This window comes from Takifugu flavidus, chromosome 16 (genome assembly GCF_003711565.1).
Source record: "Takifugu flavidus isolate HTHZ2018 chromosome 16, ASM371156v2, whole genome shotgun sequence".
In the NCBI taxonomy this organism is placed as follows: domain Eukaryota; kingdom Metazoa; phylum Chordata; class Actinopteri; order Tetraodontiformes; family Tetraodontidae; genus Takifugu; species Takifugu flavidus.
Genome location: NC_079535.1, coordinates 6579107 through 6848451, shown reverse-complemented (window position 1 = coordinate 6848451; position 269345 = coordinate 6579107). Strand labels below are relative to the sequence as shown.

At 44.2% G+C, this 269345-nt stretch overlaps 20 protein-coding genes and 1 long non-coding RNA gene across 47 annotated transcripts; 11 read left to right on the top strand and 10 right to left on the bottom strand.

Moving 5' to 3' along the window:
• The first annotated feature begins 17578 nt into the window (after positions 1-17578).
• Positions 17579-19151, top strand: dio3a (iodothyronine deiodinase 3a). Its single transcript, XM_057011927.1, has one exon. The coding sequence runs from the start codon at positions 17911-17913 to the stop codon at positions 18697-18699; it is 789 nt and encodes a 262-aa protein (XP_056867907.1). The 5' UTR covers positions 17579-17910; the 3' UTR covers positions 18700-19151.
• A 3134-nt stretch (positions 19152-22285) lies between these two features.
• LOC130513220 (protein delta homolog 1) lies at positions 22286-29363 on the bottom strand. The gene is made up of 7 exons (XM_057011919.1): positions 29193-29363; positions 29052-29067; positions 28694-28773; positions 28433-28496; positions 27930-28060; positions 26767-26908; positions 22286-24134 (listed from the first exon to the last, which is right to left on the bottom strand). The coding sequence occupies exons 3-7, from the start codon at positions 28764-28766 to the stop codon at positions 23360-23362; spliced, it is 1185 nt and encodes a 394-aa protein (XP_056867899.1). The 5' UTR covers positions 28767-28773; positions 29052-29067; positions 29193-29363; the 3' UTR covers positions 22286-23359.
• A 21192-nt stretch (positions 29364-50555) lies between these two features.
• On the top strand, positions 50556-75094 carry LOC130513210 (brain-enriched guanylate kinase-associated protein). 5 transcript variants are annotated; one of them, XM_057011896.1, is made up of 7 exons: positions 50556-50656; positions 51436-51467; positions 61536-61697; positions 62531-62597; positions 68052-68159; positions 69801-69884; positions 71692-75094. In XM_057011896.1, exons 2-7 carry the CDS (start codon positions 51451-51453, stop codon positions 73219-73221), a joined length of 1968 nt encoding a protein of 655 aa, XP_056867876.1. In that variant the 5' UTR covers positions 50556-50656; positions 51436-51450; the 3' UTR covers positions 73222-75094. The 5 variants fall into 5 exon arrangements, with proteins under 5 accessions (XP_056867876.1, XP_056867878.1, XP_056867875.1 ...); XM_057011898.1 differs by lacking the exon at positions 50556-50656 and having other exon boundaries at positions 51432-51467; XM_057011895.1 differs by lacking the exons at positions 50556-50656; positions 51436-51467 and adding an exon at positions 51653-51766.
• On the bottom strand, positions 59583-88810 carry wdr25 (WD repeat domain 25). Of its 2 annotated transcripts, XR_008946649.1 has the most exons (9): positions 88749-88810; positions 87367-88099; positions 84483-84630; positions 78735-78865; positions 77140-77310; positions 76570-76710; positions 75921-76130; positions 63770-65167; positions 59583-62573 (listed from the first exon to the last, which is right to left on the bottom strand). XR_008946649.1 is itself a non-coding variant. In XM_057011904.1 (7 exons), exons 2-7 carry the CDS (start codon positions 88090-88092, stop codon positions 75909-75911), a joined length of 1539 nt encoding a protein of 512 aa, XP_056867884.1. In that variant the 5' UTR covers positions 88093-88099; positions 88749-88808; the 3' UTR covers positions 73712-75908. The 2 variants fall into 2 exon arrangements, 1 of the variants encoding a protein (XP_056867884.1); XM_057011904.1 differs by lacking the exons at positions 59583-62573; positions 63770-65167 and having other exon boundaries at positions 73712-76130; positions 88749-88808.
• Positions 88811-89029: 219 nt separating this feature from the next.
• Positions 89030-92561, top strand: LOC130513214 (tryptophan--tRNA ligase, cytoplasmic). 3 transcript variants are annotated; one of them, XM_057011907.1, is made up of 11 exons: positions 89030-89162; positions 89535-89659; positions 90107-90320; positions 90419-90527; positions 90674-90793; positions 90920-91102; positions 91184-91284; positions 91398-91510; positions 91591-91764; positions 91843-91983; positions 92127-92561. In XM_057011907.1, exons 2-11 carry the CDS (start codon positions 89549-89551, stop codon positions 92283-92285), a joined length of 1425 nt encoding a protein of 474 aa, XP_056867887.1. In that variant the 5' UTR covers positions 89030-89162; positions 89535-89548; the 3' UTR covers positions 92286-92561. The 3 variants fall into 3 exon arrangements, with proteins under 3 accessions (XP_056867887.1, XP_056867885.1, XP_056867886.1); XM_057011905.1 differs by having other exon boundaries at positions 89136-89210; XM_057011906.1 differs by having other exon boundaries at positions 89156-89363.
• Positions 92562-93729: 1168 nt separating this feature from the next.
• On the top strand, positions 93730-100585 carry LOC130513222 (mitochondrial basic amino acids transporter). 4 transcript variants are annotated; one of them, XM_057011921.1, is made up of 5 exons: positions 94139-94234; positions 95421-95464; positions 95987-96030; positions 96350-96433; positions 98512-100585. In XM_057011921.1, exon 5 carries the CDS (start codon positions 98512-98514, stop codon positions 99292-99294), a length of 783 nt encoding a protein of 260 aa, XP_056867901.1. In that variant the 5' UTR covers positions 94139-94234; positions 95421-95464; positions 95987-96030; positions 96350-96433; the 3' UTR covers positions 99295-100585. The 4 variants fall into 4 exon arrangements, with proteins under 4 accessions (XP_056867903.1, XP_056867900.1, XP_056867902.1 ...); XM_057011923.1 differs by lacking the exons at positions 94139-94234; positions 95987-96030 and adding an exon at positions 93730-93851; XM_057011920.1 differs by lacking the exon at positions 95987-96030 and having other exon boundaries at positions 93858-94234.
• Positions 100586-100771: 186 nt separating this feature from the next.
• Positions 100772-123985, bottom strand: fancm (FA complementation group M). Its single transcript, XM_057011938.1, has 23 exons — positions 123224-123985; positions 122976-123148; positions 122507-122584; positions 122255-122413; positions 112374-112505; positions 111794-111926; positions 111547-111639; positions 111331-111435; positions 110882-111060; positions 110269-110475; positions 109940-110180; positions 109531-109844; positions 104990-106616; positions 104807-104901; positions 103773-103835; positions 103481-103594; positions 103090-103255; positions 102912-103018; positions 102355-102827; positions 102143-102236; positions 101690-102014; positions 101324-101618; positions 100772-101247 (listed from the first exon to the last, which is right to left on the bottom strand). The coding sequence occupies exons 1-23, from the start codon at positions 123948-123950 to the stop codon at positions 101121-101123; spliced, it is 6027 nt and encodes a 2008-aa protein (XP_056867918.1). The 5' UTR covers positions 123951-123985; the 3' UTR covers positions 100772-101120.
• On the top strand, positions 114761-121387 carry soul3 (heme-binding protein soul3). Its single transcript, XM_057011926.1, has 5 exons — positions 114761-115418; positions 118430-118524; positions 119017-119158; positions 119385-119568; positions 119656-121387. The coding sequence occupies exons 1-5, from the start codon at positions 115187-115189 to the stop codon at positions 119825-119827; spliced, it is 825 nt and encodes a 274-aa protein (XP_056867906.1). The 5' UTR covers positions 114761-115186; the 3' UTR covers positions 119828-121387.
• Positions 117037-119108, bottom strand: LOC130513239 (uncharacterized). Its single transcript, XR_008946653.1, has 2 exons — positions 118995-119108; positions 117037-118886 (listed from the first exon to the last, which is right to left on the bottom strand). It is a non-coding gene; the product is annotated as an uncharacterized LOC130513239 (long non-coding RNA).
• Positions 123986-124200: 215 nt separating the features above from the next.
• Positions 124201-125599, top strand: iqcc (IQ motif containing C). The gene is made up of 5 exons (XM_057011929.1): positions 124201-124284; positions 124460-124603; positions 124672-125002; positions 125078-125199; positions 125375-125599. Exons 1-5 carry the CDS (start codon positions 124243-124245, stop codon positions 125408-125410), a joined length of 675 nt encoding a protein of 224 aa, XP_056867909.1. The 5' UTR covers positions 124201-124242; the 3' UTR covers positions 125411-125599.
• Positions 125600-125614: 15 nt separating this feature from the next.
• On the top strand, positions 125615-130414 carry dcdc2b (doublecortin domain containing 2B). 5 transcript variants are annotated; one of them, XM_057011912.1, is made up of 16 exons: positions 125615-125751; positions 126074-126241; positions 126382-126658; positions 126734-126785; positions 128097-128167; positions 128251-128382; positions 128456-128590; positions 128665-128704; positions 128788-128853; positions 128965-129130; positions 129202-129311; positions 129386-129454; positions 129530-129601; positions 129670-129750; positions 129825-129896; positions 130003-130414. In XM_057011912.1, the coding sequence occupies exons 3-16, from the start codon at positions 126393-126395 to the stop codon at positions 130057-130059; spliced, it is 1389 nt and encodes a 462-aa protein (XP_056867892.1). In that variant the 5' UTR covers positions 125615-125751; positions 126074-126241; positions 126382-126392; the 3' UTR covers positions 130060-130414. The 5 variants fall into 5 exon arrangements, with proteins under 5 accessions (XP_056867892.1, XP_056867893.1, XP_056867891.1 ...); XM_057011913.1 differs by lacking the exon at positions 126074-126241 and having other exon boundaries at positions 125637-125751; XM_057011911.1 differs by lacking the exon at positions 125615-125751 and having other exon boundaries at positions 125845-126237.
• A 638-nt stretch (positions 130415-131052) lies between these two features.
• On the bottom strand, positions 131053-132876 carry tmem234 (transmembrane protein 234). Its single transcript, XM_057011932.1, has 5 exons — positions 132738-132876; positions 132286-132437; positions 132111-132177; positions 131738-131830; positions 131053-131602 (listed from the first exon to the last, which is right to left on the bottom strand). The coding sequence occupies exons 1-5, from the start codon at positions 132748-132750 to the stop codon at positions 131493-131495; spliced, it is 435 nt and encodes a 144-aa protein (XP_056867912.1). The 5' UTR covers positions 132751-132876; the 3' UTR covers positions 131053-131492.
• Positions 132847-139402, bottom strand: ncmap (non-compact myelin associated protein). Its single transcript, XM_057011930.1, has 4 exons — positions 139124-139402; positions 135194-135293; positions 134802-134886; positions 132847-134032 (listed from the first exon to the last, which is right to left on the bottom strand). The coding sequence occupies exons 2-4, from the start codon at positions 135285-135287 to the stop codon at positions 133762-133764; spliced, it is 450 nt and encodes a 149-aa protein (XP_056867910.1). The 5' UTR covers positions 135288-135293; positions 139124-139402; the 3' UTR covers positions 132847-133761.
• Positions 139403-142447: 3045 nt separating this feature from the next.
• Positions 142448-169800, bottom strand: rcan3 (regulator of calcineurin 3). 2 transcript variants are annotated; one of them, XM_057058892.1, is made up of 5 exons: positions 169643-169800; positions 168648-168859; positions 147381-147554; positions 146875-147046; positions 142448-144949 (listed from the first exon to the last, which is right to left on the bottom strand). In XM_057058892.1, exons 2-5 carry the CDS (start codon positions 168849-168851, stop codon positions 144795-144797), a joined length of 705 nt encoding a protein of 234 aa, XP_056914872.1. In that variant the 5' UTR covers positions 168852-168859; positions 169643-169800; the 3' UTR covers positions 142448-144794. The 2 variants fall into 2 exon arrangements, with proteins under 2 accessions (XP_056914872.1, XP_056914873.1); XM_057058893.1 differs by lacking the exons at positions 168648-168859; positions 169643-169800 and adding an exon at positions 158615-158871.
• Positions 169801-171241: 1441 nt separating this feature from the next.
• On the bottom strand, positions 171242-175817 carry nipal3 (NIPA like domain containing 3). 4 transcript variants are annotated; one of them, XM_057059365.1, is made up of 12 exons: positions 175762-175817; positions 175606-175659; positions 175245-175313; positions 174699-174870; positions 174529-174588; positions 173516-173661; positions 172977-173073; positions 172735-172870; positions 172572-172660; positions 172422-172485; positions 172226-172320; positions 171242-172066 (listed from the first exon to the last, which is right to left on the bottom strand). In XM_057059365.1, the coding sequence occupies exons 2-12, from the start codon at positions 175639-175641 to the stop codon at positions 171888-171890; spliced, it is 1143 nt and encodes a 380-aa protein (XP_056915345.1). In that variant the 5' UTR covers positions 175642-175659; positions 175762-175817; the 3' UTR covers positions 171242-171887. The 4 variants fall into 4 exon arrangements, with proteins under 4 accessions (XP_056915345.1, XP_056915344.1, XP_056915347.1 ...); XM_057059364.1 differs by having other exon boundaries at positions 175606-175810; XM_057059367.1 differs by having other exon boundaries at positions 172977-173025; positions 175606-175810.
• A 10490-nt stretch (positions 175818-186307) lies between these two features.
• On the top strand, positions 186308-194730 carry grhl3 (grainyhead-like transcription factor 3). The gene is made up of 15 exons (XM_057011950.1): positions 186308-186589; positions 187853-188027; positions 188116-188177; positions 188930-189206; positions 189293-189532; positions 190066-190177; positions 190259-190353; positions 190882-191040; positions 191124-191190; positions 191278-191402; positions 192170-192195; positions 192306-192391; positions 192490-192575; positions 192669-192733; positions 193757-194730. Exons 1-15 carry the CDS (start codon positions 186573-186575, stop codon positions 193872-193874), a joined length of 1710 nt encoding a protein of 569 aa, XP_056867930.1. The 5' UTR covers positions 186308-186572; the 3' UTR covers positions 193875-194730.
• A 255-nt stretch (positions 194731-194985) lies between these two features.
• Positions 194986-197697, top strand: cldn23l (claudin 23-like). Its single transcript, XM_057011951.1, has 3 exons — positions 194986-195288; positions 196243-196372; positions 196456-197697. The coding sequence occupies exon 3, from the start codon at positions 196505-196507 to the stop codon at positions 197261-197263; it is 759 nt and encodes a 252-aa protein (XP_056867931.1). The 5' UTR covers positions 194986-195288; positions 196243-196372; positions 196456-196504; the 3' UTR covers positions 197264-197697.
• A 160-nt stretch (positions 197698-197857) lies between these two features.
• Positions 197858-213408, bottom strand: cnksr1 (connector enhancer of kinase suppressor of Ras 1). Of its 5 annotated transcripts, none has more exons than XM_057011940.1 (21): positions 213248-213408; positions 212337-212494; positions 210550-210752; positions 210197-210281; positions 206448-206492; positions 206255-206374; positions 205038-205097; positions 203652-203720; positions 203431-203556; positions 202612-202715; positions 201578-201723; positions 201339-201499; positions 201212-201245; positions 200645-200820; positions 200491-200564; positions 200120-200191; positions 199829-199896; positions 199608-199666; positions 199427-199514; positions 198998-199170; positions 197858-198585 (listed from the first exon to the last, which is right to left on the bottom strand). In XM_057011940.1, exons 1-21 carry the CDS (start codon positions 213297-213299, stop codon positions 198169-198171), a joined length of 2490 nt encoding a protein of 829 aa, XP_056867920.1. In that variant the 5' UTR covers positions 213300-213408; the 3' UTR covers positions 197858-198168. The 5 variants fall into 5 exon arrangements, with proteins under 5 accessions (XP_056867920.1, XP_056867922.1, XP_056867921.1 ...); XM_057011942.1 differs by having other exon boundaries at positions 201351-201499; XM_057011941.1 differs by having other exon boundaries at positions 206448-206489.
• Positions 213298-244594, top strand: rps6ka1 (ribosomal protein S6 kinase a, polypeptide 1). 5 transcript variants are annotated; one of them, XM_057011945.1, is made up of 22 exons: positions 213298-213441; positions 222227-222271; positions 237941-238057; positions 238601-238682; positions 239037-239117; positions 239231-239310; positions 239387-239493; positions 240013-240050; positions 240272-240414; positions 240515-240585; positions 240669-240757; positions 240847-240911; positions 241003-241105; positions 241194-241324; positions 241400-241525; positions 241620-241709; positions 241785-241943; positions 242160-242321; positions 242405-242481; positions 242561-242678; positions 242773-242910; positions 242990-244594. In XM_057011945.1, the coding sequence occupies exons 1-22, from the start codon at positions 213298-213300 to the stop codon at positions 243110-243112; spliced, it is 2289 nt and encodes a 762-aa protein (XP_056867925.1). In that variant the 3' UTR covers positions 243113-244594. The 5 variants fall into 5 exon arrangements, with proteins under 5 accessions (XP_056867925.1, XP_056867928.1, XP_056867927.1 ...); XM_057011948.1 differs by lacking the exon at positions 213298-213441 and adding an exon at positions 217144-217783; XM_057011947.1 differs by lacking the exons at positions 213298-213441; positions 222227-222271 and adding exons at positions 234966-235127; positions 235775-235858.
• A 1891-nt stretch (positions 244595-246485) lies between these two features.
• On the top strand, positions 246486-250276 carry LOC130513247 (syntaxin-4-like). The gene has a single exon (XM_057011952.1). The coding sequence runs from the start codon at positions 247084-247086 to the stop codon at positions 247714-247716; it is 633 nt and encodes a 210-aa protein (XP_056867932.1). The 5' UTR covers positions 246486-247083; the 3' UTR covers positions 247717-250276.
• A 645-nt stretch (positions 250277-250921) lies between these two features.
• Positions 250922-266893, bottom strand: asap3 (ArfGAP with SH3 domain, ankyrin repeat and PH domain 3). The gene is made up of 26 exons (XM_057011939.1): positions 266532-266893; positions 264147-264219; positions 262163-262308; positions 260947-261021; positions 260122-260171; positions 259744-259867; positions 259032-259117; positions 258699-258774; positions 258071-258157; positions 257645-257754; positions 257045-257114; positions 256856-256943; positions 256621-256669; positions 255879-256045; positions 255625-255758; positions 255453-255544; positions 255188-255368; positions 254674-254759; positions 254468-254583; positions 254315-254382; positions 253799-253906; positions 253498-253720; positions 253130-253391; positions 252828-253038; positions 252603-252734; positions 250922-252483 (listed from the first exon to the last, which is right to left on the bottom strand). Exons 1-26 carry the CDS (start codon positions 266655-266657, stop codon positions 252409-252411), a joined length of 3015 nt encoding a protein of 1004 aa, XP_056867919.1. The 5' UTR covers positions 266658-266893; the 3' UTR covers positions 250922-252408.
• Between the last annotated feature and the right edge of the window lie 2452 nt (positions 266894-269345).

The window sequence follows — 269345 nt, the reverse complement described above, 5'->3', positions numbered from 1 at the left end:
TTGACACACTAATATTGTTAATTATGTTGTAAAAGCAACATCATTTCGAGTTTATTTAGTATTTCTGTTTAGACAAACTGGTGCAGTGCTGAAATGAACTGGATAGTGTGAGGTATAAATATTTTATGTGACCACCGTTTAAGCTTTAATAACAGTTTGATGCATACACCTATTCAATTTAGTAACAATAAATAATGTTTATAGTTTACAATCTAGAGCTGACGGGACTGATGCATTCCTCCTCAGCAGTTGCAGCTTTGATTAAAAAATAAGTTGTTTGCTGTTAAAATATTCAGAAGTGACGTCAAATTTACCGCCTCTTCATTGCGAAACGCACCTCACGTACCCCCTGTAATACCCCTTAAGCCATATCACTTCAATCAGCAGAGCAGATTACATTTTAGGGAGTGACGGTAGTGTAAAATCAGCCAGGTTCCTCTCAGAAAAGGAGGGAAAACCTGACGCGAACTTTCCCAATGCAACACGTGTTTTATGGATTACTTCCTGTTAGTGTAATGAGAGTGTTGAGACGATGCTTATGACCTTGCACCTGTTGGTTTGTAGTAGCTTATCTGGTGCTCTTGTGAGAGTATTAAATCATGAAGTCACACAAAGTGAAGATCAAGCCTGGAGTGGCAGGATTGGTCAGTGGAGAGCGTGCTGGTAATGGAGCGGCCATATTTTGGGGAAATCAGACAATTTGGCACTAATTTCTTTGTCCCTGGCTGACGCCATAGACAGAAATGAACCCGGGCTGCACAGCTGCACTGAAGAATGAGGGTTGCATCTGCTTCCACTGGTTGTTATTTTTATAATAATGCTTGAAAACATTGTTTGATTTAACTCAGAGTTAATTACCTATAACACCACACTTGTTTTTTTTTTTTTATGGTTTCTATAATTTGTTTTTATTTCTGTGTGAAGAGTAATTATGAAGACACAGTCCTTTTAAGTGGCCTTATGTCATTATGTAATCAAATTTATGGTCCTGATTAATGAATAAACTAAGACACAGCACATAATATGGAGAGTTTTTACATGTATTGTTTCAATTACAGTTTTATATGAACATTATGATGAAATAAAATAACATGTCAGTAATTATTTGCATGTGTGTATAAAAACCACATGCAAATAAGTGGAGTTTCTTTATTTACGAAAGAATAACTATCAAATGAATAAAGGTTTATAGAGTGCTGTTTGTTTTACAAGTAGTGATCATTTAATATTGGTAACAGTGAGATTGGCAGCAAATAGTTCTACAGGGCTGCAAGGGAGCCAAACAACTGACTGAAGATGTGCTTCTGAAAGAGCTTCAAAGAATTCCACATTACATTTCACAGAATCCTTGAAACCCAACACCAGCCTACTGGTTCAAAAGCTGCACACCATCCCTCCCTGGCTCGCGTATCACTGTGCACCGTTGCCAAGTTGTCCTCACTCGGCCTACCTGACTCAGAGCGGGCTCTCTGCCAAGGCTGACAGACTGCTGGAAGGCAGACCTGCTTCCATCTGGAACATCACAGGCTCCAAGGTACAGCCACAGCCCGCTCCTGTCACAGTCACCCTCCTGTTTCATTGAAAATCACTGGGTTCTGTAGGTGTTAGCATGGCCACACAGCCACACCTGAAACCTGTAAAACTGGCCATAACTACAGGATTTGTCTATATTGGTTTATTCATAACTCAGCAGTTAAAGGTGATCATACATAGAAATGTTAAATGTCTTCTTTACACTCTGCCCAAAGTTTAAACAAAGCAGCACTCATGCCTATGCTAACTGGGTACCAGTCTGATCTGCAACATAAACCGGCATCGGTACATAAACGCAACACTATCATTAAACTAAGACATTTTCTGGTTATTAAAGTTTTCTTTTTTGTTAGTTTTTGTGTTTTTGTGGGCTTCCTCAAAACCATGCGCTTTTTGTACAAAAGATCAGCACAGACTTTAATGGGACTGATTGTTGTGGCACCCCCAGGAATCACCTGATGGAGATTTAAAAAATAAAGACATACAATAAGTTACATTTCCGCTGTTTATTTATTTTATTAATTCCAGCTGTAACGAAGGAACTTTAAAGAATAACTCTAACCCTTATGTAGTACTGCATTGATCCCGTGGGGGCGCTGTTTCCCCACAGAGACTGCACCGGCAGACTGGACTGATGGAAGACGTGATCTGGGAGAGGGCAGATGAGGTAAGTGTAGGGGGGGCAGCCGCAGTCTAATGCCTCACAACAGCCCCAGCAGGGTAATCTAATCAATTGGTTTAGAGAGTCTTCTTGGCCTCTCCATCCCTCCTCAAACGAGAGGGGATCGTTTCTTCTTTTCAAGGGTTTTTCCGCGAACCACCGTCTTTAATTGGGCAGATTCGAAAAACAACCGCGACACTTGGCTTCCCCCTGCAGGAGGACAGGGTTGGGTTGGATGTGTGGCAGAATCTCGACACATTTCACGCTTGTTTTTGGAAGAAACAACACTTTGTAAAATGGGTTAGCGTATACCTGTATGCATTACTGTAGTCCTGTTTTAATGGGCGTGGGATCTCATGCACATAATGGCTTAAATGAAACTAAGAACAAGAGATTTAAAACAAAGCACATCCACTTATTTTTTGAGAGGTTTAGTCCGAATAAATTGCACCAATAATTACTGCATTTGGTTTGAAGGATGAATGGCATTGTTTATGATATTTATTAAATCAGATAAAACATTATATATCCTTTAATTACAGATTAAATCCCAGGATCAGACGGGATCAGATGGTGTTTGCTGTGGACAGACAATGCTCTTACCTGCTTGTGACTGGTTTGAGGTGACATTTTTCTTTACAGATCAATTTTTTAAATTCTCTTTTAATTCTAAAACTAGGATAAAAACTTCCAGGATAAAAACTTAAGGTCAAACTATTGGCAAATGCTTTGGCTCAGAATGTAAACATTAAAATCATTAAAAAGCAGCCTAAGGGACGTTTTTAAGACTGATATTCAATTAGATTATTTTAGTCTTTCTTTTTTTGAAAGTTATGAATTCATTTAAAATGACTTTCCTCATTTTTTATGGATTGTGATTATATTTATTTCTTCATTTATAGCATGTTTATTTTCTTTTCTGCATCACTGTCTTACCCTCTGATCAGTGCTAAATAACAAAAAAAACTCACCTTTTAATTCAGACTAAATTAATAAATGATCTAGTTTTGTGTAAAATGAGAAACTTTTAGAAATATCTTAAACCTTTGCATCCAAACTATGAGGAAATTATTCATTTGAATTCAGTCAAATCTCCATATTTAATAGGAATTCTGTTAATATCTGTTCTTTTAATATCTAATATCCAAATATCTTATGGAAATAATGTTCATACCCACCAGACACATGCCCACTCTGTCCATGTGGACCGTCCCATCATTCTGATGCAAGATGACCTAAAATCTGCTCATGTTTAAACTGTCAGAAGATTCTGGTATTTGTGAAGTAGGTGAAAAGGTGTCTCTGGGTTCTCTGACAACAGATGCATCACTGAAGCCATATGGAAGATTCTACATTATCTCCAAATGGAGAAACAACCTTAGCAACAGTCCATGAACCCTAGCAAACAGACATGGTGCGTTCGCTTGCCCCCGTTAAAGGCAGTTTTCATAACATCACATGATGCAGGACAAAAACCAAACCAGGCACAGGCTGACATTCCTTTTGCTATTCAATTTATATGAGACTATTCTAAAACAGTCTACTGTAAAATGAATGTGCATTAATACTTGATCCTAATTCCATGAATGTATAACTTCAATTGTTATTGTTTTTTTAAGGATTTCATTTTAGAATATAGTTAACAGGGTAATGAACATTTAAACAGCAAGCAAAACAAAATATCCAGGACAAACTACAGATTAAAGTACTTGAGATCAAGCTGAAGCATAAAAGTGATAATTCTAATATGTTATTTCTCTTTCTGACTTTAATCTGGATAGAAAGAACACTGAGCAGACGCGAATGCAATGACATCAAAACCTTAAGTACTTAAACGATATAAGAACAAAAGTCTTACCCACGTAACAATAATCCCTCCTTAAGAACTAGCTTAGCAGAAGTATTCAAATAATCAATGTTCTTTTTCCCCCGATATGAAGCAAGTTTGACCACATGACTCATTTTCTAATGACCTTCTGTATTAGCGGGGCACTGTGTCACAATCTAACATGATTGGTTCTAAGCCCAGTGACCTGAAGATTCAGCTCCATCTCAGTTACCTTGGTGATCGTACGAGTCATGAAGGCTGCCAACGTCTGACATAATCTACATGCCCAGTAAATCTGTCATTATTTACTGCATCATTTGTGCTGCGCTGCGCCTGAAATGGTTTTAAACTTATTTTGACTGGCTGCGATTCTTGGCTTTTATTGTGTTAAAGGTTAACTGGGAACAATAACATTACAGTCAACTATGGGAATAAAGTTTTTTTTTTTTTTAAAAAATTGTATATGAAAAGGATGGATGAGCATTCAAAAAAGAGAGAAAAAACTTGAAATTAAGCCACTGAACTTGTTTTCCTCTATCTGATGATTCCAGTTGGTCACCAGCAGATTTCACCTTGAATTTCATCCAGTTTCTCTTGTTGTCAAAATGACAATAAGGTCGCACGTCTGTGCCAAATTGCACATTCCCTGACCCCTCGTCTTTCCCATTTATCCCTGTGAGTGACACCCAGAGGTGAAATGAGTGCAGAGAAGTGTAGGGGGCCCTGGCATTGTGGTGGCTGAGCTTAGGTAGGATTTAAACACTACTGCTTAAGGGCTCTTAACCTTACTGACCCTTTTGGGACTATTACAAATCCTGTTGTGCCAGAGAATTACATTAAGCCCTTGCTTTGATTCCAGCCCTGGTGAGCACATGGACCGAAGCCTCTGCCGTAGGTCCTCCAGCATTCATCTGTGGTGCCAAGGGCGCACAGGTGGAATCACGCAGGTTGTGGACTCATGCTACACCGTGATTTCTTGTGGTGGGGGTAAATTATTTTCAAAGACTCATCAAATAGAATCACATGTTGGATTGAAACTTGGGTCACTGCTAAGTACTCCGCCTGGTTGCATGTCGTTCCCTCTGGCAGGTCAGCCGTTAAGACTCTGCCTGCCCAGTGATGCCCAATGGGCAGCTGGCATTTCCAGGAAAAGGAACTGGAGACGAGTCAGTACACCCTTATTTTTAGCTAAGCAACTACCTGCAAAGTAGCTGTGATCTTTTTTACATCACCTCAATAAGAAAGAAGTGATCACAGTGTTACACAGTGAGATTTATAAAATGAATAAATGAATAAAAAAGCATGCAGGGGCTAGCAAGTTAGCTTGGATTAGACATGATAAACCCATTGTTGTCAAATGTGGGGACCAAATCTTTCTTACATTAATTATTGCAATATCAACAATTTTACCAAGAAGTGGTATCAGAAGTAGAGGCTTCAGTTTGTTGATATGGAAAATATTGCAGGAGGATGAAGGAATCTGCACCCCCCCCCCAAAAAAAAAACCCAGAGCCCCGCTGAGCCAATTTGAGGCAATCTGTTGTCCATTCAAATGAAAGCCTTTGGCTTGTGTTGAAGACGTGGGAAAAGACTTTGTTTCCACAGGTGCATCTGCATATTTTCCAAACTTGGAAATCAATTGATAGATTTCAAATCTACCCCTTTCCATCAATTCAATTTCAATTCAATTACGAAAATAAGTTGCCATTTTGCAGTTATGTACCTCCTCTAAAAGTAAGCACATTTTCACTGATTAGGTAGCGTAGCTTTACTGTGCCTTCTTTTAATCATTTCATTAACCGCACGTCTGCCTGCGTGTAATTACAGCCTGTATAACCTGAAGAGAGCCTGAGTGACGTCGCTCACTGGCCTCAATAGCTCTACCACCATCTTGTTTTAGCAGTGTTGCTACATTAATGTTTTATCACTTCTATACATTTATGGATGTGCGAAAGAGAGTGGGAAAATTTTGAGCCGGACCACAATTACATTTATTTTTGGGCCAAAGCAGGCTCACGTTTGCACTGAACAATCCTCCAGCACATTCTGCAGCAAAGATTCAGCATCACAACGCTGCTTGGCCCCAAATCCCCTCTGTGTGGAAGGAAGAGAAGCCTAAAAACTGCCCACTAGCTATTGACTGAGATAATTGGTAGCTTGTGTAAAGAGTTTTGCACTTCAGAAATGTCTCTAACTTCTGGGACCTTGTCCATAACGCTTCCTTAGACAAAAGCTGCGGCCTGTAATGACCTTTTTAAGCATTGCTATCCCACAGCGATGACTCATGACGAACAAGTTTCTCAGTCAGAGGAATAAATACCCAAAAGAGTGAAAGGTCTAAAAATGAATTGGCTTCACAGCTCCCGCTCGGCTCAGTTGGTACCATCCAGCTTCTGTTATGGAGTCTAGACATCTATTCTCCGGAGGGCTGACCAGAGGGCCGCTTCTTGAATACTTCTCAAACGCAGCACAGTGCACCTCCTGCCATCAACAGCACTGAATAGAGCTGCCACAGTCAACCGGGCAGAATCTGGGTGTCACTGTCAGTCCCCCCTCTCCTCTGCCCATTGGACTGCATCACATGCCACCGCTTGTGACAGCCCAGGCAGAAGGAATGAGCCGTATCTGATGTGATGTTTTCTCCCACGCCTGCCTCTTGGACCGCAGCGAGTTTTCTTCTTCAAATGCTTTTATGCTGGTTAATACCAATTAGGTGTATAAGTACTGGAGTAAGCATGATGAATGACCCTACAGATATACATTTAAATACAGTATACTTGTACACACACGCATGTATTAATTGGACTTTTCATGTCTGGCTTTTTTGTTTTATATCTTATATGTAATTAAAACATTGATGGTGCTGATATGTAGATTTGCAAATTGAGGCTTCACACAGTAGTAGTAAAAGGGATATTTATGGGGACCCTACCATAGCTTCATTGCTCCCCAAATGTAGGTTTAACCACTGCACCGCCACAAACTCACGGGAACAGATGATGAGAAGCGAAGCTACGGACGTCTCTGAGACATCGTTGTCTGAGATCGTAATTAACCTTCCTGGTTTTAGAAGTTGTATGTGAGAAGGACCCAAAAAAAGGTCACGATCGTGTATGCTGTGTTAAAGAGCTCGCGCAGCAGACTTTGGTGGTTATAGTCGAGCTCCGGTGAGTCACGGTCTGGTCATTCTTCGACTCTTCCAGTAAGAGTCCCAGGTCTCCGGTCTCTACTGGAAATGGATGACTTCTTCGTGATTGGAAGCTGAGACGTGACTAAGGCATGGCAAATCACTAAAGCTTTCTTATTTTCAAATTCGCCTCCAGTGTGTCCCGGTGAACTGCCATGATTCATAAAGCAGCTGAAAAACCCACATGCAACACGTGTCCAAGGACTCCCCCCCCCCTCACAAATGACCACGTGCATAAGGTGAAATAAGGAAAGCAACCACGGGCTACGCTCCAGCTCCCTACTGGTTATTTAGAGGGGAGGATTTCAGGCTGATGTTATAAAGACCTCCACCACCCCCCTCTCTTTTTCTTTTTTTTTTTTAGTTTGAAAGCTGTTTTTGGTTAACAGACCCCCGTATTCTTCAGAGAGCCCCCATAGAAAGAGGGCCTCACTGCATAGCTGAAGGAAACTGAAGAGAGGAGGATGAGCTATACTACTCCGAAACCTTGGACATACTTGAGCACTTCCAGTCAAAGCTGAGCTTTTCTCAGCACATGAATTTATAGTTCAATAAAGCAAAGCTAAATGATACGAGGGAGGCATTTGGAGACACGCCGGTAAACAAACACGCTGCCCCTCACACATGCGGATCACGTCCCGTAGGACCCCAGCACATATGTTCTGCTTCTCATTATGCTATCTTACATGGTTCTCATTATGTTTAAGACGTCCTTCCTTGAGCCCTATGGACTTTATCCATTTGTGTGTCAACAGAATTACCACGGAGGAGACTTTCTGTCTTAGATGGGCGCTTGGTCTTTCTTTAGACTTTTGTTCTGCTGAAAGGCTCCACATGTGATCCTTCCCACAGGCCTCTTATGGTATCCATATGCTCACACAATACAGGCAGGAAAGTTCTGAACATGAAATAAACGCTTATTTCATATACCCAGATGAAACTGGACCATCTGTTTTCATGTTGAAGATTTGATACATTTTGTTCTCCCTCCTTCGTCTTCACAATAGACCGTGGTTAATTTCAAGGCAGCAAGTGTACGAGCCTGTCCTCGCCTGAACTTTCGGGTTGATGCACAGCTTAATCCAGCGCCGCTGCGAAGCTTCCCTCTCCTTCTCTCCATCTCCCTCTCCTCGGCGTTAGCTCGCTCTGCTCTGCCGCCTCCCGTCTGCTCACAGTATGTCGGCGCGTAAGATCTGAGATGCAGCCGTGTCGGGTTTGGACTCGCATCAGCTCCGAATATGTGAGAGGAATGTCGTTCGGAATGCACAGCGGAGGAAGTTGGGGCGAAGCTGCAGAGGGAACCGTGGAAGGATGTAGTCAAAGAGGTGCACGCACACGCTGACCCACACTAATGTTGCATAAACAGCAGAGGGAAGCTATCTGGTCACCTCGCCTGTAATGAAAAGTGCACCGATGACATGGATGTAAAAAGGGGGCTTTATTTCCGTGGCAACTGGCGATACGGTCGGAGCAGGGAAACTGAAAATGCTGCATTGCGTCATAGAGTTACATCCCAGTCAGGTGCACGTCCATGGATGCATCTCTCAAATCCAAAATAAGGATGAACAACCTGCTCAAGATGTGAATACTGCATTTAAAAGTGTTACACTGGGGGCTCCCAGTTCAAATACACCACAGTTTCCGTCACCTGTCCTGAAAACATGTCCCATAATACGCCTTCGTTGTCCTGGTGTGGTTAGGGACAACCTTAAAATCACACTTCTCTTTTCAAAAGATCTACAATATAAACCGAAAGTTCAGCCTCAGTTGACTGGTTATTACAATATCATCAGCGTTGCTAACACCTTCGCTTTGTTCCAGATGGCCGTCACCTGACAAGTGCAGCTCGAGGGTTCCAGAGTGATGCCCAACATCACAACAGTATCAGAACCACTGGCCATCGGGTCAAAGGGTTTAAGTGAGGGAGAGAGGCATGGGTTCCAAAGGTTTTAGGCCAAGTGAGAAAATGAGAATGAAAAATGGAATTCCTGGTTTGTTTAGTAACCTGGCATGTGATTGTTTCTTCTATTTTCTTCATGACACTAATGGGATACAGCTAAAGTGTTCCCATTGTTGTCACGCGTATGACTAGCCCGGGGGGTGGTAGGGCCTGATCAGACACGTAAAGGCATTGTTGAAGCTAGCGATACCTGCCGATATGTATGAGTGTGTGTGTGTGTGTGTGTGTGTGTGTGTGTGTGTGTGTTGTGTGTGTGTGTGTGTGTGTGTAAATACTGGGTAAGCGAATAAATTGATCCTGGGCCCCACATCCTGAAGGGACTGTTTGAGGGTAAAGACTTTGGGTTTGGATTATGAGGTGGGTCATGCATTTTGTCTGAATGGCCTTACAAATATGGAAGTTCAAGCCTGAGTGTGCGTGACCTGTTCCCATGTAGAGGCTAACAACAACAACAACAATAATATCAATAGGTCAATGCGGATGTACAGAGCAGTCTATTGAGCTTGCATCTTGCTAGCTCTAACAGATTGGCTGGTACGTAGGCAGGTGTTTACTGTTAAAAAAAAGGATAAACTCTCACCTCCCCCACAAACACATTAAATATGGAACCTCAAATTGAAAGTAGACTTGTGCTGAGTCCTTATGTAAGAGCCTGACAGATTGTGATACTGCTGAAGGAGAAGTTTCTCAGTTGTGTGTAGGAGGCAGAGGGCACCAAAAAAACAGCTTTTACCAGACTAAAACTCATGTTTGGAAAGCTTTTTTTTTTTTAACCCCTAGCTCTTCTTCTCCTAAGACAAACTGCTGTTGGAGAGGTCAAGCTACAAAGAGAATTGGTCATATGTTTAATAATTTCTGGGAAGTAGTGAAGGTTAAAGTATGCAAGGATGGCGGGGCAGGTTTAAAAGCATTAAGTGCCATTAATCTTGCAAACAGTTGAACGTTCCTTTTTTGTTGTTGACCTTCCTCTTTGCTTTTACCATAAAGGAACGGGTAGGAAGAGTGCTTGGAAAAATTGTGAGGACGGTTGTGCAACTAAAGGCCACATGTGCCACCAGCCAAACAAGATAATCAAGTCATTATTAACGGGATAAGGGTTAAGATGCAATCATGAATTGATCATTTAAATTTTCTAGCTGCAAACATGTGCCATAGTAAAAACACTAAATAGTTCCCCTGAAAAAAAGCATTCAAGCCCGTAGTTTGACTGTTTCCAACTACAGTTTCAAACTGAAAACATATTTCTTCCATTTAAAGCCATTAAAACATCATTAAAGAACGTCTACGTTTGACTGATATACCGTCTCAACCAGGTTTCGTACTGCCAACATTATTCGACTGTAAAGAATATTTGAAATATCCAGGTGCCCTCAAACGTCAGGGACTTTGTCATCAGAGATAAGTGTGTGTGTGTGTGTGTGTGTGTGGGGGGGGATGTTCATACACTTTCTATATTGCTTCAGTTTCATAAAAATGAACTGAGCTGAACTCTGCTCACTCTGAATTTATTCAGGAGGAGTTCAGTTCAGTTCTGTTGGCTACTGGACTTCTTGCCCTGCTGGAGGGTTCTCGGACTTGAGGATTTGAATCTATAGTGATTGAATCATACCTCTGGAATGCAAAGCTTTGTCAGGGCGATAAAGATGTGTTCCGAATTTGCTTTTGTTGTGTCTATTTGCATATGTTTTCTTAAGATGCAGAGTATGGGGCTCCTTTGGCCACCGTTCACAGGCCTAATTAAATGTGGATGGTGATACTTTCTTAAGAGGCCTGTGCTAATTTTCCATGGGTTTTGTCAGCACTTTTGGCTTACTCTCTTCCTGCCCACACAAGACTCTTTGCTAGTTTCTTTCTTAGTTATCTCAAAGTCTTGGCTAAACCTGGGTCCTCTCAACCTCCTTTTTATTGCCCTAGAGTCCTTATCCAAAACACCTTGCCCTTGCCTTACTGGCAGTTTACAGTTTTCACAGAACGTGTCCCAATGTTTCCCAGGGCCTTAAACCTTATTGCTCTCATCTAATTTATTTTGGATGAAGCGGCCCATCGATTCTTAAGGTTCACCTTGAAGTGAGCTGTAAAACCAACTAATATAGTAAATAGCAGATTTATTGTTTGTTAAACAGCATCTATATTCTTGAAAAATACTTTTGCAATCTTTTAGGTTTTTGTAATGTTTCTTCAATCTTTCAGGTTTTGTAATGTTTCTTGTTGAAGAAATAGTTTGCCTTTTTAAACTTTTTGTGTTTTATCTTGTTTTGGAAATTGTCACGTCGCATTTTCTCATTTAATCAAACTATAATCTCAAAATCTTGGTGGATTCAGGCTTCCCGCGCCTTTAAACCATCTCAACCATTCTGTTCAGCTGGATCCAAAAGCAAACGGGAACCCTTGATGCACTGGGCTCGAGCATCACGCTCTGCAACCTGATGCTGGTCTGACTGAGAAGCCACGAACAGACCGCAGACTTATTGGCCAGTGGTTCAGTTTATTCAGGGCTGGCCTTTTATCTGCTGGATCATTTTTGCATGTGTTTTAAAGTCAGACTGTAGGTATTTTTGCATGGATGATGAATGTGTGTCATGGCGTGCAGGTAGCTCAGGGGTCGGTTCTGATGACAACAGAAATGACATTAAGCTCAAAGAATTTTAAAAGGAAGAAATGAGGTGAAACTTGGTGGTAAAATCTACCAACCAGCATTCAGCCAAGCTTAGTTTTTCTATCCTGCCTTCCTTTTAAATCCTCACCCATGCCCCTCTTTGACTGCAGATTTCTCCTGATGCTCGGATTCCAAAATATGACACAAAGTGTCCTCAGAAAACCGGAACACCAAAAAAACCCACTAAATGAGGCGCACACCCTCTCCCTTTATGCCGCTCCTGGAGTTGTCACTATCTTTTGCCTCTTGTAGTTGCTCTAAGTTAATCTCTCCTTCCCTCTCGTGCTCTCTGCTCGGAAACGGGACCTGAAATGACCAGCACACGTTCCCACTGGGGGGCTCAGACTGATTCATGTGGGAGCAGCTTTGCATTTCTTGTCTCAGCAGATGAAAGGGGAAATAGAGTAAACTGATGGCAGAGACCAGGCTGCATTTCTGCTCCTTTGAAAGGGGGGTGTGTGATGCCAGGTCTCACTAGGGGGTCTCACAAAGCCAAGGCAATAATGAAGAGAAAAGGAGGTGTGTAGCGTGGACTTGTGTGAGAGAGAGAGAGAGAGAGAGAGAGAGGAGAGAGAGAGAGAGAGAGAGAGAGAGGAGAGAGAGCTGGGGGATATAAGGCAAACAAGGTAAACAAGCCGGTAATGCTCAACAAGTACTGTGGAATTTTTTTTTTCTTTTTATACAATAGAGATAACACATTTTCTTTTAAGTGCCTCATAGCACATTCACCCAATTTATGATGGGTCACTGGACATCGACTTCAGTATGCTAGACCGAATAGAAGAGTCCAAATGTTTGAAAATATTTATGGTCTAGTACCACTTTAAAAGCCAAACCATTGTGCAGCCGCTGTTAAAACACTAAAATATTTGACAGGATCATATTTATCATCGTCAGTGGATAAATACCGTACATTTGATTTACAGTCTAATCTTTTATCTTCATCTTTTCTTAAATTTAAACAATTCTCTGTTGACTGTATATTCTGTTCAAGGCTGGTCTGATACAACTGATGCAGACTGGTATTGAGTTTTATTACAGACAGGTGGATTCAGTTTATACCCCCCCCCCCACCCCCCCCCCCCCCCCCCCCCCCCCCCCGCCACACACACACACACACACACACACACAGACGTCATATTAACATTTAAAATGATTGTGGGTTTTTTGTTGTCATGCATTCATTGCAGCAATAATTCACATCTGCAAGTCTGCAATTTTAATCCCTATTGACTGTCAGATTTAATTGCTCATTATTATTTGATGGTTTTATTTTCGGGCAATCTTTGAGCCCATTACTCAACGATTTATAAACCGCTCCAAAGCAAATCCGGCATTAATCATCTACATTTCAGGCTGTCAGTAAGTTAGCCTCCTCTGCCCCCGGCTTCCCTGAACATCTCAGCCTTCAGTGTTTTGCTTCACCTTCCTGTCCAGCATCACAAATGCTGCCAGTTGATGTTAGTCCCACTACTTTAGCGGTATCCTGCAGAGACATCTCAGGACAGAAAACACATCCTATTAAACACTGTTGAGTACACAACAACCTTATGAGGACAAGAGTGCTTTGATTCTCCTCCTTGGGATTTAGCTTTAGGTAAACAAATACTGTAAACATCACATTAACCTTTAGTACCCCTCCAATATTTACACCAGAATTGCTAAATCTGGTGTGTTGTGGTGGGGGTTCACAAATGAAACAAGAGAGCTGCTGAGAGATGTTCCCACGCTGCTCTTTAAATAGTCTTATTGATATATCTCATGTATTGTGCCAGGATATCTTTAATTAACATTCATAGCACCACAGGACATTGAATTCAAACTTCTCCAGGGTGGACGAGCACCAACGAGCCTCAGAAATATCACGAAGGCAGCTGTGGATGCAGGTCCTTGCAGGGGGACATATGTGTGTCTGTGTGTCAAAGGTTTTCACACTCATCGTGTCTTGCCACCATCTGTCCCCAGTACTGGCATCAATGAGCATACAGACGGGCACTCACTAATAAGCTCAAACAGGCAGCAGTGGGGGGGGGGGGTCCTGTGAGGACACTGGCTGACATGCTCACCATTATCATCACTCACTGAGTGCAAATAAGGCCAGAGACAACTGGAGATGCCAGCAGACCCCAAAGAAAATCTCTCTGAGATCTTGTTACTGTTTGGGGAAGGGGGGGTGGGGGGCGACTGGAAAGGAAAACATATTTAGAGAACTGCAGTGTGGGGGGGAAAGGGGTGGTGGAATCATGAGTAAGTGGCATGTTGCAAAGATTGGAATTTTTCAGGGCACTTTTGCCTCCGTTGTGTGTGTGTATGTGTGTGTGTGTGTGTGTGTGTGCGTGCGTGCGTGTGTGTGTGTGTGTCTGAAAAAGGTTCAAACAGCAACAGCAGCAGAGGCAAAACCTAAAAGATGGAGGAGAAGAAACAGACTCGGCTCTGAGGACAAAATAAACTGCATGAAAATCCACCATCTGCAAACAATCTGATTCCACGCTGGAGGCTGTGCCATCAATCAAACACACACACACGTTTGTTCTAGTTGTCTCATAGCGAGAAAGTTCTGGGTTCACTTCCAGACTCTTTCTAAGGTGAGTTTACATGCTGTCCCCGTGCCTGTGAGGGTCCTCTCCAGGTAAACCAGTTTCCTCCTACCTCAGCTTGACCGGAGGCTAATTAAATGTGCGCTTGGCCAGTTTCCACTCATAAATACATTCAACATATATTCCTTAATCTGATGGCACAAATCTTCCTTAAATGGTGCAGTAACTTTAAAATAAACCACACATTTTGTCTCGCGGCCCAATTTTCCCATTCAGGCATGCACACTGCCAGTGCAGCACGCTCCCTGGTGTTCGCTCATGTGACCGCTGCACATTCCAGAATGAACCCACCATTTGGATGGATGGATGGATGGATGGATGGATGGATGGATGGATGGATGGATGGATGGATGGATGGATGGATGGATGGATGGATGGATGGATGGATGGTGCCCAAAGCTCCTAACATTGCCTTCAATGAAATTCATGCTTGCTCCTAACATCCACCCACCCCCCAGCGGTCTGCACCACCACGACAGACGCGCCCTCCTCCTCTGTTTCTCCTTTACATCAGCTGTCTGACCTCTGTATACGTACATATTTCTAAATGGAGCTTGTCGTAACACATGATCTCATTCCGACTTTGAATCAGCAGTCGATGAGATAGAAGCCACACACAGAGCTGGCGACTATTTCTTGGCCTTGTTTCTATGCAGCGCGAGGAGAGAGCCGTCGAAGAACTGAATGTGAATGAAGCCGCGTTAACATTCATCATAAATCCGTTTTGTGGTTCCCCCTATGATATTTCATCCCTCGTGGTTTCTGGAAGAGCGCCACCTCAATAAGTAAGCAGCTGAAAAAGGACTGTTTTCCCAGAGCTGCCGTGTCCTCAGATGAACCCGCAGCCGCTGCCAGGATTCCAGTAAAGTTTAATGGAGGAGGAAATATTCAGGTTTGAAAACATCACAGAAGGAGACCCTCACCCCTTCTTATGCAAAGCATTTCTGTTTTCCTTCGGTTCGGATTGTAGAGCGTTAACGTTTCAGAGGAAGGAGGGGAGAGGATGGAGAGAGACTGCTTCATAGTATCTGAAGGACAAAAGGATAACAGACTCATTAAAATGTCTCCCTCCAAAAAAAAAAAAAAAAAAGCCAGAGAGAGGGTGGCAGAATGAGGACTGATGTGTCAGCTGGTGAACTCATCCTCCTGCCTCCGGATGTAAATGAGCTCACGACGCAACAGCCACAACACAGCGGCGGGAATTTACCCCGGCCAAAGTCACACTTTAGGACGCCGTTGGGCTGCACAGAGGGCTTTTTGTCACACAGAAGCTGCAGTAATACACCTACTTAATGGAAATTGGTTCACTTTGGTGTCATAAAGATCTGAGTGCACGGCAACTGAAACCAGGTTGCTTTCCAGCGAGGGCTTCAACACGTTTACACATGGCTTTTGCCACCAGCTATATTAAACACTATAGACACACCGTTCGACTCCAGGTCGTCTGCGATTAGGACTGAGTTAGCGTAACGTGTGCTCATCAGACCTGGGGTGTTTGTATTGAACGAGCACACCAGAGCAACTTTTTGATGCATGTGTCTATGTGGTGACTCCCTCCAGAGGGATGGACAGATGCAGGATGATCAGCAGCGCTACTAAGGGCTCCCTGTCTCTACACTGCAAAAAGACTGTATGCAATCATATTCTGTGTATTTTAGGATGAAGTAATCTGTTGATTTTGATCACAGAAACTGTATGAGATCCAACGGATTTTATTTTTGGACCTCTCTTGTTTCCATCCTGACCAAAAAGTTAAAACAAAAAAGACTTCAAAGTTGATAAAACCAGTTTATCAGCCTGCAGCAACTTGTGGTAGATTCGTTTTATCTCACCAGAATTTCAGCGCAATTGTATGAGGAGAGTTTAGCCACTGAGAATATCAATGTATCGTTAGCAATGATGAGACGCTGTAAACCTTTTGCTTCTGAAAAATTGATCAATACAGCTGTGGGCGAAGGGGGTTTTCTTGAGGATAAAAGGACGACCGCAAACCTTCTGAAATAATCCTTCAAAAGTGAACAACAATATCTAGGGAACTATATCATACTATATGACATAAAACTACCACCGATCTGTAAAAACAATGCTCCTGTACAATGTTTTATAGTGTTTGCTATGGCTGAAGTCAGAAGTTGTTATTTATTATTCTGTACAGAGACAGTTCTGTAACCATGGAGATTATTTACTTTGCAGCAAATGTTCTGTGTAATCCCCAAATTGCCCAAGTTTCACAATACACCGCCACAACACTGCGGTTTCCTGCAAAAAGATTCGACAATGCACCTCCTCTAGCTTGATTTATCTGCTTCTGATATATTGTCGTTTCTATAATCATCATCTGCCTGCATGTCTTTGTGCTGCTGAAGCAAAAAGAATGCTGACAGCCTGAATACAGTAGGAGCTGCTATCATCCAGTTTCTTGCCTTCAGCTCTTTTCCCTGTTGCGTACATGCGCCTTCCTTGTAAAGTCTTCCTTGTTTCCGTGGGTGGATGGATTCTCACCGATGTTGTCCTTCGGCTCCCTGGTGAGCTCGGCGCTTTCGAAAGGGTTTTCAAAAGTGTCTTGCAGTCACCAAAGCTCGATATTTCTCAAAGGTTTTGCTGCCTGTGGAATGTTCTGGTACCTTCAAGTCAGAGCAGGTGGCTGAGAAAGATCCACAACTACAGTGGGAAAGGTGTCGAACAAAGAGAATCACTGTGATCAATATTAACTAGGCTATTCTTCTGCAGCTCTTTTCTACTCATTTCTTACCTTTCGGAACTCTTGTGGTCACATTTCAACATCACAGAGACGACCGGCTGGGGAGCACAGCAGCAGAAATAACTAATCAGGCATTATTTATGCAGCAATGTTGCATTTGGAATGGCAATGGAGTGGCATCGAACAACAAGCTTTGTCCTTAGATGACACCGTTTTCTCAAGAAAATGATTCATTTGACTTTGCCCAAAACACTTTTGTCCCCTTTTACTTGTACATGCAAGAAATGGATTTAGAAAAGAAAAAAAATTGTAGTCCTTAACAAAGTTCTTCCTGTTTCAGGATACCTCCTGGAAATTGATGATTTCTCAACTGTTGCCCAACTTTATAACGCTGTGATGAGACTTTACCCTCCCCCCCAGCCCTCAAAAAAGAAAGAAAAGGCAACAGTATTCGAACAAATGTCCACCTGACATGCGCTTCTGGGCGTTCAGGTGAACGATGTCAGATGTTTTGGGGACTGTAACAGGTCCAGGCAGGATAAAGAAGCAGACTTATTTTGGGCCGCACCCTCTCCTGCACTCTTGGCTTTTTTGGCCGGGACTCAAAACTGCGAAGTTGACAGAAGGTAATCCCCGCCATGTGAGGCCTCGGCCCCCGTTTGGAGGCGGGGTGTGATTCATTCAAATCTGCCGTTGGTATAAAAGAAAAGGGAGTCGCCAGTAACCCAACTTCAACCCACAGGAATCGTGGCGCAGCGCAGGACCACCTGGGTGGTTATCTAAGCCGATGATGAATACAATTAAATCTATTAAAAATGCTTTAGTCTTTTTCGTCCTGCTGCCCCGTTTCCTGGTGGCAGCGGTCATGTTTTGGCTGCTTGACTTTCTATGCATAAGGAAAAGGGTCTTTTTCAGGATGAAGGAGCAGGAGGACGATGCCGTCGATCCTCCACTGTGCATATCGGATTCCAATCGCCTGTTCACCGTGGAGTCCCTGAAAGCGGTGTGGCACGGCCACAAACTGGACTTTCTGAAAGCAGCGCATCTCGGACAGGGAGCGCCCAACACCGAAGTTGTCCAGCTGGAGGATCAGAGGCGCAGCCGCATCCTTGACTACGCGAAGGACAAGAGACCGCTCATCCTCAACTTTGGCAGCTGCACCTGACCGCCGTTCATGGCGCGTCTGAAGGCTTTCCAGGGGGTCGTGGAGCAGAACGCAGACATAGCAGACTCTGTAGTTGTGTATATTGAGGAAGCGCATCCTTCCGACGGCTGGGTGAGCACCGACGCGCCCTATCAGATCCCCAAACACCGGTGTCTGGCGGACCGGCTCGGCGCGGCGCAGCTGATGCGCCTGGAGGTGCCCGGCTGCCTGATCGTTGTGGACAGCATGGAAAACTCCTCCAACGTCGCGTACGGAGCATATTTCGACAGACTTTATATATTACAAGAGGGGAAGATAGTTTACCAGGGGGGCAGAGGACCGGAGGGGTACCGGATTACAGAGCTCAGAGACTGGCTGGTCGAATACAGAGAAAGCCTGAAATCGTCCAATGATTTAGTCATTCATTTGTAGACAAATCGTTACATTTTAGAGCTGCTGTGACTGGAAATGCTGCCGGCTGTCCAACTGGGATTTATTCAGAATCAAATGTTCAAGTGTATTTATTTTTCTTTATGGTTGCATCAGTGAAGTAGAAACTATTGGCTCCTCTATGTCTTTAGAATATAATTGCCGGAACCACCTGCCGAAAGGTCATTTTGTACCAACCTTGTTTGTCTGTGAAGAAATGTATTTTGTGTTTTGATATATTTTTTCTTTCCTTTAAACGCGCCTGGTTCCGAAACGTTCGCGTCTCTCTGGTCCTCAGTATTTCTATGAGGTTCGGTCTTTAAACGGAGCAGATCCAGCAGACCGACACTGATGTTCCGATACTGCAGATCAGGGTGGACGCGTCGCGCCCCGAATGGTTCTAACCGCTGTTGTTTTATGGATTTTCTTTCGTAATAAAATGTCGATTCATTGATGACCCGTTTGATTGAGATCCAACTCGCCTTGGATTATGAAGGAATTTTTCCCATAAGAAAACAACGATTTATTAAAAATAAAACCACAACAACAAAATAGAAAAAGAAAACCGGAAAATGTAAAGCACGTCCAGAAAAAACTTATTCTTAAGGTCAAGACATTTATTTTTGAAAGGCAGTCTCGGATTTACATGAAAAATCAAGAGTCATCAGAGAGAAATATCTAGTCAGGGGTTTAGAACCTCGACGAACGTTAAAAGTAGGTCCGGAGTTTATAAAAGCCGAAAAAAGCCACGTTTTGTGCCCCTTCTAAAGCCACTAACCTCTCACAATCAAATGAGGATAATCACGCTTGATCCTATTAATGGTGAAAGATACATCCATCTATAAGGGACTAAACACACGAACGTTGTCAGGGCTTAGACACTGATACCAGAGCCGAAGCTTCAGCTGGGCCGCGCTGGAAGACGATCTGTCTTCTGCTTCTGTTGCATTCTGTCCTCCTCAGAAATGCTGCTTTTGCGTGGCGCAGCCCTGCGGTCCGAATGTCAACACAATCATCGGTGCAAAGAGGGACAGGAGGGAGGTGAAGCCTTGCAGTCTTAGGGAAATCCCTGAAGGGTCACAACACAATGCAAACACAGGAGGGAACTTAGTTCTGGCGACCCATAAACACACGGCAACACTGGCAACAACACGGGGCTTTTGGAGGCCCGTGTGGTGTAAATATCAGTGAGCTCTGGGTTCATCATCAGACAGATCGGAGAACATTTATGGACTTTCACTCAATCTCCAAACCCTCAAAATAACAAAGCCAACCCTCAGACTGCAAGGATAGCACAGCACAGATTAAAATCTGACTCCATTTTGGATTTAAAACTCTTTTGTCCCCTTTCACTCGCCCTTGTGAGTCAAGACCATCAACCCCGGTTGAACTGAGATCTACGAAAAACAAAAACAAGACAGAAGAACACGATGCTGCTCTGTAGCAGCTCATCTGGAATGCATTTCACGCACAAACACGTACGGTAAATGAAATATAACTTGAAGTGTATCCTGCGAGGACCCCTGAAAGGAACCCTCTTGGAATTCCTCGACTCTGATCTGGATTCTTTCCATGTGTGAGTTTCCATGGGAGTCGGGCTCCATCCGTCAGAGACGACAGGCAGGCGGGAACAAAGGGTTAAGGGTCTCGGGCTGGTGGTTTACGTGTGCTGCTCTGTGTTGCTTTTATGATCCGGGGGGAGTGCTGCAGATCTCCTGAGGTGATTTTTCCCCCCTTCTTCTTCTGTGGTACACTATAAGGTGAGGGCCCCTCGGTCCCTGGGGTCATAACTCCACATGTGAATGGCTGGTAGTGAGGAGCCGGGGCCCCACACAAAAAGGTCTCTGTTGAACCTTTGTTCCTGCTTGTTTAACTCCTGACCATTTGTCCATACTTTAAACAGTTTTTATAATCCTTTTCCCAGACATGTTTTCCACAGATTGATAGAGAACTAAAGGTGCTGTTATGCTCTTAACTTTTATTGGGATTTTTTACAGCCTGGGGTGCAGCACTGATGAAGGACCTGACGGAATTTGCTGCAGAAAGACGCGTTGGAGTAGGCAGCTGAGGAGAATTTTCAAATGCTTTAACTGATATGGTTTTACTTTTCAGGGACAGAACAACTCCTGGACCTTCAGCGATGAGCGAGTAGGTAAATACTGGAAGAAAATGCAGCAAAGGTGTTGACTCAGAATCTGAGCTACAAAGTGGAAAATAATGTCTTCTGCAGCCTCGCTCATAACTTGATAAACTTGATGTTTAGAAAATCACAACCTGCTTACACAATATTACCTCACGCATTCTAGCTTTTCTTCCACCCCAAACAGATATTGTGGTAATATTAAGGATATTGCATACGTAGATAACTTACAATATTTTCAGATATGAGAGGAGAAAACACCACCTCAGCCTGGATTTGGACCTGTGATCAGCATCCCACTGTTTCCTTTTCGATGGTTGACACCTAGCGGTCACATCTTGGTACTACAGATTTTTATTTTTCAGTTCCTTTTAACAAAAAATGACAAATATTCAATTTATTATTTAATAAGTAAAGAGGTGCTATACCATCTAGATGGTCCATTCTTTTAAATAAAAGAATGTCTAATCAAGAAGACCAGAATATACAGAATCATTTTCTTGTTGAAAAATCCCCTAATTGGGGTAACAGCATCACTGTCAAATCCGACCCTCTAAGGACTGAATCACCGGTAACTGATGGAGCTGCCACGGTGATGGATGTGCAGCTCAAATGTAACACAAAGGAACCCTGAGAGGCAAAGATGTTGAATATTCTTTAATGGCAGGATCAGTCACCTGAGCTCAACCTTGACAAAATGACACACTGAAAAACACTGAAGCCAGAAAGAGCCACAGTCGACAACTGGGGATGCTGTCTGCGACGAAGACCCCTCCAAAATATCCAGCAAAATCCTTTGTCCTGAATGACATTCGCTCAGTGCTTCAGAAATATCAGAGAAACATGGCCTGCTTGACCTGATGTCCTTGTGCTCTTCCACCGTTGTCCTGTTGGTAGATTTTATCTAATCTGACATCTTCATCATTCCTTTTACACCTCCATCAGGGATGACAGAAATGGTGACTAAGTTTCCCGACAGGCCCCATACGCCAACTACTGTTACTGTAATTTCCAGGGACACCGAGACAAGCGAATGCAGCCTGTCTACATTTGCACCGATTTGTATTATATTTACTCAAAGAAAACAATTAAACATAAATATGAATAATTGAAACATCTGAGTGAGTTTCCTCTATTCAGTTGCATCATTTTAGATAGTTTTCTGGATGAAGCTGATTAGTTTAGAAAACAGACATTTTCTATATCGTGATGTTGCGGCCTTTGGCCACAAGATGGAGACAAATACTAGCTGAACTAGCCGGTGGAGGGCTCTTGACAGAGACCTTCGGCAGTTACTGAGACTTTGCCAGAGGGTAAAAATGTCTGCAGCATCAGCAGAGGAGGTTTTTCACTATATATACGGACCAAGATGAATGGGCCCAAACACTATCTTGGTACCTGCTCTTGTCCTTAGATGCCTGGGGTGTCAGTTACCAACAGCTCAGTGAGTCCGGATCATATAATTTATTCAAAATAACAAGCATGAAAATACAACAACAAATACACAGTTACAGCAATTGCTCTTTCTGTAGAATTGTCACGTAGTCTATCATAATAATAAAAATATGAATCATAACAAATCATTCCTCTGCATAACAAAACAGATGCAGAGCATGAACTGAAGAGGCAACCAGAGGAATTAATTTCCCTAATATGCAGAATAGAGGTCCATATTACTAACCGACTGTTGCGTTTGAAAGGATGTGTGGATGTGCCATGCAGACTTAGAAAAACTCTGAAAATATCCAACATTGGTAATACATCAGAAATATATACTGTAGACACTAATGAGGGTAAAACCACAAAAAAGTGTTGAAGGAACGACAAAGTTAATGACAATAGAGAAAACTGGACAACTTTTAAATCAACACTGTTCAGCAATTCTTGAATTCAAAAAGCAGAAATTAACCAAGACATAATTACAAAAAAATCAACTTCACAAACTACACAAACCTTATCTGTTTATCATCCATGATATGTAGGGCTGCAAAGCACTTTAAACATTTAAAAAATACTTCAAATTCCAGCGCCCACGTCCAGATATTCTGATTACTTCATGCGATATTTATTCTCACCGAATGATGTCATCAAATCTTACACACTGGTCCTTTGACAGTGATTAGTGGTTAGAGATTATCAGTTTAATGCAGTAGAATGCAAAGCTTGCTTACAATTTTTTTTTAGTAAGAGCCTCATTTTCCTGGTTCGTTACACCCAAAGTTTTACGCGCTTGTAGAAGTTGACTGTAACTGTAATAAAATACAACATTTTCACATGTTTACTTGCCATTGTTTGGTTGAAGTTTTTTTTTTTTTTTAACGACATTCATTTTAAATACATTTAAAGCACAGCGTCACACGTGTCCACGTCATCAGATAATGGAGACGTACAGATAGATTCCAGGTTAGTCCTTCATGTAAAGACAGCTGTCCCACAGTCTGAGTGGTTGCTTTAAGCTGTCTTTAAACATTCAAACTGAGCTCCTCTAAGAGCGGGAGACGAGGAAATGCAGCCATGTTGTAATCAGATGGAGGTATAGTGTCTCCCAAAGCTGGTGAGTCTAATCTTTTCCGGCAGAATGATGTTTACAGAGTGCTCCGGCTCCTCCAGGGTCACGCCTCCTGCCTCACTCAGTAGGTGTTCCCTTTGTTGGCGAACAAGCCTGCTGTATTTAACGTTAGCCAGCCATGTCTCACAGCGGCCGAAGAACACAATGCCGGTGGTTCCCAGGATAACTAAGCATGTAATTAGAGCCAGCATACCGAAGCAAACCAGCTGACCGTGGGTGACGAGGATGCCGCGGGAGTGGACCGTCTCCTTTAGGGTGATCTTAAGCAGGTCTCTCTCAGGAGGTCTGAGAAGCTTGTGGAAGGTGTGAGCGGGGAGGGAGTAATGCTGCGGGGTCAGTGCGAACACTCCGTGATCCACTGGCCTGGAGATGACCTTTGCTCTCTGCTGCACAGCACACGTGGGCCCTTTGAACCACTTGGGGCAGATGCAACGGAAGGTCCCGTCAGGCTGGCCAACGCACGTGCCCCTGTTGCTGCACGGCGTTCCAGCACAGGGCGAGAGGCTGGCGGTGTCGTTGCACGTGAAACCGGTGAATCCGCGCTGACAGGTGCATGCGAAGGCCAGGCCGCGGCTCGTGCAGTTCCCGCCGTTGAGGCAGGGGTTCGGCTGACAGCTGTCGACCAACATCTCACAAAAGTCTCCAGAAAATCCAGGGGGACACAAGCAGGAAGAGTAAGCTGAGGGGCCGTCGCCGTCTATGCATGTGCCTCCGTTCTGACAAGGAGAGCTGGAGGACAGAGAGACGGGTGGTAAACAAAGAGCAGCACTGATAACGTTTGCTGTACGGTGCAATATTTAATCCTGTGATTATAAAGCCGCGGTTCATGAGGCGGCTTTGTTTGCTCAGCAAACTGGGCTGGGCTGCTCACGGTTGCTGAGCATTGCTGGGAGGAAAAAATAATATAAATCGGTCCACAGCAATCCTTCAGCTGGGGTTAGCAAGCAAACACAAGATTTATTCTCTACATAAACCAGGCAGCATGGACGGTGGAATCCACTAGGATCGTTTCATTGATTTCAAAATCAGTGCTTTGACTTTTCAACTACACAGGTTCTTTAAGTCATTGAAATGAATTCCCATAGTCGTGCAGTCCATCACACATGTGCGTTGTATAGAAAACCGCTCCTCAATATTTAACTGTAGTCAGTTCCTCAGTTAACAATATTTCTCTGGGTTCTTCATGCAAAGCAATGATCCAGTAAATCATGTTTCTCTATCTGCGCTGCTTGATGTCTTTTATTTCCACCCTAAAAACTACGAATGAAATGAAGCTTCAATGGTGCATCATTGAATTCCTTCACCTCTGCAATTCGAGGCACATTCAAAACCAGATAACCGAGATAAACCTGATCAATATTTCAATTGTGTAATTACCGTACACAAATCTCTGACATCCCTGGCAAGAGATAAGTTTAATAATAGCTGCCAGACACTTTACGTACATCGCTACTGTCTAGAAGAGCGGAATAATGACACTTTATGCAGACTTCTGTTTTAATTGGCAAGTTTTAAAAGAAGAATTCCCCTGACAAGGAAGTGAAGTTCCTCTTGGTCTCATTTTAATATTACAACGGTTTTTGCCTCCCAGTGGAGGAGTAGAGCTGTCAATTCACTGGCATTGAGCAGCAGTATTGGATTTTCGGTCCATGTGCATCAATAACAAGTCCGGCTGAGGGACAATGAGCACCATGGTGGTCATTGTGTGTCTGTGTGTAGGGGCTGCAGAGGCAGCAGGAGGATGTCTCCTCAGGATCAGCCATGACTGTAATCCAGCTCTGGGAACGGCTGACGTTGAGGTGATCTGCAAAGCTCTGCTGATCTTGAAACTTCCTAGAAAGGGAACTTCAAGAGTCGTGTAAGGGGAGTCGTGTCCTACAAATGACCTGAATACCTGGCCGACGCATATATAATGAATGACGCATCCCAGGAATAGCTGCAATCACAGATAATGATGGCACGTGCGGCTGATTAATTGCCACATTGATTGGACAAACTGCGCCTCTGATGTGTTAGGGACACAAAGAACGTCTTCCTGTCCTACTGAGCTGTGGCCCCGAGAGGACGGGACGGCAGAATGGAGATGACGCAAGCTCCTGATCCTGTAGATCACCGACATGCTGGGCGATATTAACGTGCTGGAGTTTGAAATTCGGGAAGCAGCCTGTTGTGTCAAAAACACATTTTGATTTAAATTCTAAGCAGAGTCACACTTTGGCTTAATGGATCTGCTGTTGTTGTGACCCAGGAGAGGCTTTGCACTTAATTTCGGAGGAAAACTTCTTGAGTCCCAGCCACAGACAGCCATGAACAGATTATAAAATACTTCATAAGAAGTTTAACCTTTTTACACAAGCTTTGGTATCATCATAGGGATTCTGGGATGTGCCCCCCCATGAACACATATTTACAGTGATGGATTTCTGCAGTCTATTATGTCAAAAGATGAGCTGGTCATACATATTAAAGCAGAAGCATTCTCATTTATCTTTTTGATGACATTAATCCTCACGCCGCGTGTTGCTGGACATTAATCCTCACGCCGCGTGTTGCTGGAATAGCTTACATATCAGGCCAACATCTTTCCTGACTGTCTGACCCCACACTTCATCATAGTCTCACTCCTGGCTTACCAGCAGGAAAGCAGGACGTTTTTCATTGACAAGCACCCCTGCGATGTCCCTTGCCTTAGTTAGCGTTGCTTAACCTTTTCAATATTTGATGGCTTGGGAGTGAACATCGGCTTCTCAGCTGCGACTTTGGCTCTTTATATCAGTCACAGTCTAACACAGCACGCCACTGAACAAGATACGGCCACGTGGACAAGGACAAAAATGCCATTTCTGCTGTAGCGAGGCAACGTGGCACATGGCAGGTGGACCCCGAAGAACTGGCGAAGCGATCAGCATTTGAATGTCTTGATTTCCTTCACAGCAGAGACCCAACGCTGGAGTGGAATATATGAATATCAGAGCTGTATTTGCCAGACAACAACAGGAAACTGCTTTAGAGACATCTAGAAGTGTTGGTGTAGGTTCTCAACACCTTTGGGGTACATCCAATAATCACGCAGATGCTTTTTTGGGGGAAGGGGGGTGTCATTGTCATCAATCAGATGGTAAAATGGGTGAGAAATCAGCACCTTTCCATCATAACACTGCCTGCAAATGTGTCTGTCAAAAACCACACCGCACCAGTCTCACCGTGCGCTAATGAATAAAGAACACTCAATCCAATTTCTTCTCAACAGCCACGGCGTTCCTATTGACTGCCTCCGGTCGACAGAGAATGGCAGCGCTCCCTGTATTGATCATTGATGCTAATGATAAAACAGAGGAGATGACAGCACAGAAGCCGTTACCTGTTTGAGAAGCAGAGTCCTGGCTTCAGCTGGCAATGTTGCCCCACGTAGCCCCGAGGACAGATGCACATGTACCCGCCCTGTCCGGTCTCGATGCAGGTGGCGTTGCCTGCACAGGGCTTAGATGAGCACAGGCGTGTATCTGTTGTGAAGCAGGAAAGGAAAAATTTTCCAAAAGGGTTTTAGTGGCCATGTGTTCTCCCGCCTCCTCCTTTCATGTTTCTGTGCCTATTTTCTCCCCCTGCCTCCGTTTCCACATTCTCGCTCGTGTTCACACCACAGCATCTTGTCACCGAGAACAAAACTGTGAACTCGGCGTGCACAGGAAAGCAGCTCGTCTAGAAGAAGGACGCGGTGCAAGTCTTCACGCGGAGGTCAACACGAAAGCACAAACAGGTTTTGTTTGATGGGACACAGCAGCTTGTTGTTTTTTGTTTTTTTAAAAAGTGGATCAGGTCTATGTAAAGGCGCAGCTAACATCTTCTTTGATGCTCAGGATATGAAATTTGTTAGAAAATACACACACATTCACACTATGACACTGTACTGTATGTACTGATCACAGAATAATGGTTAATTATTTGCGTATTATGACGGGCAATTAAATTTGAAGTACAACATTTCAATGAATCATCTCTGGGGAGAATAATGTGTTATTTTGCAGACAAATGACCAATTAACCACCAATTAGCCACCAAGTGACTGTACATTGCAGTTCCCCAATGTGACCTCTAGGGGCAGACAGAGGAACGTTAGCAGACGTGCTTTGACTGTTGGATGATTCTGAAGCGTTAGTCAGCCTGTTCTTGTTCAATTCGGGTTAAAATCTTTATTGAAATACAGGCACGAGTGCCTGTCGGTTAATGATAGCACGTTGCATGAACATTCAAAAAGACTCGAATATGGGAAAAGTTCCATATTCAGATTTAATTTTGCCCAGTAGATGCTGCCAAATCTGACACATCAGACCTTTGAATGGAAAAAGATAGATAGATAGATAGATAGATAGATAGATAGATAGATAGATAGATAGATAGATAGATAGATAGATAGATAGATAGATAGATAGATAGGCCTGTTGATTTAGACTCCTGGGGGGGGGGGGGGGGGGGGGTGTTATTATGCAGACTCCAGCCCATGAGTGGGAGTTTAATGAGGCTGACCTTGATCGCACAGGCTGCCCACCCATCCCTCCTCGCAGACACACTGCCATGCCTTCTCACATTTGCCATGCAGGCAGCCGGGGAAGGGCACGCACTGGTCACAGTTCTCTCCTTGCCACCCCGGTTTACACCTAAAAGGGAAAGAAAATGGAACATTCCTGAACTATTAATAAACCACCAACAGTGCAGTACTGCTCACGCCTGCATAATGTCTGCCCGGTTCGTTTGGCTCCTTTTAATCCAGCTCCAGCAAACTGGATAATTTCCTTAAAAGTAAAAATAAAGGACAACAGCAATCCTTTCTCCTTAGTGAATCTAGCAGCAATAATATTTGTAAAGTGGGCCAGGATCGTCTCTTAAAAGCTTTGGGCCGTCTTTGGCTGGATTACCATTCAATTTCTTTCTAGTGAGTCACATCAGTCTATGGACACAACGTTGCGTAATCCCGCAGGGGAGAGACGCGGCCACCATTTAGGAAAAGGAATCACAGATGGTTTGGGTACCTGCACTTGCCAGGCTTCTCACAAAACCCATTTTCTATGTTGCACTCGGCGCTGCATTCCCAGCCTTTGAGACAGAAAGAAAAAGCGCGTTTGCCTCCAAAATATATCCGTAAAAAAGAGACACAAGTGTATTTTAAACACTTAGAGCGATTAAATATTTATATGTTATACTTTTTTTTTGCATGCGCGAAGATTCGACTTTGTGGAAGTCAAATCTCTTTGTCTGGTGAGCTCTTCAGATTGGTGAAATTGTCAAATTACCTTTGGCGATGCCTGTCGCGAACAGAATTAAGACCACCGCTGTGAGATGCATCGTAATTCGTAAAAGACACATTTCCCTCCTGCAAAACAGAGCGGAGGAGACGCCAAATTTCTCTTTGTATGAGGAGAGAAAGAACAACACGCGATCGTGTATCTGTTCTGGTGATGTTCTGGTGCTCAAAAGTTCAATCGAGATAAAGAAAATCAACATCAAATGGAATTTTTAAACAAATTAGCGGGATGACGCGAATATGTCATGCTGTTTTGATGTTAATGATGAGGGTGAGAATCGTGGTGGAATTGTGAGTATTGCTGGAATAATCTCTCCGTCTTTTCCGTCTCTTGGTGATTGACGCACCTGAAGCCAGACGCGTCTGTTCCAAGCGGTATCCATTACGCACAGGCGGAAAGAAGAGAGACGCGTTTCACTTCAAAATCAACACATTTCCCGACAAATGTCACAACTTAAACGAGCTCCCCCCGGTGTGAACGCACTCACCTATGTCGCCCTGATGCCCCAATTCCAGGAGGGCATATTTGACAGGACAAATCCAAGCTCCGAGCCTCTGGGAGTGACACTACAGGTGCACAGAGGGTCGGAAGCTGGTGAAGACTGGAGGTACGGATGGGACTGCTGCATCGTGCCTCGTCCCGGTGCAATACGCTCCTCCCTCCTGAAAGAGAGTATTATCATGTGCTCATCAGCCTGACCCCCCAGGAGAGAGCCAAAGCCATAAACCAATAGAAAAACTGAGGTTGATATTACTGAATACACAACAGAGCCTATAGACTTGTTTTTCATGATCAGAATTCTTAAACAGGAAAAAAAACTGATGTTAATTTGGCACCTAAAGGATGGAGATGAGCTTCTTTGCTTAAAGTTAAAAAAAAAAATGCTGTACAAAATCTGCTTCTACAGTAGTTTAGGTCTGCACTCAAATCTATAAAGCATAAAGTAAACCATTTTTCAAATAAATCTTTACAATCTATAAGAGGCTCTACATGTGCATTTGCCAATGATAAAGTTACAACTGCACAGGATTTAGCTTTATCGCTCCTGCCAGAGAGAAAACAGAGACCAATCGCAGCTCTTAACTTATATTACATCTTTGATTCGCTATTCTGGGGAGAATAAGACTACAGGCAACAGATGCAGGTGTTTGCTCTCTAAACTGTAGCTGGTCCACTTTCAAAAGGCTTCATTCATAACCATGATATCACTTAAAATGGAGATCACAAACAGGAACACACCAGATGCTGAAAATGCAGCCAGCAGGAGTAAGGACAGCTAGGGCATCCATCCATCCATCCATCCATCCATCCATCCATCCATCCATCCATCCATCCATCCATCCATCCATCCATCCATCCATCCATCCATCATCAGCCACTCCCTCCTAATTGGGGTCAGAGTTGATCTCAGCACTATACAGGCCGGACATGTCGCCGGTCCATCACAAACCCTCTTGTTATGAGCTGATGGTGCTAACTGACAGCGCCAGACAGCAAAATACTGACTTCAAATCAATAGCGGAGTATAAGAATGACAAACAAGTGTGGAGGAGGAAAGGAGGGTACTTTCAAATCCCAAATATTGAAAGGATATTTACATTCACAGTTCTCCACCAGTCTCTGCTGAATGTGATCATAATTACGGTATGAATATACATCTGGAAGAAGCAAATGCCCTCAAAGGCTCCTCGGACTGCACCCCCACACCACCTTAATGAAATAACTGAATGACGTCTTTCAGGCAGCGCCCACCTATCATACATAATAAGGCCACTTCTATTCTTAGGCAGCTTATTGCTGTCCACAGTCTCCCTTCGTCTTCCCCAAGGGCACAGAATGGTATTTTCCTTCCCACAATGCACAAGGTGAGCAGTTTAGTCATCTAATTATGAGTTTCAATCCTTTCTGACATTATTGGATTTTTAGCAGGGGCTGAAAATGGTGGCTGAGCAATAGGCACATGTGGGTCTTTGAGGTGCAACCTTTGGCTTGAATATCAGTGAGAAGAGCAGATGAATCCACAATATTGCAGATAACATCACTGCCATGCTTTGGTAGATGAGGAACTAGCCGGTGTAAACACAGCAGTCGTGAGCCGGTGTCACAAGAGGAGAATTGATTTGACATAATTTTCTGTGAGGTTGCTCATATTCCCCGGCTCATTCCCCCGGCTTCATGTGTTTATTTCCAAATCTCCAGAGACGGAGCTGATAGCTGTAGCACGGCATTAGAGTCACGGTGATGGTCTCCCTGCCACAGACGGCGCCTTTTATTGGGATGGCTGAGGTTTGTGTGCACGTTAAAATGATGGAATCGCCCAGAGATTTATTTTTTACCCGGCTTTGACCTCATCTTCTCTGATATCTGAGCTTTAATCTGCTCCGGTTTGGGGTGCTTCAGGTATAAATTGGATATCATGGATTTCAGAGCGTGTGTCTTGTGACTTTCTGTCACGGTCGAAGGTTACACTGAACAAACCCAGACTCTCTGAAGGAAGGGGGGGGGGGATCCACATGTTTCTGGCAGCTGCGTAGGTTCTGCTTCATGCTTGCAAATGAAAAGCACATTTTCCTCCCAGGTGTGCGCCTCACACATCATCCAGACACCCACGATACCCTTACAACTGCGGTCAACACGATAAGCATCCTTTAATGCGTAAAGCTTACCTTTCTGTGGCTGCACCTCGGGTATCATGGGGAGACAAACAGGTTAGGTTTAGAGGAGGATGCGCTTATGCAGGCATCATCTTGAAAAGAACAAGTGATCTCACAAAAGGAGAGGAAACCAAAACAACTGAGGCAAGAGAGACACTTTGATAAAATCACAGCTTCTCCAAAGGCTCCACTTCAAGGCATTGTGAATGTAGTCCATAGTAACAAACGCTCTAATCAACACAGCGACAGAACGCATTAAATAATAGCCAGGATGACGACACAATTTTGTTATCCTACGCCAAAAGATTGCGCTTGGCTTTTGAGCTGCAGCCTGATTGTATAGAGTGAAGCTAGCTGAGTGCTAAAATTCATTACAACGCTCTGCAGGTTCCAGCGCACCGAGCCACGGCAAGTGGCAAACTTAATTCTTCCGAATTAGTCTCAGGAAGGTGAACATTTTTCGCTCCCTTCGCTCCCTTCATTGAAATCGTCATCCAGCTTCCTGTCGCTGGATTGCACTTGTCTTTAAAAGTGAGCACCAGGTGACCACAGGTGTGTTAGCCTCAGGTAAATATTACCGCCGGGTCCTGTGCTGCCCGTTTGTAAAAAGTGTCTCGTGTCTGAGCCTTTTCTTGGGGAGCACAAGCACGGCTGGAGCGCCGGTGCAGCCAGCTGTGATGATTAAGGAGCATCCCTTTAACACCAGGCAGATGCTTTCTGCCAGTTTTTAGTGGAGGAATGGAGGAAAGTGATATATTTTCGCATCATGCTTTATTCACCTCACCATTATTTACAGACAGAAAGATTTATTTTTTTTGCCAGCTCTCCTGAGATTGACTCTTGGCTCTTCTGTCGTCTCACTTCCACCTATCCAGAGAGGCATCTCCTGAAATTTATTTATGATGTTTATGTTCTCTCTGCTTAACCTCCCCCCGAGTTCTCTCAAGGTTTGGAGCATGTTTATGTGGGCATGTACGAACAGTAATATGCGTGAATGTGCATATTTGTATCCTTTCACCAGAGGACGTATGAAATATCCTGATTTCGAAGGAGAAGAATCTTTTGGTAAGGAATTTGCTTCCTGGTTGCTTTTGGTCCCTGTGCTCGCTCCTTCAACTCCCCATCGTTTGGTTTTGCCTGAGTGGGCGTGGCCTCGGTCTCCTGGTCTTTGCACACCTGTTCTGCCTCAGCTCATCCACATCGATCAGCTGCTGCCTAAAAGTCTGGTCCTCCTCTCAAGTCTTCACCAGTTTGGTGTCAAACCTACATGGTAACTTGGTAGTGGGCACTTAAACTTTACGTGTACGATTTATGAATAGGATTTTGTCCCTTCGTCCAACCAGTCACACCCTGCCTCCATCCCAGTTCTGTTCACCCATCTGCAACCTTTCAGGCCCTGATATTTGGGTTTACAATGATAAGCATTGCACTAACAACATATGCTTTTTCTAACTTCCACTGAACTCATCTATATTTATACAGCGTGCATTCTCAGGAACTTCACAGAAACCCAGAACCTGAGCCACCAACATGCAACAGTAGCAAGAAAAAAAATCCCTTTTAGCAGGAAGAAACAGGCTCAGGCTGCAGAGCCAAAACTCATGGATAAAGGATGGACAGACAGACAGACATCTTTAACCAGGAACAGTTTTTTTTCTCTGTTACTAAAATAAAGGGATCAAAACAAGCAGTTTTCTTCTGTTTGCACCGTCATTTGTTCATGAATATAATGGGGGATTGCTTCACCAAAGTGGAAATTAATGAGTGGGCGGCAGCTCCTTCTATGTTTGTGAACTGATATTGCAGGTAAATGTTTCTCGCTGTGAACAGACCTCATTTCCCCTTAATTATGCATCTGCAGCATGAGGGCACTTCAGTCTGATCTCAGTAATTCAGCAGCCCTGCTTCTAATTGCATGAAGGTTATTCCCACCCTGACTCCCACCTCTCCATGCAGGTGAGGAATAATTACATGCAATGGAGACACATTACCAGCTGTGGATTGTTTCACTTCTGGAGTTTTGGAGTGAATCCATCTGAATTCCAGGCACACGGAGGCAAAGGGGCTCTGTCGGTACCTCATTTAGTCAAAAACACAAGCCACAGTGCAGATCACCTCGTCGCAGCTCTCAGATGGTACGTGTTGGTGCAGGACATTAATCCGGAACATGCAATCCTGAACACTATTAACTGGTTATTAGCGTGTGGGTCGGCTGCACAGTTCGTTCCTGTCTGGTGGTTTTTGAGCACATCATTAGGAAGCATCATTAGACAGTCACACCCAGCGGGGCTTAGTGAGGCTCGCTTAACAGTGACAGTGCACAATGGTCAATCTGCCCCACCGCAGGCACACCACGCATGCATCACTCGGACAAATGCGCATGTCATTAGAATAATTAGCTTTAAAAAAAAATGGTTAGAGCATCTGGCAACACATTGCCTTCCAATAAAATATAATGATGATCTGGCCATATGAGCCATGTTAATGTAAGAAACGATGTAGTGAGGAGGTTGTAAAACATTCTATATTTCTCAATGTACTAAAAGCATCTGTGAGAGGAGGAATATTTTTAGCTGTACTGTATTTTTAACTGGTGAAATGCCTGCGCTTCATTTAAAGATTACCCCTGAGCACTTCAAAACGTGTAAATCTATTGTCTCAGCTCCCAACATATGCTCAGGCTTTATGGAGGATGTTCCTACAAGGAACTCTACTTGCTGAGCCTGCCATGCACAGGCAGATATAACAGCGCACCCTATTAGCTAACACCAGTATGATTTTAAGCGTGGCTCTGACATTGGACTGCAGTTGCCCTGCTTTTGTCATTTTCGACAATCCTGCACCGCAAGCGTTGTGTAGCGTGCACTCAGGATGCACATCCCTGTGTTGCCTGCCTGCCTGCCTGCCAGCTCCTGCCTGTGCTCTTTTATTTCTTGCATGCGGTTTGCTCTTTCTTCACCATGATCCGTTTTAAGCCTTCCAGGGAATAATCTCCTCATCTTCTCTTGTTTTGTTTCTGTAGTCTTTGTAATATCATCATGTTGGAGTGTGGCCGTCGATACTTCAAAAGCACATTAAACTAATTTTTGATGTTCCACACAGACACGTGCCTTTTGTCCATTTGCAGCTCCACTGCTAAATTTTAAGGCTTACATATTTTCCCTATTTCCCAATCCCAGCAGGAAGTCACAAGCTCCAACTGTTCAGTTTTAAAGACATTTCAGGCATTTTAATAATGTAGACATGTCTCTGATTGTGACAGTCAAAATAAGGACTGGGGAGGGAAATCATGACTCCATGAGGATTTCATGATGGAGCCGCAACACCAGCTCCTAGCTATGTGGTTAACTCTCAACTTCCAAATACTTCCGAGTCATTAATTATTAAACGGGAAAGAAGTCTTTGCTTAGAAGGGGAAATGGTTATTTGACAGCAAAGATAAGAGAAAAGGGTGAAGATAAACCCTTCCTTAGTGATACAGGCCCCTGTTTTTGTTGCTTTGGACAGGAGAACTCTGACTACATTAACGTCAGGGTCTGTTTTTCCAGCTCTGTTCGCCAGATAGGCTACAGAACATATGGCGTGTCCTTCAATTAGACCCTAAGGTAGTCTGATAAATACTACATTAAGGCTCACAGCTGCTGTTTTACTGCCAAATGACAATGGTAGCATTCACCCCGCAGCCCAGGTGCAGTCGGATAATATATCACTCTCCTGTTGTCAACATGCCAGGGAGACAAGAGAATTACCTTCTCCTTTTAGCGTGATTGCTACTGCAGAAATCTCAGCCGAACAGCCGGAGACATCAGCACATTTCTCTCTTTCGTATATACCAATTAAATGAGAGGTGGGGAAGAGACGATCCATCTCCAACTGACTGGTGCCATTTAATGGATCATCCATGCTCTATCCCCAAGGGCGACTGCCCACTAAGCATCGGAAGAACTTCAAACAGCCTCAGATTTCTTGGTTTCCATGCCGCAGAATCCCCTCCTCTAATGAAAAAACCTGAAGTTTAAAGACTAAATATTTTGCTCATTATAGAGTGCGGCCATTTAAGACTACAAACAAAGAGCACACGGCCCCGAGGGTGATTTGGCTGGAACGTTTGAAGGCAATGAGTCATTTAATTGTTAGATATCGACCTCACGGTTCCCAAGTATGTCACTTCCTCCGCCTGCTGTTTGATTGTCGGTTATGTCCTCTGAAATCAATAACACACACACAGACTGAAACATATTCCCTCTGCCCCGTTAGCCTGCATTCCTTCATTATTCAGACCAAACTTAATGGTGCTCGGCCCCGTTTCTCACTGATATTAATTCATCAAACCTTTTTTTATTCAGCGGGAGCGTGTAATGGGTTGATGATTGAACCTGGCATTACTTCAGGCAGAAACTCATTTTGTCGGTTTTAATCATATTTAATCTAAAATAACGGCTACACGTTGTCCAAAAGGTTGTGACTAACTGAAGCTACATGATGTTTAGGACCCGCCAGGTGCAAGAGACAGAACCTTAATGATGATATCTGCGGAATGTGCCATCTGCTCGGATGTGAGAGATCTCAGCTAAATTTCATTAATGGAGATAGCACCATCGTTATCTCCATAGCAACGGCTAGATCTGTTTGCTTGGAAAATGCTGTGGTAGTAGGGGAGGCAGATTGACAAGACTGATAGCGCGCGGGAGCGTTGGAGAGAAAAGCGAGAACGAGTGCAGGATGTCTTCACCTGATCTCCCGCTCACCTGATGCCAGTTTTGTCCGGGCTCGTTGCCATGGCAACAGATGCTATCTAATAAAGCTGCTGCAACCTTCTGTCTGCATCACCAAGATCTACGAAATAGATCACTTTAATTAAAAGAAAAACAATCATTGATTTTCATCACCGACCCTGACGAAGGTCATTGAGTTGAAGCCTTTTTTTTAATTTATCAGGTCAGTGAATCAGTGTAGTGCAGGTGAGGGCACTGACCCTGGCTAAAACTTTATTACTTTTATACAGCTGTGTCTTCTTTGACTGTTTTATTAATGTGAGGCCCGTTCTCTACTCCTGGAGGAGCTCTGCTGTCATTTTTGTTCCAGCGTGTGCTTTAGAACATAATAGAGATTAATGGTGTTAGCGTAGCACCCCCCCCACACACACACACACACACCCCACCCGCCCTTGATCTTCACCTTCTATCATTACCAACCTGTCTGCTATCAATCAACACACACAGACGGGTAAAAGACACAGCGAAAGTGGGAGGACAGGAGATTTGAGGTAGCTCAACAAGACTAAATTCTGTCTGTCTCCCACATAGATTGTCTTGATCAATGTAGCAACTCCTTATAAACAGATAATATACTGTCGTTTTCACACGGGTGTGATGTTCTTAAGTGCTCTGCGCCACAGCGCATCAATGACAAAAATGCACACTCTACGCACCAACACAATACCATGGGGATGTGAGAGAAGCATGGGCATTAAGCTTGGATGGGAAAGTGGTTTTACAAAACTCTACATTTTTTAGACATTTCATAAAGCCTCTTTTTCATTTTCAGGGGCCCGAGTGTTTGAACAGTGTTTGCTGGCATCAATCACTGCGTAAACAGGAGGTTAGGAGGTGATCTGCGTTTGGCATTGGGGTGTGGGAGATAACGAACACACACACACACACACCACCACACACACACACACACAACACACACACACACACACACACACACTCGACCAGGGTTACGTCTATCACAGGAAAACAGGAATTTGTCGACGCTCATTGAGATGAACTTTTAGAGTCCTGTTCTAAATGCTTCTACGGATGAAAAATGTCTGTATTTTGGTTCTGGAGGCAAACCATTTGATAGTGCAAAAAAACCAAAAACAGAGCACCTGGTTTGAAGGCAAACAATGCTTGATTTCTCATTTGCAGACGGTGATGCAGAAAGATCAATAACTGCTCCAGGGTCAGTTGTTCTCAGACAGAAGCCCGTGTGAACCACTTTAAAGTATAAACAATTGCACAAATCTAGAAAACAGGAAGATGTGAAGGGAATGCATGTGTACCCCCTTAACAAATAAGAGAAATAGCGTTTTCAAAATGGCTGCTGAACTGAACTCTGTTGCAATCACAGTTTAATTAGTTCTTTGCACAAATGAGACTCTCGGCAGGGGTCCTGGAGTGTTAGAAACACAGCAATAACAGATTTATAACAGATTTAATCTCCTATGAAATACAGAGGGGTGGGTAAAACATCTAGTTGCTTTAAAACAGCGCCATCATTAATGTTTTTCACAGATCAGACAAACATGTGAGCTACATCCAGATGTGGTCATCTATAGACTCATTTTTCTAATTATCCTGGTTACAGGACATTTATGGGCGGGGCAAGCCTTCAGCAGCATGTGTGTAGCTGCCATTAGACAACAGGGATAGACCATCACAACCCGGTTGCAACCAGGCAGGTACTCAGGCTGTGATGGTTACAGACGCGGCAACAAAGAAATGCAAATACTGTGAGGAGGAAAACAGCCGGGCAAAGTTATTCAAAGATCAGAGAGAGCTGAAGTGCGCTCCGACGGAGAGAAGAGGGATGAGAGCAATATTCCAACAGCTGAAAATGCCAGTGAAGGATACACCCGCATGATTCTGGTGTCTATGAGAAGGGGAAATGGACAGAAGCGTGTGCTGGTGCCCCCCCATCGAGAGACCGAACAGCCCAAAGGACGTCCTTTGCATGGGTCATCTTCACGCTCAGAGTAAATCAAGACCTACATCATCTCTCCGCGCCAACAAGTGTTTCTCTTTTATTTGCAGACAAATGTCAGATGTAGAATAAATGTGAGCTCAAGATATAATGCTCATTTTATACAGTAAACATGATGAAGCGTGACGACGAACCCAGCCACTGTGAAATATCGACACCGCTGCACGTTCACACGTTGCGTCTCCATATTTGCTGATGACATATTGCTGAGCACGCTCATCTTGTATTATTTATCATGAGCCGTCACTGTAATCCTCTCCTCCTTCAGCCCTTGAGCTGGCGAGAAGGGGAGAATAAGGGGGCGGATCAGATATTCCCATCCTGATTTAATTGAATCTCGACGTTCAGCGGGAACCTGTGGCTGCCGGTACACAAAAAAGACCAAGGTTTAGGACATGTTGATATTGCCTCTCTGCTCGTCCCCATTCGCCCACTTTATGAATTATTAACACGTTCACAGAGGCCTGGAGATGCAGAGACATGCTCAACCTTTAGGTTCAACCCACCCCGAGTTATAATGAGTCTGGAAACACACGCGTCGGCTGCAGCTCTGCTGTTTATGTTCCGTTCGCCGACTCGCCCACCAAAGCCAGACAGTTTCTGGGTCAGTCCCTTTGAATAAAAGCGCTGCTTTGTTGTCCTTTCATGGGATTTTTTTCTCCTCGCAGGCTCTGCACCCAGATTTTTACTTCCACCGCAGCCAACACACACGACGGACCTAATGAACCCTGTTGTTTTCTCCCCTCCCATGATGCAACGGGAGGGCAATTCTCTCAGAAAAGGAGAAGCACGGAATGACGCATCTTCCATTGTGAAGACGCTCGACAAAGAGAATTAAAGTGGAAACAAAATTAGAGAAGAAAATGTAGGTTGATTTATACAACTTTTAAGAGTAGATGGATGCAAAAATGAACGTATCACTGAGTCATAATATGCCAGGCACAGGCTGACCTTGCTGTACTTGTTGTGTTTGGGTCTCTCCCTCCTACACCTCTGTTTTCTTCCACCTCCACTCTGAATAGGAGCAGACTAAGTCTAAAAACGGAGCATGGACCCGATGACAAATGAAAAGGAGGGGAAAAGGGTAAGGACAGAGTGTTTGTGTCAGAACAAAGCAGAGTAGGAAGGTGATGCTGAGAAATAATGAGGATGGAGAGAAAGAGATGAATGTGGGGGACAGATTCCGGTTTGTTTAGTTGAAGGTAACGGCTGACAAAGAAAAGGGAATAATCGCCATGAGAGAGGAACACAGGAAAATGGCAGCGAGAAACAAGAGTTACTTATAGAAAAAAAATCCAAACGCAAAGAAACTGCAGTTAAAGTAGCTCCTTTTGCAGCTTCCTGAGCTGCATTATGTTTCCAATTGAAAACAATATTGCACATATTTTAATATATAAAAAACAAAGTCACCAACTGACGGTGTCTTAGGGTCCTAACTCCTTTTATATTGCTTCAAAAGTCGGAAACTAATGAAGAGAATTACAAAAATGGCATTTATGAATGTGGAATTTAAAAGAAAAACATCAAAAACAGACACCATGGAATCTGAACTGTGAAATATGCTCCGATTTCTGTTTGGTGGAATACCTTTTTCCTATGAAAGCTCAGACATGGGACAGTTGAAACAAGGACTCACGCTGGGCTCCATAATAGAGTCCTCCCACTGGCACGGAGGTCCTTTTAAAGCAGTCTTCTTTCTAAACGATAGCCCCCGTGTTCCAAAAGGCCATCAACTCTCTGAACCAGGGCGCTCTACTTGCTTTCATCCTGTACCGGCAGAAGCCTCGGTGCGGACCAGGGTCGGACTCTCACACGAGCATCCATTAGGTGCACGATGAGCTTGTTGGTTATTATTCCCGACCCTGTGATCACATTGTCCTCAAAGCGACGCATGTTTGGCACAGCGTCCACTGAGTGGCCTTTGAATGCTCCCCCGTGGTAATCAGAAAAATCACACACATCCAATGTGTGTGTGTCGATTTACATCACAAAACATGGAAAACACATCTTCAATTAGTCGAGAACAATTAACGCCCATCAGAGCGGCCAGACACAGATGTGTCTTAATTAAATCTCTGCATTAATCGCTTGATCTGCTCAGGTATTATTATATTTATGCCTTTGCCTGAAACAAGTGATGAAAGAGCAGAAAATGATAATGATCTTCATTGAGTGTGTCACTTTCTTTGTTGAGACCAGAATGGAAACTGGAATTGATTGACATGCAGTCTAATTATAGTCTCTGTAAAGTTGAAATCATTTTACTTTGTTGCCTGGAAACAGATGGTTTTATCCATCAAGCTGCCTTCTCAGCTCCTGTGTACACTTGGAGAGATTATGGCGTAGGTTCTAATCTCTCCCATGGAAGCCAAATGTGTCACAGATAAATCAGTCGGGATGTTACTCACCGTGAACCCCAGTCATCTTAATATACACTGTGCTGCCACTACGTCACAGCTGGCTAAGAGAACTGTAGGACAGGCTCTGGCTACCATGGTTAGCGTTAGAATATATACAACTAAACATCAATGTTTGGCATGGCATCACAAACCTGACTAGAGAGATCAGCTCAAATTGTTAAAGTATGATGAGTATTAGTCAATCTCAATCATTAAACAACGAAACCACAGTCATCATTGTGGTATTTTATGTCTTTCATTACAAAATCGAGACATCAGTTTCCTGGTATATATATATATATATAGAAAAAACATTGTTTGCAGAGAAACAACGGTGGAAAGTAGAAACATGGCGATCCATCTCAGCTGAGTGTTCTGTGTGTTCACGTGTTTCCTCTGAGGGTTTGTAAAAGTAGGTGCGCACGTGGTTGTGGCCTCTATTCAGGCTGTTAACTGACGGGCCTCAGTGGGTCTGTGGCCAAAGTGGGACTGTGCATCTCCCTCGGAGTCGTGCCGTTCAATCACAGAGGGGAGTCGCCTCTTTGAAACGGCCGTACCTGCACCGACACACAACCCGGGCGGAACGCTGCAAACCCTGCAACGCTGTACCGGCTGCACGCATCTCTGACGTCTGCGCAGGGGTTCTGTGCCAAACTCCTTTGGGAGAAATGTAAATGAAAGGTACAGCAGATGGTTCATTCACAACGCTGGCCCCCAAATGTCCAAATTACCTTGTTATGGATGCCTCAGCCTCAGGGTGGGGAGAATTCAGAACTCCACCATGTGGAGGGGAGATAATTAGGACTCAGAAGAACATTTCTCTTTTATATACGGTACCTCTTCTTCGGCAGAGAGTGATTCAGGTTTTTGGAGACCAGGAAAATCGGCTAAAGAGGCCCTTCTGTGTGGGTTGTGAATTTTATTTTGCAGTTGTGACTCACTCATTCTGAACCGTCCAGACTGGATTGATCGAAAGTCAACTCGCATTTTCCTTTTTTCAGTCAGGAAGTAAGAAATCCTCCACTTTGCAAGACAAATCAAGCAGAAAATCTCAGATTCTAATCAAGCCCGATGACATCAGACCACCCAGGCACAGCAGACAACCACCTTCAGTGTCTCTGGAACCACCCGAGGAGCCGCAGGAGCCGCAGGAGCTGTCCTCCTCTGAACTAGAGAACTCTGTATTTAATTTTTTGGACATTTTCAGCCACACAGCAGCACACAGCTTTGATGTCAAACGCTTGCGCAACTTTAATCTGCGGTGCCAGTCATGCAGCAGGAGGTCCGGTCGTCAGACTTCACCTGCAAGAGCTAAATCCTTCATTTAATTAGCTTCATCGCTCATTAACTGTCAAGAGAGGCCATTTCAGGGGACAGCAGGGATGGGTTCTGAATTTTACATTTTATCAGAGGGCCGAGCTGTTTCAGATTGTTTTATCATGTATTATTAAGCGATATACCTGGTCCTGGTTACACATATAGGGAAAAAAGTGTCATGTTATTACTGACCTGCATTTAAATTCCCAACAAAAATATTTCTCGTTGCCACAAAAAAGTTGTCAGAAAGACCAAGAACAGAACAACGCTGACCCAGTTCATCATAAACCCTGAGGATTCCGTGGATTATAATTCCAGACACATCCTCATAATCGGCACAATTACAAGCTATGGACTTCTATATGCACAGCGGATCAAGTCAGAAACAGATAATTGGTCCCTCAGTGGCTGCACATCAGCCGCCATGCTGCTGTATACGCACGGAGAGATTTCTACTGTATCCATGGTAACGGTTTTGCATCGATATCCCAATTTTTACCGGAGCAAAAAGCTGCACCCATCAGCGAAGTTAATCGCTCTCTCTTTACAGTCGTCTCTCCGTCGCCATGAATGTCTGCAGTTGTAAAAATATGCATTTAATCTGCATGTTTGGTGCACAGATGTGAGAATGTGCTCAGATTTGATCTCTGCAGGCGGCAGCAACAGCGAGTCTGACCTTTACATCCTTCACTCCAGCACCGAGGTTTAATTAAAGTTGGAGCAAACAACGTGGCGAGCTAGCCTCCCGTCCCCGTCCCCGTCCCCGTCTGCCTGCAGCAATTTTAATGCCACTGTTTCTGCGGCCTGGGCTTCATTTACTGTCGCCGTGATCGTGATAATTAGACGGAATATTAGTGGAAATCCAATCCGCTGTCATCCCTGACCACAAATGTTGGAACGCTGCAAGGCTTGTTGCCTGCAATCAAACAGGTTTTCCAGCTGAAATTAGCACTTTAAACTTCTTGAAAAGACAGTTATTAATAACGTACAAAATACGCTGTTTTTGCGGCAACAAATTGTGCGACCATGAGAACTTTGAAACTCAGGATGCTCCCTTTTCATTTTTAAACTGTTTTTTCTCTTTTCATTTTCCCCCTCAGGATGCCACATGTGAAGCCAAAAAACTGCCATTTAAAAAGAGATTAAAAGACAGACCAAAACCCTTAATGCATAATTGTGGTAATCTTGTGATCTTTGAACATAAGAGGGTCCTGGAAAGCTGCTCAGAATGTTAAACACGCTCCACTCAGGATGAATAAGTATGCAGCTGCTGGTACCATCGCAGAGTTTAGCCCAATAATGGACAGAATGGATTGCATTAATTTCCTTGGAAGAATAATGGTAACATAATTATTTAAATGAATGGTGGGGGAGGGCTGGGGTGACTTCATAGATTCTGCAGGCTAATGATGCACATTTTTAATCTGACACAACATTTTTGTGCCAGTGATTTCTGCTTCTGTCTTTTTTTTTATCATGTGAGAGTCCTCTGTGTGCTATTTCCTTTTTGAAATTCATGCAGCATGAATATAAACCCACCACTATTTATGCAGATATACATTATTTAGGGCTACGTTCTGTTTTTGGGATGCGCCCCCCCACCAGCAATCTACAGTTTCATCAGAAAGACCCAACAAGACGGAAAATAACATTTGATTTGAATGTGGCGTCTAACATTAATACTGCAAAAATCAGCGAGGCGAGAGAAGAAAGATTGTTGGGGGGGGGGGGGGGCAGTTATCTTCCTACAGTGCCTTCTAATACAAGACTTCACACCAAACGTGTCGGTGAATAAATTTTACTCATTCCATGTTTGAATCACGGCAGGATTAAAATATAGAAACATTAAAGTAATAGACCACAGTTCAATATCTGCGTGTTGTCAATGGATGTAAAAACACCACTTATAAGTGGATACATGTAGCGTGATTTGTCTTTTATGTTATTCTCGCTGTAATCTTTACAGGCTCAATTATTATTTCCATTTCATGAAGAATTGGTGCGAAAGCAAGGCAACAAACTCTGATAAAAACCCCACTTACATTCTTTAGTTTCATGGCTACCTCTGCTGCGTGATAATGACGTCATCTGCTGAAAACCAGCAACAGTTCAACAGTTTGACCACTAGATGGCGGCGGTGCACGCATAAATAAAAAATACAAAGTTGGGCGGGTTCTTTCTCTGATTTATTCCCTTGAGAGCTTTGCATATGGATACGTTTCAGTATATGCGTAAAACTAAATATGGTTCTAATATGGTAACGTCGCTCAGGACCTCTTGCACGAAGATTTCAGTGCTATTTGTATCAATTTGCTGTCACTTACTGTCTCCTGTCAGGGAATGGAAAAGATTCACCGCCCAGAGCACCCCTTGACATGGAAATAAAAACATATTGCTTCTGATGGCTGCGGGAGCCCCTAGGTTTGCACCGCTGACATTTCCTCTATGTGTGTGTGTTATTGCTTTGGCATTTAGGAGGAAAGCTATACCCATCTATCTGGCGTATACCTGGACAGAAATAAAATGGATTACAGATTAGAATCAGTGCTCAGGTCATTGACAGCATCACTAATGGCAGAAAACCGTTTGGGTGAGATTAATGGTAAAACTAAGCCAGCTGTAGCACTGGGGGGAGGCCAATTTAAAATTCCTTTTTATCGCACAGAATAGGCTGGAAGAATAAATTCACTGATTATGCATCTGCCATGGGAACGCTCACGTTAAATCTTGATGCAGTTTCATTTCCGGAAGCTTCAGTGATATCAGATCTGTTGTGAGGAGCATAAGATCTTTTTATTGTTGTCTTTTTATTAGCTCTTATCAACAGCACAGCAGTAGCATTTAGTGTGCTGACGCAACACTTTTGCTGCTTTATCTGTTTATTTTTTCTATAAAGGAATCCAAAACTTTAACTTGAACATAAATTGCAGAAGATCTACAAAAAGAAAAATTTAGGAAACTCGATAAGTTTGTTTTGTTACTGCAACCTGCCACAAGAGGGCAATTAAGGTATATTGTCCTCAATTCACACATCTTTCATATCCCCCGTGTTTCTAAAGCTTGCTCTAATTGTGGGCTGCGAGTGACTGAATGCGCATCCGAATATAAAAAAGTAGTGCAAATTCAGTGCACTGTTAGCCCAGAAGCATCAAGCTATAGCATCAGAATGCTAACATAGAGATTTGACTTTGTTGTCTCCTTCGTTGAGGACTGAGGACTGCAATTGTGACAACACTCGGACCAATCATCTTATTAACTTTTACTGGTCAGGGAGTCACTCCTCAGTCTTCTTAGACCACTCTGGCTGCCTCATTCCTCTCTGCACCACCATCACATTCTCCTTTGTATAAATTCTTAAAGAGCGAACAGCACTTGGGAATGTTTCCACCTTCTGCCTAAAGCCAATTTCCCACTGACAATATTCCGCCCTGCCTTAATCATCCCTGTGCAGTTTGTGGAGAAAAAGGGCAGCAGACAGGGGAAAAATAAGAGTTAATTAGCAATTTTTTTTAAAAAGTTGTTTGATCATTTTATTGTAAGGTAAACATAAAAAAACCTGCATTGGCACCTCCATTAAAAGAGCTCATCCACCCACTCGACTAATATTTGCCTGGTTGTTTTAATGGAATTGATTCAAGGGAAGAGATTATTTCTCTAATTTATTGTGTGCTGCTTGCACTCAGGCACACCTACTGTATGCAGTCTAATGATAACCAGTCTATGTGTTCTGCTGTAATATCTGTTGTTTGTTGGGGGTCAGGCCCTGGGTTTCTGCAAAGTGCCGAGAGACAATTTTGTTTGTAACAGACACTATACACGTAAAAAGAATTGAATATAGTGGGCGTGCTGCACAGCGTTAATGTAAAAGGGCTATGTTTCTTCTTGACTCTGCTGTCATTTTATCAAAGGAAATCAGCTACGGGGTGGATGGAACTATGCTGCAAATGCTGTAAATATATATAAAGTTCTTTTCATTTTAAGTCTTTCACATCCTGTTTGATGGTCAAGGATGAGACAGAAAACTTGCTCTGTCTTTACAGGAGCCCAAATAAGCAATTCAAAGAGCAAAAAATACAGTCACTTGTTTCTATGTACTCAGCTGTGGAGCCGACACCTCTGATAAAGTTGCGTCTTTAAACGCCAGATGTTTGGACCATTTAACATCTGCTTGGGTTTTTCTTCTCTCATCCTGGCAAGTCACCAGATGCTACCTCGGCAACCACACCACACCTGTGGAGATGCTTTACGATCAGACAAACCAGACCGTGGGAGCGACAAATTAATCAGAATTAGAGTGTCAAGTGCATCTACTGGGATTGTACTGATGAAGGAACCCTTTAGACATTCAACTCGATGCCTCGCTGGAACAAACTCCACTAAATGTACCGAGTGTGACTGATTGATCTGTGGCCTGTTTGTGGCCCACAAAGCAGATCTCGTGGTAGCCGGCGCTCAATATCTTTGACCTACATATCCAACTGATTTCCAACACCATCCTTGTCAATAAAACAAGTTCATTACTGGGAATCAGAGAGGAAATACTGGTGATGTGCTATTGCGGTGGTTTAATTTCTAAAGCCAAAACACGGAGAAGCTAACGCCTGCTGTTGGTTTCACTTTTGTATACCCAAATAAACACGTCTCACACGGGGCTGTAGGTCACTTTGATCAGCACACACACATGTCCATGGGACATGATTTACATGCATCAATGATTACAGAGACCTCGAAGGGATTAAGTTGGTTTGTTGACAAATGGGATCAGAGTCGAATTTTTTTACATGCCATTGTGCACTGAGCTGCCGCGGTGAAAGTGTGTCACACTGCAACAGTTTGAGTGCACCATTGGTGGCCTGGACAAGTAGGGCAGACGATTGAAAGTGGGCAAAGCCAGCAGACAGAAAACAATTGGAAATCTGTTCTACTCCCCCTGACATGGTTCACTTGTGCTTGTCCATTTCGGATGATGGTGTCAGGCTCGTGTCGGTGCAAAAAGGATGCCCAAATACCCCACAAAATAGGAAGAAAAAGCTAATTGATATGGCTACGCTGCGGCGCCAGATGAGATCCAGGACAGGGTCTTCTCGACAGGATCGGGGTTCCTGTTCTTCCACAGCATCTTGCCCAGTGTTCTCCGGACCTTACAGTGACCACGAAGAAGACCCACCGCTAAGGCGACAGTCCTCTCCTTTACTCAAAGGATCTCTTTCCAGTTTACAAAACTCTGCTAGCGAAAGCCTTAAAGGATCTGTGTCTAGCCTGCAGGGTTCTGATCCCTGCCTTCCAGGATCCCTGCCTAGCCTAAGAGGATCTCTGGCCAGCTTTAAGGAACCTTTAAGCAACCTGAAAGGATCAATTTCTCGGCTGAAGAGGCGGTCGCTGGGAAGCCTGGACAACTCAAGCCCCATTCTGAGTGAAAGGAGTATCAGCCCCAGCCTACAGAGTCGCAACGGCAGCTCCAGTGATGACGATAACAGCTGGGACACTAACAGCTGGAGTTCAGGGGCCACCTGCCTACGTCGGACTCCTGTGAAGCAAGATCCACCTGAGGAATCGGGGGAATCAGGTGAAAAGTCTTACAATACCAACCAGGAGCCTGATAACAGCATGGATGAACCTGAGATCATTTACCAAAACCTTATCTTCACAAGGCCCGCAGCTAAAACCGACAGTAAAGAAGGCCTAAAGAGGACTTTTGTCCCACTGAAAAAAGATGCAGAAACCCAAAGTTTTGCCTTATCTAGCCTGAGCAACAACCCCGCATCAGCCTCATCAACACAACACCGGGACAAGAACACGGAGCACAGGCGCAGGTTTTCACAGTTTCTGAATGAGGTGAGCTTCAGGGTGTTGAAAACTAACAACGGACCTCCTCAACAACACATGACGCTTCGACACCGTTACCCTTCGCCTCCACCGCCACCGCCATCAACTCCATCCCACTCGTCGCTAACAACCGCGCTGCATTCGCCACCCCCACACCGACCACCGGTACCAGCAGCAACAAATTTGTGGTACAGTCCAACAAACTCCAACCTCCAAACCATCAAGGAGTGTGCCTCAAAGGAGATTAACAACTCCATCCACCATTGGAGCAAAACATTACCTAGCTGTAAGATCTTGGAGCCTGGGGATGTGCTACAAAAAGTAACCGTGGAAAGTCTCGCACACCCAGAGCATGACCTGGAGTTATGTACAAAGCTCCAGGCCCAGTCCTCCACCGGGAGGCTTTATCTAGAGACAGACATTGACAGGGTGCGACAACTTGATGAGCTGGTATCTAATGGCTCCCTGGGGAAAGAGAGGAATAAGAAAGAACTGGAAAAGCCTGTGGAGAGAGAGAAAGAGAGGGAGAAGAGAAGGGGAACCCTGTGGGAGAGAGACCGAGGAGCTGGAAGGGGGACGAAACACGAAAAAAGGAGTGAAAAGCCCTGCTGGGAAAAGGACAAAAGGAAGGAAAGGGGCAGAGAGAAAGAGAAGAAAGTAGTCCTGAACAGTTATGAACATTCTGCTCCTCCTCTTCCACCTCCTCCTCAAATCATCTCGAGCGGACAGAGTAACCCCTGCCCCACCTTCAGCTGGGCTGAGGGATTCCCCAGATTGTCCTACAGGTTCACCTCATTACCCCGCCCTGTTAATGTGACTGTGAGTACAACTGTGACCACACGATCATCAATGTAACTGCAGTATAGATCCTGTTAGGACAGTTGTGGAGGGTTTACGTGTACAAGATGTTCCAAGGCGTTAATTCTGAGTTGCACTAAACTCTAAACTGCTTTCCTCTATCGCTCCTCCTTTCAACACTTCTGTTGGCAACAGCAAGGTGTAAACAACCATCTGCAGAATCCACTAAACCATCAGACGCGCGTTTGGCATCGTTACTCTCTCCATATCGTTTTTGTGATGAGAAGTGAGAATATTGCGAAGTAGACGGTAGAGATGTGGCTCTGGAAACAGGCCTTGGCAACAACCTTCTGAAGCCAAAAAGCCAGACGGCTTCTATTTAAAAGTCAAAGGAACCTTTCGCTCCAGGAACTTAAACCTACACGTGGTTTAAAGTGGATCCAGAGCAGATGCAGGCTGCAGCAAATAACAAGCGTCAGAGGGTTTCACTCAATCTTTATTCACCATTTTGACGGTGCATTGCATCATATTTATCCTGACAACTCTGAATAGGTGCTGGATGCTTCGGTTAATTATCCACTTGTGAGAACCAAAACAAAATCAGTTTCAATTATTTACCATTAATGCAATCTGACTGGAGAGCCTGAAGGGTTTAATACATAGAAATATCAACATTCACTCACTGACATGCACTCAAATCATAGAGAACCGACATCTGCGTTATTACTTTTTCACATTAAACATTTCTATAACCAGGATTAACGTTGTAAAGAGTGGTATTCTGGTTTATTTGCTACTTGTTTGTGTGGCAGTATCTTTCTTTCCTTTAAAACATCTGTGCCTATGGCATTTAGGCTTCCAGACAACCGTCTCTACCCCTCCCATTTGTCTGTGTGAAGGTAACAACAACATTAATAGTTAAACGCTTTCCTGGACTACATTGACCCGTACGCTGCACCATTTTACGAAACTTTAGCAGCAGACCTTGGTTAATGTGGTAGGGAAAAAGCAGGCAGACGTTTGAGACACGGTTTCATGATTAGAATGAGTAGTCTGGGTGGCAGATCCTGGCAACAGTTTAGCTGATGCGTGGGTGCTGAAAGGAGCTCACTGCTGCATGAGAGCTTTGAACAGAGGGGTAATTATCGCAGAAACAGGCAAAATGAAGGTGTAAAGATGTTAGCATTGATGGAACATATGATTAAAGGTCCATTGTCTAAGACTTTTAACACTGCATTATCAGAAACTGAACATATATGCGGACATGAATGTGGTTCAATAACTCTCAAATTCCATCACTAACTGGTAAACGTCAGCTGCAGCAATGAGCAGCTGGACTGAAGGCTGATGCAGATTGTAAAAATCCGTTTTGCTACCCTGACAGCCATCGTATGCGAGTGAATCTTTTCATATGCGTTTGCTATGAAGTAGGTTAGATTTTGAGGGAACTACCCCGCTTCAGTAGAAAAACACATTCCCACCTCATAACAGGCAACCCGGAGAAAATTCACAAAGGGAGAAATTTCTGGACTGTCTCTAAAATAAACCCACAGTCTCTGAAAGGAAAAGTACAGGATGATCAGCTGTTTTCCTGTCCCAAGGCAGTCCATCTTACAATTAGAGTCCTATTGTGAGAAGGCCATGACAGAGGCGAGGGACACCTCAGGGTTATGAACAACGATACACTAACTTTCCCTAATTGTGAACTGATGTCAGCTGATGTGTGCTGGTCAGATCAGCATCATTTGTTGGTGTGTTTCCTGCCTCCTCTGAACACCAAAACAGCGGTAATAGGGCATATTTTTCACTGAATGAATCTGCTGTTGCTCCAGTAGGAGATAATTCACCAACACCCTCCAGGAATACCGATCCATTGCTCCACCTCCTCCCCCTCCCTGGGCTTGCCCTCCCCTCCCGGGATAGCAGGGATGGATGGAGGAGATTACTGAACGCTGTCTCATTCAGCGGTTGTATGAGTCATCCTGCTGCATTACTCGTGCTGTTTGGAACCCCCCCACCCCAACCAACCACCCACACACACATACACACACATGCAACACCGCAGAGCCCAGCACAACAAACACAAGCTGCCCTCACCACCTGTGTGCTGAAGCTTCTATCCCGTCTGCTGTTTGGGACGTGTGGGCTCGGGTCAACATCAGCCGTCCTCCTGCAGCTTTAACGCATGCACAGAATCAGCAGAACAGGTGAAAGCTGGGAGTCCATCACGTTGCACGCCGGCATCTGTCCGGCGGATGCAGGGAGCCGTCGGTCCTGCACCAAGAACTGAAGTTAAATCTCAAATGGCAAATGCTTCATCGGATGCTTGTTATGCATAATTCATGAGGTCCTCGTGCCCATTCATCTCGTTTCACTTCAGGACATCCAGGGACAAGTGAATGGAGCGAGGTGACACTTTGAAACTATATTGGGGTACTTCCGCTACTTCTTTTATTTCAGGCTTGTGCGATGAATCTCATGTTAATAGTGGAAGCCAATTAGCAGTCCGGAAATGGCAGCTGTAATGAACACTGCAAACGCTCTCCCAAAAAGATTTAAAGCTTACAGGTGCAGTTAAAGTTTAATTTTGTTAACTCTAATCAGTGGCACACTCACTCCTTCCCCCTTGACGCTGGTGTAAACCCAATTTTAGAACCTCTTATCGGACGTATAACATAGCAAAAGTAAATATTTTCAGTGATTGTGGGTTATTTTTATCTTGGCTGCTCCCAGGCACCATTTCTTTCATCTCTTTTGTACCCCGCCTTCTTCATTTCTCTCAGTATCTCCCTCTCTCATCACTTCTTTTCTCTCAGTGATATGTATGGGTGGTTGTAAAATAATATGTTTATTTGCTGAGACGGAGAGCTTGTTAAACACCAGATAAGAGCAGCTCCATGAAGTGCTGTGTCAGCCGCTCCAGATAAATCTGCTTGAAAAATGAATCTACTGTAATCATTCTACACTCTTTTTTTTCTCCCAACAGGATTTCGACGGGGAGATGCAACATGACGCGAGGTTAGCCTCTTCCACTCTCACACCCTCTCTCTGCCTCATTCTGCCACTTTTTCCATCACTCCCATAATCCCTCCTTTCTCCCTCAAACACCTCCTCCTGCTCCATTCAGTTCTCTGCTCCCTCTCTCTCTCCCTCTCTCTCTCCCTCTCTCTCTGCATGCTCCCTCGCTCTGCCGACCAGCCTGTCTCCAGTCAGAATTAGAGGAGGCTTTTAAATGCATGCTGCTTTGAGGGGGGATGCACAGCCACATGAATGTTGTGAGCTCATCTGCAGAAAATGAGGCGAAAGGCATTTAAACGGTAAGACTGTGGGGCAGGTGATGGCTTTCATTTGCTGTTATTTATTTCTACTGCTTGGTCACACTTAGACATACAGAGACATGTGAGATGATGCTGTCAGTGCTCTTCTGTAGTGTTCCATGTATTTCTGCCCATGTGTTGCATCGCGTGAAGGCTCGGTGAGTTGACAGCTGCCTCTTAGCTACGCGCTTGGAGAATACAAGTGGTGCTTTCTGGCATAGTAAAATTGCAGCAGAGCGAGGTTTAGTGAAATTAAACCAGTCTTCAGGGGTATTTTTTCCATTTGTCATTGTCATTCACTGAGAAGTTGGACAGACAGAATTGAGTCTGGATAGAGGGTTTATATTGATATTGGACCAAGAAGGACGCCTCCATGTTTGCCTTTGAGTCCCAGAAGTAAATCAGGAAGTTTTCCAGCATAGGTTGCCTTTAGGGTCATCCACAGTCGTCGCATCAGCGTATCATGACCGCATCATCGAGAAGTGAGTTGCTCTTTCCTCCAGGGTTAACCTGCAGCCAGTGTGGACACATTGATTTCTGCAAATGATCGCATCTTCTTGTTACATAATTAAAACCAACAGCTCCTCAGATAAGGGGCCTTCTAGAGGGGAAACTTAACACTTTGAAGTGAGTTTGAAACTCGCCGCTCAATGAGCTTTAATTAATCTGAGGGAATAAATACAACTGATTTTGCCTTTTGCCACAGCGATGTTGTGTTTTTAATGTGGCTGTATGTATCATTCCCTCAGGGTGAAACGGGGTGCTGCACTCGGCAGAGGTGATATTAATTTAAAAATACTAAACACAATGGACCAGAATTAATATAAAATTCATAAACTGGTCGCTTTAGTAACAAAATACCACCAAAAAACTTAAGCAAATGTGACCTTGCTTTATCGCTTTTTTCTGAAATACAAATCTATATCAATGGAAACCCTGAATGTTATCCACCTGCAACCCAAATGAAACCTGCATTTAACTTTCTATTTAATTTAGATTGCCTTTCACTGAAGTACTAGAAAATCGAAATCTTTATGCAAGACGAGCCTTGAAAGGAAAGAAATCAGGAGTGTGCGCAGGATATATGGACCTGAATAAACTTTTTTAGAAGCACTTTTTTAGAAGTTTGAAAAACATCCAGGGTTTGTTTGACCACTTTAAACGCGCAGCCAGAGCAGCAGAGCTTTAATTTGTGTGACCCAAGTGCACAGAGCGAATGTACGGGTTTATTAATGAGCGCGAAAACAGCCGTACTCTCTTCATTTCACTCTCTGCGACTTTTAATTAGCTCTCTACAAATGTTTCAGCTTACCTCCCTCAGCTCTACGCTGTGATCCTGCAGCAGCCTGGGGGATAAAACACTCACCCACTGAGAGTTACCCGGTCTTTGGGGAATATCCCCAAAGAGGCTTTGTCAGTTCATCTTAAGCTGTGCACGTATATCATCCAAAAGCACATGCAGCACTGTAAGGAGGTTTGCTTCAGGTTAGCCTGGAGCAGATTGCCACCCCTGTGCGCTCTCATCCTCCTGCCTAATTATATTTGAGATTCTGAATCATGCAGAAGCCAGTTGTTTAGAAGGATCCTGTAGCCACTTGAAGTCCTTCATGGGGAAACGCCTGGCAGCGTATACAACAATTTGATTTGCACGTGCATACATCATTTCTGATTCTAAATCAGACCCCTGGAGCCTTGAGACCACTGTCTCCTTGTCCAATCTCTCAGCACCTCAGGGCCATAAATGGCACACCTGTCCATCACCCAGCACATACAATACATGGTTCTGTCAAGGCCAACTAGACAGGCCAAGCAGCTTAAGCCCGTGCTGTAGACCCATGGGGTCCATTTACTGCATGCAAAACTATCAACGTGGTGTTTGAATGCCACACACAGACCACGGAGTTTTAGCTCGTGACTCAGTTGTGTTTCTATTGGCCACAATAAATTATTTTCAGGGTTTTTTTGATAAAGCCGCTTCCTCATATTAGTCTATTTACCAACATGTCTGTTTTGTGTTAAGAGGCAGAGGCCTCGTCTAAATACACAGCAATCTTACAGACTGCAACAAACTCTAGTTACCGCACTCATTCCATCTTAGTAAATACTTGATTGTGCAAAGGAAAGGCCGTGCACGCTACCCTATCTTCAGCCTACACATGCAAAGGGCTCACCCACCTGTCCTGAGGCTTAATGCATGGTGGATCTTCAGATGCTCAATTTGCGCTGTGATGATAACGAGAAAAAGGCTCAAAGGGGAAAAGTGAAGGAGTCTGTCTTCAAAGGTGAAATTTAGTTGTCATGCTCTTTGTAGCTCTTTGTACTCCGGCGCGGTCGGGCTGAGCTACTGTACAACCTGTACGCGCTTTAAAAGGAGCAGGTCTCTTTCATTTGGATTCAATAGCTTGCAGTAACACAAAGTGAAAAACAATTCAGATATTGATCCAAACCCTGCAATGTTGGCAAAATTATACACAAGGTAGCCCTGTACCATCCCTTTCTGCATCACATTTGCTGATATTTTACAATAATTGCCCCCACTACATGTAATTTTACCCAACAGAATTTCCCTCATGATTAATTTATGATGACCTCACACATAATGCTGGCCTCTAACCTGGACCCTGACCTTTCTCCACACAAACACACTCACTAGCTTCCACTGTATTAATAACCTCTTTCCACCACGGTTGCTTAGATAAAGACATAGAGCATATGCACATATAGATAAAGATCAGCTCTCAGGAGATCAACACCGGATTTAACATGATCATTTCCAATCTGGAAGAAAAAGTAATCACGCTTATTCTCTCTCATTAAATAAGAATATACATAGACTCTCAACAAGCAAAAACCACTGGGAGACTAAATCAGGCCGAGAGTATAAAAGATAACGTACATCGGCGTGTCTGTTTCTTTTCACTTGATATTCTTACATCCAGCAGGAGGGTCGCCCACATGACCCTGGCTCTGCTCAAGGTTTCTTCCTGGTGAAAGGAAGGCTTTTTTTAGCCACCATTTCATGACTGGAGGTCAGGCTCTAGATTTCTCTAAAGCGCCAGGAGACAATTCTGATTGTAACAGATGCTAAATAACTAATGTTTGAATGTAATTGAGCTGAATTCAAATGCCAAGTTGCCAGGGTGACATAGTAATATGAGAACACATATTGAATTTCACAATATATCTGTAGCTTTCTATTTGTTATCTATCGTCATTAGTTTAGCTGGTTTATAATCATAATCCAATTTGAAATGATATTGATTATCCATCCATGTTGTGATGTTATGAGTAAAGCTACTTAAGAAATCCATAACCCAGAATGCCATAGTAAGGAGGCATATGTGCAGGAGCCCCGTTTTAGTTCAGGGAATCATATACAGCAATTAGCACAAGGTTATCTATGTGCAAACTCTGCAATAAAATATAAAAATCCAGCAAACACGTATTGTATACACGTTGCAATAACTTGAAAGAAAACACACATGTCTCATGGTGGAGATTTCATGTGTGTGTAAATATGTATTTTAGCCTGTTTCAAAGGTTGTGCAGAGATGAAAAAGAAGCCATAATGTCGTTTATGTCAGAATAGATGTTCTGCTCTGAGTCCTTTAGACCAGACAGCAGGTCCATTTTAAAGGGACTTGTCAAGTAAATGGATGGATTTTTGACTGCTAGTGTGAAAAGAGCTTGTTTGGAGCTGTCAGTAAATTTGAGTTTTGTCATTGTTCTGTAGGATTTTAATGTATAAGGACAGAAAAGTGGGGAAATAAGTATTTCCAGAATACAACTAAAATGGTCTTTTTTCAAACTTGCAGAAACAGAATTCTTTACTCAACTCAGTGAATTAAAAAGGAAACACTGATCTGGAGCCACGTCTCAGGGGCATAAAAAACATCCCAAAAAAATTCCTGGTGGGTTTAGTTTTAGATTTGGATAGCAATTGTTCTTGGACTTTAATTGCCGAACTGTCATTGATGGAATAAAAGAACAGAAGCAAGACAAAGTCAGTGTTTCTGCCTCCGGCAAATCTCATGGTGTCACAGTGTATGAGTTGGATTTCCTCACCAAAAAGAATGAAAAAACCTGAGCCCATCCCAGAACACGCTGGAGTTTATTAAACCACACCATCCACAAAGTCGCATTTGACATGCAAACTCAGCAGATTTCCCTTGAATAAATGCAGTGTTTCCACTGCACACTTGTCTCCGGCCATTACAGACCTGTTAGCCCCGTGTTACGTGCTTGTCGGTGCCAGGTGCTAATGCAGTCGGCCCAAAGGTGCGCTGCATAAAGAGCTTTCGATTGGACTGTGAGTAGCTGTGAGCTGCCAGTGCTGCTGGGAAGTCAGCCTACGTTGACAACAGTGGGTCACCGACAAGGCAGCGATCGACTTGAAATGTAAAGTGCGTCCTAAAGCTTCCCCGGTGTTTTAGCTCGGCCCGTTACCGCGTGACATCGAGATAAAATGGGTTTTATGACACTTATCTTAAATGCAGTCAGAAGTGGAACGGCGGCTCGCTCGCTGTCAACTTTAATTGGTGCAAGAACTCACATCATGTTTTATGTTTTGAATGGAATCTGGTGTGTGCTTTACATCGACGATACTGTTTATTCATTCCTGACTAATGCGCTGTGATTGATTCTGACGGGGCCGGTCTGCTTCTGAGCCGTGAATTATTTAAACAAGCTATCTTCAAACTGCATTTAAACACCTGTAGCAGCCGTCTCATTACATTAAGGACCTCACTGTCACTGATACGCTCAGCATGTGTAATGTAAGCGCGTCCTCCCCTGTGGGAGTTCTATGCCAGACCCCCTGATGTGATCTCGTGTGATCAGGACTCGTGCAAATTATTTCTACAGAGTCTCAAAGCCGAGTGAACAGCGATGTTTCCGATGCTAAATATCTAAGCAAATGCGGCCACTTTTCCGCCGGTGCTAACAAAATCGCACTGATATGAGTGACGTGCCGTTTAAAACACCTAGAATACATAAAGGAACCGGAGGGATTCATAGCGCAGCAGGAGGAAGCTACTCATTATCAGTTAATTTATCCCCAGGAGCTTCTCTTTGTGAAAACAGAAGAAAGCCGGGCAGGAAATTCAAGAACCAGAAGCTCTGTTTCAACTGAACAAATTCCCGATTACAGCTCCACGTGCGACGCTCTCATAATATTTGATTCGCAAAATAAAACCCCAACAGGTTTCAAAGGTCTGCTTTAGTTTGAGGATAAAGAGAAAGTTCTTCCAGCTTCTGATATGTAAATGGAAAATCAGGCGAGTGATAAACAGCACAGCGCGGTTGCGGAGTTTTTCTCGGGGCTGCAGAATGTGTCGACTCGTCACCATCGGTGCTCTGGTGGTTTAATCCACAGAGCTGTTCTTCTGGCCGCCGGTACTGGAGCGTGCACAGGAGACCGCTGTGTTTCTGGAGTCTTGCGTCAGAAGAAACACGAGCTGCAACCAAAGTGGGAGAGATCTCGCCAGAGAAAACTACTTTCACTAGGAAAGATTGTTGTGGAGTGATCGCTGCTCACGTTTGGTGTCACAGCTGCGGTTACCGGCGTTCACTGAAGGCACCATTGCAGCTCCTGCATCCAGGCCAAGTTTCATGGTCTGAACCAGATGAGTCATCTGTCCAAGTCACCATTTGTTAGCACGGGATCCTCATTATTAGCACCATTACGGACCCACATACTGGTTTTGTGGGCCGGAGCAACAGGTTATTTTAATTTGTTTAGACTTCTTGCAACACGTCATTGCCAGGGTAATGGCAACAAACGTGACGGCGGCTAAAACAATAGAAGCAGCCCCTCCAGACCAATGAAGGCGTGACGGTTTGTTCCTCGGCAAAATGCACTTAAATCACAGGAGGGATGTGCTGTGGCCGTTAGAGCTTAATATCCTCTTTTTGTTACTGTTAATCGCTCCACCTTGCTCACCTCTCGCGGCTCATTACAAGTAAATCAACCTGCAGGCACCATAAAGGCTCCCCATATAGATTCAAGATAAATGCTTGGTAGTTGTGACCTTTAGTTGGTTTTACATTAGGCCTCTAATCTAAAGTGCGGTGGCTGTTGGAGCCATTAGTGGGAAATGACTGGGGGGCAGATTTAAAGATGGAAACTGCAGGGACGACCATCTGCTGTTTGCATTGTCTGATCATTATGAGATGATGCCCCTCGAGGAATTATTTAGTTGATCACTGTCAGAGAGCACTCCGAGGAGGAAAGTGTGCTTGATTTATATATCTTGGCTATTTTGAGATTCCCTGGCAGCAGCGAGCATTTCACAATATTCTCCGAGGACTCGAGAACTGAGGATACTTCCTTCCTTCATGTGGATGGTGTTTACTTTGCCAAACAACACCTAAGGCACCAAGATCTGTTGTTTGTTCCCCCCCGGGGGGGAGTGGAATGATGCAGTGAGGGTAGTAGCACTTCATTTGCTCTGCAGGGAAGTTTGTGTTTGTGTGAATTCATTCTATAACGCGTGCATTTCCGAACCAATTCAGAAACTATTTCTGCCGCCTTTTGTCACTTCCTCGCTCCCACTGTTACGCGCTGATAAGATGGTGGTGGCGGCGGCCGTAGTTTCCAGAAACCGCCATTGTTTTCTCAACCACTGTTGAGGGAGATTAAAAATAATAAGTAGTGTCGCTATTAGAAATGTCGCCGGGCAACAAAGGATTCATTCTAGTTAGTTGCTGAACTGCTAGCCTGGTAATCTGCTGCACCCAATAAAAGCCTTGGAAACCTCTACTTCATTTATGCTACAAATAAATTCTAAATTGGGCATTAAAGGTGTCACATGATGTTGTGTGAGGTCTTCATTATAGTTACAGGGAAAACTGCAGTACATGCAGCTGCTTACATTCACAAAAAAATGCCCTGCACGGGCCTCTCCAGTGGAGGGCTTTTAGAAGAATTAAACTGCAGGCAAACATTCATTAATTAAACATGCAATGTTATGAGGTCAACGATATACATATGGACTGTAGTGAGTACAGTAGAACCTAATTGGGAAGATGGACGAGCGCTCACTGGCTGCAGATTTATGCTTGTGCATAGGCTTTACGCTGAGCCATATGTTGTCGCTGATGCAGCACGTCCTGGTAAAAGCCTTTCCCGCCGCTATGTCCGTGCACTCTGACTTTGGGGTGACCTGAACAAGCCGACCAATCAGAGAGGTCAATGTTGCCGCCCCCATAATTACATTTTTGACATTAGCCCCAGGGTGGGTTGGGAGAGTTGCAGGTGCGTCATGGCCCCAGTTTAGGTTATAAGTTAGCTGGCAAAGCAAAGCTAATTACTATGATTGCCCCCTGGTGGTGGTCTAGGTCTAGACCTTTGGCACTCAGATGGGATCATACTTGGTTTGATCTAAAAGTGTAAGCAGCTCATAGACTAAGGTCCAGATTCTATTGTAAATATCAGCTGATATTTGCACCGAAACACAACCTTCCGAGTGTTGAAATATGTTTGTCAAGAAGCAGAGAAAGCTAAGTATGACAGACTGGGCTAGCGGCTGTGATTATAGCAAATACTCAGTTGTTTGTTTTCTTAATAGCCCATCCATTTTTCAGGATCACCCAGTTTCTTGGTTTATGTCACTTCACTCTGATTGTTACCTAATGGCCACTTGATATCAACCACCGTAATGTGGCTGCACGAGCAAAGACGTAAAAATGGAAAGGTTTATTCTGAAATTTCATCTTCGCTGGTGGCAGGTTATTAACTTCTTACAGCGCACGAGACGTGAGTTCAGTCCGCCGGACTGTAGAGCAACGATGAACGATGGAAATGGAAACACACACATTTATCATAACACTGATTTATTGAGGCATAACCTCTTTGGTCAGACGGTCAATAGCTGGCTATTCCACAGGGGCCCGGCACTTTATGGTGGCTACATTCAGTTGCCCCCAACAAGCAGGAGGAATGTTTGATGGAAAATACCGTTTGAATGAAATGAAATTCATCTTTATACAGCCAGAGTTGATGGCAGGGGTTTATTTGAATCACTCATAGGGGCACACAGTTACAAATGTACATATTTCAGGTTACAGAATTACAGCAAAGACATTTCTAGCTCCTTGTTTCTCTGTTTTTCCGCTTCTGCCGCTTGGACACCGTGATCAGCACTTGCTAAATCAGTGGGACTCTTTTTCTCTGCTCTCTTGCCAGGGTCATCACAGATAGCCAACTCCTATCTGTCTCCCCAGGCAAGACTTAACGCTTTGACTGTGGGTTTGTGGTTCGAGTTCAGACTCGGCTTCCACGTTCAGCCGACCGGCAGCAGCAACTGTAGACACATGTGAGCCAAGGCAGAGAGAAAAATATGAAAAAGATCTATATTGGCAAAACTGCCCTCAAAACACAGAGAAACGGTTGCAAACACCCCAAAAGAAGGTAAGAAAAGGAGGGTCTTTGCACATTTGTGTCAGCCTCATTACGGGAGGATCAGTTTCATACATATTAATACATGGGAATGAAATCTCTCCAGGATTTCAATTCCATTAAAACCCCATTAAAACATCCATTCATTCCCATTTATCATGGTCACATTTCTGACCACGCATCAGCAGACAGCGCTGCATTTTACCAACATCTGAATGCTGAGAGAACATTGGAAAACTTTGAACACTAATCACTGGCTGTAAAATCAAATTTAACGTTAAATAATAATGAACCCAACGCAGATTTCACGCAGCTTACTGGGCAAGACACAGAAAGACTGGTCAGATTTTGTCACAATGGGGCAACACTGAAAAGAAATCTGGTTGAACTGCCCAAGACTAAAGCGGAAATTCGAACCTTCATTACACACGTGGACGCTGCGAGATTAGCAACATGCCACTTGAGAACATATAGAACATACTGCTGATAAGAACTGCTTATACCAAAGCTTTAACATAGAACTTGCTTGATGAAGGTTTAATCTTTGGAGATCTTTAGCCAAGTCTCCAGATGTTAAAGGTAGTCTGTTGCCCTGGCTGTGTTAAAGCAGCGCTATCTTTAAGCCTTTCTGAGGGTGCCACCTCTTTTCCTCTTCCTTAACTGCCAGTTCCCTAATTGAAGCTCTCAGCCATGTGAACTCGGAGCTGCACTCATTCCGCCTGCTGGTTGGCAGCGCGGAGCCATCGAATCTCTCCGAGAGCCAAGCATCCATCAGTCTGGCGAGATGCTAAATCCCCCGGAGCGCACGCTGCCCCTGCTCCTCATTTATTACCGCATCCATTCCCTCGGTTTGTGCTGTCACTGTGTTTTCATCTTCCGCACTCGCAGCAGCCCAGAAACTGCTCTGTGTTGGGCCAAGTCGCTGCCGTTGGGTGGTGCTGAAGGAATTCTCACGTTCTTTTAGCCTCTTTCAAAGCACAACGTCACGGCTCATTCTATATTTTCAGCTCTATTTTTCCCGTGGAGGAGGGCAATCATTTCCTTATGCTTTCAGGGATTCAGTATGAATGATGGAATTTACCATCACATTGATGGGAGCTACTTTCCCATCAATGCTTGAATCCCTGTGAATGGAAAATGATTAGTATTCCTATTCCATCTGTCTGCTCTTCCATCAGACACGCCACCTCCCACCCTGCCTGACTTGTCTCACTTCTTACACCTCACCCTTCCTCCTCCTCCCACACATAAACACATATACAATCCTTGCTTTCTTCTGCCTTTCCATGAATCAGAGAAACTTTGACATTGTGTCTGACCAGGTCTCCTCAAATCTTGTTTTCTGAACCCTCCCCCTCTCCGCACGTTCAGCTCTTTCCACGACCACAAGGATGACCTCCGTAAGCGCCTCTCCTACACCACCCACAAGCTAGAGATGGTGGAGATGGAGTTCGATTCCACTCGGCAATACCTGGAGACAGAGCTGCGCCGGGCCCAGGAGGAACTGGAGAAATTTACAGAGAAACTACGCAGGTGTGTCACACGGCACTCGACACCTGCAAATCTTTTTTGCCTCGACTCACACAAATGCAACATTAACCTGTGGTGATCACGTAGTGGTGTGAATCATCTGCAGCTGAGGTGACTCTGGGGTTAACTCAGTCTTACAAAGCTGTATGTGCTTCTTACTAGGGGCGTGTTGCCATGGTAACATAGGTTATCTGTCCAGGAGGAGGTTAAAATAGGAGAAAAAAGAATTTCTCTTTCTGATCTTTCATTCTTGGGCAATCAATATGACGTCCTGTACATCTGCTTTTAGGTCTCTTTTTCAGCCTTCACTCCTCCATCGATTGGGTTAAAGGGGCCATAAATGCACTCTTACCAATGCGCGCACAATGCTAATACAAAATCTGATTCTGAAAGGAAACACGAGCAGCAGGTAAACAAATAGTCCCCCTGAACCTCACTAATGCACCCAAAGATCCATCAACGAGCAGCACTGACAGGATGAAGTGAAGGGTATGAGGAAATAAAACAAAAGACAGACAGGAGATATAAATCGATAAACTGCCTTATGTTAGTATTCAGCTCAGACTCGAGGCGCTGGGTCTGCGTTTGCATGGTTACTCGTGTTTTATCGGCTTTCAAGGTTTATTTTCCTTGGAACAACTCGCTTGGGCTGATTGAATGTATCACCGACTCATTTTGATGCTTTCAACCAGCCTTTTTCCCACAAATCTGACGATTGTCCACCAGCACCCCAAGCTCAGAGTTCGCTACCTCTCGTCTACATGCACGTGGAGACGGCCCCGCTGCACGTCAGACACCATCAAATGTTCGCTCACGCTGATCTGTATGTTGTGCAGGATCCAGAGCAGTTATGCGGCTCTTCAGAGGATCAACCAGGATCTGGAGGACAAAATGCACAGAACGGTAAGAAGCAGTCGCAACATTTCAGCCTAAAGACAAAGGACTTGTTTTGATAACCTTCACATGAATTATGAATAATGGGGGGCGGGGGAGGGGGGTGCAAAATCCTGATAGCGTCTGCAGGGTTGAAGAGTCTCTCTATAAAGATGCGTGAAGGTCGACAGGGTTTTCGAAACGCTCGTGCTCGTACACACATATGCACACACACACACACACACGCTCGGGGAAATGCAGCTCCTGACCCAGAACTCGCCCTAGACTTGTAACAAAAAATCCAGCAGTTACCCAGGAAACCACTCGAGAGTTCCTTATATGAACTCGCCTTTATTTCACAGTTATTATAGCGGCAACTGACGGCCAAAGTTCACTAATAAGAAAAAGTTATTGTTTCGGCAGCAACTTCTATTTTTCCTTTACTGTCCCACGGTCGAAGGAGTAATGAAGGTTATGATCCAAATTAAACAGATGTGGGAGAAGACCCGAACAGATGCGACAGCCAGAAGTCAGAGCAGATGAATTTGAAGTGCTTCTGATGATATTCTCTTGAATCTCTAAAACCTCTTCAACATAAGCGCTCCGGAGGTTCTCCTGAGACTCGTGTCACAAGTTATCTTCACATTTGCCTGCTCGCACATGCAGCGCGCAGCAGGGGAGCACGGGCGTGGGCAGAGCAGTGTCAACCAAATCTGCAGCCGTTCCTCAGAACTATTTCACTGCCAGAGGAGCTCGAGAATGCAGATTATTTTAAAAGCATTAATTATCCAAATGTTTTAAAGAAAAAACACATTTGTGGCTCAGCATCAAAAACTAGTTTTGAACATAATTTTAAGGGGGCGGAATTGCATATCAATAAACTCATTAATGAATAGGCAAACCGTCTGAAGCGTTTCTAATGCAGCATTAATCCTAAATGAGCTGATGTTGTTATGGACGACAAAAAAGCCTTAAAAAGAATTGTTCCAAGTTAACGTAGAATGACATCACGTCTGAGGAGATGATGCGGGAGCGATGGCAGCATTTACACTGCTCCCACTGTGTCGTGTCTGGACAGAAGAATTCTACTGTAATCGATGCGAAGGCGCCTGTTCAGCGGCACAACTGCTCTCATCTCTCTCAAAGCAATTACGTGATCAAAGACAGCCAGAGCAATCAATGTCCACAGTGATTGGTCTTACCTGCCACGGATTCCAGTTAGAAAACCATTATAGCTGCTGGAGTCACCTCGGCGGCAGCTGTCCAGTCGCTTCAGTCTGAATAGTGGTTTTCTCCCTCGCATCCTTCAGAACCTTCATGATTCATCAGGGAATCAGGCAGTGTATCATAACAGCATCTGAGGTTTGGTCTGAAAACACCCAAAGTAGCTGCAATATTGGACAAAAAGTCCATATTGACCCGTGTCAGACTGAATATTGAGAAATCGCCATCGCTCCACTCGAGCTCCTTTAAAGTTCTCACATGATGGTTCCGTCTACAAGGTCACCATCGTGGTTTAACGGACGAGTGACTCAATCGGATTCAAGCACAGTTCAAAAATGGTCGAGAAACCTTTGGATTTGTGCTGCTGTGCTCAGGAATTAGATCTCTCGCAAACTTTTATTCGATTTCCTACCAACCCTGCGTGGCTACAGATGACACGTTGCAGTCAACAACTTAGATTATCTGGGCGAATCTTTCCGTTGTCTTGTGTGTGCGACTGCGCCACATCTCGGTAGCCTTGGATTACCGACACCCACTGACATCTGTACATCTGTTGGGCCTGCTTACGGCGGGTCAAGCCATCATACCCCAGCGGGTCGCTCCTCCTCTACAGTCACACCCATCACATAAAAAAGAGAATGTCATTTTTAAGGATTTGTCTGTCGAGTGGAGGGCTTCGGTGTAACAATTATGTCTCCCTGACAGGAGACATTTTTGTCCCATTGGAATTGCCGTTTCTTTTGATGTCATGTCATGCCAAGAGATTTCAAGAGGGAGGTGTGTTTCTTTTGTAAAAGACAGTTCAGGCAGGCGGCAACCGACGTGGCGCCAATGGAAACAGACACGTAATTAAAAGTTCGGAGCGGCCCGATCTGACACGGTCAAGTGGAAAGCGTCGGCGCATAAAACTACTTCATATAGAGCCAGGAAAGAGCAGCTGGAAGGACTGGCAGATGCACATTGTGATGACAGTGGAGTAATTGTGCTCGGTACGCACACCAGAAACGGAAGATTGCTTTAATATGCGCACCGCCTGCAATTGAAAGTGTTTCAGCGGATGAGATTACACATCGTCCCTCTGTAGAATGTGGAAATTTACAGGAGAAGATGTGTTAAAAACATTTTTAAGACCAAACCTAACTTGACACCGCTGGCAGGTTTAAGGATATTGTATAGGTATTTTCCTTATATATAGTCCATAGTTTTAAAGGAGCTGTCTATGGTGCTGAAAGTCTGTCGTCAGCGTTCCTCAGGGTCGATTTTCAGCCACCCTGAAACTGTCTGGAAGTCAAAAAGCTTTACTCAAATGCCCCCCCTCACTAGGTGAATCTTACCTCTAAGTGCTAGACCTTTTGCTGATCTTGGATGTGTCCCAGCTGGCAAATGTAAAGAAATACAATCTTTGTTAATGTAACACGATCGGGGGGGAACACAAAGCTGCAAATCCAGAACACTTTAAGATACATTTTGACTGATAATCCTAATTACCTTTCATATGTACATGATAGTTTGCTGAAAGGTTTGATCAATAGAATGATCGATGACGAAAGCTTCTGTCCCAACGGCTGCGTTTTTGTCTCCTGTGTCCTAAATCCATATATATTCATTTATCATCTGTCACGGCCATTCAGAGTTATTTATGTGTTTATTAATGAAACACAGGCTCAGACTAATCTCTGGGGTCTCTAATCACCTCCTTGTTGGCAGGATAGTTTAGCATGACTGATGCAATCAAATTGTTTATTGCAAAGAGAGGAAACAATGGACACTGATGTCAGTATGGAGAGAATGAACATTAGCGCTAATCAATGTGTTTGTTTTAGTCGCCTGCGGTTGATCACTCAAATCTGAGAGCAATTATTTTGTTTCGAGCGCTCAGATTCCCCCCAAAGAACATGCAAACAGCAACAGCCTGGCTTCGCCTATGCTTGAAAATGCTCAGTAGGAACAACAATTGTTTTGCTTCTGCTCATATTTGCCTGGCAAATCCATTTTGATCATCCTAAAAGTTGATTTGATGAAAGACTTTCAATATGATATTTCTTTTGAAACCTGCCTTTTTTGGTACATTTTTGCAGCTGATCCGCAGTTCTAGTGGAGGTTTAGTCTTCAGTCATAAACAGGCTTGAGGATAGCTCAGACAGGACATGAGTGGGAGGCGAGCGACCTCACATATACAGCTTTATTAAACACGCGGCTTTAAAAAGAGAACAAAAAAACAGGAAAAACCCTTTACTCCACTCTCACTTCTTTCTTTTGTCCCTCGGCTGAAAAATAAGATGTTATTTCAACCGGAGCAAGGTCTGTTGCACCGGTCTCCGGTAATAGTGCCCGTCGTGGGATTTGCGCTTTGTTGGTTGGTCGGCAAACATAACTAAAGGAGGTAAGAGAACATTCAGCTAAAATCCTTCCTCTGGACAGAAAACTAGGCTAGTCACAGGAAAATGACAGTTTGCACACTGTACATTTAAACGGCTCAAATAAGCTCAGATGATTGGCTCTGGTTTATTTGGTCCTTTACTTCCGACTGTCAGACCAGTAGATTTTCCGTTACTACTAGAATCCACATATTTTATTTAAGGATGATGAGGAGGAGGCCAGCTGGCAGCTCCTGACCTGCACTGTGCTGAAAAATATAATCCAGTGGTCCAACATACAATATTGAGCACTATTGGTACCGAGCAATGGTGACAGCTTGTACAGTAAACACCCAATTGATCACCGTGCACAGCCGTGACCTGCTGACCTCAACCTTTGAATTTAGAGCTATGATCCTGTGTCCCACACTGCAAACATAATAATCCATCAGATGACACCACACCCCCCTCTATCATTTATCTACCTCCAATGTACAAGTGAGACTAATGTTAGTAGAATCTGTCAACACTGAGGGTGAGCAAAGATATTTATTTAGAAGTAACAAAGATTTGGGCTAGATTGCAACAGGCTAGCACTTCAGATGGCAAAACTGACAGGACCTGTTGCTAAAAAACTGAATTTCATACCTTCATGTGGTATACAAGTTTCACAAAACCTTTTTGAAAAGCCTTATTTTCAGTTTTGACCTTGACTCCTACAATTAATGAACATGGATGACGTTTAAAAAGGGCCAAGCTCCTCTGAAATGTAAACTAAAAAAGCTGAATATCAACACATTTCCCAAGAATTAGAGTAGCAGACACCAAACGCTAATAGTTCTACTGCACATTCATCAATGTGACTGTATGATTGCTGTTATTATTTAGATTGTTTTAATGTGGAACTATTGCATATCCAGGCTCTAATTTGTTCACCAAAGGCATCTGCATTTTTGAAATATTAACAGAAATCCAGAGTAATGAGAAAGTCTGATCCGGACAGCAGATTAATGAGACCCTGACGAAATTGAATTTCGATATCAACTGTGGCCCCAGTGCTTAAGCTGACATTAATTGCCACCTATTAGATTGGCTGTGCACCCCTGTATTTCTGAACAATCACCAGCATTGAGAGATTAAAAGGGAGAAGGGTGGGAGGCCAAGTGAGTGCTCAGAGTGTATCATTTGTCAGCTGGTGCAGTGTGACAGATTTGCAATTACTTTTGTGCGTGTGTTTCTGTCTGTGTGTGTGTGTGTGTGTGTGTGTGTGTGTGTGTGTGTGTCCATGCATGGTAGAGAAAAGCCAACAAAGAGAGGAGCAATATTAGAATACTGACAACACAACAGCGGCGTCGATATCCAATGAAGACGCCGGGGCTATGAAATGAAGCGGTAGCATCGGCGCAACAGTCGGGTTCCTGTATTCTCGTCACACTCGCGCACACAGATGTGTTTAATGAAACGCCACAGGAACGTGATAAGAAACAGCACAGAACACATGGAGAACAGAGTGCTTTAATCCTCACGTCCCCATTCCCAACTGGTCAAATAATGAAGATTGATTAGACTGGAAAGCAGTTATTTTGATTTTCTTTTTTCTTTTTTTGACAGCGTTCACTGAGGATAGATTGGGTCTGTCTTTGCCCGCTATTATTTTTCCTCCTGTTTTTAGCTCCCAGAGTAATTGATATGATATGAATGCTGGCAACTTTAATCTTCTTTTAATTAAGACCTGCTGTTGGCACTGGCTGCATACTGACGGCAGCCCGGGCCACTCGTGCTCTCAATTTTCCTCCTCTCCCTGTGTCATCTTGCTCTCTTCCCTCCAACTTTGCCTCCCTCATATTCCTCTCTACTTTTTCCTATAACCCTTTACAAGATTGTCCTCTTTTCTGTATGACAGTCCCACCACCATGAAGAGGAAAAGAGAGCCCTCCGGGGAGAAATCATCGTCCTCAACAACCACCTCATGGAGGCGAAGATCACCATCAATAAGCTCAGAGAGGACAACGTGAGTGTCCACAACTGCCTGGTCTGGTACAGGCTGCCACAAATCTGAACTTTCACAGTGTGAGGAGACATCCTCGGATGCTTTCAGACCAGTAAATTAAAGATTAGATATTCTGGGTGTGAGAGGAGTCTCGGGGTTGCTGCTCCCACTCCTTCAACTGTTCAAATTTTTAGATTCTGGTTTGTTTAAGCGCTTCGGTAAACCACCGCCCAAAAAGTCCTGGATATCTGGGCGCCAGTGGGACACGGCAGAGTTCATGCTCAGCCACCGGGTATTTTAGGACGATTATACCGAAGTGCACAGGCAACCTCAGGGGCTTCTGAAATCTCGGGGCCAGGGCTGTGTGGAGCAGGGGGAAATTATGCAATGAAATGTCTCCTTTTTCTTTGAAGTGATTTCACTGATTTGTCTGCAGGGGAGCCTCCGGGATGGGTTCGATTTTTCTCTCTTTGGTCTGTGGCAGGTTCTATCACTGATAAGCTAAAGAGCATTTTGCCAATCCTCTCAGATTTGGGCGAGCAGATCGGACTCAGGGTTCTTTTAGGAGGGGGTGGAGATTTGGTCCCTGCACAGAGAGCAGCCAGGCACGGACGTCCTGCCAAGAATCAAAGCTTCTAATACATGCTGAAATATGAATCCCTTTTATATAAAATGAGCAGAGTCCAGAATAAAGACAAAACAGCTATTTAAAGAACTTTTGAGTCATAAATATGGAATTTTCATGTAAATCAACATAAAGAGCAAAGTCTCTTTCAGTATTTATACAATAAATTTACTCCATAACCTTCAGCACATACTAACATAACACAGGGCTAAAGGGTTTAGTCAAACTACGGGGTGCCCACATAACCCTTGGCAACAAAGAATCTTCATGACTTTTAAAGCTTTCGCTGGTAACTGGTGGGGGGGTGGGGGCCATCAAAGAAAAATCCTTTGATGCTGTGCAAAGCATTGTCAGGGTTTGTGAGGGGAGGATGCGGCGCAGCCACGACTGACCTTTATGCGCAGAATGATTGCACACAGGCAGGAGGTGAGAACGGGAGCTTAACCATCACACACGCCTTGAGAAACAAACGTGCCAGTAGAATACCCTCACTCTGCCCTGAAGTTTAAGTAATAACCGAAACACAATTCATCATAGAGAGGCCAGAAAGAGAGCGGATAAATAATGCACAAGGTCCCCAGGCTGGAAGGTGCAGATAACTCCATGCCGCATTCATGCACTCGAATAAAATTAGGCCGTTCTGGGAAGATAAAAAGCTGTATTACAAATGAAAAATGTGTCAACTCTGTCAAAATGAAAAATGCATGCTAACTAATTAAAACCTAGATGAGCTTTAATAGATGAATTTCTTTCTTAGATCTGATGGGTCACTAAATCAGAAGCAAAAGGCAAATTTTCCAGTAGACTGCAGCTAATAGAATAAATGCCCTTTAATGTATAATTCATGTTATTAAATGTTTAAGACAGTTTGTTACTGTGTGAACAATAACTGCTTTATAAATGCCATATTTTACATTTGTGCTATATTGCAACATTACATAATTTCTCTTCTTACCGATTCTCAAAATAATGTAAATATATAACAAAGATGAAACTGTGTTGAGGCTGCTGCTTATTGTGATTCCTGCTTTTTCCAGGACCTTTACAGGAAAGACTGCAACCTGGCAGCACAACTGCTGCAGTGCTCCAAATCTCACTACAGAGCACACAAGATGTCTGAGGTAAGCGCTGAAATACTACTGACCTGCCCACTGTGACCTTTACTCATTCAGCAGAACGTGCACAGTGAAGACTGGAGGAGTACTGTTAGACAGGTCATATAAAAGAGCCAAAAATACTCCATGGATTATACTTAATAGAGTTTGAATACTTAAAAATTTAAACCCTGTCAATAACTGAGCAAACCGCTACAAAATGTTGCATCAAACGCAACAAACGCTTCTCTGTTTTTTATTCACCAGTCCAATGTTAGCTGCATACACTACTTGCCACCATGGGTTGTGGTTAATTAACTCTGCCCAGCAGCACGTGAACAATGCTGCGCTTTCCTTGGCTCTTGAACTAACTGGCTTCAGCTTCATTCTGCTGCTGTTATCTAATCGAGGCCTGAAAGACTGCACAATTACAGAACGTTAAATCCGCCCTTTTTATAATTGGAAACTGTATATGTGCTGGGCACAAAAGCAAAGCTGAACATCCTCTGTGGGGAGACTCGACATGTGAGAGGAGGCACATTACTAACAGAGCCTTAATTAAAATATTGGGAAAAAAAAAAAAAAACAGGAAAATCCACTCTAAATGTGGAACCTTGGTGGAAAAGTAGTTTTTAGAGAGCAGCTAGAAATTGCTGGAAAGACTAAAATAATAGGTGCTAGTTCCTTCCTGCAGCAGTAAACTACTTATTCTAATAATATGAGCAAGATCTTTTTACCGTCATGGAATAAAGTGGGGAAAAAGTGTGTCTGTTAATTAAGATTCGCCTAGATATGTGCCACTACTGAGCTAGCTTACTCACAGCACAGTGTGTACATTATCTTGGGCCCCCCACCTCATCCTCACCTACTTTCCATCACTATTCCCCCTGGGAGAGGCAGTAGACGCTAAAAATAGACCTACTTTAAAAATGCAGGTTATTTTATGCCGAGGCAAGCTTCTATTTCTTAACAAAGCCAAGTCGGTATTTTTATCTTTTTTTCTATCCCCAGCTGGAAGCCCAGGGCGGCGGTTTAATTTGAATCTAAGCCGTCCCCTGTGGAACTGATATGTGTTTGATGATAGACAGAATAAAGAGGCTGCGAGTTAAAAGACAGAGGGCGAGGGAATGAGAGATTTTTTTTCAGTGCAAAGGCACAACAGAAAGATGAAACAAAGAAGAAAGAGAGGAGAAAAGGGAGAACTCTGAGCAGAAAGAACAGTTCCTGCTGACCCTGACCGCTTTTAATAGGCACAAAGTACCTGTCTGAAAGTAACGGGGAACAGTCATATTAGGAGCTGACAATTCTCTGTGTGATGGGATGATAGAATGAGACCAAGAGAAAAAAAAGCCAATGTCGTCTACCCAATCAAACTTCCTTTTTTACTACCTCCCCAAGAGATTTTAAAAAATAAACACTCATAGGGAAAAAAACCAGACTTCTTTTTGGATCAAAAATGGTAAGCAACATTTTTGTGACAAAATATGAAGCCCTTTGGTAAGAAGAAGCAAATCTAAAGCCAGTGAAGTCTGGGAAACGATCAATTCCATTTTGATGCCCCCTTGACATCGTTTAGAGGCAGGTTCCCTGCAGTATAAGTCACATTATCGATTTCCTGCTGCCCGTAGCATCGAGGAGATCTCACCATCTTTGAGCTCTAACTCATCTTTGAAGTTAAATTGGCAGGAAGGTGGGATTTTCTGCCATTTTATGCTTCTGCACTGGAAGCCTGTGGAGATCCTCAAAAAAGGTGTTAAAATAAAAGCATTTTAGCAGATTTAACAGTCTTTCTTGGTGTACTTATTTTGGATCTGCCTTGGTGTCTCTCCTCTAGCTACCAAGGGATTTTCAGGAACGCCTTAGTTGCCACATGGAGAAGCAGGGTAGGGGAAGTGGGACCACCATGGCCATGTGCCACTCCAACTACGCTGACGCTATACCAACGGCCATAATTGCAAAAGTCCTGGAAAAGCCTGAACCCGGAAGCAGTTGCCCCGTGACACGCTCCCCAAGCCCGCTGCCACAGGACAGTGACTTTCTTGCGGAGACAGGAAATTCCGATCTGAACCGCCGCTCTTCGTACAAGACGTCTGACCTGTACTGCAGTGATACGGCGCTTTACTGCCCCGAGCGTTGGCAGGACTCGGAGCGCAGGCAAAGCGTCGATTTCCACGGGACCAGTCTACTCCAGCTGCACGCACAAAACTCCACTGACAGCAACCCAGAAGAAGAGGCCTACCACTCGGCTGCTTTTTCCCATGAGTCTCCATCCACCTTCCACCAGCAGGATGAGTTTGGCACTGGGAGCCTCCGTGCCTCCAGCTCCTACTCCAGCTTTAGCCTCGCTTCGGATGACAAGGGGGGAGTTGGCGCCAGTTGTGGTCGCACTGCCAGCGGCAATTTGTCTTCTTCGCACCAGTGTCTCTATATGGATTGGAGAGATGAGGGATGCGCGGACAACGGAAACAAAAACATCCCTTATAATAAAGAGAGCCTAAACTTTCCCAAATCTCTCAGCATCCAGCACATGGTCCCACCCCGGAGCCCGCAGAACAGCAGCTCACCAGCGTACACAAGGACAGCTTCAAGCTTCAGCGAATCATACCAGTCCGGCACACCTCGTCTGTCCTCCTCTCGCAGCATGGGCTCCACGACCGGGCTGAGCCAGGCCCACAGAGGAATTCCAGAAAGACCAAGTGACAACCAAGTCTCAGAGGATGACCTAAGTAGCCGCTGGAGACAGCTGAGCGTGGAAGATGTCAACACGTTCTCATCTTCCTACCGCGACATCGCGGGGCGAGTCTCTCCCTACAGTTTCTCTGAGTGCCACTTCGCCATGGCCCCATCCCAGAAGGTCAAAAGTTCCCTCTACCGCAGCTTACAAGAAGGAGATGACGTCTTCCACAGCCACATGCTGGACCAGCGCTTCGTGGGTTCCGTTTCTCCTGGCCACATTTCAAAACCTCTTGAGCATCGGAAGCAAGAGGCAACTTCTGTGTTGTATCGAGCCAAGAACGACAGTCAAGACTCCGAGTGCAGTCTGTTCCTCTCAGGGAGCTCTAAAGAGAAGGACAGCGGTGGGATCGCAGCTGCGGCAGGCGACTCCATGAGGGACTACGTAAACCTGAGCGTCGACAGCTCTGCCGAGTCCTTACACCAAAGCTCACTAGAAGCCTCAAGTCTTCAGCACTACCCCAGTCCAAGGCCGGCTGTGCGGCCTCGCCCGAGCTCCAGCTCTGCTCTCAACGTTGGCCCCGCACTCCCCAAGAAGACTTCCGCAAGATACCAAAAATTTGGCAGCACGGGACTGACAAGAAAGGACAGCCTGACAAAGGCACAGCTGTACGGCACCCTGCTGAACTGAGCCGACGGACAGAGATACTTTTACGTTATGCATGGTGACAATTACTACTGTTAAGTACCTAATTGTATGTCTTAAAAGTTCCCTGGAGCACATTCTTTATGTGATGGGGGTGTTGTTTTATGTATCTCTTAGCCAAGGCATGTTTAATGCAGACCGCAACACTTTTTCTATGATATGTTACACATCACGGTGTAGCTACAGTACCCAAGGCCAGCTATTCAGACTATTAATGGCAGTAATGACACTCATAAACATACTGTGATATTTCCTTATTTTGTCATCAAGCACTGTTAGTAAAACCAGCAAAAGCCCATTAACTACAGCTCTATTGTACAGAAAAGACACTGTATGTAAAGGACGCTAATGGGCTGATGTATGGTTCCGTATTTATATGAATCTAAGCTGATGGGAATTCAATGTTTATTTGTGGGGGGGGGGAAGCTGTTTTAGAGGGCTAACCACATTTAGACAGGACAAATATACCCAACACTGCTCACAAAACAAGTGGTTTTATTATTGTTGACAACTGGCCATCTATTATATATAAAAATATAAGTATTTTAATCACATGGTATAGAATAGGTATGAGATCATACTATAACAGTGCCAACAGATATGATTTTTAGGTACCTATAAAACATATAATTCAACACAAGCAGACTTTTTAAAAACTTAGCTTGGATTTTTCTTATTTTTATATCAGAAGCAGATTTGGGACATGACGTGACACCACAGCATTTTTAATTTGGGGTGGGGTGGGGGGGATTGCCTTAAACTAGTTGAGAGCTCTGCTTTAACGCATGGATGTTTTCTCTGCTCTGTTGTTGTAAACTGTAAGCCGTAGTCTCCGTCGCTTCACATGTAACACACAGCAGTTTCTTAGACGACGGGGTTAACGCCGCTTGATTTCCAGCATCGACCTTCATTGAAATAAATTAGGATGATGTATTAGGTGCATTAATCATGTGGAAAAATATCCGTTCTTCTAGTTTTGTAGCAACAAAGATCACTAGGAAATTCTCCAGGATGGCTGGAACAGAACCAAACAACTCACTGAGATGAAGGTAGACGTTTCTCTTGACAGCCACTGTGTTCTTCTGAAACCAGCATGACCAATTAAGCTATTTTAGAAGAAATTGTGAAATTTGACTGTCTGCGTAAATATGTTGGTGAAAAGACCTTGTCGATAAGAGGGGTTTTTTTCTGCTCCCCTCCTATAATACAATGGTTTACGCTCACAAGTACACATGAGGACAAAGCGACAGTGCTCAGACGTGTGCATGACCTCTTCCATGATACATTTTGAAGGCTTTCTTCCTGCCTCTGTGGGTGAGTCGATCTGAAAAGGCTGGTGAATAAGTTACATCTCCATTTGTCTGGAAGGTCGCGCTGATGCCTTTCATATTCCTGCATATTTCTGGTTTCAGGCTGTTTTTCTAAGATTTGCAAGCTGCTCTTCTCCCCTCTGGCCTTGTCATGAAGGTAGAACTGCACCCACACAGGCCGCAAAAGATTTTTCAATCGTAATCTTTTGTACAGTGTGTCCAAATTGATTTAGAATGAAATTTATCCACTGTATATACGACCGAGAAAATGTAGAATTGTTGGCGAAATATGTAGAGACATGAAGATAGGTAGGCACTGCGTACAAGTGATATTACACTATGACTATTTTTTATCCGCTTTACTTTATATTTATGGAATGTTTTGACCCTGGATGAAAATGCTGAAGCGTTTCTGTCCTGTCCTACCTCCAGGTCTCTTCCAGGTACAGGCCGGCAGTCCAAATGTCAACATGCTTGTCTCTGGTGCATGGTTATATATTTTTGCTGTATGTTTATTTATTTAATAAAGACGTGTGTTGGGAAATATGCCAAGGTTTATTTACGTCATTTATTTCAAGGATATTTCCAAAATGTCACAGCTTCCTCCGCTGGTGGATCCAGTTGATTGTAATTTTTTTTTGTCTTTTCTGTCATTTGGTATCTCTATTGTTTCATGTTTGTATTAAGGTATTAGAGTTTTCTTCTTGGGTTTTTAAGATCTGTTGCACTGGTTGATAAGCATCTGTGTGCACTTCAGTGTCAAGGTTTTGAAAGAACCTGGCAATGCCTTGACAGATGTCTGCATATTTTGGTTTAGTTTCCACCATTCAGCCTCACTCTTTGATTCTCTAAGCTGTCAGCGTGAAAGAAAATCTTTCATCGGCGCCAGAAAGAACAAAAAGGCATGGAGAAAAACGATGTGCATGCAGAAACTGGAGGGGAAAATATAAAAAAATATAAAATATAAAAATCCCAAAAGACATATGATTTCTTTTTTCATTTTGTTTGCAAAAAAAAAACTTTATGTTGGAGGGCAAAGCTGAATATAATGCACAGGGAGAAACACTGCCATTACACCTCCCACCGCTTTAGATAAAACTCATAACAATATGTCCCACTTATTCAAAACTGCCAATAAAGCTACTTTACTCTCGGGCAGCAAAACTTTGCGATTTCAACAACTATTTAAGTTAACATGCTTAGAGGGAATGCCAAATCCGAGTGTGCAGGAAGGGATCTGTGATCAGTTGACTTCCAGCATCTCTGCCGAGGGTTTACGGTCTTATGCTAAGAGATTATCTGAGATAGTCTTGAATATGCACCAGTTTTTGCAGTGCAAATCTGCTTATTCGGCGAGGGCGGTTAGTGCCAGACCTTGATCTCTCCGGCCCAGTCGCAGGTGGCTGCAGTGGCGGGGAGGACGGGATGCTGGGACACACACAAGCAGGCCTGTCTGTGGGCGTGGAGGGTGTGCAGCAAATGAGCATTGTGGTAATTATAGAAGTAAGCAGAGCCGGTGGAGCTTCCTGAGGCCAGGATGCCTCCATCCAGGGAAAACTGGCACCGTACCGCATATCCCTCCACCTGGAACAAGGTTACAGGCTTCAGTCACGACGCATTAACCTTCCGCCGAGAGTGATGTTAGCATTAGCATAATAAAATGTCAGCGCAATAACCGAATTGCCGTTTAGTTGATTGCAGACCTCTGGAGCCTAAATGTTGTGGGCATGTGATCACAAAGAAGCTGAGTCAGTCATTGAGAAAGCGTGATGTCGGCATATCTGTCGAGTTTACTCTGCATTTTGGGGTGATGGTCTAAATTTGGGTCGAAAGAATAGGGGAAATTCTCTTTGGACTTTTTGGTTTTAGTCATTTTAAAAACCATCTAGTTCTGGAAGTACTGAAGCACAGACATCCACAAAGGTCATTTAAACTGCAACTTAGACGTGTAAATCCAAATAATAATAATTTTGCATCAACCGGGCCTGTCAAAACATTCCATTTCATCTTTGCTGTTTCTCACCTTGTGACCTTCATATCGCCTCCTCTTGTTCATCTTATAAGGCTTCTGGGAGGAGAATGTCGCCATGTAGTCCCCATTGGTTTGAGCGACAAAGGCCTCTTCCAGTGGGTGAAGAGCCAGGCTGGGACATGTGTATCGTTCCTGGATTTAGATGAATGGCCGAAAGAATCCAGAGAGAGAAATTAATTCATGATTTGACCTTTCCTTTTTGTCCCCCAACAGGAAGTGAGCTGCATGTTAACGAGGAGCATTAATTAGATTTACTGAAGGGTGTGTTGTTTCATTTTTTTAACCAACGAAAAATGTGCACAGGCGTTTCAGACTCGAGTGAATTTTTTCAGTGCCAAAACCCACAACAGTTAACGAAACCGCGTTTGAAACAGGTGGGCCACGTATCACACATCATAAAGCACACAGTTGGCTCTGCACTGCGTAACTGTCAAAATGCGCCGGTTTCACAAGGCTCATTACTCAGTCTGTTTCAAATCCAACTTTTTCAGGGATGTACTGTAAGAAAACCTCAATTACTTTATATAGACATTTAAGAGGAATAGAAAAGGAGATCCTTACGTGGTAAATCTGGTTGGAGAGTTTGGCTGTGGTTTGAAAGTCCCAGGCAATCAGGGTACGGTCTGCTGAGTCCCTGCTCACACAGTCGGAGCTGGTTATGAACTCCACACCACCTCTGAGAAACAGGATGTCCAAGGTCTGCTGGATACTCGCTTTGTACAATTTCACCACCTGGACGGCAGCATAAACACAGGCATGCAAATTCAGAAATGCTAATAAATCATGTGCGCTAACATTTTCTATTAATTGCTCGTGTCAAAGATACCTGAATCCCATTTACTGGTACTGGGATTGTACAGTGCTTAACAGTAAAAAGCTGCCATTTTTCTAAACCTAGTAAGAAGTAAAAATAAATTTCACCAAGCTAATAACCACTCTTGTTTGATTGGTGGATGATATTTATAGCTCAGAAACCTGCGATGTAGTGTAGCTGTAGCATAACCCTTAATAGCTGGCCTTATAAAAATGAATATATATTTGCATTGGCTCTGAATTAGAAGTCGACCCCTGACACATGGGTGTTGGGATGGATACGGCCTGGACACACTGATCCTTGCACCTGGTATTTTCTGCATAATTCAGTTAGTTATCTGTGCTGTTTGAGTTGACACCACCCAAAAAACTTTTTGTCCTCTCTAATTGACCTATTTACAGACCTCAGAAGAGCAGGCAACAGTTCTGTCTCTTTCAGTGTTTTGCTGATGGAAATGAATCCTTGTTTTGAGGCGAAATACAAAGTTCAGACAAGATTCTCTTGAAAAGATTATAATCAGCCAATAATGAATGATGAAAAGAATTAAATCAATACTTAGAAAATACAAAGGCGAAAGCCCGACATTCAAAAGGAAGAGTTTTTAGACTTCATTGGGTTTTTTTTTTTTTTTTAAATTCTAATCAGTTTGTTCACAGGATGTTTGAGAACATCCTGAACCCGGAATTGAGCTTTGTTCACATAAAAAAAACACAGGATGCTGAAACAATCTTGCAACTGAACAGCAAGCCCATTTAGAAAAACCTCAGGCTAATGGGAAAATGCTGTGTCTTTCAGAGCGGCGGCCCTTTTTTGTCTAATGGGGTAATTTCACCCCAGAGCGAGAACCGCACAGCCCAAGGCTAACGCTGACACGCCCGCAGAGTGCTCCAGCCAATTTGCTTTGGGCTGGGCTACACTCATACTGACACCTACTGGCAGAAGTGATCCCTGCTGTATTAATTAAAAAAAGCCCTGCAGAGAAAGGACTGTTTCCCTCTGCTTGCTTTGCTGATGGGAGAAAAATCAATGTGGGGGCTCAGCTTCAGAGAGAGAAAACAGGCTTATCACATAAAAGAGTCCATTAACCTTAATAACAATATCAGGCTGCAGCTTCAGGGGAAAGAATCATGAATGCTGAATTTAATTTTGCTTTAAAATGAGGTGACTATCTACAGTTTTCTTTCCTAAATATCTGGCAGCATGGTGGTGGCCTGCATCTCGTCTGTGGATGAAAGGCATGCGCTCAAAGCTTAGCTGCTTTCGATTTAGGAAAGGCCAAATTTGGTGAAGCCATGTCAATAAAACCCAATAAACCGTCTCCAAGGAGTTTGATAAGTTTGACCTTGCTGCAGCGAGAATCCCAGGCCTTGACCACCGAACTGTAACCCCCACACAGGAACGTCTCTGGAATGCTGGGATGCGAGCCCAGACACATCACCTTGAACTGGTTGTCAAACCTCCCCACCTGCTGCCCTGCAGATGAAAAGACAGGAAAGGCAGATCGAGAGGACAAGATCAATGAGTCCTTTTGAATATCGAAACGCCGCCTGGCTCACAAAATGCTATTATACGAAGAGAAATTGCACACTTTATTCTCCAACTCTTCTTCAAATACAAAATTCATCACAAGGAAGCAAACTAGTTCTTCCACAACTATTAAAATTCCAAAAATAATAAAACCATTGACCTACTGTTGTAAAAGACTACAGCAGAAACAAATTGACTTTGTTTCCCTTAAATAAAGGCTTTAGAGTACTAAACTAATGAATTAGGACAAACTGCTGCAGTTTGTTTTATTTGGGAAGCTTGATTGGATTTTTTTTCTGTATTAAAGGTTGTCAAGACTAAACTAAATAGATAAATTTACATATTGTTTCCTCTTTGGTTTGGTAATTGTGCACACTGTGAGGAGCCAATCCCCCTTGTGAAGCAGCCATTAGACATCTGTGCAGTAAAGACTGTGTAATTAAACCGAGACCCCTCCTTTGATGGTAACAAGTGAATTGAGGACTGATGAGAGCTGCAGCCAAACGGGCCGTCAAAAATTCAAGAGGAAAAGATGTGTGGAGTTGATTGTTTGAAGTGTGTGTGTGTGTGTGTGTGTGTGTGTGTGTGGTGTGTGTGTGTGTGTGTGTGTTGTGTGTGTGTGTGTGTGTGTGTGTGTGTCACTTTGGTGATATTCTGACTAAATATGCCTCACGGGTCTATAGACACTTTCTAGCAATCAGATAAAAGCTCTGTTTTTTCTGTCTGTCTCTCATTCATCTTTGACAAAGATCTTGCAGACTGAATCTTTCCTTGTGTGCGTGGGAACATGTGACTATATTGCTCCACATCTGCTGCCAAGCAGGTAGGTAATTTGATTCACGTTCAGTTCCAATTAATATGGCAGCTATAGCGCAAAAAGAAAAACGCCATATAAAACACTGTTATGGCTTTAGGGTGTTTTATCAAAATCAATTAAAAGCGTAAAAAGAAAATGGTGGGTTTAAATGTGATTAAAAGTGACAGGCTAGTTTCCTTGGAAAACAATGAGGAGGGCTACAAAAGGAACCAGACGCAAACACGAACCAGCGGCTCAGGCGATCGCTATGCAAAGTAGAGCAGCTCGGGGCTGACTGGTTCCCCATTAATTTAGCCAACAACCCCCTCCAAAATAATTGAAAGAAAAAAGTCAGCCCACAACAAACTGCACTGCACACCACATACTCTTTTACGAGGGGGTCACGGGCTGTAAACTGCACCGAAAAAGGTCCATATTTGACGACAGGGTGGGGGAACACGCTCCTGACTTTGAACTGCAATAATCCAAAGTTTTAACAACCAATTTCTCTGGGCTACCCCTTAATTAGCTTACTCAGGGTGATGTGCAGGAGATCTGTCACTGAGATTTAAAACTCATGTTTGGCAAGGCGATGAGAACATCAGCCTTCCCCTCACAGTAAGTAGGGCCCTGTCATATTTTAATTAAGCAAGATTAATTAGGCTCCTTTGGAGGGAAGATAAGGGGAAGGCTGCAGTGATCGGTCCCTGCTTCACCATAGTTTACTTTGCAGCCCAGAAAGTGACACGAACTGACATTAAAGTGACAGAGACGTGGATGAGCCTGGTTTGACAGCAGAGGGGGACCTGGGACGTTGTAGATTTTCTCCTCATTAACTGACCCACCCATGTAGGTTGCAAAGCTTGCTTTAAACAGGCATCTCAAAGTAGATATTGGGAGGGAGAAGTCATGATAAACAACTAAAAAACGTGAAAACCACGCCTTGTTCAAAGGGAACATAATGGTTTGGTTTATATGATTCTCAAAGAAGGTGAATGCGCTAAAGCAGATATTTGATAAATATTAAAAATGTTCATCATGTTTAGGTAAATAATGATAATAGAAAAGTCTCTAGGAGGAGGAGAGCAAAAATCAAAACCGACTTGATTAACAACAATCACCATGGCAACTGCACACCTCTACATGTTACGGAAGTTTGTGTTCAGTTTCAAGAGACAAATACTGTATTTATGAGATAAAAACCTCCCAAGTTTAGGAAGTGGTTATGTCCTGTAACAGCACATTGAACTTGGTGAAGAGATCTCGGATCGATTGATAAGCTAGAAGTGGAAAGAATGCCAAATCATCACACTGTATTGAATTATTATCACTTCGCTGCTCCTCTGTGTCATTAAGGGCTGCTGACGCTGACAAACGTTGGAGAATATGCTTCACACATGACAGATATTCAACCCACGATGACGTTTGTTTCATTTCTCTCAGAGGAGAGACGCCTCTCAAAAGTGTCAGTTTACCGAGACTCATTCAGAGGCTGCAGTGCAGGTAAGTGCTTCCAGTTAAGATCCTGCAGTTCCTGTCCTAGGATGTGCAGCGCTTCAGCCTTTAGCTCACATATATTCTTAACATTCATTAGCACGTTGATACATCACATCCTTTGTTGAGATAAACTCCTGCATGTAATGTTACAAAATCAGTGTTCTGCTGCTCAGAATGACCCACAGCCACTCAGCCACAGTTCTTTTTCTCTCTGCTCCCCACTGGACTGGCACAGGCTCCAAATTGCCTGTAGGTGCAACGGCGAGAGTGAACGGCTGTGCCTCTCTGTCGGGGCTTTGATTAATTGTCTACGGTGTGCTCCTGCCTGCAGGAAGTCAGCTGGGATCAGCTCCAGCGCCTGTGGTCCTCTAAAGGATAAGCAGGTATAGTAAATGGATGGACGTGCACAGTGCTGGTGCACACAGCTTGCAGGTCATTCGTGTAAAAAAATGAATTCATGACAATAGCGGGTGTTATTCTGCAAAGCATGAGGTGGACGTAATATGTGCTGATTCTACATGAGTGCTGGTTCTTCCTTTGTGGGTGTTTTTTCTTTTCTGTTGGAAACCTTCCATTCCAACAGTGCCGGAAGGGATTTGGACAGAGAAGCCAAGACCTGCTCACACAAGCACACGCTGACATGTCCACCTGTAGCAGCCCGTCATGGGCATATCTTATTCTGCCAATCAGCCAGGGAAGACGCTGACAACAGCTGCCACTTCACACTAGAGCCCTCCAGATGAAATTCATTTATTCCTCTCACCCACTCCTGCTCTCCCCGTTGGTCTTCATCTGAATTCATCCTGCCTCTTTCCATTCCTTTTTGCTGCGCTCTCCCTTTTCCTTCTCCTGCAATATGCTTCTCTCGCCCGATACACTCCTCTCCCTCTCCCGATTGCTTCTCAGCAGTGACACACCGTTTGCGCTCCGCTGGGAGCGGGTGGAGGATTTTACAAATTAAATTGGATGCGGAAACAACTGAAAACGCCGGCAAAGAAAATGGACCCGCACGCTGTTCCGGATGCTTGGCCTCCTCTCGAAATCCATTTTCTGTAAACACGGCCGCTGCCGCAGCATTTGGTTATGTGACTCTGCGGTCAAGCATGGGGATCAATGGCTCCTCTTCCCGGCAGAGAGCATAAAGATGACATTCCCCCTCATTAGAGAGCCACATCAGCGTCCCATCAGTCTCTGTAGATATACTGTACCAACAGGGTCTGCTGCAGAGATGTTGTAATCTGTGCTAGTTTTTAGAAATTACTGCACTTCAGACATTGTTAGTTTTGTGAAAGCAAACAATGAATCATATTTTAGTGATATAAATCCCTTAGTAACTTAGCTTTCATTATGGATGCCACTTGGGTTTCATGTCTTGTTAAACTGAATATTCCTGTATGTGATTAGAAATGTCAGACACTTCAGACTACTTGTATTAATAAGTAAGAACCCCTCTGCACAGCCTGATCCTCAGATATGATGAACCTACAGATAATAAAGAGAGTGTTTTAAGAGAGCACAGAGAGGGAAAAAAGCACAGAAGAAAATTGAGGGTACAAATTGCTCCCACAATTTATTTGTGTATTTATTAGACCCGTTTTTTTGGACGTTCCTTTTTGACCATTAGGTCCTGCAGAGCAGCCAGCGCTCATATGCAGAGATATGAAGATATGTGTTTGTCATCCAGGTTGTCGAGGATCCACCCTGTTAGCTGTGTGTTGCATCTTTCTCTTCTGCTGGAGTTTCATCAACTTTTCTCTCAGCTTTTTTTTTTACTTTCAAGGTGGACGTCTTCAACGGTAGATTCCATTTCCCTACTGTGACAGCTGACTTTGTATTTCTGTTTCATCTGAAGTGGAAGACTGTGTGGGAAGTAAAGGAAAGCGAGATTTCTTACACTTCACTCTGCTGCGCTCCCTCAAATCTCTCCTCCAGCTGTTCTCATGTACGTCTCTCCTGCCGGCCACCTCTGCCAGCTTGCCTCCACCTCATCTAAGTTTTCCCAGGACTTTCATTAGTACTCTTTCTTTTTCAGCTCTGCATCTCCTGGATGTTTTTTTGAGCCATTTTCTGGTCTTCGAGCGACCCACTGGTTCTCCTAAAGGTCCATTCCAGAAACCACAACTCAACAACAATCCCATTTTGAAGTCTCTCCCTCTCTTAAGCAGTAGTTCAAATACCTCGAGTATAGACCCATCTGTGACTTATCTTGCTCTGTCTGTCCAAGACATTTCCACTGGTGGACGACAGTTTGCAGAAACATTCAAGAGACTTATTTTCAAAGCCTCATTTCTTTCTTATATCTTTACTATGATGCCAGAGTTTTTCGATCTATTAAATATAGATTTTAAACCAACTTTTATAATTGAAGATGGACTCCCCTCCTCCATGAAGAAACCGAGGACCTATCTCAACAGCAGCCCCGTGCCACCTCCTGCCATTTTGAGATAGGTGGAAGGAATAACTCTGTTCTCTCTCTCTCTCCCCCTCTCTTTCTCTCGGTCTCACTCACTCCATCCCGTGTTTATTATTGACCCCCTTCCTGCAGCTGCCTGTGCATTTAATGGGTTGGCCATGAAATTATCTGTAGGCTTTATCGGCAGTATTGACTGACATGCTGAGAGCGAAAGTGCAAAGAGCAGCACGTCATCACAGCCATGTGTTGACCCAAAAGATGTTGTTGCCACAGGGGCTTTAAAACAAGGTTTGTGGTCCATGTGCTTATCCTGGTGGTCTGTTTGTAGCCCATTCTGGAATGAACAACGTGCTACATTTGTTTCATGTTCTATAAGTGGACAAGACAACAGATCCAATTACAATGCGTATTAAGTGTAATGCACCGAGACAACCTGCGCTGTAACAATGTACACCATCAATCAAATGCCAGCCCATAATTTAACAGCCTGATGGCACAACTGTAGATTTCTTTGAGTTCACTTTGAATCAAACTTTGTTAAATACCTCTGAACTATTTCAAAGGTATTTGAACTAAGACAAATGCAAATTTTCCAGGTCAAGTAGGGTCAAGCGTAAATAAAGTACAATTTATGCAGTTATGAGGTTTTTTGGTCCATAGCAATTTAGACTCACTCCAGGCATGAATTACCGACTGCAGTGCCTACTGAAAATTTGTCTTGTTTTTCCCCCAAATACGAACAATATAGTTAAAAAAAACTTGCAAAAATCAGCACAGAAGAAATGAGAATTAGTTTGGTGCAGTGGTATTTTGAGATTATTGTTTTCATCAGATCAGTCTGAAATGTTGCTGCTCACCCGTCTCCACGTCTGTAATCACAGCCGTGTTGTCGAACGAGCCTGTAAGAAGACGCCGCCCGCAGGGGGTCCAGCAGGCATCTCGCACGGCTCCCGTATGGCAGGTGTAAGCTCTCAGGCATCGGCCGCTCTCTGCTCCATCCCAGACCTGCCACGCATGGAGACTTCACCTCAATCCAAGCAACAGCAATTGATTTTAAATGCACAACTGTCAGACCACACAGGTTTTAATGCATTTAGTTCAAACTGAGACTAAAATAAAAGAGCAACATTTTATCTTACACATTTAGACAAACTCCCCACACCTTTTGTGACTGAAAGAGATAGAGTCTTTCTAGAGGAAGAATGCGCTGTATCCTCTGGCCCTGAAAGTCCTTCTGCGAGAATGAGGCACTGCGAGTGACCTCTGCCTCCCTTTCACATAGAATCCTAGCTTTCTTCACCTGAACTCAATTGTTATGAGGTGAAATCAAATGACTAGCGAATGCTGCTCCATTTTTGCCATTAGATCTACACAATCAGGCCTATTTGTTGAATTTGCAAGGGAAAAAAATCTTTGAAGATGAATCCATCCACCTTTGAGTCTGCCTGTGAATCAGTTCTATTGTTTAGGTGTTCTATTGTCACAGATCAGTCTGCTGATTATGGAGACAGCAGTGTACAAAGCTTCTCTTTCATCAGATGTGATTGTTGCAAGTGCGCCAAAATCAGACCCTACAGAAAAGTTATGAATGAATTGTTAAAACTAATATTGATTTTTTTTTTTTTTTTTTTTTTTTTTTGGCAGTGGTTGATGTTATGGTGTCTTAAACCAGCATTTGGCTCACAGATGAGTGGGAGTAGAATTCTCAGAGAACAAGAAAGAAAACTTTCCATAAAACTCCTGCAGAGAAAAATGGCTGGTGGTCCTGTGCCTGCTGGTTCATTACAGTAATGACAAAGTCATCTTTTGTTTAAAATCCTTGGTCGCGACTGGGCCACAGAGGAACTTTGAAGACTAGTGTGAGGCTCTGCAGATCCCTCCACGAGCCTCTCTTAGTGTTTCATTATTAAAGCTGTTTCCATCACACAGCATAAGAAAGTCAGCCCAAGCCATCTCTCCTACAAGAGCCAGGCTGGGGAGGGGGCTGCTGCCGCATGGAGGGGGGTTGTCGTATTAATGTGGCAGGCGATGCTTTAACAAACAGATGCCGCAGGAGCCACCGGGGAGAGCAAAGAGAAGAGGGAAGAGCTGCACTGTTAATTGCACAAAGACAAGAGTGAAAGTGAAGAACTGATTACGTGCATTTCTAAACATTCACCAACAGATTGGGGAAACACTGCCATCTCAAGGTAAATGGAGAATCCGCTCTCTAAGTCACTCACACATCCACACAGACTGAAAATGTTGAACATTGGTTCAGCCTTTTCTTCATATCACTACAGCACAACTTGAAAACAAGCCCCTGTAATAACCCTGAGCAATGTTGGGCTTCTGTCAATGAACACTTGTTTGTTTGCATCCCCTCCAATTTCACCATTCACTTAGCAGACACACAGAATGGATATGTGCAAATGACTCAGTGGGCTAATCAGCTTCCTAAATGACTGGTGGTAATTAAAGCTAAATTGGTATTCGTGTTATCAACTTAGAACCTCGGCCTCACACCTGCTGTAGCCATGGTGACGACAGCTGCAAACACGCTGGAATAATAATAGCGTGACTCTCGCTGTTCCTGCGAGGGAGGGACAGAGAGGATGAAGGTGGGGACAGTGGCGCTGGGGGGGACAGTTGTGAAGATACACATAGACTGGAGCATTAAGACTTCACAGAGCAGGGCTCCTGTCTCTTCACACACAGAACAAAGAACACCACAATGCATGCAGCCTCTTAATAATTATGCAATCAGGTTTGCTCATTCAGAATGGACAATGTTCAAAGAAAACATGTATTTCAATTTACATATGTTTAAAATGAAAGGAATGAACACTGCAAAATAACCAATCCAACATTAACAATGAATAAACACATAGGTGAGACGGTATTTCAAAGTATAAAAACACATTAGCATTGCCTTTTTCTTACTGGTGGCAGTAGCAGAAGTGTTACTAATACAAATAGCAGCATTGCATTTTAGGTACTTGTAGTTTTTTTTTAGTTCATTATTCTCCAGAATGATTAATATCTCAGTTGAAGAGAGATATTTGCATTTTTGGAATGAATATTTAACTTCATTCAACTTTAACTAATAAGTAATCCTGATAAGGACCTAATCCTATTCTCTGCCACTTAAGCAGAAATCTCTAGTGCGTGATTAGAGTATAATAAAGTGGTGCAGCAGGGCTGAATATGTTTTAATAAACACAGTAAGGGCGTGTGTGTGTATGTGTGTTTTAAAGTTGCTTTGATATTGTTCCATTTGATAAACCCTGTAAATTGCCATGAAATCAAGGAGATTTCGGATAATGAAGATATCTTCAGGGTTTAAATGAAGTGCAGGTCCTCCGGTCTGCATCGCTGCAGCTAGCTTGGTAAACTGGAGAAGAGCACAAACATAACTGAAATCTGCTCACCTTATCTGCACCATCTTACACAAACTGCCAAACCAGGCAGCCTTAGTGCTGCAATTGTATAATCATGCAAATAAACTCATGCATTAATTATTCTGAGCCCTCTTGGGATGCTGGTAGAATGCATGTTGTCCTTCTGGTATGGTAACATTTAGCTGCTGGCGAGGCACCCACATGACCTGACCTTTAGGATAGGGAAATCAGGGGTTGTTTCCCTGCTATGAAATAAAAAACTGCTACTGAATGAATATTTATATGTGGGGGGGAAAACCTGTTATGGGAGGCACAAGAAAAAAACCTGATCACAGCTTTCAGCTGAGTGGATGAAACATACCTTAAATGTTTTGTCCATGGAAGCAGACAACAGCAGATGACTAAGATGAGGTATTGGACTCCATTGCAAAGTGTTCACAGGACCCTGGTGACCTCCCAGGCTCATGAGAAGTTTTCTTGGTATCCCAGCTACGCCACGTTTTTCATCAATATAGTGTCTAATTCGCTCTGAAACGCCTGACAAAATCGGGCTTTCTGTTGTTTGATTGCTTTTGGATTGCTCTCCTGTAAATTTGGAGTCCTCCATGGCTGCGACGGTGCCCAGTCTCTGCCTTTTAGGCATGTAAGGTCTGACACCAGATAAGTCACTGCAAAGTCGTTTGGATGATTTCAACCTATTATCAGATCTTTGTATGATGTGAGGAAGCCTCTGCAGGGATGACAGCCTTCCCTCAGTTTCACCTACATTCAGAGGTGCCCTAGAATCACTACAAAGATGAGTTGCTGCTGTGTTGTCACAGCAATATGGTGACGCTAAGTTCAAAGGCTGTGAATGGCAATATAGTGAAGATGTGTTTCCTTTTGGGATAGTTTTATGAAAGTCCTGCGCTGATCTAGCTGCCTGAGGTATGAAGCTGTGAAGACTTGGTTCTACGCCAGAGGACTTCCACGCTGTGACTTGCTGCTTTTCATAACAAGATTCAGTTTGAGTAGACGTCCTGGCCATGTTTAGTTCAAAATTCTCATCTTCTGATTCTGAATCTTCATAGGCAACTAGCGAAGACATTTTCTTCCTGTTGAAAATTAGAGGGTAAAAATGAGTTTACTTTGTAAAATTGCGCTGCTAGAGTGACACTCAGTGGTTATTTAGTGTGTTGCACCGATGTGTTAGTTACTTTAGAAAAGCTTCAGCATGGACTTCAGCCATGAAGTGCACCGATAGCGAATTTTGGGAAGGTATTAGGAATTCTTGAAGTTTGATTCATTAAGGTGAGAAAATAGTTCAACAGCATTTTCACAAGATGATTTAAATGTCCCTAAATACTAATCAGTTTTTGTCTCAAACAGTATCTCATCCAACGCCTCTTTAATTTCATAGGAAACAAAGTAATAAATAAGATTTTTTAAAAAAAAAAACCCAAAACAATTAGATTAGCATCCAGGCATCTTAGCCATACTCCTATTTTATAGTTTATTTTTCTGACGTCTTTAAAGCCATTCAGACAGTTCACAAAGAGAACTTGGAACTACTGGTTATCATTTGCTTCCTACGATTAAGCCATTACACCTCAATTATACCTTTAAACACAAGCTGGCATACGAATAATGAACAAAACATGCATCTAGCTACAACCAATTCTAAGAAAAGGACAGAGAAAAAAACAAGAAGATGTAAATTTCAGTTGACTAAACCATGAAAGCAATCTTGTTTAATGGTTGTACCTGTCTTTTGGCGAGGGGTTCCACGCCGGAAGTGTTTCAAAAACACAACAATCTCAAAATCCCGACAAAGCATTTCAGATTAAAAGCATCGTACCAATAAGTACAATTACTCCACGATGTGTTTAAGACTTTAATCTTTTATTATGAAATTTTCAGCGGAAAACAGAGCGAGTTCCACAGTCAATGGTCCGATGTTTCGGAATATTTTATCTAATGTAACCACTTTATGACTACGTCACAAAGCCTGTATGTATAAAATTAAATTAAACGTAATATCATGTGTATCAGGTTTACTATAGGAAATGTACCACGCTGCCCATTTGCGTTAATAGACAACACCAGAACACCGGACCATTAGAACAATCTTGTTTTCGGGGAATACATTGGGCTAAACACTGCCTCAGATAGGCTGATGTAAGTTGAATGAGAAAGCTGTCAGCTGTGTGTGTACAATACTGTTTGGTATGCGTGTTCTTTAATATTTCTTTAAAAATCGCATCCGCGTAAAGCGATTCGCGATCAACGTATGTTGCATCCCTCCACAAAAAGCAGGACAACACGTGTCGCTTGAGCTGTATTTCGTGATTAGCTTGATAAGTAGCCAAGTTAGCTCTGGTATGTTCACATATGGTCCTCACAACTGCTGTTGAAGGAGCTGCAATGTATCGTTATAGCCTCCATAATCCCGTTTTATCCTTCCTTGACGGTCTTCTTTCATATGCAACTTCTATATGAATTGTATTATGTGTTAAATCTTTAAATTGTTTAACATTTTGTGTCATTCAGCCAATGTAAAGAGGATGGCCGACAGTCCAGACTTTGAAAGAACCATGAGTCCCCTGGAACTGTACGAGAAACTGACAGCACAAGGAGACCAAGTCAGGGCTTTGAAAACAGCCAAATCTGACAAAGTAAGTACTACTGAATTAAACAAAATATTTATTTGTCTTCTTACCTCTTTAATTCCAAGAACAACCTACCTAACTCATCATTTTCATTATTTGTGATGTCCCGTTTTAAATTCCAGCATTCATATCATGAAGTTACAAAGTAATTCACTTTTATTATACACTGAAGAGAAATATTAATGCAACACTCTTTTTTTTTTATTCATGAGCTGATCCAAAGGTCTAAGACTTTTTTATGTGTGTCAATGTGCTGGGTCGACAGCAGGTTAATTGCACAGGTGTACCTCACATTGCCCACAGTAAAATGCCTTTTTTTTTAAAAAAAAAAAAAAAAAAGAAAGATTTGTGAACAGTATTTGGGAAATAGAATGAAAATAGTTTTGAATCCGCTCCCTGCTTCTGTTGAAATTCCTCCGAGTGATATCTACTAGCAATGTTTTTGTTTCCTAGGCTGAGATTGATGCTGCCATCCAGTTGCTGCTAAAGATGAAACTGGAATACAAACAAGTGACCGGTCAGGATTATAAAGCAGGCAGTCCCCCCTCAGAAAACTCAGCTCCATTCAATGGGGCAACAGCAGATGGCAGTAATGATGAAGACACAGTCGACCCATGGAACGTTTCCACCACCAATGCCAAAGGAGTGGATTATGACAAACTCATTGGTGAGATGGGATTATTTTATAAGTAATGCATAGTGTAATAATATGACATGGATTATATACAGCAGGTATGAATGTTATATTCTCCTGTTTTTGATTAGTAAGGTTTGGAAGCAGCAAGATTGACCAACAACTAGTGGACAGAATAGAGAAAGTCTCAGGTCAAAAACCCCACCGCTTCCTACGAAGAGGAATCTTCTTTTCACACAGGTCAGCTGATGTAAGATTAGAACAATGTTTTCTAGATTCATATTTATGTTCCATAGTTGGATACTCACCAAATATTTATTGTGTTTATGAAAGCAAATTGTGAAAATACTCTAACTCATTCCAAATGCTCCGCTTTCCACTGACAGAGACATGCACCAGGTCTTGGATGCATACGAGAAGCAGAAGTCCTTCTATCTCTACACCGGCAGAGGTCCATCATCGGAGGCCATGCATGTCGGTCATCTCATCCCATTCATCTTTACCAAGTGGGTTATTTGCTCTGTAAACGTATTTATTGTGAGGATATGAGTGAAGGATCTGTCATGTGGATACATGATGAGCCTTGCAGACTTCTGCAATGTTCATAAATGTAACTCATTTTTCCCTCTCAGGTGGCTTCAGGATGTTTTCGACATCCCTCTGGTGATTCAACTGACTGACGATGAAAAGTACCTGTGGAAGGATCTAACAATAGAGGAGTGCCACCGCTTTGCCGTGGAGAACGCCAAAGACATCATTGCATGTGGTTTCGATGTCAACAAGACGTTTATCTTCTCTGACCTTGACTACATGGGGTAATCCGATCTTCTAAGCAGGCTCCACATCTTATTTTATTTAGCTTTCATTGTGTTTTATCTATGTTTTAATTTGTGCAGGGCATCACCTGAGTTCTACAGGAATGTGGTGAAGATTGAGAAGCATGTAACGTTTAACCAGGTCAAAGGCATTTTTGGATTTACAGACAGCGACTGCATTGGTAAGTCAAAACTAGCAAAAAAAAAAAAAAGCTTGAAGGTTATTTGCTGTATTTTGTGATTCCAAGTGGAATATTTTGGCTCTTCATCTTTTTTATTTTTGCTGTCATTCCAGGAAAGATCAGCTTCCCAGCCATCCAGGCAGCACCGTCCTTCAGTAACTCTTTCCCACAGATTTTTGGAAGTAGAAAAGATATCCAATGTCTTATCCCCTGTGCCATCGACCAGGTTAGGAAAATATTTCTGTGACAAGCTGATACAGCCTGCTGGTGTCATGTTTAACCGTCGTGCTCATCTCCTTCATGCAGGATCCGTACTTCAGGATGACCCGAGATGTTGCTCCGAGGATTGGTTACCCCAAACCAGCGCTGCTGCACTCCACCTTCTTCCCTGCCCTGCAGGGGGCACAAACCAAGATGAGCGCCAGCGACGCAAACTCCTCAATCTTCCTCACGGACACACCCAAACAAATCAAAACCAAGGTGCGGCTTTTACTGGTCAGATTGTGTCGCGTGTGACCGCAGACCAATAATTGTGCCTCGCGAAACTGTTCTTTGCAGGTCAACAAGCATGCGTTTTCGGGAGGAAAGGACACAGTGGAAGAGCACAGGAAGCACGGCGGAAACCCTGATGTTGATGTCTCCTTCATGTACTTGACTTTCTTCCTGGAGGATGATGAACAGCTGGAAAAGATCAGACAGGTGAGGGCAGATCAGAGGAAGGGAAAAAATGCTTTATCTTCTGTTTTTCCTCTGCACCTCACCAACATTGACTGTGTTTCTGTTCATTTATTATCCCTGTTTATCATTCCCTCACCTCACTTTCATTCTTACTCTGTCTCTAGGATTATGCCAGTGGTGCTCTCCTAACAGGAGAACTGAAGAAGATGTTGATTGACACCCTCCAACCAATGATTGCCCAGCACCAAGAGCGGCGCAAACAGGTTACGGACGAAACGGTCAAGCAGTTCATGACACCCAGGCCATTAAATTTTAAACACTGACTTCAAACCGACGCCGATGTTGCCCCCGCCTCTGATCTATGTACCAGAAGAAACGTGCAGTTTTCCTTCTTCTGTTGCTTCTTATGTTACCGTGAAAGTGGAAGCTGGACATTTTACATCCAGATTGCACCTACGTGCGAGCAGCATGTACATCTCTATCTTATAGAGTTTATTGTGTCTACAGCACGAGTGTATGTGTCATGAGCCTGACTGCTGGTCTCAGGGTGAATGTTGATTAAAGCTCTGCATTGGAGTCCATATCTGCTCAGACAAAAATGCCTTCAAGCCTTGTTTGTTTACTTGGAAAACATCCTGTAAACCAAAAATTAGTCTTTGTGGTTGTCTACACATGGGACCTTACTCGTTAGATAATCTTGCCCTAGTTACCCTGAGGGATCGGGCACTTCTGGCACAGACATGAGATATCTGGTTAAAAAAAAAAAAAAAGCATCACTCTGAAGAAAATTGGAGCTATCAAGATTGCAAACAGTAAACTACTTAAGATTAAAATCCATTATGTAACTGTTTGTCTGGAATGCACCTCCATATCAGACAACAAAACCACTAAAGTTACTGAGTAATTTGTTGGAAACTTATTGAAAATGTGTTAAATATAATTATAGGGTCACCTTTCTCCATCACACAGATTATGTATTGACTTTGGATTGTGTGAAACTAAAATCAATCCTTTTTTGCTGATTTAGTTCAATTATCATTTTATTAAACCAAATGAAATGTGAAGTCATGTTTTTCTATTTTCTGTGATCAGTAGAATTGGACACAAGGTTAATGCCTGTGGTTCTACTGTTTCACTTTTTAATCCTTGAATATCAGTAAATATTTTCTATTTTTGAGGGAAACTCTATTTCCTTCCTCATGTGACCTTTACCCAGAATTTGATGTTTTGTTCTTCAGCATTTCAATACTTTGCCACACCAATAAAGATACAAAGGTTTATCACATTATACAGTAGTTTATTCATATTAATTGCATGCACACTGATAAGTAACATCGCTGCTTATATAAAACTGTAAATTAGAACGGCACATCAAATACATAAACCCTGACAATGCAAACTACAAAAACACCTTAAAACATTTAAAGCTTTTAAAAATGTTTCTTCAGTAAATAGGGCAACTCTGTGTGCTCAGTTTGCACAAACATTTTGAAATGCGCTTTTAATGCGAGGAGGGAACAACTGCGTGTCACGTGTTCTTGTAATTTACTGTCTCGTGCTGCGTAAACGACTCTAGGGCGCGTGGGGTTTTTTCATATGTATTTTCAGCAGAAGCAACGCAAATAAAACTTTATTGACAAAGTCACACGTTACACACACTATAACTGCAAGACTGAAGGCGAAATAACGACACAACATATCGGTGTAGTCATCAAACTTCGGTACACGCCGACGACATCCAGCTCGATAATCCTGTTGGTTCAGGAGAACCCGCACCGATCCTTCCACAATTTGTCCCGCACCGACCAATGGGTGCGAGGGGCGGACGGTCGTCTTTAGGGGAGTTGTCCTCCTCCAGGTTTCCCGATTGGGCTGCGGCGGAGAAAAAGGCAAACATTCGTCTTCTCTTTTTCCCCCTTTTAACCCCCGCCTCCCAGTCCGGTGCAGAAATAGAACTGCTCTGGCTGAACGAGGCTATAGAGTCGGACACATCATCACAAAAGTCGGTCTTCCAGTTCACCGTTATTCGCGATTCTCTTCTCGCTCAGCATCAGCAACCTCGAAGGAAGAGCTAACCTGCTTGGATCGATACCAAGCCGGGGGTTTTGATTTAGCACTAAATATTCCGGATTCTTCCCCCCTCTCCCAACAAACGACCCACCTGAGGATTTGTAAAGACTCACATTCGTCGAGTTAGCCTGACTTTTAAAAAAAAAATAAATATATATTTCTGAGGGAATGGCAATGGACTTCGTTGCGGGCTGTATGGGAGGTAAGCTAAGGGCTGATGTTAGCCAACTAGCCACGTTAACCAGTTACCTGTTTTTTCCTGCCTAATTATTCAGCCGACGCCCGGATATTTAAGGGCTTAAATTAGGTTCTTTTCCCCTTATCAGCTGTTGTTATCATTAGGTTTAAATGCAGCAGTGTGATGCAAATGAAAGCTGTAGCTGTTACATTTTCTTTCATGAAATGTGGGGGAAAAGAAACCGGATGTAAGTTTTTTCTTTCAAGTTCTAGTGCACCTCCACAGGAGATAGCGGTCTTAAACTCTGCTATCCTGGGACATAAGGTCAAGGTCTTTTCTACCCAACTCTCACCCAATATTTTCTAAGGATAACGTGATCCTTAAAGGAAAACCAATAGACAATTTAGAGTACGTTTTGCATTTTATACGCCACTAATGAATGCATGCTTCACCCCCCTGATTATTGTAAAATCTCTGCTCGTCCTCGTCTGTAGTTTTTGCCCCGAGATGACGTTGTCCATTCCTCATCAGGGAGTGACCGTGCAGACAAAAAGCCTACACATGGAGCCCATGCCTTCCTCTTTGAATAGATGTCTTTTCATGCTCATATTTTCCCCCAGGAAACGCCCCAGTCTAACCTTTTTAGGAAGCTGGTTTATCTCAGATACCAGAACATGTCCAAGATCCACAACAGATCCGTGGCGCTGATATCTTCTGACGTAGACTGTTGTGGTATTTGTTCAGTGATTCATACATGCCCAGCCCTGCTACCTTAACCACAGGGGCCTTAATCTAATTAGAATCTCTGAATTTCAGCAGCAGCAACTGTTGACCGAGGAAACTTAAATATCTTTCGTGCTTTGCATGATCCATAATGACACACAACATATCGGCCGGCATGTTGCTACACCAGATATGAATTTGCCATCCTAGTTGCCGCCTCTGCCTTTTGAATACGACACACGGGCTGTGGCAGCAGGATTGTTTTGGGTCGTTGGCATAAGTTAAAGGCCAGGGCCACTGTACTGTACGTCTGACACGGGTATAGTACTGACGGGCTGTTTGCTTTTGCAGGACGTTCTCCTGGTCCTCAGACACCATGTTTGCACTGTGTGTGCTCCGCTGGGTACACGCTTTGTGCATAAAGCGCTAATTAGCAGATGAGTGATTTCTTATTTTTCACGCTCAATTTGAAACCCTTGTTTTCCAGGTGCGGCTGGTGTTTTGGTGGGACATCCATTTGACACTGTAAAGGTGGGTGTGTGCGTGTTCCACCGTCTTTTACTCGGCGTTAACATCAGGCAGTCGCACCATCCTCCAATTTGCTGTCATTAGCTCATTTGGCAACACTTGACTCTGGATAATGGTTGAAATTGTCACTGATCAAGTTGCCCATCAAATGCAAATTTTTATCAGAATAGAGTTACTCATTTTATTTCACATTTATTTTCCGCTAGTTGTGGCCTTTGATTGCTGCAACTAGATGATCCCTACGTTCCAAGAGGGGTTTATCGAACACGCGTTCTAAAATAATGCAGAACGTTTGAATCCATGTAACGTCACATGTTTTCCTATCATCGCGATGCCTTCAGGTCCCCGGCGGCTGCTTCTGTTTGTTACCGCCGTTGCTAGCCTTTGCACGCCACGCTGACATGCACAGAGATGGTGAATGGTTTGGTTGTAGCTCTTGTGTACTTGTGCTTTTACTGTCGTCTCTCCCTGAGCTGGTGTCCGGGGGAGGCTGTCTTTAACAGCAGCAGTGTCACTGTGTTGTAGATGAGAGAGAGACATAAACAAGCTCTCCATGGAAATGTGACCTAGTAAGTATGGTCAAGGTCTTTTCTTCCCCACTCTCACCCAATATTTTGTCTTGATGTATAGAGATACAAAGCACAGAGGACAGTTTGCTCTTGTTTAACTTCATTCTCCGTAGATGTCCCCCCCCCTATTTTTTTTTCTAATTTTGCACCCCCTTAACTATCTTTCTTTACACCCTGACGAGAACATTTACTGTCTGAAACCTTGATGCCTGTTTATATACGTTTAAGCCTGCAATGCAACCTGTCGTTTACACCTGCTGCGTCCATCTTTGCTCTCTTTGGTCCGTCGGGTTGCTAACGTAACTCTTGTTGTCTGCAGGTGAGGCTTCAGGTTCAAAATGTGGACAGACCCCTGTACCGCGGGACCTTTCACTGCTTCCAGTCAATCGTGCGGCAGGAGTCGGTAAGATTCAGCCCCCCAGTGGACCCCCCCCGTTCAGATTTTTCTTAGATTACGCTTGCAAATGTCACAGCTGTGGAATAATACGTGTGTTTTATTTTCTGCCATGTGCTGCTGACTGCCAGTGTGAATCTCCTCACTGTACAGTGTCCGGTTACGGCACCGTCTCCGAGTCCCGTGTGGGCTAAAAAAAGCTTTAGACGTGCGCAGTATATTTGGTGGCTGCCAGGAGAGAAAATGTCTCGCATTTCTGGCGGCTTTCCAGCGTGTCTGACATCACAAACCCCAGCCAAGATCAATAATTATTATAGAACTGGTTTGTTCTCAGCACTTTATATATCAAGTCATGGAATTAAAAAAAAAAACTGCTGTTCCTCAAACAAATTTCCTTTTTCGTATGAAGATGTGCGGTTTTAAGGTGTTTTTTCAGCGTGTGCTGCAGCCTTCAGCCATTCAGTCTGCTTCTCATGTGAATTTTTGAAATGTGTTTGTGTACCTTCTGTATCGTCCACGTGTTTCGAGCTGACCACGTCAGAGTAGAAATCGACCCGTGAGGCCGGCACTGCCTCCAGAGCTCAGAAACAGGATTTTGTGGAGGCACAGATCTGAAACGGGTGGCTTCCAAGCGCACAGCGGCTGCAACTTTGTGAAGTGGAAGAACAACCAGGACTCTGTCCCAGAGCTGGCTGTCCACCCGCACGGCAGATGTGGGGAAAGCGTCCTGTTGAGACATGACTCAGGGGTCACTGGCAGCGCTGCACTAATCTGAGCTGGAGTTTGTACAAATGGTCCGATGTATATCAAATACTTCAAGGGAACCTGAGCCAGAGCTGTCAGGACCTCAGAGTTCACCTTCCAACAGATACATTTTCATTGTTATGCTGATGACATCCAGCTTTATTTATCCATGAAACCAGAGGAGACAGAGAAGTTAGTGAAGCTCCAGTCCTGTCTTAAAAACATAAAGTCCTGGATGTCTTCAAATTTCCTCCTCCTTAACCCAGGAAAAACTGAGGTCATGGTGTTTGGTCCTGAACCTCTCAGGGATAGATTGGATCACATGATCACTCTAGATGGTATCTCATTAACATCTAGTCTCTCTGTGAGGAATCTAGGAGTAACTTTTGATCAAAATCTCTCCTTCAACTCACACATTAAAACAGTCTCTAGAAGTGCCTTTTTTCACCTGAGAAACATCACAAAGATCAGGAAGCTGCTGACGCGGCCTGATGCTGAAAAGTTAGTCCATGCATTTGTTACTTCTAGGCTGGACTATTGTAATTCTTTATTATCAGGGTGTCCAAACAACTCTTTAAGAAGCCTCCAGGTGATCAAAAATCAGATCAGACAGAGTTCTGACAGGTATTGACAAAAGAGATCACATGACTCCTGTACTGGCATCGCTTCATTGGCTGCCCGTTAAATTTAGAATAATTTTTAAAACCCTTCTTCTGACCTATAAGCTCCTCAGAGGCCTAGCTCCATCCTACCTGGAGGAGCTAGTGATACCTTACCAGCCCAATAGACCGCTCCGCTCTCAGAATGCTGGTCTACTTGTGGTTCCCAGAGTTTCCAGGAGTAGAATGGGGGGCCGAGCATTTAGCTACCAGGCCCCGCTGCTATGGAACCAGCTCCCTGTCCAGGTACAGGAGGCTGACTCCATCGCTACTTTTAAGATCAGACTTAAAACCTTCTTCTTTGAAAAAGCTTATTGTTACTAATTCTGTAGTTCCAGTTACTATCATAGACAGACAAATTATCATACTTAAGGGGTCGTCTAATCGTTAGGTCACATCTTAGCTATGCTGCTATAGGCCGAGGCTGCCGGGGTCCGGAAACATGATCACCTGACAGGCCTCTGTCACCCACTGGGTCATGGTCTCCTCTCCTCTCCTTTCCTCCTCCTCATCAAGCAGACTAGATATGCTGATTCCTGTGTAGTTTTTCTGCTCCCCCCCCCCTTATTCATTTACAGGTATCTCCTCTCCTCTCCTCTCCTCTCCTCTCGATTTGAACAGGACCCTAAACACACAGCTAAGGTCCATGAGTGGACGGTAATCCAGTCTTTCTTCTCTCTGTAGATGCTCGGGCTCTACAAGGGCATCGGCTCTCCGATGATGGGCTTGACCTTCATAAACGCTATAGTTTTTGGTGTCCAGGGCAACGCCATGCGCCGCCTTGGCTGCGACACGCCTCTCAATCAGTTCCTGGCCGGGGCCTCTGCGGGAGCCATCCAGTGCGTCATCTGCTGCCCGATGGAGCTCGCCAAGACACGCATGCAGCTCCAGGGGACCGGTGAGAAGAAGTCCAAGAGGAAGTTGTACAAGAACTCCCTGGACTGTCTGGTCAGGATCTATAGGAAGGAGGGCTTCCGAGGCATCAACCGCGGCATGGTGACCACCTTGATGCGCGAGACGCCCGGCTTCGGCGTGTACTTTCTCGCATACGACTTACTGACGCGGTCGCTCGGCTGCGAACCGGAAGACCCCTACATGATTCCAAAGCTGCTGTTCGCTGGCGGAATGTCCGGCATCGCCTCCTGGATCTCAACTTACCCCGTGGACGTCATCAAGTCCCGCCTCCAAGCAGACGGGGTCGGCGGCGTCAACCGGTACAGCGGCATCATGGACTGCGTGAGACAGAGCCTGCGCAAGGAGGGCTGGAGGGTGTTCTCCCGCGGACTCGTGTCCACCCTGCTCCGAGCGTTCCCGGTGAACGCCGCCACCTTCGCCACGGTGACTCTGTTTCTGTTGTACATGCGCGAGGGACAAGAGTGCAGCATTCCGAACTCTGAGCTGCAGCCGGCGCAGCTGCAGCCTCTGCAGCCGCCTTCGGAGAACATGCAGGCCATCGCGCAGCAATGAGGCCAAGGGCTCCACACAGCTGTCCACACTGAGCGAGGGCAACTGCTGTCTCTATCTGCACCTGCAGACACGTGTAGTATTTAACTAATATATATGTATGTTGAGATAAACGCTCACTTTTGTACACTTTTCCAGTCATTTAGGCGACTCGACACTACCAGAGTTTTGCAGACGTCTCGATCCAAATAATCTCTGGCCACTTAAGAGTATGTGTGAAATATATACTAGCAAAACAAACAGCATGGGCTTCTGGCAACTGCTCTGGTGGTCGTTAATGATTAGCATAAAGGTCTACAAAAAGAATTCTGGCAGCCATTTATCTCTGCACGGTCTCTTTTACGTCAGGGTTTTTTTGGGGGAGCTGGATTGGTCAACCTCTCCATCGATTAATCAGGTTTTCTTCTTTTTTGCCACAAATGTGTCGGAACACAATAAACCCTATGAAAATACACATGCACGTTCTTTTCATCTGATCGCCTCCTGTTTGTTGTCCCTGTTTAAACTGTAATTAAAGCTTCAAACTTGAATTCACTCCTGTCACTGAACTCATGAACATGTTTTTCTTTTGAATTGTGAGCAAAAAGGAAGCAAACTTCTTTGTTTGCCCTGGACTCAGATGCAAAAGTAAACGCAACACGCGTTTGCATCAGGAGTTTAGTGTCAGCATAAGCTGATGGCAAGGACATCCTGGCAGACATAAAACGAATGTTTCAAATCAAATCTCCATTTATAAGGAAAGGCTGGCTGCACCCAGCAGGTATTTAAGATGTGTTTATATATGTGTATATATATATATACATATATATATGGTTATACACCACATCTTATCACAGATTTTCTGATGTTATCTATGTAAAACTGGTCATTGGTGCTGTAATTGAGGTTTTTGGTGTCTGGAAGTGTGAAACCATAACACTAGCCTTAAAAAGTTTAAAACTTCGAAGGATCGGATTCTGTACTGCTCGATTCTGTCTGACTTCTGACCTTTATGAAGTTAAGTAATCCGTTCGCCATGCAGGCAGGTTTAGGGGGAACTACACCGTTTCAAAAAGAGAAGTTAAACTCTAATGTGTGTGCAAGGGCTGTTGAAATATTGACTTCTATTCTATTGAAGTCTATGTACATAGTCTTTTATGTATTGAGGTATTTGTAAATACAGGTGCTCAGATCTTCAGAATAATCATGTTTTTGATGCCTTGTTTTCCTAGATGTTTGCCTAAAATGATTTTTTTGCCTGTAATACAGCTGCATGCATACTGTAAAGTTTGACATAATAAAACTTACAAATAAAGCTGTTTACACGTTTTCTGAGTTTAAAAATGTTAATGGGAACATAAAATTGGGAAAATTCAAAGACTTATTGCAAATGACAAATGCGAGTGTGAAATATGCCGTTGTTTTCTGTCCTCTAGTGGTGATATAGGGTAGTTTTTTTTTTTACAAAATGCCTCAAAAAGGAAGAAAACATTGAAAAAAATACAAAAATAATGTTTTTTATTTAAGGAGCTTGACACAAAATTCACCTCTTTGACTATAATTTTGAAAATATATCTTTCATCATGAAAATAAGTTATTTAATCATATACTGATTGATTTCCTCTGCCAAGTCTTTCCATGCAGAAGTCATAAAATGGGGATATTTTAAACAAAAGAGTGTTGCCTCAGATCAAACACTGTATTTATACATCATGTAAACTCTGTTCTCTCTGAATTTGTGCAAAATTGACCCTGGGGCTCTTCTCTCATGGAGAGAACAAAATTGACTACCACAATGTAGCATTAGACTGTTCAGAGAGAGAGCAAAAATAAAGTGTTCATTCTCTTTCCTATCTCTTTTTTGCTGACTTCGGTGTGTTCATGAAGAAGGAGTCACAGGAATGACGCAGGAAGCGGTAAACCTCCTCCGCTCTGGATCGACTCATGCAGCCTCCCTTCTGTAGGGCCTCAATGGAGCTGCAGGGAAAATGGGGCACAGGTGATGTCTTCTTGTTCCCTTTCTTTACCGTGAAACACCTGCAATCTTACTTACCTGTTCATAAGTTGAGCAACAGAGCTGAAGCTGTGGCTCATATTGAGAGCATGGACGTAGTTGACTGATGGCAGGCTGAGGTACAGCTGCAGGGCCTGCTCCCTGTGTTGCCCTTTGACCTCCACAGGAACCGAGATGCCCCGGCCCTTACGCTGCTCTAATCGTGCCAGATCAGCCAGCAAGCAGGCGCTGTCTTCAACCCCGTTGCTCCACAGCAAACGCACGCCGGTCCGCACCAGCGAGATCAGGGTTCTGTCATAGCAACGTGTCCGCTGGAAGGGACGTGATGCCTCCCCTGTAACAGAGGGGCTGCATTATTAAGCTAATCTACCTGTCAACTATAAAATACTATTTGTGCCCACTGACCAGATTTGGACCTGTCCTTCTCCACAATCAGACAAATGCGCTCAAACAAACCCTGCAGGCTCTTTACTCTCTCGCTCAGTCGCTTCCGGTTTTGTAAGGCAGCCATGTCTGACTGGCTATACCTCTCCACTGCCATGCGGTTGCTAACGATGAAGTAGCCGCCGTCGAGTGAGCAAACGTGGACCGTGACGGCGTGGCGCTGGCGCAGGCTGGTCACCAGCTCCACACTGCTGCTGAGGCAGCGACTGTCCACCACGATGCAAACAGGTCCGGGCGCAGCCGGAGACTCAGACTTGTGGGGTTCTGAGGAGGTGGCTGGGGCCATCTGGAAAAAGATTTTTTACTTTGACTTGGCCTGGAATCAAAAGCTTTCTGTTCTTTGACTAAAAACGTGTGGTGAAATATTAAAAAAACTGAACATCAGAAAGTTGACAGTGCATGTTTAGATCTTACCTCCGTTTGCTTTTTGGAGAGTAACGCTGGGTCAGGCTCCACAAAGTCCAGTTCATCGGAGAGTTTATGTTGACTTTCACACCTTTGGCGACACCTGCAGGTGAAAAAAGGGTTAAAAAGATTTTATTTGCACTTGTGTTTAATTAACCCACCAAAACTCAAAACATCATTGTGGAATCTAAATAGATGAAAGCTCATACTCTTATTTTAACCTTTCTTTTTGCTGGTTCTCAGGTACTCTCCGGGTTTTAGGCAGCAGTGAGACTTCAGATGAAGGTGCCGATGTGTCGGAGTCGCCCTGACACAGCTGCGGCCTGCTGAACTCTGCTTGTACCTCCTTCGGCCACAAGGGGGCAGAAACACCACTTTCTGCCGCGAGACTCTTTTCACAAACTTCCTCCGTCTCCTCCTCGCTGGAGTCGTTAGGGCGTATGATGCGGCGGCTCTTGGTTTTTCCGCCAGCTCTCTGCTCTGGCAGAACTTCAGCTGCTTCCCTGGAGCCTGCAATCTTGGCCTTGTGCAGGAAAACACGCCGTCTGGTGGCATACTGCCTCTTCCCGTCTACAAAGGAGACCTCGGGCAAAAGATCAACATCTTCAGCCTCCTCTTCACTGCTCGTTAGCTCCTCCGCCTCACTGCCCACCACAAAGCTGTCCTCTGCATATGTTTCATCCATCTCAGGCACCTGAGACCAACGGTTCAGAACACGGAAGCTGGTTAGATAAATATGTTATGCTGTTAAAATGAAAAGACTATATTGAGCGTATACCTGGGAAAATATGTCCACGTTGTGATGATTTCTGTAAGACATTTTGAATTTGCCCTGGACTGCAGGGCTTCTCACTGACTTCAAATAAACACAGTGCATCTCTGAATCTGCAGGACAGGAGGACAAACTTTGAGTGCAACAGTCCCTCATGCAAATTTACTGTCCCATTTTGACCCACCATTCAGGCCCTGTGAGCAGTGTGTGTTGTTGACCACAAAGCCTTCGAGAGAGTGATTCAGCTCTTCTCCGTCTTCCTCATCCGATGACACATGCTGCCCTCCGTCTTCCTCTGACAGCTCTGCCTCTTCGTCCAGGAACTGACGTACTTTTTGGCGAACTGGGCCCTAAAAAAGATGGGAAAAGGTCAGGTCATGCTACATCAAGCTAAATTTAAATATGTTTCCGAAGTGAAACCAAAAACCAAACATCCAAACAGGTTTTCCAAATGCTGTGCTCACACATGCAGTAAACATGTTATTCACTCACACGTTGATAAAAACAACAGAATAAATGACAAATATGTATTCAGTGTCAGATCAGTGGTTCTTCAGACACCTGTTGCCACAGACCTTGAATTTCTCCCAATGAACTGGTTCACTTGCAGCTGGCGGCTTTCTGTGCGTGAACATGGATTCATCTTGGAAATCATCATCAGAGAGAGCGCCACCCGCCACCTCTTCAGGCTGGATTAGAACGGGAGCATTAAAAAACATGTGCTGTTAACGTCTTGGCTTGTGGTACATGATTCATTTACGACGAGCCGGCAGAAACAATGCATAGACAACGGGTCATGTTATAATCAAATCAGATGCGCATATAGGTCCCTGTGTCGTAACATTCCGCTGATGAAGAACACCTTACTGTATGCAAAGCAGCCAAACGCTTCCTGTTCCCAACCACCGGGGAGTCCACATCGCTCTCCACCTGACAGAGACAACATACGTTTTTCCATCTGCGCTTTCCTTTCAGACGCATGGGTCAATACGGCTTTTGTCTAATAAATATGTTCGGGAGAAATTTCAAGGTCTAATTGGAAAGTGCTTTTTCTTTTGCCGCTTGCAACCCAGTTGCCATGACAACTGCAGATGGTTTATAAATGAAGGTCGAAGGCAGCACAAGCTGTCAACACACGTGGACCCCAAACTTTGTTGTTTCTGTATCACGTGTTTTTCTGTTTTTATACCAAAATTGATGTCAATATATATTAGTTTATGTATATAGGTCTCTTTAGACACAAGGCTACACAGAGTGTGCTATACGGCATATAATTAAATACATATATATAAAAACATCACATTAAAAGAAAAAGCAGAGAGCAGACTTCAATTGTTGGAAGTTACTTGCACAAGGAAAAGATTTCTGGCTTGTTCATTGTCTTAAACGACACGGAGTCAAGGTGATAACTGACTTCTAACCGCTCCTTTTTGGGGCCGAAAACAATTATCTCAGTCTTTTCTGGGTTAAGTTGCAAAAAGTTCTGACACATCCAGTAATTGATTTCATTTATGCATTTCCTTGGCAAATATAAGTGCCTGCAGTAATTAGGTGAAAGTGGTATAAAGTGTTGTGTGTCATCTGTAGAATTATGATAGCAGATGTTACATTATTCTATAACCTGAGCCAGAGAGAGAATGTAGATATTAATAAAAGAGGTCCAATAAAGGACCCACGGGGAACTCCACAAGTCATACCCTCAGTCCATGAGTCTATTCTTTTATTGCTACAGTATGTAAACACAATCTTGCCCTGTCCTGAGATGTACTTTGTGCACTTAGTGAATAAAGATCACAATCCTATAATGTAATAAAAGCTTTGCCTCGGTCTGTTAAAATTCCATTTTCTACTTCCTGACCTTTTACAGAGCAAATCTTTAACTCGATTTTTTTGTGACAAACCTTATTTACGCTTTGGGATGCCAGCGGGTCGGCCCTCTTTGGTCCTCTTCGTTTATGGACCGCGACTTCATCCTCACTGTCACTGCTGCACTCTGCTGGGAAAGAGATGAAGTTCAGACTTCAGGAGCCGCCGCAAAGCAAATACCATAAAAATCAGGAAATTTCTTGATGGGGAAAACCTACCTGGATGAGGAGGCAAAGGTTCTGCACAGACAGACTCCTGGTTCACTTGATCACTCAGACGCCTCCGTTTTAAGCTGGAGAGCACAGACGGGGTGCGGGGACTGCTAGGACTGGGCAAGATGATCCGTCTTGCTCGTGTTGATGTGATCGGGGATGGGAAAGCATCGCCTTTAGGTGGGGAAGCAAAGAAAGAGGACACTGACCTCCTCCTGTGCTCTGACGACATTTGTGGTGTCGATAACTTGGGTTCATTTGGCTGTATTGGCCTTTTGTGAAAGTAACTGCATGGTGTGGAAGAGTCTGCCTGCTTTGGAGGCAGTGCGGAGGCAGAGGCCCAAGGGCCAGGATCGTCCTCTCTGTCTTCATCAGAGTCATCCAGTGAATAACCCAGGTCAAAGTTGACAGAGAAGAGGTCGTGAGACTTGTCAAATGAACTCCGCTGCCCCTGTAGATCTGATGTGACCGCGTTGTCTGTGGTGTTCTGGGCTGTCTGAGCCCTCACCTGCAGAGCGTCAGCTGTAGGATTAGTTGCCGCATCGTCTCCGTGCATTTCTGTTGATCTGCAGGGATTTTGAGCTGCCTGTTTTGCAGGGGACATCCTCGGACTGACTCCAGGAGTGGGGACATCTGGGATTGTCATCTGCAGGAAGGCTTCCTCGTCCCCAAACAGGTCCAGGCTGTTGTCCGTCTGTGGGTCATCTTTCACGCCATCTGTCCACTCCCACACTTCCTCGTCTCTCATGTCGTCCCCACAGCTTGGGTTTTCCTCGGCCATACGTGCAATTTTTATTTCTTCATCCATCTGATCCACTTGTTTGCTATCATCGCAGTCATTTTCTTCTTCATTATCTTCATCATCAAAAATTGCATCCCAGGTCAGACCCCCTGCTGGCTTTTTGCCCTTGCTGGCACTCTGCTCCACGTGAGCTTGACTTTGGGGGATTTCTCTGTTCTCCTGACCCACAGAACACTTGGCTGAGTCTGACGTCTTGGGATCATGCTCGGGATCACTCGCCATCACGTCATCGTCAACGTCTTCAAGGTCCAGCGTAAAGCTAACCGGAAAAGGAGGGAGACAAAACAGTGGAGGAGCGGTCACGTCCGGGTCTAAGTGTTCAATCAGTGATGGAGGAGATTGAGACAGGAGCGCCTCAACATTGGCCAGGATGACTTTCAGACTCTTGTCTCCCCCTGGGTTGATTTTAGCAGAGGGGAGCGAAGATGCTGATCTCCATTTAGGAAGGTAGAACATTGTCTGAAGATCAAAATCTTCATCTGAACGTACAGGCTCGACCATCGTCCCGTCCGTTTTTGTGTCATGCTCATTGATGATAACATCATCAGACAAATCGACCTCTGGAAAACCTTCCACAGGTCCTGGGCCGTGTGTGAGGTCATCATAGGATTCCTCTGAATCTTGAGGATGTGAAGGTCTTTGTTGTAATGCACCAGAAAGCCTTTCAGGGATACCTTTGAGATCTGACGACACGGAGCGAGGTGGTTCACATTTGTTGATGATCAATTTGGGGCAATTCTTTGAGTTCTTCTTCATCTTCTGTCCCTTTTTAATATGGTCATCGGGTTGGTGGAGATAAGGAAGAAGGTCTTGCTCATAAAGGCATTCGCCCTAAACAAAGGAAACATGGAAAAAGATACCGGTGTGTTATAGTCAACATTAATATCCATCAAAAGCCCAAATGAAGGCACATAGTTACACAAAGTTTCATCGTAAATATTAGCCAAAACAATATTCTCTCCATTTGAACCCAATACACACAAGTCTGTCAAATTTGCAAAGCACATGACATGGAAATGATTCAACAAGAGTGGTATCCTGCAGGGACTGCCAGGGTGCCATCAAACCTGTGGTCAGCAGGCTCAAGATGTTCTGTGAAGCAGAAAGCCCACATAATCCTACCAGCACGTAAAACCCTCCACATCATTGTATTCCAGTCACACTTCTAGTAAGTAATTAAACTGATGCTAAAGTGTAAAAATGCCCCGATTTCATTCCTTGATTTTATGATCAAGCACGAAGAGAGTATGTTATTCCAGTCTTCCCACCTCCTGGTGATAAATGCTGCGGGTCAACATTTATACACTCCTGGCAGGGGTACAGTGCTGACAAGTGGAGCATGTTGTTAGTGGACAACATGCTGTTTCTCTCTGACCCACAAATTTCCCTCAAATCAAATGCACTTCAAAAGTCTTGCTTTTGTTTGGAAAGTACGGCTAAGCCAGCCTGGACAAAGACATGCAGAGGCAGAAATCGGACTTTAATGGGTCAAACTCTGCAGAGGTAGACATCCTTCAAATATAAGTGGAAATAGCTGCACCAGAGTTCAGCTCTCAATATGTACGACAATTACTCTTTTAACAATATGATGACACACGTTCATAAAATTCATTTACTGCATATCAGTGTTGTTTAATGAACAACTAATTCAAATTTGTAGCCAGCAATATGTTTAAACGATCTACCATGCATCTGAATCTAACTAAACTTGAAAATTAATATGTCAAGTGATTTATTTTAACCTAAAATAACTTTAAAAAGAGATACATACGTCTTTACAGGAGATCACAAAATGAAAACAAAATCAATGACAACTTTGTTCTCTTCTCTTTTCTCATGAGACCCCATTTCACTTTAAGGCACTCTCGAACAGTTGCTGTAGGATTAACCTTAACCCCTGGCCCACATTTAATTAATAATCAGATTAAGGTCCTGGATCCTGACATGCTGCAGTCTGAAATAAACTTAATCACGAGGATGCAGAGAAAAGGCGAGTGTGGTGGAAAGGTTAGATATTCTCCCCCAAAGTGCAGGATGAGCTGACTGAATTAGAGATCTGAACTTCCTTTGATAAACATCCAACACTGTGAAAGAGGACCTTGACTGAGCCCAAAGTGATGGCTAAAAACAGGTTACCTGCATGTGAAATAACCTGTTAAAGGAAGCCAGTATCTCTCTATTCACAGCAGTTAAAGCTAAAAGTGAGTGATTGGTTCCTACTATGCCAGCTCTGGACATTACCCTCAGAGACAAACTCTCACAGACATCGACAGCGGTTGGCAGTGGATGCCACAGGTCTTGGAAGTTCTCATGCGTCTCATGATCCGAGCAATTTTGCAGCCGGGCCTCTTTGGCAGAAACCAAGGTTTTCACCTGGTTCCTACATCTTAATCCAGATTCTGATTTAATAGACTGGAGCCCATGAAAGCACCATCCCGGAAGAAACAAAGAACCCATTAAGGAATATGCCGTTGCATACGGTTTCATCACTTAAGAAATTAGATTGATTTGTCTTTGTCATCTTCTCCGTCAGCACGCTGCGCATGTAGGCCAACAAAACCTGACCTACTTTTAGCTTCCTGGTTTTATGTAATGGCTCAGAGAAGCCTTTCGTAATCACAGCAGGGTGGTTGTGAACGCAACCTGGGAGAAAAGTGCCTCGAATTTGAAGGATGGCTTCGGGCAAACAGAGGCTGAAGTGAAGGGGTATGACCGGGCAAAAAAAGAAAATTGAATTGAATTTAAGTGCTTTATTGTAAATCTGTTTTGTTCGCCCTTAATGGCCTCTTTGCGAATTCAGGTCAGGTGGGTAAGCTGTTGCAGGTTATGCTTCTCAAAGTGTACAAGCAAGAAGCAGCTTCATTATCCACATTTTGTACACATTTGGAAATTCTGTGCTGTATGGTGCTTTTTTTTCGCAGTATATTTAAGTAAAACAGAAATCACAAATTTAAACTTATTTACTGCATAAAATATAATCAGCAGAGGCTTGACGATATCATCTTTGGGCAGGAGCTTAATTATGACCTACCTGTGTCAGATAACCTGAGAAACCTGAGAAAATACACAATGGTGAGATCATTCTTGCTCGATTAGATTCTGGAGAAACCGAATAAGATTCCCCAGCTCCTGCTGACCCCCTGACCTGGCTGACATTACCGATCCAACATTGCCGCTATAACATGTAGCAGCCGAGTCCAGTAAAATACGGTCAGTAAAATGACAGTACCGTTAAACCAGAAAAATGAGCGGGATAATCAAGGTCATCCAACTTATACAAATATTTTAGCATCAGCTCCACAACACAGCCCTCGTGTTTCATCTATATTAGACCCTGGCTGCTGCGTAATGTGGTTTCTGTTTTAAAAGAAGAGCTTTTGCTTTTTATTCTATATTTATTTCTGTTATTTTTAACTTTGTTTGAGAAAATCAGATAAAGAGCAATAGCCTGAAAATATCCTGCTAAAGATAAATTTTTAGAAAAAACTATGACGACAACAACATCGTGGAGCCTGTTTATCACATTCGGAATGTGCCTTCGAGGCCTAATTGATGAATGTAGTAAGACACAGTTGAGTGTTCACATGAGGCTCAGCTGACTCTTTGTAGCCTGCGGAGCTTATAAATCTGTTTTTGTTTCATAAATGCAGTTACATTTTGCTGTGAGAGTGGGACTGTTAATAGCCATTTCTACTCTTTTTCGATCCAAGAATGTGATCACATGGTATAAACATTTGACCCTTACCTCATTTTCCTCTTTCATGTTGTCAATGAGCTCCATCACCTCGATGAAGTGCTGGCAGCGGGCTGAATGATTAATCACATGGGTTGGAAGTGATTTGTGCTGCCAGTGTCTCCATTCAGACAGAGACAGCTCTCTGGAAACCGGCCTCTGAGTCTTAGAGAGGTTGTCCTTTGGGGGATCAGCAGGCAGGGACACGAACTGTGACTGTTTTAGGACTGGATGAGGTTCATCTTCCCGCAGTCTCACCGTGGAAGCCCACTTGGAAAATTCAGCACTGCTCAGAAATCCATCTGATGCTGTGCTCTCCTGGTGAACTGGCACACAGGACAGACACAGTTTGAGAAATTCCATGTTCGGCTGCTCCAATAAGAACATGTATTAACCGGAATTCACTCGCCACCTCACTCACTCAAGTTTTGAGGGTGGATGAGAGACGCCCGTCCCTCGGACCGCGACCTTCTTCCTCTGACGGATCGCCTGCTGCTCTCCTGGTGGTCAAACTGGCCACAGGTGATGTGCATCTTGTGCAGGGTTGGGATCAGGCCCTGGGGCAGCATGCGGGGACTACTAGGGTACATGTGGAACCTGCTTTTGTTGCCAGTGATTGACTTGTACACGTTGCGCTTGTTGCTCTGGCTCTGGTTGTACGTCTGACAAAGGTAAACAGTTTGTTGGAAGTAGCTCTGATGTGGCAAGTTAATCATGTAGAGGTGCATCAAACCTTTGGTTTCCACTCACCCTTTCTTCACGCCCCTCAGACAGAATGACAACAATTCGCCCCTGCCGCTTACGACCAGTGCGGCCCATTCGCTGCACGAGGCGAGTGGGGTTCTTCTGTGCATCAAAGCAAACGATGAGGTCAACCTCTCCGATATCTAGCCCCTCTTCTCCGACACAGGTCGACACCAGCGTGTTGAAGCCTCCCTGACGAAACCTGTGCACCACCTTAAACACAAGAATAGACACAAAAAAAGACAGGATTTTTTTAAGGCAAAATGTTTATCAATATTTACCATTTCCATAAAATCCCCTAGTCATTTCTGGTTTCCAGATATACGTCCTAACTTTGTCATCTGAAGCCTTCTAATAGATAAAAATCCCCACATGTATTCAGGTGAGGGCCTTTTACACAAGCATCAATTTTTGCAAGTTCTGTGAAAATGTCACTGGCTGCAAAGATGCATTGCTAAGCAACCAGCAGGAAAATGATCAGAAAAGCGGCCACAGTAAGTAGTTTTACAAGAACACACGTCCACAGCACGATTACCACACTGTGGCTTACATGATTGCCAATTACATTTCCTGTAATTCTCAGTGGATCAATGAGTGTTTCTCAAACAAGCATTTCTACCTCCAGCTGCTCCTTCTGGGTGAAGCCTTTGACTCCCTTCCCAGCCGATGCTTGACCCATAAAAGTCATGACCCTTATCAGCGGAGCATGGCGGTTCAGCATAGCTGCAATTTCCTGTACGCTCTCACGGAACGATGAAAAGATCATCACGCGTGTGCTCACCTCCTGCGTGCCACAATCTGGAAATGCATAAGAAGAATGGGGAAAGATTTATTGCAGTACTGTAGACACAGCTTAGCTCTCCAAATATAATATAATAGTTTAAACATAATTCAGATATGAACTACCTGCGGCTATAAAGATCGCGTTAATATGTTGCACTATAAGCACCATGCAGTTTCCTCCTTGTTGTTTTAGAACACTAAGCGAACTATAGATCTCAGCTTTGAATTTGAACTCCTCCTGCATGACTGAGTCATATCCCTTCTCCTGCTCCAACAATACCTCACCGGTTTTGTCTGCGGAGCTTCCAGCCCGCAGTCTGAAATGCTGCAGCACCACGTCCTCCAGCTTCTGCAGTTTGGGGTGACTGTATATGAATGGCTCGTCTGATTCTACAAGTATTGGGAGGAGAGAATTTTATTCAAACATATATTGTTTCCAAGGACCTTGTTTTTATGTTTTAATTGGATGCCCCAGATATGGATATCTGATGTGTCACATACCAGCAGACTGCTTTACAAACATTGCTTCCATCTCTTGGTAAAGATCCATAAATACAGGAGTTCTCTGCAGCTCATTTCTGGCCCTGGACATTTCTGTGTCCCACCAAGTGCAGGGAACATGTGTTAAAAAATCTGAAATATGCTACATAGGTTGTTATTAAAAGATCGAAACACTGCACTGATGAAAGAAGCGTGCAAATGTGGGGGAAGAAACACGCTAATACAGCCTGAAGGTAAGGCGACTGACCTCTGGATCCATCCATGATTCCCTGGAAATAAAGGAAGAGGGATCGGAGCCCCATCTGCATCAGGAGCTCATAGCCATGGTACAGGCTGATGCAAAGGGCAAAATCCCCCTCTAGAACTCCCTGCTGAGGACCCTGTGGAGAGAAGAACTCTCAACTATCAACCCCACTATCCACTGAAAAAATATAAGCAAACAAGAATAGTTAGATTATAGCATAAACTTCAAGCTCAGTTTAACAAGTACAGTGCAACTCCCTTCAAAACCACCACAGGATTTACAGTAATTCACATTTCTCCAACTATGCAGGAACAATGAGAGAGGTTTAAATTGAGGTAAAACTGTTTCACAATCCACTTTGAGAAGACTGGCAGCTTAACACACAACTCAATCAATTGTAATTTGTGGCAGAAGCAAATCCACTGTGCACAAAAAAATCTATATATTATAAAATATCAGCCAGTGCAGCTGATATCAATAATCTGCATACTTCAAAATGCTTCACTGCAAAAACCTGGTGAATCTTTTTATGCTGACAAGCTCATGATACCAAATTGATTGAATGGGTGCTTAGAGTCCGTGCCTTGATGTGTGGCAGCGGGTTCTTGCGGAACTGATCCCTGGCGAGGATCAGCTGATATTTGCTGAGAGTTCGCAGGTCCTTGTGCGCCATCACCCTGCTTTGAACCAGGCGAGATGTGAATTTCTCGAGCACCTGCAGGAGGCACAGACAGGAGTCAGGTCATAACTAAAGAGCCATTTCCTGAGTTCATGAGGCATGAAACCGACATATTGAGAAATGCTTTTTTTTTAAAAAGAGTCCAACTATGAATAAATATCAAATCAAATCCCTATTGTGACATTGGCAGCCAAACCTTGAAGCTTAATCCCTTCTGAAACTGTGACTGATTTTGATTAAACAAATGAAGGATGTTTTGCTACATTAAAACAAGTTTCAGTCCTTCATATTTTATTTTGGTCCTCATATTGATAGAATATCAGAGACAGGATCATCTTTATTATACACAATAATGTGAATACTTCTTAAACAGACTGGATTTAATAGCCTCACTTTGATCAACAGCCTAAAAATGAGTGGGCCTATTCTTTTTTCCAGCCTCATCTACTAATACATGGAGGAGAGATGGAAGCCATTTTTGTGGCACACTGCTGTAACATCTATTCATCCACAAGGCTAGATGTAATGTGAGTAAGTGGGCTTACATTTTGTGATGCAATTTAGTTTTTAAATGGTGGAGGAGAGAAAACAGAGCATTGTTGTGTGGCATCGTGTTTGTTCTTGAAATTTACAAAATGCTTTGAAATTTACAAAATGCTTTTTTAATTTCATTGTTCATTTGCAATATAACTCAGGTGCAATAACACTGATTGTTTCTGATCATACAGTACATAAACTAGGACACGCTTTCACTCCTAAATTAAAAAAAGTACGTGAAACCAGCTGTCTGCCCCCATTCTTCTATTCATTCAAAAGATGGGAGAAATTTGATTCTACACCAAGCTTATGAAGATAAAGGCAAAGGGTTAAATAACAGCCTTTAATTCCTTTAGCCTTTAAAACAATGTTCAGCAGAATTCGACAGGTACATCAACCAGCTCAAAACTATCCATCTATAGAAGATAAAGAGGTCAGTCCATTATTAGGGCTTTGAGTCAGCTCATATGAAAGGTTTTTCATTCAAAACCGTACGTAAAGGACGGTTGCCTAACCAAATCTGTTGACAAACCACTTGTAAATCAAAGGATAAAATCAAAATATATTGTATATGATGCATGATGGAGCTGGACCTGAGGAGCAACAAGTATTTTTAAAAGAGGACATCACATACATTTCTGTTTACAGGACGAGAGAAAAGGTTACTCTAGCTATATTTTTAATGACTGAATAAGAACTATGACTACACAAGTATCCTCTCTCATGAGTGCCAGTGATGTAAGGCCAAACGCAATCAGCATGTTGTGGTGTGTGTGTGGGGGTGGATTAATATTGAGGTCCACTGTTTGGCAGGGGGCTATTAGGTCAATGGCTCCCCATAGAGTGTTGTGTGTGTTTTTCGATACATGTTAAAGCTTTACATCCACGCTCACCCGCAGACTAGATAGTTGCGTAATCTCTTTGCTACGTGCACATCGATGGGTGCAAGATGGTGGCTGGCTGCTGGAGCGTCAATGATGACATACAAAATTTTGTTTAGTGCCCTCAAGCGAACAAGTTCATTATCTCTACAAGGGAACTGTTTGTCTTCCACAACTAACATTAAAAAAATATATCAATAGAACAAAACATGAAAAAAATTGACCCAAAGCAAAAAACACAAAATTAACTGATGGCACAAATAGAAATTGTTTATCCTGTTGTTTTTTTTACACTATACTGCCAAATTATTATTACTAAGATATTCATTTCTTGTTCAATTCAATAACAGTAATGTTACCCTGCAGCAGGGCATTTCAAATGAGCTAAAGCTTTTAAAAGGTATGTAATGCCATTGCACATCAATTCACACTGTGTGCATGGTAAAAATGTCTGATATTCACAGTAATTAAATGATCATAAAAATTAATTTTTACCGGTACAGTTGGTTTGTGGACAGATTGTTTCTCCAGGTAAAAATGTTAAACTCATAAAACAATAGTATTTGTTGTTAACGTGGTCCTATCAACACAGTTCTTATTTTTGTCGCCCTATAAACCACCACAAAAGATTTAAAATGAAACAACAGTGTATGTGTGTGTGAGTGTGTGTGTGTGTGGGGGGGGGGGGGTGTTGGGACAAACATAAACAATCATAAATCAAACTTTCACTTTTTAATACATGGCTGCAAATCATTTGCGTTCAGCAAGTCAAACCCATGATCAACAGGATTCGGGTCACTGTAATGACTGTAAATTAATTACGGCTGAATGACTTTTATTTTTCGCTCCGACCGACCGGAAGAGGCGGAGTCAGAGTGGCCTGATCACGTGGTCTATCGTCGCTCCTCGTAAACAACTCAGACCGCCGTTCAGGCCTCAAAAACAGTCTCGCCAGGCTCCTCCGCACAGTCGACGCAGGCGATTTTTTTTGCCGCCTTTAAAAAGAGAATTAGGTGCACCTTCAATTGGGGTCAGTGTGCGTTAAGGTAGTCTAAAGCGTTAGAAACGCGACTATGGCGAGCTTTTTCGAGAAAAGCGTCGTAATAATTGGTTGCTACAGCAGAAAGTAGCGGCACTCCAATCGGAAAAAGTCGCGGAGGTCCGGAGCGCAACACATCGGCGTTCAAAAGACGCGAAATTAAGTGAGCGCTGAAAGGCTGTTTCTTTCAAACTCAACATCAAATATCACAATCCTTTTTTCCAAAGCGAAGTGTCAGATCACCGCTGCGACGAGTAAAAATGGACCGCGGTGGCTGTCAAATGAGCGGCGGGGGTAGCGGTGGCCGCATCGAGCCCAGCCAACCCGAGATGATCACGCTGGAGGACCTTGAGTCTTTCTCCGAAGACCAGCTGTCGGACTCGGGCAACGGCAGCCTGGAAGAAGAGGCAGAGACCATGGAGGAAGACGACGAACGGCTGCTGCGCTACTGGCAGGACGTAGCAAGAGGACACCAAGTAGAAGTTTCTCCAGGTAAAAATGTTAAAAACGACGAGGAACTCATGCGTAAAAACCCGTTCGTGTCGATGAATAATTTACTGTTCTGTTTAGCGCAGCCATTAATTAACAACGTATAATGTGATGAGTGTAAAATTAAAGGAGGCAATCACAATTTGGCATGTCTGACATACAATCCGCTGTGCAAGGCTGCGCACGGTGACCTAAATACACCGCGGAGCAGCACAATCCTTCCGTCTCCTGTAAACACGAGTTAAAGCTTCGAAAAATCCAATCAAATTACTTTTGCAGCATTCGAGGACAGCACACCGACACTAAAGAAAGTAAAAAGGAAGTCAGGACTGTCAGTCTCCGGGTTTGTTGTGAATTGCACGTAATGTTGGAGTTAATTTAATTGCATCTAATTAATGCAATTAATAACATAAAACAACGAGTTTACACGCACGTTTTGCACAGGTAAATCTTATTGGACGTTTCAGCGAAAACGTATTACCATAAATGAACTATATATGTATTTCCTGGTTTTGTTGGGGCAGGTATAGCTATACAATGATTTAATTATATATATATATATATATAGAGAAGTTTTCTTTAATGGTATCTTTGTTTTGCTTCGATGGCCAATCTATTATTTCTAATATGCAATGACGTGTACTGGTGTTCTATATGTTGTTTCTTCACTTCACAGTGTGTTTAATCTATGTAAGCTGAGTGGAATGCGCTTGGTTCCGACACTGAGCAGCTGCTCAGTCTATTCTTTTAGCCTAACACCTGCATGGCCTCAATAAGTCTGTTTTCTTTCGTAAATGTACTGTATTAACAGCCTAATATCAGAAATGTTAAGAATTGAAAGTCCCCATACTCTGTTGATGTTGACTGCACTATTTTTCTCTCTAAGTCTTTTCAATTATATTTACCACACCTTTTAAAATGGGCTATTTTTTTTGTACATCTGCAATCACACTGTGTCCCCCAGCTTCTTAGAATCACCACAGCTAAAGCAGCCTTTCTGTTGACGGTAGATTTCAGCACGGTGCGACAGCCACACGCCAAACGTCCAAGCTGGACACCAATTAATTCCTCAGCTCCCCAAGTAGTGTGACGTCAGTGGGGCGACAGTGGCGCTCACTAATTAATTAAATGAAGATGAGAAGGTGACACAGGAAGGTTTGCATCTCTTGGATGAAAGAGGCTGACACGGAAGGGGCAAGAGGCAAACAGCAGGCTCACAACATACTTAGCCAGAATAAAGGGGTAAAATGGGGCATTTCATAAGCTCTTCATAACAGTTTCTTTCTTTCTTTTTTTTTTTAATCCATGAACGTGTCCCAAACAGTGAGGTGTAGGACAACCCGTTCTTCCAAGATTTTGTTACACTCCTACATACAAGTGCCATTTTATCACCAATACTGGATTCACAAACCTGAACAACGTGTCCATTGAAACTAGCAAACCTCATCATATTAATTTTTGCTTTGCAGGAATACAAAATCTTGTTGTGTCTTGTAAAGCTCTAAACTAATAGGTGAAAAACCAAAACCCCTGTCTTAAATGGACCTGTATTGTCATTCTAATCAAAAGCACTTCAATGGAAGCAACACCAGTAAAATAGTTTGAACAGGATTTTTGTGCATGAAAATAGAAATAGTATGAAGGTATTCAAGAAAAGTTGTACAAGTCTGAAGAAGAAAACTTTTTTTTCTTTTGCCGAGGCGTTGGGAGGGCAGGACTGAGCCCATTGTGCTGTCTTATGTTTCAATCACACTTTTTAAACTTTAGTTTAAAAAGTTTGAGGCAATATCGCATCAAGCTCTGTGGTCAGGAACACTGGCGGACTAACCCTACCCACACACACCGAAGCAATTAAAATATTTAGCCACTTTTGTGTTGCTCCTTTACAGTTGATTTATCATCAACTTTCAGATTCAGATTCAGATCCTTTATTGTCCCACACGGGGAAATGTACAGTGCAACAACAGCAAGAGCACGCAGAGAAAAATAAGATAAAATCAAATAGAACAGGATTTGGAATATACAAAGAGGATGTATATTTACAATAATCCAGGTAAATGGATACTCGGCCTCTGTGTACCTGTACATAGTACAGAGGGTGAATACAATATACATATTAGAATAATATTTGATATCTTGACTATATTTGATCAGAGAAGCCGGCCATTGTAAGTAAAGAGAATGCACAGAGGCCTCATAGGTTATTAAAAAAAGCGTAAATAATGTGTTTCATAGCAGCAAATATGTTTCTACACCACCTCTGGTTGTTCGTCTGGGGTTTATGACATGAAAATCAGATCTGTATATATTTTCCCCAGTTAAGACACATAATACAGAAATTACATCGATAGGACGTGCCTTGATATGTACTACAGCCGTGCTTGTGTTGTGTCATGTTTTGGTCTCCTCTGTTAAAATGTTCCTTTCAAGTGTGTATTGTGCACGGCCCTGATCGCCCTGAGTCGTTTATCCTAAGCAGACATGAACTGAGCCTCAACCGTGTGAAAACTTTGGATACCCGACAGCAGCTTTGTTAATCATCCCATGATTGATCATAGAGCAAACGGCACAGATGTCTCTGACCCCATTGTCCTCCATCATGTCGGCTAAAGAACTGCGCTTGAGCAGGGTTCACTTGGAGCCCCACATGTTTAATAATTCAGCAATATAACAGACTTTGTTAATGCTACATGCTTCAGTATTTTGAACGGCACAGACTGCCGCTCTGGTCGATCTTTGCTAATACATCTATTCCTGGTCTTAGGCAGCTTTAGTCTATTAGAGGTTTAGCTCACCGCAACATCCTGGCACTGCACTCGGCCCATCTGGCAATCTTTCTACACACAAACACTGCCTGCTGCAGATTAGTGAAAGCAGAGGGCATTCTGCACGCATCGTAAGAGTGCTGTTAAAAAAAAAATCAAACCACGGTGTAACTGTAATAAGCGCTTCAGAATATGTGTATATCTGGACTGTCAAACACCGTTTAACCTATTGACATGTGTTTGGGACAGATATGGCAGAGCCGATTCAACAGCTCACCACCAACAACCAGGGGCAGAGTCAGAGAGAGCCCGTCCCCTTCTCTCTCCTCGCACGCAAAGAGAAGGTATCCCCTGCCGAGATCACCCCAACATCTTTAAGGATTTAAAATGAAAATAGACGTTTCTAATTGGGAAGGGACGGATGGGTCTTTAATGGTGAGAGGGGAACGTCTATGCATGTCAGCGGGCACTTATGATGATCAGGTCAGCCACCTCTAAAAGCCATTCAAGCTCCTTAAGGAGATTTATAAATAAAGAGGACTAATTGGCTTAACTTGAGGTATCTGGTTCATTTTATCTTGGCTGGAGCCTGCAGTTGAACCAAAGACAATCATGGAAGACTATTCTTAGTGCAGGTTCCAGAGCTGTGGTAAAGCTGGTGTGATGACAGCAGATTTCAAACTGCACTGAAGGTCGTTCACCTGAGCTGCAGATGCATGTGAGAAATTAAAAAGTGATTTCTTTTTTAAAAGAGAGAGAATTCTAGTTCTAAAAGCTTAGACTTGTTTTTCTATATTTAATGATAACTTCGTACCTGTCTTCCTTTTTCCCGCCAGTGTGGGCAGCTTCTGTATGAGAAACGCACGTATGAAAAGGGCCACTGGGCTTGCATAATGATGCGTGAGGACACTTATGAACAGAGCATCTGCTACGGTTTTATGAGGATAATGAAATACATCTGCCAGCAGAATTCCCTAGGTAAGTTTAAAGCATGTTTAAAGCATAGTGCACAGTCCCTTTTCCCTGCTATGTATTTAATTTGCTTGGGATTATCTTCAGCCTGTACATTTCATGGAAATAATAACAATTTCATTTGTAATGAAAGAACTGAAGAGGCCTCTTGGATGAGAGGCGAAACGTCTTCCAGTTGCTTTCAACAGTCCAGTTGACGCTTCGCTCGACCTTTATGGAATTTCCTTTGTAGGAGATTATCTAGGCATGACACTCCCCATCATCACAGTGGTGCGCACGGACGAGAACCACTCCGTTATATCCCGCGACGTTACTGTTGCATATTTTCTTCCAACTGAGCATCAGGCCCAGCCACCACGACCTACCGACAGCGAGATCCTCATAGAGATCTGGCCCGCCACAACTGTGTACACAAGGTGGGCGAATAAAGAAAAATGCTGGTACTCTTCTTTTGTCAACAAGCTACAATGCTCATAACAATGCACCATGCCTTCGTCCACCAGGGCCTTTACCGGTGCCACTAATGAGGTCACCATCATTGACCAGATCAATACCATGGCGGAGCTCCTAGACTCTCCTGGCCTGTGCTTTAACGACTCTTTCATCATCGCTGGCTACACCAACCCAGCCCACAGCAATCGGGTCAATGAAATCTGGTTTCTAGAGCGACCCTGAGGTGGGGGGGGGGGGCTTTAGCATTATCAACTGTACGACCCTCAAGCCTAATTAAGACTCCGATAGCACTGCCGCAAAACCAGTACAGTTTCATTCACCGCCTATACCTGAAACGACCACCAGCCGAGCACACTACACGTCAGATTATCCGTGGCCTATAACTGCAGACAGGTTTCCTCCCTATTGTGCAGCGCTCTACATACATGTTGACCACAGAGTGCTGCCAGAGACATTCAACAACCTCATAATGGCAGAAACAGGTTCCCAGTAGACATCCAGCCTTATCTATACGTTCGGTGTGTGCGTTGCAGCTACGCTGTCCTTTCGTGTTGGGGTAAAGGTCAGTGTACAACAGAAATATTGTTTTGCTGGCATTCTTCATGCTTGCTTCTGCTGTCGTCTCTGCACTATGTTAAGATTCTACGTGATGTCACATTGCATATTTATATTTAAGAATAAGTGCAATATATACCAGATGGCAGATCCAGCAGCATGTTAGTACATTAATGGATGGATAAAATTGCACAGAGGAGGTCATGTGCATCACAGATGAACATGCCTATAATGATTGTTCAGAAGGGGTATAATGAGTGAATGTATGAGGTAGGAGAAGCTGTAAAAAATATCCCGGTAATACAAACCGCTGGAATCTCAACGATTTTACTGCTTAATGACAATCAGGTTACTTGCATTCGAAACACATTCTCTTCAGGTAATAGTTGCTAAGGGTAACCATATGTACAGAAAATACCTCTCTTCCCTTTTCTCATGCTTTCTCTACCTGCTACTGTGTGAATGTTGGCAAACGTGTGCATTTACTCTTTCCTGCTGCTGCATAAAAGCAAGAGAAGACGGACCACACACTTAAGCTGTACTGTATACGCTGACTATTCTCTCAAACATGTGATGGAAATGTGCATATTTTAGTTTATAAAAATAATTATAAAATAAAAATGATTGTTTAACATTCTATTACCAATCTAAATAGTCTATGAATTCATGGTGAACATATTTTTCTCATATGCAGCATGTATAAAGTGATATATGTCTGACCAGCAACAGCATTAATGTTAAAATCCTTATTTACTGGTTTCAAAATCAATATCTGAGGTTTTTGGGTTTTGTTTTTTTTCGGGGGGGGGATCATAATAAAGTGGACAATAAAGGATGTCTATTCAAAGTGTAATTTTATGCGTAATAAACATGTAAAGGAAATATATATATATATATATACAGTATATATAAATTAAAGAGTTAAAGCTAGTGTTGGGAAGAGGCAACAATAGTAGCTGACGTCAAGACAACAAATCCAAAGAATTTCTTTTGCATTAAGCATTTTGTAGAGACCGTAAAGATATTCTTATTACACTTATAAAGCCATGATGTGTGCTGATTTTTCCTTTTCAGAATTGTCTCAATTCCCCCTTTCCTGTCTCGCTGCTTTTTTTTTAGTGTTTTGCAAATGCGTGCTGTGCAAATGTGAAAGTTCAAGTGCAACAACATGACCTGCCGTGGATGTCTTTGTTCAATAAAATATTGTCTCTTGTCTTTCAAAATGTATACCTACACAGTGTTGTCGTCATCTATATGAATCCTTACAGAAGGGCAGATTTCAATAAATCAGGGTGCAGATATAGTGTCGATTGAGAACACAAACAGCAAGGAAAATTTTACTTAGTTTCTGCCAGACTTTAAGTAAAAGCAGTATTATATAGTTAATGAGCCAAACATAACACATAGCCAAGTATAGTTTCAAATAAACTTAATAAAATCGGAATAAATGCTTGCATCCGCCATTGTTCACACTCTTTCATAATCTAAACACTGCTCAAATAAGTTTCTCATTTCACTTATTTGCTTTTCTATAAAGTTCAGATAATACAACAAACTGCAATAAATAAAGCCCAACAAGGTGTGAAATCAATGTGAATAATTAATAAACATACAATAGCACGAAACTTTCCCTTGCTGTTGTCACATTCCAGCTGTCCAGCCAGATTAAAACCACAGAAGAAGCAGCTGAGTATAGACACTTGACAAGCAGAGCTTGTTAACGTTCCAGAGCTGAATACCAGACCGCCAATTGCGACAGGACGCTGCTTTCAAGAAAAGTTAATTCAAGTAATGTTAACTGAACCGGTCGAACCGACAAGAGGAAAACCCTCAGGCTAAAAATGGGAGCTGATGATTTCCAAATGATTTGTAAATGACCACAAGGTGTCAGTAAAGAGTCAAAATACAGGATACGCTTTAATGCGTTGTCACACTTCAACTAAACTTGCCCTGTGAGCTCGAATGTAAATGCAAACTGTATTCAGATCATAAGTCAGAGTGATTTTAATATTCTTTAAACTCTGATGGTGAAATTAATTTTCTTGGGCCGAATAGAATTTTCAAATTACAAGGTGCAACTTGGATCGTGCCTACCTGGAGGTAGCGTGCCTGGTGTGCAGAAAGGATCTCTCCCAGAGGAACCACCACTTTTTCTACACTGCGCTGGTGAGAATAGGCCCTAATATCTGGGCTTTCATCTGAGCGTAGCTCAATATGGGAGATGAGCAGGTTCGACACCACTGACTGCACTGACTGCAGAAAATGAAGCAAGAAAGAAAAAACAAACAGCATGAATGTCAGTCTTAGAATGCACGTTCTGTAAGAAACAACAGAGATAAAAGTCACCTTTGCATCTCCTCCTGGCGTAGCAGTCAGAGCCAGGACGCGGAACTGCAGCATCTGGCTGCAGAGTTGCCTGATCACCTTAGAGATAGAAAGAGGAGTAATTACAGGGTATTATCAATGGGGCAATTTGCCTGAAGTTAAAAAATGCTGGTTGTGGGATGGATGGTGTTCCTGAGGTCCTGGGTGTGGGGTACGACAGATAAACAGCTTTCACTGATAACAACGGCAACATAGCTCAGAGATACAGCATAAAGTGGGATATATATGATAAATGATACAATAAATGATGTTTGAAGAATTATTTGAGTGTCAAAATTTAAGAACACGTGAGAGCAAATTTACATATTTGTCTCTCCTTTTCTTTTTGGGCGAGTGAGGGCCTAGTACAGTATCGTGCATTAGCTCCTCACTTGCTAGAAACAGCCTTTGAAAAGGTAATCTCTGATCGGTATATGACAGATCTGTTCACCTGACAATAGGCATGGTTGCCGAGCGCCTTGTGCGCTTCGTCGATGACCACGCACTTGACCTGTTGGGCAGGGCACGTCTCTCTTGACAAGTCGTTCACCATGACCTGAGGGGTGAGGAAGAAGACACGCTTGGCCCTCCAAATCTCCTGCCGTTGCTTTGCTCCTGTGCTGCCTACATGTCACAAAATGGACCTCTGTAAAGACGGTTTAATGAGAATATATGATGCTAGTGTCATGATCGGCTCACCTGTCAGCTCAGCCATGTGTGCCTGAGGGATGCCCATCACTTTATAACAGGCCTCAATCTGTTGGGCCACCAGAGGTTTGGTGGGGGCCATGAATACAATCTTTCCTGACGGATACCAGCGATAAAAGTTGTACATAACCACAGAGGCTATAAAGGTCTTTCCCAGTCCAGTGGGGAGACACACCAGTGTATTCTGAAATAGTGCAACTTCTGACATCTTCAGCTGGTACTCCCTGATTGGATAGTTAGTGGGGTATATCCAAACTTTAGCTGAAGAGCTGTCAAATCCGGGAAGGTCTTGGTACGTCTCAGTTGAAGTTGAGGCTTTGCTCCCTGTCCCTGCAGAGTCGTCACGCTGAAGTGAATGTCCACGATCATGTTGCAAGCTCTTTTCGGCCTCATAAACAGCGACCACCATGAGATCGTCGTCGTCGTCTTCAAAAGCAGGATAAGCTTCCTCTGTCCTCACTTGATCTTCAGATGCGTGTGCGGACCTCTGGCTTATTTCAGGCCAAAGAGGGTTTCCAGTAGGTTTTGCTTTAGCCGCCTCTGTTGTGTTGCTCTGGGTAGTTTGAGGTCCTCCGGCAGGTTTCCTGCCATCCTTTGTCGGTTGAACAACTTTACTTTGATTATTGGATCCACCCCAAGTCTGGAATAAAGTTCTTTGATTCAAACCTTTACTCATTTTTGTTATTTGCTGTGGAAAAAGGTTGAGAAAAGGTCCCATGTGACGAGTAGCAGCATTTCAACAAGAACACAAACACAGACCACTTCCGCTCTGGTTCTACCAAAGCAAAACACCGTTTACATAAAATGTTCTTTTTCAACTTTTTTCCACATATATTTTATTTTTAAAACATTATTAATGTATATTTATGCAAATTTATTGAAATTACAGAAGAAAAAAACATTACGTGGTTAGTTTTTGCAATGAAGCTTTTAATGTTTTGAGTAAGACACCGGAAGCAAATATTTTTTTAGTTCCTCTCCCGCTCAGCTGTCATAATGTTACCATAGTAATGGACAGAAGCAATATAGAGCATATACTTACTTCTTTCCAGGTACGGGCGGTAGTTACTACATCTGTTTTAATTTATAAATATTCGTGTTCATTCTCACAGTAGAACTCGGGTTATTGTGTTGTTATACTTCGGCTAGGATCACTGTTTTTGCTAACCCTTGAAAGCTGCTAGTTAACATCGCTAGTATCCCCAGTTAATCTGTCCCCCTCTTTAGGCATATGCCCGTGGATACTTGGTGAGAAAAGAAGTTCAACGTGCAAGAGAGGACTTTGAAGCCGTCGTGAAAGAGATTGATGGCGGTTTGACGCATTTACATTGGAAGAAGTCAATTATCCCCGTCCCCCACTTCACCGACACAGTAAGTCAGGATGATGTGGTTTAGGCCCCCTTTGTGCATTTTTAACGCGTTTGTTTATCCGTCATCAGGATGGCCCTATAATAAAGACCAACAGAGCTGCAAGCAAGCCTCCAAATTCTGGACCAGCTGTCTTTCACCCTCTGCGGATCTCATCAGAAAGAGCGCCAGCATCTGCAAAGGGAGAGAATCGTGCACACAGGACGGAGGCAGAACGAGATGATTCACGGACAAAAGAACCTCCTCAACCGACGAATACCTGCAGTGTCACAGAGGGCTTGGAAGGACAGAAAGAAACCGATTTGGACTTTAAATGTGGCAGAATGATTGATAGTGCAGGAAATTCCACTACTGTGTGGAGCAGTTTGGAGCTGGACGTGAACTGTGGTCGCTCACAAAAAGGTTAGAGTTCTGGACATGGTTTGTTTTTCTGTCTTGCGTCAGAGACATTTGACATTTTGAATTTGAATATTTAAGGCTCTCGGCAGTATTGCTTGGCGGAGGACGTCCCCGGCAACCCAGAGGCTCTGCGTCTGCACAGAAACGCCCTGATCATGGAGCTGCTGTGGCTCCAACAGGCCATTGACAGCAGGAAGAAGGTACAAAAAGGGCCATCATTACCGCTAAAGTTTACACTAGTTAAATCAAAGCTGTACACGGAAAAGCTTAAATTCCTTTACACTGACTGAGGTGTGTAGAATAATTTTTTATGATCATGAGAGTACAGGGGACCAACTTAAGCATGCATGTCGTGATCTGTGTTTTTTTTTACAGTACTTGTCGCTGAAGAACAGGCTCAGTGTTTCATGACAGTCGACGTATTCGAGAGTGGACTTGACAAAGACCAGAAGCAGCTGATCTCATTCAACTCACACCTGTCTGTTTTATTTGCAAATGTGGACCGTAACATAATTGCTACTCTCGTAACATTTTGCACATTGTAATTTTTTTCTAATGATGTGACAATAACAATAAATTACTTTATTTTATTTTTTTAAACTCTTGTCTGCTTTTGATGATCTTCTCTATTCTCGCTGTCGCTGTTTTCCATTCAGTGTAATTAAATGACAGTCCCCAGCCCTACGTAAGCGTGCATGGCAATCCAGAAGATCAAATGTCCCATCAGGATCTGAATAAATGAAGGATCACTTGTGCGTAAGAGGTTCTGCCTGGAAGCTCACACACTATTAAGCGTCTGCTTTACTGTTTACTGAGCTGCAATAACCTTGTTCTTTGTGTTTTTGCGTTAGTTAAAATGCATATATGAGTGCTAATGTTATTAACTAGTTCTAACACTTGTTTGGGTGATTTTTCCATAAAGATCTATTGTGCCTCTTAATTATTATGTGTAGAAACACAGATGTGATGTAAAGGTTATCTTATTGATTTAGCTTACAACACTGAAGTGCCCAATCCCCCCCCCCCCCCTATCTGCCTCTTTTGTTGTGGTTGCTGATGGTTTGGCCCACAAAGCCAGTCATTGCTGTCATGCTGCCATAGCAACTAGGATATACTCACCACCGTCAGTGGAGTAGCGTGTGTTTTAAGGGGGTTTGACGGAGCAGAAGGTGTCGAGCTGGAGTCCAGGCACAGACGGCAAGAAAACCGACTGAATTTTATATTTTATAGTTCACCAGGTCGGTGAGTCGCTGAGCAGTGTGTGTGTGTGTGGTGTGTGTGTGTGTGTGTGTGTGTATGGATCAGATCTTTGGTGTGTGTGGTTGTTAAAAAAGTATGAGTCAAGGAATGTGGCTGGTAAGTATTAAGGTGTGTGTTCACAGGTGGCTCATAGATGGCTTCAGTGCTGCCTCCAGTGAAGAGCGTGGTGGTGTACAAAAATGGGGACCCCTTCTACACCGGGCGGAGGTTCGTGGTCAACCAGAGACAGGTGGCAACCATGGAGGCCTTTCTCAACGAAGTAACCCAAAGCATCAGGGCTCCGCTCGCCATTAGGACCCTGTACACCCCCAGACAAGGTCACAGGGTCCCTGACCTGCAGCATCTCCAGACAGGAGCTCAGTACGTCGCCGCCGGCTTTGAAAAGTTCAAAAAAATGGAGTGAGTAAATGTCAGATGGCGCAGTCACGAGGACCTGGGGCTGGAGAAAAAACACTTTATTGTCTTTGTGTGCAGTTACCTAAACATGGGGGTTAAAAAGCATCCAACAGCTCGTGAAGAAACACAGGTATGCTTCTGTTTTCACACACAAAGTTTGATATTAAGAGCAGAAAACCATCACTTATTAATCTGGCTAACCAGGAGGAATGCAGCCAATCTGAAATGCTAAAAGCGACGTGAGAGATGTGATGTGTCTGGGCTCACGCTGTCACTTTGGCCCAAATCTGCAATTTGTACACAAAATAGCACAAAATGCTTGTACTGCACATATCAACAATGGCCACTATGCACTGAGCACTTTCAGTAGTCATGTGACTTGAGGTCAAATTTACTCTTCTTTGTCATCACAGTGTGATATTTCCCAAGGGGTTATTCCTGTAAAAATGAAGGTTAACTCATTACTGGATAAAATTATTTTAGAATCTCTTTTACTCATGATATATTTGGCCTTTATCTCATTATCACAAATTCTTATTTTAATTATCATTGTTTGATTGTTTTCAAAGTCATAAAAATGAGTTTAAATCCCTCATTTTCACATAATACCTTATGCCTTTGTCACTGTTTTTCACATAATTGATATTTTATTCATAAATTAATTTGGACCTTTTTAATATGATGGATTTTTAACTTTTTATCAAATCTTCCAGTTCTAAACGACAGCCTGATGATACAGTGCACGTCAGCAGATGCACCGGTGCTTTGTACTTTGAGCAGGTGACGGGCATCTCATGGTTCTGCCCTATCCATCTACGCCATCTTCCCTGTCAAACATTAAAAGAGGGGCTGGAACAAAGCATGTGCCTTGGGCCTCTGCCATTTCGGAGAGCTGTGCATCTGGTTCTAAACTCTGGCCTTGTGTTGTGGTTGCCGTGCAGACGTGACTCATATTTAATTCCATTCTAGAAACAGACTTAATCTCCCACGCAGACTTATCAGGGGTGTGGGCGTGCCTGCAGAGACCTAATCAAAGCCTCCGTGAACTTTGTCCTCCTCGGCATAAGAATAATAAGAAAAGACATCTGATTGATTCGGCTCTGTGGAGTCCTGCAGAGACCTCAGCACAAGCTTTTAATGATATGGGACAACATGTGTAACAGCTCTGAGAGGAGCCCTCGGATCAGACAAGATGTGTGAAAGTACTACCAGAGCCATCAGTTTCCATGGTGGCAGTACTTGAGCTGACATGAGCAGAATGGTTAGTTAGTCATTACACTGCTGGAATGAACGCTTCCTCTGCGAGGGACGTGCAGCAGAACTGATGTGCAGGATATCTGTGATGGGAAACAGACCGGGAGAATTTCAAGCATCACTGTACAATTGACAACATTATGGCTTAACGGTGCCCCGAATCTGACCCGTGCAATGTGGTCTGCAGGCCAAAGTGATCCCAAGGCCAAACGTCTCAGCGAAGTGGAGGAAGTTTATACCTGTACCCTGCATTTTACAGTGAGTGTTGCAAATGCAGACATACCCTTAGAATCTGTAAGCCCACAAATCTGACCTTTCTATTTAAAAATGTCTTTTTTTAGTGTTTTCAGAAACGGAGACCTCCTGTGCCCGCCATTCCGATTCATCATTCCTCGGAGTATGCGTCAAGACCTGGAGCAAATCTTGGGTCTGATCACGGACAAGGTCAGCTTACGAACCGGAGCCGTGCGCAGGTCGGTGACACCGGAGGAGAGACACAGAGAGCTGAGAATGAAGCATCATCCAGAACTGCCTGTGTTCCTCCAGGCTGTGCACGCTGGAAGGAGCGACCGTGTCCTCGGCCGCTGAGCTGGAAACCGGCCACTACTACGTTGCTGTGGGAACCGAGAGGCTGAAGAAACTTCCATATGTGGAGCTGCTGCTCTCCAAAGACACTGAGAGGTATTGTTATATCAGGACAATAACAGGACCACAATTTACACTTTGAGGTGGTTTTAAATTTCCAACTTTTGCAGATATCACCCAGATAAGAGAAGGCTTTTAAGGAGAAATGAGGTAAAATTATAACTCATTACAAAAATAAAAAAAATCAGGAAGATGCAGATGTGGCTCTAAAAGATATCAATATCATGTGTTAGAACAGGAAAGCAGAAAGCAGACCAGAAGACCAGTACAGCGATTCAGCTCTCCTCGACTCCCCAGAGGTACAGATCTGAGAGAAACATCCTCCACTTTGTAAATCACAGCACACAAGGTATGCTAAATGTTGGTGTGTGTTACCCATGGGCGCATCCTTGTTTGACTTTTGATTCTAGTCCGACGGTCGGAGGATAAAGTCGACGGGCGACAACACTGCACGTCCTGCAGTGGCACCGCAGAGGAGCAGGAGACAGAAGGTCGATGAGTCCTCTGTGTTCTTCGCCAAGCCGGCCAAGATCGGTCACAGCAGAAGGCCAAGACCGCCGATGGGCAACGGTTCCAGTGAGGCTCAGTCAGTTATATGGCATCACACTCAAATTATAATGCTGATAATCCTGATCTGATCATCATAGTCCAGCCCAACATGTTTAAGACAGCAGCACAGAAGAGGGGAGAGGAGGCACCAGGCGCAGAGGAGGTGCACGAGGATGAAAACACAGCTGTAGAGATTCCCGTCGACCAGGTTAAACCTCCCTGTAACAAGCTGTGTAAATTCTATGTTACACAATCTAAACCCCCCTCTGCTCTCTAACTCAGAGAGTTGCAGAAATAGTAGAAGATGAGGAAATAAACACCCGAGGTGCTCCTACAGACAACTCCCAGCAGGTAGGATGAGGAAACTGCAGTTCAGCAGCATCAAATTGAAGTCGTTCACATTTCGTTTTTTCTCTACGTCTCCAGAGGCACAAACAGATTTTAACACCTGAGCAGCACAACGAGGGCAGATGCCAACACACACAAAATGGAGAGCAGGTATGACAGGTCCATATCACATGTAATACAGGTCCTGATGAAGATCGTCTTTTATTTATGCCCTGCAGATGGAGCTTCCCTCAGAGCAGGGCCAACCAAAGCAAACAGAAAATGCGCCCTCATCTCAGCAGACCTCTGCTGAAACTTTGGTACGCTCCGCACACCTCAAGAGACAGATTTCAGTCAAAAATCAGGGCAGTAATCATGTCTGTTATTCCAAAAGGAGTCTGAGCTGAACCACACATCTTCATCATCGCTGCCCTCGTCATCAACCATCAGGGATGATGAGGAAAAGGCAAGCGTGTCCAGGCTACGTCCAAATAAAATGAAGATTATTTATTCAGTCTTAATCAAAATATTGGTTGCTTGTTTCTACCCTTTTCTGTTCTTTGATTGACTAGGAAGCCCAGATAATGACGGGGCAACAGAAGCACCATCAGGAGATTACATCACCGTAACCATCCCATAATAAGGCCACGGGAGATGAAAAGAATCTTTGTAGTACTATAGATGCAGTAATGAGCCAAGCAACATTCATTTGTGTTAAAAAAATGTAACAGTTGTCAATAAGTTCTATAATTCCTCTAAATAGGAGATTTGGATGAAACTGTAAGACATTAATGTAAATCTGCTGTATGCTATATTATTATAGTACTATAATCTATCTATGCATATACGTAATCACATAACCACAGGTTTCCCAAAAGTAGCGTGTTTGTAAAGACGTTCTTCAGTTCCGATAGATATACTGTGATTATGTTCAGTGGTACTCTGTTCCATGTGTAACGTTTATATTAAAAATGGCTAACTTGATGACTTCACTGCGTCCTGATTTGCTGACAAAATCGCAGCATCAATTTAGAAACCAAAAAAGGAGTTCTAAAAATTTTGACCCATCAAACTATCCACTGTCCACACCAGTTGAACCCACTGATTAAACCCACAGCAGAATCATCATTTAGCCTATTCAGCGGCATGCAAAGCTCCAGCATTATGAATCCAAGATGTCACAGTTTAATTTATCGGTCCACAGCAGCATCTTCCAGTCAGAAGTCACCTGTTGGCTCAGTCCTGGCCACCCAGACAAGCCTCATTTTCTTATTTTGCCTCCTTTGCGATGGTTTCCTCCACCTGTCAAACCAGTCTTCTGTTGACAGCTGAAGATGTGAGCACTTCTTGAGTAAACAGTTGTCTGTCAGAAGCTTTTCTTCCAACTCTGTTGTGGCCTTGAGTCAGCCAGATCATCCTGACAGTTTCCCCCAGTTTCCTAGTGTCTTTTAATGGCAAAGAAAACTGTAATCACTAACACCTTGCATTTCTTGACCATTTCTTTGTAGGACAGACCTTCTTTTTTGTGTTTTTACGAGGTCTCTCTCAAATAGTTTCTCACCATTTCTATAGCAACACCCTACTTTCTGTAGTATAATCCTTTTTGATTAATGATACCACAGTGCGCTCCAACCCTACTTTTATTCACTTTTAGATATTTCAATACAAAAGTGGGAAAATTGGACTGTTCTCAAACGTAAATTTAAGTTTAACACGTATTTCCTCCATCGTGTTCATCTTAAAACATGCCACAGTGGACAAAAACCAGTCTGAATTAATCCCCGACACCAGTCACATGGTGGGACAGCGGAGGGCTTTAAATTCAAGCTTAACAGCAGCTAACTTTCATAGCAGCGCCATAAATCCAGTTTAGCCTTGAGGGGAACTCTGGGAAAACACTTTCATTTTAGAGCTGAAAAAGTTTCCAGACAGGTCACCAAGGTCTCTGCTCCGAGAGGTCAACCGCTGCTTCTGAAATGCCCTCTATAATCCTCCTCTGTTCTTTATTTCCTCCCTGGAATCCAAAAAGGTGTTGGAAAATTCACTTTAATCCCAAATTCCATTAGTGTATGATCTGCGTCACGTTCTGCTCCCTGGGATCCTGCTCATCGATGGAGCTGATGACGCACAGGGTGATGCCGACCATGGTGAGGACCATTCCCACGACAGCCTCTGCAGCAGTAGAGGGGGGGGGAACATCAGCTAAAACCATACAATTTTTCTCAAGGTTGGTCACCACCCTTGCAGGCAAAGTTTAGTACAGGGGCAAAGTAAAGTACTAGTAATTAAACAATGGTTATTACTTACTCTTGCCTCCAAACTCTTCACCCAGTAACTTCCCAGTGAGCAGCGTGCACAGGAAGCTGAGAGCATTCGCCACAGGAACAGCAAAGGACAGCTCTGAATTAAGACAAGAAGATCGCGCAGATCCAAACACAAACACTGTTGGATCAGTTCAATGTTCAGGTAGCCCGTTGAGTAGATATTTCATGGGAATTCATTGCATAACAAATATCCTTAAATAAATTCACTGTGTGTGGAATCTTGGCATGATAAACTGCATAAATGTGAGCATTACATTCTATAAACAGAGGCATGACAATTTTGAAATTGGACTACATTAATATTGCATGATTGGTAAAAGGGCACAAACAGAGAAGACGCTATTTATGTCGCTCACCTGTTGTGGAAAGCGTATAATAGTAGACCAAAGAACCAGACTGGTTTAGAAGAAATGGAATCAGATACTGGGGCAACAACACAAGAGGGGTGCGGTGATTAATTATGAGATGTAATGTTTGTTGGAAATAATCTACGAGATAACATAAAGAGGACAGCCAGATTTCGAGCTTTACCTTAAAGTTTAGGAAAAGAAACTTGACTTCGGCGAGTAGCTGTGAGACTTTATTGGTCTTGGTCACCTTCTCTATCCCCTGGGCGCCCCTCTTCAGGAGAGGGTTGGTGCAGCCCCACAACACAGACACCAGCAGCAGACTCAGGAGCTCCGCTGCAACACAAGACATGGTCCCCCCCAATTTTATATCCACGATACATCGCTAACACTTTTCTGCCTCCTTTCTTTTTACCACTGAGCTCACCACTATGTAAAAAAGTAGGGACATTCGGCTAGCTTACTTCCTTAGCATTCGCTGAAAGATACTATCCCTGTGCGTAATACTCTCTTTTGACACTAGAAAGGAATTATAGAGTTATGGCTATATATTCTTCTTTGCAATGAAAATTCTATTTCAAACATAAGTACAATTATTGGAGTTTTACTTGATAAATTGGCACGTTAGCTACTCACCTACGGTCACCATCGTATGACGTTATGGCGTCCCGTTCAAGAACGTAAATCAGGTTGTTGTTGTTTTCTTCCCTTTCCCCAAAGAAACACCAAAAGGTGAATTGACAAATTACTGGACAGCAAAATATTTTATTATGACACGTGAACGCAGCTTAAAATAATTACAAAAGAATTATATCAATGACGATGGCCTAAATCGTATACAAACACATTTTGCAAGATTTTTTCTTTTGAATGCAGCGCTGGACGCTTAAAAAATGTTGAACCAAAGTCCACCAGCTGATGGCGCTAGTACTTGTTCAACATAACACGGTTAAACACGTATTTTGTGTCGGTAGATGTGTGCATAACTTAATCACATATTATTATCATCATCATTAGCAATGCTCAAATTTATTGCCATTTCATTTAAACAATATACAAACACAAAGAGCAATACAAATAAAGTGCTATAACCGTTGGTTTCAAAGCAAAACACATTCACATTCACACAGGCAAACGATCAGGTGTCTTTGCAAGGGTAAAAACAAATAGGGAAAGGCTTTTTTTTTTCAAATAAAAAATTAACTATCAACTTATTGAGGGGAAACATTTCTACCCCCATCAAACGTTCTTTTACATAACATTGGTTAAGCTATAGGTATAGCAATATTTAGGAAGAATGCTGACCAGCATCTACAGTCTTCGCGGTCCAATTTCTTTATTTTATTCTCAATAATGAGAAACTACACTAAAGCAGAAAGGGACACATAGCATGTTTACTCTGAACACTGACTTTAGTTTAAAAAAAAGGGTTTTCGAAGGGTTTTCTTTTTCCATCAAGGAAGATCCTTCTTGAGATCCATTTGTCTAGTACCATCTTGTTCACATTGTGTAAATTTTCCATGCCAAAATGGCAGAAGCCATATTAGCTCAGGTGGCAAACATCATTGATGGAACCCGTACAAGGATTCAGTCACCACACAGTTGGTGGTAATGGAGGAAAAACAGCACAGTCGTATTCTTTGAACATAGTCTTTGGCTGCTATGTGTTTTCCATTGAGGGAATGTCATGTATGGTGACTGCGGTGGACCCACTGGTGGTGCTGAAGTGCTCTGGGTGGTTCTCCTCCACACTGTTCAGCTCGACCCGAGGTAGCCTGAACCTGCTCTCCAAGGCTGGGTGGCTTGAATTGGCAATGCTGCCTGATACAGAGGTGATTCCCATGGTATTAAGTGGCATGGTACTCTGGGTCCTCTTCTGACGAGATTTGGAACCACTACTGGGTCCTAGGACTCTGGACACATGAGTACGCCTGGAAGAATTCACCGCATGATGTTAGTTATCCTTCCACCACAGAAACAGAAATTATAGAGTTAATGTAGCTGATTAACGAACGTCCCAGTGTCGAGTGTTTGTCTCACCTAGTGGTGAGAATCAATATTGCAAGATTGCATTTTTTTTCCTACAATTTCATCTAGAAATATTTCCTATCCTGTAATTTTACCTGATTTCTTTAATTTTGTAAATGTGATAAATACCACATGATAGTGAAATCTCTAAAGAAGGAGCAACATTGTAGCACACACAGACATCATTATCTATTTAAATATCCTAATCTTAAGTAAGCAAACCAGAATGGTTAAGGTATTAGATACTATAAAAGGCATTTATGTGTGATATTTAATTTCTGATAACAGATTTGTACATATTTACACAGTTTGTAAAAGGCACAGGCACACATCCCCCTGAGAACATATTAAAATCAAATAAAAATAACAGGACTGATAGATAAAGGGGCCTCTAATTTACCATTTTAAACATATGAAACTAGTTTATGTCTTTGCAGATCCTGTCATTCCTTTATTATCTCATAAGCAGTATATGTTGTATCAGTTCTACAATACTGGTGTGTTCTTTGTTTACACTTCTCATTTTTGCAGCATTGTGCAGGATTTTATTTAAGTTTTGATTGAAAGATTAAAAGTAGCGTGCCCTTAAACAACGTGGCCTGACTGTGCTCTCCAAGGCTGCTGACATTTACAATACTGAAATCGTGCCGTCAAACGGGAATGCGGCGTTACCTGTTATACGTCTTCATGGCGATCAGCAAAATGGCGAGGATGACAATTATACCGATGACAATGAGAGCGATCATTGCCCCAGAACCTGAGGCAGATGTAGAGGAGACAGTGGCTGTCATTTTAATTGCTTGTTTTTCTGTTTTAGCTTCAAATTTGCTTGTCACGTTTCACAGATTCCCATGTCGTACAGGTTATCTCATGTCCTGTGGGAATCTGCAGTAGCTTAGCAACAAATTTGCTCACAAAAAAACAATCTGTCCCTGCAACTGCTCTGGATATCAAGCTGATTACTCTGAACAGACTTGACATTTATAAGCCCTGGTCTAAATCTCTCGACTGCATTGACGCTAAATTGAAACATGAAGTCAGATGAGACGTGCGACCACACTCACTCTGGATGAGTATTTGTTCTTTGGACTTGGTGACGGCCGTGGTGTTCGAGGGTACTGTCGAGTTGCTCACAGGCGAGGCGGTTGAGGCTTGCATCTTCACCTAGGCACAAACACGAGGGGGGAAAACCATCAACGCCATCAACTGAAACCGTAAAGAAATGGAGCTGCATCGACAAGAAAATAACAAGTTAATAATGTGGGACTGAAAGCTAAAAAACAGCAGTTTTTTCCTGTTCAACAGCCGACGGCGGCACAGATGTCAGGTTTTAATACAGGCTGGTAGAAGAATTGGTTTAAAGCTCAGTTAATGTGTAACCTTAATGACCTGGCGATCATCAAAGTTTTCAAAGAGCAGATCTTATTAGAATCTTTTATGAAACATCAGTGCGTCTGTGTACATAACTCGTAGCCTCATAAAGCTAAATACATACACATAAATACATAGCCTGAAGACTTCCGCTCCCTAAATACAACCTCAAACCACACAGAGACCTCGGACCCCAGCACCAGTTTCAGCATGAAACACTGAACATTTCCAGTCTTTCAACAGAAGCTTTACATTTTTCAGGCATTCCATTTACGTGTCAAAACTGGAATCCCGATAGGCATCGCGCAGGAATACAGAATGTGTGCCGTCAGTCACAAAAGGTGTCAGGTTGCTTCAAGTGCCCTCGGAGCAGCATCATGTACGGTTTCACCTGCACTGTACTTGTGGAAACCCTCGGTGACACTGTCTCGTCTCGTCTTCTTAACCGTTCCAGGGTCACAGGGAGGGTACACAATGGGCAAATGCAGGACATACACCTGGATGAGTCGCCAGTTCATCACGGTTTGGTACCTTAATCAAGGGTACCTGGGCAATGCCCTGAAAGTGTTCTGGTACCTTCCCCTACTAGAACATGGATGGAACAGACAAAGCATAGAAGGTCCATGTTTTGTCTGCCCTGGGAGTCAAACCAGGAGGCTGCCGCTTCTCGCCCAGTTCCCAACAGACTGAGCTCCCACCGCCCACTGATTAGTGTTTAACAATGAGTCTCCCTGCTACAGAGACGTCCTTCGAACGAACCCCCTCGGCACAATCCGAGGCCAGAACACCTCATTCTTCAATTAACTACAGAACAAAACCCTTCCGTCGCATGATTTGCAGCATTATTACAGCCACAGAGGCGTCACCCGTCGTCTCCTGCTGCAGACGTCACGGCAGAGGTTCCTCATCCTCTTTTCTCATAACCCCACATAGAACAAAGAGTCGCCATGACTCAGGAGTCATGTGCGCTCTTGTTCTGAATGCATCCTCATCTCCATCGTCACTATGTTGCTAAATAGCGCTAACGATTTGTTGCACGCCTCTTTCCCTTTTTCTAACTTCATCAACTTTTCTTCCCGTCATAAAACAAAGAACAGAGCCATCACATTCAGTGTTTTCATTAAAGGTCAAACATGCCCCAAGCGATCCTCGGACCCTGCATATCTTTCGCATTTGAGGACAAAACGATGCCATTTGCAGAACTGACATCGTTGTTGCGTCGTTGGGCCTCGATAGTTGTGTGTACTGTACATCTTATCCTGCTTCCTTCTCAACGGCAAACATTGCGCAGATATATCAAGTTAGCTGTTTGAACAGCCGACAGCTTCTGATAAGACCTCTAGACGGTCGGCATTGCTTTGGCAACAAAAGAATACAGTCTGCGCCCGACGCTGGCCGAAACCTCAGCTATTCACACGTCCACCATTTTGTGCTGACTTTTCATTTGTTAGCTTGACTCTAACTTAGCTACTTCCTTAGCAAAACACCAAGAAAAACTTTTGCTTCTGTGCAACATTTGAACAGAGTGGCACAGAGAGATTATCAGGCCCGTTTTTGCCGTCCCTTTTTTCATGCCCAGAAACACTCCTTATTTACATGGACACTCCCAAAATTGTTTGGTATCTGGAGAATGTGGGCGTCAGGTATAGAATCTCTTTTGTGTTAGTGGCGAGGTATTTTTGAATTGCAGCGCTGACAATGGCCCAGACACCTGACGCTGGGTGGAAGACGGAGATGATCTGAACACGGTGAAACACCAAAAACAGCCACTCAATTCTTATTACAGGATCAATCTTTCAGCGGGAGCATGAGAGCTACCTGTGCCGTTTGAGGCTGACAGTATTGGCACACAAAGGTTGCATGTTCAAGTCCCTGTGGCTTTACAGAACTAGAAGTATTTCTTCTTATTATTTTTAACTCATGCGCTTGTCCTTTCTTATTTAGGTCCAATTTCCTCTCCCAAATTCCCTTTAAATATTATTGATATTAGAAGTGGCGTAAAAAAAGAAACGATTCTTTGAAGAACAAAGCGTCTCTTAGTTCTCCACAGAACAAAGCTCTTAAACCTGTGATGATGCAATCTTCTGTATAAATGGATCACCACACACAATACAAGGAAGGCTGATGGTATATATATTTAGCTCCTCCCTGTCAAAAAGAACAATATTGATGTCCAGAGTGACATCGTTGCTGCTCTTTCACCATTTATGGGCATCATTCAATATAGTTCAGTCCGAACAAGCTTCCCGTATTTATGTACTGTATTTCTATATATTGGCCAGTCGACTCCTTGATGTAATAATACTTTGTTTGTTGTTCCACAAATTGCTGCTATTTGCTCATGCAGTCAATTTAATATCCTTTCTTCCGCCTTTGTCAAACAAACCGTTTTGTCCTGTGCTGGTAAAATTTGATCCTATTTTTTTGTTGTAAACCCACAAAGCTTCAAGACTCGGTCATTTCCCCTCTGCACAGCTTCACCCACACGCCGAAGCCCCTGGTCACGCATTTACAAACACATTCAAAGCGGGACCTTCGTCAGCCCAGAGTCAATATTTGAGCTGCCAATTTGTTGCAGGTTAATATGGCGCAGGTCACCATTAGTCCTGAAGGTCACGCTTATATCAACAGCAGGAACGTCATCATCCGTGTCAGTTTTCCACCTTGGTGTCCTGGATGCTGAGGAAAGATTTGAGGATTTTTAAAAAAAGTTTTTTTTACATTACAGGTTTTTGCCACCTGTATCTGATTTGATTGTAAAATTAGTACTGAATAACATTCAAATAGGCCCGACTCTTCTTTCATTTTTCATTCATTTGTATTAAATCTGCAATTCTAATTCAATAATCAAAATTCATAATGTGATGCCTTTGATATAATAATGCCATCTCAAATGTTGATACATTTACTGTGAAATCACAGAGCCTGTATTCTTTTGATGCGATATCTGACTGAATCTTCCAACACAGATAACTTGGAGAAAAAAGTAGCCACTCATGTTGAGTGGACTGAACACACCTTGCAATAAACACATAAACGCACCATGTCCCTGTTAATATCAGAAAGAGCACTGTTACAGTTGGATGGCAACACATCTCACACTGAATAAAGAATGAAAAGAATTAAGAGGGAATTTATAGACCGTGGAGTCCAAAAGAGCAAACTCAATGTCCTCCTAAAGTGTCCAATCAGTGTCCAGTTTATCTAAGTTTTCATCCCAATAATGGGTGGGAGGGTTTATAAAAAGTTACAACATGGTTTCTGTCATCTCATTAATGTTTTAATTATTAAAACAAAGCAAGATGTTGTGTAACTAGTTACAGAAACTGTTGAGAAAATGAGTGTCCCTCATCAGAAAACTAGCGCAGGTGAATCATTGTGAATCAGCGGCTGCGGGCTCCTTCGCTCATTTCCCAGCCGCTGACAGGTAGCCAGCACTGGAAAACCTTGGTTGTCATAGCACAGACATAAAAACATGTCATCACACTAGTTCCTTGCTGTGGAATTAAGAAAACTCTCTGGAATGCCAGCTATTCCCTCTCACCTCAGACTCACCTGCCGTCCCACCAGAGCGTCTGAGAGAACCCCGTCCCTCTCAAAATCACACACCAAAGTAAACTTACCCAACGCGCCTCTCTTTGATTTCAGCTCAAGCTTTCTCCAGACGGGAGCCTGAGCCGCCCACGAGCCCCCTCCCTCAGCAGGAGGGGGGCATAGTCCACAGGTGGACTGACCTCCAAGAGCGTTAGAAGTCCCAGGTGCTGCTGCCGTAGCCGTCCCACAGGTACAAACAGATGGGACAGAGGAGGAAGATAGTCTGAAAACAAGCAGAAGTGACTTTGTGTGAGTGTGTGTGTGTGTGTTTGCGTGTGTGTGTGCGCGCGTGTGTGTGTGTGTGTGTGTGTGTGTGCGTGTGTGTGTGTGTGTGTGTGAATCACAGGTAAACTGCAGGAGGATGGCACAGAGGCGGAGACTCTGCTCAATTGTCCCTCCCTAAGTCTGTTGTCATTGAAAGTCCAAAGCAGCTGGTTTTTCAGGTCCATCTTTCGGGCCCTCTAGGCGTGCCATGGCACTGATCAAAAAGAGCGCGGACGCCTCTGATTCTGAAGAGGATGGAGCTCTGTGCGTTTTGTCAAAAGAAATGAAAACAACACAAATTTCGTGTGTTTAAGGATTGAATGTCTGCATAGAACGTGCTGATCACAAACTTGTCAACCTTTGCAATGAGATGTGTGTGGTTGAAAATAAACAGGAAATTACAAAACTTGCTCAAAGGACATCATCTAAACTGTGAGAAGAACCTTTTTTGGGTGTTATTACAGGTGATTAGCATACAGGTTTATGGTGAGAATAGCAGTGAAGTTGCTAGTGAAGGGTTAGCATCAGGTTTATTGTCTTTTTCACACGCGTGTACAGTGTCAGGGCCTGATCTCACCACGTGAGCGCTCGTCTTCTGTTTCCTCTTCTGAAGAGTCTTTGTAGCTTCTTAAGTTCCTGTGTGCTCTGGATCAATTGTGGCAGAGATGGACATTGTAAATATATTATGAAAAATTCAAAGGTTTTTTTTTTTTGAACTTGTGAGTACAGTGAGGAAAGCCTAGTTTACAGTGCAGATGAGCAAATGAGAGCAGATCTAAACTAAAGAAGATAAAAAAGAAAGCAAAATAAATAAGTGATCACAGAAAAATGATTTAAAAAAATAAATAAAACAGCAATAAAAAAAATGCAATAAAACATGGAAATGAAAAAAAGAGGAAACAAGTACAAATGGAAGCCAGGAAATCGATGGTTATTTATTTGAATTGACTGGGAGATGCAAATGAGTTTAGTTTAAGAATTAACTGAAGATCAGTATGGAATTCGTGGCTTTTTATTGTAGCAAGCTGCGTGAACGGGCGCTATAAGTATTCATGGACTGAACAAGTATATGAAGAGACGTAAATGGGAAGCCACTGAGGGCCAAATAAATGAATAAAAGCAAATAGAAGTTGTGTCTGTGAGCTGAGGAGGACCACCCCACCAGGCTGCACAATGATGTGCCACCATAAATCTAAGGGTGGAATGGTAAATGGTATCTCGAGGTTTGGGATTGAAACCAGAGGCATGTGCGTAAAATACATCACCATAATCTAAAACAGACATAAAAACAGCTTCAACTAATCTCTTTCTACAAGCTAAAGGAATATTTAATTTGTTGTGGTAAAGAAAACCAATCTTTTGACCGAGCCTTTTTTAGTATCTGATCAATGTTAGAGTTGAATGTAAGTGTGTCATCAATATTTGTACACAGAACTCTTTTCTATTTGTGATCCATTTATAGTGGAGAAGATAAGAGCTATAATATTGCTAGCAGTTGAAAACAACATCCATTTATCAGTTTTTTGTGCGTTCAAAAATGAAATGATTAGGCATGCTAATTAAAACATAAGGTTGATAATAAGCTAGTGGATGCTAAATGAACATTAAATTGAAACCAGAACAGAGGCCATTGTCAAGATCGCATTGCTACCTAACTCATTTTTCTAATATTAACCTGCATGTCTCCTTCTTTAACATATTAAAAGATTTAAATTGACCTCTTTCCAATTTATTTCATTTGGGGCTGAACTTTTCTCCATATTGACTTTAAAAACTTCTAATACCTCACTTAAAGTTCTTGCTTACGATGGAGCCATTTATGCAAAGCTATTTGGAGACACTGGGTCCATTAACAGCAGCCAGGGCCACGTTAACCTGATCCTTACTTCTTCGCTGCACAGGCATCTTTGCATTCAACAGTCAAGGTCATTGTGGAGGAATTCCTCACTCCTGAACATGAAGAGAGGGTTTTTGTGGCCTGGAGAGGATGACTGGCCAACACAAAGTGGGCTTTATCTCTCAGCTGCTGGATGATTTAGATGCTGACCCCCTTTTATGGTGGTAAAATAGTTAAAAGAGTCATCTAATGAGATTACATTAACATTATAGTCTGGTTTGGTTGCAGAATTTCCCTTGATCCCACACGGATAACCTTTGCAGACATGTTAGTGCCCTCCAACTCCACATTTGGTAAAGGTGCTGACAGTCGGGAACCTTTTTTCTCGCTTTTCCTCCTGTTTCTGAGGGAACTGCACGAGAGTGAGCTTCTGCCGCTTCCTTCAGGAGCAGCCACCCAGCGTAGCTTCACGGCTGAGCAGCAGCAGCTGCAGAACTCAATGAGCTGTTGTGCTGAAGGTCGGCGCCGCACAATAGCTTCACCTTTTCTGTGACAAATTCACATACAGTCACAGCAAAGGAATGATTAACTCGGCCCTGATGTTGCTGTTGTGTCGGATAGATAAACGCCTGTCATTAGGTCATGTGCAAATAGAAGAACAAAGGTCAACCGGCGATTCTATGTTGAACGCAAGCGTGTCATTCTCTATTTTCACAGTCAAATGTCAGATATGTGCTAAATATTCTTTGAATTAACTTAACTGGCCCACAGCAACAGTGTTGACATCTGTTTAGTTGCTTTGGATTGTTTTGTAGTTATGTTTATGAACATATTTGAAATATTTACTTTAACCATTTCCTTCTCACATCAATACCTGAGTGAACCCTGAAGACATTGTAGCCATCCGAGTGTGACTCCCTAGTTACACACTGACCCCTGCTGACCTCTGACCCCACTGCCCTGCTCAGGTTTTGTTCTGCATCTTTAGTATAATGTATAATTTAGTATATATGAGTCCGGTCCGGCTCAAGGTTTCTTCCTGTTGAAAGGGAGCTTTTCCTGCCAACACCTTGAATTTACAGCGTAAAATCCTTCAGTTTTGCAGGAAAATTGTGATAATTTGTGAGCAACCTTGTTAACATATGCCTATAAATGAAATAGCAATTGTGTTTATAGATGAATCGGTCTCATCGGCTGCATTTTCAGCCTTTAAAATTAGAAACTTGCCAGATAAACCACAGGGAACAAAAGGTTTAGGAAGAATTTTTTTTATGTATGTGAAACGAATGGCTGCATACTACACAAATAGAAGCAGAAAGTTGATGAGACAGAGACCATTTCTGAGAAATCAGTACAGAACGTGAAAATACACATACCGGTAACTGGAAATTATTGCTTTTTTTTTCCTTTTCTTTTTTGCTATGTTGTTTTCTGGATTCCACCAACAAGACACAATATTCATATTCAACAGAAATGGAACAACAGTGACAAAACTGTGTCTTTGACCTTTTTTTTGTAGACCCAGAAGTAAAATAAACATTCAGAGTCCATGTTGAACACAACACGATGACTTTTTTGTATTTTCTTTCCCTTGATTGAGCATTTTCAGGACGTATAACATGTTTTTTTTTAAATATATATAATTTTTTTCCCTGTTACAACATTGCCAAGAGAAGCTGTAACAAACTGCACACTGGTCTCAGCAAAACAAAACAAAAAACCCAAAAAATAACAGGTAAAATAAAGTTGGCATATGTACATAAATATACATTTTCATTTGTATTTTGAGCTCCATGACCACAGAGAGTATAAAATCTTTACAGGTATTCCTCCTGCTGCTCAACACACCGTCTCCTCAGATTCTTCTGACAGCTTTGCTGCAGCGCTGATACAAAAAAAAAGGAACCTTTTCTCAGAAGATGAGATGGACACAGAAAAACAAAGATTGAGGCCGTCTCCCCTTCTTCTGCAGATCCAGAAACGTAAAAAGAAAGAAAAAAACCCACCAACAGAAAGCTTCGGCTGCAAAAAACGAAGTGGAGCGTTTCACTCGCTGCAATATGCTGGTGAAAAAAGGCTAACAAGGTGTTCAGCTCAAGACAAGTACACGTCAAAGAAATGTGCTTCCAAGTTTGCCTTGATACAAAGAACAAAAACAACAATAAAGTGCTCACATGCAGACAGAACTGTCTTTTGCTTATTGTTACATCGCAAAACGTGTCGGATTTTGTGCTGGCGAATCACAAATGAGGTTCAGACTCGGCCAAAAGCCCTCTGTGTACTCTAGTACAACCATCGTACGATATGAGTGGAGAGAATCAAACAAAAAAAAGGGGGGAACTATTCAAGTAAGTCATGATTTTTATTGGACGTCTGTTCCAGATCTGGCTGAACTGCGCAAATGCTTGTAGAAAATAAAACCAAAAAGAGCAAGAGTCGCAATAGAGCAAATGAATGCTTTGGTTGACATCCCAGGGACCGTAGCAAAATGTTTTAAATTTGAAAATCTAAAAGGTTTAACAAACCCACAGCTGAGATATTTACAGTCAGGAGCAGCGAGGGAGCCCCAGGAAACTGCTATGAGATGTGGGGAGAGTGCAAATCAAGCAGTAGGACTCAGAAGAACAGAACGCTCGAACGAGAGGTTCGACACGACAGAAATCGACGTCCCCAAACCCTTAAAAACCCAGACGACCTGCGCTGAACTGGACTTGCTGTCGAATTCAACGCTCAGAAACGGATCCGTTCTCTGTCCGCATGAAAGAGTTTCAACAAAATGGAAAAAAAACACTTTAGTTTCTTATCCACAGAAATAACTAAGCATGCAAAAAGGTGTTGGGATATCAAATACACAGAAGGAATACACGGCTACAATTTAGCAAAAGAGTAAAAAAAAGAAAAACGACCCCGAAAAATGCAAGAACAAAAAGCCCACCACCACAACTTTGTTAGTCACAAATGGCATTTCGTGCTGCACGTGATGCTAAGTAGCTTCGTTTTCTTGATATACTTTGTTTGCATTAATGTTTCTTTTATTGTAGTACAGTATATACATGCAGACAAGAGTGAGCACACGCTCGATCCGCAGATATGAAAACAGATGGACCAAAGAGACGGATCTGAGTAAAATACCAGGGGGGTGAGAAATGTCTTTGTCGAGAGGTACCAGCGAATCAACTGGGAGACTGGAGCAGGACGAATGAGAGCTGACAGTGTGTTCGGTGGCGGGCGCCTGCGTTGGGACAGTTATCTCCACCCGTCTGTGTCAGCAGGGTGGTGAGATGGAGGCCCAGCTTGCCCGCCGCTCCCCGCCGCGCCCCGCAAAATGTGATGGGTGCGTTTGTGGTTCGCATCCAGCCGCCTCATTCCAACGCCATGCTCGCCACCCACGCCGTCTCTCAGCAAATGCTTGTCGTTTTTTTTTTTTTTTTTGCTTATAGTTGAACTGACATGATGGGCGTAGATGCTCTCCGTGAGCGCAGAGACTGGAGAGAGAGAGAGAGAGACATAGAGAGAGAGAGAGAGGGCGGGTGTGTCACAGGTTCAAAAGGGCGGTCGAGAAGGCCGCGCCACTGTCGTGGAGGTGAGTGGGGGGGTCTTCAGTTGAAGACCTTCGGGGGTCCGTCGGGACGTCTGGTCTGGACGATCTGCTGCTTTGGCCGCACCGCCTCGTCCTCTTCCGTCTCGCTCTCGCACACGTGGACGACCACGCTGGGCGTGGACTCTGTCCCCGCGTGGAGTTCATATTTCTCACCTGAAAGGTGGAGGATGGGTGGAAAGAGGTCACAGAGGAGGCCATACCAAATTTTAAAACAGATCAGACAGACAATTTCTAACTTTTCCGATAACTTCTTTGGACAGAAGAGGGTATTTGAGGACGTCATCTTGGTCCCAAATCAACCCAGCCATTTCCGGACACTTCATAAAGCCGTCAACGAAACCATTAATCAAGATAATCATCAGCAGTTTTTAAAAAATGTATATAATGATAAGAGGAAATTAAGGTTAGTTGCAGTCATACTACGTTTTTAGCTGCAGGTGTTGGTGCTGCAAAACAAAATGAAAGATATTCCTTATTTCCAGCGTCAAATCGCAATTAACACACATTTTTATTAAAGCATCACTAAGGTGTGATCTGTGACACTGTGACACTTCAGTAAGGTATATTAAAACCTTTAAATATTCAGCAGCAGACGTGTCGCCGCTGTGGATGGTCCACTAGCGAGTTTTAAGATATAATGCTGAATAGTTTGAGCCGAACTCAACAAAAAATGAAATGCTCCGGTTAAATGCGCCTGCTAATGCAAAGTCTGGCCTGTTTCCAGATAGATGGAGGATATTTCTGCCACACAAATTTCTCTCCTGTGTGTCCCTCCGTTGTGCTGACCAACAGCGCCCGTCTGTAAAGATCCTGACTTAAAACAGATTGGACAGACTTTCCCTTCATTTGTCCAAATGCCAAAAGCAGCTGATAAGACGCGCTAGATGTTATCGTGGTTGCCACAGAGATGAGAATCAGACAGAACAAGGACGGGGAGGAAATTGGTCAGCTTGCGTTTCAACGTGGTGCCAAAATAGATAGACAAGCAATGAATGGAGTCCTGCTGTTGCTGTGGCGCGCTGACAGAGGGAGTCAGCACGCCGCGCTGCAGCGCTGCACCACTCTGACCTCAGACGCCAGGCGGAGAACAAAGCCGCTTCCTGATGCATCGTGTTGCTAGGGAACAGAAGCTGAACAACAAGAGCGTGCCACTCTGTGTGTGTCTGTGCGTGAGTGTGTGGGTGTACGTGAGCCAAACCATGTTTCTGTTGATATTAGGAAAAGATTATTGATGTTTGAGTGGAGAGGCGCTGTTTTCCCACCTCATCAACAACCACTGCGGACACGACACGCATTTCAGCGTGTGTGCGTGCCCGTGTGTCTGTGTGCATGTGTGTGTGCCTGAGTGTGTGTGCGAGGTGGCATTTTAGAAAGGTTGCTGTAATCTAAAATCTTGCCAAAGTCGATGGCGGTAATCTCGATGCAGAGAAGCTGAAAGTACTCTTCACTTTGAATTTAAATCCAACTGACTTTATCTAATTTAAGTATGATGAATGAATGAATCGAACGACTTGTCTCATTTAAAGTATTTTGGTTCTTCCAACAGATTGTACAACCATTTATGTTTAAAGATGGCCTTCATGAAAAGGCTCTAAAAGCACCTCTATCGCCCCCCGGTGATAAGATATGGATGATAAACCTTTGCTCATTATTGGATGGGCAGACAATGAATACAGATGTGACAGAATTATTAAATATAAGTTGGTTAACAATTGCAGTTATTTAATGGTGCCTCCCAATGAATATGCAATGCAAGCATGCTGCATACTGACCTCTGTACCGACTTTGCAGGGCTCACATAGAAACAGTAAAATGTCTATCCGAAATAAAAATGCATCCATGAACTTTGTGAAAATTCAAGAATAAAAGTATTGTGAGTTCTTCAGCTAAATTGCCTGCCTGCTGAGGAGCAGAATCATTTCCTGTGCCACTCAAGGATGACTCACTCAAGATCTTGTTTTTTTTAAGTTTTCCAATGTTTTCCTTCTCTGGGCATCTGCATAGACTTTGATGGTCTGTGTCTGAGAGCAGGTTAAACTGTATGTAACGTGGCAAATACGTCTTTTGCGAGTACTGACCAGGACCGAGCTTGGCGACGGCGCACAGCAGGTCGTAGTTGATGACTGGCGTGGCATCCTCGCTTTGACTCCAGCCCACAGGCGGCGAGGCTGGTGGCGAGATCAGAAACTGCTTGACGGGCTGCGGAGGGGCCAGGTACGACTTGTCAATGTCCTCGTCTCCATTCTGGATCTGTGGAGAGACCGTGAGGCTGTAACGCTACATGAAGACTTACTGCCTTTACACTCCTTTTCACAATGAGATTCGGGGGTTTTGATAGCTGCTAATTGTCATAATTACTAAATCAACATGTGCCATCTGTGTGAGGGTGAAATCCGTAATCCTCTTACATCAACGTGCTGTGATGTGCAGCAGGAGTCATGATGGGTGATATTTGGGATAAATTAAGCCTCCGTCAGAGTTGACTCATTACAGCATGTGGGAATGTGACCTTTTGGATCCTGAGTCTGAAGCTGCAGCAGCCAGTGACGGACGTTCTACTTACTTAGGTGTGCTCAAATCTCACCTGAGCAAAGTACAGTTTGAGCTTCCTGCCGTTGAACTCTGACTCGTGCAGCTCGATGCGGGCGCGGGCGGCGGCCTCCGGGGTGCTGAAGTTTATCCGGACTCTACGGAAGCTTTTGAAAAGCTGGAAGGTGGTGTGCTCGTCGTAGATCCGAAACAGGGCCTCGAACCTCTCCTGTACAGGTTAAAAACAGGAAATAAGATGAGAAACATTTGACAAACATTTGAACAGCCTGCATCTTTTTCTTATCACCAACAAACAGCACATTTTGAATGCGTTATTTAGCAAATTCCCACACAACATTATCTATTTTAAGATTTATTGATGACACGTGGAGACATTACAAATAACAGGCTTCATTTCTTCCACTCTCGTTTCAAAAACACTGTCCCTTTATCATATACCCCTATCCCCCCTGTCTCCACAGGCATCAAATTGGCCCGTCTCAGCTGTGAGCACAATCAAACAGCTCAGCAGGAGCATTGACGGAACAATGAAGATGCTTTCGGAAAAATCGGTGGTTGTTTGTCTCCCGGCCGACCACCTCACAGCACGAGACAAAATGCGACTCTGGGAAGATCTTGGCAGCAGCGGAGACGGAGCGGATCAGCCATCTCGAGGAGGCGACTGTCAGAAACCGTGGGAGATCAAGTTTTACAGCCCCGTGAGACTTATTTTATCCACCCCGTGGCAACAATTCCAGCCTGTCTAAGCTATTTATTGTCCTCTATCAGTGGGAAACGTGCGGCAGGGAGGCTCCCGCAACCCCTCCCATGGTTGGTTGACACAGCAAGTCTCGACAGGGTGGAAAGAGCGGCTATGACACCTGTCTCTGCTCTCATAATGGTGAAACCTGCAGGGTCAGCACTGTCAGAGGAGCGAAAACACCAATTCAAAGATGGGGGCACACCTGGTATACAATCTTTTGGCTGGACGGAAACAAACTAGTTTTTTTTAAAAAATGTTTATAACAGTGTTTTATATAGAAATAAAGTGAAAACACAGAGGTGAATGGTGGGTGCTCTGGGGGGTTCATATCTTCACTCCACCTAATGCAAAGGGTGGTTAATGACCGAGCTAGTGGTGACCCACAGTCGCTGCAGCGCGGTGCTGGCCATGGCAGAACAATTCACACTGTAAGAACAAGTAGGTCTCTGCCCAGTTCAGCCTCTCCCACACATCCTTTCACGTGCACTCTGCCCCTTGGAGCAGCTGCCTGGACTCCACCCTCAGACTTTCAGGCATTCCATTTTTAGTTGGGCACCTTGAAATGTGCACTGAAACGAGGCAGCAGGGGAAAGAGGGCAGGTCGACCCACTGCAGATTTAACTAGAATCCCGAACATGCTGTGAATGATGTGGGATAGCAGAGGAGGCTCATGTTGGGATGCTTTGCTCCTACATAGATGGCGTAAATGTTCTGTTTTACAGTTTTAAGTGACCACTTCAGGGGTGCTGTTGATGCAAACGAGAAGCTGATGGATTCTGACAGAACTCAGCGTTTCTGGAAAACTCTGAGATTTGCCGCTCAAATTGTGATGTGAGGTGCCTCCGTTGGGACCAGCGATAAATATGTCACGTGACCTTTTAATGGCATTAAAACCAGACACAATGTTCTGGCATTTTCATTCAAAAATTTCAACATGTTGTTTTCCAACTTGAAATAAACTGCTGGGAAACTTTGTGGCATTTTTTTTTTAGAAGACTTTATAGTTTATCTGGCCTCCATGATGCTGGGGTTAGCACCCACAACCTCAAAGCCTTTTTTCACAAGCTGCCATTAAGAGTTCTTCATTTCATAACAGACACTTTGTTTATGCAAAATGAAAAATGAATCAGTAGATATTTATTTTTCATTTTGAATCCCTCATGACCTTATGGATGACAGGCCTACAAGTTCAGCTATGTGAAATTAATAATCTCTCTCTCATACACACACACCCTTATATTTCTAACCTTCTGAGGACTTTCATAGACATTATAACCCCCCAGCTCTGTACCATAACCATCGCAACTAACCCTAACCCTAACCTTAACCCTAACTCTAACCCTAACCTAAACCCAATTGAAAGCTCACCCTAAAAACCAAGCCCAACCATTAAACAGTCCTTTGAAGTTTTGAGGACCAGCAACAATTTCCTCACTTCCCAAAAATGTCCTCACTTTGCTGGTAGAATGCATGTTTCAGTACTCAATATGTAGCAAGTACAACACACACACACACACACACACACACACACACACACCATTCAGCAATATAGACACGAGGAGCAGTGTAATAAAGGTTCCCAGATCAAATCCCATATTAACACCTTATGCTTTTTTGCTGATAGGTTCACATCTCATTGGCATGTAACAGCTCTCCAGGAGCGAGCGTTGGGGGGGAAGGAGGTGGAGTCGAGGGGTGTTTGGTTACGCAGAGCTGCCATTGCAGTTTTCTCTTCAGCGAGCAATTCTTTTTGTTCCCTTCATGTGCGCAAGAGTTACATAAATGAATGTGTGTCATGCTGTATGTGCATAATAGATTCAGAGTTCTTCATATATATATTAGTGTCACAATACTGTCCCAGATTTGAGGCTACGTGCTAATTAAAAGGCACAAATACTGCAGCTGACAAAATAAGCTACATTTATTAAGCTCAGACGTTACAATAAATAAGGTAATGAGTGTTTGACTTTATCTTCTATCAGTCCTCAGAGATAAAACACACTAGTGGAATGTGACTTTAATGGTCGGCTGCATTTTTTTATTTATTTATTTTATTTCTAAAGGAGGTTTATTAGCCTGGTTGGCTGCAGAGGTGGTTATGTAAATTCTGCTCTATTTCACTGACCCCAAAAACATCAACCAATGACTAAGTAAAAGTAAAACACAGGACTGTTGACTGTTGGAATAATCTGTTAAACTCACATCGGGTGCATGCTGGGTCATATCGATCGGCCAATTATTTATTCGTTTAGGTGAACTGGAGAAGGTGTAGAGCCCCCTATTGTTTTACAAGAGACATTACAAATAAGGGACATGAAAATGTCTACACATCAAGGCGATGTTGTTTCACAAACATGTACAGCATTTCTTTCCCCTCAATCTTACTTGTATATTTTTCACAGAAAACCTCTAACAGAGGTTTACATTAGGCTACAATATGAACTCTATATGGCAGCTGCTCGCTGTAAAAGCTGTCACTGCTCAGTAATGGTCTGGGAACTGGTACTGCTGCCAGCCACGAGGCCAAGGTCCATAATTTACAAACATTTTAACCTTTGAGAGATGAAATGTGGAGACAAATCCTGTCCAAAGTGTAGCTGGAAGTCAGAAGGAACGCTTAGGTACTTTCTTTCAGTCCGGCGTTGTCAGTTTTAACTAACATAGAGTAAGAGTGGAGGTTTTTGTTGATGCCAAGGAGCGAGAATGTACAGCAGCCGTCCCGACGGCCTGGGACCGCACACACACACACACGTCTGTGTAATGGTATGAGTCAGGTAATCTCCCAGTCCCTATTAATGTTGAACAGAATGTGAGCACAACTGAAGGACAGTGGTTCATCTGTCCAGGGACACACACACACACAAACACACACACCCTGCACCTGCTCTGACTGTATCTGCAGCGAGCCAGGACAAGTGAGAAAGAACACCGTGATCTTCCTTTCCAACAGTCCAAATAACTTCTGAAGACGGGCGAAAACATTTGACACGCAACAGAAAATGTGGAAACTGAATGTGCATTTCAATAAAAACATCCATCTTTCCCAACCACTAACAATCATCTACCTCTCCACAGTTTCACTCGACCCTTGTGTCTATACCCCGATGACAGTGACGTGTTTTAGGGTGGACACGCTTGTGAAGAGGTGCCATGATTGAAGCGCCAAGTGCTGCCATTAGTGCTGGCCGCCTGGTCGCCCCTCTCACCTTTACATAACAGCCAGGAGGAGCCTGTGCAGGTTGAGTTCCCTTCCACTGTCTCATGACGCCTGTATGCCTGCTCCCCCCTCCACCCAACCCAAATTAGATTTGACACATTATATTAATCAAAGCAGTTTGTTTTATCCGTGGGGAAATAAAGACAGACTCTTCCACCGGGGGGAAAGAAAGTCAATTTCAGATTATTTCCTCATTTGTAGCGTGTAAAAGATGTTGCCGGTTCCATTTGTTCACACAAAAATTAGATATGAAGTAATAGCTGAAACTGTGTACATGCTTTTCCATTTCTAAGCGTTTGTGCATCCTTTAGTCAAAATATGGACAGACGCTCTTTAAATTTGGATAGAATGGGCATTTAACTTTGAATAATATTATATTTTTGACTTTTTTAGCATTGCTGCTGCTATTATTCATCCACCCTCCTTGGTGGTGCTGACAGGAAGTAGTAAAATAAATCCACCTTTCCTTCTGGTGACAGATGCGACAAAGCTGGAGGGGAAACTATAGACATAAAGAAGAGCGGAGCAGTAAAACCCTGCCGTGAGCGATGTAAACGCTGCTAGCGCGCTGCTACCAGTGCAGCAGTGACTGTAATGTCATGTTTCAGCTGGCAGCCTCCTGGGCGATGAAGCAGTTATGTTCTTGACACTAATAAAAAGAGCATGGCTGCGGCGGCAGCGGGACATGTCTGCGGACATGATTGGTGGCAGCGAGCGAGTGGTGAGCCATCCTGACAAGATCATCAACAATCAGGAAGATAAGGTTCTGAGGTGCAGGGCTGCAGCTTGGGAGAATGCATGTTTATTCAGGTAATGAATTTGCTAAGTGCTGGACCTGAGTGTTACTCCGTGAGAGATGACCGCCACTTAAGTGCTTCTCCGTGTTATGTAAAGACGGAATTGTGTTTCAGAGCAACGCGCAGAGATCGGTGGCAGTGTTTCAGGACAGACCAGAATCTATATCTGCTGTATCCTCATCCATTACGGAAGAAGAAGAAAAAAAGAAAAAAAAGGAAAAATCCACAAACACACACTCAGAAAACACCATTAGCATTATAATGATTTGTCCTCAGAAATACCGGATTAATTAAAATAGATTGGTAGACATATCGCAGGGTACAAAGTTAATTGATTGGAATATTCATAAATTTTTGCAGGTAAATTAAGGTAACGACTCCTGTTGATGGATGAATAAATGCTGATTTGTGATGGAAACACACCACTTGTCTCCTCCACACCGACTGACCGACTCACAATGCTTTATTTTTGCTGCGGCTTTGCATTTAAGCTAGTGTTTAAATCAGATTTGCACTTGGATACTCAAATCCATGAGAGTAATCCGCATGCTAGTTCAATTCTACACTGAATTACACCATTTGGATCAAAAGGAAAAGATTAACCCAGCCTAATTGGGATGTAAAATAAAACGGTCATTGGGCGAGGTTTTGGGAGTTTTTTTCTCTGAAGGTCTCGCGATTCGCTCAGCTTTCCTTACAACACGTGCGCAGCTTTAGCACGCTCTAATCTAGACCCCTCGTGCTTGAATGGGATTTGGGTGAAAAACCATCAAACTGGGCCACGGAGCCTCCGGGTGAGACACTGAAAGCATTACAGTAAAAATAGACCGCGTTGCTGTAATTAAGAAAATTAAATTCTTTAAGTGTGAGGACGGTCATTTTTAATTATCCGTCTCCCTAAAGGGCCAAACTGGAACCAGTCTAATGAGGTCAAACGAGAGCGAAGGATTACAGTGATAACAGACAGAGCTGGATGATGAATCAAACCCCGGTGCACGTTTGTTCCAGCACATTTAGGCTTATCACATTCCACGATTTTTCCATAAAACGGAGCCAACTTTCCGATGCAGTCACCAGCAATGGTGGGATGCGTTTAAGGACAACAGAGGTCCTGTGTGAAGATGCTTCACTCGCAGCCGCGGACGCCAGAAACCAGAAAAATCAAAAGGCAGAGGAGAGATCAGCCCTTTTTAAAATAATGCTTATCGACTGCGTTCGTCATCATTTGGTGACCCGGCAACAGGGACGGAGAATAAATAGATGACCCCAGGGCAAAATCTCACTGTCAGGTATAGAAATTAAACTTTAAATTAAATTAAATCAAGCTAATTAAACAATGCACTGAGGAGCACATTGTGGGCCGGTACGATGAGAACACTGTCACGGGTCAATCATCAGCCACGACGCTGCATTTCAAGTACCGATGTTCAAGACTTCTAAGCAAAAAAATCAAGATTCAAACCGTGTTTCTTGAAAAGCAGGTGAACGTGCTGACCAGGGAGTCCCTCCTCGGGCCAAATGGTCAAACAATGTTCCATTATGACGTTTATAAGATGCTGCCCAAACATAAAATAATGATAATACAGTAGGTAGGGTAAGGACATCCAAAATCCAGCAACAACACCAACAATTACAAGTTGTGGTAAAAATGGCTCTTCCTCCTCTAGGGTTAGAGTTAGTCACAAACTAGGATGGCATGATTAAGGATAAAATAATTAATAATGAATCGATTGCCAGACTGTCAGTCAAATGGACAGCTGAAATTTGCTTGAGGTACATTATCAGTTGTTGCATTTAAGCAGAAGTAGAAATCACGACAAACCGGTGAACTACCGGTGAACCTCCACTCTCACTCAACCAATAGCAATTGTGCATGCGGCGTGCGAAAAACCTCTATGCTCCGCCTCTTTTCCAGTCCTCCTCAGCTTATTCAAGTCATCAGCAAGTGCTCATCACATGCGTGAAAATGTCAGATATTGTGTCTTTCTGCCCGTGAAAACGCTGCAGCCACCTCACTGATCTTTCTAGCTGTGGACCAGCGGTTCAGCACTATAATGACTGTAAGCTGATGAAGTAATTATGGGTTGCCTCAGAGAATCCTGCTCATTACCAGTGGATAAACTCTGAAGGTTGTGTGTGGTGACCCGGCACTCTCCCTCTGCCTCGCGCAAAGCAGCCATTAGCATTCGCAAATCCTCATTACCTCAAAACTCAAAAACAGAACATGATCGGGAGCTTTTTAACAGATCACCAGGGCCGTATAACCGACGGGAAGCCGTGCGGACGGGTAATTGTTGGGGGTGGGATCAATAACTTGAGCGCAGAGTGGTATCGACGGGGGCCGACTGAAAGGCGCTACATCGCGGCTCCCTCCGGGACAGTTTGTCCGCGGCACATAGATTTAAATCAGTTTACAGCATGGGGACACATTAATCCTATTACCGCCAAGCTGGTCTTTATGGTTTTTATTGAAGCGGGAGCTTTTGCTGGTCAACAGCACTTAGGCCACTTCTGCTCGCAACCACAACGTCTCCCACGCAGATTTAGACACTTTAGGGACGACAACATTTCAGCGAGCAAGTCAATATTACATAAGGAAGCTGAAAGGATGCCGCGGCTCTTCCTGGAGGTCATGGGCCCATATGCACAGATGAGATCGCTCTTCAGCCGGTGATGCGCAACTCTTGCGTCACTCGCTGAGTTGACCGATGAACGCGCATTAGCGCAGCAAAGGTCGAGGGTCGCGCGGGTAAGTCACAAAATCCAACGGGCGCCGCACGCAGTTTGGGACGGGAGCCACCCTTTTTGCACGCCGGCATTTCACAGGTCGGCTTCTGCGGATGATTGCGAAATCTCCTTCTTCCAAAAATTCAGTCGGAGATTGAAATCGAATGGATGGCATCAAATAAAACGAGGCGTATTTGATTAATAGTCCTGCTTTTGAACCATATGAATGTCAGCTCCCAGTCGGCCGAAGTTCTGCCGTATCGTTTTAAAGGTCGCTGGTGTGCCATTACTATTTCAGGCGGCGCATTGTTTTGTTAAGAGTTCTGCTTGGCTGAAAATTGCGCTGGAAATTCTGCGGGTGAAATTGTGTTCCAACAGCAAATCCGACGACAAAGGTCCTTTATTGCGTGACAGTGTTTCTGCACCTTTCCTCTTGCCAAGAAAACTGCGAGTGGCATTCTTTTCTCGTGTTGTTTCTAATCTTATCACCACACGGCCCTGGTCCATGTGGTAACCAGACACCCCCGCCTGGGAGACGGCTGTCCTTTGTTGTGCGTCAGGCAAATGGACACAGTGTTAACCTTTAGCTGACACCTGAGCCCGCCGCCTCTCTAAGGTTTCAGGCCAATGTGAGCTGCCCATCTCCCCCTGCTTAGTGCCCAGATTGGGGGGGGGGCAGGCACACCTGAGCCCAATGCTCGGGCCTGGAGCCGCTCAACCTTGCCAGGATGCAGATCTAGTTTCTGTCCAGCTCAGAACCTGATACTGTCCCCGTCCTGGTCCTGCCTCTGCTCCTCTGCCCCTCGCCTTGTCCCCAACAGCTGGTCAGAGTTCATCACCATCATATTGTCTAAAAATGCTGAGTCAGGTGAAAGTTCAAACGCCTGATTCAACTTTAATGAGAATGGACTAAATAATAAAACACAGACAATGAGTCACGATAGCGAACTGTAAACTTCGCCTGCTTGCCTGAAAATCAAAAGCGTGGAAGCTCTGAGAACCGTTTACCAGAAGGAACGTTCTCGTCTGTATTCACAACGCAGGAACGACCATTTTCGCCACGGCACTGCATTGCAGGGCGCCGTAACTGCGACAATGGGAACCGCTTGTGGCGTAAAGTACGCTGCCTGTTCTAACACACAAAGAAAAATAGCATTTTTAAAGATGAAATACTAAAACGATATGCTGATAAACATCTAAATCGTGAAGGAGAGCCAAGGCCAACTTTCTGGCAAAGATAAATGTAACTTCTGCAGAGGAAGACACTGAGAAAAAATGGGAAAGTTCTGTTGCCGCACAGCTAATAGATTCAGCAGTGAGGCCCTGAAAAACCCTTCAGCTTCACTGTGACCTGCTCTTGTTGTCGCTACGCCTTGTTATAGCGGCTGACAATCATGACGCCACTGTGTACGGTGGCATTAAAGAATAAGGAAACAGCAAAATGAGTCCTCATAACCGGCGCCGTTTCTGAGCCGCTAAGTCCTGGGAGGAGACGTGACACCGGTGACGGCTAAACATCGAGGCGGAAACTTTTCCATCGGCTCGCCGACGGAGGTGTTTGCTTATCTGCTGACTCACAGCTGCGGCTGGAACGTGTCGGTGCGGCGTCTCGGAGTGAGAGGGCGAAATTAAGTTGAAAAATATCATTTTGCGGCTTCTGGCGCGGTCTCAGAGGCTCTATAATTAAGTATGAATCGCAACATCCTGTTTATTTCCACACGTTTCTTGGACAGAAATAGCACAAGAGAGCCTGAAATTTTTTTTAAAGTATATATATTAAAGCAAATAACCAAACAGCCGGTAAAGACGGGAGGCGTGCAAAATTATAGGCGAAGGCCTTAAATCAAGGTGAGTGCAAAGCCTTGAATCATGATCTGTGAATGTATTCACTGCCTCTGTGACCTTCAGCGTGTGTCCTGTGCTGTCATCTGCTGTTGCCGGTAGATCTTCCAGGTAATTACTGTGACACAACATTCCCGCTCCGCGGCGCCTGCCCACGCCGGAACCTTTCAAACCAAAAAATGACGGCGCCTCTCTTTTCTGGTTAGAAAGCGGTTTTCTGTGAAAGCTTCGAACAGCGTTCGAACAACCTGCCTGCTTGGCTCATTAATGATGTAACCAGCTGGGACGAAGCCAAGGCGTGGGCCAGCCATTTAAACAGTGTCAAAACAACAGCTCCGACAGAACGGCTGCGGCATCTCCTTTAATTAAAAACCCACCAAACACTGATTATCTCCGCGTTGCCCATCCAAGCACCACAGCCATTACCTAATCTTTCCTCGGAAGGGTCTATAAATAGCAGCAATCCACATGTTATCTCCCCCAAAAAAAGGCTTTAGAGGGAAATAAGGATGTCGCGATTGTTGTTTCTCATCTTCAGATTTGAGAGATATTATTAGAAAATGATTAAGATCATGTTCAATGATATAAGGGGGGAAAAGGAATGAGGGCTGCTGGGGAGGTGAGCTCAGTCGGAGCCTATCCCCCACGTGCCTTCCTTTAATCTTGTGCTCTCAGTGATCTCTGTTGCCTTCGGTGGGCCACAAACCAGGATTAGTGGTGTTCTCTGTGTCATTCCAAAGTCTAACGTCCTTCTGCTCTTTTAATTATGCACACAGACACACAAGGAGATCATATTCTACTTTTTTAAAGGGAATGTGTGAAAACTGGCCTGTCTGGTGTCTGACGACCGTCACGTGTGACCTACGAACCCCAATTTAACAGTACAATATTGGAAATCATCAATAAGCATCATGTTTGTGGTAACAGGGCACATAAATGTATTGTAGTTTTATTTAGTCTTGCACATGTAAGCAAAGACCTGTGGTCCAGGTGGAATTGCAAGAAACTCGGGAAATGTGTTGGATCAATATTACATCGTTGCTGGGGTGAAATCTCTGCATTTTTGGGTGCAGCGGTTTGGTCTGCAGAGCACACCAGCAGAGAGGGAGACAGGCCAGGGTGGCGTGCGTACACCCCAACTGTGATGAACACCTACTCTGATTATAATTACTGGATGATTCAACTCGTGTCGAGCTCCTGCGTCGCTCTGTTGTGCCCTCCCTCTCTGTTCTGCTGCCTCGCTTTGGCTCTTTGGTGATGAGTCAAATAAAACAAGCAGCAGGTGAAGGTGAGTCAAGCTCTGCCAGGATATCTGCGCAGCTTTCAAGCCCCCAAAGCAGTGCAAAGAGAAAGAGGAGTCGACGCTGTCCTGCCCCTTGGACAAACACTTGAAACCTTCAGGAGAACTAAAAAAAGACTGGTGTTTAGAATAATCACAAAGAGTCTCATCAGAGCGTGTCATACATGTTATGGTGCTTCCATCTTTCCTGCACCCACAGTGCTGATGGGATGAGGAGAGAGCTGTAATGAAGAAAGTGACTGTCCACACTGCGTCTCCCTCACTTTCTCTGTATGTGCTTCGCATGGACAATGCCACACATCCCACCCTTGCTTGCGCATCATCTCGACACCCCCCACACAAAGCCCCCTCTCCTCCTAACTTTCCCTGAAAAATGCATACATGCCAGCTCCAACCTCTGCCTGCTGCACTTCGGGGATTTAACCAAGCGTGTCTCATCTCCAGATCTGCAGTTTCCCTTTGGCGTCACGCGCGTCGCGGGACGTGCGTCTTCGCGATCCGGCGGCTCCCATTGATAAAAATCCTGCATTCAACGTAACGCAGCCATGCATGCGCTTGTGTGAAGCATGGCATGCAGCCGCGGCATGGGTCGGATCCATGCGGCTTAAACGTGCACTGGCATCGGCTGGAGGAAAGAGCGTACCTGCATTTTGTCTGACGTAAATACCTCGGTGTCTACTTCACAAGCGATGATGGTCACCATCTCCAGTTTCATATTTATCGATGGCATTCCCCCTCGCGGTCGGAAACGATGGGGTTGATTAAAAGTCTCTGTCGGGTAAAGATTCTGTACAGAAAGGCGACGTTAGGTCCAGTTCAGTTCGGTTTGTATCAGAGGAGAGAGTTGCTGCCGGACTCTTCGCTGCGCCGACAAGAGTGCTGCCGCAGCCTCTCTCCCTCTCCCTCTCGCCCTCTCTCTCTCTTGCTCTCCCTCCCCCTGTGGCTCCACATTGACGTCATTTCTATCTTCACGTTCATGTTTTACGCCACTACAGGGCCAGATGAAGCGCGCACTGCAGAATTCGCCTGATTCCAGTTCATTCCGCTTCATATGATTTATTTCTGGAGTCACTCTTCAACTTCAAGCCTCAGCTGCGCCACCGCGTTTCTTGTAGGAAGCTGGTCGGGTCTCCAGGGATTAATGCAATTAGGAGTTTTTGCTAAGAAATATCTATTGTGATGAACGAACGCCAGCTCATTTATCAATCATCGGGGGTAAAAGGTCATCTGGATGAACCTGCGGAGGCATTCGTGAATCACAGCTGTGACCATGTAAAACAGACCCCTGACAGATCCCATCATTGTATTTTGGTCCTGCAGTAATTGCGTAACAGCGTCGGTCAGACATGTGCAGGCTTATTTGACTCCAGTGGCCTCTGAGGTGCAGACATGGTGAAACGACAGTCATTCTGATGCGCTCACCGCCAAAGTTGGCAGATGCGGAGATGAATATCTAATTTAGGCAATGGATTCTTTGGGCGGGGTGCTTTGTTGATACTGGAGAGAGCTACCCCCCCTGCCCGAAAAAGTTCTAAGCCAGCTGCAGCCTCTAATGTAACTTTTAATGCTGACTAGTTGATTGGAGATTAAGTGTACCGTTGCTCTTTATCGCCCGCAACAAAACCGGAGCTAAATGCAGCCGCGGCTCGGTCTCTCTTAAACACGAAGCTGCGCTTAAGGTCTCCATTTCAGCAGGAGCTAAATTAAAATGAAATTTCCACAGGCTTCGTGGGTCATTGCGCAACATTCGAATCAAACAATGTCTTCCTCCAATCAATCTTTTCTCTCTCAGTTTCATAACGATAATTGCCTGATGGGCTGAGACAGCTAAGTCCCCCATAAGCCATTAATATTGAGGCTCTAGGCGGCGGAAGCTATTTCTGTCTGCGTGTCAGTCATTGTCCGTGCTGTGCAGATGGAGATATTTTTGACATTCCTCCATCAGATAGCATTGGTCAGGCTGTTCCCTGTCTGGAAGAATCTACATCTGACTGCCAAAAACGCCATGTCCAGGTTGCTGAAACCTGCCCGCCACCATCAGCTGCTTCATCTGTTAAACAGACGGGATGCAGAGGCACCGCCAGAGATGGCCCGGCTAGATCTGAGGTTTTTCCAAAACAACCCTAAAAATGAGGGATGCACCGAGTGCATCAACCTTATCTTACTGCTGTCTGATGTAGCTGTTGCTGGGTTAAAAACAAACAAACCATGATGATTTATTTATGCTCCGCTCAAAAATTCTCTGTTCACTTGCCCCTATTTACAAAGTCTTGGTCAGCAGGAGAGTCAGCGTCCTGTTGAGGGAAAACTCAGCTCAGCACCTTCTGTTATCACACGTTTATTGAACCCATCTGAACCTGATCCATCACTACCTCTGAGGCGATGTTTATTCATTGTTCAGGATTGAAAATGGGGTAAAAATGATACAAAATCACCCGATGAAGCTGTTTTTCATCAGCAGCGCGGAGGCTGCGCCCACTCTGATTCAAATCCCGAGTCCAGACTGAAGCACACATTCAGCAGGTTCGTTTGCTGATAGTGATCAACGGGTTTTTGTTTTTGTTCTTGCTTTTTTCCATAATGTCCCAACTTCTTTTGTTGACTGGCTTGACAGCTCAACCCTGACTTGGACCCAGCGGGCTGGATACACACCAGAGGAGCAGCAGATGGATGATTTAACAGATGAATGGCAAATAAATTAATAAGAAATATAATGAAAAGTATAAAGTAAATTCATTTAACTGCCTCAGCTGCCCGCCAGTTCTAAGAATCTAAACTACTATAATTATTAAACATGATATGAGTTGAAAACTATGAAATATGTCAGATCTTTCATTTGAGCCATTAAAACTAGAAAGAATTTGACAGTACTTCAGGTATCCTGCTGCAGAGATACAGTCTTGATATGATCCAGTATTTATCACTGTAAGATAGAAAAAGATACTGCATTTGATGTTTTCCAAAATAATCTTTTTCCTACTCCACATTTTTCATCAATGATTGCTTATATTAAAAGAAAATCTACCGTACTTTGAAGAGGCCAGTAATAAGAGCTACAGCTGTTACTGTAGCTAAGTTACTGCTCGTTGTAAGAACAGGGTCGTCTGAAATTTAGGATCATCTTGGTTGGTCCTGCCCAGGGCTTCTTCCTGTTTAAAGGGAGTTTTGGGGTCAGACTCTGGGATTCTGCGAGGCGCCTAGAGACAATCTCGACTGTAACAAGCATTTTATGAATAAAGTTGAAATTCAATTGAACCTTTGCTACAAAAACACCAAAGTTCCCACAGGAAGGACAGCTGAAACCTATAAACATGCTAATATGCTACACTATCCCTGCAACATCCACAGAGATATTAGATCATTTCAGATTAAGCTCCTCTCATGATTGTTTTATATGTTATACATTAACAAGCCCTTTAAAGAATCGTCACAATGTTTTAGTCTGTTGATCTCCTTACGCCTCTCTGCTGCAGCCGCTGACAAACATCGGACGTTTGTCATTCGCGCGTGTTGCCGATGCGTTCCTCTGATCGCCTTTGCCTCATCTGATCTGACAGAGATGGATGGCTGTGCATGATGAAACACTTGTCTTCTCCTCTGTCCTCATTCTGCAGCCCTCCGCCTCCCCCTGCTGCTGCTCATCCACCTCATTCTCAATTCTCCTTTTCTCATTTACAGTTCCCTGCGTTAGATCTCGCCTAACCCACCAGCGCAGGACTCTACGGAGGGGAATGTGACGCAGGTCTTTTATTGATTCGAAGCGTGAAGGCGCAGCCGAGAAGACTTCCATTGTGAAGTTTCAAATTCTGCCCTCCTTGTGTCGAAAGCTATTTCACTAGTTTACATTTGAGATAGTAGCAGTATAAAGCCTGGACGACCCCCATCTGTCACATTTCCAAAACAAACTACTTCATCGATGACTCACTGTGATGAAACAACATGGTGTTTCATAGACGAAGCAAAATATAGTGTTGTTTTATTAAAAACAGAGATGAGGAGCAATATGGCGGCATGTCTCCAGATTAGTGATGAGCGGACTTTGTATTCTGAAGCAGTGCTCTGCAGAGAAGCTGAACAGAGGGAATCAGGGCAGTGGATCATCGTGGTCGGCTCAAAAGCACACGTCCGTGTCGGTTAGCGTCCAGCCGGAGCAAATACCAAAAGACACGTGACCAAATATGCAAGTCTGCTGCCTGTGTGCGTTTGTACAGTCAGTCCACAAACTAAATTCAGTCTGAACACACACACACATGCACACACACATACAGATATTTATTCACTTTACACAAATTTGACCAAAATAGAAATGACGGGAATAACTCCAAAGCTCCTGCACTGCAGGCATGCTGCAGCTGCATTATCATCATGATCAGGTTTGTTCCCTCACTCCCTCTCTCTCTCTCCCCCCCCCTCTTTCTCTCTCATGCACACACACACACACACACAAACACACACAATCCATCCCTTCAACCTCATGCTACCTCAGTTGGCCCAGCCAAAGCCAACCCTGGTGCCAGCGCCAATGCAGCTGGTGTAATCTAGGCCAAGCTATTTATAAAAGCAAGCAGCCAAGTACAGGCACAGGGAGCCAGGGGAAGACGGAGGGTGTGGGTGGGGTAGGGGGGATAAAAGAACGTCTACAAGCTGAGGAGATAGACCCTCAGAGTGAGGGTTTGCAAAAACAAAAAAAGATGGCTGGATTGATGGATGGATGTGTCCAGGGCATAGAAAGTCGTAAGAGGATGAGTGGGACATGGAAGGCGTGGTCTCGGTAGGTCACGTGGCCTGAGTGTGCACTAAAGATCATCACAAATGTTTTACATGACTTCTGGCAACTAAGCTGTAATTAATTGCAATAGACAATTCCCTGAGACCATCTACAACAGCTACCCTTTTCCTCCTAATGAACAGAAACAAGCCTGTTGTTACGTGGGCACGCTGTTGCACAAGCGGAATGAGCAATAAAACCAATCATGAAAATCATGCCATTATTATGATGCGGGGGTCTCAATGTAGTCGAGGGAGCTCAGGTGAAAAGGTGATCGGATGCATGAACAGTTAGCTCCACTTGCTAGCTGAGGCTGCAGATTCTCTGTTCCTGAGAGAATTCATGCAGCAGAATAATCCCAAATTGTTAAAAAGGTTTTTATGCAAACTTTATGTATATATGAGAAAAACATTGAGCTGTTCTACAATATTACTACAATTACTACTACAATATTATCAGTTTATTTAAATAGTGTCATGCGTGCATCAGAAATGTGAAAGTAGGCCTTTTTTAATGAACTACAATGTTTCATTACATCTAGTAAATGCACATGCACACATGGCCTCTCAAAGACATTGTTTGGGATGGCCCACATCTGGTGGGACAGCAGCAGTTGTTGGGTTTTTTAAGCACATCCAGCAGCTTAGAGGCTCCTGTATGGAGGGATGGACGGGAGGCACCGAGTGACACGTGACCATCATCTCCCTCAGCCAAAGGCTTTAAAATCAGGTCAGATCTTGGGACGGGTTATAGGCCCAGACTGCAGACACAACAAAGGGGGTTAAAGGCGTGAGATGTTCTTAATATCTCCAGTACAGTTATTTAAATAAAAGGAAACTAGAGCAGCAGATAATCACCAGAATGATCACTACAGTAGTTTGCTTCACTCAGCTCTAGCAGTCAGCATGTTGCCCAGGCAACGTTATTAATCCCCTATTATTGTGGGGAAATTCCAGTATGTAATCGGCGTTTTGCCATTTAAAAGGATTGTTTTCAGTCAGCTGCTTCCTTGTTGATCGTCAAACTTGGTCATATTGCTGATGTGGAGAGTTTAGGCTGTTCGAATCTGCCTGATGTGTGTTCTGATTCCCTGGTCGTGTCCCCCCACCCTCCTCCAGCAAACCTAATTATGCTCATGTGTCTCACCTAGACCTAATCATACCCGCTCCCCTTCCTGGGTGCTAAAAACTATAAACATAACATGTTTGCATATATTTCATTATTAAATATTTTTGGAGTGAACTGTTTGGACCAATCTGCTCCATGTGAGAAAGTAGATTCAAATAATAAGTTGGGTTTTGTCATCTCTGAGTGTGTGAATGCAGCGACGGCTCACTGCAATGAAGCCGGAACTGCTGCATTTGAAAGTGGCCACTTTTCTATTTTTAGGCTGAACTGGATAATTGTGATTTAAATAGAATAGTCAGACAACAAATAACATCCTGCTGTGGATTCTGAAGCGTTTTGTAATCAGCTGCTGTGAGGAGAGAGAGTGAGACGTCTCTTTTATCGTTAAACAACCATTTCTGAGACCAATCGGGCTCGCATACAGATGAGGGAAGCTGTATCTCTGTGAAGCCCTAACAGAAAATGCACAGCAGCACTGTCATGGTAGTATGGTTGTTTTCAAATCTGAAACATTGCAAATTAATTTTAAAATAGTGGTTAACAGGAGACAAAACTGAAAATCCTGAAATCAGCATTAAATCCACAAGTCAATAAGAGAGCTCAGTGGGATTTTTATGGACATCAAGGATGATATTATTTAATATTCTGAGTGGCACATCAAAACATATGGTAGAAAATACACACATTCCAGAGACACACACACACATTGGAAAGCCAAAATCCACCGGTTGATTCAACAGCTGCTTCACGCACATCACCGCCACTCTGGAGTCCAACAGCACCCACCCAAGGCTAATTAGCTGAAAAATACTGGTGCATTTAACACCTCTATGTGCTCCACAAACCAAGCAGAGCTGCTGTCAACCTGTTCACAGTCCCATCCACAGCAACAGCAAACTCTTCTTCTCCTCTTCAGTGAACTTTCGCGGCACTGCTTGGCCACCCACAGTGCAACCAGGCCTATATTGTTGCTCGCAGCAGATTTCTCAGATGAATCTGTTTCTGCTTCAAACCTGCAACCTTGTTGCCAGAATATTTCTGGGAGCAGCTGCGTGTGAATAGAGTAGCAGATCTGACCTAATACATCCTCATATCAGAGCCAGAGCTGTTTGGTTCACTTTAGTTGCCCCGAAATTTGTTTTTCTTGGATCATTTCGATCAACGTCGCCCCAAATGGACAACTGTGGTAACTGCAGGATGTCCGAGCACTTTCAAAAGGACAGCATGAAAGTGAAGGTGTGGGATTTTTTCAGCATTGCTCAGCCGATCAAGCTGAGTTCCCAGACTATCTTGTTGTAAAAGTGCCCTTATATGGTGTGGATGTAAAAAAGAACCCTCCTCTGTTGTGCAACAGACAGCAAAGAGGTCACGCTTTAGTCCAAAACTATCTGCATGATGTTTTGCTCCAGGACTCAATGTTTCCTCCGGTCAAATGCTGCCAGACATCATCTGCAGCAATCGTCAAAGTATTAGACCTATTTTAACATGCAAAGGATGACAAAGTGATATTGGAATGTTCTGCTTCCCAGACTGAAATCAAATGTGGACCACTGGCAGATTCCCCCTTGACTTCAGCATCAAAACACATCAGAATCACTTTGCCGTTCGTTACTGAATATCTGTACCTCAACAGCTCGACACGACAAAATTGCACATTTTATTGCTGTCGGCTGCTTTCCCCTATTTCAGCTTGATATAGGAAAAACAAGCACAGCAGGTCGGCGAGACGACCCTGCTCGGCGCACCAGAATAATATCCAGGCCACAGCAGGAGCACGAGCCCACGGCGCTCATTCACCGCAACGCTGCATCATGTCTGACCTTCAGCACCAGCTCCTTAACGTTCACCACCCAGCAGTGGTGCCCAAAAATAGCCGGTCTGACACACGCGTGCATGCAAGTGTGCTCTATGTACACGCCCGGCCGCTTGCAGTCACTTCTCGGCTCGGTTTTCACATCCTCTCTTACACTACCTTTAGTCCCCATGCAGTTAATGCTGCTCTCTGCTCTGGGCCTGTCTTACACTATGGCCCGAGACATGTGAGTCACACCATTAGACGTGTTAGACAGAAGAGGGGCAGCCCTTCAGATGTTGTCCTCCGCCGTTAAAATTGCTTATTCATGAAAGCGTCAGCTATATATCTGTTTCTTTTATTCATTCCGGATCCATCAATCTTTTCGGCTTCTGTTAGTGATCTTTTTTTAACTCCATTGCCTCCTGCTACCTCTGCTCATTACCCTGGTCTCATTGTCTCTTCTCTCTTTCTCTCATCTGTTTCCACCTCTTCTCTATTCTATCTAGTCGGTGGCTTGTGTGGATTGACGACTTTTCCTCACGCGGTAGGAGACCACTGCTTGGGAGAGCTATGGTCGTGAACCCAACAGCTGGATTGTGGGAAGAGGAAGTGCACTATTGGAGACCTACAAAACAACCCCCAGAATTAGTAACTATTAGTCTCCTTGAAAGTGACAAGAGGTCTGAACCTCCTCCGGTGGGATGTTTGCTCATGGCTGTGCAGTTTGACTCTGCATTTCGGATAAGGCACCAGGCCTTGAGCTCTTCGTAGTGAGCAGAAGTGCTTCGGTTATCGTTTTCCCCAACCTGCAGCTGCAGCAACGTATCACCAGTGCTCCTCCAACAGCAACAGTTAGATGGGTTCAATCATTCGGATGTGGAGTTGTGCATGGAAACGGAGTTCGCTCTTAGGTCAGGGTCATTATTCATGCATATGTATGATAAGTGCAGGCAGGTGCAGAATAGTGGGTAAAGATGGTTTTATTAAAGGCAGCACTGGATTGTCATAAGAAAGGTGCAAGATTCTAGTTTGAATTATTACAGTAACAGAAAAATTGTGCATACAGTCATAACTTGTTGTGCTTTAGGTTTCAAATGTAGTTATTTGTCTTCACCTAAAGGATCATCCAGGTTGCTTTGGTCATTTAGCTGAATTGCCTCTGGTCGTTTCACTTTTGTGATAATTATGTCTTCTAAAACTCTAAAACACTGCCATTATAGCTGCATAATGCACTTGTTAAATACGATGTGGTGTTGCTTTAAAACTTCAATAAAGGTAGCATAGAGTGCTTGTTTGGTCCACCATCAATGTGCATTCTGTTTCATTTTTGGATGTTCTGATCTCACCAGAAGAAATATTCATTTGATTCCAGTGGCAAATCTATAATGGTGACAGTTGGGCAAAAATAAACTAAAACATTAGTAAAAAGAGCTTCTTTGATCAGGGTTATTGTCTGGTTCTGGACTGAACGCAGCTTCATCAGACGGCAGCAGGAGCAGTAATAAGGTTTGCTCTGTGGCCCAACTCAGATGGGCCAACAGAGGCCCCGCCGACCCCACTCGTCTCCATCTCCTCACCAGCTAACAACTTTTGGTCAAACTTCCTTAGAAGGGGGTTAGATAATAAATCATGTCACAATTAAAAGCCGCCCGGGCTGATGCCCCGCTCCCCAACACGCAGTCGATTGTGCTCTGGATGAATGGGAGAACCATTCACACGTCAGCAGTAGGGTTGACTCAGCACTTTTAAAGTTCAAACCATGATGATTCAGCACGGATTCAGTGCAGGTTTCTTTTATGAAACCTAATACAAGTATTCAGGTGCAACACTTGAACCTGGAGGCATATAATAGCACGTTTAAAACAAAGCATGCACGCTGTCACGGTGTTTTAAACCAATGCAACAGTTTCCAGAAGAGCCTCGTTTCCTTAAGACATTCCATTCTAATCACTCAACTTAATTTACGCTCCATATCACCTAAAATCTGGTGGTTGGGGGGAGAGCAAAGCATTTCAAATGAGATAATAAAATGTTCCACTTCCCTTTCACTGATGTAGAATAAAGGGGAAGGCTTCTACAGCTCACTAAGAGCTTCTTATAAATACGTCTTCCTCTCTCCGCAAGCAGGTCTTTGAAAACACTAACAGAAGGTAAAAGACGGTGATGAGGGGGAGCCCGGAGACAGAAAAATGTAGGTTGCCATGTCCCTGGTCTGTACAGCCTAAAATGCTAGGATGTGTAATAGCACGTGGAAACAACAAGCACCGCTACAAGCCCAGAAAAACAACCTCAGTCCCGTTTGTGATTCCACAACGTTACACACATTAAAAAAAGTTTCATCTCTCTTCTCTTCCTGTCCTCATTTGGCAAAACTTTATCTGAATGTCAAAAGTTATTTTTAGCGCGGCAGCTCGTCTTAATTGAACCATATGGAGTCTACTGACGTGACTGAAGGGAGCGTGGGAGGCATTTCCACTTAAAAGCTGCAGCGTGCATGGTAATGAAGTGAGGAAGTGGGGGGTGGGGGGGAGAAAGGGGGGGGTGCGCGGTCCACAGCGACGAGCAACGGGTGTTCCAACAGCAGCCTGACAACGCGTGAGCGATCCGTTTAAAGGGATTTGGAATACGTGCCGCATTTAGCCCCTCCACATACACGAAAGGAACAAATGTAAACACATACAAGGGCAACGCTTACAGCTGAGCGTGATGCAGTATTATAAAAAGAGCTGTTTCATAAAGGATGGATGGATGGATCCAAACACAAACCAAAAGCCCGCATGGCCACGAGAAACAAAAGGCAGCGTCGATTTGTGCAGGTCGGGAGCCGGCGCTGCAGATGACATCATGCACTTGTTGCTCATTCAATCCTGGATGCGGTGACACATTCAGCAGGATGACTCAACAAACAGACATCAAACCACAGAGCTCACTGCAGCAGAGCGTGACCCCGTGAGTGCCCCCCAACCCCAGCTCCCAGCTCCCCACCCTGTGTGCGTCCTCTTCGAACGCAGCCTCGTGGACGTTGCATGCAAACAGTGCCGTGGGAAGGTCGCTCAGGTCCATCATCTCGTCTGCCATGCCATCCTGGTCTGGCTCGCCAAACAGCATGTCCTCCTCCTCCTCTTCATCGGGGTCGCTGCTGTAGGCCTCGGAGCCGTTGCTCCAGGCTTTGGAGCTCTCTCGGAGCATGCTGAAGCCTTTCAGCGGACAGTTGTGGTGGTAGGTGGTGGCCACAGAAATGGAAAAATAGTAGGAGGGAGAAAAATCAAGTTTTCTTTTATGGCTGCAGGATATAGATTTTGGTGACACTTGGAAATCATTCAAAATTTCCCTGGTGGACACCCCCTAAAGGGATCAATAAAGTAATCTTGAATCTTGAAAATGTCATTTTGAATTACTGGGATAAACCTTTAGATTTAGAACAAAAAGGCCCTGTTATTCATTAGATTTGAACTAGATTATTACAATGTTACAATACAGTACAATGTCCACACAGACTGCATGCTTTAAACATATTTTGTTCACACTTAGATCTTATGATTTACAATATATTTTTGAACGTGGCTTCGCTCGTCACTGTCACTTTAGTGGAATCAGCGCGCCATCTAGTGGACGATACGAAAAAGAACTCTGACTAATCCCTTTAACAGAAATGCAGTATACTTGTCGACAATAATCCCAACATTTGACTGTCAAATTTAATTCCACACAATTAAACACAACACGCCATAGCATTAATAATGGGTGCGTGATATATTTCGACATCATTATTTGCGTCTTGGAAACAGCTGGATGTTACGTGATGGAACCGTGAACGCAATAATAATAATAAATCACATGAGTTTGTGGTCAGATCATGGTTATTGATGGAAACAATGCTAAATTCACGTCAAATAGCTGTGACGAAGACAGAATTGCTGACACGAGGAGCGACTGGCGGTTTCAATCTGCGTGAAAGCGATGACAGTCGTTTTACTCACCTCCCAAGTTTCAGCGAAGGCGGAAGTGACCCATCACGAATGCACAAAAAGCGGGATTTTTCTTTTGATTTCGCTTAATCCCGTTTATTGGACCTGTTGTTATTTTAGAAAATGACGTCACACGCGTCGGTATTGCAGAGAGCGTGAAGGTGACGTCACTCGCGTTGCATTGTGGGGCCACGACGCCATCTTTAGAATGTAAACAAAATTATCGAACACACGCCTGAGATGCTCAAAGAAGCTTCAAATGCATAGCACTGTCGATCTGAATCATTTGATGCAAATTTTATGCAGAAAAATAAAAACCCAGAAGGCTCAATTCGTCCCCTTATATTATTTAACCTCTACTCATCACAAATTCGACACAGACATCTGTCTGGCTGCACCAGATTGGGATCATCTGGAACATATAAAAGGAAACCAAAGGATGAAAGGTCTCACTTGTGTTTTTACATGACAAGGTCGTGTTTTACAGTATCAGTCTGTCCAGAAAGCCATCTGACATTGATTTAAATTATATATATTTTAAATGTCTGCATACACCTGTTGCAGAAATACACCAAAGTGCCAAAAACAATATGAATTTATGATATATGCCGACATAGAAACTTCAGTGGCACCATTTCTCAATCCTTAGAGTAAAGAATATGATTTTGGCCCACGGTCTAACTGTAATTCATCCCAAAGGTGTTCTATTGGTTTAAATTCAGGACTCTGTGCACCACAGTCAAGTTCTCCCATACCAACTCCCTCATCCATGTCTTTATGGACCCTGCTTTTGGTACTGGTGCACAATCATGTTGAAACGGGGAGGAGCCATCCTCAAACTGTCGGGAGTTTGAGGATGCCTTGGTGTAATGAAGCATTAAGTCTCCCTTTCACTGGAACTCAGCGGCCGAGCCAAAATCCCAACACCACACCATAACCCCCCCACCCCACCCCCCCCAAACTTTACACTCGGCACAATAGTGAGACAAGCGGTACAGATCACTCCAGAGAACACTTCTTCACCGCAGCACACCACCATTGCATCCTACGCTTTGCATTGTGCTTGGTGATGGAAGGTTACGACACAGCTGTTCAGCCATGGAAACCCATTCTCCGACACTCTCTATGCACTGTCCTTGATCCGAAGGCCACATGAATGTGGAGGTCTGTAGTTACTGACTCTGCAGGACGCTCGCGACCTCTGTGCATTCAAGTTGGTCGTTCAAGTGGCTCCTATCCTGAGGGTGACCGAGAAGCAGTCTGCATGCAAAGCTGCGTGATTTTATTCCTGTGGCGATGGAAATGATTGGAACACCCAAATTTAATGATTTGGACAGGTGAGCAGATACTTTTGGCAATATAGTGTACATAATAGAGGAATTTAGTTTGTTCCAAAATTATATATACAGTATATATACTGTATGAGTTAGTTGGAGCGTGTATTGTGCCATAGAATAACTGCCATGTGATGAATGTGAATATTTAATATTATTTGGTGCGGATTGATTGTTGAGGAATCCACTTAGAACCAAAACAGTTTTTAAACTATATATAAAAATAATGCAAGGTTTACACACATTAAGGTTAAAAAAGCAAAGAAAAAAGTCAAGATTGGGCTCAAGACATGACAATTACCATAAACTGCGTTTATTTTATCACCAAGCTGGACTAAATTTACAGTACAGCAAACATTGCTCCGTTTTCATTCTGCAGCAGTTTTGATTTCACATACACACATTAGTTGTGAAGAGAATCTGATTCTCGTGGCCTTTGATTCAGCAGAAAATAAAATAATAAAAATATCCTCAGTAGGAAACACTGAACTAGTTCTACAGTCAGTGATATCAAGAAACGAGCAGGATTCCTCATAGATTATCCAGTGTAATTCATAAATACAATAAATAAAATCAGGTGCACCCGTTGTTTGGTCACTTTAAGAAGAGCAATGACAAGAATAATAACCCAGTTCATACTTGTTGAAAAGGCCCCTTGGAAGCTCCGATAAGAGAAAAATGTACAACAGTCATCATTTAAGTCTAAAAATACAAACAGGTAGTCAGTGAAGGCACAGCACATCACTGCTCCCAGCTCTCTGCAGCCATGATTATGGATCCACCTAAGCCCACAGCAGCTTCTGTTGTCATAATAAACAGTCTGACATGGTTGCATTCTGCTTTCCAAGGGGAAAAGTATGGAGAACATATTAAATGAGGTGGAAGCTCCATCTCAGTGTTTCACAAAAAAAGTGAAGAGGATTTCAATTAGTCTTAAAGTCAAGTGGGCCGCGAGCTGCATCAGTGGATCTCGACCTGATTGGTGGCTGGTCCAGTTTCACTGGTAACGTGGTCCGAGCCACTCCATCCTCGTTTACCAGAGTTCCGTAGGAGAAGGAGCCGTTGAAATCGACCAGGCCTTTGTCGTGGATAGTTGGGACACCTTTTGTTGAAAAGGGGAAGTTGGTTGGTTCATATGTGACAGTGCTGTTAGTGCAATTCCAAAAACTGGCCAAACAGAACAACTAAAAATTACAACAAGAAGGGACTGAAACTAAAGCCAGTCTAACTTAATATCCAAGATATACAGGCATTTACGTACCACTGGCCATATCCATAGTGACAAAAGGTTCAAAGGTCTGAGGGTTTTTCCGGTTTTTGGTAATGAGGAAAACCCCGAGGAAGCAGAGAGCAGATCTGTAGAAAAAGCACAATAGTTCCAATGAAATTCCTCTGTTTATAATCATTTTCTGAGGAAAGAAAATCATGTTGCCCTATGTAAATGATGTCTCACTCACCCCAGCAAAAACAAACAGATGTGTAGGACATCTTCACTTTTAAACTCCAGGTAAAACACAGCGCCTGGAAAAACAAATTCAACAACAGGATGTTTACAGTTTAGAGCCTCACTTTCGATTTACTCTGCGAGGCAGCACCTGACTACTCACCAGCTACAATAGCAAAGAACGTGGAGAGGATGTAGTTGACGCTGGCGATCAGAGAGGGCTCAAACAGCTTACAGGCCTGGGAAAGGAATCTGACAACAGGGACGTGGATATTTATAAGGTAACTTCAGATGTAAGGTGGTGATGTGCTGCTGTTCTGACTTACCGAGCCTGGAACACAACTGAGGCCACCATGCACACTAACATGACGCTGAAAATGGGGTAGTTGAGCTGCATGGTGCCCCTGACGGTGAGGACCAGCATGCTTGAGAGTGCCTTGACTGTGATGACTGTGACAGAGCCTGAGCACAAACACACGTTTAATCACAGGATGTCAATATTTTTGGCAGCAGCAGCTTGACGTTATTGAAAATCTGAGGAGGTTCAGGCTTTAATCGACAGACTCACTGAGTAGAGAGACCAGCAGCACAATAATGATGAGGTAGTTTGCCCGATGCTGTTTGTAGAAGTATAAAAGCAAGCAGAATGTGATGATCTCCACTAGCTGTCAAATTAAATCATAAATAGGGGACACGGTCAGTAAAAAGCTCCATGTTTCATTTGACTAAACACAATAGAATGGACGTAAATGATCAAATCAGAAATTCTGGCTCCAGCTGAGACTTTACTCATTTTACTACTTGCAGGGTTATAAATATCACAACAATTTTAATGATACCACCAGCATAAAACAAGGAGTTTGTGATGCCCAGCCATAGCACACTCATAAATGCTCAGCTAATGCCTCTCAGAGGACTCGTTTGTGCACAATCCTGTGACAGATCAGGCACTTGGCACACACCCCTGACAGACAGACATGTAAAGGAGTCATAAATGTGCCCTTTTCACCACCAGAGTGAACAGCATAACAGCTTTATATCAGTTCTCCTTCGACATAGAGCAACTCTGTTCCACAGGACACTTCCTAAAAGAGCAGATGTTCTTACCAGGTACAGGAGAACAGGCCATGCTACAACGTGTTTGACGATGTTCTCTGCTTTAAGTTGTTCATGGGAGTTTGGTCCAAATGTCACAAAGAGATAAATGGCCCCTATGGTTAACACGCAGCCAAAGAAAGACAGTCCGTAGCGCTCTGAAATGACAGTGGTTTCAGGATTCAAGATTTTTATAGTCACCATCGCTGTGCATGCACAAAGCAGATTAGCATGGTTCATGGAGACTGTTAGAATCTGACAGTGGATTTAAATAATTGTACTTTAACAAACATCGACAGACATGTATTAAGATCATAAGCCCAGGGAAACTAATTTCTAGAAATAAAAGTTCCTGGAATTGTTGGTGAAAAAGTCCCAACACCAGCCAAGTACCAAAATAGAAGAGAAATAATAACTGCTTCTTACAGTTGTGAGTGTTTGATGAACCTGAAGTTGCTGTAATTCAGGTATCAGTGTCCACAGCCCAGAGTGTTTTGTCACTATGAGCTGAGGAAGCGTCTGGGAAGTCTTAAATAAACCAGCAAGATGCTTTGAGTGGTTTTCAAAGTAAAAAAAAAAAAATAAAGCCTTAAACTATACTATCGAATGGCCATAGGAATTGAGATGGTTTACTCAATTTTTAGTCCTTTTACATCTTCTTGGGTTTGGGTACTACTTCCTGGGTTTGGTGGGGTTAAGTATAGTTCAAAAGGAGCCTGGGGTTACAACTACATCCCACATAACACCAGAGCCAGAACACTTGGGATTACTTTGACATTATGATACAGGGACAGGAAACATGCAGGGACAATATATCCTAAAGGGAAAACCTATGTGTAACAAGCAATAGATAGAACAGGAGTCATGTGGACCTTTTTTGAGGACAATTTCATAGCAAAATCTGACATCTGGCTGTGTATTTTCTCAAGTGTCTTGAAGAAATCAGCAAAAACTGTAAATGATGTGATGTGTTACTTGTGAGCCACAGTAGGAAACGTACAGTTACACGGTCATGCTGAACTTACTTAAAAAGTCCTTTGTCTTTGACTTCTCAAGCAAAAAAAGAAGGCCTAAAATTGAGCTTGCTGGAGACACAAAGAATATATTTAGATTTGGAGAAAAATAAAGTTTACATTTTTAATATTCATGCAACAGTCTAGAATTATATCAATAATACTAACGATTCAATACTCACCAACTATAGACACCGCATTAAGAGGAGCTATGAGAGAAAGGGGAGCGAAGGCATAAGAAACAAAGTTAGCACCTTCTCCTAAGCAGGTAAGAATAAAGCCGCACCACCAGGTCTTAGTGCGGTAGAACGTCCGGGGGTCCTTGGCTCCTGCCAACTTCAAGTGGCTATATTTCTGTGTAGGTAAGAGAAAATGTCACGAGTAAATGTTCAGTGCAGCGTATCATATTAAAACTCATACAAACATAAAACCACCTAATGCATGCAGCGGTAGTTGGTTTCATAGTAAACATGCTGTTAGAAAGACAACAGAGCCAAATACAATGACCCGAGTATTAAACCAAACTCTAAATCAGGCTGATTTAATAAAGATAAATGCAGGTCTCCAATGCAAAACTCAGTGTAGTTATTGTAATGAAATGTAAACACACCTATTCTAATGAAGGGACCCTGAAGCTACACTGACAGTACAACTACATCAGATGAAATGATGAGCAGAAATTAAAAAATGCAAAATATTTTAAAATTTAAAGAGAGCTTATTGTGTACCTGAATACAGAGAGAGATGCTAACAAGCACATTCCCAAAAATAGCAAGTAAAGTTCCAATAAGGTTATCCTGAAAGAAGGAAAAAAAGAAAGAAAGAGGAAGAAAAAAGTTAGTTTATGTTAAAAACCAGAAAAATACAAATCACTATAATGTTTACGATTATGAAACATCTTTCATTTTATTCTATTGTCAGCAGAGCCTTGAAACCTCCCGGATATCTTATAGACACGAGCAGAAATCTATATTATACTTTTGCAGGCGTCGTCCATAAAATATACAGTTGTTGTTTTTTTGTTTTTTAATCTTTTTGGAAAAGAAAACAAACAATTTTCCGGAGAAAGCGTGGACCAAAGTGCCTCACCGTGTAGGAACCTGCGTCGCTGTGGCTGCTGTCCATCCCGATTGTCTTCCGGCGCTATTTTAATTGTAAATTGTAGCCATGAGTTAACAGACCAGGTAATTCACCTCGCCGCTAATGTAAAGAATGTGTAACGTTCACTTCATGGTAATTATTTACGCTGCTTCATGAAGAGAAGCGCCTCACTTCCGGGTTGTCCTCGCTTTGATATTGCGTGGTGACGCAATACGTTAGAATGACGTAAGCGTCACTGTCTTTCCGAAAAGAAAGTATAAAATATATCACAAAATAATAAGACGCATGGATCGAAATATAGGTCATTGCGGTTTGATAACAGTCACGCAAGCGTGTTAATTCGTTTTATTCAATTTATGTTTAATTTTCATTTCTATTTTGAAATGCAGAACCACTTAAAAACAGCAGGTTGGGCTATTGAGCCATATTTTACAGATTTTAAGCGGCTCAGACCGAATCGTCAGGTTGAAACCTTTGAGCTGTGCATGTATATGTACAAAGGTATATAAATATCATCATAAAATTAAATTTCGTGTGAAGTCCCTATGGTGCCATAATAATTCTATGCCAACATCACATTGATATTATGACGAACGGGAATGGAATGTTTTTCTCCTATTATTTGTGCCATTACGACAGTAAAGGAGTGACACAGTACGTCAACAACATTGTTTCTATTAACAGGAGCCAAGCAACAATTGTTCACCGAAGGTCAGTGTTGTGTGTTGGCACAGCTCTCTCTTTTTTTATTACCAGTGAGTCATGAACTCTTAACAGCAAATAAGGGCACAGTCACGGTGAGTCCAGCGACCTGTAGATTAATACAGCCTCAGTAACAAATGATTAAGATTGGTAGAATTGATAATTAACCACCTCTTCAAATTCCATCAAATTAAAAAATAGATAAATGGGCATTTATTGAAGGATTGGTTTACTATTCATATTTTATAAAGGAAAATAAACAAATAAACGTTCACTCCATCTCAGTGATTTACAAATTGCATCTGACTAAAGTAGCTTGTTAAAATTGACATTTTAAACGTTCTACTAGCGTAGACCACTAGAGAACGCCGAATTTTTCTACTTTAGTTCCTTATATATTGTTTTTAAAATCTTAAACTTAACCAGGCACTTTTGAAGGTTTTTTGGATTTTTAATATGCTGTCATGGACGGATGCTCTGAGCACTTGTATTATTCTATTTCATAGCAATTATCTTAAAGTAATTAAAACATCACAGCTGAGGTCAGCCTCTCTGAAGTATGAGGGTGGATCATTGATCTAAATGTAAAAAAAAAAAAAAGAAACAACAAAAAAACTGCTAAAGATGACTAATTCTATTCACAGTAACTCAAGGAAAAAATATTCTTTAGTCTGTTCAGTCATATCAGGTGACACCCCATAAACTTCACCTCATGAGAAATAGTTGTCTTATTTAATGTCTGTGTTAATCTGTGTTAATGTGCTGTAATACAGTATTTTAGGGAAGTAATCTTTCAGGGAATGAGCAGCCAGCTGGGCCTAACAGATGATAAGATGCTTTATCTCTGGTCCTTTGTTTCCTTTCAACGGACTTTCCTAATTTTTTTTATTTTTTATTTACCGGATAAACTTTCTGCTTGGCCTGATACGTTTGACCTGATGAAGATGGATCAAGTTGTCAGTGAAACATTTGTGGCTTGGAGTCATATGCACTGAAATACCAATCCTGAAGGACTGTAAAAGTCCAGAATGACCCACCATTATCATTTACATGCGTGACGATAGGAGAGAAGCTGCTCAGAAAGGGTTATCATTTAAACATCATCTCCCTCTTGACCTCAGAGTTTTGGCCCCGCCTGACAACCTTCGTGACATGTTGGAATGAAACCCTGTGGTACAGCCTGTAGCTAGTTATCAGACATACTCTGATTATAACGTAGTAGCTTCTGCTGTAAAAGTGTCAAACAAGGGTTGTTGTCACACTGTTAACTGTTGTATTTAGAGCATGACAGTAAAAACACCTCCAATGAACAACTGAAAAAGAAAAAAGGCCTTTCAATTAGAATTGTTACTGTTGTCAAAGACTATAAATGATGTAATTCAACGTAGTTAGGTTTAGGTTTAATTAGTTTAGTTAGCTTGGTTTTATTAAGGTTTAAATTGTTTTTTTTTACAGTTCACTAAGTGTAAAACTTCCTAATAATGTTGAAGTGCTGATGAGATGATGGAATTTTATATGGAGCATTTCAAGAACAAATGCACCTCTTTCCTTTTACAGTTATAAGTAATTGTATTGTTCTGTGGGAAGGTGTGTCCCATCCCAGGGCCTCACTGCAGGACATCCAGACCTCCTTCATAGTGGACAGACCTGTTTACAGCCACCGCTGCACTTGTGGGCATTTTTGTGTGTTTTTTTGTCAGGATGAGAAGAGAGTTCTCTCCCAGATATTGTCAAAATGCCCCATGAATTTCCAGCCAACACCCAAAAAACATGATTTTGCAAATGTGTATCAAATTGTCACATTTCTTCAAATGCAACATTGTACAGTAATTTAAACCACAGCAGTCAATTTAATTTAAACAATTTAAATTTACAAAGTAAATTTACAAACTAAAACTACTGAATGTTTTCCATTATTTGCTTCAAAGATGACATAATTAACCATATCAAAGATGTAGATTCTCTTCTGATCGCCTGACTCACTCACCATTTCCCCAGATCTGATTGCAGTAATTATCAGCCGCTTTTAGATTTCTCTGGCACCAAACTGACAACGATGAATCAGGGGGGGCAGGCTTATACAGCCAACAAATCCTGTAATTTGCATCTGTAATAATTATCTTTGTTGACAGAAAGGTGAATTTTTCAGTGAAAATTATCATGCATTTTTTACTCGCTCAATATCACACAGCTAAATTGGCTTCCTCCTCTGCTGCCAGTTGAAAGCGTGGGCGCCACCCGCCATGGAGGAATGTGCAGACGTTAGTAAAGGATGTGGAAGTCTATTTAAGAAACAGCTAGGCCTGTTTTAAAAAACCAAACAGACCAGCAGCCGTTTGTAATGACTGAAGAATGTGTGTACGTTAGATTGGAGCAGGGATTGAAGGGGACACATTCGTTATTATATGGTGCTGCGCAACAGGAAGTCATCAGAGCCATGAGGTGATACCGCATCTACAGGAATGTTATGACAGGTTATGAAAAGGAGGTGGAAGAGCAGGCTTTTCCTAAACCCTCTGCAGGCCCAGACTTGTTGGGAACATTGGGACCGAGTGACAATGACACCGGTGTACATTAATGCTGAGGTTAATGAATGGGCGCTCACAACTGTGGGTGTGATAGTGACTGATGAAACCAAAGCTTCTGGCTGTATAGGAAGATAACCAGAGACCGATGTCATTTTCCTGTCTCCCAGGAGCACCCACAGTCTCGCTAATGGAACGCTGATTTGAAACTGTGACATTTCATATTTCATCTCAGCTCTCACATGTTTTAGAATTTGAATTGCTTGTTGCTGCTAAATAAATGAATTTAAATGAAATAAAAGAATGGATGGATTTTATCTCAACCACTGACAGACAAATCTTATATGTGCTGCACAGAGCGGTTCCAATAACCTTGTTACAGCAGCCCTTGGCCTCTAATATGGAAGCTGTTATTTGTTTTCATAAATGTCACAGTGATCATTTTCTTTAGCAGCCGAGACCTTGCACTGCCTTCTGCCTTTAGATATATATTGCACAGATGTAAATTGCATTTAAGCTCCTTCAAAATGAGATTTTGGACAATAAAATCATGAAAACATGATTAGTGGCATAGGGTTTTTGGTTCAAGCCCCAGTTGGAAAATAGACTGGTAGCAGGAGAGGTTCCAGGACACTTTCAAGGCACTGCCAAGATACTCTTGGTCAAGGGACTGAACCCTCAAATGCTCCATGGCAGCTTAATCCCTCTGTCACCTTTCCCTTAGTGAGCGTGCATGCATTCAATGTACGTTCACGTGAAACAGCAAGTCGATGGTGATTAAAATGCTCCAGGAGATGTGAACATGTCAACAGGAACTGAATTGTTATGCAGTTCACGTAATGTTAAAGTGTTTTAACCATGCATTGCTGTAATGTGACTTCATAGATCCTGATGCGATTGACCCCCCGACCCCAGTATGTTGTGAGAACCCACATTCAGCTCTTCTCACGGTCTGCGGCTCTCTTTAGTTTTAAACCCGCAGTTACGAAGCGAGTAAACTAAAACTTTGTCTCAACTCTCGACCCCGGTGAACTGTATTTATTACACATCTCAGTGTCATGGTGTAAGATACATTTTCTGAGCTTGTGTCAGGCAAGGTAGACAATTTTCTTTGTTACAGTTTTAGATTATTACTCAGACGCTGTTGCAGTCTTTATTTGGGATCACCTGCTGCTCATGCATTAATAATAATCCATTTAGACCCTGTGGAGGGTGGTTTAGAATGCTCCCTCCACGGGGCGTAGTGATAAGTGTCCCTATATGTACTGCGTTACGACCAAGGGACTCAATCCTGCCAGTGAGAGACAGAGAGAGCTTGGCTGTCTGTGAAATCTGAGGAGAGAGAGGGAGAGAGAGCGCGAGGAGATCAGAGGGAACAAAAGACTGTGTTTAATTTTCTTTTCCCCCTCCTCTGTTGTCTTTAGTAGTTCCTTCATATTTTCAGCACCCTGCAATCACGGCATCTTGTTAGCTTTGGATTCAGGTTAGACTTGTTGCAGGAGACAAATCCCCTCCCACCCTTCCTCCCTCCTTCTCCTCACATCTTCCTCCGTCTTCCATTCACGCACCCACTTTCATATGCGTTCTCTCTTTTTAACAGGTGACAGGCCGCATTTGTCTTGCAGGCGAGACTGTCACGTCCATTCACTCCATCGTCGCCTCTCCTCCTCTCCTCCCACGTTCCTTTGGCAGCAGGTGAATTCTGGTTGAGAGGAGACGTGTCGGCAGGTGCACCACCGCAGAATTACAGTGGAGATCGACTGATTTAAGCCCGAGCATCTGACTTTTGCATCTTTAATGCAAATAAGGCCTGAATAAGATGTACATTTTTGATTTATTGAATATGTTTCTGTTGTGACTGTATTTCACAGCAGCACTCCTGTTTTATTCCTGCTACTGCTCAAATTGTTGGAGCAGTTCTGACATTTCACTCACTTACTTCCTGCTTCAAGCTATCTGGTTTGAGGCAAGTGTTGCACAAGATCTTATTCGGATAATTACAGCTCAAATGTATCATAAATACCTTCTTATTGTCATGTCAACACCACTCACCTGAAGCATTAAAAAAACACGAGAGACCCACAGATCATCTGCAGGTGCATAAAAATATTTAAGATCGTGTCACAAATCTGTGCTAATGAAAAAATCTGGAGGCTGTGATTGATGTAAAAAGAGCTTATAATAATCGTAACACTATTAAAAAGGACAAAAATTTCTAAATATTTTCTACTATCAAACAAATGAGCAGATTTAAAGGAACATCTTTAATGATGCTGAACTTGGTTACTTTGGTGGATTAATCCTAGAGGCGATGAGGATTTGGCAGGATTATCATTCACCGGCCCTCCATGAGGCGCACCCTGTCGCGGCCCTTGAGCACTGCATGCCGTGACTGTTCCGGAGGACTGAAGAGAAACAGAGTGCGTGGTTCCTCTAAATCTCGGGCGAGCTGAGACACGTAGACTGAAACTGGGCACAAGCTGGTGAAAGGAACAGGGAGGGAGAGGGTTGTGGGGAAGTATCAGAGGTGAAATTTGTTTTCCTTTCATTCACGCTTCACTGGGCTGAGCCCAGAACCTTTTTTCCTTATATATTGTCAGGTTTTTTTTTTTAATGTATTCCTTTTTTTTCTTTTTGATATGAAGGCTACTGGTTAAATAATAAACTGTAGAACCATCCAAATAAAAAGTTGAATGGCAAAGCGGCGTCATGATTTATTTTTGTAAATAGACATGATGAATTAGGAGCTGATGAAGAGCCGCAGTGAAAAATTGGGAAATATCACATATTCATTTTAAATGAAGAAAAGAACGTGTTGCCTAGAAGCAAGAGCCTGGTTTCTGTGTGAGGGATTCATCGCTGCACCTAATGTGAGGTGGTCTGAACATGTTCCTTTATTTGGCATGATGAAGCAACATCTCCTGGAAAGTTCTCCTCCTCAACTATCCCACGGGAATATCACCACTCATCCATTGAAAAGAGGGAAAGCGAGGGATGAAGGCTGGATGAACTGAAGGAGGAGGAGAGTGGTGATGGGATGTTGGACGGGAAAGGAGGGGAGATGTTTATCGTTTGTGAAGGGATGTTTAAGTGTCATATTCTCGCCCTCATGTTCTTCAGTTTCCACTTTGTCACACAGCTGAAGTCTCCAGCCGAAGAGTTGCGCAGACATCTGAAACATTTAAGCTGATGCTCACGTTGTCGTCTGTGGAATTTGAGCTGTAGTGTATCTGCCTCAGCTTCACGGCCCGCGTGTGTTGTGTTACCGCCTGCAGGAACTCTTCAGTCCCCGATTCTCTCCAGGGTACAGAGGGCTTGAGGCTCCTGTGACAGACTGATTGTGTGTCATCCAAGTTATTATAACTACCTGAGGAACAAGAACAGAGCATGACCTCCTCTGAGTTATAGTTCCCGATGCAGCTTTAAAGAACAGGTCCTACGCAGTGAAATTGATGCACAAATTTCACCTCCACTGGAAACGTGCACACTCCACTTTCCTTCTTCAGTCAATAATAACTCCCCAATCCTGAAACCCAGTGTGCCCATGTGGATATGCAGCCTCAGCTGTGAAGCTGTTGCTTGTTGAGCTTAGCGTAAAGACCTCTTTAATATGTTTCTGGAGGATTGAAGACACCTTACTGACCTTTTATTATGACTGACAATCAAGCAACATCAGCACTCATTTAAGCCTTTCAATCATTTTTATTCTGGTTACAAAGGCAGCGTTTGTGACATGGCTAAGCCAAAGTCCTTCACAGGTGAAGCTCAACAATGTTCTCAGTGAACATTAAATCTTCTTCCCATGAATATTTTCACCATAACAAATGTTTTATCTGGAGTTCTATCATGCTCCTTCGCCCTCTCTGAAAATGTTTTTTTTATCTGCTCAGGACGATCATCTTGCCTGATTTGCTTTTGACTGTGGTGAATAGAGCATTTATTTCTTGTGAATTGTGCATGCTTTGAAGAGAATAGCTCTGGTTATCAAGCAAAACAGAGCAAACCTTTTTGTGGCATTTTCATGGTATGTGAGTTAAATATTGCAAAATGCACAAAGATGGTGAAATGACCTCAATGTCCACACAGACATACTGGCAGTGGTTCATCAATCCCGGTCGCAGTGCAGTCAAGCACATTTCTCTCCCATTAGGTGTGAAAAGATTGGGATTTTGGGTTTCTGGACTGCCGGCGTTATTCTATAACTTTATCTTTGATGCAGATCATTCGTCGATCTGAGACAGAGATAAAATGGTGACACCTCCAGATCTGCAGTATTAGTTTGCATTTGTGTCTCGCTGTAAGCATGTGTAGGTTTCCACTTGTTGAAGATGTGCTTCTTTTTTTGTGCCTGCAGCATTTACATGTCATCATTTGTTATTTTCATACCTGCTCTGTTGTTCATAGTCATTCCATACCAAACTGTTTGACAAAGAAATTAAAGAGCCATCGTCATGAGGACCAAAGCAGGTAGCGGATGGACATTTGCTGCTTCAGAAATAACCCAGGCAGCTGTAAATAGATAAATAGTCCATTTTATATTCAGGACACACCAGAACATTCTTCATTTTGTTTTGTTTCTTCAAATTCCCCTCCAACTACTGGCTCAGGACACAAAGCTCTCAGGCTAAACTAGGCCAGAGAATTGCAGGTTCCCCTTGCCCCAGGTAAGTGCCGTCCTGAGTTCTTCCATTATGCAAATATAAAATCACAGAAACTCTGACAATGGGGGCAGAGCTCCAAAAGTCTTCTTGCTCTCCCTGCCTCTTTATTCACATTAATATCAATGTGACTGCTGTTCTTCTTTCAAGCAGACCCCACCTACACCCTCCAATTTACCTTTCCTTCCAACACCCCTTTTCCTAAACCACCTGCACTCCTCCCCCTCCAGCCTGATCCTTTACTCTGGGCTATGTTCAGTTTCTGGGAGTGGCTGCTGTTGGCTGATATGAGGTGAATTTAAAAAAAGTGAGTGGAGGTAAAGGAGGTGTTGGTGTTATTGGCGGGGGTGTCGGAGAGTCCCTCCAGACTCTTGGAGCCTCTTCTAGTCTATGCCAAACAAGAGTGACTCTACCAGAGAGGTCTCCCCCTCCACAGCAGTATCGTGGCTCCGGTGAGGTCAAAGATCCAGGAAGAGGTCAACAAATAATGCAAGCGCACATGCACCAACAGCAGCTGTGCGCACTGTTTGCACACGTGAATGCTAACGGCACTCTTGCACACTTTTCCATTTTTCAAATTTCAGGTTTTCATGCTCAAAACTCTGGTGCTGAGACTTCATACGAATAAGTTAAATCTGTATTTCGCAGTATCAGTAAAATGTCTAAAACCCTCAAAATACCTGACTCAAAGTCCTATGTCTGTCTTTATTCATATTTGTCATTTTTATGCTGTTTATTGCATTTCAAGAGAATTGTGATCAGGAATAGGAAAACAGTTTTTGACCGGCCAATAGTTTCCTTTCTGTGCCTTTTCGCTCAACAATTCAGATTTTTGTAATAAGGTGGTTCAGGCGTGAATCATTGTTTTACAATGCCGACGACAGTGTTGAAAAAGGAGATATTACGGAAAGAAAACGGAGCAAACTGAAAGGGGAAGCACGGCAGCTTTACATAACTGTGGCGGAGCCTTATGGAAACAGGTGCATCCGTGGAGGATTTTCAGAATGCAATGCACTGTAGGTAGAGATCAACGTGCCTTGGGGCCCACAAACTATGTCAAAATCATGACACATTCCTCCATGACACACCAGGAAGATTTAGAGATAAAGAAAGATGAGCAGATAGGCCTTCTTAAAAAGAGCTGTAGCCGCTTTATTTCTTCCACTCCTTTCACATGTTTACTTGAGTTCAACTGTTTATACTTGCAGCCTCCTGGAGATTGAGGCTTGATCAAAATGTCCTTGAGCTGTTAACTCTGGGGTGAGACACTAGCCATAAAGACACAAAGCAAGGAACCAGACAAGATGGTGAAAGGAGCCAGGAGAAGGAGAAAGAGAAACACAGTGGGAGGAAAAAGGTGACGAGAGACGTTCTTCTGAGCAGCAGTGGTGCGTGGAGCAGAAGCTGGTGCCTCTTTAGCCACCATGCATGGCGCACACACACACACACACACACACACACACACACACACACACACACACACACACGGAGAGATCAGTCACAGACAACAACCCAAACACATGACACTGGGGTTTGGGTTTTTTTATCCAGTCTGAGTGAGTTTCAGGGCATGAAAGGCAATCGTTTGAACATCTATCCTCCTTTCGCCGTCGTTCCCACACTGTTGGATTGACTCAGAATTTCTTTGCATACTCGTGTATCAGTGGGTTTGGAAAGACATAAGACTGAGGAGAGAACAAAGAAGCTGGATGTTTTCAAGCGTTAGCTTTCACACCACTGCCAGGTAAAATGTCAGAAAGTCGAAGAGAGCAAAGATACCTCAGGTGAGACGGAGCATTCACGCCCTAAACGAGCCACCAGAAGAGTCTCATGGATCTGCGGAGCCGCATCTGATCTAAATAGTTGAAGACCAACGGTGGAAATCTGGTTCCATTTAGCCACATTTGGAAAGTTTAAGAGTTTAAGGCCCAAGTTTACTCATTCTTGTGAGGATACACAGTGATTGGTGCACACACACACACACACACATGGGCACACACACAGACACACACACTTTTCTTTGAGTTCGTGCAAACTTGCAAATGCATGCGTGTTAGTTGCAGAGGGTGTGTGAGTGTGTGTGGGCAAACTACTATGATCATGCACTTTTGGGAGATACCACACCAGATCGCCTCAGGACAGACAGACAGACAGACAGACAGACAGACAGACAGACAGACAGACAGACAGACAGACAGACAGACAGAGCTTAATTTGGATTTATTTTAAAATGTTATATATTCTTAGAGAGTATTTTTAATTATGTTGCATCTGAATCATTTGTACAACATTAACAGTGAAAAAAATATTTAATTGATGAATTACATTTCTTTACATTAGAATTTGACATTTTGGGGGGAAATTTCAGGGTGAAAATATTTGTGGCAGAATTTTGAATGAATTAAATAGGAACTTTCATTGAAAATTCATCATAAGAATTTACAGGTTATATAATTCACTGATTTAAAACTCTACATGGTTGTCAATAACAACTGTGAAACCAACTAAACATTTTAATGTCAATCCCAATTCCTGCTGGTCTCAGCTGGTCTCACTAAAATATTCACATTTCCATCTTTAAGTGAAGATAAAAAGACCAAAACCTTTGCATGTCATGGAAATCGAGAGGTAGAGTGAAAAATGATACTGGAACCCATTAACATATTAAAGCTGAGTTCCTGGTCATTAGTAAACCGTTGACACCTCTTAGATTCCCGATCTCACTCTTTTATGCAGGCTGATAATGAGATTCAAAACCCTCCTGCCTTGGATTGTCTTGCAAAGGATGATCACCCTCACGCACAAGCCAGTTTCTCTCCAGCCTGGGAAGAGTTAATGATCCTACACCTGTCCTATCCGACACCTGTTTCAGTCAGCCAATCAGGTGAGAGAGGAAAACTTTGCTGGCATGAAATAAATCTGGGCCGTATCTGAGGAATCACAACACAACTCATCTGCGTGTGTGTGAGTGTGTGTCAGCGCTCTCTTCTGCCAAAATTGACGGCTGACTGACACACAGGAGAAGAAGCTGAAATTAAAGGAAACTATTCATCTCACCTGGACGAGAGAGATGACCAAGGAGACTGAGTAAGTTTGAGGAATTCTTATTTATTTTGCCTTGAAAATCTGATCCTTTCTCATCAAATGGTGCTTATAACCACATGAGAACTTAGACTTTAATATTGCTTTGTCTGACATCCATATTTTGGTCCCATTTAATAGTCTTTATAGTCTAGTCTCTTGGAGAGAAACTCCCATCCTTCTTAGCTGCAATGAGACCCCCATGTGAAAAATCCAGGTTTTTAAGAAAGGGGTGTTTTGCAGAGGAAACTGATACGGATAGCTGAAACACACACACATACACTCGGTCAGGTGACGGCGGTGGTAGCGGGTCTGTTTCGGCGGGTGTTATCACTAACCTAGAGGCCACACAGCACAAAAGGGGACTTGGGAAATAAGAATCTGTCTCCATGAGGAGACAATCAGGGGGCAATGACAGCATGTATTGCATTGAATTACATAATGGTGAAATTCTATACATGCAGCCAGGTGGTTTTAGGGGGAGATGGGGATTCGTTGGTGGGACGGAGTGGTGCTGACTTCCTGTAGCTGATGTAATGTTAAGGTAGAGACAGGTGTATTTGAAAGTAAGTCTATGAAGGTTACTTGGCTCATGTCCCAAATGTGGTGATTCTAGTTTCCCAGTCTTATTAAATGCAACCTTAATTACCTTTTATTTATCCCTGTATGAAATTGAGACATTTTGTCACATGTTCTTTCTCTCCCTGTCGACACTTTTAATTAGCTGTTGACCCAGAGTAAGCCAAAAGCTATTTGTTCATTAGCTGCCACGGCCTACGTTTCAAAAGGGGTCTTATCCTGGTGGGCAGGATATTTACAATGCAATGTCAACGTCTCTGCAAACAGATCTCCAGTCTCAAATCCAGACTTTCCTCCGATTTTCTTTCATTTCTGACATGTGATCTGAAGATCCGCACTGATGTTTGAAATCAGCTTCTTAAAGATCAGGGCAAACATGAGAGTTTATACAGCACTGCAGCTGTGCCTCTGCTGGGGGGCCCTGTTGAGGGGGTTAGCAGTGGGTGGCCATTTGAAGTGATTTGACACAACAGCTTCTGTTGGGTGTTAGTCAGCCCTGTGATTTTGCAATCGAAACCTTCCTTGCTCAGGGGCAAGTGTGTGCAGTGTACTGGGGTCTATTTACAATTACTGAGAAATATTTACATTTGAATGATTTATTTCCTATTTATGCCTCCACACACTTGACTTGTATAATCCCACATTTCTAAATCTGTCTGTCCCTGTCATTTAACTCTGTCCTTTCTGTAGGACTCTGGGACTGGTTTTTCAGAGCGAGAACTTCAACTTTCACCGTTATAGTAACCTCATCATGGACCCCTGGTCCTACATAGACAGCCCTGTTCCAGAGCAGAACCACTCCAAAGCCAGACTTCAGCCAGGAGACGACCTGGCAGCCTTAACCATGCTCTACGAACAGTGCAAGGTATATAAAGTTCAATAACTCATATTTAAAAAGTGAATTATTATTTTTTTAACAAGCTGTTAATATCTTTTCTCCTTTATTATTTCAGAGCCAGAAAGACCAGAAGCTTGTTGCATGCAACCGCATAGGCAACATCTGCAAAACAGAAAAGTACGATTTTTTTTTTAAAATTTTAACTAGAAATATACAGTAGGTGTCATTGCGAGGAAAATAAACTTGAATTAACCTTTACAAGGAACAACATTCCTGTGTTTGAAAAGTGACAAATTAGTAAAAAAAAAAGAAAAAGAGAAAAAAAAGTAGAATTCAATTAATAATCACTAAGCAATTAGAAAGAGAAGGGCTGGCCTTTCCGAGGTCATAAACAGGTGATTGGGTAATCCTGGAGCCAAACATGCTTCCATCCATCTATCTTCCCTCCATCATCACCCCTCTGCCGCGGTTTTAAAGAGTTTCCCAACAGACAGACACTCGTTTTTCCCTCCCTCTGAGCACACTCTTCTCTTCGCCCCTGTCTGCTTACCGGGTGGGTGAGAGATGGCCATTGTTGGGGGGTGCAGTGTTTCCCCTTCAAACATTTGAAGTGGAGAAACTCAAACACGGCTGAGAAAGGAAGGTGGATTAGTAAACAAATAAAAGCCACCCACACTCGGCCCCAGTCTTTCTGTGAGTTCACCCTTGCAGTAGCCGTGTGTGCCGAAAGTTTATAGACCAGTAGTACTCTTACGCAGGTGGTGTGTTTGCGCTGGCAGCCCGCAGGCTTCTGTACTGCTTAAGATGCGCTACAGTTAGTTTGTATTCTTAATCTCCTCTTATCTGGGTGCTGATCTCACATGTCTATTTCATTATTTGATCAGCTGTTCTCCCGCCTGATATTTTAATAACTTTCCCCAACTCGACAGGACTTCCACCAGCACCAATGACTTTGCGCATTTGGAGACGTCCCCCGGCGTCATGAAGATCCTCTCTGAAAACATTCCCATGAGTCACTCTCAGGAGGTCTTGGGTTCCAAACTACACACATCACTGCCCAGCACTGTTCCCGCCACCTCGGACACCTATGCCACCCTGACTAGTGTTGTAACCGACAGCTACGACAAGCAGGAGCTGAACATCATCTTTGACTCCTTGCTGCAAAAGTGGCCGGACACGGGTGCTTTTTCTGATCCCAATTCAGAGGTCTGTTTGGTGCCACCTGTTCTGTGCTCTCTGGTTTTTTCACTGGTCTTTTTTGATGACCCCTGTTCTCATTTTGTGCATTTCAGGTGCTCTCCTACAGTAATCCTTTCCCTGAGCACCAGTCCAGCCCGGTTTACTCTGGCTCGTACTCTGGCTCCCCACCGGAAAGTTTCAGGAATGAGTTCCAGTTCTCCCTGGGAGCTCCCATGGCTTCACCTTACAAGTCCAATGAGGTGCCCATGGTCTATCTGAACAAGGGTCAGTTCTACCCCATCACTCTCCATGGAGTGGACAGCAGTGTGTGCCTCAATGTCACCAAAGTCAAGGTAAGTTTAGACATTTGGGGTTAATGGTAAAAGATTCCATCTATTCATCTCACAGTTGTATTTACAAAGGTCACCAGTTGCATCAATTCTTTGTGTGTGACCAAGCCAGCCCTTCCCAAATATCTGTCCCTCCCTTGGCACCAGCTAAGAAACACTGACTAATTCCACGTTGACACCCTACACGCAGGGCCACAGCCATTGAATCAACGAGCACAAATTATTCCTACAGTGGTGTAATGAGGCCAGAGTTTGACAAGACTCAGTCAAACTCCATTTGTCTGACACGAGCACATGGAAAGAAGAGAGGAGTAAGGAGTGGACTGCTGCGCAGTTTTAAAATGTGACAATCCGTTTCTTTGTTAGACATATCAAATAGGAATACACACGACACACCTACTCACTGCAAATAACCTATGACACTGTGAGGAGAAAAGGGGGATTTGGAGTGATAAATGAAATGTGACGGCTCTTAAAGGAGTCACAGAATTTAACGAATGCCTTTCAGCTCAGTCTTCTTTCGTTGCCTCCTGCAGACGGTGATCATGGCCGTTTTTGAAAATGAAAAGAGTCCAGAAATGCAGCTCCGCTTCTGGAATCACTGGCATGCGCGCCAGCCGACTGTGAAACAGAGGGTCATCGACATAGGTGCATGCTTCGTAAATGGAGGAGGTCTTTGCTCACCTGTTCGGCAGATAGAGAGTTAAAATGTTTTATTTTCTCTTACAGCTGACTACAAAGAAGTATACAGTGGCATCAGCAATATTGAGGAGGTGGCGTTCAATGCCCTCTCTTTTATCTGGAACCCCACTGAGGAAGCCAAGGTAAACAGATCACTGTCAGTCTATGTTGGGGAATTTTTCTGTAAGGACGCTCCTCTGAAGGAGGAAGGAACACAACAGGTGGAGGATTTCAAAGAAGTAGTGAGGAAAGGCAGAAAAGGGAGGTGGTGGCAAGTAAGGGAGTGGTGGCAGAGGGACTGGAAGAATCCCAGAAATGTGTTTAGCCCCGAGGCTCCTGTCACCAACAGCAGGAGTGAGCTACGATGGCTTATTCATGTGGCTCAAGGGCTCCGAGGTGGGGCCACCAAACTTGTTGCAGGTGAAGGAGCAGGGAAAGAAGAAATTCTCAAAAGAATGTGAGGACAGGAAGGCCCAAGGCTGAGTCTTAATTTAGTAAAAAAAAAAAAAAGGTAGAAAAAAACGCACCTAAAAGCTGAGTGAAAAGGGATGAATTGGCCTTCAAATGTCTCTACAAAATGTCTGTGTAAATTCTCAGTCATCCAGGTCATTGTATCCAAGGTTGACAGAGTCTCTACAAAAACGTGAGTGACCATTTTCCCCTTCCTCCAGGTGTACATTGGCATCAACTCCCTGAGCACGGACTTCTCCTCTCAGAAGGGAGTGAAAGGTCTCCCTCTGAACTTACAGATCGACACCTACGATATCAGCTCTGGAACCAACCAGCTCATACACAGAGCCGCCTGCCAGGTCAAGATTTTCTGCGATAAGGTAAGTCTCTTTACCGTATCCTATGCACAAAACTAAAAATCTGGCAGGTGCAAAATGTAACCACACTTTTGTTTTCTTCTCAGGGTGCAGAGAGGAAGATGCGAGATGAGGAGAGGAAGAGAAGCAAAAGGAGGGGAAAGAATGATGCTGGTAAGTTTACATCGGTGATGAATTCCTGAAGAGTAGCCTTTGGAGAGAATAGTTTAACACTCTGGGCCATCCTGTGTATCTTCCCAGTAAACAAGTCCATCGTGAGCAGCTCTATCAGCAGCGAATGCACCTTCTTCCAAACTCTGGATGACCATGTGACCCAGCCGGTTCTCTTCATCCCAGAAACACACATCTCAAGCCTGCAACGCATGGTAGGTCCCAATTTACACAACTTTTCTCTCCTGAGTCAGCCGTGATTCCGACTCCTGCATCCCCACAGGCATGAGACAGGCATGGGGGAAAACCGGTGGGAAAGTGGGCTGGGAAGGGGAGGATATGGTGTCAGCAGATTTAAGCAACAAAGATCAGATGAGCTAATTGGAGTCGAAACCAGCCGCATGTGCATGCCGCTACAGCTACTGACACCAAGCTTCGGCTATGGGGGCTTGTGTGAATGCAGACACACACCTGGTGAACACAGATACCTGACACACACTAATATGCGCCACCCTCACCCCCCCCCATTACTCAAACATGCACGTGAGGGCAAAAACAGCCAGGTGGGAGTGCTGTTCAGACAGGCCAGTGTTCCCACAGAGTGAAGTGGGACATCTCTGAGAAAGTGTGGAATAGACGCCCCAAGCCTTCCCATTTAGTACACGTAAAGACAAAACAATAAACAATAAACTAATAAAACACCAGTTCACTGTGTGGCTGCAGCCCTAACTTTAACCCTTCCACGTTAGGTCAGTAAGATTAAGTAAGAGATTCTTCTATCAGCGTCTGTCCATCAGCCTGCAATTCTTTACGAGGTTATGGGAAAACGCAACTTAAAGTAATGATAACATTCCTTCTTTGTACGCGTAGACACGGTGGGAAGGTGGTGGAGACAGAGGTGGGGGTGGAGGGACCATTAGGCAATCCTGTTATGAGGGCAAAGGTGTTTAATCAGATCTTATTTTCCCTTCTGTCTCTGCAGGCCACCCCCATGGACGACACTGATAGGTAAGCCTGGATGATTACTAAAAAAAAAGACCAAAAAATTGGATTTGTTTATTCCACATATTGATGACAAGCTTCCTGTGCTTACGTAAATGTCTGACTGTTTTTAACAGGAGTGCTCACAAGAGACTGTATCCGGACAGAGAACAGAGCAGCTCTCCACCCAGCAAACAGGCCCGCAGAGACGACACCCAAAGAGGTGGATTAAAAAACATAAAAGAGCAAATGATCGCCTCTTTTTTTCTATGCTTCTGTTGTTCTCCTATGCTAAATAAGTTGTTTCTTGTCCTCATTCAGTTCTCCTGTACGTGAGATCATGCTCTGAAGAGGTTTTTGACGCACTCATGCTCAGCGCGCCGACACTTTCAGGCCTCCGTGAAGCTGTAAGTTAACGTTCAGAGATTCAAGTATCGGCACGAGTATCGTTTTCCCTTGAAGCCGAGGTTAACTCGTGTGTCATTCCTCTCCTCCCAAAGGTTTCAGAAAAATACGGAATGCACAAAGACACAATTGGGAAAATCTACAAGAGATGCAAAAGAGGGTGAGTTGTGTTTTCGGCCTGCCTGCAGAATCACTCGTACAGAGCTGCACCATCTGAAAACTGGGTTAAATCTGCAAAGTCTACCACCAGATAACACGTTAACTGTAAATTTAGGGCTTAGTTTGTGGCTTTAATCTCATACTCCTTTGGGGAAGCTAATGTTGACTGACTGGGTTGGTAGGTTGAGGAATGCGTTAATCGTAGCTCCTCCATGACAGGTGACTGAAGCAGGATGGAAAGATTTCAAAAGTGCTGCCAATGCGTCACAGACGTCTTTTTGTTCAGGCTTTTGTTTTCATTGAGACATGATCAACCTTTTTTTTTAGTATAGAGATATATCTTGTTTTGTCCTTTCAAGCCAACCAAAACTTTTCCATGGGCTAAAAGTGCAGGTGTCACATGAGATTGTTCCATTTTCGAGTGCTGATATAAACGATCGCCTCCTTGTCCTTGCTGATTCATAAAAGACCTGCTTATAAAGTGATCATTATCGCAGCCTGTATTAATTAAAATATACTGCCTCTACTGAATGTCACACAAGTAGGTACTGTCACATTGATGATGGCCTGGATCAGAACTTGGAATAAAAAATAACAGAGGCAATCCAAGGGTAGATGTTAAAGAGAACTTTGTCAGGGACTGTAGCACCTTCGGGCTTTTTTTTTTTCCTCCACTGCTGCTCGCTGGCAGCCAGGGCTTCAGGGGGTGTAGCTGAGCTAACAGGTTGAGTTACATTCTCCCAGCAGTTCCCTCCTCTGTAGCTTTTGTCCTCTGTCAGCTTTGTCACTGCAGACATGATTGCATGAGTACGGTGGTTGGTTAGGTCATTAAATACATGAATGCCTGGAGATTAGTGACCTTATTTGCTTCCCCGGCTAAGAGATACAGTCGCAGATTAGGAACCTGGCACGCTGCTGCGTTTATTATCCTCGAGTGAAAATGACAAATACACAGTGGAACTTCGCTTGACTTGATGCCACATTCTCCATCTTCATGATTTTTTGTTTCTTTTTTTAAAATCAGGATTCTCGTCAACATGGACGACAACATCATTGAACACTACACCAACCAGTCGGCCTTCCTAATAGAGATCTCTGAGCCCGTCGGCGGCCAGTTCCAGGTCACTCTGGCTGAAGTATGAGAGTCTCGTCAGTCTCCGGCTGCCAGTTTGAACCATCGTCTAAGAGCACTGCCCAGTCGCTACAGCAGCAACTGTAGATGGTTAAAACCAAAGAGAACTGAAGGGAGTCTTTGGCTCAAAAAAGTTGGCTTCTCAATTCTGTAAATACCACTATCACTGGTTCTGAATTTATTTGAATTTAATATTGTAACATACATATAGAGCAATTATAGCCTGTACATACATAATGTAAATAGATTTTAATAACACAGTGTTTGTGAAGTCGACATGTTATAACCTGGTTCTCCCCATAAAAAGCTCTGTATTTCAAGTTTGTTTTTATTTTATTTTATTTTTAACTTTACAGAGCTCTGTGCACATTGTGTGCATTATTTCCAGAGGTTGCTACTCTTGTAACTTTCAGCGTATTCGTCATTTCTTCTGCAAGGCTCGTTTGCATTAATCCACACACAACCTGCAAACATTCGTTTTGTTTTCAAACTCCTTTTGCGTTTCATACGAGTCGGTTCCTGCTTGTTTCAGAAGTAAAACAGCCCAGAAATGGGTTAAATTCACAACCAAAGTCAGACATTTCCACCGTTTAAACCGCAACAGGAGTGAGTATTGGCCATCATTTAGCCCTATCTGGACATTTCCTGACTACATGGCGTAACCACAGAGTTTTCCTGGAAACATCACCAAATCCCGAGGCCCGCCAGAGGTTTTTCATAGTATAAATGTGTGACTGTATGTATGTGTGTAGGATTTTCTTCTCATTTCAAAACAACCCTGTAATATTTCATGAATATGCTATGACAAGTCTGGCTGTATTAACATGTCTTCCCTTTTTGTAAGAAAATAAAGAAATTGTATTGGAGATTGTGGGGTTTTTACTTATTTCTGCCAATCATTCACATCTGTTAGCAGGTGTGCATCAGGGGACAAAAACAATAGTGGATAAATTAGACTTTTGAATGAAAGTGCCTGTGGAAAATGCAGACATCCCACACATTCTGCGTCTCTTATATGCGGTAAGCGTAAATTTTTAATAAAAGAAGCGGAGAAAAAAAAGCCAAAACGCACTTCAGCATCAAAAATAGAGCGCGCACACACCCGTACACGCAGCTTGATGCATTTCCCTATTTGGTGACAAACTCAGGGGGTAAAAAAAAGGCAGGGAGGCACTCTGTCCTCGACAAAACACAGGCATCGTCCAATACGTCAAATAAAGAGGCACGTAGGGAGATGTGGCGGCAAGGCTAGCAGGCGGAGAAAGGGACAGACAAAAGGACAGAGACAAAAAGGGAGGCAGAGAGATCTGTTAAGGAGGGACTGATGAGGGGGAGAGGAATAATGAAGAGGTGGCTGCACCATTTGCAGCTACTGAGAGAAACACGCTGTCGCCATTCAGATGAGACGCGAGAGCCAGCCATTGGTAAGCATCAGTCCCCTGAGTGCTGATTACATGGACTCTTTGTGTGTGGGGGTGCGTGTGTGTATGTTTGTAGTTGATGGATTCATTAATAACCTAGAATGATTCACAGTGCGTCCAGCCGCCACCGGGCTCATTCTCCACCGGGCACGTTCTCTTCTTCCACACCTTCACAGCTGAAAGAATCTGCTCGTTGTTGTCGCCGTCAGTGAAACATCGTGCAAATGCAATAAGATGCTTTCAAAAAGCGTGACTTCGGCATGCAGGTGACTGCAGAGAGGTCTCTGTTCTCCATCACGTCAGTCACATCAAAACATTCCAGAGCAGAAGAGGAACAGATGGATGCTGCGAGTGGAGCCGGTGTGATAACACACATGTGAGACAGAATGCAATAGAGGAGAGACATGAGAGTTGTGGTGGTGAAGCAAACAGGCGAATATCAGTGTTCCAGCTAAAATTGTTTAATCCATTTCTTCATTTTTTACTTTTTTGAAGCTTTTGTTTGACTTCATTGCCATATGCAGTATGTTTTATCAAAGACTGTTGTGTGACCAAGAAAACACCCCTTGAAACAATATTGTTTATACATCCTTGGGTTTTCTTGTTTCCATCCCTGAGGGCTTTTTTTCCTCGTCACCCTCCTCCTGAAACACAGGAGGCTGCTAGTTGGACTTTTAACATTCAGAACGGAGACTGTGGTTCAGACGCAGCCCTTACGTAATTACTACCACAACAGAATCTGTTCAAGGTCACAGTTGACTATTGATTGTCAGGCGTCGGCACAATAAAACATCAGCCAGACTACACCTAATTAGCCTACACCAGAGTCTGGTGCATGAGCCTAACTGGGTCTCATGATGGGTGAACACACACATGCGCTGTTGTGGGGAGACTGGCCAAGTTTTGGTTTCCTAGCAACAGAGTAAGGCACTGACTGTTCAGTCTTTTCATGTCCAGCGCACGAGCTGTGAAGTCAGACGTCCTCCTTCTCATCTCTGCTCCTCATCTTGGGCCGCTCCATCACTCCGACGCCAACAGAATCTCCCCCTTTTCTGAGCCAGTCGGACTGAAGATGCTTAATAAAGAGGTAAGGAATCAACTGCACAGGAAAGGGAGTGTTTATGTCTTATGTGGTCCAGATCTTTGCCCATTAATTTCTTATTTTTACAGAAAACCAACTGACTGCCCCCCAAGAAAAGGCATCAGGCTTGTACCCCTTATGATGCACACCCCCGCCTCCATGGTGATGGGGATTGTCTTTGCCCCTCTGGGACTGGTCCTTGTTTTCACTGCCGCCATCACTCCTCAGTGGAGAGAGGGACGGGCACGCCTGGGCACGGCAGCCCCGGGTTTGCTTCTTCGATCGGGAGTGAAAAGTCACGGGACGGGGGTTCGTCCTGGGTCGGCGGAGGCCCTGCTGTTGCACCGCTCTGACGGACTTTGGGAGAGCTGCCTGCAGGTGGAGCACTTGGAGCTGAAGCAGTGCTGGCCTGTGGCGGGTCCGTATCAGAAAGATTCGAGAGTTCGTCTAGCACAAGGCTTAGTCCTCACTTCTTTGTTCCTCTGCGGCACCGGTATTGTACTTGCATGCATTGGAGTCCGCTGCTGGACGGATATACCCCTGAGAGGGGTGGCAGCTACAGGTGGTCTCCTGGTGGTGATGTCAGGGTTGCTCAGCTTGACGGCACTCGGGGTGTACACCCACAACCTTGATAAACTGGGGGTGGCGGCTTCGAATCAGGGCATCAATAACCCCAGATTCCCCCATCTCAGCCTCCACGCAGCCGGATCGCTCTACTTTGGCTGGCTGGGCTCGTGCTTACAGATGCTGGGAGGAGGCGCTCTTCTCTTCAGTTTCAAACAGCCACGATGCTCAATCTGCCCCTCCTGCCCAGGCCAGCACGCCCACCCTGCCTGTCGTTCATGTCCAGAGTTTACCAAAAAGTCCGACACGGATGAATACGAGGTCAGCTGTTGAAAGTCAGATCCATGAGGTGAATTCCAACTCAAGAAATGATGCTGACTCACAGGAAAACACCTGATTTAGGGGCTTTTACATTATCCAGATGAGGGATGTACTTTTTATCATTAAAGGGTAGAGCAGAGGCCCAGATTAGTTCAGAAGAAGGAACACTTGCTGCAACGTGTGGTGAAACCGTCCTTTTGTGTTGCCTTTGTAGCCATGCCTTTGTACTGTTATTTTATATCCTGGCAAAAAACTGAATTGTTACCCATGAGGCCGGTCGAGACATATATTAAAACAGTGTATTTTTGAGTGAATGAGAACGTATACGTTTCCGAGCGTGTCCGGGTGAATTGTGGTACGACTTAACTTGGCGATGTTTCTCATTTATTTACTGTTTTTGTGTGTTGACACTTGATGGTATATTGAATAAAATAAAGTAAACACCACTCTTGTTTAAGTGCTGCATTCAGGTCGTATAGGAGAAACGGGCACCGGTGTAGAGCTGTAAATAGGCTCTGCTGCGTAATACATAAAAGATTTATATAAGAACTACATTTTAGGCAAATCTTCTGCCTAATACTTCAAAAGTATACCCTTGTTACGGTATTGAGAATGGCTCTGTATTTACATGTACATATATTACAACAGACTTTAATTAATCTAAGAAAAGTTTGATATTTCATCCACAATTCACACTAAAAATCAATATAAATATACATTGATGTCACAGTGACACTTAGCAAATTGTTGTTTGCATCTTTTCCGTGTTGTAAACCAGTTAAATGTCTTTGTTTCACGGGCTAAATTTGCGATACACAGTGTGATTAAAGTGCAGTCAAGGAAAATCGATCAAATATTTTCTAGCTAACACTATCAAGAACAATTTCCCATTTGCATGATTGTAAAACCACAGTTGCTCAGATAAAGAAATAATTTTCGGTCGAGTTTCCGCTCATGGCCATGTCACTCAGCTCCTTGTTTATGGACTCCTGCAGCGACCCTAGTGACAGTTCCAGCATGGGACTGGTCTCTAAACCTGGAGAACCCATTTCCAGAAGAACGTCAGACGGTTCTGCATCCACTAACTGCTCCCCGTCGCTGAGGCTCCACCTGTAGGCGCCTTCTGTCCCTGCCTCGCCCGGTTCTGAGGGTGGCTCCTCTGTGGGCGAGCTCTCTGCTGTTGGGTCTCCATCTTTGGAGGCTTTGAGTGAGGTCGTTCGTTCAATTTCTTGAACCAGTTCCTCATTTTGTTCTTTCCACTGACGAAACTTTGATGCCGTCACTTCTGAATCGTCTAAGATCTTGCTGATCTGCAGCAGCTCCGCCTCTTTCGCCTGAAGAGAAATGGCAGTGGGGGGGGGGGTTATTGACCGAACGCGCTTTGCCAAACATGGATGTTCGATTGGCTGTATGAATATTCAATGGCTGTTTAATCAAGTCATTTCCTTCTACTGTGTCACAGGAGGCCTGACATTTTCTCTCAAGGAACATCACGTAATTATCGGGCTGGTACTTCTCTGCCAATCAGGGGTTAATGGTTTTGTCACACCGTAAGCAGCACATTAAATCTACAGTGAGACATTGCTTCAATAAGGACCAGCAGCAATGCTTGTTTAAAAATAAGACAGCATAAACCATTTTTATTTGATGTAGAGGGAATATTGGAGTTGGACAATTATCTTCAGGTATCCGCTACGGACCCTGTGGCACAGTGGTTGACCTTTGACCTGCTCTGTTTGTGCTCACCTTCAGGGTGCTCTGCAGGGTCCGGAGAGTGTGAACCTTCTCATTGATGACCGGGTTCTTGCAGCGTCGAATGAAAGATCTCCTGAAGTGGTCATGAGTGAACGGTTGCTCCTGTCCCGTCAGAGACACGCCTCCTTCCTTTATGCTGTTCATCATCGCACCCATCTCATCCACTGGTTGATAAAGATGGCGCGGACAGACGAGAACGCCGTTAATGAGGCAAACATCACGTAACAGCACCAAGCACAAACAAAACATTGGGCTGATGTCACACATGTGTTTATCCATCTGATCACAAATGAGTGTCATGGGGGAAAATTAAGAAACAAATTTCCAATTTTGGATGAACCACATGTCAGAAGGACCATGAGTAAAGAAATATGTCTTGTGTTGAATGAAACAGCAGAAATAGAACTGGTCAAGTTTTACCTGTTCCTTTGCTGCCCCCTGTCAGTGGACTTGGTAACGGCGCCCTGTTCTTCCACTTTTGCCGAGGTAAAGTGTTGGACTGAACTTTCTGAGAGACACAATCGCACACGTAATAATCTTGATTTACTTCCAACGCTTCCAAATCTTAACAGATTTCTCAATGTGTGAACTTTGCAGTGACCTTTTTTCGGCGGGGTGAGGGTGATCGCTCGCTTTCAGATTCAGTCTCGCTGTAACATTCTGTCAGATGGAAAGGAATACACTGGATATACAAATACACTGCAAATGCATGATCTATAAGAATGTTTTTGATGAACCCATTTTGTAGAATGAATACGATCATTTATAGTAAATGAAGACAGTTTTATTAACAAGGTAATGGAGAGCAAATGATTGACGTACCTTCTTCACTATCCGGCCCTTTCTGCTTCTTGTGTTTTTGAATCGTTGTAATCAGATAATTAATCCACCTAAAGAAGTTACAAACCAAAAAGTATCAATTATGTGTCTGCAATGGAGAACGTTAAACTGCACACAAACCGGACCGCAAATCTACCGGCAGGGGGCAGTGTTGTGTAGAGAAGAACGATCACATTGCATTTATGTCCCGAGCCTCCGGATGGACTTTAGAACTTGACGTTTTTCTGCACTAACGTTTTTGCTAACAGATAGAAAGGATTGGACCGAACTCACTTGCTCATGTCGTTGACATTGTCAGCAGCAAAAAAGAAGTTCTGAAACCGCTGGTGGTACATTTTAAAAACACTGGTGAGAGAGAAAAACAGACCAACATGAGTTGAAAAACAAATGACAAGAGAAGAAGCATAATAAAACACTGCAAATTATTTATTTTACTCTGCAGCTTGATTCTTAATCATAAGATTTTTCCAAAGAGCAAACCCAATTAGGTTGAGTAATCCACCATTCATGGGGTAATAAAGCTTCTCTTTACAGCTTCTCTTTAAACAACAGCTACACCACTAGGTTTTTATGTATTTAGTCATTAGTCCATTAGTTTAAATTACAGACGACTGTAGAAGCGAACCACAAAAGACCCTTCTTACTATTTCCTCTTGTGTTCTCCAGCACTCTCTATGCTGTAGCTGGATATATTGACAAAACCTTCTGCCTTCTCATCCTGCAAAGAAAAGTTGATAAAGCAAACTCGGTGAATCATGGTCATTAATTTGGGGGCGTCAGAGACACTGACAGTCCCACCTGTTGGCTGGAGTACCAATACAGAGCCGGTCCCTTCAGGACAAACCAGAAACGCTGCCACTTCTGGGTGAGGAAGACGCTGCTTTCTTTTCTCTTCTTCCACAGCCAGCCGTCACAGTCGGGCTTGCCCAGCTCGCGGCACGACACCCGGCGTCGGCTCATGGCCGTTGTCTGTCCTGCAAAGCCCAGAATGTGTGAATAGGAAAGCAGTGATGATTTTATAGAGGAGTCCAAAACAAATGTGCTGTGGCTTAGTGCTTCAACCAATCCTTAATTTATGAAGCACGCAGCTTCTGGAGCGCTTTGGAGGTGAACTATCTTCCTCACCAATGCTTTAAATAATTATACAGGGGACGGGGAATTGAACCACCTGAAACTGCTTGGAGGGACTTTGGTAAACCTGATCATTTTTCCCACAGCTGCTACACTCAGCCTTGCACAGGCTACTCAATGACATAAATAACTGGGTGCAATAATAACAAAAGCAACTTCATATCAGCAGCGTGGTCGGCCTGTGGTGTTTGAGACTAAAGCCCTAAAAACAAAGAAGTCACACACAAAGCAAACCTTTCAAAGATGTCTTCTCTCTGTCTTTCTTCCCCTGAAAACAGAAAGAAAAGCATCTTTGTTTCAAGTTTGTGGTCAGAACATCAGCTCATGAGTTAAAATGTTTCACTTCTCTTCTTCTCTCTACCATGTGCCCCACCATCTCGGGGCAGGAACTTATGCTCGCCCGGTCCTGGTTGAGTTCCTGCAGAGAAGGACTTCGGAGTGGCCGGAAGGGAGACGGACTTCTGGGCGACGGCGACCGGCCTTCTCCTGGTCTCGGAGAGATTCTTAGGCTGTCAAACACGCCTGAGGGAATGAAGTCCAAATCAATTGTCGCACCATGTTCAGGACGTTTAAGAGGAAAGCAGCTTTGAGTTCTCTCACCTGAGGCTGATAGAGGTGACACCCCCCCCTGGTGGTCCTGGTATGACGTAAGAGTTAGACTTTCCTCTGCATCGTAGTCAGAGGCCAACTCTGACTCCTCCTGTCCCATAGGCTGCTGCTGTGCCTCTGGCCCCTGGATCGCTCTCCTGTGGTGCAGGGCACAAACAGACATAAATGAGCACAAACTGAAATAAATGAGCTCCTGAAACTGACTATTTGAAAGGAAATGACCGATAAAAAGATGAAATAGGACTTTTATACCAGGATTCTACACAGACTTAATTCAGCCTCCAACCTACTCCTACCATTTGTTTTACTCCCACAATGCAACGCCATTACTGTTCTGCTTCTTTCGTTGCTGTGTTCTTTTTTCATTGTCTTTTTCATCTCCAACAACCCATTCATCTCCTCCTCGTGGCCCTCCTGTTCTCTCATTTCCAGTCAGTCGTGAGTTGCGGCTCCCCATCGTGGAATTTGAGGCATTCGCAATGTGACCTCATCCAAAACTTGGCGGTGGATTAATGAGGTCAGCGGGGTTCTTGGGAGGTTCTGCTCTAAAGCCTTGACAGTTTATTGGATCAGAGTCGAGTCCAGTTCCCTGTGATAAATGTTTTTATGCTTCCTGAGCAACAGCAGCCCAATGTTTGCTGATGCATGGACTCAAAAATCAGAGTTTATTTGAGTGATGGTGGGACAAGTGGACACTCATTTGCATAGATCCCTGGTACCGGCAGTCAGCGCCTAACCACAAATCATAATGTTGTGTATTTGTGTATTTAGTTCCTCTCAGCTGCTGCCTTCCTTTAAGTTTAGTCCTCCCCTCCTTGACCTGTCTCATCACCCCCCCCCCCACACACCGACCTGGATGCCAATGGCTCCGCCCCTTTCCCAATGTAAATAATGTGTAGTTCTTGTTTCCATGGTTCCGTTGCCAGATTGTTGTCTTATTTTAGATGATTCAGCACTCCTTTCTTGTGTTTGACCTTACTTTTAGTGAGGTTTTGTCACAGTCTGCACATTTTTATAACTCTTACCTAAAAGACAGCGACCTGACAGAAGCCGCGACCCTCTCAAATAAGGAGTGCCTCAGATTCTCTTCATCCTTTTCCTCTTCTTCCTCTGAACTCTCTGCCTTCCTCTGCACCAGAAACATTAGACATCAATAAAGGCACGTTTGGAGCGCACAAAAGGATGAGCAAACCTATCACAAGACTGCAATGAACGCCTTCCGTGTTTTCTTGGGTTTAAGGAGATTAGACAAGACAAAAGAAACAACAAAAAACATTGTATATACACACATTTAATGGAGTGATGCATGGCTGACACAGTTTAGAAATGTTTGAAGTTTTAGACTCATTTTGGCAATTCTGGGAAAAAGCGTGTAAAAGCGATCAGCCACCAGAGGGCGCTCTCGGTTCTCCAGCTTTATTTTTGGGGAGCCCTCTGTCCTCCAGATTCTTACACCATCCCTGAAGATTTTCCTTATTAAATTTTCTTATTCTGTGCAAACTTGTATAGTGCTGACATTGATGGAATAAATGCTTGTGTGTGCGCGCGTGCTCCCCTGCAGTTTGTAACCACACAGTTCAAAAGGAAAACAGCTATCACCATAGCGACATATACTGTCAGCATGCAGTGTTTGTGGAGACAGATCCCAGGTGATATTAAATAGAAAGCAGGTGTAGATACTTTAGACATAAACCTTATCGGCTGCCCAGTTTCTATTATTGTTTTCTGTCTGGACACTGGATACCACTGTTTGGGTTTTCCTTTAAATCAGCCTGATAAAATTAGCTACAAAACTTAAAAAACAATCCTTACCAACAGGTTAAATCTAATTTAAAGTGCCTGACCTGTGTGGATGAAACCTGGAGTGGATGTGTACGTCGGACCGACTCTGGGATCTTCTTCAGGACCAGAGTTACTCCGCTGGGATTCTCCTGCAGCTTCTTTATAAGGTTTGCTCTGCTCCACCCCACCTGATGAAGAAAGAAAGCGATACCGGGATCTGATCTGAAGGTTTTCTAACACTGTAAAATGTAAAAGCAGCACGAACATGAGCAGCCATTCTCACCACGATCTGGTCGTTGACCTGAATCACTTCATCGCCAGCCAAAATCTTCAGGTAGACATCGGAGGATGGCTGCGAAGGTAAACAGGACACAAAAATTGTACTTTTCCCATGTGAATTACATTGACTGAGCAGCTTTAGCGTTTACCTAGAGCAGGTTAATTATACATCTGTTACGGTGACATTTAGGATTGGGTGAAAAAAAGAAAAAATGTGAACAACTGAATTATTGAATTACTTATTCTCATGATTAAAGGCAATCATGAGTTACACATTTTTTACAGGATTCAGGAATATGCATAATTAAAACGGCCCAGTAATTTAATGCATGAATGATGATGAACACGTATAATGGTTATAGAGCGTTGATGGGTTGACATTGATTCCCCATAAAGCTCATTTAAACGACACAATTGGGCCCCTCGGCATTTAGTGAAGTCGTCTGGTTTTTCTTTGGAAGTTGCTGTTCAGAGGAAAATGTGGCCCGGAGCAAATGGATGTTTCCATTGTACAAAACTGTTCTTTTCTTCATATAACAACATTAATCTGTTCAGCACCAACAATTTTCAGGACAACCCACAGACATGTTGCAATGTGATGAAACAATTTTCCCAAACAGCAATTTTACGTGAACCCGACAAAGAAAGAAATGTGATTTTGGTAGATTTCGTGAATGTAGCTTAAAATAGCGCCCCCCAGTGGATGGAATTAAAGTGGCAAAAAGTACACGTCCTAGCAGTGTTTGCAACTTAACATCATGATGACTCCCCATAATATCTGAGGAGTTCACTCCTCAGTGAACGGGGCCACACCGGAGGGTTATCAGAGGAGTTTGGATCCTGACCCCCACCCGTAACGTCTAAGATAAGCTCCACAATCATCAGAACTGGGGAGCAGACAATCTCAGCGATGCCTGTGCAGTAGCAGAGGAGTCGGGGATGCTCCTCTGTTGACATCATGGAAAAATAACATCTCCCCCTTACAGTCCTGGAGGGAGCTGGAGCTTCCCTCCCTGCTTAACACGCATGATGAACACTCGTCCAGCTGATGAACACTCGTCCAGCTCATTTTACATCCTCCAGAACTGATTAGCACTTCTTAGGCCCATCATGTCAAAGAATACTGGACTGGACCACTGCTACTTGACGTTAGCCTGACTTCTTTAGCCAGTTCACCTTCTGCAGAATCACAAAATGTCCTTTTTTTGCCAAATCTCAGTGGGACTGACCCAAAAAGCCCCAGTGAGCAAATAAAGTTGAGGACCACAGTCGTGACTGATCATCTGTGGGGCTTGGGTTTTGTGAAGCAGCACTAACAAAGAATGTAACAGGGTCGGCCTTTGAAGCCGAGCTAAAGGTGGCCGCGGGAGGGTAAGTGAGCGCGCCTTACCTCAGCGGCAGCTCCAGTCACGTAGTGATTACTGGAGCCAGTCGATGCTATCTCAATCCCCTGAGAAAGGGGGGAAAAAAACAGAGACGTTAACCACGTTTCCAGGCCGACAAAGCTGCAAACGCACAATGTGACAGCGCTGTCTCGTTATCGTCAGCACAGAGACTGGCGCCTGTCTGAACATCAATGGGTCAGGCTTCAATTGCGATCAATACTGGTCAAAAAAAGCTGAACGGGCCCCGACACACCAATAAATCCAGGGGAAAAAGCCAGTAATAGCTGACAGTGTATCTTACAAAGAGTTGATCGAAGGTCTTTTTAGAATTTTTAATTAATGACAGGTCTTGTGCATGAATGCGCTGATAAACTGTGGACTTTCCTGGGGTGGCTGCAACTTGAATGATAGGATAATTAAGAGGGAAGAGGAAATGAGGGCATCTATTGTGACATTCCTCTCTTTACTTCCTATTTCTTTGAATCATTCAGAAGAATTCAGGGATCCGGTCAGTTTTTCTCTTTACTGCTTCGTGTTCAGCAAATTTAGAATAAACGCTTCCCTGTATAAACATTATTTTTTGGCGAAGCACTGCATTTACACTCCTGCAACCAACCACAGTTGCTTTGTGCATCGCTGCAAAGCATCAAATCCATGTTGGAGAACATTCAAGGGGAGAAGAAAATGTCCACACCTTTATGAAATAACTGAGAATTATAACGAATACACCAAGATGGGAGCTGGAGATGCAGCCTGTTTCATAGAAATCAAATCAAAAGGACGCAGTGATGATGCACATGAAGAGGGCCATAATTGCTGGACTGAATGTACCTTGTGAAGAGGAGAGAGATGAGAAAGAAGGGGTAGGGGGTGGTCTGCAAATAACAAAGAAAAAAGAGAGCGAAAATGGAGGACCTTGAATTAGACTGAAGAGGAGGTGAGTGGAACAAAGCGGCAATGGAAACGTCCCAGCAAAGATGGGGGCAGGCCGAGCTGAAAAAGATGGAGGAGTAAGAAAATAGGAGGAAATTGGTAAAATGACACAAAGGAGAGAGAATGAGAGAGGAAAAGCTTCAATAAAGAGTAAGTAGCCCTTAAATAAATGCAGAGTTAATGTAAAGTTTCATGTTCCCACAAGAAAAAAAGACTATAATCCCCAGATAGTCCAGATTAGGTCCAAACTGATACGTCAACCATAGAGCGACAGAATAAAGAGCTTCACCAGCTTGTCGCCGGGCGACACGGGCACCAAATCGACGCTCTCCAGCTGAGCGGTGTGGGTCAGAATAGCCTCGGGGCTGGTGGTCAAGATGTCGTCGCACGCCGCCGTCACCTGGCGACACTGCGGAAGAAGACAATTACACACGAGTGTACTGGAAAACAACCGCACGGGGGACGGAAGAGAGAGCACTCACCACGGAGATGATGTCCTTCTCCTTTTCATAGACAGTGGAGTCCTGCTGGATGAGCGAAAGATGACAGAATTTAAACAGAACTGGGCGCCTGTGACACAGTTTAACTTTGCTATTGATTATTTTCTTAGAAATGGGGACGACCTCATTGTCCTCCCCACATACATCCTATTTCCTCTTCGCAGGAAATGGAAGACAACTATATTCGAATCTCTACTTGTGCGTCACTCCAGGCCACAGACATGTGACGAAGACTCTTAAAAATACACATTTACACTTAATTTAGCGGGTGATGTCAAAGTAAAACAAAGATAGGAAGTGCTTATCAGTGTCACACGCACAATAACCAACAGGCTGGAGCTAAGATGCTTCATCTGTGATAAGAGGGGGAGAGGGTGATAAAGATCAAACGGACTTGAGAGCAGCAGATGGAACAACTGAAGCTCATTTAGGTGGCTGGTCAGTGTGCAGAGTAAAACAAAGTGTTAATCCCTTTGAAATGTAACAAGAAATCACAGCTAGTGAAAGGTTCTGGCATGAGGAAGCAGGGAGGCGTGTGGTTGGGGGCGGTTGGTGTTTGTTGTGTGTGACTGTGCTGCCATCTTCCCCTCTGTGATGGATGTAGATTTAAAACAGATCTCGTCGCATTAGCCCAAAACAAAGCTTAGCCAAGCAATGGCGCTCAACCTGGAAAAAAACACTTGGAGTGATGGTGGGGCTAATTATAAGCCAGCCAGCTGATCTCCCTGACCCGACTGCTAACATTGCCATCGACATGTTATGATTTCACAGCAACGTCTAAAAAAAGATTTTGCCATTAGGAAGAGTCTGTGCCACATGATAGTAGCACAACAGATTCGTCAGCATGACACAGAGTCATGCTGAGGCTTTGACGCTAATGTCAGCGGGCCTGTTGTGACAGCGCTACGATGCTAACTGATATCACGCTAATTAGCATTTGACACCAACCACGTTGTTGATAATGCTGAAGTTATTATAGCGTTGTCACAGTAAAACTGAGCGGCTCTGCTACCAAGCCATCTTTTTTGGGTTCTTCACCACAGCAGCACTACCGGTTTTACATTTCTTCAAAACTTCAACAGAACAGGAAATAAGACATTCTCTGTGTCCTTCCTTGTAAACAAGGTCACATCAGGACATCTTCAGGTGCGTGTTCAAATACTGAAGCACCCAAGGCCTTCAACAATTCTAAATATGGCTGTCATATGTTTTCAAAGATTAAAGCCACATTACGACTTTCACGATTGTGCTTTTATATCAAGCAAGAGGAGTAAAGAAGCCAATAAAAGTGTGAAACCCACGCTCGAAGACGCCCATACAGAAATTCTGCGGAAAAAAATTTCCATCTACTTTGCTGAATGAGAAGAAAGCTCTTGTGTGCTGTGTTGTGAAGGACTGGTGTGTGGCTCGATCAGGCGGTGCACTAATTCTCCTGCAGCGGCCTGTACCCGAAAGCTGTTTTCTCAATAGTTGTCTTGGAAACAAAGGACACGCTGTGACGTGGGCGTAACGTTCTTTAAAGAAATGCGAATGGACGTGTGCATACTGGACAAACACACACTGGTGCAGAATCGTACGGACACGTGAACGCACCGTACCCCTTTCTATCGTGATCCGCAGGTTCTGGTGCGACAGTCTACTGTCCTCGTGTCACAGCCTGTTTATAAACCTGGACTCCCCAGCTAGCTTTCTATTTACCCCCAGGTCAAATTCTGGCTATAAAAAGCCTGGAAGACACATCGGATCTCTCTGACACCCGCTGTCCATCTGATCTCCATGTTTTTTCCTCCAAATAGAATATTTCTTCCGACCCTTTGTGCCATCATTGTCTTTCAGCACACAAGCGCTCTATTATTTCACTGATCTGTCATCACTACATGTCTTATTTAGCTTCAGCCATTTTATTTTCTGTTGCATTCTTCACGCTTGAAGGGCTTGCATTTGTCACAGTAGCTGGACTTCCTTCTAACGCAACGATTAATCAAGGAATAAAATGGGCAACCGAACATCTATTATGTCTAGATTGAACAATAATGTCTCCCAGAGGCCTCTGATTACTCTGCCTCTTAAAACTGAGCTAAGCTCAGAACAATCACAGCAACATAACTGACTGCGCGGAGCAATTTTTTTATTCTGCGAGTGGATGTGAAGTCACATGTTTGTGAAACCGCTTGTTCCGCCTCTGGGCCCGGGGCTTTGTGATGACGGTCCGGTGGAGGGAGGCCGGACATATTTCTCATTCTCTCTCATCAGTCAGGCAGGTGTAAAACCTTCCGCACCCATCAAAACTGACCTTTCGGCCGCCCCCCCGATGACATCGAGCGCACCTGCAAAAACAGATACTGCGCAGGGTTCGATGAAAGAAAAGGGTCCCGTCTGTTTCTGGGGAGAGGGGGGGGGGTCATTGAGTTGCTGGCGGTGAATCATTCAATTCAATTCAATGATTCACCAGGTGGACTATGAGCCAATCACAGTCTGGCCTTTTTGCCTTCACGGTCAAAATGATCAAAACACAAGTCTTTGAAATGCAGCGTTTTTTTGAACAGTACAAGCAGGAACGGAGTGAGCGGCAGCCACATCAAAAAATGAAACGAAGGCCGCGAGGGCTTTATCTCGCTAATCGCACGGTCAGCGCCGCGCTGCTGTGAATAAAAACGGACCTGATTCATTTGGAAGCGGTAAAAACATCCTGCCGGGCTCAGGTGTGATGCCAAAAATCCAAACAGTGCATCTGTTCCCTGCAGTGAAAAGGAACGAGGCCACAAGGTTCAAGTGATTTGACAGAAAAGTTTCTCACCAAAAGTGTCGCAAACTTGCTGATACACCTCAAATAATGTCTGAAATATCACCAGCATATTAGGATTTTTATAGCGTTTAAAGTGAAGGTAAAGTACAGCGCTAAGCCGGCAGTGAGGTGAGGACTTTACCTGTCGTGCTGGGCAGGTGTCCAGAGCTGCTATATTTAACCGCCTCTCACTGAGCGTCCTCTTTCTCTCACAGCTTCCCCATGACGGGCTCTCTACCTCCCTTTAATCGTCTCTTATCTCAGACTTCTTTGTCCCCATGAGGATGTTTATCTCCAGCTTCACAACGGTGCCACAATAAGGTGCCTGTTGCTCCCCCACTGTCTGTTCGTGCACTCCCCCAGGAGTCACAAGCCATTAAAGAGTCATGGTACAATCCCTCCTACTCCTCCTTCTTGCTCCTCCCTCCGCCCCTCCTTCAGGCGCTACAACATATCCAGGCCTGTCCCTTCTTCTACCTGCTAACGCAATTTCCCCCCAGTTCACACTTCACCTAGTGACAAAAATTGCTTCATCTTTCCACTTGCAGAAAGTTTCCCGCGCATCCACAGCGACGTAGAGGTAAAGAAACCCAAACCATCGTCTCCGGCGAACCCAAAGCTTCCCTGAGCTCCTCCAGCTATGCCAGGAATGTAAAGATAAAGATGTTACTTAAGCTGAGCAGGGAAGCACTGTGTGTGTGTGTGTGTGTGTGTGTGTGTGTGTGTGTGTGTGTGTGTGTGTGTGTGAGTGTGTGTCTGTGTCTTTACCTGTTGTATTTTAACAGGAGTTAAAAACAAACCGCTAACTGCCTAAAAGGTCATAGTTCCTCTTTGAGAGTTAAATATGCGTGACACCCAAAATAAAAACACTCCTCACATATGCTTCCACATTACATTCAAAAGCTTTAAGCTAACAGTGATGCATTTACAATAACAATGGACCAACCTTGTTGACAATGTCTCCCAGCTCCTTGCAGTAGCTGAATATGGTCTTACTGATAGCGCCCCCACTCAGCTGGAAAAACTGATATCTGGAAAGACAACAATGACTCCAGTTAGAAACTGGGCGCTGTGTTTTAACAGCATGTCAGTGCTAAAAAGTGCGGTGCTACTTTTGGAGGTTTGACCAACCCCCAAAAACAATCCCACGCTATTCTTTTCACACTTTAAACCTGCAGCAACACGAGCACCCGCGGCTATTTTCGTGAAGAATCACTTCCTGACATCAACACAACTGCGGAGAAAATAGAAGCTGGAGTGGTGCACATGTAACGGTTAGATAACTCCCTCTCCGATCACCTGTTGAGCAAAGAGAAGAGTCCCTTGGCGGAGGTGATGAGCTCCACCACCAGCTGCAGGACGCTGGTCGGCAGCTTGGTGGTGCTGCCGCCGTCGTAGCCAATGATGCGCCAGCGGCTCTGGATGCCCATCTGGAGGGAGTGGGACACGGCACGGAGCTTTTCCGTTACACTGCGCAGGCTCTCGCCGCCTATGCCGTACATCTGGGGAGCACAGACACAGAGACAGGTCAAAGGACAAGCCCACCGTTACTGTTGCATAGCGACGCCATCTCTGTAAATGCTCCACTTTGGCCGGTGGCCTCGGAATCAAAGGCAGCGAGGGTTATTCAAGCAGCTGAAAACCATGCAAAATGAATGAATTAGCATTTATTATCTACTTTCCGCGTCTTTACATCCTGTTCTGTTGCAGCCTCTGAAATGAACGCAGGAATGAGGCGCAAACAGGCGCTGCACTAAAATCACCTCTCACGTCACATCTCATTAGCACTTCCACTAGTTTCCTGTTTTGATCAGGTTGGAAACCTAATCCAGAGCTACAGTCCCGATTAAAATCCGGATCAGCTTGTCCGCGCAACACAACACATGCTTTTCGCATCCAGCCACCCATTTTCTGTCAGTAATTCTTAAGTACATAATTCGAAGTCGTACGTCCCTCATCTCCTTATTTACACTCTGCTGCCTGTTTATTATGTACAAAAAAAATGTTTCAAAGGTTTCACAACCTTGATAGGTGGCGTGGAGGCCTCAAGTGTTGCATTACACAGGGAAGTGGTTTTAATATTTAATTTATAGCAGCTAAATACCACATGTTACGCACATCGCTCCCTTGTGCGACACTACACAGAACGTGGCCCACTCGGCGGTGGTCAAGAGGTTCTAGTCCCAGCAGGCGTTGTTATGCTCATCAACCTGCGCGTCAACATGCGATCATGAATATTTCATGGTCACTTGCAGAGGTGGTAGATGTTAGTTGCGTAAGCAACGTGAACTCAGACGTGTTCCTTTCTTCCATGTGAGTGTCTGATGGTTGTTTTCTATGAATGAACTCAGTGTTGGCCCTTCATGGTGCACCAAGGCAGGCAGACACAAACACTGAATACAAATATGCCTCTATATTTGGCTGGGGGGGAGTTATTTTCTTACACAACTCGATGCTCCTGGTTTTTATTTATGCCTCCGCACTAAGTGTTAAACCTTCTCTGAGCGTTTCTGTCCATATTGGTTTCTAAATTTGCTACCGTTCTTCTTTTAAAAACAGGAAACCAACAAGCAGTCTAAGCACCCTGAGCTGTTAGCCTTATCCTCACAGACTGTTGCACCGCCGAGGCTGGAACCCTGCCTGGTTCTGTCCTTTTCAATTAGAAACAAAAGTCCTCCACTCTGGAGCAACACAGACATATGCAGCTACTTAAAGTAAGTGCTCTAAAACTCTGTTTCAATGTTGGAACGAAGAAAATCTTCAATGCAGCGGAGGAAAAACAGAGCAGAGCGTTCAAGGAGAGGCTTTTCAAAAAGACATTTGCATGTAAAGTGTATCAGGCTGACGTTTTTAACTGTAAATCTGCTTTGGTTGCACTTGAACCATGTCTAATAATATAATTTTGCTGCTGTAAAAGTGGAGGAAAATGAAGTGATAAAGTTGAAGTGGTTGTGTGCTCTGGCTGGACCTGTTGTCCTCTGCAAGAGAGCAACAACCCAACAACATTAGTGTCGGGGCGGAAGACGCAAACGTGACACGCAGGTATAGGTACACCGGAGGATGCACACGACCGCGCCACGACTCACCAGAAAGCAGAGCTTCTCCACAGCTTCCAGTATGAGCTCTTGGTGCCCGATCTTATTGACTCCCAGATTCTCCAGGTCCTTGGACGTCAGTTGCAGCAGATCCATGCCCGTTAAATGCCACGCGGAGGTGGGGTACAGCTGGAGGGGGGCGTCCAAACCTAGCAGATCAATAGGCTGGATTTAATAACAAAGAAGGTCAAGCACACACACACACACACACACACACACACACACACACACATGAACACACGTGTACAGGTGGAGACATGCAGCGGGAGTAAAGGGGATCAGTGGTAAACAAACATTAGGTTACATAAATATGCATGTAACTTGAAAGGTGTAATTGCAATTAAATAAATCAGCAACCCATAATTCTGCCATGTCATTAATATTTCAGTGTTAATATGAATGTGGAACCCATTGGTATATCAATTAATTCACTTTGGATACACTGTGATAAAGTGTCCTGATTTACAATGCAGGGCAGATTCTATTCTGTAGACTGACTGGTAATTGCTAAACTAAATCAAGTTAATCCCAAAGTGTCTAAATCCAGATATAACTAATCCAGATATATATCCTCTATAACTAAGTTTGGCCTTTTCTCTATATGCTCCATATGCTGCCGCATGAGGACATGTCTAATGTTCGGGCCTTGAACGCAACATGTCGAAACGGAGAAAATTCTGCCTGCATTTGCGTTGTTGCCACTACCGCTGCACCTTACTTAACCACTCGACTGTTGTGGCTCCTTTCTTCAACAACACGGGCCACTTCCTCATTCCACCTTCACCTTTCACTTCCAAGAGGATTTGTGCGGCGTGTCTATTTGTGTCCTCTCCAGTCCGATCAAAAAGGCCCCGTGAGACGATCAGGCTGGGTGGGGAGAAAACGCGCAGAGCGTTCCTTACCTTGGAGCCACTGGCTCACTCTCTCCTCGCTCCACGCAGTGATAGGCTCCATGCTCGGAGTCCTGCTACAGTCGCTCCTTCAGTTCCCAGCCGTCCTAGCCGACTTTTACCTCTCCGGGCTGGTGGAGGAAGAAAAAATTGACGCTGACTTGGGATCGGACGATGACGAATCGTTCTTCCACCCACAGGTACAGGTAAGAGTCTCCCTGCTGTCAGCCAATGGCGCGGGGATGTCAGGCTCGGCCGGGAGCAAAGACCCCTCCCTCACGCTCTCCCCCACCACCTCCCCCAATCCCTCACCTGCAGGAGTTGTGCTGGTGGTGCTTAATAACTTCCTTCATAATTCCGTGCGTAATGAATTCAAAGGCGGCGCAAGACGACAAGCGCAACATGTGGAGGCAGAAGGGGTGGGGTCAGGCAACACCTGAACGCGGTAGTAACTGCAGTCTGCTGTAGTCAACATGTGGTAATAACGCTGTAATCACCACGGTGATCCGTGGTGCGTTTGTGCGCATTTCTTGAAAGTCCATTCCTTCCAGGGAAGGAAATCAGCTTGTGCCTGTGTGCGCATAATCCTCTTTAGCCCTGAAACTCTCTGGAAATGGCTCCGTGTTTCACAAACAAACTCTCTTATTGTGTATAATACACAGGCATTTAAAATTAATAATGGGCTAGACAGTACTTATCAATTTAAGAATATAGCAATTGGGTTCAAAAGCGTATCATATTTATATTTCTTAATTAGGGTCTTTGATCACTTTATTCAGGTAAAAAGACATGAATCAAAAAACATGAATAACAGCGGGAGACGTCATCTGCTGATGGTGTGAAATGTTGAGCTAATCCTTGTCAGGGGTTTATAGTAAATCGGGAGGCAGAGGGCAGCAGCTGATAGAGAGCTTAGAGCCACGGAAGAGCTGCCCTCTGATATCTGGCACCCCCTGCTGTTATCCTCTTTGAACCAGCAGAAAGAGGGCGACACGCCAGGTCAGGGTTGGCAGAAAAGACCAGCGTGCGTGTTGCGTATGCGTGCTACCTGCTATTTTTGTCAATAATCAGAGAACATCCATGGCAACACAGCAGGGATATGTGGGTGAACTGTGTAGAACTCTTTCTGGGCCTCCATGATGTGATGATTCCGCGTCAAATCACCTAATATAATCTGCATCTTGTGTGCTGGAGTGGGCCAACCCTCTGGATTAATCCATCCCAACGAAACAGTGGCACAACGATCGGTGACGGCAGATTACTTTCTGAAATTCTCAGGAGCCCAGCCCAAATGTCAGATACCAGAGAAACAGCTTCAAGTCCCAACATGCTGTTTTGCCGCCGCAGATGTAGGATTATGAGGTTTCCTGCGAAACAAAGTGTCGACAGGGGGACGAGGCTGAATTTGACAAGCTTGGGTGGAAAACACATGTCAGCTGCCATCCTCCTGCTCCTCTGCTCTCTTTAACAGTGGCTAATCTCGGCCCAGTCCTTCAGCATTTAATCTGTGTGACAAACGATAGCGCCACTAATGTCTAGGATACAAGAATCCAGATTGCTCCTTGTCTCCGTGCGGCACAGAGGCAGGCTTGAGCTAATTCATTTGTTGCACAGTGCAGCCCCCCCGAAATTTTCATGCACTGCAGACGTGTGCTCGGATATTATGACTGACGCTACAGTATGTATGGAAATTCCATGAGGATGCACTTAAGTGGAATCAGTGCTCAGCGGCCATGCTGCCTCAGCACTTTAATCCCCTGCATTAAATAAACTTTATTTAAAGCACAGTCGCGGATCTAATCTGCTTTACGCACAATTTGTACATTTGCCGTAGCAGCAGGGAAGCAAAAACACACCGAGGTTATGCAACTCTTCCAACGCCATGATGGCACATTGCTTCTTTGGTGAGTGTTTATTCATAGAGATCTCCAGTTAACCTTCTGTCAGACACTAAAAATCACTATAGAGATGTGCAAATGCAGGTGTGAACCTTCTTTTCGTTTAAATATCTAAATGAATAAAAGCAGGGAAACATCTAAACGCTGGATTATTTGAAGGTATTTCAAAATGTATAAAACAGTGGCAGTATTTACACTATGTGTGTGTGTGTGTGTGTGTGTGTGTGTGTGTGTGTGTGTGTGTGTGTGTGTGTGTGTGTGTGTGTGTGTGTGTGCCCAGCACGGCACGGCACTATGTATTGCATGATTCATTGCTTCCTCTTTTGCACACTCAGCATCCCTCTCCTCCCCCTGCTGCAAAGTCAAACTGCCACACAGCCGTATCGTCATTTCATTTCTGCCCTGTCCTTTGCGCCTTTTTAGGTGCTGCACGGTGCAGTCTCGCCTCACTGAGTCGCTGCCCAGGATGCTTTCTGTGTAGCTCGGTGTGTGTGTGTGTGTGCGTGCGTGCGTGCATGCGTGCATGTTGGGGGAGTTGTCTTAGGGTATCCCTGAGGTCTCTGTCACATGGGAGACACCTCTGAGTCATCCCTGTTGCCTGTGACGTCACCGGAGGGTCCTTTGATGATGCAGAGGTCCCCCTGCTGTTGGGGGGGGGGCGACTTAATGTTTCCAGCAGCAAAATATCAGTATTCCTTCACTTTTAACTTTTTAAACAAGTTGTTTTCTTATGTTGACCTGTCGTATAGAACAGGAAGAATGTACTACTGTCTAAAAGAGCTGGAGGATCTCCTGCCATGAGATATTGCCTGCATTACAGCCTTTGATGGGCCCCACTGTGGCCCAGCACGTACATATTTATGAGCTCCCACTGGAGGAGCCATAAACCATCAGGAACAATCTGCAGCTTCTGTTAAAAAAATAGAGAGGATGAGAGATGAGGCAGCGCATCGGGGGGCTTCCAATGGAAGCTGCTTATCCATCATCAAGCAGTTATCCGGTCATCGTGGGCTCAGGGATGGTGGCGACTTTGAATATCACGAGTGAGGGACGAATGGCAGTGATGTCATCTCACCTTCCTGCCACCCTCCATTGGCTCGTCTGTATGGAAATGAGCTGACTTCTGTCTCCATTGGCTTATTTGTCCTGCATTTGAAGAGACTTGTGCAAAAAAAGGGGGATTATAAATATGTTACTTTACACTCGACCAAGGCACGGTCTAAACCAACATGTCACCGGGTTTCTACTGCAGATATGCTCCCAAGCCTCGAGGACACAGAGTCCAAAAGTCAGCTGTTCACGTGTCCAGGCAGGGCTCCATAGCTGCGCTGTCAGTCACACCCACGTTCAGTGTCCTCAAAGGCTGTCTGCCGGCCCGGGCTGAGGCAGTTCGACACACTCCAGGTTTCATTACTGAGCCAACCAAACCAGTTCCCTGCGAAATCCACTCGGAATTGAATGAAGCATGAAGAGGGCCATGAAGGCTGGAGGGGAACATTATATTGAGGACTGGAAGCAGCAGCACAAGGGCTGTTGTCTGGATGGCACGGTCCAAATTCTAACCTTCTATTCTTTACGTTGTGTTTATTGTGTAATGTGTTATGTAATATTGAAAAAAACAAAGACTATCTAGTGCCTGAGAGGGGGCTCTGGTGGCAAGGCGCTGGTATATTCCCATGAAATTCCACACAGAAAGGACAAATCACTCTAGTTAATACCTATATATTTGGCAACCATATATCTTGTTTTTCATTTTCACCGGCCAGTGCGCTTGTCCAGCGTGCACATCTCAGTCCCAGTTGCATCTGTTGAATGGCAGAGAGCAGCTGGCTCCCGAGCAGCAGCCTCCACCTCTCTGCATTACGTAGTTGCAGCTCGCCTCTCCGCCGGATGATGGCGCGATTGGACCTGGGCGGAATTGGCAATGGGAAAAAAAGGGGGGGTGGTCGGATAAAATTCAGCTTGAGTCTGCCAATAATAGCCCGAGTTGGAGCGTGCTCGTACTACGGAACCGCGGTCCCTGCGCGCATCGCACACTGTCGGAAGTGAGGAGTGAAGAAGTCCTGCCTGTCCACCAGGGAGGGAAGAGCAAGCGAGCACGGAGGGAGGTCTGAATCCGTCGTCGGTTGCAAAGACAGCGCGGACTCTGGTAATACCTTGAGGTGGTATTAGACCGAGGCGCAACCCCATTAAAGGATCACACTGGTGTGCACGGCGCTTCGTTCCTCTGCGTGCTTGTCAAACCCAAATTCCGAGTGTCCAACGCGCGTACCTGGGAGGACAAGGGGGGTTCTTGCTGCTTTCGGTCGGACAATCACTTTGAGGGGAAACAAGCAAGGTGGTCAGCCGGCGCTGAGGTCCAGTCAGGGGATTACAATTGTTTGGAAAGCTTGCGGCGTCTGCGTGCGCTCCTTCTCCGTCTCCCCCAAACGGAGCGCTGATCGTTCTTCTCCAGCTGCACTTCGGACCCGAGAGAAGGAGGTTTCCAACCAGCGGCACTTGACAGGAGCTCCACCAAAAGGGAAAAAAAGGAATCTCAGGAGAGGGAATTTGATCCGCTGAAGGGGAAAGAGAAAATCCTTCGAAAATGCCTCTGGCACAGATTGCGGAGCCATGGCCCACGATGGAACTAGTGCAGCTCGAAACGGAGGTAATGAGACTTGATATGTGTTGAGCGTGTCTTTCTTAATCAGTTTATCACTTATTCTGCTTTGATTTTTATTTATAGGCGATAAAATGACCAACGTGCCTCTCGTTTGGCCCCGTTAAGTGTTAACACTGAAAGGGGAAAGTGATCTAGACGTATACATTTCAGTCAATTTCTTTTTAAACTGCAAGATTGGAGAGAACAATAACAACTAAATATACGGCCGTGACTTTAATGGATTTGTTTAATAAAAAAAATCTAAAAAAATCAGGACAATCAATATATATGATGACTTGGCATTTTTCAAGGCCATTTTTGTCCCATACTTCATATTCTTGAGGAGCAGTAGGGGCCATTTTAACCAATGTTCAATTACTCACACTTATTTTTCAGGGTCTCGGATAGTATTTATTTATTCAGAGTACTTTACCAAGCTTGGGCAGCTCAGATTTACTGCTGAACCAGAAAAGAGAAGGCGAGAGGCATAGAACTGTGACTGATCTCTGCAAATTTGTCTCTGGTGTCCACCCATCCATCCACAGTCTGTTGACTTATTCCTTACCTGGGTCAGAGGCTGCTGTTGTTTTTTAAACCCACTGTGCCTCAAGAAGGGAGCATTTTAAACATTCAGATATTCAACCTTACATTTTTGTGATTTTTAGCTGCAGGGTTGCAGGGGTGGGGCGTTTTTTTACTCTCTGTTGTACCTCATTTAGCCCTAACTAAGAACAGTAAATGTCTATTTTTACCGCACCAGTCTGATGCTTTATGATCAATGACAGGAGATGATGGTGGTTTGAGGCAAGGCTGCATGTTTAATGGAGGAAAAATAAGGAGATCTGGTTCTCTGCTCCGGTGCAGCTGATGAGCTACTTGCACTCGGACTTTCGCGCATGCAACCTGTGGCACGTCAGGCTTCTGCCCTCCCCCTTCAATTAGCCCTCAGCAGGTGAATTAGGCTGGTGCCGCTGTGCTTCAGAACCTTTATCACACGCTGACCTCGAGAGGCTCATTCAGATCAGAAACCAGGCTCATTTCCCTGTCTCACAGTCTGGGTTGCCTGTCTCTTTCCAGGTACCCGAAAAATGGAGGCGTTTATTGAATATCAATCTGCTCATTAGGTGGATAGCAAAGACAAGTTAATGAGACTCGGTGCACTGAGGTGCTTATTACAACCGTATTTTGAGAGTATTGATTGTGCAGATCCCATTGTCGGGGGTTAATTGGATGGGAGACAGAAGTGATAATTGCTAAAACATCATTTTTTCTTGTCCCTCAGGCTGCTATTTACCACGAAGCATGTTAGAGTATAACAGATGGAGCTGCACAACCTGTGAAATATAACTCTATAACGCTAAAAAAAAACTACTATGGCTTCAAACAGCTACGGCTATTCAGAGCCAAGATCATCATCGCTAACACTACAGAGTGCATGGAGATTTTCATGCATTAAACATCTTATTTGTCCTCGTGGGTCCGCGTTAGCTGTTAGAACCCAGCGTCTGTAAGTGATTTCACAGCAGGATCTGTGCCATTTTTCTTCTCACCAACCTACCAGCCAGCTGCACACTCTGGTTCCTGATCAGCCTGACTGAGCAGAAAGAGGGAAACTGGAGGCCATATCAGAAAATGTTTTGGAAGATGCACAACAGTGGGAAGTCTGCTCTACCCTGTGGACAGATGGGACGAGTGGAGCAACTCTGCTTTTTTTGTTAAATTTGGGGAAATGAAACACACCAATTCTGCTCAGATCGCTGCACGCTGTAAGGGTGTAATGAAGGGGAATCGGGTTAAGGCCTTTTGTCTTGACAAAGCGGGTGAGGAGTAAATGTGTCAAGAGAGCTGCTCGGCAAATATTTGTTTGATTGAGCACTTTAACGCATCCCTGAATCAGGTCTGTTATCAATTAACCTCTCGGTGAATCACCTCTGATAAATGGCAGACAGGCTGTCTACATCCTGTTCCTGGCGGGTCGCTGCCACCTGGAGAACTCTTGCCAGCTTGGATAGTGAAAATCCTCAAAGAATGCGGAGGAATTCTTCCCTCTGGGAATTTATACACCCTCATCCCTCATTTGCTATTTCTGAGAATCATTCCAAGCTCAGATGTTTAGCGTTCTCTGCTCCTAAGAGGCTGTGTTAAAGTCACTTTTTATATCCTTCTAAAATTCTTTCTCCACCTATTTGGCTCCAAAAAATGAATAATGAGGTCATCCTAAACATGTTTACACGGGGAGAGTTTAGGAGCAAAACCCCGTGATTCCAGATGCTAAAGAGTCTTTAACTCACCACATACTTGTCCCTGCAGAGGGGAAAGTAGGGTTAACCCATGGAATGTGTATCGTGTTTGAGGGCCAGGCGTGGTCAAGCCAGTGTAAACTCCACCAGCCTTGTGAGTGGGCTCAAATTCAGACGAGTCTGCCCGTGCATGAAAGTGTGCGCTTGCCCATGGGCTTCGCCCCTGCTAATCTGGGCGTGACGTGCGGGAACACCTGAGGAGGGCTGGGTGAGCGTGTGATAACACAACCCTGGCCCAGCGAGTGACTCTTTCGCAGCTCATCTCCCCCCCCGAAAAGAAGCTCCGAAACAACTTGTTGTCCATTTTCTGGCAATGATCTGCTCTCTGTTCTTATTGAATTTTGCAATGACAAGGAAGCAGTCCGGTAGGATTGCACGGACAAGTGAATGGCGATTGTATTTCCTAGTTGCCTAGTTACAAGGCAGCGCTGCTTGTTGCTGTTAAAGCACAGATTGATCTATCTCAAACAGTGCCTATGTAGTGAAAGCGCTGTCGCCTATATTTGCATAGCAGGGTCCTTGCTGGGCCCCAGCATGGGTCCACATGTAAATCCAGGCAAGTTTGGCCATATTTATGTGGCTGTTTGTGTATGCGTGCATGCCTGTGCTCTCATTGAGGAAGCCCAGGGGAGGGAACACGCAATTAACTGGGCCACTTGGATCGACCACGCAGAGCTAACGAGGTTGAAATGTGTCGAGCTGCATCGCGAGGAATGCCATGCCGACCACGCGTTAGCTTTTACGATCATTGCCAAACATTTCCAGTTTATCGGGCTACGTCCATCCTTGTGAGTTTTGGTTTTAGAATGGGGAGAAACAGCACCGTTTAGATAGGTTACAGTACATTGGATATGCTCAGCCAGCTCCTATTCTTTCCGGATTAGGCAGGTTGTGGTCATATGACCTTTACTGGAAGAGACCAGTGAATAGACCAGTTTTGACAAAGGTGTGTAGACTGTGGAGACAGAACATTAAGATCTTACAGGAAGCAAACACTTCTAATTTCCAACAGTTTGCTTCCTGTAAGAGCTTGTTTTCTCACGTGATTAGCATGTGTAGCAATGTAGCATGGACGGCCATCTTTTGTGTAAGGATGGGGAAATGCTAGTGAGGAGCGCTGGAATAAAGACATTTACCTCACCATCATACACTCTTGGAGAAAGCAGCTCCACATAAGATGACCATGCAGTGGTCCACCAGAGTAGTGTGCCCACTGCTGGTCTTCATCATGTAGCTTTAAACACCAACAATATGGAGGCATCAGGGGTTGATTATTGGTCTGCAAAAATGCCCATCTCATTATATCTATTACTGACATAAAGGTCCCCAAAAAGGGAGCCCACTGCATTGCTAGACAGATTGCTCTTGGCACAAATACAGAATGTAACAGTAGGTTTTACTCGTCCTCAGTTCTTTCAGTTAAAATGCTTTTTTCATTTGTTCGCCACATACAGCCTGAGCTGCTTGATGGTTAAGGGCAGCGCTTTCCATTGTGCTGTCAGCCCTCACAGTCTAAAAGAACAGGAAGAGGGGAAGAGCGCGGGCACAGAGGAAGTAAACATCCTCAGGGTCGCCTCTCTGTAGTGGAAAACCAAAGCAAAGCGCGGAAAAAGAGAGGCTGCGTCGCTGAGATTGTTCTCACACTCGTGTGGAACTCTTGGAAGGTGCTGGCTATCATAACATAGGCTGAAGTTGATGGTCAAACTGTAGAATCCTCACGATAACATTGAAATATGTGGAGGTTTTACAAACGTGCAGGACAAAAATTATATTCCGGGGAGTCAAAGTAGCTTTGAATTATATTCTCAGCCCTACTTATACTCTGAATGATGTCATTGTACTGGCATGCGTCTCTTTGAAAACCATGTCTAGTTTACACTCTGCTTCAAATCGCCATTGTTTCGCAAATAACAATCATTTTCCTCTTTGGGCAGACTCGCTTTAGTGGAGAAAGGGCGGTGGCAGGACTTTGTGTCAGCCTGAGATTATTAGGTTTACTGAGGAGCAAAGTGTTCGAGAAAATGGGCCGCTGCCGCCCACGCAGCCTTACCGATGTTTGCTCTATCGGCGTCTCCCAGCCGCACGCAAGCATGAGAAATGCACTGTTGCACGTTCTTACTATGTCTCTCCTGTGCTCCTCTCTTGACAGAACGGGCAGAGCACCGCTGAGGATGGAGTCACGCCTGCTGTTAAGGTAGCGTGCACGGCATCTCCACCACACACACACACACACACTTGTTCATACACTTGAAATGAGACCCCAGCGATTATTCATGCCAACGGCAGAAAAGCAAAATAACACGGAAAGGACAAAATTATTCTACACTTTTAGCAGTTTCCACAGCAGAGACGGTGCACATGCACGACAGTGTGACTTACTGTTAAATTTAATTCTCTTTCAATTGAATCGAAAGCCCTCAGAGGACATTAGCCGGCTGGAGTTTAATGTGTTGAATGCTGTCTGAGTGTTGCCGATGGTCACCCTGTTTGGCCCTGTGTTTCACCTGCATCAAGGTAAAAGGCTCCGATAATTATGCCGCACGCCTTCACATGTGCTCATAGCGCACACAGCTAGCAGCACACGCACCATTAATCGTCGAGTCGGCTCCTTTCCTGCCTCCTGTCCGGCCTCCATGCCTCATTGTCCGGCACCGAAACCCGATCCCCCCCCGTAAGCGATTATGCTGCAGCCGTGTAGCTGAGGAGACTGAATCATTCCCCCGCATTTAGCTCCTTTTTTTTTCTGTCCTCGATCTCACGGGAGTCTGGGGAGCGTGTCGTCATTACACTCAGCTGAGGACAATGTGAGTAAGAACTGAGCGTTCTGATGTGAAGTCAAGGAAGTCTTTGGGGTGCATAGTGGTCAAAGGCATTAATGTTTGATGGGGAAAGTGAATGAGGACAATGTCTATCAGATTTATTTATTTTTAGATGTGTGCAGTTTCAGAATAATGTGAGCCTAATTTAAGAAAAACTGGTACTTTCAGATGTGCTGTATACATCACCATAGACTCCTTCCTCCAACTTTATCTCATATATTATCACCAGATTTGATATTTGATGCCAGATAGTTTGAATCCTGAGATTACACATAATAATGAAGAAAACTGCTCTGAAACTGAAACCCAAGATAATCCGCTCACATCAATGCACATATTGTCTGGGTCTGGTACCTTGCTAATCACATTTTTGCAATCTGACTCGATTCAATTATCAGTCTGGCCGGGTTGGTGCCGTGTTACCTGTTGACCTAATTGATTGCCGAGTAATTTGGTAATTAGATGACTTATGTAATGCTGTTAATCAAGATGTCCTCAGACAGCTTGCGTCGCTTCTCCCCGCGCGGCTGCAGGAACGACACGCAGACATTGGCTGATACGATAAATATTCTCCTGCCGGCGGAGCGCTAGGTGGCACTCGCTGCAGATGCAGTTAGGCTCCGGCACCGTTGAAACCTGTCGCTGGAGCGATCGATGCGGAGCTGCTGTGTAAATGCTGGGAATCCGATAATGGATGCTGTTATCTACTCCAGCCATGGGAGTTACCTGGCTCCAAAAACCTAATAGTGGGAGGGGGGGGTGGTGGACATCATGCTTGAGGAAGGGAAAAGAGCGGCTGCTCCTGCGAAAATATCACACACGTTTGATGAGAAAGCATGTCGACTTCTTTGGATTCAAGGAGGGTTTAATGTGACAGAATGGATTCGGAATATTACCGGGATCAACTGTGGAATCTGTCTGGTTCAAACACGCTTTGCTGAATGATGCCAGTGTTGGAACTTGCCGCTGTGCTGCCTCTGATGGTAGATCAGAAGAAGGTGTCGAAACAAACCGGATGGCAGTTCGGTGCAGAGCTCAATTCGTGACAGTGTCTCACTAACGAAAGCCCAACTTCTTTACTTCTGTTTGCTTTGCAGTTCAACAGAGATTGAACTTGAACTTGTGTTGTTGTTGTCGTTGGCTTCTGATGGCCTCTGGTGAGGCGTATTGACCGCGTTCGTGCGTTCACCTAAGAGGCTGCTCGAATGACCCCTCTGCAGACGGGGGATGATATTACCCTGCTCCTTATTCCCTGCCCTTCTGGCCAGGCTGACAATCACACAAGTGAGAGAACTGGTCCATTTCAGCCAACGATTTCATCATCCCCATTGCCATTGCGACCTGCTAGATTTACTCTAAAGGTTGGGGGCATATCGACCCGGTCCAGACAAAAGTGCTCCGAGCTTTCTTGTTTTGTTTATGACCATTTGTACACTGGTGAATTTCCCGCAGCCTCAGCAGTGCAACACATCTTCGCATTCCCCTCGTTTTGTCTTCATTCATGCAGGAAATTACGTTTACTCCTCAGCTGCTGGACGGACATGATGAGGGCAGCGTCTCTGGGTTCACTCCTGCATAGGAGGTGATGGGGAAACTGTGGCAAATGAGCTGTTTTATAGGGAATGGGATGGCGAGCTGTTTGAGCTCTGGAGGCAGGTAGCCGGAGTTAGCGGCTAACTGGGAGGACAGCAGCAGCAGCTGGAGGCGTTAACGTTGTATGGACAGCTGAGGGTTCAGGAGTTACGGTTAAATATGTAATCTTATTCCATTGTTTACAAAGCGCTGCTTGTGACGCACAAGTAACATCAAACTAAACTAGATGATGTTGTCTTTCTCATCCGTTTTTTCTTTATTTACAGGACACTCGCTTACAATGTAAGAGGGGTATTGTTATGATGACGTTACTCTGTTCTCTGTAATTCAAGAACAAGGTTTTCATTATGGCAGAATTGTGCAATTCCTGCACATATCTGAAGATGTTTTAAAGGTTTCCTTGATGTTTCCCTCATAGACTAGTCAAACCTAGCAGGGCTGCTGCACTTCTTTATTAAACTCATACTTGTGTAGCATCTAAAAAATAAGAGATAAACACATATTTGTCCCAAGAGCTTCACGTTCCATTGACTGTCGTTAAGACACATTTAAGAAAAGCAGCAAAGCTTCACAGTAAATAATCCCCGAACAATCGCAGAAATGAGTAAAGTGGAGAGTTTCCGCGGGTTTCATCCACTTCATTATCTACTCCCACTGGTGGTGCCCAAGGGCCAAAAGGGTTAAACATTTTTACCAGTAGGGTCAGTCACATTTCTCTGTGTTGATTGTGGCTCTTTCCTGGAGTTACAGTAGCTGCAGTGTGCACTGACCCGGGGGGGGGCGGTGAGTGGTGGGAACAGAAGGAGCGGAGCAAAAGGTTGAGGGGAACTGTAGGAGAACATTAGGGGTCCCCGTGTGTCACTGCTGTCCAATCCTTGTTGTACTTGAGACAAAGAAGAGGCGGAATAAAGTGGCACTGCAGGGATATCTGTGGTCATTCGATAGTTCGTCGGCGTTCACGCCCGCTACGGCGTTTTGTTGGTGTTGATCAGAGGGCAGGCTGGTCGCAGCCTTGGTGTTGAGTGTTTCCAGGAGCGATTAAATATTTACCAGTGATGAGAGTGTGTAGGCCGGCTCGCAAACGAGCTTGTTGACCTCTGGGCTGCTGAATCAGGAAGTGGTATAGCTGACGCGAGTGCAACCTTGTGGCCTGTGTAACCGCGTGTGCATACATGGTGTTGGCATAGCAACTGCATTTTGTTTTGCGGTCACGTGCTGGAAGTCGATTTATGCACAAGCACTTGCATTTAAATACACACACACACACTGAGCTGTCCTCATTTATCAGCTTATTTATGGTTTAGCTCAGTTTCACAAAGGTTACACAAAGATGATGTTGATGATGATGATGAAGGTGACTGCATCTGAACGCTTTGTCAGCTGAGCTTTCTTCTCATTTCTTGAGCTTGGAGACGATGCTTTCAATGTCACTCTGATGTGACCTCGACCTCAGCTTGCAACCGCTCCATTAAGACCTAATGTGGGGAAGGTTGTTGGCACATTGTTTCCACATGATTTACATAAAGACACTGGAATACAGAGGAGGATAAAGGAACAAATAGCACTCAATGGACTTTGCTCCACTTTTGAAATCTTTCAGTCTTTTGACCTGACTGAACTCTGCTTCAAGGCAGAATAATGTACCTACCTCTTTACGTAGTGTCTCCAGATTCCTTTTATCTTTTCTCTTTGGAGACTCTTTGGAGATGAGATGCATCTGACTGTGCTTCTTTGTCCCTTTGGGTTTGCTAATACTACAATTTTTGTGCCAAAACATTTGGAATTGAGAGTTGATTCCTGCCTGGAGCTGTTCCCATCAGCAGAGCGATATTTACTTGTTTGCACACCTCTGTGGACACGAGCTGCATTCGCTGTGCCGTTTGTAGGCACTCTCTATGTAGTTGGAGTTCAGGTCAAACCACGAAAATTAACTGTGAATTTGACGTTGTTTCTTATAAAAGGGCAGTCGTCCAACTTAATCTTTTGACTCGCAGCTCTGTGACTGAATAAAAACTATTAAAAGATAATGCGTCACACGGGCGTCTGCTGGGCCTTGCCCCCTCGACAGGGCCTGTAATAACAACTATGGACGTGCCTTGGAGCTTCACTGAGCTAAACATTGCACATTCCACTGCAGCTTGTAACGTCGGCAGAGGGACAGGAAGTGAAGAGTGAATCCAGATCCATCTGAAGAAGACTTCAGCTCTCTCATTTGCCGCCGCTTTTTGTCCAAATTCGATCGATAGGTACAGTTTCCATTGAGTTTATCTAACCACAGATTTTAGCAGAAATCTCACAAATGGCGTGTGACAGATGAGATGAAATCATTGCCAGAGACTGTTGTCTGAAAGTAAAGATAAATATAAGCAGCACAACGTTATAGCAGTCTCACACCACCAGGCTGCCACGTGAGTGTTTTCCTTAGAAAAAGAAAAAAAAATCTGCCTTTGATTGATGCCACAGGAGCAGAAATCAAAACTGCTAGCTTGCGCTGATGCCAGCACAGCGGCACAGACTCTGAGGTGGCTTTGACAGCATCAGAGATGGTTGGTGTTACACAACTACATCCTGTGACAGCGTATGGGAGTCATCCCAAATCCGCACTCGTCGCAGGTCCTAGATGTCGCAGAGCGGCGGGCTGTCTTCAGGACGTCTGCCTCCAATCTATAAGAATGTTCATTGCTGTCAGGCTGCTCATTCTTCCTCAAGTCCTCCATTTTCTGGCTCAAAAATGACTCAGGTGGTGAGCAGAGAGGCACTCCGAGGTTGACATTTGGGTGCTCTTTGCAGTACCCTCAAATTATGCCTCACTGTTCCGTCTTGGCCTCCTTTGCTTTCCTGGGCAACAGTGCCATTAATATCTCAGCACTTCCCTTAATTTCCTGCGTGTGTTACGCTCCTAGATAGATATGACACTAATTAGCTGAGGGAGATATTTAGGGATCCACTTTGGGAAGCATACATCTGTTACTCTTAAATATTTAATCACTGTTTCATCACTTCCTTTGATTAAACATTACGCCTCTTTTGAAATCATATTTTGTTGTGTGGAATATCGGATCTCGGTGTCTGAACATCCTGTATTTGGAGTCATCATGAAATCCTTTGCATGAACTGAGTCACGAACGCGTCTCGTTTAGTGTGCCTGCTGCGCTCCGCTTTCATCAGGACCAGTGGCCATGCTAGCATGTAATCACAATAAATGTCAAAACAACCCTGTTTAATCTGATTTCCACACGAATGCTATCTACAAAATGTACTGTAATTATTCTCCAGCAGTTGTCTAATGGCAGTAATTAGTTATCCTGGAATTAGACCAGTCAGAACAACTGTGCATGTCAAAAAAAGCCCATTTTCTGGCCAGCTGTTTGTTTGTTGGTCACTTCTTCTCAGCATTAGCGGTCGGCCTGTGTCACCTGAGGCCACGGGAGCCATGTTGGTGTCAGGATTGGTTAATAGAAGGGAAAGCGTTCAAAAAAACCCCACCAGGTGTGGAGAAGAGAATAGCAATAAGTGTGTTTAGGATAGGGAACACTTCTAGGATGGCGCCGCTACTGTTTATGCCTTTGTATTGCTGTTTTGTTTCATGTTTGGTTTTTCAGTGTTTTTTTTTGGTTTTTTTTAAGGAAATCTCCAAGTCTCACCTTAACATAATGTTACCGAGTCAGAATGACTGGACATTTTCTGCAATGACGCCCTCACATCAACGCTATTAGTATGAGGTCATTTGTAACCTCTTCAGACCTGACTTAACCTGTATGAAGCGGACAGAAAATTTAAGGTTCTTTCTGCCTGCACAGAAACAAGATGCTGATTTTAGGGACTATTTAATTGATTCTTAATGGCAAGAAGGCTACAGGAGCCGACCTCATGTCTGCAGTTTTCATCAAAGAAACTCCAGGTTTTGAGAAGGAATTCTGCTTCTTTCTAAATAAGTGTCTTTTATATGGGGGATAGGTTGACACTGCTCAGGTGAGCTCAAGAACCCTGCTTAAGTATTTACTCTCATTGTTTCATACCCATATAAGTGCTGAAGCTAAAAGCTGCCCAAATGCTCCTTTCTTTTTGTGTGGAGCCATGTGTGGCAGAGCCACCGTCGATCTGAAGTGTTTGCCACTCAGGAAGTTAATTACAGTCCTCGCTCACAGCATCTGCTACAGCAGAAGACATCAAGTAGTCTTTTATTTGATGACTGGCAGGGTCTACAGGACTGTCCACCTCGTTTTGAGGCTATATTTGAGTTCTGGTTGCTGTAGAAGATCAATTACAACAGGCCCAGAAGACTCACTCTCTGTGCTTTTAGATAAATATTTGTTTTCTATCAAAATGAAATTTCCGAGTGTCTGTTTCAGTGTCACTGTGGCTCACTGTAGGAAACAACTGAAGCTGGAAGTTACTGCCTTTGTTTGATCACACCACAGAGGCGGTGCATTGAAAGGCCTGCAGTGGTCCAGCAGCGCTTCTGACGAGGACCAGGAGAGAACCGCTTCCACGTGCACGCTCGCACACATGCGGATTCTAAATGAGGAGAAGCAGCGAGGCTTGAAGATGCCCTCTCTCCTCTGGTTGCCCACCATCATTTCACCCCAACATTCCATTAAAGCATCCTGTTCTCGTCTTCAGCTGCTTCCTTAATCTTCCATCACTACCTTTCCTAGAAATCTAATTTATCATTCTGTCTTGCAGGCCTGATAAAGGCCAGCTATTTTTTTTCCTTTAATACCATTTGTTAAACTCTGTTGGTTCGAGCGCCCTTGACTGTCCTACCACATTTCACCATCTTCCACCTTTTGTACTCTCAAAGTTTCTGAAGCAAACTTTCACTTTTCTGCCGTGTAAATCATTTAAAAAGCTGGAGTTCTGACTAAATGTCACCCAACCGGTCCAGTCAATGAGCAAGAGCGGCAGATGGGAAATTAGCTTTGGTACTCAAGCCGGCTGGACTTTGCTCTGACAAATGTACGGAGGTGCACGCCCCAATCATGAGCTTCTGGTTACAGCCCAAAGAAGAAAATGACATTATGGTGGCTTATCTGTACGCGGACACGTGCAATAAAAGCGCATAAATGCTTGATCGCATGTAGTGTGAGTCAGGGGGTTGTGTTTCTGCACGTTAATTGAGCCTCTCCAGAAGGGTTTTAGCACGTATCGCAACTGTTCGTGGTCGCCAGCCGACCTTGTTACAAAGCGATAACGTCTGCAGACCCAGGAGGTGTGTTTTATTTAGGGGAGATGGTTGTTTGAGTGAAGTGCCTGCCAAGTGAGGGTCCCCTTATCTGGGTTTATCATCGACGTTAACGGCGGCAGTTGGTAGTTTGGAGGCTTCGGGGGTGATGGCTGCCTTCCAAACACGCATGCACCACACGCAGGAAGGCGGGGACATAGTTTACGGCCTATTTCCCAGCCTGCCTCTGTGCGTAAAGGGTGCTGTAAATCTTGTGCTTCTGCCTTTTTTGTGCTGTGTTTACAAATCTGCCATCTGCAGCTGATTCGCTTCTTTCCTTTTGTAGGTTAAATCATCAGGAGTCTGACTAGAAGAATGTACAGAGTTGGTCCATCTGTAGATTCACTTCATTCCCTTCCTCCATCCATTCATGTCTGCTGTGGTCCCTTGTTGTCATGGTTACTGTGCCCTTGCTAGTGTTGCTAAGCTGTGCTAAGACTGTGACTTGTGCTGTTGAGAGCAGTAAGGTATTTGGTGAAGACTGTGCACCTACATGGTTTTCATTAATAATTTACAGATTTTTTTTTAAAAAATTCATTCATTTTTTTAAAATTCAATCTGTTTCCCAACACTGTCACACATGAGCAGGGCTACTCCGACAAATCAGCGTCGTTAATCATGGCGCGCGCATGCATGCGCTCTGCCTCTTATCTCTGCATTCTGAAATGATGTTAGTCCGGCTCCATGATTTAAAGGCCGCAATGATGTAGTACATCATTATTACTTCCTAGGAGAAATACAAATAGACCCGTGCACGGTGGTGACTCTGGCATGCACTCACATGCTGTACTGGTGTTTCAAAGGTTAAAAAAAAAATCCTCCTATTGTTAAAATGAAGGCCGGAGAAATGTTACCTGGAAACATCATGCAAATAATGCATCCCGTATTCTTGTGCGCGTCCTTGCCACGGGTGCTTGATTTTGTCTCATAAAAGGATGTTGGGAGACGGAGATTAAGAAACACAGTTGCCATAGTTTCACTCTTTCCTGTCTCGGTTTTGATCAAAGAGAGACGTTCAAGCACGGCTTCATTGACATGTTTGATCAATTCAGATTCACATTTCCACTTGGAGGTTTCTCTTTTTCTACATTTGTTGGTTTATTTTTTTCATTTTCACCCCCCCCCCTTCCTTTTTTTCCTATACAGTAGGAACATGTAACCTTTGACCGCTGTTGCCATGGTAGCACCAGGATGCAGTACAGGGAACGTAAATGCAAATTACAACATTTTCTGGAACATTCACAAATGACAGATAATGCTGCAGATCTGTTGAAAGTTTAAAAAATGTGCATTTTCTTAGTAATTTAAATAATATATAGATAGATATCAATATATAAAACTGTTTTTTTCCTGCAGAACAGCAGGTTGAAATCCATTTAAGATAACTATTCATTATATACATCAGTGTGATGCTATGTTACTGATGGTGGCAGGTGCCTCATCTTGCCCTTTTTATGTAAATATGCAACCTCACCACTAGGTGTCACTAGTGATGGTTTCCATGTGTCGGGTCAAAGCTTGGAATGGGATTTTTTTTTTCCGACCTCTGGTTACAAGTCAGAAAAGCAGGATGGGCATCTGATGTCAAGCAGTGTTGAAATGGGTACGAGTGAATATCAACGCATGGTGATGCTCTACTACGGTAACGGTTGTCATAACAACATAATGAGCCATGATACATCCACGGTGACTAATTAGTGACACAGAAATACTAAGTAGTAGTAGTTAGATTGGTTTAAAAAAAGAAGAATGTTATGTGGCTTTACCATGAGTCCATATGTAAACAATAGTCAGACGAGTCGCGTGGTCCGACTCCTGGAGGATTACAACGTTGTTTTGAGTCACGAATGTTGTAGTTTGGATATTTATACAAAGTGCAAAGCCACAGGAGGGAGAAAGCGGGAAGCTGACTAAGACAAGCTGCTATTTTAAAGTCTCTCCGGCTGGTGTAAAGAGTTTGAGAGTGGGAGCGATTACGTGATGATGGAAAAATAAACGGCGAGAGAAATGATGCTCCAGCGTAGCTTTTGTATGTGTGTTTATGACCTGAAAACCTCCACGTACGCTGCAGACCTGCACTTTTCCCCAGCAGACGGCCAGCTTAGCTTCACAGCGATGACCTCATGTTGTACATTAGCGGCATCTTTCTTCCCTACCTCTCTCATCCATCTCTCCCACTTATTCTCCTTCCCTTTAGCTTCTTCCTGACATTTGGGTGACCCCTCTGACCGTCTCCGTCACTGCAGATAATACACAACCCCATCAAGGCCTCCTGTCAACCGGTGCAACGCAGAGCTGCCTATCATCTTACTACTGCTGCTATTAATATTACAGATGCCAACATGGGATTTCCTGTAGCATCCATGCTAATCCTGTGCTACGTCTAAATCTAACCTCCTGAACTATTGTCTAAAGCGGTCGTGTCTCTTTACACTTCCTTGTGTCATTTGGTGATTTTCAGCATACCAAAGGCTGAGTTATTGGTCATTATCTGTTTTTAATGCATTGAACGTGCGCCTGTGTATCCCATTGCTGTCACAGAGGAGCCAGATGGCAGCGTCTGCTAAGGAACGGGTATTAACCTTGGTCAGAGGTCAAAAGACATGATGGTCACCTCTCGACCCTGCCGGATGACTTGGCACTAATCACGAACTGCTAAACTAATCCCTTAAAGCTCATCCCGTCATCTTTTCATGGGATAGAACCAAACGTGGGGTAATGCCGTTCAGTGTGAGGTTTAGGGTTACAATCCTTTACAAAGACTTGAACGCACCGCGATAGTGCAGCCGCGAGGGCGAACATCTGCCGGGAAACCCCGACACGTCTGTGATGGAAGGTAAGGTGAAGGGGTAGAAGGAGTCAAAGGAAATGTGCTAAATGTTGGACAGAGGTGTGTGGCTGATGTGGAGAGCTAAGGACTGAAGCAAAAGTGTGAATGATTCAGCCCTGCTCCTGTAAAAGATGAGCAGGGTGCCGGGAAGACAGAAACAATGAGAGATGATGAAAGACGAAGGGTCCAAAACTGCTGCCCTGTGCACGCCGCAGTGCTGAGAGACTGATGAATGTCAGTTGTTGGGCTCTGAAGGATAGAACAGTCATAACTCCAAAGCCTTAACACTTTATCACCTAACAGCTTACGGTCATTTAGGTCAAAGGCAAGGCTAAAGTCCAACAATGGCCCCTGACAACGCCCACATCCTTTAACCAGCCCTGAGTCACTTATGATCGTGTTAGACAGGTCACCTGTCGTTCTCTCTGAGATCAGACTGCATTTCCTATTGTGGACTAGCTTTAGTAGCTGGATAGTTATAATAATCTACATTTTATGTTAGCAATATTACTGTAGATATAACTCGATGGCTCGGCAACCGGGAATATTGTCTTAACTGCAGAACACTGGATGAGTTTGTTTTCCTGGGCGAGTTTCGAAACTGTAAAAGTTTTTCTTTTTAAATGCCGGCAGAACTGAGAGCACAATCGTGCCTTCAAAAGAAAGGAAGCATTTAGCTCACTGGCTTTGCTTTTATCACCATGCAATACCTGTTTATTATTCTCTTATTCCCAGGTGTGTGTGTGTGTGTGTGTGTGTGTGTGTGTGTGTGTGTGTGTGTGTGTGTGTGTGTGTGTGTGTGTGTGTGTGTGTGTGTGTGTGTGTGTACACTCATGCAGATGCAGATAAACTCTGTTACAGTAATAAGACTCCACCATGCTTGGTTAGATGATGGAGCTGCTGTTTCTCTCTGTCAATCCTACTTATTTATGTCATCTTCCGCTGCACCCCCCCTCCTACCGTCTCTCTCTCTCTCTCTCTCTCTCCTACCGTCTCTCTCTCTCCTACTGTCTCTCTCTCTCCTACTGTCTCTCTCTCTCCTACCATCTCTCTCTCTCCTACCGTCTCTCTCTCTCCTACCGTCTCTCTCTCTCCTACCGTCTCTCTCTCTCCTACCGTCTCTCTCTCTCTCTCTCTCTCTACTGTCTCTCTCCTACCGTCTCTCTCCTACCGTCTCTCTCTCTCCTACCGTCTCTCTCTCTCCTACCGTCTCTCTCTCTCCTACCGTCTCTCTCTCTCCTACCGTCTCTCTCTCTCCTACTGTCTCTCTCTCTCCTACTGTCTCTCTCCTACCATCTCTCTCTCTCCTACGTCTCTCTCCTACCGTCTCTCTCTCTCCTACTGTCTCTCTCTCTCCTACCGTCTCTCTCTCTCCTACTGTCTCTCTCTCTCACTGTCTTACTGGAGCCATTTTCCAGTGAAACAGGTGGACACAGACTGAAATCCTTCTTTCATTCATGCCATTTTAAGAGCTCTCTCTCTTTCTCCTCCCTTTTTAGTACATCCATTCATTTTATGGCTCCTTGTTCTAAACCTTCTGCCTTTACCCACAGCTTTCTGTGGCAGCTTCTGCTCTGCTTCTGCTCTGCTTTGCTGTAATTGGTCACAGAACCAACACAAAGGTTTACAGTAGAGCCGCGCTGACACCGGGAACATGTCCTTACTTGGCCACAGCTTCTATCAATCATGTACACTGGTCTGTCTGCACACCTTTACTGGCCCCGTGTGGTTACCACTGAGCATTACATGGACTGCTTTTCACCTGTTGACTTCTCAGGAACCAAGTTATATATTTGTACCTGATCAATCAGATCGCATTTTGCACAATCTGATAACTTGTCAGAAATGGACTAATGATTGGATATTTACGTTCCTTTGAACACGCCAGCTGATGGATGAGCCAGAGCTCCACAGCTCACATGTATTCCCTGTGTTCTCTAAACATTAATCACATAATTAATGTGAGTTGGTTCTCTAAGGTTTGAAAGGTATATGCTCTCTTATTAAATAGAGATGGATGGTTTTTAGCTGTCTTCCCATATTACTAGCGCTCTGGATGAATTCCATTTACTAGACAGGTATTGAATATGTGACAGAAGCAGATTTATGTTCGGCTGCACTTAAAAACCTGCCGGACTGACTGTCGCAGGGGGACGGAGCCTCTTATATTTCCAGCCTCATTCATTTAGATATACTGGAACTCCAGCCAGCCCGTCGTGATGAAATTGCCTTTGGGCCGCCCCTATTCACATGCGCTTGTGCCCACCTTCCTCCGATGTGTCTCGTTCCAGTTTCCAGATGTGAATCCCCCCCCTCCATCCCCCCAACCGGGTCGTTTTGAACTCTCCAGAAAACTCACAATGAGCAGCTTCCTGGTGCGACACAGCCGCGTCCGTCTTTTCGAAACCACCCTTTACTTCCCATTTGAGTGCGCATGCTGTAGTTTCCCCACCGTGCGCTCGCTCAGACTCGGACGCTGTCTTTCTGTGGCACCGTGAGTCACCTGTTGGCACAGGTCACATGGAAGCATCGGGGCAAAGAGATGTGGAGGTTCCTATTTCGCACCAAAACCCAGACAGGAGAGGCAAGTGGACGCTCTGTTTCGTGCGCGTGTGTGTCGATAACCGTGTGTGTGGCCCTGATGCTTCAGGAGGCTGCTGTGGTCTTTTGGGGAGGAGACAAGGGGCTTTTCTTTGTGTGGGCGGATGCGAGACCCTGATCCTAGATTGTGGAGGATGTGTTTTAACTTCCATATCCTTCCGTCCTGTGACACACAGCATGTGGTTACTTTTCAGGAGTTAAAAGAAAGTTGCAGTTCTAGATTTCATTTCTACATTAGCCGCCAGCCTATGAATCAGTAACTCAGTTCAGTGATTTCAGTTTAGAGGCTGGAGTAAAGATGGTGCTGTTTTGGTTTTGTTTTTTCAAATTTTTGACAGTTTATATTTTTAGATGGGGGTTAAAGCTCCCCCTGACATATGTTTGATTGCTAAAAGCGACAAGGAAGTGAGCTCAGCATGAGAGAAAAAAGGAAGTAACAAGTAGGAGGAAAGAGAGGTTTCCTGTCACCCGTGTGGCAACCATAACCACCTTGAGTTTTTTATTTTCTTTTTCATCCCCCCCTCCCACCCCTGTGAGAGTGTGTGCTTCTGTCCAGAGGAAAGTAAATGCAAATATCAGCCCCTGTGTCTGTAAATGAATTGAGACTCCATGCCCCCCCCATCCTCACAGCGGCACGCACAGATCACCTGGATAGAGCGGGACTTTTCCAGTATTAGAGCAAAGGAGAGCTCCGGCCGCTCTACTCTTCATCAGGTCAGTCCACCCCCCCCCCCCCCCCCTCCACCGCTCAGCCAGTGCTTCAGCTTACGATTGCTCAATCACACCGCTGCCTTTGTAACTTCCAGCTAAAGCGGTGTTGCATTTCTCTTCTGTCTAATTTGCACGTTGCTCATAAGGATGTGTTAAATCTGCAGACTGGGAGATGAACTTGGCCAGGAATAGACTGTTATGGGAAGGAAGTCGGGAAAATCTCTGTCATCGGCTGATGATTGTCTTAATCATCTGTCAGAGGTCTCTGGGAGACCTCATCCTCCCCATCTGCCTCCCTCCTTCCTCTCACTGCTCGAATCGTGCGTGAGGAAGCGGGAGCGAGGTGCGGTCCTGCATCAGAAATGTTGTGACATGTGCACTCGGGTGTTTGCTTATGTTTGAAAAGGGATCTGCACGCTAGTTGGGATAGTTATAGGGTATAACAGAGGTCAGGGGTCGAGTGAGTCATCAGAAAGTGTTTTGAATCATTGTTTCAAACTTTAGATTTTGTTCCGTTTCAGTTTTCTCTCTGTCTCTCCCTCTCTGTCTCTCGCTCGCTCTCTGTCTCTCTCTCTCTGTCTCTCGCTCGCTCTCTGTCTCTCTCTCTCTCTGCCACTGGTGTGTACGTGTGTGACTTGTTGGGTGCAGGACTGAGAATAAGTGCGTACTCTTCCTTCCTGCTCTGCTCAGGGGTTCTGGGTTCAGCTGCAGTCAGTGTCTGAGGACACGCAGGACCGATCAGACCTGCTCAGAGAGGAATGGAGAGACGCCAGGCGAGATAACGGAGGAGAAAATGAAGATGAAGAGTTAATAAAAACATTATAGCAGAGGGGCCCCTGCTGAAGGCCTCTGCAGAGGGATAGATAAAGAGAACAGGCCGAGAGGTTTTTCCATATTTACGTGCTTTGCTCAGAGCCGATACTAGCGCGAGTGGACAAATCAGGGCAGCACGTCAGCGATGAGGTGAAGTTCGAGAGGATTTATCCGAGGCATCGCCCGGGTCGCCGCTCCGTGGTTGGGATGAAGAATCAGAAGTCTGGGCGATGTTGAGATGGAGAAAGAGAAGAAAAAGTTTAACCTAAGCAGCTTGCTGAGAATCTACCTGGGCAAAAATAAGAAAAGCCTTCACTGTCACAGCTGCAGACCGCCGCCAGCATCAGACACCAGCACCGAACCCGCACCGCCCCCCGGCAGGGACTGGACGGTAAAGTTGTCACAACTTATTTACATCGGCGTCGCGGGCGTTGGCCTCAGGAGAGGTTGTGGTGGACTCGTGGACGGCACTTGCCAAGTGAACAAGCCCAGAATCTGCAGCTGATTAGCACTGTTGTAGCTTGTTTTGCTGGGGGGAAACAAGGCTTTTGGTTTCGTTGGTTTCCTGTTGTCAAATTAAATCTGCAGTGCAGGTTTGTCTCTGGGCATCGCGCTCACCTAATGATGAATTAGTCTCTTCTTTTGAGTGATCGTTTAACGCTGACATAGGTTCCTTATTTTGGATGTTTGGGACAAAGAGGAGTGTAATAATTACTAAAAAAAAACCTCTCATTTTACGCTCTTCTCAGAGCAGATAAGCAGTATTTTACTATTTTTGCCTTTTATAGTCAAATCTTTTGCTGATTTGTGATAATTGACAAATAATGACTGTTTAAGAACCTTTTTTATTATTTTGGGCAGCAGGATAAAACATGTTGATTAAAATGGGGAACAGTTCATCTGGAAACGGCCTGAAGAAAACAACGGTGATTATTGTGCCGGTGCTGGTGAATTAATGGAGCAGAGAGAAGCACTTCTTGGTTCCTGTTGATGCTCAGCTGTAGCGATCTGTTGTGGCTGTCACAAGACCAGCAGCAACTTGCGGGTAGAACACTGGAGAGGCGTTCAGCAGCACCTTCTTTAGAACTGACAATTTACGGTCATTAGTTCGCTGCCATCACTTCCTGGAACTGCATTCAATCATTCTTCAGCGTGTTTCCCCTTTTTCTGGTGAAGTGTTAATGATGCTAGCGACGTTTTCTCCGGCGTCCTGTACAAACCTGTTTCCTTGGGTTTGCGACTCTCTCACATCTACTGTTTTGCTCTCTTTAGGAAGATGGAGACATCAAGGAGATCAACATTACCCACGTGGTCAAGGAGGGCTCGGAGAAGGCTGATGCTTCTCAGTTTGAGCTCCTCAAAGTTTTGGGTCAGGGGTCCTTTGGCAAAGTAAGTCGCTTATCCGAGCCCAGTGGGTTAAACTGCTTCCTACAGATTAAGTTTATGCAAATTCTCACCACACTTTTGCTCCATTTTACTGTAAGTAATTCCCAGAAGACTTCAGAAGAGCCCCAGTTACCTAAAAAAAAGAACCATCATTTCTCACAAAAGAGCTCTTCGTAGTTTTCATTTCGAAATGAAGAGCTTTGCTGTTGCCACCTACAGAGAATCTGCAGCTCTGCAGATCAAAACCAATTCAGGACGGAGGAGACGGGGTCAGAGTTGGTGTCACCTGGTTACAATTAAGAAACAACCAGATCCTTCATCTTGAGTCATCTCACATTGAATCCAGAGCATTGTTATTTGATGAGCTGTGAAACCCAGAAGTCACGTGGAGACCCTGGAACAAACAGTGCACAGAAGTCACTTCTTAGATGTGTGCGCGGGGGGTTGTGTGGAGTGTGTGTGTGTGTGTGTGGGGGAAGGGGGGGAAGGGGTGTTCCACCGTGTTCCACCGTGAGAAAATCATCTTGTTTTTCTGTCGTCTTGCAGGTGTTCCTGGTACGAAAGGTGACGCCTCCAGATGCCAACCAACTCTACGCCATGAAGGTCCTGAAGAAGGCGACGCTGAAAGGTACAGCGGCCTGAGGCGACAAGTTGTCGCCACGGGAACAAAACTGGCGATCCAACGCTGGGGTTGATGCTAACCTGGATATTCCAGATGAACAGATGTCCTGTGTTTGTCGCCGGCGCAGAGCTGAAACCTGCGTTTTCAGTTTTGTGGCGATGTTTTGAAAACGCTGGAGGGTGTGTCCCTTTCCTGTGTGTGTTTGTAAGACCACCAAAAAGCCACAGTGCCGGTGTGTTTTTGGTAAATGTGCTGTGATTATGCACAACTCTGCGTTTTCTTTGTCTCTCTTGAAGCAGCTGCTCTGAGATTCTCCCGTGACGCTCCTTTTTTATTTTTACAAACTCGCTTGTCCTCCAGTGAGGGACCGCGTCAGGACCAAGATGGAGAGGGACATCCTTGCCGACGTCAACCATCCGTTTGTGGTCAAGCTGCACTACGGTGAGTCAGCTTCCCGTCCCGAGCCTGGGATGACCGATTTCCCGACTCTGTCATGGCTTCAAATGCCAGAAAATGCTTGCTGTTCCCGCCTTATTGAACGTTTGTGTTTGCAGCGTTCCAGACCGAAGGGAAGCTCTACTTGATCCTGGACTTCCTCAGAGGAGGGGATCTCTTCACCAGGCTTTCCAAAGAGGTGAACACGATTGCGTTGCTGAAATAATTCCGTCACGTATGAGGCGCTACCATCATCTCCTTTCCCCCCCTCACAGGTGATGTTTACAGAAGAGGATGTAAAGTTCTATCTGGCAGAGCTGGCATTAGGACTGGACCACCTCCACAGCCTGGGCATCATATACAGAGACCTCAAACCTGAGAAGTAAGGACCGACAGAATCCCCAGACTTTATACATATGGATAAATGCATCTTTTTAATAATGGATGCTCCAGTTTGGACCTGGTTGCTGTTAGAAAAATGCATTTGTCAGTGTTGCAGCCACCTCTGAAGTCTTTAGTTTAGCGTTTTGCACCGCAGAGGTTCGAAGCCCCTTCTGAAACCGTGAGAACTATCTTTTCTAAACAAAACCAACCGCCCCCTTCTTCATTTCCGACCCCTCGTCACTTTTGATTGGCGCTCCCCTTTTGGTTGGTGGCATATCGCTGCCCATAGTTGCGTGAAGTCTCCGGCCTCCACGCTCTCGCCGTGGTTTCAATGGTTAGGAGATCCAGCAAGACTCTTCCAAAATAACAAAAAAAAGCAGTTTATGTTGTGCTGCACATAAACAAAAGAGATCCTTGTTTAGCCTTCAGCAGAACAGGATGTGTGGTGCAAGGTTTTGTGAAGCTCAAAAGAATCCATCCTTTAAATATTTGAATTTATTTTATTGTTGTTTTGTAGCATTCTCCTCGATGAAGAGGGCCACATCAAACTCACGGGTGAGTCTCCCACACTTGACCTTCATTCCTCTCAGCGGTGAAACATCTTCCAGGATATTGATTACACGTTTCAGTTTCTCCCTGCCTGCGTCAATGATTGCCACCATTTATCTTCCCTAACCAGCCTTGAATTTAATGGGGCATCAGGTGACTCACAGAAGAGGCGCTGATGATCTTTTATTCATAAAAGTGTTCTGATGAGGTCTGGTTTTGTTTTCCAGATTTTGGCTTGTGTAAAGAAGCCATCGACCACGAGAAAAAAGCCTATTCCTTCTGCGGCACTGTGGAGTACATGGCCCCAGAGGTGGTCAACAGGCAGGGACACACGCACAGCGCCGACTGGTGGTCGTTTGGAGTACTAATGGTAAGCAGGAGGTAACGGTTTGGTTATTTCAGACACGGCTTGTGTACGCATAAATGATCCGTAACAAGTGTTAATTCTGTTTGCTTTGTCTGTTTCCCAGTTTGAGATGCTGACCGGCTCTCTGCCCTTTCAAGGAAAGGACCGTAAAGAAACCATGAACCTGATTCTCAAGTGGGTGTTGAGAAAATGCAGTTAGGGCGTGCTGCCCCTGCACAAACTGACCACAAACTCCGTCCCTCCTTTTCCCCCTGCAGGGCACGTCTGGGAATGCCTCAGTTCTTGAGCGCCGAGGCCCAGTCACTGCTCAGGGCTTTGTTCAAGAGGAACCCTGCCAACAGGCTCGGTATGGACCGTTTTCATATCCAGCATCAGTCTTTGGGGGGGGGGCAGAATAACGCTGCTAACCTACTTTTTATCTTTTTTTAAATGCAGGATCTGGAGCTGATGGTGCTGAGGAGATCAAGCGACATGGCTTCTTCTCCACCATAGATTGGAATGTATGCATGCAACACTTGAATATAGGCACAATCTTTCATTATGTGTTACATTATTTCTCTATATATATTTAAAACTGCTTTATTTTGTCAGAAACTCTTCAGGAGAGAAATGAAGCCTCCTTTCAGGCCAGCAGTGGCACGTCCGGATGATACCTTCTACTTTGATTCTGAGTTCACATCTCGCACCCCTAAAGGTCAGGAGAGAGAGACAGAGTGTTTTCTTCTGTGAAGCCATCAAAGCATTAAAAAAACAAACAAACAAAACCTCTGCCTTATCCCCAGACTCCCCGGGTGTACCCCCCAGCGCCGGAGCCCACCAGCTCTTCAGAGGCTTCAGCTTTATAGCATCAACTCTGCTGGAGGAGGAAGGTTCGGAGGAACAAGCCAAGCCTCAGCCACACCCAGTGGTGCAGGTGAGTCCGCGCAGGGGCGCAGGTCGGGTGCAGCCGAGCGGCAGTGCAGCAGCACTGAAACATCTGTCTCCACAGCAACTGCACGGGAAGAACCTGCTGTTCAGCGACGGCTACGTGCTGAAGGAAGACATCGGCATGGGCTCCTTCTCCATCTGCAAACGCTGCATCCACAAAGCCACCAACACCGAATACGCCGTCAAGGTATGAACGCAAGCGGCACGGAAGGATGTTTGAGAATGGAAAAGGTTCCGTTTGTCAAGGCCGGGGTCACGACCTTTCCTTTTGGGCTCCACAGATGATCGATAAGACCAGCACGGATCCTTCTGAAGAGATCGAGATTCTGCTTCGGTATGGACAGCACCCGAACATCATAACGCTGAAGGACGTGAGTGTACAGAAGCGCGGCGTGACTTGCGTAACTATCGTGACGTTTAGGCTAATGCGACCGTTTGCGTCTCAGGTGTACGACAACGGCAAGCAGGTGTTCCTGGTGACGGAGCTGATGCGAGGAGGGGAGCTGCTGGATCGGATCCTCAAACAAAAGTTCTTTTCGGAGAGAGAGGCCAGCGCTGTTCTTCACACCATCACCAGGACCGTGGAGTACCTGCACTCGCAGGGGGTGAGGGTCGCCCAAATGTCATCAACAACACTCTGCATGCTAAAAATAACGAGCTCTTCTCAAGATTAAATGCAAAGAAACATAAATATAAGAGATGAAAATCAAAATACCTGAATTGGGTTGCTGGTACTTATTTCCCATTTGATCTATTTATTTAAGAATCATCTCTCTCCAAAGCGATCGATGCCCTTATCCCCCTTATTTTCTGACTTCCAGGTGGTGCACAGAGACCTGAAGCCTAGCAACATCCTCTATGTAGACGATTCTGGAAATCCGGAGTCCATCCGGATCTGTGACTTCGGCTTCGCTAAGCAGCTGCGTGCTAACAACGGCCTGCTGATGACGCCGTGCTACACTGCTAACTTTGTGGCTCCGGAGGTTGGCGTCGTGAAATTCCCTGAACGTTATTCCCACCAAAGTCGGTATGGACAGGAATAACGGTTGCGTTTGCTGGATTTTAGGTGCTGAAGCGCCAAGGCTACGACGAGGGCTGCGACATCTGGAGCCTGGGGGTTCTGCTCTACACCATGCTGGCTGGGTGAGACCCAACGCTGGAGCTGCTCTCTTCTCTCCCGCCTACGCTTTTTGCTCACTTTGTCGCTCGTTTCCTTCGTCAGCTTTACACCTTTCGCCAACGGGCCCGAGGACACCCCGGACGAGATCCTGAACAGGATCGGCAACGGTCACTTCAGCCTGGGCGGGGGCAACTGGGAAACTATGTCAGACGCCGCCAAGGTTTGGGAGACGTCATGCGTGTCTGTGCCAATAGAAGCCGAATCAGACAGCTCCTCTTGTGACATCGTGTGAAATTCATGGTGTGTTCCCGCAGGACCTGGTGTCCAAGATGCTGCATGTGGACCCCCACCAAAGACTGACGGCCCGGCAGGTCCTCAGACATCCCTGGATCGTCCATAGGGACAAACTGCCCAACAGCCAGCTCCCGCACCACGATCCCAAACTGGTTAAGGTGACAGAGCTGCACCAGCAAATCACTTCAAAGTAAAACTGCAAATTGCGTAACGAAATGTGATCCTGTCTCTCCTCAGGGTGCGATGGCAGCCACCTACTCCGCCCTGAAGAACTCCCAACCCCCTCCCGAGCTGAAGCCCATCGAGAGCTCCTTCCTGGCCCAAAGACGTGTGAGGAAGCTTCCTTCCACGTCCCTGTAGAGACTCGAAACCACCGACCTGCTTACTGGAGACTGACCCAAACCGCTCCATCGCCCGGTCAGCTTGCACGGGGACCTCGCGTCCGTCTCGCAGCCAAGAAACACTGACTGTGACCCCGCCCCACCCCCATCTTGTGGCACCAGTCGTCCTGCTCTCCTTGTCCCGACTCGTCAGCCAACCAACGGTGAAACGGCGAAAGATGGCGAAGGTCGATGGGAGGGACGAGGGCTGATCCGAGGGTGCAGGTTTTTGGGTGTATCGGCGCTGTGTGGCTGCTTGAATGTGTGTGTGAGCCGGAACTACCACAACGCCGTTTTTGATCGTGGCGATGACCGTTTTTCTCTCCGAATCCTCGCAGTGGTTGGTCTGTCATTCAGCTTGCTGCACGCCCGTCTGCCTGTCCGTGTCGTCCATCTTTGCTGTTCTTTTTGTAGAGTCGATGAGCTTTATATGACCAGGTGTGCCGCCGAGCGGAGCTGTGCCCTCGGCTCCACCTCTGTCCCACTGCTGTTAAGTGTTTTTGAACGTTTCTTTATGAGTAGTAGACATTTCTGCCATAACTGCCTCTTTGGAACAACCAGAACAGGTGGATTCCAGGAAGTGTTGATGCTAACGTTTCGGTTCCGGTCGACCTCCTGCTTTGTGTTTTGTTTGACAGCGTGCACGTGGGCGTGTCCGTGTGTGTTCTACTGTCTTTTGAGACGCTGCAGGGGTCATATGTGCATGATCCGGTGATGTGATGATGTCACGTGGTTTTCTTGTTTTTCTTCCTCTTTTTTTCTCTTTGCTTGGTTGATCTGCTGGCAACCAGATGAGACGTCTGTTATTTTTATTACTACAAATCTAGTAACATAGGTGGCTTTCTGTGAAAGGAAACTTGCCCAAGGAACAATGTGGCATGTTAGAAATCCTGTATTGGCTTTGTTTCTTGTTTTGTTTTTTTCACTGTTCCTTGAATAATGTGTTTGGAATGCTGTTTCCTGTAATGGCTGCTTTCGTTGTTGATTTACGGTAGTTATTTTTATTTGTGTCGAAAGAAAATCGTGCTTGAAAATAATGGAAGATTGGCTGAGCACACGCATCAGTCTGTGGACTTCAGTTGCACAGGTCCCCCCCTGCTTCCATAAGCAAAGGAAGGGAAACATCCTTCAGCCTGGCATATTCTGTGCTTATTTCATTTCTGTTCTATTTGGAGATCCACTGACGTTGATGATTCGAAAACTCATCTTTTGAATTTAAGTCGATAGATATAAATGTGCTTCAGAGGAGGCAGACCTCATATAAACTGCGTGGAGGGGAAGACCTGTGTGACTGAACCATCAAGGAACCAGCTGTCTTACCTCAAAAGGGATCAAACTTATATTCTAATTCTTGTTTCATGGCAAAATTCTCCCTTCTTGTTAAAAAATTCATGGTAAGATGTTGTATAATAAAGAAGATTTTTATATCTTATGAATATTAAAAAAACAGTTGCTATGATGACCTGCTTCTTCGATTTTTATGTTTGTCTTAGACTAATATATATCCTCTAATGGATAATTGCGTCTTAAGAATCTACCTGACCAGCATTTACTGGTTGGCCTATGAACGGATGCGTTTTTCCAAAAGTGTCCGCTCGGGGGAGACAAAGATCAATATTTAATATCGTTGATCATAAAACCTGTAGCTGACCAAGAGCAACACCCTCTATCTTTTTTTAAAAAAAACACTGTAATGCTGCGGTGTATTTCTTACTTATATTACAGCTGACTGATTTACTCGCACCTGAATTTAAAATGTCACTCCCTCCCTGCCTCTCCATCTGCGTCTTCTTGCCTGGAGCAGCTCCCCCTTGTTCTCCATCATCTTTTTACTGTGTCGTCTTGACGTGGACCTCAATCTGCCTTATAGTATCAAGAAGTCACTTAACGGCACTGAACGCTGCAGCATAATCTTAATCAGACACTGCTTCAGAACTATTTGTCTTTTAATCATTTGAGACTTGCATATATTTCCCTTTGGCATACTGCTTTGTATTTTCGACATCCCCTTCCAGTCATTCACGTTAAAATTAATGACTTGTATTTGACCTGTATTTTCAAAGACGCGTGTGTGCAGCAACTGATATTGAAGACAACGCAAATGAAGAGTCCCATCGTGGCCGTTATTTGTCCCCGAGGAGGACAAGAGAAACAGTTCAGTCGATGTCTCTGTCTTCACTGATGTCATCGCTCCAGTGAAGGCGTCATTTTCTTTTTCTTACATGTCAGAGTGGATGGGATTGCAGCTGCGGTGTCGTCAGATGCTTCATTCTTGACATGTAGATTTAAAAACCAAACAAACATCCCTGTGCGTTTATTAAAATTGCAAATGCATACATAAAATGCCCCCATTTATCTTTTATCAACCCACTGGTAATAAAAAAATGTCACCCATAATTCACCTTAAATTAGCACAAGTGTACACACAAATTAGATGTTGGTGATTATGTACGGCCTCCAATGTATATGTAACTAATATAGTCTTATTGCTTGATCATACACACACACGTACATGTGTGTGAACGAGGGACATTTTTATACAGGACAAGGTGAAGGCACAGATGTGCAGGCAGCAAATACCTTCATACAACCCAGATTATCTTTAATCTGAGGTCAAGAGATTGAGTGCTGCCTTCCAGTTAGTTAAGATATGACTATAAACAGATAAGCAGTAAATATATAAAAAATTTAAGCAAAAATTGATTCATTGCATTATGTAGATATTAAATCGTGCTTGAAATGAAGTCTGCATATTCAACAAAGCCTGCACATTTTGTGGTGTTTGTGATTAAAAACGTGTTCAGTTACATCTGTTTGCAGCAAAGCCGAGCAGGGCAGCTCAGTGACGATGATCTGTGCATGCGGATCCGTGCACAGCGTACTGGATTAGTCTAAAGTTTAAAGGTTGTGCAACTGCAGGAATCTTCCAGATTTGGGCATCATGAGGAAAAAAAACAACCCTGATCTGAGGCCTGTTTGATCTCTAAAATCTATTACACAATTGGAGATTAAACATCTGAAAAACAGAGCTGCTGCACACATCAGAGTTTATGCTAAAGAAATGATGTGATTGTCTTCGAGTTTTGACCTTTCAGGGACGGGCACATGGATCAGTGATTAATCAATGAGCTTCACTCATCTGCAGCCCTCATTCTTCTGTCTCGGTGATTCCGCTCAGATCTACGGAGCTAAAAGCCGAGGAACCGTTGGTGCAATTCAGCCAAGAGCAAAGTGAAGGATAAAAAATTCAAAGGTCTGTATTGATGCACACACACACACACACACACACACACACGCACACACACCTCTGTCCTAAAAGCCTTATTCACGTATGACCACCTTGTGAGCTAATGAGTTAGCATCAGTCACAAACAGTCTGCGAATCTTAAAGCTTTGTTGAAGGAACGGAAACTTTAAATGGGTCAGAACCAGAATGAATGTGGGAGAGCATGCACACCAAAGAAGGGTGAGGATGCTAAAGAGCAACAGTGACAAATGGGAGAGGGAATTTGGAGCATCAACCCTCCCTCCTGTGTGCGCCATCTGATGCAGAGAGGGCGTTGCTAGGGGCAACCGCAGACGAGAAGAGGAGAAAGATGGAAATTTAGCAGCTGGTGGAAGGAGAGAGGGGGCAGAAAATGAGTTAAGAGTGGGAGGGAGAGGGGGGCAGATGAGTGTCGGGCGTGTTTAGGCCTAAAATGAAGATGACGACAACAAAACAAGAGACGACAGCAGCATCAGCAGCTTCGAGGCGAGCTGCCCAATCATCTGCAGACATGCAGGCCCCTCCCTGGCACCGCACAGGCACTCAGCCGGCTCAGACCTATCAATGAATGGAGCTGGTTCCTGTCGGACCGCTGCACATCGCCGCTCTGACGCAGGAGCAGCAGGAGGGGAACATTTCCACCGACAGCCGGGACGACCGAGAGCAGGAGGAGGGCGAGCAGGGCCATGAAGCGGCTGCAGAGAAACACCTGCGGTGAGGACACGAGCGGCGACATCGCGTCAGCCGCGGCTATCGAAAACAAGGACCCGCATCCTAACCTCCACCCACCTGGCTCACCTACTCCATCACCGCCGTCCACTCCTCTGATTCCGTCGGCCATGTCGCCGTCCACGTCCTCCAACGCCCTCCTCGCCCTGACCTCTCCGGCCACCAGACGCTCCATTTCGATGGGAGACTTCCGCCGAGTGTCGGGGGCTCTGCTGGCGCGTCCCGACCCCGCGTCCGCCTCCGCCACGGCGCCCTCATCCAAGCTCGTCACTCCCAGCTCCAGCATGGAGTTCGAGGCGGCTCGTCGTCGCCTCCTGGAAGTGGAGGAGCGCCAGCGCGTCATCCGGGAGATGGAGCGCCGGCTGGAGGAGCTCCGGGAGGTGTTCGTGCGCTCCGAGCAGGAGGTGGTGGTTCACGGGGAGCTGGTGTCGCGGATATCCGGCAGTGTCCAGCAGGGGGAAACGTACGTGGCCGAGAACAGCCAGCGACTGAAGAAAGGCCTGAGGTTCAAAAAGCATCGACCCACCATCGTCTTCTCCTCCATGCTGGGACTCCGCACATGCCTCCCGTGGCCTGTGAAACTCAAATAGATCACGGGGGAGGGGGTTGCATTTTAACTTTTTGTGCTTTACAATAACATAAGGACACATCTCTGTTCTCTAGCTTTTGCTTTTCAACATGGCTGCTTTCAGATTCTGCTCTCATATCCTGAGGCTGGTCCTCCACATCTTTAGAGTGCCTATAATCATCACGCACGCTGGCAGAGATTCCGGTGTGTTCCTGCAGGAAGGTTCTGTTCAGCACGGCCATCGCGCCAGTGGAAGCGTGCAGGATGTCTCCCAGGTTTGCAGAGACGCTCGGCTGTTTGCAGCGTAGAGATCGCTCTCTTCGTGGTGCATGGATGAGTCATTTCAGGTGGCGTGGGAGGACAGCTCTTATGTTCAGAGGCAGCATGCAGAGTGATAGAATGTCAAGCTCTGGTAGACTGCCGCATCCTTACATAAAAGCAAGGGTGCGGGGACGCAGGGGTAGCAAAAAATGTGCCTTGGCGTCTTCGAGCGTTCGCTCTGGCGCCACGACCGCTGCTGTTGGGCAGCCCAGCAGTGGGGCAGCGAGGGAGCCATGGAGGCTTTTGTGCCGGGATGATCCCACCTGTGGCCTCCCTTGATCTAGTCACCTAGCAACCGCTCATCTCTGCCCTAAATCTGCCTCCACCAAACCAGAGAGTGTTTAGCGGAGCATGAAACTGCTGTGCTGATTGCACAACACAGCCCTTTACAACTAATTGGCTGCATGTGTGGGGGAAGTATTGATTCCAGAAGATAGCATTAAGCCATGCATGCGTTAGAGAAAAACACTGCTGGATGGAATGTCACAGATATGGTGTCCAAAATGCACATAAGCAGCTTCATTAGCATCGTACTTGTTGTGGAATACTGAGAAGTTCAAATAAGCGTGAGGCTGTTGCACATTATCTGTCACTTATGCAGTAGGTGCCTGAAGACTGTGTATAGATTTCAATTTTTTGACCTAATTTCGCTTCCTTTCTTCGTTCATTTTGTATTTAGATCTGTGGTGGTTGATTGTATCTGCCCGTTCCAGCAGTTCAGTGCTGCAGACGCATACGTGCGTGCGTAGAAAAGCTCAGCCAAAACACCAGGGATAGCTATTTTTGGCTCATGAACATGGAGATGGACGAGGGACGCGTCCAATCCTGCTGCAGGTTTTAATGAACAAAGGCACGTGTGGCATCAGCAGTGTGGGTTCTCTGCAGTGCAACAGTTACTGGGCCCTCTGGCTGCACAACCTCAGGCTGGCGCTTCTTTTACTCTTTTTATTGGCTCTCCACTTTATTTTAAAGTGATTTGAGATTTCTCTGACAAGGCTGAAAGGGAAATTGAGGCTTTGCTGCTTGATTAGAAAGTAAAAAAACAAAACAGAGGTGAATCTAGGACTAAATGTGGGTCAGAATAAAGCTTCAGTTGCTTAATCCTGTTTTGACAATAAGGGCTTCGGCGATCAGTTTTGACGATCACTCTGATTTATTTTTATTTTTTTAAACGCTACTGTCGAAATGTCCTCATGACTAATAGCCATGGTAACCTGAATGTCCATAACCTCGACTGTATACAAGCATTCCACATGGCCAAGGAAAGCACTGCTCGCCGTCTTTGTGCACATCTCAAACATGCTCAGCTAAGCTACGAAGCCTCCAAGGCCCTCCTGTTGGTCCCAGGTTAGTGATAGTGTTAGAGTTTAGCCTGTACACACTTGTAATGTACCTGATTATACAGCCAGCCAGGCTGCTCTCGTTAGGCCTTATACGGCATTTGAGCAATGGAAGTAACAAAACCACGGAAGGCCAAGGTTATCGCACCAATATCTGAGCAGGAGAACTCGCGCACCGCCGCTGGACTGCACATTATTGTTGTTTTCCATGAATGAAAAAGACAATCCCAAAGATTTCTGGGCCCACTTGCAGAATGAATGTAATCAATGTTGCTTATTCTTTCAAAACACACACTGCAGCTGCATCGTTAAACCCGCGTTAGATCCAGTTTTATCCATCGTTTCTGGAGTTTGCTAATAGATTTAAGGTCACATGACCGATAGAAAGTATCTAAAAATGCTTGAGTGCATTCTCAGCCCTGCACTGACAGGAATGTTGTCTCGTCCCTGTTGATGTGTTGTTACGTATGATGTATATTTCTGATGGACACCAAATGTTTATGTACTTTATTCACCACACATTTTTGATTAAGTCGTGCATTTTTCTGCTATTATGGATGTTAATTTTATTTGTGGAATATTACACCCATTCACAGGGTTACTTTAATATGAGTTATTTGTATCATTCCCTAGCCTTAATCCTAATTTGCAACATGCCATTAGGCTGTTTTTCAGGATTAGAAACTAAAACTGAAACCATCTGAACTGAAAGTCAGTGCTTTTAGAAACAGCTCAGGCTTTTCTTTCTGCTGCTCAGTACAAAAGTGAATGTTCTGCTGTCCGGTGCATACATTTTAAACCCATGACCCTCCGATTTCCAGAGCTACAACACACCAGTAAATGTCTACTAATAGATCTCCTTGTTAACGCGATCAGGTTTTGTATGATAGACCGATTTAAAATAAAGGAACAGAATTACTAGAGAGTCTCAGCTCCTTTCTCAGCGGGTTATTTTGGGTTAGATAAGTGTTTAGGTGGAAAATGCAGAATTACTGGAAAATCATCTCACTTCCAAGTGCTCCTAATTGCAGGGAGGATTTGTGAAGTTGCATTAGGCTGATGCTTCTGCTGCTGCCCACTTAACAAAAAGCATTAAACCTGCAGAAAGCTTTTAGACGGGCACATCAGACGGCTCTTAGAGCAGCCTCCATTATATCCAGCCTGAGCTATTCTATCAGCAGATGCATCACAACCTGACATGGTTAATAAGTACCCTCTGAAATGGGAAACATGTCATTGTGAAGATTATTCCAGGATTACCTTTGTTTTTTAATAGATTATCCGTATGTTACTATAAATTACGCAACTGGGAATATAACTAAAGTGGACGACATCATCGGTGGGTTGTATTGGCCGTTGTGCACCGGCCTGATGAGGCCGCTTGTTATGTAATCGACCGGCTGGAATTTCATCGCTCTGGAATGGGGCTGAGCAACGTCCAGACCAGGAGAAGAAACGAGGCTGCAGGGACAGAGAAAGACATGGACAAATGCCCAAAGGGACAGAGAGTGCATACAGAGCACATACAAGTCACTCTAAATAAAAACATCAAATGATTTAAGACTATAAAAAATGACTGCCACTTTATTGAACAGGTTTATGTGTATGTTACAAATATACTTACTGAAATTAATTTAATATTTACATTTTACAGTGGCTACTGGTTATCATTGTCCCCCGTTTGGGGTCTTCCGGTTGAATTATCAGTGAAAATATAAGCAGAAACAGTGACCAGCAAACAACCATTACAAAGAGACGCTCACCTTCACTAAAAAAAACTGAGCTGATTATGCAGCCATTCTTTACTCTTTTACGACCCTCTAACTGTCCTTTGGACTGGAATAACCATATTACCAGGCTGTCGTGTGCACGTTTTTCTATCCATTAGTCATTTTAAAGACCTATTACGGTCGTTAAAATGACTAATGGATAGAAAAACGTGCACACGACAGCCTGGTTGCGTTATTGAGCGCATTAACATAAAATTAGGAACAGCCACGCTTGTCCGAACTCACTTCCCTAAATAATCCTGAAGACTAAATTTAAGTACAATTGTGCTTGTGAATGAGGGTGTGAGTGAGTCCACAGTAAGCGTGTGTTCACTGGACTCATTATTGCTGAGGGGTGACCAACAGGCTCACTTTAAGTGCCATTTCCTGGTAGAACAGAGGGGTTTCTTTTTTTAAAAACAACCCACAGAGTCATTATTGAAGGTTCTCTATAGACAGATGCCTGGAGCCAACAGAAATTAGATCCTTCGCTGTTGTTGCAGCCAGGAAGCTGTGCCCGGAGCCACTCCAGTTACAGATTCACTGGGGACGTCTGAACTTCAGGTCAAAATCTTGACGAGACCAGGGAACACTGCAGTAACCCAAACCTCTCTCTGCTCCTTTCTGCATGCTTCGCCTCACACAATAACTAAAATGCATCATATTGCAGGTCGGGAGGGCTTTCGGGTATTGATCTGCTGTCCTGCAACTGTGACCCAACTGTGACTGCAGCGCCAGAGTCAAATGCGATGGTCTATATGTGCCCATAGGCTGCTGACGAGACTTGGCTCCTGCACCTCAGTGATGGTCCTCGGGCCTGTTGGGGTTCATCTTTAACAATCTTTTCATCAGAGATCTGGGTATAGGCACCTACAGTCCGACATCTTTTTACTATAAAAAAAAAGCTTCTTCCTTTTAAAGCAGCTTGCTACATACATTTTTACAGTTCTTAGAGATTTTAAAGTGCCTTAGACAGTTTCCCATTTTTGATACCAGGTAAAGGGCTAATATTAGAATGATAAATTATATAGTTGGCTATATGATATTATAGGCTTGATTTGAACTGCGTTTAGAGCTAAAGTGTAGTCCACCGGAGAGAGCAAGCAAGCTTGAAGTCATGTAGCCAAGAAAGCCTTCAGTTCCCCCGTTGTTTGTCAGCATAGTGCTGTACCATTACTGTGGTATTGTTCCAAACTCATGTTCCATGGGGAATATCCAGAGTTTCCAGTTGGTATATTGTTATGATCCTATTGCAATAGAATTCTTTTCCTCTTTAGTGTCCCTTCAGTCTGTCAGTTTGTGCACGTAATTGACAGGAAAGCTTCCGCTCCTGCTCGGGTCCCCCTCAATGTGACCAACCTGTCATGAAAGAAGGGTGTAATGATCACGTGACGATAAACGTACTGAGTGTTGTTTTCTTACTTTATAAGACTGCAGGAAGCAGCGTTAGGGTATCCTGACGCTGCAGTTACACTTACCCACCAGTGGGGGTCACTAGTGGCCGTAACCACGATGATCTCATCCTTTGAAAAGGAGAGCTGCTCAGAACTGACTGCTTTGCAGTCCACCAGAGCCATGACCAGCTTGTGATGAGGCCTGCTGCCAGAAACCTGGAGCACACACAATTTCAATTTTCTGATTATTCATAGAAAAACAAAACAGACTATACAAGAGGAAAAAAAAGTTTGCGTGTGTGCGTGTACCATTGCATTCCTGCGGGGTCGCGGGATGCAGGCCTGGACAGGTGAGGATGGCCGTGCGGGTGCCAAAACCTGTGCTTGAGTGAAGCCACTTCCCACTAAGCTGCAGTAGAGCTCCTCCTGACTGCCCACACAGCTTGGAGACGGTGTGCTACATTTACCCTGGCTGCCCCCGCCGCTACTGGTGCGGCGATACGAGGTCGTCTTCTCCGAACTGCAGAAATTAAACACAAAAATCACAAGCCGTCAAATTGTCTGCAGACTTGACCACGACATGCTGCCAGATCTCTGCACTGCTGTCTCACCTGACAGGCCCGATGTGGTTCTGAGCGCTACAGCTTTGAGAACCAGTGTGGCTCTCACAGCTCTGCCTCTGTCCCCTGAACAGACCTCCTTGTCCATGCGGGGACTTGGGTGGTTTTCCCCCTTGGCCTTGGCTTTCTGTGCTGGTTGAAGATGTGTTTCTGGTTTGTGTTTGTGGACTAGAGTGGGAGGGCGGGTTAGAGGACCGCCGTGGATTTGGAGTGCATTCCTGTGCTGTGACCGAAATCTGGGGGTCTGAACGACCTGTGGAAGAGACCCAGTCAAAGAGTGACATTGATATCAGGTTTACACTACACTGAATTTAAGATAATTTGACTTAAAACAGATTTCTTTTTAAATTTCAACCCACCTCTCTGAATGATTTTAGCTGGCAGAGGCGGAGGTGCTGATGCTCCAGACAGGGCGCTGCTGGCTGGAGGGTTTCTATACAGGAACTCTACATTCTCATAGGTTTGACAAGGTCTGCTTCCTGCTCCACCATTGGGACAATTGTTGGTGCTCCAGCGGGCAAAGGAGCTTCCACCACCTCCGTTAGATGAAAGCGGGGAGCGGTTTTTGGGCAATGGGCTAACCTGCTCCAAAGAGGAAAGATGTAAATGTGGAATTACTTAAAATCTCCAGATATTTCTGGCAGCAAGGCAGAAACCTACCCTCTCATCCAGATCATCCTCGCTGTCATAAAACTCCTGAGAATGTGTCTCCCACATAAACTCCACGTGGATCTGAGAGTTGAATTTCCCACTGTGAGCAAGCTCCAACTAAAACACACACACACACACACACACACACACTTAAAAATAAGTTTCTCTTTTAAAACAAAATGTTACAAAATTTCTATTCTATGTGAAATTTTGAGGTAAATGGACGAGATTCCTGTTCTTTTCCTCTACACACAAAAACCATAAAGACAGGATATGATAGAAGAGGGGTCTGATTCAGAGGGGCAGATGGCTGGTAAGAAAATAAAACTTGTTTATGAATGATGCACACCGGGGCCTGATGAGGATAGAGTTTCTTATCCTGGGAGTGACTTCAGCTGCACAGGGAAGGATCACAAGGAATCCTATCCAATCGTGGAAGTACTCCCCCCCTTCCCCCTCTAAGTTGCCCAAGAGATTGAAGATGACTTTAAACTAAAGTGTACAGATGATTAAAAAGCGCCTCACCAGGTCGACACACTGCAAGTGCTGAAGCCTCCGAGCAGCATCCAGGGCCGTTTCTCCTGCAGAGTTCACTGTTGTAGAGGAGAAAGATGGGATTGTTTGGTGAACTAGCACCAAGCAAAAAAAAAAGTTCTTTAACATTTTTTAAAATTGCACCTGTGTGCAGGGATGCCTTCGATTTGAGCAGCAACTTTAGAGACTCTGGCTTGTGATGCAGGACACTGTAGTGGAGTGCAGTGTTTCCTTCTGCTGTCCTCTTCTCCAGACAGTTGCTGTGATGTGAACATACAGACGGTGATGAGCATCAGCAGAACTCCTGAGCAAGTTGAATGATCCATGTGACTGCTTGTGCAGGGTCTGACCTGTTCTGACAGAGGAAATCTACCAGTGCCAGAGAGCTCCTTTCCTCAAGGCGCACGGCAAGGTGGAGAGCCGTCTCTTTCACCCCCTTCAATGGGAAAAAAGAGGGCAAGTTGAGCCCTGTCATCTACGGTACATTGAAGGTAATTTGATTTGGCTAAATGCACATCCAAATATTTGCTTTTGCACAGCAAAACGGGTATGTTTATGGGACGTTTCTGTGTAATTCAATGAGCCTGGCTCACTTGTCCACTAGAGACATGAGCTCTGACCTAAAAGCTGAAATAATAAACCAAGGACAACTAGCACAAACAAATACACACACAAGCACACACAGTTGAGTCAGCACTGTCAGATGTGCAGCTCATTCTGAGCCAGAAGAGGGACCGGGAGAAAAGATGGAGCTTAATGGAAATGAGCAGAGGAAAGAGGGAAGTATGATGAGGGAAAAATTAAAAACAGACATCAAAGGGGGCAGTTTTTCATGTCTCATGTTAAGAAATGTTTATTCTTTACCTGACCGTCAGGCAACACTAGTGGTTTGCTGAGGTCTGCTCCCTCAGCGTAGAGCTGTAGGAGAGAGGTGAGGTCACGACTCCTCACAGTGTCATACAGCCGGCTCGGGTCTGCTTCTTCTCTACGCATGACGTAACGACGCTCCGCGTATTTCGCCACAATGTACTCTTTCCTGGCATTCCTTGTTGTTCAGTGTGCAAGGAAGAAGAGATTAACATTTGACAAGTCTTATTTGCTAAACAATCACAATTCCTGCCAGACTCACATGTCACTTTGTGGCAGGGGCTTGATTGAGTCATTTGGAAGGCATGCCTCCATTATGTCATTGAATCTGGAGTTGCCGATGCTTACAGCCAACTGCAGTGACATACAAAGAGAGGGTTCCAGACAAAAGCAGTTCAATGAACATCAAATATAATGTTTGGTGCATGTATTACCAAAAGCTCAGAGGTGCTCAGGAGATCCAGAGTCAGTGACTGGATCCTCGAGTAGTGGACGCCAAGCTCTCGGTGGATGCCAGAGCACTCTATGCAGGTCAGGATGCCCAAATTGGTCGACAGCCATGTTGGATCTGAGGTGCACAGGTCAGAAAGGAGACATGAGTCCACCTGCCTGAGCTTATGAATGTTTACAGTTGTGAAAATTGGTCGTAAAAGAGATTCAATTCAATAGATTTATCTTTTTTTCTAACCTGGAGCTCCACAGTCAGCGCAGGAGTCATTGCCAGGCATCTGTCGAAGTTCACTTATGATAGCCCGAGAGAGTTCCTGGAGCCCACTGTCCTGGAGGTGAAGCTGGTCTCCAACCAAGGCTGTGTTCAAGGCCTCATCCTTGCTGTTCTGCAGCACGGACACCCAGCTAATATACACACACATACAGTACAAAAGCACTTCAATAAATATTAAAAGATCATCATTCCCGAGAGGATCAGAAGGAATCCCACATGTGTTTTGAATTTGTATCCAGAGATAATTCAGCTTTCTTTCTCTGTCTGTTTTCCAGCCTCATACTGGACCTCTGTCATCTCCAGAACCCTGAACTTTTTTTCCTTTCAACTCTTTCCATCTCTCTGTCCCCAAACTCGGAGCACTTCACATCAAAAGCGCTGCTCGGAGGCCCACACGCAGGGGAAGGGCAGGAAGAGAAAGACATTCGTCTACTTCCCTCAATCCCCACAACACACAATCAAGCTCTGCTGTTGGCTGTCAGTGGCTAGAAAAAGTTCCACCCAACTCCAGCTGGTCAGAGGGGGCGCCTGGAGGACATCCTCAGCCTTTCTTCACCGCAATAACACTGCAGCCATTGTGTACATTCCCTTTTAAAACCAAGCACTAAAAAACTAGGGGAATGACGTGTAACAACATGCTTAAAACAGCCTGAAACCAGAAGATAAGGCAGTGTAAATTATAAACGACAGTTGTTTCAACACTTACATCAGACATTCCTGCTCGTCCTCTGCCTGGAAATGGTACGTTCGATTATCTGTGGAGAAGCAAAAAAAAAGGGTGTTGTAATGCAGCCGCTGCAGTTTGAGAGAGCAATTTACCCCATTAGGGGTGAAAACGTGAACAGCGGGAAGAAAAACATACATCTGGACCCCAGATGACACTTGAGTGATGTTATGCAGAGTGGAAAGTGTCATGGGTCAGACATTAGAAATGAACCTACTTGTGACCAGGTCAAAGGTCTTCTTGTCCTCAGGGTTCGGTCGCACCTGACAGGTCAGTAGGTTCAACTTGGCCGGGGGTCGATTGATCTGAAAATCAAGCGCGTGTTTTGGAAAATATAAATAGATCTCTGCTGACTTTTATCAGAATTTACATGCCTGGTGAAAAGTACAGGCCCGCACATCCTCACCGTGCTGTGAGAAATAGTCAAGCAGCCAAACTTCACTCCGCATTTTCTCTTCTGCCACACTTTCCTGATCCTGCAGCACAACAAACAAGAAAAGGGAGGGAAAAAATCATTTGAGGGAGACCTTGGGCGGTTCAGGACTAAGTGATGATAGTGTAAATGTCCAAATAATGGTGATCAGCACTGAAACGACCCAGAACATGCGTCAGTGGCCTCTTCCATCTCCAATTCCCCGCTCACAACCACATCCTCTCCCTGTGTCGCACTGTAATCTAACTCCGTGTGTGCGTCTGTGTGTGTGTGTTTGTGCTTGTGTGTGTGTGTATCTACGTGACACAAAACTTGGAACCACTCAGTTGTGGAGTCTGCCAAAAAGTTTGAAAGGAGGGGGGCACTGCCTGAGTTTTCATTTCACAATAATGAAGACCAGATGGAGTTCACATAGAGCTGCATGTTCTTTATCTTTACCAGGTACAACTGCGCTAGATTCGATGTTCATGTCCTCAGTTTTAGCAAAACTGCTTTCCCGAGTTGCATCACTTTATAATAATGGAATGCAAGTTTGAACCTGTAAGCTGTAATTCTGACTCAGCATTCACTCACCCGTCGCTCTTCTTAAGCAGGAAACCAGATTTCTCAGTTCCGTACTTCTTGTTGCCCTGTGGTTGATGGATGCTGTAGCCATTGCCGGAGTTCTTCCTGTTGAGATACTCCTGGAATACAGGATCAAACTCTTTATTCCAGTTCTGAAGCTCATGAAAATGTGAAACGGTTGTAATCGGATTGCCACAACTAGCAAGCTAACAAGAAAAGATAATGTTTCCGATGACCTCTGCTATGCCTAAGAAAGCTGTGAAAACAGTTACTGATAACACGTCGATTGTATTATATTTGGAAAATTTTGGATGCCATGTAAGCAGATTATGTCTGTAAACATATTTCTGGAAACTTTGCTTTAACTAGATTCTGAACTGTAATTGGACTACGTTGCGAATGTAAACAGGGCTTGTTTGTTATGAATGAGCGTACCTCTTTCCCCTCAACTTGCAGCAGTAATCTGAGAGAATCCCTCAACTGTGTGAGCTTTTTAACTTCCTCGTCCTGGTCCAGGCGCACCTAAAACACACAGACACACACACAAACCAGGTTTCCATAAAGGTCTAACAGAGGTGGGGGGGCGTGCTTTTCTGAGAGAAGGTACGGTTTGGATTAAAGCAGCCCAGTGAGCAGCTCTGAATGGAACATAAATCAGTTAACCTCAAGCATTACAGAACTTTTCTGTGTGAATTTTCTCCTCAGAGGCTGAGGTCTGGCATGCCTGAACAAATCACTACGCTGTCCATGCAGAACCAGAAAAACCTCTAACGCTTCCATAACATCAAGGTTTCCAAAACTCCCTCCAGAAAGAGTTAGGAGAAGTATCTGCTGACTGGGAACCAGTCAAGAGTGGTGTGCAATGGAGAAAGGATGGAAATGGGGGATATTTTTAATATTAACTTTTGGAAACAGAGTTGACTTATTAACCCTGACTAATATTCTGCCTGAAGTTACTAAATAACAACACTGTATACAGACATGGGATGACTAAGATTTTTACATAAACAGACTGACAGAAGGCAGGTAGCCAGCGAACCACCAGCAGCTCCGGGGAACCCACCGTATGAACAGATGCAGCCAGCTTCTCGATAAAGGGAGTGAGATTCTCAGCCGCTTTCAGTCCATCCTGAAAGAAACTGAACCAGAAAAAAAACATTTGCTGAGTCACTGTGGCACTCTACAGCCTGGTCTGAGCAAACTAGAACACCACATGCTTGAACTGTAGAAACAGCTCAGTCCAACAGGAAACGTCTGATTTAACAGGTAAACAACAGTAATAATAGCTTGTAAAAAAGAAGTCAAACCACAGAAGTTCAGTGAAAATGTTTCGGTAGAACTCCGTAAACAAAGGTGCAGGAAAGAAAATGGGGAATAAAAAAGGTTTGGGACTGACCTGAGCTGAGCTTGGAAGTATTTAATGAGGCTCTGGAGAAGATCTGGGCCCTGACGCACTTTGAGCTCCTGGATCTTCAGCAGATACTGGAAGCATAAACATGGACCTGGAGTTTAACAAAACTACTCTGCCCAAAAACATGCAACAGGATTAGCAAAGACAGGAAACAAACAAATGGTTTTCGCTCTGGTTTTTATATGATTCCAAAGATCATATCCCTTATTTAATTACAGATGACAGTGGGTGAACTTTGCCAACTGAAGATTATTCCCTGCATGGATGTCATAGCTACACGCTCACTGCTCCATAAAACAAAGGTCTGCATCCATCTGGCTGCGTGCAGCAGAGCATTTCTGTTTGGTGTATATTTGTGTTTTCATGCACGCAGAGGCAGGGTGGAACAGTCTGGAGCAAGTGGAAATTCCATTTTCCCTGCCTCTCCTCTTTGTCTCAGCAGCTGGGCTCAGTCGGGGTTAGATGAAGGTTTTTTCAGAGCTTTGTCCAGATCCTTGTGAATTCAACACCTGTATGCAAAAGCATAGCTCAACAGTCTTCCCTGCACTTCACCGTCGTTCTCGCGTGCTTTGTAGCTAATATAAGCTAATATATATAATATATTTTAAAGACCACCCATGCCACACAAATCAAGCCCACCTCGCCTGTGTAAAAAGGGTGTCTGGGTTTGGTGTTTAGACTGGCACTGATCCCCCACCTCACACATTTGCAGCTGAAAGGTCCTCCTCTCTCTCTCCATGTCCTCCCCTCCGTCCGATCCCTCCGTCCTGATCAGACCCAGCTGTCTGCTCTTCTCCTTTCTCTCCTTTTCCAACTTTCCTCTGATGGGGGAGGGAAGGAAGAGCAAAAATGGGGAAAAGATTTAGTTTATCATTTGTTCCCTTTTTCTGGGTGATTTTAAATGACATGCATCAGTTTTATTGAAGGCCATTTAATGGAGAGTGGCCAAGAGGGAAGCTATAATTAGATTAAACTGCTGTTACACCAAGTACTGGGGCCCAGTTAAAGGCCAGACCTTGCTATAAAATTTCAATTTGGTTCTCTGTATGCAATAACTTCATCAAAGTTACATTACATTTTTATGTCGTACTCCTTCCAACTCTTCTCCATCTGTTTTTTGAGCTCCTGTAGACACGAAAGACAACATAACCTGCATCAATTAAGAGTCACCACACCCAAACACACATGACCTGGTTTTGGCAGAGGCCTTCACCGATGATCACCAAATCCTCACATTTTGCTCCGACTGAGCAAGATCTGAGCAGACATTGGCACTTTCTTCACAGGTCGAGTGAAGCAACACTCGCCTCTCAGATGGGCTGTTTCAGAGACGGGGCTGGGGCTGGAGCTTACAGAGGCATTAGCCTCTATTTACTCAATAGTCTGGTGTCACGGCCAATTCTCGGCAAGACTGTGGTTTTAGGCTTTAGGACATTACTTTGCACATTATTCTGCATAAACAGACGCGTCTTATCTGAAATCTTTCTAAATCTTTCTAAGATCAGCTGCATCTACAGCCTAGACAGATAGGCATTATGCATTCAAGGGGGAATCCTCTCTGATACACATGTTTATTTATTTATTTTTACAGCTGCAAAAAAATTATAAACACACATAGTCACTGGAACATCATGTTTGACATGGTCCTACAGACACCACCCTTAGAGATGCATCATCAAAAGCTATAAAGCTTATAAATCGCAATATCAACTTCAGCAGCTATGACTGTATATGCAGTTTTCATAAATATACATTCAATATAATTCTTAAAATGTATATATGTATAGTTTTTTTTGTCTTTTTTACAATATTGACAGGTATAGTGTAAATTTCAATATCTGAATACATTGTTACACACCAGCAGGTATAGTGGTGTTTAATGATCAAAGTGTAGACTCACAAGTCGGCTGTCTCGGAGTTCTGACTTCAGCACATTTTCCAAAGGAAACGCCATGATGTTGTTGAGGTTTTGCACCTGAAACAAGAAAAAGAGCAAATTACAAAAGCAAAGAAAATGTGTTCCATTATTAGCCACAGATGGCTCTTATCACTTGCAGCTTGAGCAAATATTTATGCACGCGCACTCTGCCATACACCCGTTTCCCCCACAGACTCTTGTTTCTGGGAAGCCCAAAAAATCCTGCGATTTTGTCATTTTGAGAAGTGGTGAGTCACTGAGAGAAAAAACGGGAAAATGAGCGGCACCAACAGGAATTTTTTTGATCCAAGTCGACTGTGACATAATGAGTGTTTGTGCACACTTAAGTGGAACCTGAGATTAAACTGAGGTTTGGATGGAAATGAGATGAACTGATTTTATCATGTGAGTCACGGCACAATCAGCAAGGCCCCGGAGAGGCTGCAGCTTTACGATTAGCACAACTTCCCTCACAGAAATACGGCCGTATGCTGCCTGGTAGCGCTCTGCCTTTTAACGTCATCACCTCTTTACACATCTGAACTTTAAACCCAGAATATGCTCAGGCAACTTTTTTAAACCCCTGTTGGACTGGAACCAACCTAAATGTTAACATAAATAACATTTCTTCTGAGCTGACCTATTTATATTGATACAAAGACCCAGAGTCCTAACGCTGCTTTGGTTGGCACCCGAAACAGCCCGAGTATTGACCCAGGAAAATACCCTACAACCAAATTATCAGCATGCGTATCGCCATCACGGATCAACGTGCGCGACCTACAAATGCAGGGGGGTGCGAGCGCGTGCGGTGGTTTTTGCACCACCACCCACCTCTTCCCATCTGCACGGCCCAGTCTCCCCCCGTGAGGGTCTGACTGACTCGCAGGAGGGAGCGCATGACTGTGTGTTGTGTTGTGTTATGCATGGAGGTCTGGGATGAATTATCAGCGCCATGATAATTGTCAGTGGGAGGGTTCCGGCCTGCCCCAGATTTCAGATTGGAGCTCCACGAGCGCACAGCTGCTGAAAAGCCATTTCCACAATGCGTGTAATAAGGGTGCTCACGCAATATACTCAACATGTTGGGAGAGTGCTTTGTGAACATTCTGCTTAGTACATCTAAATACTTTAGAGCTCTTATTTCCATCTTTTTGGGGTTGCGGATTTTCAACCGTTCGAGCTCCTCTTTCCTCACCAGATTTTTAAAGAGCGCTGTGACCTCTCTGGTGAACACGGCCAGATTGAGGAAGCCGGTGGAGACCTCATTATTATCCTGGGTCAGGTGGCTGTTCCCCAAGTTCTCCAGAACCTCGATATACTGTTCTTTGTTTTCCACATGGGCTGAAAAAAAAACAAACAAACACACACACACAGGCAAAATGAGCATATTCAGAAAAGTCACTTGAAATGAGATGTGCAGATAGTTTAAAGGAGACGTGCTCTGGAGGAGCGGGATTAGTTTAACTAGACAGGCATGTGGGATAAATTACTGGGTTCCACCCATTGTGGAGCCCACAACTCTCTGCTGCTTAGAGGTCAGTTCCCCAGGTGTCTTCATGGGCTTTGTTGAATTTACCGTAGTTGGAAAAAGATGACGGAAACTAACTGACTGGAATTCCCTCCGTTTATTTTGACATCTAAATGAGATTTATGCAAAAATAGATATTTCACACATGAGGACAATTAACTTAATATGACTTAAGGAATTAGAGAACAGATGTTGAAGTTGAGACGAAGAATGAAAAATGAGTTGTGGTGGAAAATAATTTAAAGGTTTTAGAATTCCATGGCAATCTAGAGCCAAGAACTCACCTTTCCCTTAAATTCAAATTCCTGGAATTTAGCTCAACATAAAATTTATAGCTGCTGTGTCATTCCACACTCTCCCACCAGAAAATCTAAGCAGCGCTTCTGCAGCTTAAACATCCACTCACAAAGCCACAAATGGTGTGAAAACACTATCAGCAGTACAGGACGGATATTTTGTTCATAAAAATATGCACAGCACATGTCAATGTTAACCTTCATTACAGACGCTCATTACAGACGCTTTGAGTGATAAATCAATTATAATTATCTTATATTGTGCTACTGATGCGGGAACTCCAAGGATGATTTCACAGCTGACCTCTCACTACCAGATACCAGCTGAGAGCCTCGACCCTGCTCACTGATCTCTGCCAGAACACACACTGGTCTTATAGGCCACAACAGGGTTTTGGCAGAAAAGTTGGACTGAGGTTTAAGGGAACATGCAGTGAAAGCAGAGAACATTTCTCTGCGTGTGTTTTTACATGTGCAACACAGTAATGGAGCATCAGACCATGTGGGGGGAGGGGGGCACTCAGTTCTGGGTCCATGTTGAGTCAGTCTGTTAAAATTCATGAGGGCTGATTAAGGGGTTCAAGAGCACAACGGTAGAGGGAGGCAGCATTACTGGAACCAACCCACGTGATTTTGCTTAAATGCAGGAGAAAACGTAAAGGGAGATTTGTCACAGAGCACTAACGGTCTTGGGCCTGACGGTATCTGGTTGCCAAATCCTGGGTTTCTGGCTTTCTCTGACTCACTTTTACTAAAAACTGTCAATGCCTCAAAATGGGAAGCAGGCTTACAAGTGTGCACTGAAAAAAAGAAAAGAAAAACAACTTCAGGATGTCTGTCTGTCTGTCTCTGGCACGCTCACATCTCATGTGTGAAACAGCCACAAAATCAGGTTTGTAGTCCTTATTTTAATACACACCACGGAAAAACTTGTACACAATACGGATATAAACACAATCAGCCTGCCTCCCACAGAGGCTGGTCCCATAACAAGGGGCCTCACTCATAAAAACCACTGCCCACATGAGCTGGATGAGGTCATCGTAAGAAGACCTTATGGTGAATTATGCTGAGCCCCCCACCCCCCACCCCCCAGCACTGAACAGATCATCCTTCCATAACAGAGGAAGACCTTTGCTTAGAACATCACATGCCTCATATTTTTGGAGCCAAACATCCATAATCTTCTACAACAGCTTTTCCTTGTGCTTATTCAACGTAGACCTGAAAGTATGGAAATAAGGAAGATACAGGCTGGAGGCAGGGGGTTGGGTGTGCATGAGAGTGTGCACGTTAAAGGAGAACTTTTGAGATGGGCAGAACTTTACCCAGAGGATTATTAGAGGGAGACTTACACAGCCCAGACGTGTGTATGCTTTTAATCATCTTCTTCATCTTCTGTAGCGTCAGGTGGTCCGTCTCCAGAGACTGCAATGAAAGCATCACCTTTAAGAAACTTTGGTTCCAGATCACAGGAAGTGCAATTTCAAGCATTTTTGGAAAATACAAGTGAGAAACTGAAGATATTTCCATTCTTCCGTCTTATGCAAGAACACTCAAACGTCTACACTCTGTCTGTGTGTGTGTCTGTGTGTCTGTCGTAACTGGTTTAAAACAGACACTGGTGTGAGCTGGCAAGTGTGTTTCAGCTCGGCAGCATTTTCACACACCAGGTGACGGAGGTGAACCAGTGAGTCACCACGGTCGTTCTGCCGTCACGTGCAACCGCTGAGTGGTGTCACTGCACCCGTCTGACAGCTACTGTCATTTTCCTGGCTCGAGCGGCCCGAATCTCTCAATGAAACCAGGCTTTAATGGGTTGGTTTTTTTTGTGGGGAAAACAAGACTTCCAGCCCCAGGACATGGAAAAATCTACATTGTTTGTACATTTATTTGGTCACTCGCCTCTTCTGATCCGAGGCTGGAAACTCACACACACCTTGTTTATTCTTGTCTAACAGGCCACTTGTTTCATCAGGCTGGGCTCCACCAGAAATTTTTTTTTAATGAGCCAGTAAGTAACAGAGGCTCCAGTTAGATGGTCCCTCCCAGTCTTTCCAAGTCAACTCCCTAAGTACTAGTTGCCTAATTAAAAGGCTTCACATGTGGTTGATCTGAGTGGAAGGTCATTTCTTTGCTTAATAAATTGCTTCTAGGTTAAGGAACACACACACACTGGAAACACAAACAGAGAATGGACACAAACATCTTCGACAAACAGGTGAAAGTCATCACCACCGTCAGACATCCGATCCTTCATTTATCTGAGCATAATGACAGGTTTCACTGAAAAGCGGTAATCAGCAGTGTTTTATTTAAGCCCATTTAGTTGGCGGGAAGAAGTCCCTGTGCAATAATTAAACCCATTCTGGGTGGCAGCTGAAGGAAATGAAACCGTTGCTTATCTTTCCTTTTTTTTCTCCTTTATCTTTGCTTTAATCGGGAGTAATAAGTAACAAGCGGTTGAGCCAAGCTGGTAAATGGAGTTGCTGTCTGCGTCCATGAACCGTCCACACATGCCCACACACTGCCGAGGCCATTCATCACGCCGGGTCCAGCAAACCAGAGCCGACAGAAGAACCAAAGATTGAGAGAGGAACATTCGGGTTTAACTATGTGAGGGATTCCAACGCGGCCCTCCCCAAAGTAGCTATTTCAGCTATGCATTTCTGAGTATGTCATGGCCATATTTAGGTGATTAAGCCAAGATAAATGCATCTTCCAGCTGCTGTCTCCATCCCTGCTCAGCAATCTGCAACATGGCAGCTTTTGGAATGTGTTTTCACACATCCGGGTAATGGATCAATCAGATCATCACAGACTAAACTTAGAAGATTAATTTCTCAGATAGATTTGAGAAATTATCCAGAAGATTTGCACTGTTTAAAACTGTAACTGGACCCAAATTTTTGACTTTACAGTTACGTCAGAAGACAGACAAGAAGGAAGGACTGTTTGCTCAGATGTTTTGTTTTATGGCGGCCTTTCTTTTCCCTCCTTTGTCTGCGGGAGCTTTCGGAAGAGCAACTTTTAACCAGCATGCATACACACACACACACACACACACACACACACACACACGTGTGACAGGTCCAAAGTGCGAGTTCGAAAGGCCTTAAAGAGATAGGTTGCACAAAATAAAAAGGCCATTATCTTCTGAACACTTTGAGTCACTAGACCACACGCAGCTTCAATCATTCTCCCTTAGTCCTCTGCAAGCACGTTCAAGTGTTGCTGCGCCCCCTTTCTGTGGTGTGCGGTATGAGAGCACACAAACACACAAACACAGCAATAGTTGGGAAAACAGCAGTGCCTAAAAGCTTAAAACCACATAAATCAGGGCATCTATATTTTATTTGGCTGCATTAAAAACCATCAATGGCCTTCAGTTGTTTTCAGATCTGGCAAAGCTGATTAAATCTGGACAAAGACAGTAACAACACACTTGTGCTAAAGTAGATAATAGGTTAAAATAATTACAATTATGATGAATACACTCAACTAAAATCTGGTAAAGCCAGAGTGCAGATTGATATCTAGATTCAGATTCGTATTTATTTTAAATCTCAAACCAAAAATATGAAGTTAAACGCAGGCGAATGAATTGATTAACGTTATTAAGTTCTCTGCGTGTCTGCAATGTGTCGAGTAATGCTAATAGAAGCATGCTACACGAACAGGTAAACAACAGAGAAAGGTGTGCGTGCGTGTGCGTGTGCGCCGTGCGTCCAAAATCTCACCTCTTCCACCACCGAAACCGTGTTCCGACAGTCGCTCATTTTGGACTGAAAGCCCGACGTCCCGGGGGACGACAGGTCCTCGTTTGTCATGACCACAAACTCCGAAACGCTGATTCTCTCCGGCATGTTTGGAGCGCGAACAGAACCGAAACTCACTGAGGAGAAACGTGACCCAAAGTTTCCGACGCGCGCGCAATTCCCATCGGAGGGAAGAGGTTTCACTCATCCATTGTGCTCCCAGAAGTTTGGGTCAGAAGCGCACGAAGCTCCGCCGGGTCGCCTTTCACTGAAATAAAGTTGGCCGAAGTCGGTGCCGCGTCCTCTCCCACTCGACGCCGCCCCGAGTCTGTGTGCGCGTGGAGGTGCGCCTCCCCTGCGCGCGATTGTCCGCCCACCGAGGGAGGGCAAAACTTCGCGTCACGTGGGAATGTTTGCGCGAGAGAAGAGAGTGCTCGTGAGCCTCTCTCCCGGAGTCTTTTCATTTTCTCGTTTCTATGCAGAGCTCAGAGGGCGCGCTGCGGTCGCCATGGTTACAGAATGCCTCCTTCACGCACTCGGCACCAGGAGAGGAATTTGAATAGATGAGCAGATTAGCCTTGCGTTGAGGAGGCGTTCGCTGAGCGTCGAAAGTTACAGGTTTAAATGCCGTTAATAAAATGGAATATGACGCTCAGAAATGTTGTGGGCCGCAGGTGCTTGCAGAGAATCTCTTTTAAGTCGTTTGGACCTCTGACTTGATCCTCCAAAGGCTTTCTTCTTTTTCCTTTTCATGTCATGAGATATTTTCCCTCCCCATTCTCTCCCTCTCCTGACATCACAGTTACAAAAAAAGAGAACACGCACTGGAGAGGATTTCTTTAAAAAAAAGAAAAAAAAAAAGCTACTAGAGTTGCAGACGGAACATCACTTGCATGCTTGGCATTGTTGTGTCTCTCAGCACAGAGGAAAGAGGTGTATCACTGAGCTTTGCCTCCGGCCATGATACAATACACAGTGTGGATACAGTGTAGATGGGTGATGTTAGGGCACCACATCAAATGCAGCGGCTCCTCTTTGGTTTTACCACAAACCCACAGATTTGTTCACATTTGAATTAAAAGGAAAACTGGTCTTCGCTCTATCCGCATGTTGTTTGAATCATATCCATCCGTGGAAAAAACAGACTCACTTTGTGGATTTATTTGCTCTCTGTAATTACCTAATGCCACCAGTCCCTGAATGCGTCTTGTGTTGCAGATCCACAGTCAGACAGTGTTTAATAATCACAGACGGACAAACTGGTTTTTGTGTCAGGAGGCTTTTCACTTAACAAATAAGTCTGACGTGCCAACATGTACGCGCACGGCTTGTTTGGAGCGAGTGCACGCGCACGCAAGGCCTGTCAACCAAAGATTAAGGAGGAATATTTAAACATGTTCCTCTCGAAACACAGAAACAAACAAAAAAAAAAAAAAAAACACTGGAAGAGCAAACACACTTTTATCTGCACAAGCTGAGGAAACACACCATTGAAATGGCAGAAGAATAAATGGGAAAGTCTCCGTATCCAAGTAAGAAAAAAAGCATCCTCTCTTCTGAGGAAGTTGGGGCACACGACAAACTCCAAACAATGCACGGCCATAGAAAGAGCTCCTCTGACCCACTTTATCGCTTCCCATTCTTTTACTGGTTCTATCGGAGGCCTATGTGTGAAAGTGTCGACAGGGAGAACGTGCAGATGGAGATAAAGATATGAATGTGCGCAGAAGTGCAACAAATGTGTCACTGCATGCTTTTTTGCATTGATGCATTCATTATTTTGCCTGCACAGGCTGATGTAATGCAGGGGCTTTCTGCGTGCAACAATACCCTCCTTCAGTTTCCTTTGCAGCCTGCAGTAAAGAAGCAAGGGCTTTGTGCGTCCTCCAGCCTTCCAGCCTGGCTCCTTTTGTGAAAGTGAACAAACTGGTCTGCTCAGGCACTGCACTCGCATGTGGAGGAGAGCACAAGTCCAGGGAGGAGGAAAAAGATCATTAGACGTTGGCAGGAAGTGGGATTGGGGGAAGGTTCGACGGTGAAGGTGGAGTGACAGAGGATGGGAGAATGATGAACTCTGCTGTCTGAGCTTGGGTGCTCCATTGTCCTTTTCGTCACCCCCCACCCTTTTCCTTCCTCAGCAGCACCTCGTTATCGCCATTCTTCTCTCCTTTCTGATGGTCGCTGCACGTTGCACAAGCCTTTTGGCTGCAGAGGGGTTAGAAGCACCGAATGCTCTGACGCACACTCAGAGTTCTGTAAGTGACATCTTCCAGGAAAGAGTACAGCTGCCAGTATTTCCTCTCCGTTTCCCAGCACCCAAATGGAGCTGACCCCCCCTTTAAAATCTCCCTCCGCTCTCTGGTTGTTGACTCAGCTCCGCTGCTTCTGCTATCAATTTACTACCCCTGTCAAGCCAGGAGGCCCAGGCTTACCCTCTTCTGGATGATGCGGTTCAGGGTGGGGAGAGTAAGAGAGGGAGTGGATTTGAGGGTTTTTTTCCCTTTAGATTTCAGTTTCAGGTTGAAATAAATGTGAGAAAATGTCTTGACTGAGGTGAGGCCCCCACAGAGAGCAAGTGGAGGATCTGTATAATGGCACCAATGAGCCAGCAGAACAATCTCTTGTTGACATCTATCAAAACCAGGTAACACAGACTTTCCAGACTGGCGGCACCTACCCAAGCTTGCTTGTGATATATATTTAGCTGATAATTGCATCAAGAGGTTCATGGATAAATGACTTCAGTTAACGTGGCTTTGATCCATTTTCCAAACCCCTCTGAGGAGTTTTATGTCT

Bases quoted from the DNA above. Each gene is read 5' to 3' on its own strand.
- LOC130513220 (XM_057011919.1), bottom strand. From the start codon at position 28,766: ATGTGTCTTTTACGAATTACGATGCATCTCACAGCGGTGGTCTTAATT. The intron at 26,909-27,929 runs GTCAGCCTCATT...GCTTCACAACAG, and splicing joins GGGCAGCCTGTGCGATCAAG to ATACACGCCTGTGCTCATCT. The intron at 24,135-26,766 runs GTAACGGCTTCT...TCTGTCCTCCAG, and splicing joins GGACTCTGCTTCTCAAACAG to CTCTCCTTGTCAGAACGGAG.
- LOC130513210 (XM_057011894.1), top strand. From the start codon at position 60,106: ATGAAAAAGATCTATATTGGCAAAACTGCCCTCAAAACACAGAGAAAC. The intron at 62,598-68,051 runs GTAAGAAGCAGT...TCTGTATGACAG, and splicing joins AGGACAAAATGCACAGAACG to TCCCACCACCATGAAGAGGA. The intron at 68,160-69,800 runs GTGAGTGTCCAC...TGCTTTTTCCAG, and splicing joins ATAAGCTCAGAGAGGACAAC to GACCTTTACAGGAAAGACTG.
- wdr25 (XM_057011904.1), bottom strand. From the start codon at position 88,092: ATGTCTTCGCTAGTTGCCTATGAAGATTCAGAATCAGAAGATGAGAAT. The intron at 76,711-77,139 runs GTAAGGATCTCC...ATCTAAATCCAG, and splicing joins TCTCCAACCAGATTTACCAC to GAACGATACACATGTCCCAG. The intron at 76,131-76,569 runs GTGAGAAACAGC...ACCTTGTTCCAG, and splicing joins GGCGATATGAAGGTCACAAG to GTGGAGGGATATGCGGTACG.
- LOC130513214 (XM_057011907.1), top strand. From the start codon at position 89,549: ATGGCCGACAGTCCAGACTTTGAAAGAACCATGAGTCCCCTGGAACTG. The intron at 91,511-91,590 runs GTTAGGAAAATA...TCCTTCATGCAG, and splicing joins TCCCCTGTGCCATCGACCAG to GATCCGTACTTCAGGATGAC. The intron at 91,765-91,842 runs GTGCGGCTTTTA...TGTTCTTTGCAG, and splicing joins CCAAACAAATCAAAACCAAG to GTCAACAAGCATGCGTTTTC.
- LOC130513222 (XM_057011920.1), top strand. From the start codon at position 94,201: ATGGCAATGGACTTCGTTGCGGGCTGTATGGGAG. The intron at 94,235-95,420 runs GTAAGCTAAGGG...CTTGTTTTCCAG, and splicing joins CGTTGCGGGCTGTATGGGAG to GTGCGGCTGGTGTTTTGGTG. The intron at 96,434-98,511 runs GTAAGATTCAGC...TTCTCTCTGTAG, and splicing joins CAATCGTGCGGCAGGAGTCG to ATGCTCGGGCTCTACAAGGG.
- soul3 (XM_057011926.1), top strand. From the start codon at position 115,187: ATGGACCGCGGTGGCTGTCAAATGAGCGGCGGGGGTAGCGGTGGCCGC. The intron at 115,419-118,429 runs GTAAAAATGTTA...TGTTTGGGACAG, and splicing joins CCAAGTAGAAGTTTCTCCAG to ATATGGCAGAGCCGATTCAA. The intron at 118,525-119,016 runs GTATCCCCTGCC...TTTTCCCGCCAG, and splicing joins TCCTCGCACGCAAAGAGAAG to TGTGGGCAGCTTCTGTATGA.
- fancm (XM_057011938.1), bottom strand. From the start codon at position 123,950: ATGGGACCTTTTCTCAACCTTTTTCCACAGCAAATAACAAAAATGAGT. The intron at 103,836-104,806 runs GTTTGTCACAAA...TGTCTCTGTCAG, and splicing joins CATCCCAAAGCGTAAATAAG to GTGGAGAGCGATGTGGACTC. The intron at 102,015-102,142 runs GTAAGATCTAAA...ATCTTTTTCCAG, and splicing joins TCTCCAAAAAGCAAACGGAG to ATGGCCCCAGCCACCTCCTC.
- iqcc (XM_057011929.1), top strand. From the start codon at position 124,243: ATGGACAGAAGCAATATAGAGCATATACTTACTTCTTTCCAG. The intron at 124,285-124,459 runs GTACGGGCGGTA...CCCCCTCTTTAG, and splicing joins ATATACTTACTTCTTTCCAG to GCATATGCCCGTGGATACTT. The intron at 125,003-125,077 runs GTTAGAGTTCTG...TGAATATTTAAG, and splicing joins CTGTGGTCGCTCACAAAAAG to GCTCTCGGCAGTATTGCTTG.
- dcdc2b (XM_057011912.1), top strand. From the start codon at position 126,393: ATGGCTTCAGTGCTGCCTCCAGTGAAGAGCGTGGTGGTGTACAAAAAT. The intron at 128,168-128,250 runs GTGAGTGTTGCA...GTCTTTTTTTAG, and splicing joins CCTGTACCCTGCATTTTACA to TGTTTTCAGAAACGGAGACC. The intron at 129,312-129,385 runs GTTAAACCTCCC...TCTCTAACTCAG, and splicing joins TAGAGATTCCCGTCGACCAG to AGAGTTGCAGAAATAGTAGA.
- tmem234 (XM_057011932.1), bottom strand. The intron at 131,831-132,110 runs GTGAGCGACATA...GTCTTAATTCAG, and splicing joins TTATACGCTTTCCACAACAG to AGCTGTCCTTTGCTGTTCCT. The intron at 131,603-131,737 runs GTAAGTAATAAC...CTACTGCTGCAG, and splicing joins TGAAGAGTTTGGAGGCAAGA to AGGCTGTCGTGGGAATGGTC.
- ncmap (XM_057011930.1), bottom strand. From the start codon at position 135,287: ATGCAAGCCTCAACCGCCTCGCCTGTGAGCAACTCGACAGTACCCTCG. The intron at 134,887-135,193 runs GTGAGTGTGGTC...CATCTGCCTCAG, and splicing joins AGAACAAATACTCATCCAGA to GTTCTGGGGCAATGATCGCT. The intron at 134,033-134,801 runs GTAACGCCGCAT...GAATTCTTCCAG, and splicing joins GCCATGAAGACGTATAACAG to GCGTACTCATGTGTCCAGAG.
- rcan3 (XM_057058892.1), bottom strand. From the start codon at position 168,851: ATGCTCCGAGAGAGCTCCAAAGCCTGGAGCAACGGCTCCGAGGCCTAC. The intron at 147,555-168,647 runs GTGGGGAGCTGG...TAACCTGTACAG, and splicing joins TCGAAGAGGACGCACACAGG to GAGAGGTTCGAGGCCCTGTT. The intron at 144,950-146,874 runs GTCAGTACTCGC...TCCACCTTTCAG, and splicing joins CGTCGCCAAGCTCGGTCCTG to GTGAGAAATATGAACTCCAC.
- nipal3 (XM_057059365.1), bottom strand. From the start codon at position 175,641: ATGGACAGCAGCCACAGCGACGCAGGTTCCTACACG. The intron at 175,314-175,605 runs GTGAGGCACTTT...TCCTTCTTTCAG, and splicing joins GCGACGCAGGTTCCTACACG to GATAACCTTATTGGAACTTT. The intron at 172,321-172,421 runs GTGAGTGAGACA...CTTTTTCTACAG, and splicing joins ATCTGTTTGTTTTTGCTGGG to ATCTGCTCTCTGCTTCCTCG.
- grhl3 (XM_057011950.1), top strand. The intron at 190,354-190,881 runs GTAAACAGATCA...CCCTTCCTCCAG, and splicing joins ACCCCACTGAGGAAGCCAAG to GTGTACATTGGCATCAACTC. The intron at 192,576-192,668 runs GTAAGTTAACGT...CTCCTCCCAAAG, and splicing joins TTTCAGGCCTCCGTGAAGCT to GTTTCAGAAAAATACGGAAT.
- cldn23l (XM_057011951.1), top strand. From the start codon at position 196,505: ATGATGCACACCCCCGCCTCCATGGTGATGGGGATTGTCTTTGCCCCT.
- rps6ka1 (XM_057011945.1), top strand. From the start codon at position 213,298: ATGCTCGGAGTCCTGCTACAGTCGCTCCTTCAGTTCCCAGCCGTCCTA. The intron at 240,912-241,002 runs GTATGCATGCAA...TTATTTTGTCAG, and splicing joins TCTCCACCATAGATTGGAAT to AAACTCTTCAGGAGAGAAAT. The intron at 242,911-242,989 runs GTGACAGAGCTG...GTCTCTCCTCAG, and splicing joins ACGATCCCAAACTGGTTAAG to GGTGCGATGGCAGCCACCTA.
- cnksr1 (XM_057011940.1), bottom strand. From the start codon at position 213,299: ATGGAGCCTATCACTGCGTGGAGCGAGGAGAGAGTGAGCCAGTGGCTC. The intron at 201,500-201,577 runs GTGAGAGAACTC...TCATTCCCTCAG, and splicing joins GTCACCTCTATCAGCCTCAG to GCGTGTTTGACAGCCTAAGA. The intron at 200,565-200,644 runs GTGGGACTGTCA...TTTTCTTTGCAG, and splicing joins ATTGGTACTCCAGCCAACAG to GATGAGAAGGCAGAAGGTTT.
- LOC130513247 (XM_057011952.1), top strand. From the start codon at position 247,084: ATGAAGCGGCTGCAGAGAAACACCTGCGGTGAGGACACGAGCGGCGAC.
- asap3 (XM_057011939.1), bottom strand. From the start codon at position 266,657: ATGCCGGAGAGAATCAGCGTTTCGGAGTTTGTGGTCATGACAAACGAG. The intron at 255,369-255,452 runs GTGAGTCTGGCA...CTGAACAACAAG, and splicing joins CCCCTGCCACAAAGTGACAT to GAATGCCAGGAAAGAGTACA. The intron at 253,392-253,497 runs GTGGGTTGAAAT...TCTCTTCCACAG, and splicing joins AGCTAAAATCATTCAGAGAG to GTCGTTCAGACCCCCAGATT.